The 245,920-nt window shown below is 37.3% G+C and overlaps 5 protein-coding genes and 2 long non-coding RNA genes across 21 annotated transcripts; 3 read left to right on the top strand and 4 right to left on the bottom strand.

Moving 5' to 3' along the window:
- Window positions 1-2,574: 2,574 nt before the first annotated feature.
- Window positions 2,575-17,628, bottom strand: GID8 (GID complex subunit 8 homolog). Of its 2 annotated transcripts, none has more exons than XM_074210447.1 (5): window positions 17,364-17,628; window positions 15,447-15,576; window positions 12,775-12,971; window positions 12,241-12,438; window positions 2,575-6,287 (listed from the first exon to the last, which is right to left on the bottom strand). In XM_074210447.1, exons 2-5 carry the CDS (start codon window positions 15,562-15,564, stop codon window positions 6,114-6,116), a joined length of 687 nt encoding a protein of 228 aa, XP_074066548.1. In that variant the 5' UTR covers window positions 15,565-15,576; window positions 17,364-17,628; the 3' UTR covers window positions 2,575-6,113. The 2 variants fall into 2 exon arrangements, with proteins under 2 accessions (XP_074066548.1, XP_074066549.1); XM_074210448.1 differs by lacking the exon at window positions 17,364-17,628 and adding an exon at window positions 16,955-17,061.
- An 8,962-nt stretch (window positions 17,629-26,590) lies between these two features.
- Window positions 26,591-84,521, top strand: DIDO1 (death inducer-obliterator 1). Of its 11 annotated transcripts, XM_074210435.1 has the most exons (18): window positions 29,360-29,429; window positions 34,047-34,143; window positions 40,333-40,388; window positions 45,381-45,494; window positions 45,925-46,789; window positions 47,021-47,339; window positions 48,068-48,280; window positions 49,227-49,440; window positions 62,360-62,840; window positions 63,135-63,294; window positions 65,418-65,534; window positions 65,884-65,988; window positions 66,717-66,849; window positions 67,001-67,544; window positions 69,171-69,324; window positions 70,353-70,442; window positions 70,959-71,154; window positions 79,091-84,521. In XM_074210435.1, exons 4-18 carry the CDS (start codon window positions 45,413-45,415, stop codon window positions 82,825-82,827), a joined length of 7,410 nt encoding a protein of 2,469 aa, XP_074066536.1. In that variant the 5' UTR covers window positions 29,360-29,429; window positions 34,047-34,143; window positions 40,333-40,388; window positions 45,381-45,412; the 3' UTR covers window positions 82,828-84,521. The 11 variants fall into 11 exon arrangements, with proteins under 11 accessions (XP_074066538.1, XP_074066537.1, XP_074066535.1 ...); XM_074210434.1 differs by lacking the exons at window positions 29,360-29,429; window positions 40,333-40,388 and adding an exon at window positions 26,608-26,661; XM_074210433.1 differs by lacking the exon at window positions 40,333-40,388.
- Window positions 71,352-74,392, bottom strand: LOC141504995 (uncharacterized). Its single transcript, XR_012473523.1, has 3 exons — window positions 73,461-74,392; window positions 72,686-72,881; window positions 71,352-71,501 (listed from the first exon to the last, which is right to left on the bottom strand). It is a non-coding gene; the product is annotated as an uncharacterized LOC141504995 (long non-coding RNA).
- An 8,152-nt stretch (window positions 84,522-92,673) lies between the features above and the next one.
- TCFL5 (transcription factor like 5) lies at window positions 92,674-112,509 on the top strand. 2 transcript variants are annotated; one of them, XM_074210445.1, is made up of 6 exons: window positions 92,674-93,956; window positions 96,137-96,323; window positions 96,882-97,044; window positions 99,007-99,259; window positions 106,350-106,491; window positions 111,648-112,509. In XM_074210445.1, the coding sequence occupies exons 1-6, from the start codon at window positions 93,181-93,183 to the stop codon at window positions 111,768-111,770; spliced, it is 1,644 nt and encodes a 547-aa protein (XP_074066546.1). In that variant the 5' UTR covers window positions 92,674-93,180; the 3' UTR covers window positions 111,771-112,509. The 2 variants fall into 2 exon arrangements, with proteins under 2 accessions (XP_074066546.1, XP_074066547.1); XM_074210446.1 differs by having other exon boundaries at window positions 93,294-93,956; window positions 99,010-99,259.
- Window positions 112,486-219,346, bottom strand: COL9A3 (collagen type IX alpha 3 chain). Of its 2 annotated transcripts, XM_074210443.1 has the most exons (38): window positions 219,085-219,346; window positions 210,284-210,352; window positions 207,141-207,219; window positions 206,209-206,287; window positions 204,328-204,394; window positions 202,762-202,910; window positions 201,228-201,300; window positions 169,429-169,497; window positions 166,177-166,212; window positions 164,591-164,662; window positions 163,616-163,669; window positions 155,318-155,353; window positions 154,865-154,888; window positions 152,915-152,968; window positions 152,286-152,339; window positions 151,083-151,124; window positions 145,602-145,658; window positions 143,980-144,033; window positions 143,486-143,539; window positions 142,569-142,622; window positions 140,341-140,394; window positions 138,580-138,633; window positions 137,755-137,808; window positions 136,086-136,139; window positions 135,504-135,557; window positions 134,506-134,550; window positions 133,167-133,220; window positions 132,616-132,669; window positions 130,429-130,482; window positions 127,770-127,841; window positions 125,227-125,262; window positions 121,616-121,660; window positions 119,891-119,923; window positions 118,857-119,003; window positions 118,487-118,541; window positions 117,376-117,558; window positions 114,077-114,154; window positions 112,567-113,494 (listed from the first exon to the last, which is right to left on the bottom strand). In XM_074210443.1, exons 1-38 carry the CDS (start codon window positions 219,217-219,219, stop codon window positions 113,304-113,306), a joined length of 2,628 nt encoding a protein of 875 aa, XP_074066544.1. In that variant the 5' UTR covers window positions 219,220-219,346; the 3' UTR covers window positions 112,567-113,303. The 2 variants fall into 2 exon arrangements, with proteins under 2 accessions (XP_074066545.1, XP_074066544.1); XM_074210444.1 differs by lacking the exons at window positions 201,228-201,300; window positions 202,762-202,910; window positions 204,328-204,394; ... (2 more) ...; window positions 210,284-210,352; window positions 219,085-219,346 and adding an exon at window positions 171,086-172,538 and having other exon boundaries at window positions 112,486-113,494.
- Window positions 193,917-197,021, top strand: LOC141504996 (uncharacterized). Its single transcript, XR_012473524.1, has 3 exons — window positions 193,917-194,001; window positions 195,683-195,758; window positions 196,880-197,021. It is a non-coding gene; the product is annotated as an uncharacterized LOC141504996 (long non-coding RNA).
- A 16,461-nt stretch (window positions 219,347-235,807) lies between the features above and the next one.
- MRGBP (MRG domain binding protein) lies at window positions 235,808-243,467 on the bottom strand. Of its 2 annotated transcripts, none has more exons than XM_074210430.1 (5): window positions 243,174-243,467; window positions 241,668-241,789; window positions 238,914-238,995; window positions 238,264-238,338; window positions 235,808-237,214 (listed from the first exon to the last, which is right to left on the bottom strand). In XM_074210430.1, the coding sequence occupies exons 1-5, from the start codon at window positions 243,403-243,405 to the stop codon at window positions 237,024-237,026; spliced, it is 702 nt and encodes a 233-aa protein (XP_074066531.1). In that variant the 5' UTR covers window positions 243,406-243,467; the 3' UTR covers window positions 235,808-237,023. The 2 variants fall into 2 exon arrangements, with proteins under 2 accessions (XP_074066531.1, XP_074066532.1); XM_074210431.1 differs by having other exon boundaries at window positions 238,276-238,338.
- Between the last annotated feature and the right edge of the window lie 2,453 nt (window positions 243,468-245,920).

Here is a 245,920-nt window from a genome sequence, read left to right as displayed (position 1 = left end):
GCCTTGCAAAAACCTTAAAAAAAAAAAAGGGCAAGATTACATAGAATGACCAGTACAAATATATTACTGCTACCAAATAAAGTATAGGTCAGTACTGAGTCACCTTTGTAGATGACAAGGACAGTGAATATTTTCTACTGCCTTCCCTCCTCCCTCCTAAATTAACTGCTTTGTCCACTATATAGAAGTTTTTATCTAGATTTTCCCACCCTTGCAGCACAAATTGAGTCTACTGTTTAAAGTATTATTATGACTATTATTCGGTTTTCTCTGTAATTCCATATATTTTATTTCATGAATTGTGCAGTGGTCCATAGGCTTTCCCAAACTTCCCAGATCCATGCACAGAAAAAGATTAAGAATTCCCTAATTTACAACAATGGTCTTTAAAAACAAAAATTCAAGTTACTTTTATAACCTTAAGACAAATTTGTCTTAAAACTGAGGAGGAATTATATTCTTAAAAAGTAAAGGTTAAGAATTGCCATATTGGATCAGAACAAGAATCCACGTAGTCTAGGATTCTATTGTCATATATAAGCAAAAAACCCACATTGTAATCCAAAGTTTGGATATGATTATCAGCTACACCAAGTTTATACCTATTGGAATAACACAATCATACAGCAGTATGCAATGATAAATTATAGAAAGGTGAAATTAAGGGATTCTAGATTCCAATTAAAATGCAGATTTGTTTACATCATCTGCAGCACTATTTTCTTGAGAAGTCATGAACAACTATTTATATTTTATATATATATATATATATTTTAGATTTTTTGCAAGGCAAATGGGGTTAAGTGGCTTGCCCAAGGCCACACGGCTAGGTCATTATTAAGTGTCTGAAACCGGATTTGAACCCGGGTACTCCTGACTCCAAGGCTGGTGCTTTAATCCACTGCGTCACCTAGCCGCCCCAAAAAGCAAAAATTTTTTTTGGCAAAGTAAATGGGGTTAAGTGGCTTGCCCAAGGCCACACGGCTAGGTAATTATTAAGTGTCTGACCTGGGATTTGAACCCAAGTACTCCTGACTCCAGGGCAGGTGCTTTGTCCAATGCACCACCTAGCCACCCCCTCATAAACAACTATTTAACTGCCTTTAACAAATATTTAACACATACACAGTCCCATAGAGTTGAAAAAGTAAAGGCTTAAAATTAAAAGAATTTTAATGTTGATTCCTATATAAGGGTCTATTGCTAAGTCCTAAATTTTCCTTTATACTGGGTAGGGAAGCAAGGTATCAAAGCACTAGAGTCAGGAGGTCCCGAGTTCAAATTCAGCCTCAGACATGTAATAATTATCTAGCTATATGACCCTGGGCAAGTCACTTAACCCCATAGCCTAGCAAAAAAACAAAGAAAAATCCCCAACCCCAGTTCATTTTGTAATGTGCATAATACTTTTACTCATTTTCAGCAGGATAGGACTTATTAAAAAAAAAGACATGCACATTTCTCCCACTAGTAAATCTCAGTACTTAACAAAAATTTTCAAATACACAATTTTCCTTCAAGACACTCAATTGCTGGGCCGCTAGGTGGTGCATGGATAGAGCACGGGCCCTGGAGTCAGGAGTCCAAGTTCAAATCTGGCCTCAGACACTTATGTAGCTGTGTGGCCTTGGGCAAGCCACTTAACTCATTTGCCTTGCGAAAACCTTTAAAAAAAAAAAAGGCCATCAAGCCTCTCCATTGCACCATTATTTGAACATGGTTTTTTTTCCTGTGGGAGTGAAGAGAGATTATGCCCTCTCAATCTCTCCAGTAATGAAAGTTATAAGAAAATCAGTGATATCTATAAAAAGATACAAGAAATATGTCACCTACATGCAAAAACAAAGCAAGATGATTTACAATTATCTGGCAGGTAATCTTTTTAAAAAAGTGATCAGTTATCAATTAGAGCTTAGTAAATTCCGAGTTTTTGTTAAATTTTAAAACATTTTTAAGAATCACAGGATTACAAAGGACTATATTAAAATAGTTACAAAAATAGAAAAATAAGCACAAGCTGAAAGCTACTGAATAGCATCCATCACTTTACAAGTTGGAGGGGACCTCAATGGTCTTCTAGCTTAAAAACAATGCAAAATAGTTAGTCAATCTTTGGTAGATAACTTCAGTTGATCAGGAAAACACTACTTCCACCTTTGCTATACTTGTTTATCAACTTTTCCTTATCAAGGTCTAAATCTGAAGATATCTTTTACCCTTTAAAACTCATTAAATCAATTTTTTTAAATGTTAATTTTTCTCTACAGAGGCAAAAACTGCACCCAAATAATTATCCCAACAAAGATGTACAGTCTTACTACCAAATTAAAACTAGCATAAAGGAAATGAAAACACTTATCAAGGTGAAAAACACTAAAGGTGAAAAAAAATGGAGCAAAAAACTCCCACTGAAACAAAAATCACTAGAGCAAATTATAATCTTATATACAAAATTTATATGGTTTACATGATTAATTTAACAATATGTACTTCTAAAACATTAATTACAGCAGTTATGTCAATGACATTAATCCATGGGTATATATATATATATGTATATATATACATATATATATATATACATATATATATATTTAACCATCAAAATAAATATTTCAACAAAACAATTGATTTTGGACTATCAAGGTTGACACACTGCTAAAACTAAGTCTATTTGCTACATTAAATTTCATCCTACTTATCTCAAGCCCCATTGGTGGTTACTAAGTTCAACTGTCTTAAAAGATAAATAAATGCCCAGCAGACAACCCAATTCTCTTTAACTCTTTTAATTTAGAATTTGGTTTATACTAAGACTTGATAATGACTACCGAGCAGGAATATCCTAGCCTATTTGTAAAAAGATAATTAGCATAGAACCTAAATAAAAACAATTAGTTCCCTCAGTTTCCTAAAATTAACAGCTTATAGATGTCTTAGGAAAATAAAGATTCAAGAAACCATTTTACCTAAAAGCTTTCAAGTTCTGCTTTGTAAATACAGACTGCAAATTCTCAAAGGAAAAGAATGAATAAAAAAGTTTACCTCTCAAAGGCTTAAAATGAATTCTCATTCCTAAGTTCTCTGTTCTTCATTTGTATAAGTTTAAAAGTAGGGACAAAGTAAGTAGTCTGATAAGACTATTTTGAAGATTAGTTTTTTCTTTACACTTTTAAAACTGGAAACCATAACATTCAAATGCAATAATGCTTTACTAATCTAGATTCAAAGGATTTTAAAGTAGGCAAATTCATCCTACAACTTCACAATATCAGGAATATAACAAGTCCTAGAACACTTAGGAATTTAACTTCAAAGGCACTTTCTACAAGAAAGTATAAAAAAGCCAAAATAAATTCATTGTTTAAAAAAACTGTTATATTATCTAATCAAAACAATGAGATCCAAATGTTGAATTTTCAGAAAAACTAATGTATTTCAAATGTAATTTGATGCCAAATTTAAATTTTGTTCGTACTACAAAAAAACTAAGATGTTCATAAAGAGGCAAGTACTCTATCAATGTGAACTATTAACTAATAGTTGATTAATTCAAAAGGAGGTCTCCAATTCATTATCATGGGAAAATATAATTTTTAATATTTTTAAAATGAAAAAAATAAAAGTTCTAGTTTCCAATTTTTACCAATATCTAAAAATTAATGGATTATTAATGATTCATTAAATGGGACCACAAAATCCCAACAATTTGTCCATACACACCTATTAAAAGACATATTTCATGCATATGATAAAATCTGTTCATATACTGTCAAGGATTTTCCTGTATTTCCATAACTATACATTTCATAGACCTAACAACATTTAAGCATATTTCAAACTGATTTTATATATATGTATATGTTATACACATAAGCTATCTTATATACACTAATAATAAAAGATGCCTTAACTCTCTTGGTGCTAATTCAAAAGCTATTCAGCCTTAATCTTTATTCTTATCCTAATTTTTAATTCTTGCCCCTAAAATGGTCCATTTGGAGATTAAAATTGCCTTTCCAAAAATCTGGGTCCAAAATCCCCAAATGATATACTTCTATAATAAAGAAATGTAATGTTAAAAATATGAAAGTGTTTTCAGATATAAATTGGTGCAATCAAACAGGTGAATGAAGATTCAAGAAATGAATGAACCTCACCTGACTGCAGCATTTATTCTACTGTGGTACAACCATGACCGAAATACAGGGTACAAAGTAAGAAAGTACCCTGATACGTCACACCAACAAAATATAGAAGTTCGGCTTGTAAAAATCCAGGCTAGAGAAAATTTGACCATCACTGTTGAAGAATTACAGTTGTTTCATCTTTACAACTTGCTATTAATATAACATAAAACAGACACATAATTCAACATTAAACATTGCTGGATTTAGCTACTCCATAAAAACTGAATGTGGCATCTTAGAAAACAACATGAGTACAACCCAAGGAAAATAGAAAAACAATTATAGATGACAGGAAATATCAGAGATTCGTAATTACAAATACTCTTGTCACATATAAATCTTCACAAGTTAACCAGATAATCCAACTAATTAAAAGGAAAAATAAGGCAAACAAGATTCGGAATAATGCATTGCAACTATTAATGGTCACTACTTTCCATTAAACCTTAAGTGCCAATACAAATTTTTCCACACTGAATATTCAAAGGGAAGTTAAATCACTCTAATATACAAAAAACTATAAGCCATAGACTTATTATGATATACGAGTGCATTGTAATGTTATTCTCTTCACTGCTTTCTTCATCAAATTCAATTTGATTACTTATAAGTTCAGAATACTTCATGTAGTTTATTATTAGCATTAATTTAGGAAAGTCAGTGCTCAAAAGTACAAACATATTTATATGTCACAAATATATTAGCTAGCTCATGTATGTAATTATGTATACAGAAATTATCCATACACATTATGCACTTCTAAAAGGTTGCAATTATATAAATGAATATAAAGGGGAAATCTATAGAGCTGGTCAAAGAACAAAGAAGAGTGATACTTTGCAAACAGTTCCATAGATGCTAATCAATAGTTTAAGAAAGTTTCAAAACAAGTGCATTTCCTAAAAAGTTTGTACCTGTACCACTTTCATAAAACACAAAATGTTTAAAAAATTCACCACCAGCATAAAGACTACCACCATCCCTACAAGAGGAGTCCCAAAACATATGGAAAGAAGAGACAGATATGGTATTTTTAAGGCTGCAGCAAACACTGTTGGTGTCACTGCAAAAATCCCATTATGACAAAACTATTATTAAAGAGATTACAGTATCTCTCTTTAGAAGCCATTTTGGTCATTCTTGAAATCAAAAAAGAAACCTTTATTTTCAGCATGACTAACTGCAAAAAAGATGGTTCATTGATCCATTGTGAATAAGTCTCTCACCATATAAAACACCAAAATATATATATATATATAAAATTAAAACATATAACCCCCTCCCACACACACACACACACACACACACACACACTCCCCTAGAAACCATACAACCCCCCAAAAAAATACCAAAGAGAAATCAAACACAACACACCCTCACATAAGATGTCCTTGAATTACAATTTACAAGTTTATATATACACTTTTTTCCTATGCAAAAAAAAAGGGAGGGACCCAGAAGAAAAATGCTTGATGAAAACTTGACAGAACTTTGTGGTTGAGAAAATGCATTATCTGGCTATTAGAATTTAACAACAAAGCAAATAATCAGTGCTCTACAAACATTTTAAGTGTGAGGCATTCAGCTGAACTGATAATCTTTACTAATGCAGCGCCTGAATGGCTACTAAACTAAATCCTTCAGTGGCCAATCAAAAAAGCACTGGGATGTTAAAATGCAAAATGCAATTTATCTAATTCTTTAAAATGTATTATAGTGCATAGCCTAAATTAGACTTTCAAAGAGATACAGTGCCTTTCAATGCAACATTTTTTTCCCAGCATTTAAAAGGATTTCTCCCTTTAAGATGTTTGCTCAAAAAAAAAAAAATAAGTCCTGTACTGTAGTAAAAATCAGTCACAGACTGATATAAATGAAGAATAATGTGCAGTAGTAAAGTTGTTTGCTGTCCTTCTGCACGTTTTACTTGGGTTCTTCAATTGTCCCCTTGCTGAGGTCTGTCATTTTGGGATATTTTACTTTCTTCTGGTCCAGCTCATTCTGAGCCCATAGCAGTAGCTTCAATAACTTTGCCAACTTAGGTGTTGATTCACGATTTTCATAGTCTAGGACAGCTTGATTAACTTCACTCCACACCTAGAATAAAAAAATTAGAACAAAATTATGTCATCAAAAAACAAGCAAATGCAAAGTTCCAAATAACCCCTTTAAAAAAAATTTACTAAATGTACAGTAGGAAAACTGTGAACTAATCAAAAAGAACTTAATAAAATAACTTTATAGAATTACTCAAATAATAATTTTAAAAGGAAAAGGGGGAGAAAATCATGACATTATGATAAGACATAAACAAAATGCTACAGAAGTTCAAAGAAGAGAAAAATCACTTTTGGCTAGTATGAAATAGAGGGCTGAAGATGACATACATCTGCTTTGGGTCTAAAAGACAAATTTATTGAAAGGAAGAAATAATCCAAACCCATCATTGTATGGATGAAAATATTATGTCCCGAAGAAATTAACACTTAGATTTTTCAATTTCAGATGATCTTAGATAGTATGCTGAGCAAGAATAAAGCATGAGTAGAGCTATGAATTATAAAGGTACGAATTCTAATCAGAGAACTAGTAGCCTGGAATGTAATATTCATGTAAAAACAGAAGTTGGGATCATATTGTAAATGGATTTAAGTACCAAGCTAAAGAATATGGCTTTTGTGCTGTGGGTAATGAAGATTTGCTACAGGTTTTTCAGTAGCAGAATAATAATTTGACATAGTGACATTTCTAGGGAGGGCAGAAGAGGTAGAAAGAAAAGACCTATTATGGGGTCATTCTATTCATTCAAGTTGATAGCAGTCAGAACAAAATAAAAAAATAATGAAGATGAGTATAATAATAATAGAAGCTATCCTTTACAGAGGCTTTTGACTTTACCTAAATTAGTTTTAGGAAAATTCAACGTATATAAAGCATTCTGAAAGAAATCCTCATTCCAAAAATCCCATCTATGGCAATTTTACTGTACTGAACTATCTACACCAACCCCTTCCCTCCCCACTGCCTCTTATCCCTTTCCCCTGTTCCAAAGCAGTAGAGCTTCCATCTTACCACAAAAAAAAAAAAACAAAAAGAAAAAAACCCTTAACACCAGTCCTCCCCAAAAAAATTTTAAGTAAAAGTAGAAGAACAGACACAGGGATGCACTGTCGGTGTTGTCACTATCTGATCTGGGGCTTAGTTTGACACCACCACTACCAGGTGTTATGTCCATATCTATCATCTGCCATTATGGGGGCAACTGGATGGCACAGTAGCTAGAGTACTGGCCCTGAAGTCAGGAGGACCTGAGTTCAAATCCAATCTCAGACACTCACTAGCTGTGTAACCTTGCGCAAGTAACTTAAACCTGACTGCCTCTCATCCAGGACCATATTCAGTTGTCTTGATACCTGGCCACTGGGATCCAGATAGCTTTGGAGGAGAAAGTGAGGCTGGTGACTTAAAACAGCACCCCCTCACGCACTTCCAATTCATGTGCTTGTTATGACATCACTTCCCTGATGTCATGGTCCTCTTTGAGAAAGAAGGACAAACATCATCTTCATCAACTCTAGTATATATCTATCCCTGGTCCTCTTTGCATTGCCCTATCTGTGACTCCGCCCCTTTGCCCCTCACCTGTGTATTCTTCTTGGTTTGATTGTGCCCCCAATTCCCAAGTGTTCCTTCATCCTACTCCTCTAGCTCCTCTGTCCCTGGCCTCAATCAACATATTCTTAAATCATGTGCTGACCTCTTTCCACAGGACAGCAGTCCTCTTGCCATCCCTCTCTCCCTCACTGACTTCCTCCTCTTTCCTTTCATTGGTGGCAAATTACCATTATATTATCTCCAGGTTATCCTGTCTATAGTTTGCACATTATTTGCTAGTTAATTCCCTTGTCTCCCCAATTAGACTGTGAACTCTTTGAAGAAAAGGATTATCTTCCATTTTTCCCAGAGTTTTAAAATTGCGAATTCAAGGGTTCATTTGAATTTGTGATTTCATTTATTTAGAAAATTATTTTTAAGTAAGGAAATTCCCTCTACCAGTGCAGACTGGCAAAAGTTGTACAATTTTAAAGTCTTAAAAGACATGTCAGGGGTGGCTAGGTCCTGCAGTGCATAGAGCACCGGCCCTAGAGTTAGGAGTACCTGAGTTCAAATCTGGCCTCAGACACTTAATAATTACCAAACTGTGTGGCCTTGGGCAAGCCACTTAACCCCATTGCTTTTCAAAAAATCTTAAAAAAAAAAAACAGATATTCAGGGGAAAATGAAGAGAAGGAAGGAGGAAGAGGAAGAAGAAGAAGAAGAAGAAGAAGAAGAAGAAGAAGAAGAAGAAGAAGAAAAGATATCTCACTGTAGAGGGCAAGACAGGGAAAGAGAAATGAAATTGACAGTGTAAGTATCTCCCCTTCAAGGAGAATCATTTACAGTTGCCTTAGGGAAAGGGGCAGAAACTTTCTGAAACTAAAAACACACCTCTAAGCAAGAAAAAAACTGATGATCTGAAAAAATCTTCATAAATTATTTTATAAATAGCTAGGCATAGTTACTTCTCTAAAGAAGATTATAAGGGGCAATTAGGTGGCACAGTGGAGTACCTGAGTTCAAATCTGGCCTCAAACACTTAATAATTGCCTAGTTATGTGACCTTGGGCAAGTCACTTAACCCCATTGCCTTAAATAATTTTTTTTTAAGTTTTTGCAAGGAACTAAGCTGCTGTGGAATGGCAAGAAAGTCTAAATGTCTTAATGTCCTGAAATTTTATAAGGTGCCTCAAAAAGTGAAGGCAAAAAAAGCACTATTCAGAGAAAAAAGAAAAAATGAAAAGACATCAAAAAAGTCTCAATGAAAAACTTCTAAAATCAAAAAAATTATAAAAAATTTATGTCAAAATAAAAATACTACTGTCAAGAAAAATCAAAATAATTTTAAAATTTAAGTGAATCTTAGATAATTCTGATAACGACTCTTTAATTAAAGCTGAAGAAATCCTCCTATAGATGAAGTTCTAAGAGTCTATTAAAAAACCTCTCATCAGGGGCAGTTAGGTGGCACAGTGGATAGAGCACCAGGCCTGGAGTCAGGAGTACCTGAGTTCAAATCCAGCCTCAGATGCTTAATAATTAACTAGCTGCATGGCCTTGGGCAAGCCACTTAACTCCACTGCCTTACAAAAACTTAAAATTAAAAAAAAAAACAAACAAAAAAACCTTTGTTCATTGTTAACTAGGAAGAAGTCCCAATGAAACAGATTTGCAAAGGTGTTTATTAAACCCATGATTTTTCTGAAAGAAAAGATTTCATCAAAAATACTGTTAAATAATTAATTTCATGAGAGATTTGATTTGTTCCAGTAAATTCATTTCCTTTTATAAATCTTTGTTGTTTAAGCATTGTATTAAGCAGGACTGCTATGTAAAAATTAGAGTTCATCCTTTTAAATTGCATCTCTGCAATTTTATTTTTTTTTCAGGTTTCATGGATGTTATACTTAAAAGTCAGGCAGAAAATTTACAGCTTCACTCTTTTATATTTTCTTCCTCAAGCTATAATATTCCAAGAATGCATGTTTTAATCTGACCAAGAATCTCAGGGTCAAAAATCATTGTTTTCTTTCTGGGATTAGGTATGACTTTATTTAACAATTACAATGTCACTAACATAATTAGAATTGGCAGAGCTTAATCTAACTGGGCTAAACATCCATTTCTTTATTGTGAAAGATTTTATGGATTTCCTAGTCTCTTCCATCTGAGAAGAGTGCTAAGAAGTAATAATAATAATAATCTATAACTAGGGAGAACAATTAGTAAGGGACAAACTATAGATTGGAGTCATCATCTGGAAAGAAAGAAGAGAATTATACATAGGTGAAGAGTATTACTAAATTATAAAATTATCCCTGAGAAAGATTTCAAATGAGGCAAGACTCCCAGTGCATCATTAAGTTCTAATTAGGAACGTAAATTATCAATAATAAGAAGCAAGAGTGTGGTTCAGGAATCTTATATTAATGAGGACTCATAGACAAATAAACACGTGGAATTTCTTTTACAGGAAAAATAATACTCCAGATTTCCAGTGCCTAGCACAACAAATTTAAGCACCTGAAAAATGTTTGTTGATTAAGTCGAATTAAATTAGTTGAATTGTTAATCACCCTCAGCTCAATCAATAATGCCTTTCATTGGTTGCTTTACCAGTACCAGTTGACTTTCTGCCTGTCATATCCTGTGTAATTTCTTCATTTTTCTCATAAACTATACCTACCTTTTTACCCACCCCCCCCAACCCGATTTGACCTAGAGTCTTTACCAATGTATAGATTTACTGTCTGACCCTTTCTATTAAAAGAAATGGTGCTTAACCTTTGTCTTCCAAACCAGACTTTGACAATATCTATGCAATTTCATTAGCTGAGATTTTCTGTATGGCAATGAATGTTTTCCTGCCTTTTTTTTACTGATTGTATATTTTGTAAATTTTGGATTTCTATAATAAAGTAATGAACTAATGGACTTTTAACACTGAAATATGTCTAATAAATAGTATATAGCATGCTATATATGCAGAATCTTGGTCACTGAAGTACGGCTTGGTGGGGGATGATTGACAAGTGACAAATACAACTGAAGAGTTCAATAACCTAAGAGTTAAGGTACTAGAGAAAGAATCTTGTGGGAGGTTTTAAGAAAGAAATGATAGAAAAAGTAGAGGAAGTGAGTTTAAGCTACTCTTCCAAATAAGTCAAGGAAGTGGCAAGATTGAGGCAAAAATGTTTTGTATATTTTTGTCTTTTTGTAAGGAGAGAAAAAAAAAAGTGTCCAAAAAAGAAAAGAATAGATAAAAATGTTTCAAAACAGGAAAATGATGGCTGACGAGCACATAAAAAAAAAGAAAGGCAATTACAGAAAAGACATCTGATGGAGAGAAATTTGAAAAAATAATTAATGATTTCCTGATAAAGCCAGAGGCAAGATAATGTGTTCAGAATAGTTTGCAGGGTTTGAAAAAACTGCACAAAATTTGGAATACTCTTTACAAGAAATTCAATGGAAAGAAATTAATAAAAGATTGCCAGGGAGCAATGAAGGGTCACTGAGGATAACTGAAATAATGTATAAACAGAACAAATCAATACTGCTTTGTGACTTTCTCTAGTAAGAATTTTTTTTAAGATTAAGAGCAAGAAAAAAATAAAGAACGTGGTGGAATAGGTTTATACACACATCTGTAAAGTCAGAGGGAGTGGGATGGAGAGAGAAAATGGAGTAAGAGGAATTAATCCATGATGGCTCATTCCAAAATAATTTCTATACAAATATAGTGCTCAATCAAAGAAACATAGAAAAGTACTATATAATTCTTCTAAAGAAAAGGTAGAAAACAATAAGTATAATAGGATAATATATAATTCAATGAAAATTTTGCAATGAGGATAAGTTTTGATCTTTTTTTGATAAATTTTTTTCTGGGATTTTGAGGAGAAAGCATTCCTCATATCATGATACTAATATACTCTGGGCTTTTTTTTCTCCAATTACATGTAAAAAATTTTTGACATTTGATATTTACAATTTTGATGTTCAAATTCTCTCCCTCCCCTCATTAAGCAAGCAATCTGACACAAATTATACATGTATAGTTAATTATTCTGGATTTCTTAAAGTTTAAAAAGCTTGGAGAAAAAGACTAGAGAAGGGATTACCACTATCTAGTCAAATAGTTTTGGCAAGTATAATTCTAAATACTGTACTAACAAGGAATATCTGAAAATACAGCTTTCACAAATGTTTTCACTCTAAAAATTCAGAATTCTTTTCCATTAAAAAAACTCACTTTGGGGGCAGCTAGGTGGCATAGTGGATAAAGCACCGGCCTTGGAGTCAGGAGTACCTGGGTTCAAATCCGGTCTCAGACACTTAATAATTACCTAGCTGTGTTGGCCTTGGGCAAGCCACTTAACCCCACTTGCCTCGCAAAAACCTAAAAAAAAAAAAACAAAAACAAAAAACACCTCACTTTACTCTACCTTACCTTTTGCCGTTGCATCATATTAAGCAAGTCTCCAAAGGGTGATTCTTCAGGATTATCAAAGGCAAGCAAAGCCAAAGTGCGTTCCATTTCTGTCAGGCATTCTCTACTTTCTTCTCCTTGTTCTGCCAACTGTGTCTGTGCAAATTCCAATGCTGCTTCTGTTTCCCGCTGTCGAATCAGTTCAATCAAATGTTGTTGCTATACAAAGGTCAAAAAATAATAGCTAAAGATGATATCCAGTATTGAAGCATTTTTCTATTAATTTGTTAAAAGCTGACCTAAAATTGTGGATTTTTGAGTTACTCAGTTTACTCTTTAATTTGACCATTAAACATTTCTTAAATAAAACAAAAGTCTTAAATAACACCTGAAAATTAATTACATTTAAAAACAAATTCTTCAGCAGAGAACTAGTTCCAGAAAATAAGATTAAAGAAATAACAAGTTATTTTTTATATATGATTTTACATATTGGAAGCAACTCTCAACTAAATGACTTCAAGCTCTAGATGCTACCTCCTTCCTTAAACTTACCTGTAAATGAAAATAAAGATAGCGATTTGTGTCTAAGAGTTCTGGATGTAGGCTATTTATCAATGCAATAGCTTCCTGAATCTGACCTTTCAATATCATCTCTCGGATTTTGATTCGTTCATCTAGTGTTTCTAGATCAACACTGGGCTCAATTCCAGATTCCATGCGAAACTTTTCTGCAGCTTCTTTAAACCCCTCTGAAATAGAAAAATGTATTTCTAAATTAATTTAAATGAATAGTATAAGGAACTTTATTCTTGGAGGCTCATTTGCTTTGACTACATGTTCTATTAATGTAAAATTTTTATCTGTATTATTTCACAGGAATAATTTGCTTTCCCACAGCTTCCCTTCTCTTGAAAAGAACTGCATGAAAGCAATTTGAAATTAGTCCAAAAAAGTGACCAAAATGGCCAAAACCCCTTTGATCCAGAGACCCCACAGTTAAGTCAAAGACAGAAAGGTCTCATACAAATCAAAATGTTTCACAGTAGCAATTCTGTGGTAGAAAAGAATAGGAATAGATTACTATTAAGTGGGGAATAGCTAAATAAATTATAGTACATGAAGATAATGGACTACTTCATTATAAAAACTGACAAATATGAAAAACACAAGAAACATGGGAAAACTAATTCAGACCTATGCAGAAAGTAATATACTAATAGAAAGTAATATACAACTACAGCAATGTAAATAGAAAATAAAAAAAGAAACATGTACAATCATATTCACCCCAAAAAAATCTGGTCTTGGAAGATGGGAAAATAAATGTACCTTTTTCTTTCTTTGTAAAAATCAGTGGCTATGGATTGATATTTTGCTTGATTTTGTTGAACTCTGTCCTCTCCTTTTTATTTTTTTTACAAAGGATGACTAAAAGATTGGGAAGGTAGAGGGAAGGGGCAGAAGATTGTAAGGTATTCAGAAATTGTTGTGCCATAAGACAAAAGCTTTCAAAATATTTTTAAAAGAAAAAAATTTCTTTTTTACACAATCACAAAACAAATGACCTTCATAAAGTCAATTCATTTATACAGCTGGAAGAAGGGCTCATCTATTTCTAGTTTAAATTTGTATAGGCCAGCACAATCCAGAGCAGTTAAGTGACTCTTCTGAGGTCATGTTGCCTTAATAATCAGAGATTTCACAACTTAAAAATGACACATATATGCTTTGGGATACACTACTTCAAAAATCTTAGTTCACCGACAAAAATCCAGAGAAGCCACAGATCTGGTTTCAAGTGATTAACACAAAATCATTAAGTTATTGAAGTGTTTGCTACCTCTCATACAAGTTTTGCAGTAATCATAAACGGGGTGTTATTGTCTGCTAACACCCCTATTTCTTAATATGATTCAACAAATACTTATAGCATCAAAAGTCAATTTCATTTTTTCTCTTTATTGTATTGGCTATCTTCAGGAAAGAGGTCAGACTAATTAGACTAGGAAAGGTATGTGGCTTTCAACATGTAAAGATGCAAATCATTTTTACTACATTAATTATATCTTACCATCTTTTTAAGGAAAAAAATCTCAATGGGCTGAACATACTGAATTCTAATCTACAAATAATATGAGAAATATTCTTTGGAAAGTAGAAATATCCCATTAGATTTTTATGACCAAGTAACAAAATTTTTTGGTCTTATAAAATCATAAAGACTGACAACAAGATAAAAAAAAAGATAGGGACCTACACTAGTATAAATACCCAAATCATCATAATCACTGGTCTTTAAGGTATTTTTAAATAAGTTTTATTTCTATGTAATCATACTGTATTAGTGAAGAAGATATGCTGAATGCTGTTCCAAAGTCAAGATTGTACACTTTCAAGATTGTATACTTGAAGTTACAGTGTATTGATTTCCTGCATTTATATCCCAATTCTTCTCCTTTCCTCCCTTATCAAGTACAATAAAAGCTCCTTAGGAGGAGAAACGGTTTCATTTTCATCTTTTTATTCCCCAGAGTCTATACCACATAAGTGTTTAATAAGTACTTGTTAAACTGAAATATTTCCCAGTTCAATTTCTAAAGCATAAATACACAGTAAGCGTCCTCTATGTTATAAATAAAATTAATATCAAGATCCATGATGAGACCTTGGAAAACTACAAAGATTAGGGAAAACTTTTTAAAGAATGAAACAGATTTGAATCATTTTAGGGGAAATATGCTTTCTCTGAGTATGAGAAATACTGGCTGTTGACAAAGTAAGCAACAATTTTAAAGTTAAAGAAACAGTTAACTAATACTAGTCTTCCCATGCTCTGCTTGAATGACCAAATTGGAGATTTTCAAATAAGAAAAAAATTAAAAATTACACTTAGCATAAAACCATTTTTTTTGGTCTAAGACTTTTATTTCATCTATGCAGAAAAACTCTACTGTGGCAACTAGTCTGAAACCTAAAGGCTTATTAGAAATCTACTCTAGGTTCAGAGAGTTTAAGTGAGTTATCCGAGGAAAGTCCAGTAGTACCTGTCTGAAGTAGGCGTATTCTAAAATCCAAAGTTGGCCAACTATCCTATAGATGCTATCTAATTACAAAGGAATATCATAAAAACCTAAAATTTCACTACTAAATAATAAATTTCTGCTTTTATATAAGAAACAAAGAGCACTTTAAAGAATTTATGAAATTGTCATTCTCCAAAGTACCTGTAACAAGATAGTTCATAATGAGGCGGTTCATATCAGCTCTCTGTATATGTAAGTTATTTAGTTTTTCCATCCACTCATCTTTAGTGATTTCATCGGGTTTTTCGGCATAACTCATTCTGAACTATTTCTATAAGTAAAAAAAAAAATAAGAAATTTGGTCATAAGTAACATACATAAACTGATTTTTAAAAAGCTTGATCATCTCACAGAGCAATAACAGATTTTTTAAATTTACAATCAACTCCCACACTAAATGAATATTCATAAAAATAAATTTTTTAACCACAAATATTCCCAGTGAAACTTAGAAGTACCTGGAATTTATTACCTTTATTTTGTAAGAAACATTTATTCTACTTTCTTTACTGTTATACGACATTGACAGTTGAGTCCCAAAGGTCTAAGTTAAGATCTAAAAATTCATAAATTCAAACTGGATTTTCCCCAAACATTTTCTAATTGCAGTACTTTTTAAAAAATTTTAGACAACAATTTGCATACTTGGATGACTGGGAATTTTTAAACCAAAAATTCTTTTAAAAATATTTTAATATGTTCTATTTTTCAGCGACCCAATCTCTACATTTTAAAATTAAGAAAAAAATTAAATTGCAATTACGGTAACCATAATTTAAGAGTAAAGATTGCACTTGAAACTTCTTATTTCTAATCTGAACAAAAGCTTTCAAAGAGACATCATCTTAACAATAAGTATTGTATTACACACCTATCCCACACAAAATTTATTCAATTTCACACCCACACATTCCCCATTCATCTTAAGAATTATCAAACTAAAAATATTATCATTAAATAAAAGCATCTACAAGAACCACAAACTACTCAGCCTTGGACCAAAAACCTAAAACTTAACTAGTCGGTACAAATACATCATGGTGAAGAACAAGTAATTTCCTAGTCACCTTTCCTCGACAATATTATTTATCTTCTAATACTGAATTAACTGCCTATATGTAGATCTATGTCATGTACATGTCAATCTCTGGGCAGCAAGCAAATTTTTTCTAAACTGTATTTTCCTCTAAGCAATTTTTTTTTATTTAACGTTTTAAGGCTTATTACAAAGCTTTCCTCATAACAGGTCTGTGAATAACAATTGTCAATGCTCCCATTTCACATATGAAGAAATTAAGATTTGGTCACTAATCAGTATCGGACAGACAATAAATAGCATAGGACCACAGATTCATAACTAAAAAAGGACCCGAGTGACATGTGGTCCTACTCCCTCGGTTGACTGAGGGTAAGAAGTAGAAAGTGCGAGCTAAGTTGGCTCGTCCACGATCATCTCTATTAAGCGGCAGACCCAGCATTCTAACCAGATCTTTTGGCTCCTTAAGTCTCCGACTGCGATTTTTAACGCCAACACACCGAGTCACTTTTTCAAATATAAAGGATAAAAACGGACACTCTCTCACTTGTCCTGGGCCGGGGATTTGCCCACTCTAAGTATTAACACAGAAAATTGCAGGAGGCTGCCTTACTTGGCTCCAGGGGCGCCTCCTCGACATGCAGACTTCCTACCAGCGGGCGCCACTACCTTCGCAGCCATCGAGACCAGGAGGCTCAGGGTGCAGCCGATAAGACTGCCCGGCCCGCCCGCCGCCGATTCTCTTCGCCGCCCTCCTTCCTCCTTCCTCCTTCCTCCTCCTCCTCCTCCTCCTCCTTCCCATTGGGACTGCAAGGCCGGAGGCCCCCCACAGGCCCAGACCAGTCGCTCTCCCGATACCAAAACAAACAGCGTCCTAGAGCTCCGGCCCCGCCCACCGCGGAGGGAAGCGTCGGGCTCCGGGGCCGGCGGGCGGGAGGGATGGAGGGAGGCTGAGAAGAGGCCATCCTCGGGCCCGGCTTCCCGGGCCCCCTTCGGCCCCCTCCTCGCCGACGCCATCTTACCGTGAGGATCCCGCCTCCTTAGCTGCGCGGTCTCGGCGACGGCCCCTGCTCCTCGGCCGATTTGAGGGAGGGGGTCGGGGAAGGGGGGAGGGGGAGAGAGGCGGCGGCAGAAGCGCCTGAGGAGAAGGAGGCGGAGGCCGCAAAAGAGGGAAGCTAAGCCGCCCGCCCCCTCCCGCTCAACGATCTCTCGCGAGAGTTCCGAATCGGCGGCCAATAAACTCTTCCAGGGGAGGGATGGGGGAGGGAAGGACACCGGAAAGGCATAACCGTCGCTTCCGCCTTTACGCATTAGCTTTTTCTTTCTGCCCCCTTTCCGACTCTCTCCCAGCATTTCCCCCAGAGGATCTACGGGAAGGGCCGAGGACCAATCAGCGGACACCTCCGGGCCCCAAAATGGACGCTGTGGGTGGGCGTCGCGTAGTGATGGCGTCACCCAGGCTGTCTGGGCGTGGGACCTCCCGGGGCCGGTAACGTCGCTAACTCCTCCCAGTAACACCTTCCCTGTAGGTTCCGAGGTTGGAGCTGGCCTGGGTTTGTGGCCGGCGGTGTTGAGCCGAGGCGCGGGTGGGACGCCGGGGAATGCGCATTCATACCCCATGGTTCCGCTCCCCCCAAGAACCGGGCGTGGGGGGTAGGAGATGTTCAGACACCCACGTGCCCTTGTTTAGGGGTGCAGCCTAAGTACCCGAGAGTGGACAGTCACTTCATTTCCCCCGGTGGAGGGAGGCAAGGGCAGTTTTTCTCCACGGCTCACCAACAGGTTCAACTCTTGGGCGGAAGCTTCTTTCAAATCCCATTTAAATTGTGCCAGTGCGAGGCCTGACCATCTCTTTCCATCTCAGTAGTAACTCCCCAAATCCTGAAATTACCATGTATTTTTGTATCTTTCAAAACTTTTATCTCTCCCTTCCCCTCCCCCCTTGAAATGAAAACATCTGATTGGACCGTGTGTTTGTTTTGTGTGTCTGTGTGTGTGTGTGTGTGTGTGTGTGTGTGTGTGTGTACGTACTCTTCTGAGAAGCATTTGGCTCTTAAATATTTAACCAGTTAACCTGTTAACCTCTAGGGTTGGGAAATTCCTTCCAAAAAGCTGAATTGAAACGTATCCCTTTCTCCACATCGTGTAATTTTTGTCCACATCTTCCCAGAAGATTCCAGAGGTAAAATTCATCAGTTTTGGAGACCTTCTACTTTTCTCACTCCTGAGAATGGGAGGGTACCAGTGGAACGCTAGCTATCCAGGTGTCCTTGCCTCTTTCTTACCATATAACTAATCCTGTTTTCTTTTCCTGCAGTACAGTTCCTTGATACCATCATTTACTCCTAGCTTTATAGTTTCTCCTTGAAGCCTACATCACTCTCTTACACCACCCACCGGATTGTCCTAGTTATTCCCAAGAATATTACCATCTCCTGCCTTTGTATTGGCAATCCCCCCATTCCTGGGGGATTTTTAGGCATTCCCTCCATACTGCTTAAAATCTCCTAGCTTCTATCAAAACTCACCTCAAGTAATAATAGATTTGACCTTTCTTGACCAATCTAGCTACCATTTTGTATGCCTACATTGTGTTTCCATTTTTTTGACTTTGCATCCCAAGCACTTATCACAATGTAAAAAAAGGAGGTAGGAGCTTAATATTTTATTGGTTAATTTTTTTAGAGGATATACAGGTTCAAAACCTAGAGGTCATTCTTGACTTCTCACTTTCTCCCATTCCATACCCAATCCATTCCTAAGAATAGTCGATTTCACTTTTGCAACCTGGTCAGATTACTAAACCCAAAGAGCAAGACAGAGACCAAAATTTGATAAGTTTTGGAGATTTATTACCTGACTGTGCAGAGTTACATTTTCCTTCAAATCACATGGCACTGAGTATCCAGAGAACAAGGTTTTTATAGTATTGGGGGGGGGGGGGGTATTGTGAGCAAGCAGGGTACAGAAGCAGAGATAGCTGTTAGATATATTTCCTTATCAGACAGATAATTACTAACTTAGAAAGAATCCCATACTTCCAGGCCTCTTACAGGCTTAAGAAGTGTGGAATGTGATATTCTATAGATCTAGATACATCTGAAGAAAGGGGAGATAGTCTTGGGAGGAGTCAGAAATCTGCAGGCAAGGCAAAAGGATAGGGTAAACAAGAACATTTCTTAAGTCCAAGATAAGTTCTGTGACACCCCCCCCCCAACATTTGTGCCTTATCTGTATGTTTCCAGACTTAAAGATGCCTAGTCAAATTCATATTTCTAAGGAGAATCCAAAAAATGTCAAGGACCCCTTTTACCTGAATATTAATGTTGTACTTCAAGATCTGCTCCCTTCTCTCCTGACACTGCCACCATCACTCCATGCAGACCCTCATCTATTCAGGCCTGGCCTATTGCAATAGCCTGCTAGTGAATCTGCCTGCCACAGGTCTTTTCCCACTCCAGTTCATACTCTGTGCAGCAGCCAAAATGATTTTCCTTAATTATATGTAGTGTTTAAAAAGGTGAGAGAGACATAATTTCTGGCATATTTATTCAATAAAAGGATTTTGACTGCTTTTCTTAGACCAAAGACAGAGGCCTCTAGGTAATATCACAGCTTCTATGCACTTGGAAGAGTAAAAGTCCCTGAGGGTGGCAATCATTGATTGAATAACAGATAATGAGGAAATGAATATTACAATGATAAGTTGGGCTATATACTACAAGGAGGCTTGTGGGAAACAAGATTTGGATGACCCAAATCTTGGTCAAAGAGACTTAGCAATTACCATATAAACTATCTGACAAAAGGGAGAATCAATTCTTCCCCAAAATGGTGAGTAAACACAATGAGCAAGAATGCACCCATATGCCTAAAATTAGTAGAATTTCTTTAATATCTCATTAGATCTTGGCCTGGGTAAATCTTTGAGAGATATCACATACTTCTTAATTTTTGGATGAAGTAGAAAAGGGGAAAAACTTTTGATTAAATATTAGGTGGTAATAAAAAGAGAGGAATAATCTTTTTTTCCTTCAATGGTTCCTGATCCCTTCAAGATCAAACACAAAATCATCTTGCGTTCAAAGTCCTCCATAATCTTAATCTATTCCCACCTTTACATCTTCTTTTACCTTATCATACACCCAATTAAACAATTGCTTTGGTTTCTTCTATGGGTTTTTTAAATGCTCTAATTTTTTCCTCTTTCGTCATCACTTGCCTTCTCATCTTCTCATACAGCATTTTGTACTGTTCTTCATCTTCTGGCTTCATAGTCATGATTGGTAGGCTCATAATTTTTTCCTTTTTGATCTGGTTAACTGTATAAATTGTTCAGCTTCTATTTTACTTTGTATCAGTTCATGTCTTCCCATGTTTCTCTGAAACCATTTCTTTTGTCATTTCTTGGCAGTAACAATAGATTCTATTACATTCATATGTTGATAGGTAATGAAGCATTGTGATTAAGGAACTGACCTATTCAGAAAGAATAGTTTCCAGCTCCAACTAATTAATACTAAACAAACCATTTAATTTCTTAGTTCTCTAATAGTGTACCTAACAGAAAAGATCACAGCCTGCATTAATATAGGGGTTTTCTTCACTTAGAAGTTCCGTCTAGCAAGGAAAAAAAAAAGCACAGGTTCAGTTCCTATATTTCAAGTACTGTATTTTGTTCAACAATTTTTACCTCCTTGTTTTCTGGTTCTTTGCTACATTCAAATCTGTCTATAAAGATCTTCGATAATTTGGATCCTTTCCCTTTGCCTTGGGTCACTTTGGGTCATAAACTAAATAGTATCAATGTCTCAAGGGTAATACTCATTTCTTCTTAAGCAGTTGTATTCCCTATACTATTGCCATATACTGAGTGGCATTGTTATCATGTCAGTCTTGAAAAGCTGGGTCTTTATTTGGAAGGCAAAATAAAGGAAATAACCTTTTATACAGCATTGAACTAAATTGTTTTTTACACATATTTGATCCTTGAAACAATTTTGTGAGGTAGGTACTATTATTATGCTCATTTTATAGGTGAGGAAACTCAGGTGACTTTCCCAGGGAAAGCTAGTAAATGTCTAAATCTAAACTTGAATTCAAGGCTTGGTGCTCTGTCTATTATGCTACCAGGGAATGCTCAGGGTCAAGCTTGATGAGAAGTTTAAGATCAGTAAAAGAGCTTTGCAATTTCTCAAAAGCAATTGAACTCACCATCTTACTTTGTTCATCTCTGGGACCAACTCATGGCTTCTCTTTATAGCATTTACCAGACAGACACACCAATGGACAAGGGTATTAATCCAATTGCAAGCTGAAATCTAGCCAATAGATAATTCTTCATCCAGTTAGTCTATTTTATATAGATATAATGAGCTCCTTTAAGTGGCACTGAAGATGTCTGGTACTTGTTGTGGATCATCATAAGGCTATCTCCAAACAGGAGTAGCTGGAAGATCTCACCATACACAGGAAATCCTTTTTTGGCTTAGACCCTGCCTTCAATTTCCTCTAGCTAGTAGCAAATACCTTGGAAATATGGATACCTTTTGGTGTCTCTTCTAATGTGGAGTCATTGAATAGAGTTTTTCCTACTTTCATATAGTCCAAGAAATTTAAATGGGTTTGATATATAAATAAGAGGCAATGTCTAAGAGAGCATATAAGGTAACACTTTATCTTATGAAACCAAATACTTTCTTTTAAATCAAATGATAATCAGGTTAAAATTGTGCAAGCAAACATAATCTTTACTACATCATTTAATTAATTGTAAAATGGTAAAGAAGTGATTCATTATTGAATATTGTTTTTGAAAACCCTAGTGTTCCTCACCAGGAACCTCATCAAAGATATCCTCAATTCATGTATAGTTGATTTTCATAAAGATTTTTTAATAGATGAGAGAGTAGATAGGTTGGTAGTTACTGCTCTCTCAGACTTCACCTTCTTTTGTTAGTAATAAAATCTGAGATTTAATTATATGCTTTTGGTATTTTTCCCCCCCTCCAGATATCTGGTATGTTGATCCCTATAATCAAAAATACCTATTTAAGGGGCAGCTAGGTGGCGTGGTAGATAAAGCACCGGCCCTGGAGTCAGGAGTACCTGGGTTCAAATCCAGTCTCAGACACTTAATATTATTACCTAGCCGTGTGGCCTTGGGCAAGCCACTTAACCCCATTTGCCTTGCAAAAACTAAAAAAAAACCTATTTATACAAAACTATTTATTACAGCACTAGAAGTAAATTTAAGTGAACACTGAGGAAGTACTTTTCCTTTTTTTTTTTGGTTTTTACAAGACAGTGGGGTTAAGTGACTTGCCCAAGGTCACATAGTTGGATAATTATTAAGAGTCTGAGATCACATTTGAACTCAGGTCCTCTTGAGAGACCAGTATTCTATCCACTGCACCACCTAGCTACCCTGGCTAATTTACTTTATTTTTTATTTTTTATTTTCTTTTAGATTTTTTTCAAGGCAATGGGGTTAAGTGGCTTGCCCAAGACCACAGGGCTAGGTAATTATTAAGTGTCTGAGCTAATTTACTTTAAAATGGAATATTGAAACAAGTGAGATCACAGAGTCAGGCCTTAGAGTCTTGAGTAATTTTTTTTTTTGGTTCTTTTGTTGCTTTTAATATTTGAATAGTTACAGTTATCAAGGAAAGTTTCAATAAAATTTATTTTAAGAAATTATATCATCTCCCATTTCCATGACACTTTAAGGAGTATAATATGCATTTCTCTATAAATACAGACCCCTGTTTTCACTGACTTATAGGTTGTGAAAAATAACTATGTACAAATAGCTATAATAAACAATAATAATGATAAATATATTGGAGAAGTACAAAACAATGTTCTTTGAAGTTTGAGGAGAAGATTGTCACCATTGGGCCTCAAGAAAAACTTGTGTAATCATAAGAGAAAAAAACAAACCCTCAGATTCAGTATCATAAAATGATCATAGATATACAGTGGAAAAGGACTTCAAAGATCATTTAGGTCAGCCCCCTCATTTTCCTGATAAATAAACAGACTCAGCATTTTCAGAAAAGTAACTATCAAAGTTACATAAGTATAAATGGTAAAGAATTTCATCCTGTTCACTCTGCTTTCAGAGTCAGCACATTGTGAACACTCAACCAAACCAGCTCTCATGTCAGAGGACCTGAATTCAAAGTCTATGTCTGCTTTTTACTAACTCTGTGCCTTTAAACAAGTAATTTCTCCTCTCTGGAAACAATTTCTCTTTTCTGGGATTCAGCATCCTCATTTAGAGAATGAAAGGATTGCACTAGAAAGTCTGTAAAGTCTTTCAACTCCACATCCTAAGAACCTATGAATTTCTGGCTAAGAGAAATCAGGGAATTTTTCTAGGAGAAAACTATTTCAGGCAAACTTTGAGCTTTTGTATGTTGTCAACAAGCCAAAGCCAGAATAACCCATACAACAGACCAATATCAAATTAATTTACTGAGATATAAATGACTGAGAGACACAAAATTTTAACTTATAGAACCAAGACCCAGTATTGGAATTTCAGGTCTCAGCAAAAAAAAAAAAAAAAAAAAAAAAAAAAAAAGACGTTCCAAAGTCCTGATATCACAAATTTAGACCTGGAAGGCCCTTTAGAGGCCAAGTAATATAGTTCAGTCCCCCCCCCCCCCAATTTAACATCTAGTCTATTTGGACCCCAGGTTAGCCTTATTCTATTCCTAGCTGAATCTCTCCTGATGGTGTCAAAGACACTGTCACTAGCTGATGTAGAATACCATTTAGGGCACAGAAGGGAAGAAGGATTTAATGGTTGCTGTCTTGAGAATACACATTTAGGACAGAGATATGTCTACGGGTAGTTCTAACATACTCAGGAACCTTCAAAGAAGGATATCTTTGAATTAGAAATTCTTGAATTTAAAATTATGATAAATTATATATTTTTTTGTAAATATGCCTAAAATTCAAGAGCACAGTATTATACTGACATTTACCTTAGTTCAGACCTTTATTATCTCTCCCAGACTATTACAATCTTCTGCAATCATCTCTTGCAAACCTATTTGGTTTCCCTGCCTCTATTCTCCTTTTCAATTTGTCCTTTAATCTATAAAATAACTTTCCAATTCCCTTTCTCAGTAACTTTTAACAGGATCAGCTGGGTGGTACATTGGATAGAGCACTGGCCTTGGAATCAGGAGAACAAGAGTTCTAATCTGGCCTCAGACATTTATGACTTACTAGCTGTGTGACCTTGGGCAAGTCCCTTAGCCCTGATTGCCTCAAATCTGGGGCCATCTCTATTTGTCCTGATTCATATCTGGCTACTTGTCCCTGATGACTCTGGAGGAGAAAGTGAGCTTGGTAATTTAGCACAGCAGGGCACTCCTCAAGTCCAAATCATGTGCTTATCATGGCATCACCTTCCTCAGATTGTGATGGTCTTCATCCTTAATAAGCTACTAGCTACCTATAGGATAAAACACAAAAGCATTAGATAGCATTTAAAGCTCTCAGCCACCTTGCATTACTCCTCTTTATTCCTCTGTTCTAGCCAAACTATTATGCTAGATGTTCCACCTTTTCATGTTGTTTCCATCAAAGTACATTACTGGAAGAATATATTCCTTCTAAATCTCTTGTTGAAACCCTTCTTTTCCTTTATGGAAGTATTACCTCTCACTGCATGAAAATTAATATACCATCACCTGGAAGTAATCTCAAATTTCTTTTTGGTGGTTTGTCCATACCTTTTCTTTTTACCATACTTTACTTTTCACTATACTTATACTTACTATGATAGCAGGAATTCTTGTCATTTTGTAGCCTGAAAAAATTTCATATTTCTTACATATAACTGAAAAATAGGTTTGATTCTTTTAGGGGTTAATTGGAGAAAGTGTTTCTTGGGATTTCTTGACTTCCTTTAAAAAAAACCTAACATGTTTTATTGATGCTTTTTAAAAACAGGTCACTTCCCAATGGCTCTCAACTTCTCCCTCCTTACTAAAAAGCATCTTTTTGAAACATAGATATGTAAATCAAATAATCTATAATGGGCCTTAACTGGTACATTAAATTTTGCAGCTGTAGTTCACCTCTGCTAAAAAAGAATGGAAGAGAGGTTTCCTTATCATCTGAAATCATTGCATTAAGTTCTGGTGTTTTTCAGTGTTTTCTTTACATTATTGTGATCATGATGTAAATTGCTCTCTTGATGCTGCTCGAGTCTCCCTATATCTCAGTGTGTAATATTCTCCACTATCTCAAACACTAGTCTTTTTACTTGACTTGTATTGAAGTTTCCCTTCCCCCACAGTTCCTAACTTATGAATTCCGGTCAACAAAAGTGGACTTTACTCCTATCCATTTACACAATCCAAATTCACTGATGGAAGAGCTAGTAAGTGAGCCACCTTCTAAAGGAAGCCTTTCTCCAAATCCCATTTAATCCCAGCGCTTTCCATCTGTTATTTTGTATTTATCTTGTATGTATTACAGTGCATGTATACATGCCTGTATCTCTTGCTTGTATGTAGTTGTTTGCAGCGAGTGCTTTGGAGGAAGGGACTAGCTTTAATTTCCCTTTGCCTCCCCAGGGCTTGGGCTGGCCCTAAGCGGGTCCTTGGTGTGGGCAGCTGCGGGGCCAGGTGACTTGGGAGTCAGCCAGATCTGAAATCGATCGGATTTAGTAGCTGTTTGACTCTGGGCAAGTCACTTCACTCTGAATTTGCCTCAGTTTCCTCATCTGTAAAATGTGCAGGAGGAGGAAATGGCAAACCGCGCCAAATATCTTCGTCGGGAAAACCCCAAATGGGGTCACGCAAAGCCGGAGCGTGACCGAAAGCCGAATGCTTACTGTGTGTCTGTGTGTGTGCCAAAAACCAGTGCGAGACCTTCCTGGGAAAGGCTTTCATTTCAGCGCTGGGGCAGAGCCCGCTCTGGAACGAGCAGAGTTTGGGGGGTGAGCGGGGAAGGGCAGTGTCCAGAAGTAGGAGCCCCCCGGCTTTTCTCTCTCTGGGTGACTCGACGCACATTTCTATTTATCTTCACCTTCCCGACTCACGGCCTCTTCGGCTGGCTTTAGGAGGAAGGCGATTATTTTGATTCCTCCGTGAACGGGGATAGGGTGGAGCCGCGAGGCCCCGCCCACAGAAGATGGCGCCTCCCGGAAAGGCGTCGGCTTGGGAGGACAAGCGGCTCGGGCCGGGCCCGCCCCCGCCGCCGCCCCCGCCGCGCGGCCCTCCAGCCCCCGCCGCCGCGGCCGCGGCCCAGACGTCGCTGCGGAGCCGGAGAAGGGCGAGCCTGAGCCGCACGGTACGTGAAGGGATGTTGCAGGTAAAGAGCCACGGCCCCCGAGGTACAGTTTGTTTTACAGGGTCCGTGGCGGAGGGCAGGAAGGAGCCCCCGGAAGGTTGGAATCCTGGGGAGACGCCTCTCCTCGGGGCATTCTTAGGGCCTCCCGGCCCAGGGCCCCCGAGGTGGGAGTCAGCCAACCACCCAGTCTGCCAAGACCTTCCCTCAGCTTTTTAGGGCTGATTTTTTTTTTTTTTTGGCGAGTGGGAAGAAAAGCGATAGTCAGAATTCTGCAAAAAGGTTCTACTCAATTTCGGTCTTTGAGAACCAATCCAAATGTCAAAAGAGCTCCTTTTAGAATTCAAAGTACCCCTGGACTGGGAGAGGGAGGAGGGCTCCTGGGAAACTGTAGCCAGTGTTTTTATAACTGTACGAGGAGCCTCCTAACCAATCCTGTATTTTGCTCTATCTTTCTGAGATGCTGGCAATTAAACGAAAATAAAATGGGCCTTTCGTTGCTTAGTTTTTCTGGGGTTGTTTTTTTTTTCTTTTTGAATCTGCATGCAGCATTAGACATTACAGTGGTTTCTGCAAAGGGCTCATCTAGACCAACAGGACTTACACGGTTGATGTTTTACTGCTACTTTGAAATTTTGCTAATTACCTTATTCCTTTCATTTAAAAGAATCTCTGGATAAAGTACCCTTCTAACATGGACACAGTGTATGCAATAAATGTACCCGCCTTTCAGATGTCTCTACAGAAAACCTGATATCTCCTTGTCTGTCCCAACCTCCTTTGCCACTGCACATAAAATTCTATTGACTACATATTTTATGTCCCTCACTGACTCTCATAGATGTTTGCATGGTTTATAACTATTCATATTTAATATAGACATATCTATAGTAAAAATATTGATAAAAAGTTTTGACTTATATCTCAATACTCTGGGAATCCTTGGAGAAAAATGACTTCACCTTTTTGGACTGCCTTCTTTGGGTTGTGTATTTTATAAATTTCATGACTAAGCAAACTAGTCTTTGGTTGTTAAAATTAAACTAACAATAGCCACTAACTGTAGCTTTATAATTTTCTAACTCTTTTTCATGGGAAGGAGTGTGGGTGGGGTGAGTTATAGCTAGCCCTTCTCCTGAGGGGAGGAGAAAAATTTGGTAGAAACTAGCCTTGGGACTAGTGTCCTCACCACGGACTCCTAATAATTTCTATTAAGGCTCCCTGCTGCTGCTCCTTTGGGGTCTTTGTAATAATCCATTGTTTTTTAAATGTAAGCTTAACTGTTCTAGCTAAATTTGAATGGCTAACATATGCATTGAGTACTGTTGGCTAGTGTTGGATTCCACACACAAAATCATTTACTTTTAAATATCTTAATTATTTTGTATTTATATGTGGATGGGGCCAGGTTGTACCAGGTAGGTATTCTCTATATCCAATACATTCTTCCTGATTTTAATAGTTGGGGAAGGAAACATAGGATAAATCATCACTGAAATCCATGTTACTGAATTTTTAATTATTCAGCAACTGTTCTTTACATTCTGTTTTCAGGTCTTTGGTCGTAATTTTTGTGTAGATGCTAGGTAACCATTGAACCTTGTTGAACATGAATGAAAAATGAATCCAGCAAAGTTAATTGAGTTCACTTCCCGACTGCCTTTCTTTGCCAGTCCATTGGCAAATTCTGCCTATCCTCATATAATTTTCATGACCCTTACCTGTGGGTACAATATATTTTAAAAGTGCTTTAAATTGTTCCTTGGATTATTTAGCATTGTAAAGGTCCTCAGTTCTCATTCTCGCCATCTTGTGGGCATGTAAGGATCTGGGTTAAATCAAGATCTTGGACACAGTCACTCTTTTGACCTTTGGTACCCCATTTGTAAAATGCTGACTTTGTGGTTCAGTTTTGCGGGAGTCTTCAAAAGCCCTATTTGGGGGCTTTTCTTGGAAAAGAGACTGGAATGGTTTGTCATTTCCTTCTCCAGTTTATTTTACAGATGAAGTAACTGAGACAAACAGAATTAAAGGACTTGCTGTGGTCCAGTTGGCATCCTGACTGTGCACACTGTGCACACTATGCACTGCCCCAGTAGTTACTCCATGGGTTGGACTAGGTGGCCTTTTTAAGTCCCTTTCATCTCCAGAACTGTGCTAATATGTATGATTCTAGGGTGGGAAAGACTAATAAAAGGAAGTCCAAAGATACAAACGCCTCAACTAGCACCGTGCTCTGGACTACCCTGGTTTTGAAAGGGTAGTTGGGGGGTGTTTGATGAAAGCTAACAGGAAAAAAAAAATCTGCCTTAACCTAGCAGACCCCAGAAATCCACAGTAGTTTCTTTGGCTGAGAAACAGCTCGACAAGGAGGATTCTAGGAACTTCAGGAATGGTTTACTGGAACTAAGGATCCTAGTCATTTGCAGATTATCACTAACTTATGGACCGGCCCATCTACCTATTTAGGCATCCGGGTCTCCCATAGACTCACTGAATCCGAAATTTCCTATTTGGGGTTCACTTGTTTCCGGTCTGGGGGGGGTGGCTCCGCGGCGCCTGCAGTTGCTGCTCCTCCAAGGCAGGGGTCGCTGTAGCCTCCTTCCCCTATGGCGCCCGAAACGCACGCCTCGCCGCCGCTGCCCCTCTTGCCGTCGCGCCTCGTTGGGCGGCGTCGCAGGCAGCCGCCCAGGCTCCCCCCCTCCCCCCGGCCCATTAGCTGCATTCGGTAGGAAATGGCTGCGAGACCTGGGAGGCCTTGAGGCCCGCTGGTAAGTCCTGACCCCGGGGCAGAGGACCCCAGCCCCCGCCGCGTGCGGCTGGCACAAAGGAAAGGAGAGAAGCGAATGACTCGGCCTCATCGGCCCCCTCACCCCGGGGCCTGCGCGGACCTCGCCTTTCGGCCTCCGAGCTCGGGGCCCGCGGAGAAAATGGCCGCCGCCTGCTCTCGGGCGGGGTAGCGGGCTGCAGGGCGCCCCCTTCTTGCCCGGGCCCGGGCCCCTGGGGGATTGGCGGGAGCCGGACGCGTCCCCTCCTCCACGCCCCTGGCGTAGGGGTTCCCTCCGCGCCCGGGCTTTCCCCGCTCGGCCAGCCACCCCCTGCCCCGCGCCCTTCTCCCCTCTCACCTCCTCCCGGCCTTTCCTTTCTCCAGGTTGCCTTCCGTGACCGCACCGAGCTCCGTAATCACGTTTGTGCCTTGTAATGGGCCTTGATCCGTACGGAGCTGGCGACGGCTCCCCGCAGCCCGGTCCGCCCACCCCTGCCCGAGCCTTCTCTCGGCTTGATTTCCCCATCTTAATTTTGCGGGGTTTGGGGGTGGAAGGGTGGTCCTCAACCAGCTAGCATAGCAGCCTCTGCTCGTTAGAGGAGAAATGGAAATGAGCGATGTGTTTCCCACATTCAAACCCCTCAATTTTTAACGAGCACGCTAGTTTCTTTGTAACAAGTAAGAGGCTGGAACCCCACGGAGGATTTCCAGTCAACAAGTATTAACTACATCGATCCATAGTAGCACCCTTGGGCTCTCGGCAGATGCACATGAATTATAAAATAGTTTCTGCCCTCTGAGCTTTTGGGGAAAGACTTCTGGAATGCTTGAATTTCAATGGAGCTCGTATCCTTACTGATTTTAGAAAAAAATTTCTAGAGAAAAGATAAGATTTGTTATAATTCAGTTACATGCAACATATTCTTGCAGACTAGATTTGTTTTGTCAACTTAGAAAATTACCCAAAGTAAATAAAATCTTTCTTTACCAGTTGTTCGTTGTCGAGCTGCAGAATTTCCATGTGATTGTGAGATTAGAAATAGAGTTTAGTGATATGTAATCGTCATGATAACGTTTTATAACTTTATGGGGCCGGTTGCACATATATATTAATCTCTGAAATACTTTAGAGATTTTTTTCATGTTTCTAATAAGACTTTAGACTAAAGCTAAAAGTAGTATACGCCTTGAGTTCGTGTTTTTTTTTAAACCTTCGCTGATAGGCGGTGAAAACTTGTTTGTTAATTTAGCCTATTGGATACACTGAATTATGGTAATGAACGGGGCGCGGGGGCGGGGGGAAGGCCGGCGGGCGCGGCGCCGGGGATGGAAAATAGTTAACCGAAGCCTGCATATATTTGTTTCCCAGGAGTTTTGTTAACTTGCATCCTTGCTCTTAGATATTTTAAATTGCCTTGCAGATTGTGTGGGCTAAACACAGTATTGTTTAACCCGTTAGCCGTGCAGATGACAATATAAACCTATATTATCAATACCTCTGGAAATCTTAGTCGAAGAAGCAAGCAGTGTCTGAATATGTTAATAATTATTTTAAAAATAAGTCGAGGGCTGGATCTTCATTACTAACCGCCTCCCCCCCCCCCAGGGCGTAGCTAGAGCTAGCCTGTTAACTTTTAATAGTCTTTTAAAATAATATCACAAAAATGCAAAACCTGCTTTTTACTGCTTTTATTTGACCCAGGTTTACTTTTTAACTTTACATTTGGTGCTTTTCTGTTGTGTAATATCCCCATAATTTGGAATTTTTTTTTATTAGGAAGGCTAGAAATAAAATTGCTTCTGGTCTTTTTAATAAGATTTTCCTGATTTTTAATATTAATTTGTGGTTTTGAATTTATCCCCAACATCCTTGTTTTAGGACTTTGATTTTTATATGTTCTATTTAATTATCTAGACCTAATATATTTAAAACACCTATCCTTTAATATCTTTTCTGCTTTTGATTTCTCCTAGAGACTTGAACATGTTTTATGTCATTTTATTCAGCTTCTTGCTTTTTCCCTACATCACCTTATTTGTGAATCTATCACATCTGAACGCTTTTGCTATACTATCAAAACTGCTTAGTGTATTAGGACATACTAGTAGCTCAATTTTTTCATCATTCTTATATTTTAAAACTGCATTATGAATGAGGTATCACTTTCAGTCGCATATCATATCTTAATTATAATGCATTAATATGTTCACAGAACTTCCCATTTTGAAATGATTTGTTCTAAAGTACAGAAGTCAGAGTCCATTAATTGAATTCTCTGGCTCCCCCCCCCCCCAGTCCTGTAATGATCTTCTAGGGAAAATTAGTCATTCAAATTATAGAAACTGACTCTTGACATGTTAAAGATAGAAGGAATGTTAGATTTTTACAAGTTTAACTCTAATTTTAGAGACAAGCCCCTAGAATATAAGTGAATGTGGGGGGGGGTCCATTGATGGGTTATTAAGTTGTTTATCAGGAATACTTAGAGAAACCAGTATCTCAGTGCATTAATAAGCTACTTCATTGTTGGAGTGCACATTTCTGAATATATCTTTAATGACAGTCAATAGTTAGATAAGTTGTAGCTGCTTGCCATATATATGTATTCGCTAAAAATTGTTTAATTCAGCAAGTATTGAGCTAAAAACCATTAGGTGTCCTGAGAGATAGAATTACAAGGTATTAGAAAAGTGCTAGGCTGCCATATAAGTACCATAAGGAGTGGTTCATATGAGAAGTAGTTATAGAAGGTTAAGAAACAAATATCAGTGTTGGCTGGAGTGACCAGAAAGGCATCTGGGGAGAAAATGAGGTTGGATCTGAATAAGTTTGGCAGGATGAGTCAGGAGGCAGAATTGGGAATGAATTCGACCTACTAAAGCTCCCTGGAAGAGATTGGGAACTAGTTATGCAGAGGTCCAAATTCTAATAGAATTGTAGTGATTCCATCTAGAATATAATAATGATTATGGAAGAATCACTTCACTCTATTGCCCTTTACAATTAAAGTTAGTATTTATTATCCTGGGATGAGTACATATTCACTTAAAACTCGAACCCTATAGAATTATAGTTAATGTTCATTATCAGTTCTTAAATTAAGACTATGAAAGCACTAAAAAAAACACATGAACACACAATAGGTGATCACAACAGATCTTGGTTTATTTTATAAAGTTAACATAGTATTTCTTCTTATGGTGTCTTCTGGCTGCTTTGGAAAAATAGCAAAATATGCTTTTTTTTGAGATTGCCTAAATTTGTTTGGCTTGACTTTTCAAGATACTCATAAATTAATGTAGAACCCTTTGATAGGTGGAAGTTAAGATTAGTTATAATAAACAACATTTTCCAATCCATACAGTTCCAATCCATACAATGTCTTCCAGGCATTGTTATAGTTTCTGGTGATGCCAAAAATGACATTTACATAATCTTGGCCCATAAGTAGTTTGCATTATACTTTTGTGACTATAAATAGATGAAACTTACTAAATCTTAATTAGGAAGGGCCTTGGTTGTAAAAGGAATGATTGCCTTTTTGTAATTTAAATTCTTTTCTAGTTATTTTGAATGTTGGATCTGTAACATCTGGGGTCCTTTCAATGGACATTGAAATGATAATGTGCAGTGTTATTGCCCCAGAGAGAATGTAAACTTTTTAAAAGGTAGGGATTTGGGCAGGTTTTCTCTTTGCATTCTCAGCACTGAGCTTAGTAAATAAATGCTTATTATTGTTAGGCTAGGATGAGGGAACTTTCCCTCTAATACCATATTCATTATAAGTTTTGTTTTAGAAATTTCATATTTAGGAGGTGTCAGAATGAAAGTATATTCTAGGGCCCAATCCTCTGAATAGAAAACTATTTTAGTAGACTTTTCCCTTTTAAATGGTAGACCAAATTAAAAACAAAGTGTTAACTAACTTGTAAATTAATTGTTTAATTGAAGCTATGGTGGCCAAAATAATATTAACTTGTTAATAAGCAAGTACTTATTGACAAGTTAATATTATTTTGGCCACCAAATTGTACTGTTGTACAGTACCAGTTTTAGTGCTTTTAATTTAAATATGTAAAATTGTTACCATTGATAAATATGCTAAAATCCAGATTTCAGAAGGACCTTACAAATTTAAAGAGTTTACATACTTGTTCTTGATTCTGGCCTTCATGTTCCTGAGATTAAGTTACTTAAATTTAAATATATGAAGACAATTTTTGTCCCTCTTACAAAGTGGTTTTGTGACAGTAAATTGGGAGTTGAATACTTTGTAAGACAGAGGAAATTCAGAAGATAAGAACTGGCCACAACTTGATAGAGGAACCAGAATAGTGGAAAAATAATTACTGGAGCCTTTTCTCTTCTAGAAGTCCCTTACGCCGATGAAAGAAGCAACTAGTAAAGAAGGTGAAAAGGAGATTTTTGTATTGTTAACTACTCTCTAAACAGTTTGTGAAAAATCACACGTTTTTTAGTTTGAGCTCAGTTTAAGTAACATTTATTTTGAACTAAACCCTAACTTGTTAGTAGGTAAAATCAGGGGGGGAAAGTTTGAAAAATTCTAATATTGACAAAAATCGTTCTCTCTATCTGATGGTCCCTCCTCTTTCTCTTCAGTTTTTTTCCTGACTCATAGTAGTCAGGAGGAGCAGCATCCATTTCAGGAGTTTTGCAAGAAGAATTTCCTCAATGTTTACTTGAGAGAAATAATCAGGTAAAAAGCTTTAATGCATATAAACTCTATTGATGCTCATTTGCATATCTAGTCTCACCCTTTTGTCATTTTTGAGAAAGGATTTTTTTTTTCCAATTACAATTGATTTTCCTTGATACTAGAAGGGAATCAATGTATTATTTGGATCAGTCTCTTTAAATTGGCTTTAGAGTGTAATAGTCTTTTTCGCCTTTTAAATTGTTTCACTTTTAATAAAATTTTGTTTTTTAAGCTGCTTCAAGAAGAAATTGGAAAAGTGATTCCAAAATATGTTGAATGGTGTAGGTAGATAGCCTGGGTTTAAACAGACTTGGGCTTTAGATAAGAAACAAGATGAATAATACTTAAAAGTTTTGGGGGTTTTATGTATAATATCATCTTTGGATTATGATTAGTTTTGTATTTTTAACCATTTCAATATAATTCTACCTTGGAAAAGTTTTTTTCTTGTTAAATTTATACATGGAATTAAAATTGTTGCTGTTGCTTGGCTAATGTATCAAAGGATACATTTTGTTCTAAAAGTAGCGACTTGATTTACACATTTAAAAGTAGGCTTAATTTCCTTATATGGAAAGATAACCACAATGTAACAGTAAAGAAATAGGGAGATAAAACAACATTAAGTGAAGGCAGCTAGGTGGCACAGTGGATAGAGCACCAGCCCTGGAGTCAGGAGTACCTGGGTTCAAATAGGGTCTCAGAGACTTAATAATTACCTAGCTGTGTGGCCTTGGGCAAGCCACTTAACTCCATTTGCCTTGCAAAAAAAAAAACCCCAACATTAAGTGGAGGAATATAAAAAGCAGGCTCTTAAATTAGGTTTTTATTTCTCACTGATCTGCATGATTCATTCTCTTATCTCATGCCCCTTAATCCAGAGGTTATTGCACTGCTTCCCTCAACTAGCCTCTAGGCTCTTAAGCTTGGTGCAAGGCTGTTGCAGAGTAATTATAAGATGGGCCATCTCCTAAACCCTCCCCTACCTCTAACAGTTTTCTATACTGAGAATGATCCAGTGCACTAAAGAAACAATTGGGAAGACTGAACAGTGTCTGTCTGGTGGGGAGTTACCCAAATCCTGAATAAAAAGGTACTTAATTTAATCCAGATCTAGATCCTGTCAGAGTAGAACTTGGAAAATGACTTTGAAATTTATCTGTGATACCAGAGTCCTAGTTATGGAACCCACTTCTGTGTATTTGTGGTGTTCATCCTCCTTGTTTTAATCTGCTAATTGACCCTTTTTCTTAATCCTAATGAATTTTCATGATGTATTCACATGTTTTTTGAATTGCTTTTAAATATAGTTAAAGGCATTATTTCAAGTGTTAATTTTAATGGTTTTGATATTAATACCAACTTAGGCTCATTTATTCACTAAAGGTTGTATAAATATATTTGACATAATTTCATTTTAAGTTTAATAAAACTTAAATGTATATTTTTAATTAGGAGCAAACTTTTTTGAGTAATAGAAATATTTAAATTGACCATAAAATAGTACCTAGTTTATTAATTTTTGGACGTTAGATGATTTCTAGGAATCGTCTTAAATTGACAACCATTCTCTTAAAAAAATTTTATTGATGCATATTATTTTTTTACATCATGTTCACTTCTCTAACTAGATCCCTTCCCAGCAGTCCTTCTCAAGTTGCAGAAGTGATATGAATATTGGGGAAGAAGGGAACTGGAGGAGAAGTTCGGTATAATAACAGCCAATAATATCAACCACTTCCAATATCAAATTCAGCTTTGTCTATTTCCTCTCCAATGAAAGGAGAAAAATATTCTTGTACAGAGCCCATGGTCATCATGTTATTACATAGTATTCACTCCCTGTTTTTTCTTTCTATTTACATAGTTGTAGTTATTTTTTATATACTGTTATTTTGATTCATCTTAACTTTATTCTGCCTCAATACATATGCCTTAAATTCCTCACACTGGCCTTATCTTAGTGAAGAGTAATATTTCATTATATTTAAGAATAATTTGTTTAGCTATTCCTCAACTAATAGCAATCCATGTCTTTGCTATCCTAAAAATGTCTTTTAATATGTTGGTATAGATATGGAACCTTTTTCTCTCATTGATAGCAATAGGACTTCTGGCTCAAAGTATAATTATTTTTTTAATCTATTTTTATGATATCTCTGTTTTGATGTAACCAAGTTTTCCCTAGTATCCTACCCCTTCCAAAGAACTATCACTTATAGCCAGTAAATTTAAAAAGAAGGGGAGGAGGGCAGTGTGGGAACTAATCTCAATATATGAAAAGAATTTTATATATCATATTCTACCCATGGATCCCACCCTCCACCTAGACCTTTATCTTTTCAAAGAAGGAAGAATGTCTTTTTATATCTCCTTTGGAGATATACATATTGATAATTTCACAATATTCATCTTTGAGGGTTACATCAATTTAAATGAAATTATTGAGTATTTCCTTTTCCTGGCTCTGCTTATTTCACTTTGCATAAGTTGATGTCATTCTGTGTTTCACATTCATTGTTTTTTATAAGGTAATTTGTTTAGCCATAACTGATCTATTTTGATTCAAGTTCTTTGCCACTGCAAAAAATTGTTTCTTTAAGTATTTTGGTGCCATTATATATTGAGTCTTTTTTTTTATCATTGACTTCCTTGGGTTATATGGATAGCAATGGAATGTCTGAGTCAGTGGGTATGGACATTTCTTTTATGTGATTCCAAATTGCTTTTCAAAATGGCACAAATTTTCATTGATGATGGATTTGATGTCCTTAAATATCCCCTACAGTTTTTGGTTCTAGCAGTTGGTGAATTGGGTTTGGGAGGAGAGGGGCTATAATGGTAAAGCTTTCAATGTTAAAATATGAAGAGCTCCTAAAATTTTTAAGTATTCAAATATCAGGGTTACCTTTAAGGTTTCTTTTAATGGGTATCACAGATAAGATGAAATGCATCTATGTGGGGAGGAGAAGAATTGATAGTTCCTAAAATTCTATCTTCTTAAATCATTTCCATTCATAGTCTCTTATAGAGAATCTAGTAGGTTCAAAAGGTTCAGAGAATATCCTGTTGAAGAAGGATTTACATCTGGAGTGGGGAAATCCTTTTCTCTGCTAAGGAACTTTTTGGATATTTATAACATTCTCGGACTAAACACAATTATCAATTTAAAAATTAGCCTGCTATATTTGGTTAAATACTTAATTACTGAGTTTTTAGTCTCCCCAGACATTCCCTATTCCTGATTTACATGGACTTGGAAACAGCAATTAGATTTAAGAACACTGGCCTGAGAGAAAGTTGCTTGGGGGCAGAGCCAAAGTGATAATGGCTAAGTTGGGGTAGCTAGAAAATTACTGCAACTTAAAGCGATCAATAGATATGTACTTGTAAGTCAAACAGAAAAGAGCATAATCTTTCAGAGGTCAAAAATGGGGCAAAAAGCAATGACCCTGGTAGGTTTACTATACTAAAATCTGTGACTCCAAGGTGACAACCTGATAGGGCCTGCTGACTTAAGGGAGAGTTGTGACTACTCATCTGTGAAAAGACTAGTTTGAATCAAAAGGCTAGTTTGAATCAAGTAAACTAAGTAATATAAATCTGCACACTTTTGTAACTGGACTAGTTTGTGCTGGATTGGTAAGCAAAATAAAAAAGGTTTGATTGTGGAGACAATATGGAAATGCTAAGGGCTTGTTTCTTTAAGGTTGAATACTGACTAACTGAGCTTCTTTATAACCAAAAAAGAATATTCCCTGGTGTTGGGCAGAGGACTTTTTACTGGAGCAAAGGTGAGAATTAGCAAAACAAAGCTTTGTTCTACCTCTTGAAATTCTTAAGGGATTTTCAATTAATCCATAAGTAGGGTATGATGGTACTATTGGAATTGGAGCTCAAATCAGAGTTATTCTTGAGGGCAAATTAGCTTCTTGAACCATTGGCTTGAATATGAATTTGGAATTCTTTTTCTTGGCTTCTTTTTAAGTACTTAGAAAATATACTGTTTTCAATGTTATACTATACAATCTTTGTTTGGCATCATTTGGATTTTCATTTTAGTATTATCTTTTCCTTTTGCTTAACAATTGAAACAAAGACATCCATTACAGAAGTTTTCTATGTCTAAAAATACATAGTCACTGAGAAAATGCCTCAAAATCTCAAGTTACTAAATATAATCCTCTGCATTAAACTTGACCAGTGATTAGCTGGAAAGAAGTAGGGAAATAACCCTGGATTGATTCTAGCTCCCATACCGTCACTAATTAGCTGTGTGTTCTTGGGCACAACACTATACTTCTGGCTTTTACTTGTACAAGTAAAAGAGTTGTGCTGGTTGACCTATAAGATCTCCTTCAGCTTTAAAATTTCATGAAAGTATGCTTGAAATAGAAATCTTTCCATAATTGACATTTTATTCCACTTCCTTGGTAAGTGCAACCCAAATGATAACTATTTCTTAAGCTTAACCCTCCAACTCCTATCTCCAGGCTCTTTGCCAAGGTATTTCTCATTCTTGCAATGCACTCCTTGCTTACCTCTAGATTTCCTTCTTTAACCCTTCAGGTTCAGAGCCTGCCATACGACCTTTAGAGGTATTGAATTTCTTTCCAAAATTGCCTTGTATCTATTTCTTTACTTATTTGTTGTACATATTTTCTCTCACTGCTAGAAAGTAAGCCATTTGAAGGTTTGACTTTTGTGTCCCTACATCTACCTCCACCTCCCCTTCCAGCACATAAAATAGTTTGAAGTTAGCTTAATAAAAATGCTTGTTGATCAATTGACTGAAATGTTTCACAGCTTAATAAGCTCTTGAATCATAACAGTACCTGACTTGTGGTTTAGGAAAGTGAAAATGTGTCCTTTTTGAAAGTGAAAGTAAAGTTTTTGGTATTTTCTTTCATACTTTTTTTTTTTTGCAAGGCAAATGGGGTTAAGTGGCTTGCCCCAGGCTAGATCATTAAGTGTCTGAGGTCAAATTTGAACTCTGGTACTCCTGAGTCCAAGGCCAGTGCTCTATTCACTGCACCACCTAGCCACGCCTTTGATATTTTCTTAATGTAATTTATGTTAAGTATGATCCAGGGGTCATATGATTCTTGATTTCTTACTCTTTTATCTTAATTTTTTCACCATAAATTTTTACAGCAGTTTGATCTTAGGTCTTTTAGTGGAGAATTCGAAGGCCTCTCCCCAGGAATTAAGGCCTGACTGAATTAAGGAAACTGCCATTTCCTGATTTAGACACCTAAGTTGTTCATCTACTTGTTACAGTTCAGTCATCACCCATAGCTAGAGTATCATGAAATTTCCTTTTAAGCTTTAGTTTTGGAAAACATGTAGAGACTGAAGTAGAACTGTAGGGAAGCTACTTAAAGTATGACTTCTGGTAAAGAACTAGTGTCAAGGCATCATCAACCACTGCTGCTGTGCAGATATAAAAAACTGAAAATTTGAGATTTTGGTTGAAAGTTTCTGGTTGTTTTTTTCTTTTTTTCTTACTAAGAAATTACATGTGAATCCTCAACCACCTGCTTTTTATTTGTGACTTTGTAATAGTAAATAATACTAGATTAACTTACAAAATTTTAATTTATTAGCATTGGCCCTACCCAGATTTAAAAGAGGAGTTTTTATTCAGGAATTTTGAGATATCTATTCTCTTTCAGGGAGGAAAAAAAATAGTCTTTTTTCACTGACCTCTAATTGAAATTTAGCAGTTACTTTACATAAAGATTGTAGGCAACAAACTTGATTCTGATAAGGATGTAGGTTTCACCAGAATACCAGTTCCATGACACAAAAAAAATTTAACTTCTAATCTCAAATATGATATACAGGACACTGTTTCCATATATCTGTCATTTGTGTCAGTTTTGTAAATACATCCTTTCAAGGGGTTACATACCCTGTTCTTAAACTGTTTTGGTAGGTACTACTTTTTTTTTAAGTAGGCTTATAAAAAAAGCTGTTGATACAGATTACATCAATAAATGGAAAGGGGGGAAACCACTGTTTGGTTTTCTTTTCAGTAAGATAGTGACATTCTATTTTCTGTAACTTCTCAACTAAGATGTCTATAATTAATGACTTTTGGAGAAATATTTTCTGATGGAATGAGATTTTTCCCTAAATTTGATTCGATGCTGGCCTTTTTTACCCTGTCTCTCTTCCCTTCTTTAGTGTTTCTTGAGGTACCTTGTTTTTGGAAGAAAAATGGATGGGATTGATAAAAGATGGTAAGCCATTAAGAATTCAATGCACAATTTTACCACCAGATGGGGCAAAATAATTTTTTTTCATTATATATCTTCAATAAGAAAGTGTTGTAGTCATTTGTTGCTGTAAAAATGAATGAAATTAATATACGTTGTACTAACCAAGGATACTTTGAGGGTTTTTTTTGAAATACATAAATATAATAGTGTCAGTTCAACAAGCAAAAGGTATTAAATACTTATGATCTGCCACTCTGCTAGGCACTGGGGATGCAAAGAACCTTGCCTCAACAAAGCTTGCATTCTTCTTGGGGAGGGAAAAGTGAGGCAGTGCATTTCCTCAGCTAAGTAGGATTTGGATAGATTTCCTGTTGGAGAATCTCAAACACTATTCAGAGGAATCTTACTTAATTACAGGCTATTTAGCAAATGGAATTGAAAACATTATTTGCATCTGTTGATTTGTGAAGTGATCAGAATTTATTTTCAAAACACTTGTCACATGGAATTACTTTGCCTACTCGTGATAGCTAGCTTGTCTGGTGAGTTGGAGATTTTGAATAGATAAATTGATAAGATAGTTATTTTAAGGAAGGAGTAAAATTATATAGTAAGGTTAGCTGTAATTTAATTGAAGTAGTTTTAGGAAGAGCTAGATGAATGATGTCTCAGGAATGTATTTTTGCAGTAGTTTGTTTTTGAAAGAAATATTAGAAAAATGGTATTCAAATTGGATATTGATCATTTTATGTTAGACTGGTAGGGAAGGAATAAGCTAAGTACTGTAGTGCTTTAAAAATGTTATTTGATCCTACAACAAATCCTTTGAGGGAGTTGCTAATATAAGTATCTGAGGTGGGATTTGAACTCAGATTTTGTTGATTCTAGGCCCATGCTTTATCCATTGTATTAGCCACCTATCAATGAATGTAATGCTGTTCATTTTTGTAAAATAGTTTTCTCTTGTTTTATATCTTAAAGTTAATTTTTTCCACTCAAAGTTTAAGATATATTTAGTATAATCAGCAAAGGGGTGGTTTTAAGATTATCAGATCTAGAAGCTATAAGGAGCATTTGACATCACCTTATTTCTCTCATCTTATAAATAAGGAAACTGAGGTCCTGACATTTTAAGTAATTTGTCCAAGGTCATACAGTTAATAAAACAGCAAACTCTAGATGTGAACTCTTATCAAACCTGTAATTTGGCCTTAATACATTATTTTAGAAGTTCTTAAAAGAGTATTTCTTGTTTAGAAGTCCCCCCCCTTTTTTAAAGAAAACCATAATAAATATAATTTTGCATAGTCCTCTACTGTAAGTAAAGTTACTTAACCAAATTGTGATTGTCTTAGTTTATCTGTGACTTGTCCAAGGTAAAGCTACAGATAGTACAAGAGACTTCAAAAGAATAATACATACTGTGTCTTTAAGAAGAATGAGTTGGAATGTTACAGTGTAGCTTCCGGTAACTAGGGGAGACTGCAGTTAAGGGAGAGGACAGTTGGAGTGAATTTAGGTAATAGGTGATGTGTGAGACTTGAGCTCTCCAGTTAGCACTTGATTATGGGGAAGATATTGGTGGATTAAATAAATTAAAGGGGTTTATGAAGATTCAGGACTATTTTAGTAAGTAATTGCTAATTTTCATTCTGATTGGATTATTCTTTGGGGTTTTATGACCCTGTAGTTAGGGATATGTAAATAGAAAGTAAATAGTGTAATATGTAATATTAATAGTATAATTGTTTTTAGATAATCATTTTCATAATAATCATGGGCTTTTAAAGGTGATTAAAGTTCATTTTCAAAATAATTCAGGTCTCTTCAAAACAAAGATTAGAATTCTGAAAAGATTTGAGATGATAAATTGCCAATGATTTCTTTTGAAGATAAGTCATATTTGACATTGATGAGCCTTAGATTTAAATTTGCAGTATTGATAGTTCTACTGTGATAAGAAATCTTTTATATCACCAGAAATTAATCTCTTTTAAACTTTCTTAAACATGCTTACAGAAATAAGGGAATGCTTGTTTTGTGTTGTTTCTATTTTACCATTGCGGATGACAACTTTGTTCCAGTCTTGTATTATTCATTTCTTTCAAGATGAATAATTTTCAAATATTTTGGATCGAGACACCTTTACATGTTTAATTATTAAGGAGTCCCAAAGATCTTTTGTTTATGAGTTTACATCTATTGAGACTTGAACTGAGTATTCATATTTACAACTAAATCTTTACAGGTCTTGTTACCTCTTGAAAATCCACTGTATTGCTTGTGAGAGAATGAGAAGGAAAAAGTCAAATAATTAATGTCTTGATATTATTATGAAAATAGATTTGCTTTCACAGGCATGAAAGGATCTTGGGGGACTTCTTAAAGCTTTCCAGACCATACTTTGAGAATCACTGTCCATTGTTCATTTTTTCTCAAACTCACCTTGTGCCTAAGAGACCTCTTTATGCAGAGTAATCAGAACAATGGAGTATCTATTTTTTTAGCCAGGGAAAGAGAAGACTTGGTGAGGAAGAATGGAGGAAGAAAAAGATGGTTCTCTTCAAGTATTAGGGATAAGGATTAGACTTGGTCTGCTAGGCTGCAGAGGGTACACATTAAAGAACAAGCAGATTTAGGTTCCGTGTTGAACAGTTGTAAATTTTCAAAATTGGTATATTTGACTTTATGCTACTAGTGGGTTAACCATTATAGAACTTTAAGGAAAGATTAAGGGATCATTTTGCTTCATAAATAGATTTGACTAGATCACCTGAGTTCTCTTTCACTTCTTGAATTTATAATCCCTTGCCAATGAAACAGAGCTATATTTACCTTCTGCTCTTAGTTGATCTGTTATTGCCAGGTTAATCTGCTTTTATCATTTTATTTTACAAGAATCCATAGTGAATTTCCTATTTATCATAAATCAAAGATATTCTGGCTTTCAAAATCCTTGATTTGGGTGGACCTATTACAACCTTATCTTCAAACATGTATACTCTAGTCATGTCAAATCTTTTCTTCTCCCACCCCCACCCCCCAATTCCCATCTTCAAGGTATTTTCTGCTTTTCTACTGCTATTTCCTAAGCCTAAAAAGGGGCCTTTAAAGTTCATTCCACCTTCCAGCACCACCCCCTCAAATAAAGATATACAAAACACTTGATTACACTGGTGACAATTTTTCTTTTAGTGGAAAATTGTTTTAACTTAATACAAGGTCCAAAAGTTAAGTAATTCTGAAGGTGCCTTTATGTGACTCTTCAGTGCCTGTGGTGGGAGAATAGTTTTTGTAAAACTATTTTGATTTCTTTCAGGAGCTCACTTCAAATGAAACTTTGATTGGTACACCTAGTTCCTTTGAGTTGACATCAAGATGAATCCTCTTTTGTTTGGGGTTTGTTTTTTGATGTTTTGTTTCATTTTAGATTTGGGTGTATGTATTTTTTGAAGTCTAAATTATTTTGTGAATTCTTTGTGGTTCGTTCTTCATTCACTATTCCATTTTATTGGTAACTACAGGAAGATATTTCAACTAGGATGTTGAGTCAGGTAAACTGTGAAATATCAATTCAGTTTCCTTATACTTAAGAGTTTTTTTATTTTTTAGGCTGTTAACTTTTATTAAGGAAATTAAGTATTCCTATTTGGTTTTGAAATTGTTTTGGAATAATCTAGACCACAAGGATATGTGTTCATTTGAATTTTTGATCATTTACAGCTCTATAACTGGTGCTTGCACTAATACTTTCTCTTAAATCAATAATTTAGAAACTTTTAATTTCTTAAGGAAGTTTTTTATGCTGTACAAATTTTGCCTAAAAAGATCTCTTGTAACAGTTTAAAATTTGAATTTTAAAGATAAAGAACATATTTAGCAGAAAAGAAAAAGTGTGCACATAAACTTTGATTTTCATTTGCAGTTATTTACAAAAATTGCCCAGATGCACTTTATAGAATTAGAGGAAAAAATGTTAATATTCAAAAGATTTCTTTCTATAAAGGATAGGTAAACCTTTTGCAGTAATTTAGAGTGATCATATGATTATTTAGATGATTTGCATAGCTTAGACTAAAAGAAAACTAAAGAATTCTGTTTTATATTTAATAGAACATTATAGCTTAGATGCTGATGGGAGATAAAATTAAGGTGTGATCTAGTCTAGTAGAATGATAATGATGCATAGACATAGAAGTATTAGAAAATGATACATAATGAGTTTTATCAATCAAATATTTATAAAGCATCTACTATGTGTCAAATACTATGTAAGCCACTATATAAAGACAAAAATTAAGTAATCTCCTTGAAGAGATAACTTGTACTTGTAGTATATGCAGAAGAAATGAAAAGAAAGTTAATGATTGGGATCAGGAAAAGATTTCCCGTTGAAGGTGGAGCTTGCAGATAGTTTTAAAAAACTGTCCCAATGTGTAAGAAAACTTAATATTTTTGGTAACTGGGAGCAAGAGGGGCTTCCACTGGGAGAGAGTAAGTGAACATTTGAATTAGGTTTTAATAGGTAGGAATTTTAATAACCTGTTCTGAGTGATCATTTGATAATTGACTTTAAGCTTAGTGGGTACTGAGTTGAGGGTAAAGACTTAATAAATTGAAATAATTAAAGTGTATTTATACAGACTGTATATTTTTAGATGTGTTGTTTATCACTAGAATGTAGACCTACTTTGTATAAGGATAAATGCTGAGGGGTAGATGATAGATTAGGATCTCGTTCCTCAATAAAACTGAAGTTTTAGTGGGGAAGATAGGACATATACACCTAATTACAATAGAAATTTGAATATAAATGCATAAGACAGAAATACAGTAGACTGTAGATATGTTGCCTTAATCTCGGGTCTAATTTAACATGAACAGGTTAGACAATTGTAAAGTGGTAACTGCTTGTGTTTTCATTATCAAGTACTTAGATATACTATTTGTGGTGTACGGTACACAGCAAAATAACCCATCATCACAAATAAAGTTAATTTTGTATATTTTTAGGGTTACACTTATAGAACTCTGGTATTCCTGTGATGGAACATGCTGTAAATCCAGAATCATCAGTGGCATTTAAATCTGAGTCACGCTTGGACAATATGGAAAGTAATTCCCAAGGTATTTACTTTTATTTAAAGTAGAAAACAAATTACATGTAATCCTCAGAATGCTAGTGAAAAACTTGAAAGCCAACTTCTGAAATAGAAAGTATGAATTTAATGTAAAGATTCACTTCCATAGATGAAAACTTGGTGTTTTTTTTGGTTGCCTTTTGCATAGATATTCATACATCTAAAATACTGTTCAGAATGTAATTTGGCACAAATTAAATACATCTAAATTCTGGCTTTGCCATTACTGCATGACCAGCAGGCAAGTCATATCATTTCTTTGGACCTCAGTTTTCTTATCTGTAAACTAAGAGAAATAATCTAGATGACCTAGAGGTTCCCTTCCAGTCCTCTTAATCTGTTATGTGCATGCCTTATTGATCAGAAACAAAATTTTTAAAGATTAACCAATTTGTTTGGTTTTTTTTTTCTTTTAGGCTTGGATGATAAAGGTGACCCAAGCAATGAGGAAGCTCCAAAAGCAATTAAACCTACAAGTAAGGAGTTTAGGAAAACATGGGGTTTTCGCAGAACTACCATTGCTAAACGTGAAGGTGCAGGAGATGCTGAAATAGAGTCCCTTGATCAGCAGCCACAACAGCAGCAACAAAGCCTTTCCCTCCGACGAAGTGGGCGACAGCCCAAACGTACAGAAAGAGTAGAAGAATTTCTTACTACAGTCAGAAGGAGAGGAAGAAAAAATGTTCCTGTTACCCTGGAAGACTCGAGTGAACCAGCCTCTTGTCCAGTTACAGATGTAGAAACTGCTTCTGAAGGGAGTGTGGAAAGCACTCCTGAAACTAAAATTGGTCAGAAATCTGACTCCAGAAATGTTAAAGGTCAATCCACTGCAGTTACAAAAGGAACAAAAGATGATGATGATGATGTTGATGATGATGAAGATGATGACACTTCTGATAGTGATAGTGATGGATTGACATTGAAAGAACTTCAGAATCGCCTTAGAAGAAAGCGTGAACAAGAACCCTCTGACTTGACACTGAAAGGTATACAAAATCGCCTAAGGAAGAAACGTCGTGAAGAGGATCCCACAGAAACTGTTGATGTTGAGGCAGGTAATACAGTGGAAACTGAAGGGCCCAGTAAGCAAGAACCTGAGGCAGTGGATCAAGTAGCTGTGCCCCAGGAGTCTAAAGAAGACCAGGATATTAAGTTAGAGGGGAAACCTCCTCAGGGAATCAAAGATGAAGAATCTGAAGAGTTGGTGAAGCGGAAACCTGAATGTGAGGTTTATGACCCTAATGCATTATATTGCATTTGTCGACAACCTCATAACAACAGGTAGGTATTGGCAAATAGAAAAATGTATATTTTTGCCTTTTAAGTTATTAAGGTATAAGATTAGAATTCGAAAGCCTTACTGATAAATTCTACCAATTATAGAATAGTTATTTTAATAGGAAGTTATTCGGTATCTAAATTGGATTTTTTCTTAATATTTTAATTCAGTAAAATGATGCTCGTTTGATTGTTTTTCAGTCTCTGATACATTAAAAATTATTTTTTTTTCAGATTTATGATTTGCTGTGATCGATGTGAGGAGTGGTTTCATGGTGATTGTGTAGGGATTTCTGAAGCTCGTGGGAGGCTTTTAGAAAGGAATGGAGAAGATTATATCTGTCCAAATTGCACCATCTTGCAAGTACAGGATGAGACTGCTTCAGAATCTGATCATCAGGAAGCTAAGTTTAGGCATGAAAATGCTGATGGTACAGAACTGACAAGTATAGGAACAATAGAGCAAAAATCCAGTGAAGATCAAGGAATCAAGGGTAGAATCGAAAAAGCTGCCAATCCAAGTGGCAAGAAAAAGCTCAAAATATTTCAACCTGTGAGTATTTTAAGATTTTTAAAGAATTAGGCTGTCAATTTCAGACTTACGTTGTTAACATCAACATTGGAATTATTCTCCTAAAATCAGTTACCTGAAATGATTATTAAGATAAGTTAAGAAAATAATTGTAGCGAGTATTGTTTAAGTATGGCTTATTTCTCATTTAATATTTTTTATTAAACCAGTAGAAAAATGGATATACCATTAACTGCTACTTTGTAACCAAACTTCTCACCAAGTAATTTTTATGACAAATTGAGAAACAAGCTAAAATTATTATGGCCATTAGGAATTAAAACCCCCTAGCAAACAATTTTATATGTTCAACAGAAAAAGTCATAGAAGAACTATATTCTATGTCTTTCTTTTTTTCAACACAAGATTGTCTTATTTTGAGGTCCAAAACCGTAGTTTAAACCATCAAATGTGAGAAAAAGGTTTCATTTGAGTTAACTAAAACTATAGGGATTTTAATAGCAATAAGTGAACTTTAGAAATTGCATGTGATTTGGTTTTGACTATTTGCAAAAAATGAAGAGTATGAATAATTCGTCAGATTTGGTAAGTAATGACTAAATGAAGATAACGTTTAGTGATGATGGTGATGATATATACTTTCATGCTACTAGTGTCACAACTAGAACAAAATAATTCAAACAATATTATAAAATTCTTTGATAAATCCAATCATGCTATTTAAATATATTGTACATTTTAATCTGCAGGTTATTGAGACTCCTGGTGCCTCAAAATGTATTGGTCCTGGTTGTTCCAGTGTGGCTCAGCCTGACTCAGTATATTGTAGTAATGATTGTATCCTTAAACATGCTGCAGCTACCATGAAATTTCTGTCTGCTGGCAAAGAACCAAAACCAAAAGTAAAAGAAAAACCAAAATTGAAACCTGAAAAAGGCAGTCTTCCAAAATCTGGTGTTCAGGTAAGCTGGCTACTCTGGACAAACAAAAAATGAAGTATGGTTAATATTTGAGGGAAAAGAAAAACATACTTAAATGATATTCACAGTTAAAACTGTTATAGCTTAATAGTTTGACCTTTCTCTCTTCATAAGCTTTTTTAGCAGAGCAATCAATAAGAAACAGATATTAATCACATTTTAATAATTCCTCTTTTAGACAAGGGGCAAGTACATTGGAGAAGTAGGCAATGCAATGTAAGGAAGTATGCAACATAGGCTCTGTAATACAGTTAATTGATCATCCCTCAGGGAATTGAAAATTACTTACTATACACAATGGATGGGTAACAGCTGCCATAAATTGTTGCTAGGTTATTTAAGGTTGTTTTTCCATTTATTTCCCAATTACAAATAATGAAACTCAGCTATGTGACTTTAAAATATGAGATTTAGGATTGTAAGGAATCCTCAAAAGTGTGTTCTCATAGATAGATCGATCTAATACCTGTTCTCATCTACAGTAAATGGTCAGTAAAGCCTTATTTCATCACCTCCAGTAATCTCCGGAGGGAACCCATTTCAATTTTGAACAACTTTATTTTTGAGGAAATTTCCCTATATGTTAAACTGAAATCTGCCTTTCTATTCTCTAAAGTTTAATTATCTCCTTTTGAGTTCTTGAGCAATCTGTAACTTGTTCGTTTATGAAAGTTCTTTTCAAAGTGTGGCATGCAGAATTGAACACATGAGATTTGATTAGAGTCCAGAAGGGCTGCCACTTTACTTGATATTTCTATTAATTGCAACCTAATTGCTCATTGTTAGATTACATGGTGGTTTTACCCAATTAATATGCCCCTGGGAACAGTGAAGTAATGAACATCAATTGTAATATAAAATTGAAATCAAGTATATCATAATTTTAGCCTTTTTACAAATAGTGATCGAGATTTTACTGATTATACAGACAGGTATTAAAATTTCTTCTGTCCAGAAGAGGCCACCTCCTGACAAAAAAGAAAACATTGCAAAGAAAACTGTGGTGACAACACCTAGGAATGAAGGACTTATAAAGGAAACAACTTCAGAAAGCAGCACACCATCCTGGGCAAGCGATCACAATTACAATGCAGTAAAGCCAGAAAAGACTGCTGCCATTTCATCATCACTGTTATATAAATGTATGTATCACACAGGGATTTGTCTCATCAATCCTTTACGTTCTATTCTAAATAGCCACCCAGTTTTGGCTTGTCCAAGATTTGGAAGTTTAATCGTGGTTTTTTTCTGCTCTTAAACGCTTTCTTCACCTTCAACAATTCATGTATACGTCTAAGGAGATTTTCAAGGTCCAGTCCACTTCTTAGTCTTTTGCAACTTAAATGTTTTAAGAAAAAGAAAATAAGAATACACACCACACGCAGACACACACACAGATACACAACTACACACACAGAGAAACATTCACAAAACAGTTGTCCACTTATGGTTGCTGAATGTTTGTCCTTGATGAATGAGTTCTTAAAACTATTTTCAGTAGGTGGTAAGTATAGTAACGTCAGCAAATTTTGCCTTAATAGGTTCAACACATCATCCATGTTCATCAGTGCTCAATACCAACAATAATTTTCTTGCTGTACTATTAGTTTTCTTCCACAAAAGTCCTCTAACACTTCATCGTGGTGTGGAGGTGACCTTGAGTTCTTGAAGGCTATGCCATTCAGTGGTGGAGTGCAACCTCTGGCAGCCCCTACCAAGCTGGAAAGGCTTCGAGAGAGTGGGCCCAGCGACGGACGGACTGTATGTCTGCTGTCCAAGGACCAGCCTAGCTAAATTCGGAGAGGTTCTTCGCCAGATTGGCCATAGGCTGACGAATTTTTCGGCCACAGTCACTCGCAGACCATCTACCAAGTCCTAGAGGGGTTGGGATCTGTGTCGGGAAAAGAATGCACTCAGACCAACAAAATTACAGATCTTTAAAGTACATTTAGCTTTTATTTATTTTTATTTTATTTTACTTTTTACACATGTCAGCAGCACATAATCATCTATTTTAATGACTTGTACATTTTGGAAACTTTCTGCAAATAACCTGAGAATATGATACTCTGCTTATATTAGAGATTTTCAGGTTTAACTTTTTTATTTCTGACTGGGCAGATGAAAGGGTTTTATTTTTGAGTGTTTTAATATAAATATGTATATATATTTATATATACATTATTCACAAGCAGTTTTGTAGAAGATTTCATTATAGTATGCAAAGGTAAGTGAAAATAAGTTTGTTTTCTGAACTGTAGTAGATAATTATGAAGGTTATGAAAAACTAGTTTTCTATTTTCATGTATTTCTGTACCTCTGCCCCCCCTATAATTCTCAATTATAGAATTATCTAATTTCTGTTTCACAGTATTGAAATTATGACATTCAAATGCATTCTTAAAATTATTGCATTTTAGATCTATTTTTGTCAACAGATGATATAATACCTGTATCAATCTATAATCTGAGTTATTTTGAAAACTAAAGGATAGGTAAAAGGGAATAAAAAAGCACAATACACATTTATCTTGATTTTGGTGCAAACTTTGAAACAGCATCTGATTCTACTGGAATTTCATATCTGAATCCTTGGAAAGCCACCTGTGTTTTATTAACTATACTATCAGGAAGCCATTCCAAAAGAGGGGAACTGGGTCTTAGCTCTCCTTATTCCATTGCTGTCTGTTGTTTCCACCCCCCCCCCCCCACTACCTTCATTCTAAATTCCTCTTAAAGATTGAGAGGGCAAATTCCCTGTCACAGATATGGAGCCACAAGGCATCTTACAGAACACTAGAATTCAATAAGAGGAGAATTATAAGAGGAGAACCATCTATGCTTCTCTACCCTCTTTCATTCCTAGATAGCTATCTAGTTTTTTTTTGTTTGTTTTTTTGTTTTTGGTTAGGAGAGAGTTAGCCTGAGGTACATCTCACTCTACATGTGTTATTTTCAGTTACCATAAATAGAAAAGTTCAAATAACCTGTAGATTTAATTCTTAAAAGGTGGTGTACTGAAGGATATTCAGTTAGAAATGGGAAGGAGGGAAGGATCTGAAGTTGGTTTTGAGGAGGAAAAGGAGAATGGGGCAAAATGGGACTGGGGTGGGAAAGGGAAGGTTGGTTATTATGTTTCTTGTTACTCCAGGCAGCATTGGATTTGAAGCTAGAAGACCTGGATTTGAATCCTTGTTCTGCTACTTCCTGTGTGACCTTGGTCAAGTCACCTTCACACTTTTGGGCTTCACTTTTTCCTCACGTGTAACATGAAAGGGGGTTGGACTAAGTGATCTCTCAAATTCCCTTTCAGCCCTACACTCTTCAAGACCATACCAGGGAGTAAAATACATAAAATCACTCATTGTGTGACTGCTACTAAACCCTTTTAGCCCTTCCTTACATACTGGTGACCACTCATGACTCTTTTACTAAAACTGATAGTGGTGCTTGGGATAACAGAACCATGGATTAGATCATCTTCAGTGTAGACTGTCTCATATACATATAAGAGGGAGGAGGGGAGAGAAGGGTATAATGTAACACTTTAAATTAATTGCAAGATATTTCCACTATTTACATATTTTCCACCTTTACAGCTGCCCAGCTCTCAATGCATGTATTATAAAAGTAGTTAGCATTTGAAAGCACTTGTTTGGGGGTTTTGAAAAAGGCTCCCATTTTGCTTCCCCAAACATTGTTGAACATGGGTTATTATGGCTGCTGCAACTGTGTGTTCTGGGCACATAGATGAGAAATTTATTCTTCTGGTGAAGAGGAGCAGTGATTCCATAAGTTGAAGCTTCTAATTCTGCTGTCCATTTTAAAATGTCAGAAGCAGTATGGCAGAACTGGAAGATCTTGGTTCAAGTCTCATCTGAAGAATACTGTACCCCTGTGGGAACTCTTAAGACTTAAGTTAGAGAAGTTACCCATCTGCATTGATAAGAACTATCTGAAGGGGTATTACCTATTCTAATGAAACATCTAATGCAGTCAGGAATTTACAATATTAAAAAGTTCACATGAATAGTTTTTAAATATGTTTAGGATTTTGGTGGTAACTCAAAACTCTTGATGTGGGTCTTTTTCTCATTTGTATGAAGTATTATGTTTGTGTATTTGTTTCTCCATTTTTCTTATCCTCATCATTTTTGTAAGGCATAGTTGAAAATTTTCTTAAATTCTTGATATCTACATCTCCTCTAGGTAGTTTAGAATTTTAAAACATCAAGGCACATTTCTTTCCTACTTTTTTTCTTTTTCCCAGTTTCATTGAGCTTTTATCACTGGCATGGTGAACACACACTGCTTAACACAAAAATGAACTTTAGACCACGTTCCAAAATTTTCCTTTGGATCCATGAGCTATCCTCAAAATATAGGAGCCAGATGAATTTCTTTGCTTTTAAGAACGAAAAATGGGGGTAGGTGGGAAAGCTGCATGTTTGACAGAGGACTTTGGACCCCACATTTACCAAGATCTACAGAAATACTTCAAAGAATCATCTGGAAAGGTTCAAAGAGTGAGTTGCTCACGTCTGATCAGAACACATCTGGGCCCTGTACATGGGGGTGGGGGGAGCGCTAGAAGCCAGCCCCACTCTCCCTCTTGCCCAGTCTCTCCCTCTGGTTACAGGGAGTGGAGCACAAGTTGGAGCAGGTACAGTGGTGGCAGAGGGCCCTGAGGAGCCCTAATGGGTTGGCTGCTGTTGCTGCTGCTGCCCACTGCCCCAAGGACTTCTTTTCAAGTTGCTGTGCTAGTAAAAGTGAATCTGCATGAGCTGGAAGAGTGAAGTGCACTTCTGTAGTTGGGGTAAGATTTTACTGAAAAAGAGTAGGTGCTGGGTTAACTTGGCACACGGGATTTGTCCAACCCTGATCTACGGTAACATTTAACATTTTGTTTTGAAAGATTTACATACCATATTCAGATGACTAATATTTGACTTAAGATTTTTTTTTTAAATGCTAAACACACCTGGAGGCAAAGCAATAAATAGAAAAACAATTACCAGTGCTTTTTTTTTTTCCTGGTTGTCCACTTAACAGAGGCATGTCACTGAATCTTTCCCTTTTTTGAATTTTAGAGGACAACCTGTATAGGTAAACTGTTCATTCCACTGTTAAAATCTCTTAAGTGGACAACTTCCATACAAACAGATTACCTTGGGGGTAAGACACTCCTTAAACAGGTTTCACTGAAAATGAAACTAAACCATAAAGCTGTATCACATAAAAATACTTTGTGGAAACACAAACATGGTGCGGGTTGGTTGTTGGCAGCAACAAAAAATAAAGGTAATTTTGCTATTTATATTGAGTGGGAGGTTGACTAGAATGAGACTTTGGGGTTTCTTGGTTTGGATAATGTAGTTGGGGAAAAAAAATTCTGAGCACAGGAGACTTGGTTTCTACTTCCAACCTTGCTCACTAGAAATGAGCTGAACAAATGACTTTTGAGACCCTCAAGTTTCATCTCTAAAACGAGGGAGATTAAAATTAGGTGGTTTCTAAGATATCTTATAGCATCAACGTTTTTCTTAATTCAACAATTGGGTACCTCTTTGTACTTGAAGTGTTCTGGGTAGAGCACTGAGATAATAGAATGCATGAGAAGTTTATAAACAAATCTCATTGAGTTGACAATATGGAGTGGATTAAGGCAGGATGTGAGAGGCATACAAAATATGTGAGTACATTACAAACTCACAACTTATGCCAAGATTGGAAGGGAGAAGGTTCAAGGGTAATGTCATTGAGATTGCATTTGAGCCAGGTCTTTAAAAGATGGTTAAGAATTGAGCAAGTGAAGTAGAGGATATTAGAAAGGCAGGGAAACAGACAATAGATTCAGTTTGGCTAAAATTGGGGAAGTGATGGAATTGTAACAAAGGAAAGGGGAGTGGCATATGACTTTAATGCTGGAGATGGAACTTATGCCCCTAAATGATTTTTATTTCCACTGGTAGATTGCATTTTTCCTGATCCCTGATATCTACCTATTTTAGAAATTGCTTCTTAGTAAGATGGTGTGTTTGCCTTAAAAATAATTAAAAATTACTTTAAAACATTTTAATAAGCTCATAAATCTAATAACTAGTATTTTCTTGTATAGTTGGGCTATTTACATTTTTAAAGTATCGACAGGAAGGCAGAGCTAGAATCAAAACTTCTAAGCCTGAACTTTTGCCCCTTTCATTTACTTAAAATGGAAAGTTGAGGGGCTTTCAGGAGACATGAGCCCGAAATCATTTCAGGAAGAAGGAAAAGTAAAATTATAGCAAATTTTAATTAGAAGGATCTATAATATACATGATTTCATTTGAGTTTTTTATAGACTCTGAGAGGGAGGTGGCCTATTTTAAAAGCCCCAATTGTAGATGGTAACTCAGTTTGAAACAACCAGTTAACTAGCTACATTTTTATTGGAATATTTATTACATTGGTTTACCATTAATACTAAAATAGACAAAAAGTTGTGAAAATACTCAGTTTGGAAATCAATGTGTATTCTTGGCTATAGACCTCTAAAGCACTTGAGAAGACTGATCTGGGACCTTTATTCAGATAATAAGTGATACCATTTTATTTCCATCTTGTATTTGAAACAAAAATAGATTGAAACCACCTGTATTGATTGGATATTTGTTACACTGACAACAGATTTCATAACATGCCAGATTTAGAACTGAAAGCAGGGAGCATGAAATTAATCGTCTAAAAACCTTATTTTATAAGTAGTAATCAAGATTTATAAAAAGGAATGTGCTTTCTGGCACGGAAGTAGACCCTTAATAAATACTTGCTAATTGACTATTGCAACAATCCTCTAAAAAAAGTTGGTTATTTGCCCTATTTTTTGAAGTTGAGCATCCTAGGTCTAAAGGAGTTTGTGACTTGTAGTTAAAGTTATGAGTTTTATGCTCAGGTTCTCTTGACTGCAGATGCTCTTCATTGTTTGCTTAATAGGTTTTTTTCAAAATACTGTATAGTATAATTGTAAAGAGATTAGAAACAAAGTAACAAATTGAGATTATTTTTAGGTTCCCCTCCATTTGGGAACAATGCCTGTGCCAAAGCTTTTTTACTCTATTCAGTTCTTAGTTTATCTATTCATTGCTTAAATAAACTCTTAGATTGGGTAGTAAATAGTCATATTTTTCAAGTTTAGAGAGGTAGTATGGAGTAATGAAGAAATAGGACTAGACTTTTAGGAAATCCTGGATTTAAGTGTTGTTACTCATCAACTGTCCACTATACAAAATAGAGGATTAAAAAAGACTGGTTAATTGGCATATTGACCCTCTCTATGCCCTAGACAAGTCTCTTTAAGATGAAAAATTGCTTTGTAGTTTGAAGTTCTCACTTTCCTTTTGATAAAGTTTCTAACTAAATTAGTAATTCTGCAGGAGTTGGTTTAGCATTTTATTTCCATTTAGAGTTTTAAGAATATTTCAGCTTGAAGGAACAGGGATTTTAGAAATCATCTCATTTTGCTCATGAAAAAATTGAGGTTCAGAGGGATTGCTTTTGGTGTCACAGGTAATTTCCAGAAGTCACACTAAGCTCTGTCTCTCTACGGGGTGGTTTGTCACTTTTCCATCTGGTTTGGTATTTCACCAAAAAAATAAAGCCCTGATGCTTTATCAGATTTGGCTAATTATGTACTTAAGAAATGATACAAATTTTAAAGTAACATTAAAAATAAAATTTTTCATGGGTATTTTTAAAATTAAATGATATATACTATATAAATTGATAATCAATTTGGAGATAGTGGTTCCAAGTTCAGATCCTTATTTTAGCATGGGCAAGTTACTAAACTACTTTGGGCCTGTTTTGTCATTTCTAAAATGTCTGGGTTTTTTTTTTTTTAATTTTAAAACCACAATATTACAATTTTAACATTTACTATTTGTAACTACCAATTATGATGCTAAAAACTGAATATTGTAGTGTAGTAATGTGGTTATTTACCCTTAAAATTGTTGCTGTACTTCCTCCTCTCCATCTTGCCTGCATTCAATAAATCATCATAAAACTTCATTTATACCAGATCTAAAAAACCCTGACATTAATGTCACTTGAAATGAGTAGAATACTGATTCTACATAATAAAGTCTGAGATAATTGTAGTGCAGCAGTAAGTGGAATTGAATTTAGAGGACTTGGGTTCAAATATTTATCACCTGTTGGAACATGGACAAATATATGCACTAGACCTCAAAAGATGTTTAGAGTAGAAAGGTTTGTTTTTTCCTCCACTCAATAATTATTTCATGTATTCCAAAATTTGCTGATCTTTAATTCTGAGGTAGTTGTATGTGTATTTTTTCTAGTGTTTGAAATCAATCGAAATTTGAATTCTTTAATGCTCTTGATTATTTTTGATTCTATTATGCTTTTAACAAATACATCTTTTTAAAATAATTATGCTTAATAAGAAAAACTCAATTGCTGGTACTTAATTGCATATACCTTCAATTGTATATATTATGATATGGAAGTAACCTTGAGTTCTCTCAGGTTATGTCAGCATGAAATAAACTAGTTTCCCCCATGCTGGAAAGTTTTCCAAATATGGTACTTATGTCCAAATACATCCTAAGTTCTAGAGAAGCTGGTCATAAGAACGTTGGCCACTAGGTGGTTTTTGTTTGTTTTTAGCCTCTTAACTCATGAAGGCTTTCTACTTAGGTATGGAGTGCTTAGTGATTTGCATCTCTGATAATGGGTTAAAGAATTGATCACATCTTAAATAGCTGAGATCTTGAGGGTCAATTGAATTTTCTCTACAACATAGCTATTGCTTTACTCAAAGTTGTGGGGGGGGAGTGGTTCTCTTAAAAACTGATATTGTAGGGGGAATACCTGTTATTGAGCCTTGAGTCTGCCCTCTGTTAAGGCAGGTTTACAATTCTGATTGTTCCCCCTTCTAGTCACTGCTGGCTTTCTTCAATCCTATGAGGTAGGCAGGTGAGGAGCAAGTGAGCAGTGTTGACTAAAGGAGACATTAAGACCACCATATGTGAACAGCAACTTACAAGACAGGATTGGATCAAGAGACTGCTAATGAATAGAATTTTCACATTTCCCTTAGATTTTCAATTAAAATTCTAGCCTTGATTCTGGTAGCTTTTATAGTAATCAAATAAAGGCAAAGTATTTTGAAAATGTTGTGATGCATTGCTACACTTAGGTAATCATTGATAGAAGATTGCTGAACCAAGTAGGGGACACCTGAATGAGGCATTTGCTTAGTAAATTAATCCTGAATTTTCTAGCCCCCATGAAAGAAACATTTGATTGTGAGATGTGGGAGAGAAGGATTTAATACTTTTCTGTTTGTGCCTATTAAGTTTCACTGGTATGGAAATCATAAAAATTATCTTAAGAAATTATTTTACCTAAATTTGAAATCTTTTTAAACAATTTTCTGTTGAATGAATTTGGGTTTGTTTGCTTTTGAACTGCCATAACCATTTAAGTAAATGGTGACACTTTAATGCTTGGCACAGTGCCAGAGGTAATCTGCAGCAGGTGACTAATCTTTATTCTGCTGCACTGGGACAAGAAAAATCACATTTGTACTTTGAAACAAAAGCAGAGCTAAAGTACTTCATGCAGATCTTCACACAGTATTGAAATTTGTACAACCAGTATTTTTCAGTGATGATAGGATTGTAATAGAAAAATCCAAATAATCATTAGGGTTTACCTTTGTATGTTACTACCAAACAATCTGGTGTAAGACAACACTGTATGTCACTTTTCTCTGTCTCAGCTTCTCTAAAATTATTTAAAGATTAATAAAAGCAGTTATCTCCCAGAGTTTAATATGAAAACAAAATTAGATGACATTTTTAAAACTCTACAAACTTTAAAACTGCAAATGTTTCCTCCCTGATTTTATTCAAATATAATTGTCATTTTAAGAGAAAATAAACTGATCATAACGTCAACAAGAATATATTTAAATCCCTTACTATGTGTTGTAGAATGTTAAAACTGTAAGATCCCTTATTTATTTCGTCCTCAATGTCTAAATGAGGAAACTATTAGTAGCTAATGCATCAGAACAGCTAGGAAAGGGACCTGTACTGTTATCCAGATTTTTAGATTGCTGTTATTTCCTTTCTGCCCCCAAATTTTTCTCTTGCTTCCAAAAATTAAAACCATTGAAATAAAGTTATGTCACACATATTTAGGGTGGAATTTCGTTAGGGCTTTTTAAAACTATTGGAGAGGACATTTAATACTTTTTTAAGGGGACAGAATGTTTTTCTTATCTGAAATACAACTTTATAAAGAAATTAAAATAAAAAATAGATCTTTTCTAATCATATCAATAATACTTTTTCCCATGCATTATATATTGGTGATTAAAAGAGGATTATGACAACTTTGCCAAGTGGTATCCAGAAATTACAAGTCCATATAATTCTTATTTCAAGTCAATAATGCAGGATCAGATTGTGATTTTTTTTCCCTCAAATGTTTTAAATTATTCATGTAACTTAAATATTTTCAGATTCCAGTTTAGTTAATAATCTGAATCATGGCAGATTTGCACTCTTTCATAATGGAAGAATATGTAATAGAAGTAATGTATCCATGGACATTTTCTTTCTACCTAATCTGCCATTTTGTCTACATGACCACTTTATTTTACTTAATATAAATCTGTAGTACCACATTACAATACAGTCTGACCCTATATAGCAAAAATTGACTCAAATGTTTATATAAGTAAACTTGAGTAGTGCCTCACTATTTTTACTGTTGATGGGTGGAATGAAGGGTAATTTTACACAGGATTTTTTTTTAAGTCATCCTTGAAAAAGTAACCAGTATTGCAGAGTGACATTGCTGAAATTAATGGATATAAGTGGAGAAATGAACTATCAAATGAAATGAGTTAAGATATTTTGACATGTTAAATTATTACACCATAGGGTTATTAAGTTAGATGATTCTGAGTTTGATAAGTTGCACATTTAGTACATAAGTTTTTTGTTTTGTTTTGTTTTGTTTTTTGCAAGGCAATGGGGTTAAGTGGCTTGCCCAAGGCCACACAGCTAGGTAATCATTAAGTGTCTGAGGCCGGATTTGAACTCAAGTACTCCTTCCTCCAGGGCTGGTGCTCTATCCACTGTACCACCTAGCTGCCCCTACATAAGTCTTTTAATGCTATGTTCAAGAGTAAAGAAATTTAGTAAAGATTGGAAAATAAAACTGTTTTGAATACCCCCTCTTTTCAGCAACTAAAATTGAACCAGAAGATGTCAATTAAAAATTGTATCTGTATCTTAACATTTAAGCATGTTTATAGACAAAAGGGCCTGCCACCCCAGCAATTTGTTATATACATGTTCTAAACATTTGTAGGCCATTATAAATTTTGTAAAAATTTGTTAGCTTTCACAAATCTCCCCAGCTAGAAATTCTCCATATGTATATGTATATACATACACACATATATATGTAAAGCACATTCTAACTCATACTATTTATATTCCTTTTTTATCCCTTATTCTAAATTTCTGCAGCACCGAGGCAGTTGACTCCTGTGGCTACCCCAATTACTGCCTATTCAATTCTCACCCTTGTTTAGAATGCAACCTTTTTTTATTAAAATGGCACTTTGATTAAACCTTAACTGCCCCTCCTACCACTTCCTCACCCCCCATTAGTAGTATTTTAATTTCCACCATTATGTGGGCTCAGATTTCATAGTTATTTGTCTTATCTGACCTTTTGGTTAGAAGACAGATGAGTATAGTGTTCTGCATGAAGTAGACTTGTTTGTTCAGTTGAACTTAAGTGCTTGTTAAGGACATTATGAATAAAAATACTTTATTTCCACTAATGTCTAGGGTAATTTAATCTGAATGTAAGACAAGGGCCTTTTAAGCTGAACTGACAGTGTTAGAAAGCACACTTCTGGCACATTTTTGGTATGATTTTCCAGTCTTCTGCTAGATGTTTTAGTTTCTTTGGAAAGTCATGCAGGCTACATCATGCTATGCAGGATGTTCTCTGACTCTTCACAAAATAGCTGTAATGAATTACTCAAATTAGAAACATTGTTGTACTGTAGTAAAATGCCTTCACACTTTATTGTAAGCTGATAAAAGTAAGGCAGCATGATATTGTATAAAGGTGCATCAAGATGAACTGGGATTGGGTTCTGCCTCTGAGCCCTTGACATGTGACTTCAGCAAGTTACTTAAAATCCTCCAGGCAATTTTGTATTCAGACTACAGTTACAGAGTGTTGTTTCCATATTGACACTCAAATTTACCAAGAGTTGCCTATACTAGTGAACCAGTCCCATCTACAACAAATGCTAGATTCCTCAGATATGGTGTATGACTGGAACATTGTAAATGCCTTTTAAAAATCCACGATCCTACCCACTTTTCAGTGCACTTGATATCCAACTTTTGATTGATTTGAAATTGACCATTCCCTTCTGGATAAACACCAGAGTTCCCAGTTATCTTTACAGCTGTGAATCACATTTTTTTAGCTCATCCTCTCAAGTCTAAGCATGCACTGATGATTTCCCAGTATATAACTTCTTCAAATTGCTCACTGTATATGTATTCATGATGATTGAAAGTAGGGATGCATCATTCAGTTTTATACGTTTTTATGTTCAAGTCCTAGCAGCTATTTTATCTTACATTAAGACCATATAATTTAACCAAAATCTCTGCTATTAATATTTTGATTTGTATAATTTGTTCAAGAATATACTGATAAATGTTTTTGCAAGAAAAAGTTGTTAAAGCTAGATTTAATGCTTTGTTCAGATTGATAGTTCTGACCCCATTTTGCTATTCACTTTGTTATAAAATTAAAAGTGCTAATATCTAGCACAATTTTTCCACTTCCATCCCTCCCTATTTCATTTGCATATCAAGGTACTGTAATATATTGTATGCATAGTATAGAAGATGATGGAGAATTCATTTAACTGAACCTTAGATTTCTCATCAATAAAATGGGATAAGTATTACTTGGAGTAGGAGACCAATTGGATTATTGTGAGAAAAGTATCTTATAAAAATCTTCTAAGGAGTATTGTGAATTTTGATCTATTACAGGAGGATAGTATTTCAGACTAAATTATTCAGACTAAATAATATTTAAGCTAGCTTAGACCTAAGTATTTGATTTTGACACTGATTTTTAAAATCTTTCCTTTTGCAATACATAATTATATATAGTTTATTGCACACTTGAATTTTAATTTGTCATAATTAAAATTCTAAATTCAGTGATGATCATATCACAACATGTATAAAGTTAAAGTATTTTCATCTGTCCTTATTGTTTTCTAAATAAATGATTAAAATTCAGAATTAAGAATTTATGTAAAAGGTCTTTCAAAATGAGATCTTAACATTTCTTAAATATACATATATGAAGTAAATTATGGTATATGTTCTGATAATGTGAAGTTTTAGAAATTAAGAATTCCCTGGGGATTCTGATAAAGACGGTTTTTGTTTCGTTTTCTATATAAGATAACATGTTGGCCTCAGAATAAAACAAAATCATTTCTGACAGCTTCAAAGAAAAAAGTAACCTTTTTATTATTACAACTATTTAATTATAGTATTTGTCACTGTTGCTTTTAAAATAACTTTATAGCTATTCATAGCCAAATAGAAACAATACATAATTATTTCATACTACCATAGTTGTTAAATGGTATAACAATTTTCCACAACCTGTAAAAGATTTGGAAGTTGCTGGAACAATTTGAAATCATTAGTGGTCATCTATTTAATGAAGTGTCTTTTGTCTTCTTATTGCTTTTATATTCAAGAATTGAGTTTTTCCTTATTCTTTAAGTAGCAGCACTAATGACAGATGTAGATTTTGAAACTTTTCCCTTCCTTACATTTCCAGGATTCTTTGCTCAATACTTTCTATTTAGTATTACTTGAACTTCATTATATTTATTCTAAATTATAATTTTTTCTCTGTTACCATAGAGAAAACTTTATGATGGTTTTCATCTTACCATTTTTTTTCCTTTTATAGCCATGAAAGAAGAGAAAAGGATGGAAGATAAAATGACCACTTCCCCTCCAGTGACAAAGAAAGTTATTCCTTCAACTTCAACTTCTGTTATTGGGAAACAGACTTCTTTGCCTAGAAATATAGGCCCAAAGAAGTCCCCTTCTTTTATTAATGCTTCAGTTACTAAGCAAGCCATTAAAAATTCACCTGGAGGATTCAAAGGTGTCATCCCTAAGAAGTCATGGTTATCTAGCAATCCATCAGGCAGTGTTTCAAATACCAAACAGTCAGGACTAACTTCTGCTTCTGCAGCATCAGCTTCTAAAAAATTAAATGTTTCTTCCACGTTACCTGGGGGGCCTAGAAAACCAGTACCACCTTCTGCCAATCCTTCTTCCTCATCCACTCCAGGAAAATCAGGAGCTAGTCCTTCCCAATCACAACCTAATTCTCAAATTCGGCAAAATATAAGACGATCCTTAAAGGAGATTTTGTGGAAAAGGTGGGATATTTTGCTTTTTTGGGTATATTATATACTTGCACTGAATTATACTATTACCTTATACAATAGAAAATATTGGAGACATTTCTTTTCAATCCTAATTAAACCCAATTTTGTGTATCTTCTTACTTTAAATTGCTGACAGCTTCTTGCCATGAAGCTAAATAAACTTAATACTCAATGCATTAACATTGAAAGGAAGATAGAAATTTTTTGGCAGTTCAAATGTAAACCATTATAATTATGTTAAGCTCAGTGTTTTATGTAGCCTATCTTTTGATTATTCTATCACAGAGTCAATGATAGTGATGACTTAATCATGACAGAAAATGAAGTAGGAAAAATTGCTCTGCATATTGAAAAGGAGATGTTCAACTTATTTCAAGTTACAGATAATCGGTACAAGAGTAAATATCGCAGCATCATGTTTAATCTCAAGGATCCAAAAAATCAGGTTTGTGTGTTCCTTGACTATTGGGATGTGTTCAGTCGTTTTTTTAGTCATGCTCAACTCTTCATGACCCCATCAGGGGGTTTTTTGGCATTGGTTGGAGTGGTTTGTCATTTTTTAATTCTGTAACTAGGGTTAAGTGTCTTGCCCAGGGTCATATAGCTCTTGGTTGTTTGAGGCCTTATTTAAAGTTAGGTCAGGTACACTATTCACTTACTGGAATAACATTAAAGCAAACATAAACATTAATTATTTTTGTGTTATTAAAACTCAAGACAGCCTTCAGTTAAAAAGTATTAAGTGCCAATGGGTGCTAGGAACAAATGAAGAAATACAATGCTTCTACTTTCAAGGAGTTGACAAAGAATACTGTATAGTACCTCTACACAGATAACTAGGGTGCAAGGTAGCATGTCCAGACAAAGGAGATAACACTTAATCAGAAGATATAAAGAAATATTTCAGAGATACAGTAGCAGTTGAATTTCCTTTGAAGGAAAGAACTTCAAGAAACATATGTAGAAATACTAAATTTTAGACAGAGAAGTATTAAAGCCTTGAGTCTAGAAATGGATAGATGCAAAGGCCAAGGTATGGTGGGAAAAAGTACTGAGAGGTCACTCTGGAGCATGCAGTGCATGAAATAAAGTTGTGTGGAATTGGGCTAATTATTTGGCATTTTAAGCCATAGGAAATAGGCAACTGTTGAAGGTTTTTTTTTTTTTTAGGTTTTTTGCAAGGCAGTGGGGTTAAGTGGCTTGCCCAAGGCCACGCAGCTAGGTAATTATTAAGTGTCTGAGACCAGATTTGAACCCAGGTACTCCTGACTCCAAGGCCAGTGTTTTATCCACTGCACCACCTAGCTGCCCCCTGAAGAATTTTTAATGACAATAACTTGGTTACTTTGATTAAGATTAATTTGACAGCACTGTGAAAGATGAATTCACAAGATGAGAGAAAGAAAACAGTCAAAACAAGCTATTTCAGTAATCTAATCAAAAGTGGGGTTGGTGTGGTGAGAATATTAACTAAGTTAAAAAGTGGAGAGAAGATGGGATAGACATAAAAGTTGTAGGAGTAACAAGATGTGGCAGCTGACAAAAACGGATGAGACAAAAATCTAAATTTTTAAATTTGAGATGGTGGTAATTTATCAAGTATGAGAGAGGAAGTCATAGGAAGATCAGAGTTGGGTTTTGATGGGGCTCTGAAGCAGTTTGAGTCCAACATGACGTTCAGGCCCAAGTGAAAATGTTTGATAATTACAAAATGGGGGTGAGAGATTAGGTATAATGTGTATTTCTAAATGTTTTCTAAAGAGATGTGGGAGTAAATGGAATAGTCAGAAAATAATATGTAGAGGAAGAGGGCAGGAGCAAAACATCTGCAATATGACAGTGGTAGGTGTTATATTACACAATAGCATGTCAATGTATTTCCTGTTCAGAACATTACATCCTAGTTGAATTTGTTACATCTGTAAAATAATTAACAAAACGTTTTCATTTCAATACCTTTTCTTTCCAATTACTACTCTAGTTCAGGTTCTTAACCATGTCATGCAGTGGATATCAGGATAGTCTTCATGTTTTTTGACATTAGTCTAGAGTTGTCAAATTCTTCTTTCTAAAGGACCACTGTAATTAGATCATCGTGCATCTTAGAAATATTTTGTTGCTTCACATTGTCTATTTAATTAAGCAAACCCTTAGTCTGGCATTCAGTTTTCTTTGCCTTGATCTTATTTTATCTGCCTTAAAATTCCCCACTTACTGAATTCTGTATCCTAGCCAAACCTGTACCCAAGCATAAATATTAATCGTTTTTCACTTTGATATTTTTCTCCCCTGTTTTTTACCATTGATCAATCATTATCCTGTTTTAACTTATTATCCATGATAATAATGTACTATTTCTAACATGCTGCTGCCTTTGAATCCCCTCACCTGAAAGAATCTGCTATTTTATTCAGCTTAAAATATATGTTGATTCAAGTATCATTTGTTTACTACTACTGGAATTTCTTGAGAGCAGAAGTTATATTCTGTCCATGTTATTCTCATTTCGTATAGTACTTTGAAATACTACCTCAAATACTTGATTATTAATATAAGGCATTTTTATAGGGACTTTTTCATCGTGTTCTTCGTGAAGAAATCTCTCTGGCAAAACTTGTGAGAATGAAACCTGAAGAACTTGTATCTAAAGAATTGTCGATGTGGAAAGAGAAGCCAACAAAATCTGTAAGTATGCATTTACAATTTTAAAACGAATATTAGATAGATAATAGTTTTGTGTGAGAGTGTGATATAATATATTTGAAATAATTTTTTATCTTTTATTCTTTTTGGTACATTAATGGGAAGTATACTGAACTTGAAGTCAAAATACCTGATTTGAATAATATTGCCTTGAATTATTACTTGTTGTTTAACTTTTGGCAAGTCATTAAATTCAGTTTCTTTATTTTAAAAGAAGAAGAAAGAGAAGGTCATACTTTGATTCCCTACTTTCATGTTGGTTCAAGGATTAAATAATATAATTCAAAGTGCTATGTGAACAATAGTTTTTATTTTAACTTTTTTCTTTTAGGTGATAGAATCTAGAAATAAATTACACAATGAAAGCAAGAAGTCTACCATGAAACAGGAAGTCATACCAGATATGGAAGACTCTCCACCAGTATCAGATTCAGATGTAAGTGTACCAAGTCTTATATATGTGTGTGTGTGTGTATCTTATATATATTTAAAGAATTCCTAATTTCACTGATTTGTACAATTGAAAGCCCCTTCATAAGAAGACAGCATTCAGTGCTGTAACTAAAAGCATTCATCACCTGATATTTCACAGATAATATTGTCTGAACTTGGCTAATCTGTTACAACATACTATATGGCCCGTACATGAAACCTGTCTGACTTGGTTTTGGACCTCTCCCAATTTTAATTCTTTGATCAACTCAGTAGAGTCCATATATGTGTTACTTCAGAATTCCTTTTAGAGATAGTGGAATTACAATATCAAAAATAAACATTTCTATAGTAATTTAAGACTTGTCAAACTTTTTAAAATACCTTATTTGTTTCTTAGAATTAACCGTAGCAAGTAGATGTTATTTATATTTGATTTATAGATGAAGGAGCTAAAGCAGAAAGTTACATAAATTGACTAGTATCACCTCCAGGAAGTATGACACTGTAGTGGGATTTGAATAAACTGGTTCCTGAATTCAACATAAAATTAGGTATCAGTTTTGCCAAACTGGTGTGCACTGGCTGAATCCCACCACTGGTATGACAGTCTTTCTTACTTCAGGTCCAGGACGTTATCCACTGTACCCAAGGCTGCCTCCTGTTGAATGAAATACTAGACTTTTCATATTTAAATATGATGGGTTTATTTTATTTTTGTTATTTTTTTAGGAACAAGAGTTAGCACGAGCTGTGCCTGAAAAAAATAGTGCCCCTCTTCTTGATGTTTTTAGCAGTATGTTGAAAGATACAACAAGTCAGCATCGGGCTCATCTATTTGATTTGAACTGTAAAATTTGTACAGGTAAATAAAATTTGATGATTGGCTCAAATATGAATTTCAAAATTTTGATAATTAAATATTTTTTTACTTCTTTAAAAAAATTTTATATAGATTAAAAACAATTTTATTTGGTGAGCATTTTGGCATTAAAGCCCTTTTTTTAATTTTTCAGGTCAGGTCCCATCATCTGAAGATGAACCTGCCCCAAAGAAACCAAAATTGTCATCTTCTGTTAAGAAGGTGGAATCAAAATCAAAATTTGATCCCTCTTGTTCCGGGACTATTTCTAATCCTGCTGATGAACTGATATCTGAAGCCATAGCTGAAAGTACTTCGGAACCAGAAGTTGAAAGTATTTCTCAAATGAATTTAGAAAGAAATTATTTTCCTGTTCCACTAGGGCATAATAATGCAGAACCATCTTCAGTGGAAGAAAGCTCATTATATCCGATCTCTTGTTCTGCTGGGGTTGTCACTACTGTAACAGTATCTGGTAGGGATCCTAGAACAGCACTAAGCAGTTCAGTTGCTATCAATACCTCAGCCACACGTCCTAGCTCTGTCCCTCTGACTGACAAACTTTCTACTGGGGAAACAAAACAAGAAATGCTGAAACCTGTTTTGACATCTACAGCAGTACCAAAATCAATACTGGCCAAGCCATCATCTTTGCCAGACCCAAGATACTTACCAGTTCCTCCATCACCAAATATTAAGTATGTACCACATATATGTATATGCATATTTATACACACACACACACAACACACACATGTACTTCCTATCTAGCTTCTAAGATTAGTTTAATATATTAAATGAAAAACTATAAATTGGATAGTATAAAATTTTAATACTTAGAGAATGTAAAGATTTGGTTAGAGAACAGTTGATGTGGAAAAAAGATATATTTCACACTTAAATTTGTAGTCATAAAGCAACAGTTTAATTTGTCAAAAATCTCTTCTAGTTAAATTTTATCCATACAAATATAATGTCTAGGGACTTGCACTTGCACTTTGTATTGAATGGATAACATAGTTTGAGGACTATAGATTTTTTTAGGTTTTTTAGGTTTTTTTTTTTTTTGCAAGGCAGATGGGGTCAAGTGGCTTGCCCAAGGCCACACAGCTAGGTAATTATTAAGTGTCTGAGACCGGATTTGAACTCAGGTACTCCTGACTCCAAGGCTGGTGCTTTATCCACTATGCCACCTAGCTCCCCGGGGACTATAGATTTTTAAAGGGATAGTGACAAAAGCTGAGGGACCTTTGGAGGCAATCAGGGTGACTTTCAAAACCAGACATTATGGCTTATATCTGTAATTCCTACTGCTAGGGTAGTTTGAGGCTGTTGAAAGATTGAGAAGTTTTTGATTGGTTGAACTAACATAGAACTAAAGCCAATCTGATATCTGTATTTAATCCAATACCAATATTATCAGCCTCCAGAAGCAGGAGACACAAGGCTATCTAAGGAAGCGTGAACCTGCACAGGGCTGATATGTAGCAGGTGAAAACTCTTGTTATCTGCCTCATAAGTGGCCGTCATACATCTTAACTTGCTCCACTTAAAGAGACCAGTCTCAAAAAAAAGTTGACTTCTAAACCATGTCTTAAGAGAAATTGTTGAAGAAACTTAACTTAGAAAATAGCACTGAGAAGGAAGATAATAGTTTTCAGATATTTGAAGCACTATTAGATGTTAAGATTAGATTGATTTTTGTGTAGCTTTTGAGGGCACAGATAGGACCAAAGATTGTGGAACTTCTAGAAGAGTACATTTCAATTCAATAAAAGAATAGTCTTGAAAAATTAGTACAGGTGGCGGCTAGGTGGCTCAGTGGATAGAGCACCGGCCTTGGAGTCAGGAGTACCTGAGTTCAAATCTGGCCTCAGACACTGAAGAATTACCTAGCTGTGTGGCCTTGGAAAAGCCACTTAACCCCATTGTCTTGCAAATAAAACAAAAAAAGAAATAAAAATTATACACTAAAATAGCTAGCCTTGAAAGTAAATGAGTGTCCTTTCAAGGAGAATATTTGATCAGATTTGAATGATACTTGTCAGGTTTTTTTTATAGATAGGATTACTAATTGTTGAAAAAAGTTGAGCTAGAAGACTTCATGCGCTTTAATTTAGATTCTCAGATTCTATGATTCTTTAAATTTTATTTTATTAGAATTTGGAACTGAAAAATAAGGATTATATTTAACAGAGTAAGACTGAAGAATATTCTTGTCTACATTGCAATATAAGCTAGGACCTAGGCTTTTGTTTTTAAATTATTTTTAAAATCAAATAAATAAGGAGAAGTATTAAGATGTTTATGGTTTTGTTTTGCAGTATTCCAGAGTCTCGATCCCCTCAAGAAGGAGATACTTCCCTCTTTCTGTCTCGTCTCAGCACCATTTGGAAAGGATTTATTAATATGCAAAGTGTGGCGAAGTTTGTTACTAAGGCATATCCTGTTTCTGGGTGTTTTGATTATCTCAGTGAGGTTAGAGAACAGAGTGTACACTTATTATTCTTGTTAACTTGTTTATATTTATAATATAAAAAACCCAAACGTCATTTTTAGCTGAATAAAATATAGCTTAAGGCTTAGGCAAGTTTTACTTCTTAAGAGCCATTATTTTATTGGCCTGGGTATTCCCTCAACAAGTACAGATGATAACCCCTCTATAGTCTAAAAAAGATTATTTCAGTTCCTGTGGTCACAATGGTCTTCTCTTTATGGTAACCTTTTGGTAATAAGCCTATACCTTTTAATTCTTCTGGTCATAGTTCTCTTATTGGTGTTATAGAACTTGTCCAACTGCATTCTCCTAGAATGCCCTTTGAGATCTCAGGGTCAGAAGCAGCTAGGTGGCACAGTGGCTAGAGCACTGGCCCTGGAGTCAGGAGTACCTGAGTTCAAATCCAGCCTCAAACACTTAATTACCTAACTGTGTGGCTTTGGGCAAGCCACTTAACTCCATTTGTCTTGCAAAAACCTAAACTTGAAAAAAAGATCTCAGGGTCACACTCACGTTACCTCAGAACATTTCAGTAAAGATCAAAATTTAGAGATGTGACTATTATGAGCAAGGAAGTAAAATGGGATAAAATATTTGACATTAAATATTATATCATATTTACTCCCATCTGTACACCATTATTAGGTACTGTTTATCTAATAGCAAGTTCATTTTATTCCTCTATGAAAAGGTATTTATGTTTAGATCCATTGTAAAAAATAAAAGTTTAAGTCAGTCTTCCCTTTTCCTTAGTATCAAGTAATGATAGTTACATGTAAAAATTAAAATACTATGGGGTGGCTAGGTGGCACAGCAGATAGAGCACCGGCCCTGGAGTCAGGAGTACCTGAGTCAAGCCTCAGACACTTAATAATTACTTAGCTGTGTGGCCTTGGGCAAGCCACTTAACCCCATTTGCCTAGCAAAAACCTAACAAAATAAAATACTGAATAATTTTTATACTTCTGTTTTAACTTTACTTAATTTTTCAAAACACTTTTCATTTAAGGACCTGCCAGATACAATTCACATTGGTGGAAGGATCTCACCCAAGACTGTTTGGGATTACGTTGGCAAACTCAAATCTTCTGTATCAAAGGTATTCACTTGAAATCCATTCTATGCAGCAGTAACCAAAAAAAAAATACTATTTGTTAAATATATTGCCCATTTATTACCTCTAATTTGGTTCCTATTTTGAGACCTCCCAAAACTTTCATGTATTTTTTCAAATCAGTCTTCTTAAAAAATGGCCTTATAAAGAAAACTGGTAGTTTGAGTTTGTTAAATGGCTTAACTATTTTCTGGGCATAGTGAAGACATTATCAACTCTAGTATGTTAGCAATGCATTAGACATTAGGTGTTTCTCCCCCTCTATTGGTGTGGAGGAAGGAATAAGGAGTAGGAATTCTCTGAGACTCATCTCTTAGGCAAGTTTTGTATTCCTACTTTTTGAAATGTAAAGATAACTATAAACCAAAATCTGTGAATTGGTGATTCCATTGTTTATACTACTTTTTAATTATAAAAAAAAATTGAACTAGATAATTCCTTTCCAATTTTCTAGAGTAGCACTGGGTCAATATTTTTTCCCTTGTACTTTTTACATTACAGGAACTGTGCTTGATTCGTTTTCATCCTGCAACAGAAGAAGAAGAAGTTGCCTATATTTCTCTATACTCCTATTTTAGCAGCCGTGGCCGTTTTGGGGTGGTAGCTAATAACAACAGGCACATCAAGGATCTCTACTTGATTCCACTGAGTGCTAAGGATCCCATTCCATCAAAACTCTTGCCCTTTGAGGGACCAGGTAAGCACAGAATTTCTGGGTGGTGAATAGGTACACTTAACAGCTCAAGAATTCCCCAAGTCATTTTTATAAGTTTATGAAGGTCAAATTAAAGTCCCTAAAATTACTTTTGAGAAAAAAGTCAATTGAGGACTTAATATCAAGTAACAGATAATCATTAAAACTAAACACAAAAGACTTAGTGTTCCACCAGTAGGCATATAGTTATCATTAGCTTAAATTAGCTAGGAAATTGATTAGAGAACACATTAAAAGAAAAAGCAAAACAATCTTACCTGCATACTTTATGTCATCAAGTAAGTGAAAAAAAAATCAAGCTTTTTCAAGCAGAGGAGCCAGTGGAGCTGCTGAAAAAGAAAGGTAATGTTTTATATTAGTTTATAGCTTGTTGCGTCAGACTCATTCTAAATAGAACTTCCTTTTTTTCTTGATGTATTTAACTCAGGAATGAGCAAACTCCACAGTCTTTTTCAAAACCCCTTGAGGTAAGTTCTTTGAAAGTTTGTATTTGCTAAAAATTCACTCCTGACAAAAAACATAGGAATATCCAAAACAGTTTACCAATCCCCTCAATTACATCTCAGTAGTTACTGCTGTAATAGTTTTTATTCTATTAAGACTAGTTGGAGTTTGCTCCTCCCTTACAAGAATGTGACCCTTGGGAGGATTATTTGTGAATTAATCTTTGAATGACTGTTATGAGGTTATCAGAAAGGGTATACATTAGTTCCCTGTACACAATTAAATTTTCTCAAGCACCAGATAATTAAAGAAACTAAAGTTAGGGAAGTGGCTAACTAAATAAAAGAATACTAAATCAGGATAATGAATGGTTTTACATAAGAGAATGCTCAGAGACTAAGGTTAGAAGGGACCTTTGAGATGATGAAAATCATTAAATAAATGGTTAAATCATCTGAAATACATGTTAAGTATTTTCAGATGTCTTTGTTTTTAGAAATGGACTACCTACAAATTTTTCTGAATTCTTAATTGTTGGTACCTAAAGTATATTACTACCATCCAAGTCAGCTTTACAACCCAACCTACCAGTGACCCTAAACAACTTTTCCAATCCCCTCTATTTTTTATGATTTCACATCCTCATTTTTTTTTGTAATTTTGTAAATATTTCCAAAAGACTGATAATGGATACCCTTACCATGCCCATTTGTATGGTGGTGGCAATAAAAATCTTATCTGATTTTGCACCGTACAAACTATTATTGGTAGTAGAACTGCATAAGAGAATTAGGATTGTATAATCTATTCAGTTTCCCTATTTTAGAATTCCATGATTACATTCTTCATGGAGACTTGATCAGAAATGCCAAGCACAGAAATTTGTATGCCCTCATTTATACTTGCTTGCTTAGTTGGAATTGTTTGGTGTTTTTTTTTCTTATTTGGGGAGCTATGTCCAAATGTGAGTTCCTTGTATGATTGTCCAGAGATAGTGTTTACATTATTTCTAAAGACTCACCCAAATGCTGTGGTTCTTTAAGTAAAATATATTTTAAAAACAAAATACCTGGCGACTTCATCTCTGCTAATATAAGGCGAAGAAATGCCATCTGACTGGTGAGTCGGAACCTGTGCTTCAGGTTCCCAGAGTCTGATTCTAATGAAGAATGCTGGCTTTCCTGCTAGCCCATAGAAAGGAAAATGCCTGCTTTCCAGTCCTGAAGTCTGAAGAACAAGAAGCTGAGGGCTCACTTACCAACCATCTGTGAAGAAATTCTGGTCAGTCAGTAGGATAGACAGCTTCATTTAGATAGAATACAGTTTTATTTGTAAATTTTTCTCTTCCCTTAGTCTAGATATAATTCAGGCATGCTCAGATTGTGAAGAAAGAAAATCTTTTGTATTTTTTTGGGGGGGTGAATCATATCTTTGAGAGAATGGGTTTTGGGTAAAGTTACTGAACTTCTTGTATTTCCCAAAATTTTACAGTTTTTTTTAACTAGGCATTGATTATAGAATCCCATATACATTATTACTCAAATTAATGATAAATGTGTCTACAAACATGAATGTTTTTTCTCCCAACATGCAGCAAGGAATTTGTATCTGTAATTACATATAAAGTAATGGGATCATTATAAGATACTGATAGAAAATTCTTAAATTTTTTTGTCTTTGGAGGTCATCTTCCCTGCCCTCAGTTTTTTGAGAGTGCTTTTAGCACTGTTGACCTTAAAAGCTGAAACTGGAGGTTTCTAAAATTGGGGTTGTGAAAAGTAGTTAAACTAATGGTCATACATTTAAAAACAATTAAGTTTACTAGTTTAGTAGCCTTTACTCACCATCCAGTTTTGAACTAAATTTGTGATTTTCACTTAGTAGTAGCTCCCAGTGAAGAAATTTCCTCCCTTCATATAGATTGTCAGCCATTCTGCAACTTGTAATCTTAAAGACATGCATGGGGCATTGTGAGATAAATTGATTTGTCCAGCCAGTATGTATCACAGTTTGGACATAAACCATTTTGCTGTTTCTTTAGCAGTATACACATAAGTTTTTATATATATTAACTTTTTATGCCTTTTATCCCAGTTCCAACTGTTTGCTAGACCCAGTATTTAACCATATCATATTTGTATTTAGCATTATATAGAGCTAATAATACTATTTGTTCTTCTGCTAATTTTGTTAAATGAGCCCCTTTATTACGAATATTATTGGTGAGTGATAGCTTGAAGAAGGGGTTTATGGGAAAATTACAGATACTTTTAAGAGTACTTAAACCTTTGGAATAAATTCTACTTTTTTTTTAAATCAAAGGCTAGTTTTAGTTCTTTAAAATGTTTCTATTCTGTAGAATTGTGTTTATGAGATATAGTCTTATCAGATAGCTTAAAAACTATATTCTCCAGAAATTTGTCCTTTATTTTTAAAATGTCACTCAAGTGAATTGAGAGTAAAATTTTCCTCGACACTTGCCCATCCTCATTTTTTCCAGCAATTCCCATGATCTCCATTTCAAACAAAAGCACTGTAGTCGACATAGGTTTCCTCTTCAGAAGAGTATACGCCAAGTAGTTATATAGTGAGCCAGAGAATATCATTAATTATTTTAGATCGCTCTTAATTGCTGCTTATTTCCATGCCTTTTTAAATGCACATGCAGCAACACCTTGATCATCCTAAAATGATGAAACTACTGCTTTTGGAAAATAAGCAAAACAGCTTGAAAATATAACTTGGTCAAGTATATTGTAAATTACATTTTAATAAATGAAACTCTTATATTTAAGCATTATTCTTTGAATGAGACACAAGTGCATTGATTCATTTCTACAATCTCAAGTGTTTCGTTTTAATATAATTTGACCTGATATTGAAAAGGACACACTAGTTTAACACAATATGGGAAATAATTGCATTGATACTTCTGAATGTACAATGATAATGAGGCACTATATAATGCCTTAGGTTTTCAATTCAGAATGTCAAAAGTTACAATTTTTTTCCATGTTTTGCCTCTGACTTGATGGTTGAGATGTGGTGAATGGGTGGATCCTTCATCTAAACCTACATCTAAATTAGTGGAGGTTTTTTTTTGTATTCACTCTTAATTGTGTTCTGACATTAGCAAAAAGGATCTTTGAGTGAAATTTTTTTTCAGGTAAGCAACTTTTTTCAGGTCTTATGTATATGTATTAATGTGTCTGCACAAAGATTGTAACCAGACTTTTCAAATAGCATTGAATGGAATTTATTGCTCTTTCTCCGTCTTCAAAATAAATAAAAATGTTTTATGGAAAGTGGTCACTGTCTCCTTAAATTTACATAAAGTAGGTCTTGGATAGCATATCACATATATCCATGGCCTTACTGTCCACAAAGGTTCTTGTCTCACACTCAGACTTTTTATTAGCAACAAAAATTACTTTTCATATTAGCACATCATAGTTCTCAAAGTATAAAAGAAAATAGATTGAGATTAAGCACACTAGGAAGCATATAGGCATTGGACTTCTCCAGCATTCTGGTGGACTGACATCTGAATGAAGACCACGATTCCTGTACTTTACCTGAACAGCACAATGGGTCACATTGATTCCTTACATATCTTGGGGTTTAAAAACTTGAAAAGGGGCTGGAGGGAAGGGAAGAAATGATTTCCACTGTCTATTTTGCCATTTACCTTTCCATGTCATATTTGATATTGCATATAATTTTCCTACACAAATTCTGTTCTAGCAGGTACAAATATTTTGTTTTGGTGGGGTTCAGAATCACATATCAAGTAGAGTAGTAGCCAATTACCCAGTGGTGGAAGACAACCAAGTTAAACTTTGGGAAGATGGGATGGGGAAAGAAAGAAAAACCCTTAATTTCAGGAGAGTCAGTTATAAACGTATAAGCAATTTTAATAGAATTAAATGGACTATCTTGTCCTTTTATTTAGAACCATCTTTAGAAACTGAATGGTCTTCCTTATCCTCTACCACTACAGCTTTCAATAAGAAAGATGCCTGTTGCTTTGCTGCATAGTTCTGGTGACTGCTGCTTAACCTTCACTTTTTTGTGGGGTTTTGTTTTTTTTGCCAAGGCAATGGGGTTAAGTGGCTTGCCCAAGACCACACAGCTACGTAATTATTGAGGGTCTGAGGCCAGATTTGAACTCAGGTACTCCTGACTCCAGGACCAGTGCTGTATCCACTGCGCCACCTATCCACCCCAATCTTCACTTTTAACTAATGAATGCAGTTCATCCATCCATACCTTTGAAATAACACCTGTGGTTCAGATTAAGCCTCCCTTAGATAGAATGTCCTCAATCTTCTTAATCTATAGAAATCTAATTTTTAAAATTTCTTATTGTCTTAACTAGAAATATCTTCAGTGCCAACCTAAATGAAACATCCATCAAGTCTTAAGTTGAAAGGGTTGATATACATGATACATGAGAGATGGCCCTCTTATTTTCAAGGGGTTTAAGTAGGTGGGAACTAAATGCTGCCCAGTCTCATTCCCAAAACCTCTTAAAATCTTTTGTCCCAAAATAAAGACTGTTAAGATTATGATGACAACTAGTTTGTGGGAGAGTCTTCCCACTCAGAAGCTTCATTTCACCTGCTTTTTGAATGATTAACTTCATAACAATCCTCAAAAGGGAGGTGGTAAGTAGAATTCCTCATTTCTATATGGAGAAAGTGAGTTTGGGAAACCATCACTCAACTGGGACTATACCAATTAAGGTTTTGACTCCTAATCCAAGGTTTTGGGTTCATTTTTAAAAGTTGATTAGAGTGTTAAACTTTCCACCCAATTTCTACAATCTTTAAAAATATGACACACTTAGTTCTCTGAATAATAATGCATAGAGTCAACAAATTGAAGGGGTGACTGGAAAAGGGCTACTAGAATTCAAAATTGCCTGACTAAAGCCAAAATGAAATTCTCAATTGTTTGCCATATCTTCAAGGCCAAATCAACAGTGATTAAGAAAATAATTTTGTCTGTCCCTTTGATCAATTTGAAAATTGTTTTTGTGTGTAGAACAAAAGACTTGCATTGTTAAGGGCATTTAATTGACTTAAAATTGTCCAGAACATAAGGGGAAAAATGTTCAATATGATTTCTTCCTATTGAAATATTTTAAGAGATCTTTGATTTCTAGAATTAAGTAGGTTGCAGCTTTTCAGAATTTTACATTTTAATAAGATTTATGTTAATAAGGGAAAAACTAGTAAATCCTGTTGAAACAAAACTATTGCAATAGACATAATTTGAGGCTTAAAAATATTCTAATAAGTGAAAACAATAAAAATTCATTTAAAAATTGTTTTAAGTTGAACACATTTAAATTGTATTTCAAGAGATAAATCAAGACTTTCAATTAAGATCACAGTCATTTAAATCTAGCATTAAGTAAATGAAAGCATGATCTAGAAATAAAAATAGTTAGCACCTAGGAAGTAATAAATATAGTATTATTGAGCCATTACAGTTTTTTTAAGATGAATATTCAAGCTAATTGGGAATGGATAGCATGGTTACAGTAAAATTTTTGATGTTTGACCAAATTCAGATTAAACAATTCTATTAGTAATAGTTGGGGTTATTATTACATCTAAAATAGTAGAGCTTTTAACTTGCTAGGTAAAGTCCCCCTATTTCTAAGTTTGGCATACTACTAAATTTTATTTTGTCCTAGTTACAGTCAGTGATTCATTTAGGCTTCAGTACACATACTTTGGACCTCTACCTGAATATTTTTCTAAAACTTAACCCTCTCATCCCACTCTAAATATTTGACAGCAAGATTTATCAGCTTTCAATGGGACAAAATTATTTTGTGGATACTGGATTTTCCTATAAGCCTTTTGGATATGGAAGTCTATAGAAAGCTTTCAACTTTCCCATAGCACATTTGAAGGACAGTTTGCTCTCTACCCATTGTTTACATATTAACTTTAGTCCCTTAGAAAGTGAGGAAATATAGTAGGCTAAACCATAAATTCCTCAGTATCAGATATTAAACATTTTTAAAATGTCAACTTTTGACAGTTACTAGTGTTAAAAAATAAAAGAAATTAAGGCAAGAAACACCGTGTTTACATACATGCATACATACACCTGGTAATTTTGCATAACACATTCACAGTTTTACCCAAAAGTAAATGTGAAATAAAGTATAATAAATGATGGGTTAGAGCCTGATTATCTAGTATACCACATATTTTTCCCTAACCCTTTTTTCTCTATATTTTAAAACTATTAAAATCTTCATCAAAGGGTAGGCGCATGAACATTTAAAAAGTGTGTCTATTATTGCACTGAGAAATTCTGTTGAAGAATCAAAGGAATAAAAATTGAAATGGTAAATCTTAGGTGTCCCTATAATATAGCATTTAGCCCCATAAAAAGGGCTTAATTAGTTCAGGGAAATAATTTGTTGGTTTAACTCTGATGAGGATGTTATAGATCTACTCCTGGCATGCCTTTTTGAAGGTTTCCCACCCCTATTTCCTATAATGGGAATTATTTGCCAATCTAGCCATATTTCCCTCCATAACAAACTAATTTGAGGGTTATTCAGATTTAGGGATCATTCAGTATCCATGGGAGAATGTTTCATATATCAGCATTACTAAAATCATTGATCTAAGTTTAACTCAAATTCACCTTGATTTCATTATTGCCATTTTTAGATAGCTAGCACAAAGTCTTAAGTTAATTTTTTATGAAATTATTAAATACAATCTGAAAAGCATCAAATTCAGAATGTTTTTTTGAAATAAAACATTAAATTCATGAAATCAATATTTTTATCTACATACTACAGCATGTTTAATATACATATTTATTAAATTGGCTTATCAGTGTACTTTTTTTAAAAAGTTTATATTATGTAAAGTGATTTGCAAATTTTAAAGTATTTTGTACATGGTGGCTATCATTTCTGTGCCCTGGTTTTGAAAAGAATTTAATACTCCAAATATATACTTCCAAGAAAGTTACTCTTATATATTGGAGAAAGCTTTTTGTCTTTGCTGATTGAGAAAGCATATGTCATTTTCTTTAAACTATAGATTATTTTTACTTTTTTTAGATATATTTTGGTATTGTGTTTTTAATATCTAGGGCGTGACAAAACACTAAGAAGACACTTTAGTAATGGAAATGGTCTGTTGTTGTTATGACTTTTATCCTAATGTGCATTGTTAATATTGAGGCTTGTGATGACTATTGGCTTATTTTAATGTGTCTTGTGTGCCAAAATTTTCCTGTGATTTACTTAAGTTCTACAAATATTAATCTAGGTTGGGTTTTTTGCCAATATTCAACTATCTTTATATTATAGAATTTCCCACATGCCCAATACTAGTTTCTTACTGGAAATTCTCCTAAAACACTCTATAATAAGATGTTTTTAAATAATTAAACTTTCCTGCATTCTAACATATATACTTTTCTCCCCTAGGTCTTGAGTCACCACGTCCAAATATAATACTGGGATTAGTAATCTGTCAAAAAGTAAAGCGACCTTCGAATGCTGGAGAGTTGGATAAGATGGAAGAAAAGCGAAGCAAACTTCAGGCACAGGAAGAAATTGAAGTGTCAATCTATCCCAAAGGAGTTACATCTCAATCTGAAAAGAAACAATCAAAGTATCAGATCTATTCTGTAGATACTAGTGTCAGTACCACACCACCTGGATCCCCACCACCACCGCCTCCACCGCCTCCACCGCCTCCACCACCTCCAGTCCCAGATCCACCAGCATCATCATCTGTGTTAAAAATACTGTCATCACTTAAAACAGGAACTACAAACACCACAACTCCATCAGTTTCATCCTCAACTATTACAACTTCAACTTCCTCCCCCAGTAATTCATCTAGTTCAAAAACAGCTTCACCCCTAGAACACATCTTGCAAACTCTTTTTGGAAAGAAAAAATCATTTGACTCTGCTGCTAAGGATGCTGAACTTACTTCAACTTTAAACCAAGAGTCTAAGATAATTGTAGATGAAGGAGTACCAGCAACTCCTTTGTTAGATCCAATTGTTCAGCAATTTGGGAAAATGTCAAAAGATAAAACTTTAGAAGAGGAAGAGGATGATAGACCATATGATCCTGAAGAAGAATATGATCCAGAGAAAGCTTTTGAAACTCAGATTACTGAAAGTGAAAAACGGTATGACCTTGAAAAACCTTCTGAAGTTTCAGAGAGAGAAGATGTGGCTTATGACCCAGAAGATGAAACTATTTTAGAAGAAGCTAAAGTTACTATTGATGATTTACCCAATAAAATGTGCACAGATAGTAAAAATTCCTCAGAGAGGACAGCTGAATATGTGACTGATATTTCTGCTTCCTCTTCCTTAGTAGAACAGCAAAAAATGCTTGAAGAACTAAATAAGCAAATAGAGGAGCAGAAGCGGCAACTAGAAGAACAAGAAGAAGCACTTAGACAACAAAGGGCTGCAGTTGGTGTTTCAATGGCTCATTTTTCAGTGTCAGATGCATTGATGTCACCACCTCCAAAATCATCTTTGACAAAGACTGAATTATTTCAACAAGAACAACAAGCTGCTGATAAGTCAGATTCATCTATATCAAGTCAGTTAACTCATGCAGGAAGCCAAAGTTCAGATCTAAGACAAAGTAGAGATCCACGACAGGCTAGGAGAATAGCTACAGAAAATAATGAAAGTGAAAATTTGCTAAAGCCACTATCCACTTCCTCACATAGTGGGACACCTATGAGAGAATCTCCTACAATTGTTAATATGGGTCAGTTGCCTACTTCACCACAAGAAGAAAAAGAATTAAATCCAGCTACTCAAATGGGATACAATAATGATAAGTGGATTCCAAGTGAAAAAGCTACTCTTACTGATCAGGATGGACAAAATGATAAGAATGAAAATTCAGAAAATACATCCAAACATCATTTAGAAAATACACATCCATCAGTTTCAGAAGTTTCATCTAAACCTTTACGAAAAGTACTCCTTCCAACCCCTCCCAATACATCTTTTCAACCAAACTTCCCAGTACAGAATGATGGGCAGACTTTTAATTCACCAACTGGAGCAAGCAGTCCTTTCTCAAATACAGTATTTACATCTCAGGAAAAACCTCTTAGTTCATCCCAATATGAAGATAGGAGAAATCTTCAATTTGCTGAAAAAAATGATCCCTCAGCTTCTCAGGATGAAGGAGAAAGAGGTTCACAAACCAAACATGATGACAATAGAGGAGTTCTTTCATTTCCTTTATCTGGGCAAAAAGGAGGCCCACCTCAACCACAGTTTCAGGGACAAAATGAGCCTACTTCAAGGAATTATGGAACAGCTTCAGGACCTCATGGACCCAACTTTCCAGGACCAAGGGGACCAACACCTCAGTTTTCAGAAGAAAATAATTCTAGTGCTGAAGGACAAAGAGGGCCTTCATCTACCAGGTTTGGGGGACAGAAGACTCCTATTCCTTCATTATTCTCTGGACAACATGGACCACCACCTTTTGGTGACAACAGAGGTCCTTCACCTTCATACCTTGGTGGACCAAGAGGAGTGGCACCATCCCAATTTGAAGATCGTAGGGATCCCCATGGAGAAAAAAGGGAATTCCAAGAGTCCCAGTATAGTGAAATGACTAACCCTCCTTCACAGTTTGAAGGGCCAGAGCAATCCCAGTTTATGGGAAATAGAGGCCCAGCACCTTTCCCATTTGGAGGGCAAAGAAGACCTCTACTTTCTCAATTTAAGGGACCCCGAGGAGGCCCTCCTCCTACTCAGTTTGGAGGTCAAAGGGGACCACCACCTGGCCATTTTGTGGGGCCAAGAGGTCCCCATCCCAACCAGTTCGAAGGACCCCGGGGGCCCCATCCCAACCAGTTTGAAGGGCCCCGGGGGCCCCATCCCAACCAGTTTGAAGGGCCCCGGGGGCCCCATCCCAACCAGTTTGAAGGGCCCCGAGGGCCCCATCCCAACCAGTTTGAAGGACCCCGGGGGCCCCATCCCAACCAGTTTGAAGGACCCCGGGGGCCCCATCCCAACCAGTTTGAAGGACCCCGGGGTCCCCATCCCAACCAGTTTGAAGGTCCCCGGGGCCCTCATCCCAACCAATTTGAAGGTCCCCGGGGCCCCCATCCCAATCAGTTTGAAGGACCCCGGGGTCCCCATCCCAATCAATTTGAAGGTCCTAGAGGCCCAGCACCAAACTTCATGCCAGGACCAAGGGTTATTCAACCACAGCAGTTTGAAGAACAAAGAGTAAATTCACCACCAAGATTTGCAAACCAGAGGGGTCCCACACCCCTTCAGTTTGGGCCAAGGGGATCTGCTCCATTTTCAGAGAAAAATGAACAACCCCCTTCAAGATTTCACTTTCAAGGACAATCTCCACAGGGTATGAAACCTGCTCCTAGACCACTACTAGAACTTCCAAGCCATCCACCTCAACACAGGAAGGAGAGATGGGAAGAAGCTGGTCCATCTGCTTCTCTACCAACAAATGTATCTGGACAAGCTCCAGAATCAGATTCACAGTGGCCATCATCTGATTTCCGAGATGGCAAAAGTCATGAATATAGAAATCAGACTTTTGAAGGAGGAAGACAGCGAGAAAGATTTGAAGGAAGCACTAAAGAAAAGTCATCAGATGAACCTGAAACCCAGCTCTCAGAAAATAGACAAGGTAGAGGTTTTGAAGATAGAAGAAGGGACAGAGATCATGGGAAACCTTGGGAAAGAGAGCGTGGCCGAAATTGGAGTAGAGACAGGGAGAGAGATTGGGACAGAAACAGAGACTGGGAAAGACATAGAGAAAAAGACTCTAATCGAGACTGGGACAAAAATAAAGATAGGAATACAAATAGGGATAAAGATAGGGAATCAGAACGCAACAAGGAATGGGACAGAAATAGAGACAGAAGCAGAAATAGAGATCGGGACCGTGAAAGGGACAGAGACAGGAGACGGGATCGAGACAGATCCAGAAGCAGAGACAGGGACCGAGATCGAACAAGAGAAAGGGACAGAGAACGAGACAGGGACCGAGAAAAAGACAGAGAACGAGATAGAGGAAAAGATCGGAAAGACAGAAGTAAAAGTAAAGAAAGTAGTAGGGATTCAAAGCCAGAAGAACAGAAAGAAGCTCAAAAACCAACTGAAACAGAAGGTTCATCAACTTCTACTCCAACATAAATGTTTGAGAGTAATTTTACACCCCATGCTTATGACTTACGTGTGTGTGTGAATATATATATATGTACATATATATATATATATATGCGGGGGAAAAAAGACTTTACATGGGGTTTGGTTGTATATACTCAACGTTGCAAAAAATCCCTTTTAAAGCCAGCCTTACAAAATGTATTCAAGGAAAATAGTTTTTTGAAACTGCTATGAAATTAGATGGAGTGGAACCATCCTGGACTTCAACTTACTGTAATTTTGTGTACAATATGTTTTCTTACAAAATTTCACATATTTACAATTCTGAAATGATTTTTTTACTTAATTCTTAAAATTTCCATTTAAAATTATTACAGAAATGGGAAAAAGTCTATAAAAAGCATATTGCTTTTTTCAGATTAAAAGTTATGTTTTCCAATAACTTGATTGTATTGTAAACTTTTAAGGGAATTTCATTGGACCTTAGGAGCCATATCTTTACTTACATCTCACATTTAGTATTTCTGCATTAAAAAACTTTTTTTTACAGGTTTCTTAGTATGTGCTTTACAAGAGGGTTATGTATTTCTGTCCTGTACTGATTTTCCTATAGGTGGATTGCATGTATTTATGAAGTGATTGTGAAAGAACACAGTATTAGTAATTTGTAATTAATGGAGTGTAAAGAAATATAAGGCTTCTATCAGTGACTATCTTTTTTGATGTTAAAGATAGTTTTCAACCAGGAAACAACAAAAAAGAAAAATTTCCCGTTTCTCTATGCTGCCTTATAAAAATACTGTTTGAAAAATCTTTGATAAAAGTAACATCCATGTGTCCAGGTATAATCTGTTAAGCTTTTAAATGTCAGTTCATTGGGAAATGTTTAAATTCTACAAACACAAGCAAAATGTGAGAAATAAACAAATTAAGGATATTTTTAAGCTGTTTCTTTGGTTTGAATAATCAGGAACATTTTGTTTGTATTTAGTGCTATTTAAGCAGTTCTTCAGTAGTTTCTAGGCAAAATGTGCGTAGTTTAGAACTACTGATATTTGTCAGTCTGTAATACTGATGGTGTATTTAAAAGTTTACCACTGAAAATAGAAAAATATTTGCATAAAGTTGATGAAAGTAAAAGATATAAGTTGAAGTACTACAAACTTTGGAAAGCTTTTCACTGTGAAAATACAGTATACTGCTTCTTTTCATCTATTTTTCAAGTACTGAAGTGTGAAATAGAGAAAACCTTGTTAATTTATTTGACTGTACAAATACACTTTGATAATTTTTTATATTTTCATAAACTACTTTTGCAAATATAAATTAGAAAATATTATCATTTGCTTCTTGGAGTCTATTACTCCACTTATACATCACTACGGATTTTACAATTTATATAGGCACAAATTTTTAAGTTCTGAAGCCATCAGCAACTTAGTAATTTGGATGATTTATATTATAAACCAAGAGTTAGAATGTTAAATTACATATAGGTGTAAAACTGAAACATCTAATACGATGTAAGTTTTTTTAAAAAAACTAAAATGTTTCTAATTTAAATATACAAATGTAAAAAAAATCAAGTGTGTTTGTTTAGGTTTACTTGATAGAAATTCTGTAAATTGTATTTTATATTGCAAAGTATATCACTGTACATTAAAACATGAAACTTCATAGGTTTTTGTTACTGTAAGTAGAATAAACATCTACAAAATGTTCATGAATCTGTTATCATTACCTAATCCCTACCACTTTTTCTATGAAATGTAGAATGTAGTCATTGCATCTTATTTCCTACACACCTTCATAAATTTAAACTTTTACTAGTGCCAGAATAAAATAACTTTAATAATTGGATTTCAGTACATGAAATCCATTTATACAAAAAAAAATTTCAGCTACAATTCAACTAATTAGAATTCTCACTCCTTTAAAATTTAGTCCTTTGTTTTATGGACTAAATAAAGGACAAATAAAGGAGGGAGGATTAACTGGCCTCATCAAGCTACATGATTAAAAGAAAATGACAATCTAACTTGGAAACAAAATGGAATTGTGAAAAGAACACTTATTTTGGAATCAGAGAACTTATCTGTGCTTGTCACTTAGCCCTCCTGGGCCTCACTTTGTACATCTATATTAGTGGGTTCCTATCTCTAGAGCTAGGATAAGGTTTTGGTTTCCTACACCTGTGTTTCTCAGCTCTAGAAACCTTAAAATCAAAAGTTTAATTAGGTTCAACATAATAAACTTTGATAGATAAGTGGACTGGTAGAATCCAATAAGACTTTAGAGGAATAACATGCCCCAATTTTTGCTTAGTTCATAAGTTAAATCTGAAGCTGGTAGGAATTTCAGGTCATCTAGCCAAACTTGATTTGATAGTAAAGCATTTCTATAGGATGTGAAAAGTAGGTAGTAATAAAAGCTAGCAACAGTTTATTCTGCAAAGCACTTTATGAAAGTAAGTTATAAATTTTTATTTTTACATTTTTTTTACCCCATTTACATGCAAAAGATTCAACATTTCCAAAATCTTGAGTTCCAAATTCTCTCCCACCCCACTTGCCCCATTGAGCGGCTTAGGTTAAAAATGTGTAACCATGAAACACATTACAATAGTCATTATAAAAGTAAACAGTTCCCCCCACCAAAGAAAAAGAAGCCTTAAGCAAAAGTGGGGGAAAAAGACATGGACCTCAGTCTGTATTCAGACACATCAGCTCTTAGGGGTGGATAACGTTCTCTTAAGTCCACCAATGAAATTGCTTCAATATTTTTTTCCCCCACAGTTGCTATTGCTAGCTGTATTTCTCTCCCACCCCCATTTATCTTTTCTTTCCTTTTACCCTGTTCCTCCTCAGAAGTGTTGCATCTGACTACCCTCTCCCATGATCTTCCCTCTATCACCTGCACCCCTTTCTCCAGTCCCTTATGAAAATAATTTTTGATCCTCACAACCACCCTAGGTTCTATCTCCATTTTACAGATGAGAAAATAGGTGATGACTTCTCATGCTGGCAATTGGTAAAGGAGGTTGTCCTAATTGCAGTTCCAACTTAGCCTAAATTTTAGTGGAGGAAGCAAAAAAAAAAATCAAATGTATTATACCTCTTATCAAGGAAAATCTCACTCTGAAACCCAGCTGAGAACAAAAGGTCTTTAAAAAATATAACAATTTAGAAATGTCAATCTATGCAGATCAAATAACCTATTTTGGTTAAGCTCTTGCGTATTTCAAATTTATTAAGATCCTTAGCAATTTGGAAGATTAAGCAAGTATGACATGACAAGGATTCTGGGTAATTGTGATTTGACAGGACTATGATTTTGATGGTATATGAAATTGAGATCTCAGTACCAGTCTGCACCTTCTGCAATTTAAAGTTTTAAATTCCTAGTCCATAGTCATAGCCAGTATATATCTGGTAGGATTTCAATCCAGCTTGATCTTTTGAGAGTTTTAAATTTTTTTGTCTCAACTCATTTGTCACCTTAAGACACTAAAGAAGATTCCCCCCCCCAAAAAAAAGCCTTGCTTGTGTGGGTTGTATTTATTAATACTGTATTAGAAATAAATATCATAGTATTATGAAAATAGTTCTCACCTCTAGGACCCTCTGCAAAGGCCTTGGGAAAAGTGGTTTTTGGATCAGACTTTGAAAACCCCCGCTTGCTTACTTCATATATACATGTGGGCATATTTTCACATCCATACAGTAAAAAGGCTTTACAAAGGAAACTAGCCTAGAATTCGGCTGGGAACCACGAGAGGAGAGGGAGAATTAGTAGTGACTGAAGTGGCTCATTGCTGAGCTCATCAGTCTCCCAAGCTCATCTCCAATTCCTTGTATACTCAGTCACCTATCCAGTTTTGTAGTCTTAAAGTTTCTACTTTCCAAACATCTCACATTTCTCACTCCTTTTCTCCATTCTGGCCTTTTATCACCTCGCGTATTCTTGAAATGAAGATCATGTCCAAAACAATCACCTTAATTGATACCCTTCTCTTGGTGTGGAGATGTGTAACATGTTTCATGATTCCTCTGGAACTGAGGTTGGTGGTTGCATTGATCAGTTAGCCTTTCAAAGTCATTTGTCAGGGTAGCTAGTTGGCACAGTGGATAGAGGAGTCCTGCAAACTCCAGCTCAGATAATTACCTAGCTGTGTGACCTTGGACAAGTCAATTAACCCTATTGCCTTGCAAAAACAAAAAAAAGTCATTTGTCATTATGAAGTTGGTATTGTATAAATTATTGTACTTGTTTAGATTTGCTACAAGTCCTCCAAAGTTTCTTAGAAAATGCCCCTTTTATGTCTTTATTTTTAAATTTTTATTTTAAGGCAATGGGGTTTTTGTGACTTGTCCAAGGTCACACAGCTAGGTAATTATTGTCTGAGGTCAAATTTGAACTCAGGTTCTCTTGACTCCAGGGCCAGTGCTCTATCCACTGTGCCACCTAGCGCCCCTATAGCACGATAGAATCCCATTACCTTCATATAACAGTCTATTCAGTTATTCCTCCAATAGAAAGGTACCACAGTTGGCTTCTAGTTATTTACTACCCTCCTCTCTACCCTCCCCCCCACAAAAGCTATTATGGTTGGTTGTGGTCCTTCATTTTCAAAGAGGACTAAAATGATATCACTTTGTTACAGTCAAGTTTCACTGTGTGCAACTGATTGATCAGACCAGTATGAGTTCAGAATGCTCTAACACAGGTTGGGCACAAATAATTCATATGAACATATGGATTAAATTCTCTAAATTTTGCATCTTGAGATTCGTTTGAGTTACTTCTCTTTTGCTAATAAAATGCCAGTACAACATGCTAGATGGTCTTTTGCCAGTACTTCTCATGTCACCCAATCAATTCCAGAGTTCTTTAGAGATCTTTAAAGTGACCTTGTATTGCTTCTTCTGATCATCATGTAAAAAGCCTGCCTTATGTGAGTTCTTTCATAAAATAGTCTTTTAGGCAAATGTATCTTTGGCATTCCAGCATGTAGCAAGCACATTGGATTGTGCCCTCTGCTGTACAATGTGAATACTTGGCAGTTTCGTTCAAGAAAAGACTTCCTTATCCAGTATCTTATCCTGCCAGATGATATTCAGAATCTAAGACAATTCAGATGGAAGTGATTGTTTCCTGGCATGGCGCTGGTATACTGTCCAAATTTTACTGGCATAGTGAGGTCAGCACAATGGTTCTAATACCTCTTCTTACATTTATCTTCAGATTTTCCTCCCAAATACTGAGCTAACTCTGGCAATGCATCCATTAACTTATCAGTGTGTGTGTGTATACATATATCCATGAAAAAAGTATTTCCTCAAAGTAAATGAACATAATATTCAAACCTTCTCCATTTTGCTACAATCAATGGTTTCACATATAATTTTGCATGTGGAATCTTTTTTTTTCCTTCTATTTGGGGAACAGATCTGGTAGTTGTATCACTAAAGGCTAAAAACAGTTTTCCAAATTGCTTTTTAGCAATTTAGAAATTGCTAATTATTGTAGATATTTAGATATTAATCTTAATTTTAGAAATTGTAGATTATACCTATTTGGTCAACTTTGCCAATTTGATGAGTGTGATATGGAACTTCACAGTTGCTTTGATTTACATTTCTCTATTCGTGATTTGGGGCATTTTTCATATGATTAATAGCTTGGATTTCTTCCTCTGAAAACTACTCATATCCTTCAGCTCTTGTATAGTCCATTCTTGTATAGAATTGTATTGCAATTCTAAATGATCTTCCTCCTTTATGTCTCCACTCCAAACCATCTTCCATTCAGCTGCCAAAGGTGATTTTCCAGAAGTACAAGAGTGACCATTTCATATTCCCCTCCCCCAACTCTCCAATAAACTGACCATTCCTTCTAGTTTCAAACATCAAATTTCTGTTTGGCATTTAAAGCCCCTCAGAACCTGATCACTCCTTGTCCTGTACTCTACAATCCAGTTGCACTGGTCTCCTTGTTTTTCTTCATGACCCTCCACCTTCCAACTCTACCTTTTTTGAGATTTCCACCACACCTGGAATACTCTCCCTCTTCACTTTAGCTTCCTCCCACTCTCTTTACATACATACATACACACACACACACACACACATATATGTAGAAAGAGAAAATGTATCATATTTCCATATTTTGTTTTTTCCTCCCACTAAAATATAAGTTCCTTAAGGGTAGGGATAGTGCTTTGGTCTTTCTTTGTATTCCCAATCTGTAATAGCACCTGGAAGTAGTAATACATGCTTGTTGACTAACATCTGGAGAATTCACCATTAAAGTTACACTAAGGAGAGTCGAGAACCATGAAAGCTAGGCAGATGCCTTACTTGGTATCACTTAGGAATTGTATGATGAAAGTCAGCAGGAGATACTGAAGGTTGGAGTTGAAACCTGAAGCAGAAGAGGAGCTAAATGCAAGAATTTTATAAGGATATCACCCAAATAGGAGTATATAAAAGCATGTATGTATGCATAAAACAGCAGAGTTCATTTTTAAAGGAATAGCAATCCCTTTCCCAATTTTACTTCTACCTATGGATAACTAGAACTTAGGAAAAATATCTTTTCCCTTTTTATCTGTGCCTTTTAAGTCCCAGTTGTGAGGTGGCAAGGAAGGCACCACTAGCAGATCAGAGTGTGAAGTTTAGGCAGTTCTGCTTTTGTCATTTCTAAAACTTCTCACAGAATATCATAGCAACTATCAAATTTACATTGTTTTTTAATAGTGTCACAAAATTGATTTGATGCTTAACAGTGCTTAAAAATCACAGTCCCTGGCACAATGCTTTAAAATTCTTGACTCAACTATACATGTTAGACATTTCAGTTTCAATAAATTTAGCATTAGAAAATATTTAAATCAGGGTTTCCCCTCCACTTTTGTTAATTTGTTTTTCCGGGATGTATTCAAATTGTATTGAGCTCCATATTATTTACCAAAAAAATTACAATGAAGTATATTTTAGAGTTGATTCCACTTAGATTGATCATTTTACTGTTATTCTTCAGGGACAATGTATTTTTCAATTTTCTCATTTATAGATGGCATTGTGTCAAGACCCATGACAATAATCTTGTAAATCCACAAACATATGATCATAGATCTACAGCTAGAAGGGACTTCAGAGACTTACATTTGAGGAAACTGAGGCCTATTAAGGTAAAATAACTTAGCTAAATTTGCATAAGTAACAAGTGCAGGGACAAAATCTGAAGCTGGATCTTCTGTCAATCCAGTAAACTTTCCACTATACCTCAACTTCCTAGTAAGAAACACTATACAAAGAATACTAATCTAGATTATAGCATTCAGGCAATTGGATAACCACTTAAAAACATATATATATATATATATATATATATATATGTATATGGGTGTGTATGTGTCTTGAACAGACATAATATATGGTCAATGAGCTAAATCCAGAACTGAACAGGAGAAAAAGCTGCATAATACTTTCAATGATCCCAAGTTCCTCCCTCATCTTTTTAACATATTAATGTTGATGTACAACTATGCAACCTTCATGTTCCATCACTGAAGAATTAGAATTGATGGTCATCTTTTAGGGCGCATTACTGAGCAGAAGCAACATTAAACATTATTAGTTATGAAAAAAATTGTACTGGTCATATGGCATGAAGGAAAAAAATTGGGAGAGGACATAGACTCTTTTGGTAGCTGCATAAAAGGGTCCCTGTATATTTTGTAGAGGCTTTATGGCAGGACATGAAGAGATGAGCAAAATGAAAGAAGGTGGATGGGTTATAATCTGCAACAGTGAAGAGTACGTACATCTAGATTAAACGAAATTAACTAGCCATAGAACAAAGTTTTTGAACATTATTAATAAACCATAGATTTAGGAATGGAATGATCTTAGAGGTCATCTAGTTCAAGTCCTTATTTTACTTATAAGAAAACCAAGGCCCTGGGAGGTGTAGTGATTTGCCTAAGGTCACATGGATAGTAAATAACAGAGTTGAGATTCAAACCAGACCCTCTGATTCCAAAACCAGAGCTCTCTCCAATATACCGCACTGAATTTTCTTTTGCTGTCATTACTTCCCCCACTATCTGAAATCACCCCTTCCTCCCATATATTTGTACATAATTAAAGAGGTAGGGGCAAAACTAAGAAACCTAGAAAAACGTGTAGATGTCTTTGTACATTTGTATCATTTTTTGCTTTCTTTTAAGCTTTGATAGACAGTTATACAAGTTTGTAATCATGCTTCCTTGTGCTTGAAAATTCAAAAACATCTCTATATAAAATATCATAATACGGTGGTCAAATGGTAATGAGCTGCTTATAAAGTTTAAAACTATTTCATGGAATCCAGGAACAAAGTACCATTATTAATTTGTTATCCTTAGACTGGAATACGATGCCATTTTAAAAACCTTGTACGGATGGGTACCAGCCCAAAACTGATATTTTAATCTCCTGAAAAGAGAATGAAGTCAGTCAATAAATATTCATTAAGCACCTACTATTCGGGCAGGCAAGGTGTTAAGCTACACACACACACACACACACACACACACACACACACACACACACAAACAAAACACTGCCCTCAAGAAGTTCACAATCTAATGGAGGAGACAACATGCAAACAACTATGTATACTTAAGGTACACAGTTATAGGAAAGTATCAACAGAGAGAAGCCATCAAAATTAAAATCGTTCTGGAGAGGCCTCCTGTGGAAGTCAGAGAAGAGGAAATCGGGGGATAGATGAAAATCTGATCCAAAAGGGGTGCATTTTTTAGACAAAGAGTAGAAAGGGACGTTTTAGAAAGGAAAGCAGCAGGTTAAAGCCTTTAAAACAACCGACCCCCCAGGCCTGACTGGCCCACCAAGGCTCCGTTTCGCGTGCTGCGTGCCAAGGCGCGTGCACGCCGAAGCTTCTCCCCCAGATGCCAGCTCCTTTCCCCGGGGGCTCGGGTCTGAGAACGCGGCTCGGCGGCTCCAGGAAGCGAGGACGGAGCCACAGTTTCCCGCTGGGCACGGGGGACATGAGGGGCTTCGGAGGGGCGGAGGAAGGCGCTGGGTTTCCCCAGGCTTGAAGCTGCGAGGTGGGCGCCCTCAGCGTTACCATGGCGACCCTGCGCAGTGCGGGCTGGAGTGACGCTGCTGTCGCGGGCGATTTGCAATGTGGGGGTTGGCTGAAGCTTTTTTTTTTTCTTGCAAAATGGGCAGAAATCACGGCTAGCAGAGGCCGGCGTTCCCGCGCGGCCCTCCCGCAAACCACCCGCCGGCCCCCGTTCTCGGCGTCTGAGCCACGGGGAGGCAGGGCCCCCGCAGCCGCCGCAGGCTCCGTGGTTCGGCCGCCCGGCGCGGCGTGGCGCGGCGTGACGCGCAGGGACACGTTCCAGACGTCCGGCCGCCTCGCACCACGCGCGGAAGCGTTTTCCCGTCCGGGGCTCGTTTGCATCCACGCTCGGCAGCCGCGGCCTGCGGGCGCGCGCCCCCTCCCCCGTCTCCCTTGGCAACCCCGCCCCGTAGGCACGCCCCCGCCCCCTCCCGCTGCGCCCAGGCACGGCCCCCCCCCGAAGCCGGGCCAGCACCTTCCCCCCTTCTCCCCGGCCCCAAGCCCGGGCCTTCTCCCAATCTCTGCGGTCACAAACACCCGTCCCCTCCCCCTGCCCCTTTGGGTCCCCGGAAACGCTCGTGGCCGCGGGCTGGTGGATCGGGCGGTTGGTCAGTCCGGGGGGGGGGGGGGGGGGCGGGGAGATGGAAGAAACCCGGCCGGCCCCGCCCCTCGGGCCAGTGGGGCGGCGGGTAACGGGGGGCGGGCGCCGCCGGCGTCCAGGGGCAGGGGTTACCGTTGGCCGAGGGGGCGGGGCGTGCGTGCGCACGCGTGCTGGGCCCCGCCCGGAGGCAGCGGTTTTCCCTCCCCCAACGGGAGCTTGTGCTCGCCTCGGTGGGCTTCCCGCGCGCGGCCGGCCGTGGCCGCCGTCCCGGGCCCTGGGGTGCGCGCCGGCCCTCCCTCGTTTTCTTTCTCCCCCCAGGCGCGAGCCGCCGCTCCTCCTCCCTCCCTGCCTCCCTCTACTCTCCCTCCCCCTCCCTCCCCTGCGCCTCCTGCCAGGGAGTCCCGACGCGGGACCGGGGCCCCCGGGCCGCCCCGCGCAGGCTCCTCCCCCCGCCGCCGCCCGAGTGGCCGCCGCCGCCGCCGCCACGCCCGGTGCCTAGGGGCCGTCCAGGTGACCGAGCCGGGGGCGGGGCGGGGGTCGGGGACCGGCCCCGCCCCTGCGCCCCCTCCCTCGGCGGGCTGAACCTCCGCCGCGGGCGGCCCGCCGGAAGCCCCGCCAGCCCCAGGCCGGCCCGGTGTGTGGGAGCCATGTCCGCCCCGGCCCCCCGAGAGCCGCACGCGTCCACCCCTCAGGCGGCGGCGGCGGCGGCGGCGGCGGCCTCGGCGGCGGGCGGCGCCGCGGCCCCCGACCCCGCCCCCGCGGCCGAGGGCCCCTCCAATGACACTTCGTTCGGGGAGCAGGGCCTGAGCTTCACCACCACGGACCTGAACCTGGTGGAGATGACGGAGATCGAGTACACCCAACTGCAGCACATCCTCTACTCGCACATGGAGGCCCAGGCCAACGAAGGGGAGCTGGAAACCCGGCTGAATTCGGCCTTCTTCTCCGCGAGCAACCCCTCGGGCCCGGCTCAGTACCAAGCCTCCGGCAGCGCCAGCCAGCCCAACTACTCCTCCAACAGCACGGGGAGCCAGTCAGTGTACCCAGTCATCTGCCAGTCAGGCCTGACTTCTGATGGCAGCTTTGTGGGCTCAAACCAGTGTCTGGGACACATTGATTTCCAAGAGCTGAGAATGATGCTGCTCAGTGAATCCAATTTACCTGTGACAGTTGCCAACCAGGTAGAGAAAACACCCAACAGTAGCTCTGTAGAGGTCACTGGCCACAGTGTGGTAAGAGTTAAGCATGGAGAAAATGTTGGTGGACCCAATAAAGAAAATATAGCTGTTGAAAATCTGGCTCCAGTGCCAGAAACTAGATCTAAATCTGCAGTCCGAGTTCGGCTGGAAGACAGATTCAACAGTATCCAGACAGAAATTCCCAGGTGCCAAGAGCCTCAGGAATCTGGAGTTACCCTTAACAAGTGTGTTTCAGATCTTTTTTTTTTTTTAATTTCTTAGATTTTTAAAAGTTGCTTCAAAATATATTTTTCTTGAATTTGAGTATAAAAATGTCAAGAACATCTAAAACTAACATGCTTAAAGTAATTATGCCATAAAAAATTTTTTTAAACATTTCCCTCACATTGTGCTTTGCAGCTCACAAGAGCGCCTTCCTTGAATTCTGTGAGGGAGAGTGCAAATATTTTAAAATTTCCTGCCCCCCCCACCTCAGTGGGAGAGGACATTCTCCATTTATTTAAATAAAATTTAAAATGAAATAGGAAACAGAAGTGAAGTGACTTGCCTAGGTTCACACCAATAATAGAGATATGAATAGATCTATACAGTATTTTTAAGTTTTGCAAAATGCTTTACTCTTCATTCAAATCCTCAGACATTCTGTGAGGTGGGTACTATAATAACTGAGATGACTTACCTAGGAAGTGAAAAGAGTTAGAATTTAAGTCTAGGTTTTCTGATTCCTCCTCCCATGTTCTTTCCAGTATACCACTTTTTTTTATTAATATCATCTGTTTTTACATCATTTTCATTTACAAATATATCCCTTCCCTATTCTCATCATACAAAAATACTGAAAAAGGGGGAGAGAAGAGAGTAGTTTAAGAAAATCAGCACAGTAATCATGTCCAGCAGTTCATGCAAATTGCACACATTCTCCCATACTAATTTTCTCAACCTTGTTGGGGTGACCTTGGTCATCATAGTTATCCAGCACTAAATTAGTTCTCATTGTCTTGGTTTTTCTCTATATTAGTTCATTGACTTCCCTTTCCCAGAATTCTTCATATTCACCATTTATTGATCTCATACTATACCAATACATTCACATATCATAGTTTGTTTAGTCATTCTTTAACCAGTGGATGCCTACTTTGTTTACATACACACCTTTAACAAATTAAAAAATTGTCATAGCTACAAAGCAATGTTTTACTTAGTGTTAGCAAGATAATTCTGTTAAAGATACATTCAAAAAGGGTGGGTTTTTTTGTTATTGTGCTAGTAAAACAACAATTTTTGCATATTCGGATTCTAGTACTTTTAAAAAAATATAAGATTGCATAAAACATTGTCATTTATAGTTTGAACTTTAGTCTATGACAGTACACAAAAGGAAACAAATGACTGAGGTGATCTTGACAAAAATTCTTTGCACGAAAATATTTCAGCATGCCACTAGGGTTACAATTTTGAGGGGCTTTTCTTCTTACCCAAATAATTGCTCCAATTCCCATTCATTTTACATGGGCAAAAAAACAGCTGTATAGTCCTATTATTATTAGTCCTAATATTATTGAGGAATTTAAAGCTGTACAAAATTAAGGTTAAATGAACTCTGAAATTACTCTTCATTGCAGATATTTTCATGGATGTATGTACTTGTACATATATTTCAAATAGGTACAGACAGGGTAATGATTTAGTTGGTGATGTCCAAGCAGCCTTGGATAAAGGAAAACTTAATTCAAGTTCTTCCTCTTAATAAATATTATGTGACCATGGGCAAGTCACTTAAACTATCCTTAAAGCAAAGCCCCAAGATTATGAACTGCTGATTTGTATCAGTGGAGATTTTTCAGATTTTTTGAAATGACAGATTAAAATAATCCAAAATGCATTAAGTTGAAATTATCCCATTTATTTCTTGTATTCAACAAATTCATTTAAACATTAAGAACCTATTGCAAGTTATGATTTCTAATAGTACTTGAAATGAGTGGCCTACTTTCTGGGGCAGGATTTGTATTCAGCAAGGGCTCTCCAAACCATTAACCTTGTCATTGCCCATTTTCACTTAAGCCTGAACTTGTTCACTTCAGCCCTTCATCAGTGGTTTGGGTGAAGACATAGAGCAAATGAAGGTAACAGATATGCCTTGAGTTGTTTGCACTGACTCTGAAGAGAAGAATAATTGAAACCATTAAAATAAGAAATTAGAATGCCATACCCCTTTTAGTGAAGCGTAAGGGGAGAAAGAGCACCAGTCACTGAGCTAACCAAGGTCGGTAACAGTAACTGTTTGACCTGTGTTTAGAAAATCAAGTGTGATCTATCAGTCAGTGGCTAAAATATGTCTGGAAGAGTATCAGTTGCATATTCTTGATTTGTTTTTTCTGGGTTGTCCTTTTTGTTTTGGCAGTTTGGTAACCCTTATTCGACATCCATCTGAACTAATGAATGTTCCTCTTCATCAGCAGCAAAACAAATGTACCACATTAGTGAAAAATAAAACTGCTGCTGCTACTACTGCTTTGCAATTTACATACCCATTATTTACTGCAAATGCCTGTTCTACTGCTGGGAATTCTAATCTTTCACAAACACAGGTAGGGAAAATGATTAGTGAAGCTCTGAAGTACTAACTTTTGATGGGTTGCCATGGCCAAAGAATTCACCTAAGGTGGCCAAACCTACTGGTGATGAGCCTTTCCATACTTAACTGGGCTGGCCCTTGGACAGCAGACACACTCTATTCCTAGGATCATGTTCTAAACCTTTCCAGCTCGATAGAAACTGCCAGAGCTTGTGCTCCACTCATGTACTCCTTAAGTACCTAGGGTCACGCCTATGCCAGAATAAGGCATTAGAATAGGATTTTTGTGAAGGAACTTTTGATAGATTTTATTAAAAATTCTCTTAAGTAGGCCTCATGGATTGTATTCTTTTCATTGGATCTGATAAACAAAACTTTTTACTTGGGGAATATTTTAGACTCCACAATATTTAGTTTGCAAATTTAAAGTCTCAAAGTTGTATATTCATAAATGCTGTTATTGGTATTTACTTCATGTTAAAGTACGTTTTACTTGTGGCAGCAGAGAGGAGATTAAGATGCATATTGATAATAAAATTAATTGTATTGCTATTCCTTCATTATATTCCAGAGTTCTAGTAACTCATGTTCTATACTTGAAGCTGCCAAACATCAAGATATTGGGTTACCCAGAGCATTTTCTTTCTGTTACCAGCAAGAAATTGAATCTACTAAACAGACTTTAGGCAGTAGAAACAAGCCTTTACCTGAGCAGGTTTGGATTAAAGTAGGAGGTAAGATATATGACATAAGATAACAAGTTTCTTTGGCAGTAGACGTAAAAATTGAATTAGACGTCAGTTTTGTCACACAACAATTTCCTATTACTGGGAAACCTTTTAAGCATTTTATCAATGATTCCTATCCCTCTTCTACCTACTATGTCCCTAAAGTGATCATATTTCATATTTTGAGCATTCTTTTTCAAGCTTGATTATTTGAATTGTGCTTACCTAGAATAGCAGTATATTGACTTGTTGGACTTTTTTTCTTTTTAATAGTGATGTTAGTAAATAGCTATGATTTTTTTTATAAAATAGTTTTTATCTTCAAGTTACTTAAAAGCACATCATAGTTCTTCCTTTTTCGTTTTCTCTCCATCTCTATATGAGTCTGAAATCCTCTGCAGGTAAATTGTCATTTTAGTAGATATTGCAATAAGGTACTTAGTTTAAAAAAGCTTTTAACCCCAGAAATCATAAGACTGACCTTTAACAATGATTTGAGGTTCCTCTGACATTTCAATAGAACCAAGTACTTTCATTTCTGGTGGAATAATTGGACTCTGTACATTGAAAGTATGTTAAAATGTTCTTTGAATTTTCATTGAGAGCTGCAGAGTTATAACTGAATTCTTTGCAACTCCTCTTTTGCTGCTTTCCTGCATTTGTACTAATAAAGTTCTTTTGATGGGGACCTGTTTTTTAAAAATATGACCCTGAAATTCTTTACTTTATTTTGCCATAGGGCAAATCTACCTGTTAGAGATTTATGCTTTCATCTAATGAAATATAAATCCCTATGAGATGTTTAGGTGATTATCAGTTTTCAGATCTTATTGTGAATTAGATTAGTCTGAATGCTTTCTTCCTAATAAGAAATTGAGATTCATACTTAGATAATGGACATTTTTATTGGGGATAAGTTAAAGAAATTTTATAGTTTGATATAGGTATAAGCTTAATAGATGTACAGACATGGGGCACTTGAAAGCCATGTTGGGAAAAAGATCATAAAGGGACATAAACTTATGCAAATTTATTCCAAGACAAATTTGACCTAATTTGAAGTTGTCAGGGGTCATCCTATTCTTCAACCCATAACACTTCAAATATTTTTCAGTGTGTGTGTGTGTGTGTGGGGGGGGACAGGGAAGCTTAAACTTTAAAAACCATCCAATAAATCAAAATTTCTAGTGCTTTTAGGGAAAGGGATAGGATAAAGATGTTTGCCATGCTACCTCTTTTTCTTACTTTATCAAATGAGAACCACTGAAAGACCGAATTTATTATGGTGGGGGGAGGCGGAAATAATTCTATGGAATTCGTCATAATGAGACTTGACCGGTTTCTAAAGAATAAGTATGAATTCAAGATCTGTGCCTCTAATTAGTTTGTGGTAAGATCTCTAGAGTATGAAGGAATTAAATCTCATGCCCTTTAGGATTTTGTTCTCTTTTCTAAAAATTGTTGTAAGAATAACAATTGTAGTAATATTATATTGTGCTTTAGTAAAGGAAAGAGATGTTTTCTTTTTTTGGAAAAAGCAATTGTATATTTAGGTATTCAATTTTTATTTACTTTGAATAATAGAAAATGGGAACAATTTCAGCATATGTACTATAAGAACCTAAAGATTTTTCTAAAAATAGTAACTGTGGTGGCAAAAGTATTTCATTGTTAATAGAGAGACATTCCAAGTATAATATAAAATGGGCTTCAGATTTAGTTCTAGGCAGCCAGCTAATTTCAATGCTACAAGGAAGTAGCATTTTTACTACAGAAGTACCATACTGTACTTTTAAGTTAATTCATTAGTTTTGCATTGTTATATTCAAACTATAAAATAATGTTTTTCTATTTTGTACTTAATACATAATCTAATAATGCAGAAAAAATAAAGGATTAATATATTAATAATTCATTTAAAAGGAGAATAAAAAATTAAAGTACTACTTTTTTTCTTGTTTTGCAAAGAAGAAGCGTTATGTAAACAAGCAATAAATAAAAGAAATCGCAGTCGAATGCGTCAGTTGGACACAAATGTAGAAAGAAGAGCTCTTGGTGAAATTCAAAATGTAGGAGAAAGCCAGAGCACCACAACTTCACAAGGTGCTTGGCAGTCTGCAGAATCCACACAATCAAGCCTAGGTGACCAGACACAAAGTGGGCAACAGGGTGGACGCTCTCAGCGCAGGGAGAGACATAATCGAATGGAAAGAGATAGAAGGTAAGTTATATGATTTAGTAGATTTTGTTAAAATTATTTTTAAAATATTGATTTTTCATAATCAAAGAGCTTTTGAATCATTTCCTGCTTTCTAGGACCTTAATGGGAAGGCAATGATATTTTGTTATTTAATAGTTTTGGTAAAATGATAAAGATTAAGGTTGAAACTACTATCTGGAATATTAGTAAAATAAATTCTTAGATTACATAAATCCAACTGTATTCATATTCCTAATCCCTTTCATCTTCCTCATGAATCTCTTCCTCCCATAAAACGAGTTGGCTATTTTTAATTGATTTCTAAAATTATACTGATATTCTTCACTGAAGTTTGATTCCAGTGTATCATTCTAAAATGGCATTGGCTCTGAGTTCTCAAAATCTATGCAAGTCTTTCAAACAAGCACTATAAATCCTTCAAAACTCAAAAAGACTTTGGGTCTCACTATGAAGAATGAGGACAGTGTCTGAGGACAGTGACTACAGTATAATTAATTTTTTGACCATAACTTTGATGCCACATTCTACATTAGGCTTTTACTGATTTATTCTCTGTTTCCCCCATAGCTAGTGCCCTAGCCAGTTCCCAACTTACTTTGCATTTACTTTGTGTATTTATTGCATGTACTCATATATTTATGTGCTGTCTTTCCTAAGGAATGTAAACTCCTTGATGGCAAGGACTGTTTAATTTTATCTTTGTAGCTCTAGCACCTAGCACAATGCTTGGTAATAAGAGTAAGAGCTTATTAAGTGCTTTTTGATTGCTAGCAACTCAAAGACTTCCCATGACACTGTTCTCTTGATTCTCCTCTTACTTTGTCATTTTCTCAGGCTCCCTTGCTGATTTAGCATCCATATCATGCCTCCTTATTAATGGGTATACCCCAAGTATCTGTCCTGGACTTTCTTTTCTCTCACTTGTTTTTTTTTTTTTTTATGCAGCTGTTTCTCAGAATTGTAAATCCACTCCCAGTGTCTCTTGAGTTTCAGTCCTATGTCTCTAGCAACCTCTTGAACTCAATCTATCCCCAAACCTACCTATTTTCTGAAATTCCTTGTTAATATCAAGTAGCACCATCTTTATTTTCAATCATTCAGGTTCAGTGCATTAGAATTAAAGTTTATAGATTTCCTGTTCTCTCATCCACATATTAAGTTGTCACTTCTGTCTTTACAATATCTTTTACATCGATCCCTTCACTCATATAGCCACTATTACTTGTTACCTTTTGCTTATGTTCTTTTAATACTTTCTTGGATTGAATCCTGCCTCAAATCTTTTCACTCTTCAGTTCATCATACAGAGGTGCCAAAGTGTAGCTCTTCCTATGTCATTCTCATATAGAACAAACTTCACTGACTCTCTGTTACTCTTAAGATAACATGTGAACTGCTCTAGTAATCAAAACCTTTTTGGCTTTTTCCCAACTTAACTTTTCCAGATTTTTATATTACCACCCCCCCAACTCTGATTCAGCCCAAAATAGCCTTTTTATTGTTTTTCACATAGGATATTCAAGCTTCATTGCCTTTGTGCTGACTTAGAATGTATTCCCTTATTTATTTATTTATTTGTTTGTTTGTTTGTTTGTTTGTTTGTTTATTTTAGGTTTTTACAAGGCAAATGGGGTTAAGTGGCTTGCCCAAGGCCACACAGCTAGGTGATTATTAAGTGTCTGAGGTTGGATTTGAACTCAGGTACTCCTGACTCCAGGGCCGGTGCTTTATCCATTGTGTTGCCTAGCTGCCCCCCCCCCTTCTTTATTTCTTAAAAAGTCACTTGATTCCCTCAAAGTTCCACTCTCTAAGTCCTAATCTCTCCAACTGTTAATGCTTCTTTCAAATCTTGTATTTATCTTGTATGTATTTATATATACAAAAATACATATGTATATAAAATATGTCCCTGTTTAGAATGTAAGCTCCTTGGGGGCAGATACTGTTTCATTTTTGTTTTTGTTTCTCCAGTGCCTAGCACAGTACCTGTCACATAGAAGAGGCATAATTAATGTTTGTTGACCAATTGGTTGGTAGAAGGATTAGAATATGCATTGGGGAGGCAGTAGCCACATTGATGAAATCACAGATCCTTCAAATACCATCTTGCTTATAAATATAAGAATATATATTCATATAGCATTTAAAGGTTTACAAAGGACTTTGAACATATATTAGCTCATTTAATTCTCATAACAATCCTGTTAGAGGGTACTACAATTATTATCATCACTATTTTACTGTTAAGGAAACTGATACTTAAAAAGATTGTGACTTAGATTTACACAGCTAGTAAGTATTGGAGGTGGTATTTGAACCTAGATCATTCCTGATTTCAAATTTACTTTCCATGTCATCGTGTTGTCATCTCTGTGTAAAGACAAAGATGTATAATCACAAAAACTGAATGTTCATGTTCTAATTCTAAATTAAAGCAAATTAATTCCATTATAAAGGAGAGCTACATCAGGTACATATAAGCTACAGTTATTTTTACAATAACCATTGTACTTTTGCTTTCACAAGTCCATGAAATGTTTCTTCTTGCCTGTAAGTACACAATGAAGCCATCTCCAATTCTGTTGTTTGGCTCTTCAGGCAGAGCTGTGAGGCATAATTTCATTTAACTTCAAATTCTTTATATTCTTTATATTGTTTTTATTACAACAAGAATGATAATATGGATTTGTTTCATTTCTGCCCTTATCAGTTCAGTTGATGGACAAAGATCTTGTGCTTAAGATACCAGCAGTTAAGTTGATGTTTGTAGAAGGCATGAAAATAGTGTGATTCTTAGCATTCTGTTTCCCCTTTTCTGTCATTTGGCCACCCTTATACTGCAGACTTGAGAGAAGGCTGCCTAGGACTGAGGATCATTTTGCTTTTTTCTTTGTTTCATGGCTTGTCATGGCCAAAGAACTAATGACCTAATGGTTAGCCAGCTTGTAGTGAGCTTTTTGTGTTCTTAGTTAAGCTGATCCTTTTACAGTAAGAGTGATCTGTCATAGGATCATTTTTGAAAACTTTCTAGCCTGGCAGAATCTGACAGAGCTTGTACTTCATTGATAAATTCTTTGAGAACTCAAGAACATCCTCATATCTTGATAAGGCATTGGAAAAAGAGATTTCTAGAGGATGAAGAAATAAACATGACAAGAAACTTCTTAACTAAGTCAATATATCTCTGTGTACTCAAACGTATAAATACATATGGATATGCATGTAGGTTACCATACTCAATATGACTTCATTATAAAGGTGGACATGGGGAAGGATTACAAAATGTTTTACAACATATGGTTTGGAATTAAGAGTCTCTGTATTTCAATGAATGCATTCTATAGGGTAAGAGTTAAGAGGTGCTGTACCCCAAAGAATGTCACAGAAAGTGAAATTGACCAAAATCTTATAGGAGGGACTGTTGAGTCATTTTTGAATTTTTACTCTTTGTAGAGTTGAAGCATCAATTAGAGCAAAGATCAAAATCAACAGCAAATTGAAAAAAAGGATTAAACTAAGAATACTATATGCAGTTTCAGCAACTGAAAACCAACCTATTTAAAACAAGATTTGGACTCTGAAAAAAGGGGAGTGACTAAAGATAAAGATATTGACAAGATATTGGCTCTGATTTGTCACCGTCTCTTAGAGGAAGATCAAAATAAATATATTAAGAAGTTATTGTTTAAGCCCTAAAATTGCCTCATCTAGTGAAGACATTTGATGAAATTTTGAAGCAGAATCATAACAGCCAAGGGCAATTTCAGCATTCACTTTATGCTCAAATACAGAACATTATATACAAAGCATGGAGGAGGTTACCTATAACATTGTCTCACAAGACTATCAAAAGTAGCAAATGGGAAAAATGAGTCTTCAGTCTTCATGAAAGCCAGTTGCACCAGTTCATCCCAGTAGCATTTTTAGAAGGAATACAACAAAGACATGCAACAGATTTGCCAACCATTCTATCATGATCTTGGCTTTTCATTGGTTACAGTAAGAACCTATTACATTTGGAGTCATTGCATCTCAGTACTTGATGAAGAATAAGAACTGGCACTTGAGAAAATAACATTGGGAAGAGTGACTGAATATGCTGAAGCATACACAGAAGAAATCTGCTTGAGGCAACACAACTTAGGAGGCAACTAAAGAATTTTCATTATTTATAAAATGGGGGGCCAAGCAAAAGAGCAGGGGAGGAAATCATAAGTGATACTATTACAAGAAAAGAGAACAGTCATCAACATCTACTGACTCATTTTCCTACTTTATTATTGCTTTGAAACCCTTATGAGAATGAAACCTGTTAAGGGTGCCCTTGACAAAAGTTTGAAAGGGGTGAGGAAGATTCACAGACCATTTTCTAAGCTATTACCTCTTAAACTCATACTACTGATTGAATAGTGTAGAGAATACAAGACCCATCTACATCTTATTACCAAATAATTTGACTTGGTAGAACAGAATACAGATTTTCAAATTCTGCACAAACAGTATATAATGATCATATGAGAGTCCTTGATAGCTGTAACCACTGAGGTAATTTTGTCCAATGAAACAATGATCAAGTGAAACATAAACTAGGGAAAATAAACTTAGCAAAGGTTTTTACTACCATCATTGAAGATGTCCTGAACACAACCTCAAAAAGAAGACTTGAGTCCCTATGGATGATATTAAACTGATTGCACTAAAACTTCAAAATATTACAACTTTCTAAAATGAAATTCACAACTGCAAAAGAGATTGGTCAAGAAATCTACATAGGATAAGCCAAGTGGATAAAATACATATTGCCCAATTTAAAACATAAGTAAGTGGATGGGTCAGCCCATTAAGTTAGTCACTAGTTGAATAAGGCACTACACATGGATAGTTTTCCGAGTCCAGAATTTAACAGAAGGAAGGTGTGCTTATCTGCATTTGGGAAATTATGTAATGCTTTCCACGATCCCAAGCTGTTCCCTGACATACAAACTCATATTTTTAATACCAATATTCTCCAGGTGATGCTATGTGACAGTGAATGACGGAATATCTCAGTCTCTGAAGAATAATTCTTGTGGGTGATCCAAAGGGCATTGGAGGGATTCATAGTGGGTGTGTGAAGTAGGTTGTGCATACTGTCAATGATGAGAAGTACAGTAACATACCATCTACCAAATATATACTTGGAAAAGGAGGTGGGACTGTCATGTGAGTCTTCCATCTGGTTGGTTCCCATGCAACACTGGTACCCATATGAAGTTAAAGACCTAGCAGAAGACCTCTGGTGTTTTTATGCAAATCTTCCATGGAGGATTCATAGAAGGATATATGAACAAGAGTCAGCCAAGATGAGACATTTCAATATGCACTGGTGGAGGGAATTCCCACATTGATGACATCATGGAGCCATGTAGGGCATAAGCATATAGTAATCACTTCAGGACTTGAGTAGATTGTAAATTTTGTATAAATAATTAGAAATATATACTTTGAGAGGTGTCTTAGTGGATAGAGGGCTGGCCTTGGAGTCAGGAAGACCTGGGTTCAAGTCCTCCCTTTGACATATACTGCCCCCATGACATTCAGAAGTCACTTAACCTCTCATTGCCTCAGGCAATTTTATACAGTAGGTTGCAGAGAAGTTGTTGACCTGCATCAGTGGAAGGAATTTCCACACTGGGAGTGCCATGCACTGATGAAATCACAAGTCCAATCTTTAAAAAACAAAACAAAAACCTTTTCCCTACCTGGGTATTCAATTGAACCTCAGTTGTGCCTCTAGCATCTAGTGAATTGCTCACTTACATAATGGGGGAGGCTAGGAATATGCAGATTGGCAAATGGGGCTGTGTCATATACATTTTCACAGTACCAGCATCCTTAAGACTCTGGATACTGATAACCAAAAATATGGAAGTTACAATGTAGTCTAGAAATACAATGCAAGTTAATGAAACTTTACTTCTAGTAAGTGATACCATAAATAAATATATTTCTGTAGATTGTGGATATCCTACATTCCTCCTAGTCTGTAATACAAAATATCTTTAGAGATAAACCAATACTTCAGGTCTACATTTAGCATAGTTTGATTGCTATGTAGTACCTTAGTACCATTTTATATTACCCTATAAACCTGAAAGCATTAATTAACTTCTAAAAAATGGACAGTATTTACTATATAAATTTTGACTTTCTAAAAATTTTATACAGATTAATCTAACCCAGTCCAACAAACATTAAGTGCCTTTTATGTGCCAAGTGCTGTTGAGGTATTCTAGTATTTAAATATCAGGCTTTGAAAACTGTAGTTGATAATTTAAAAGTTTAGAATATTAAAAAACCACATCAATTTCTCTAATAAATTAATCAACTTTAAAATACTATCCTTACAGCTAGCACTCTGGCAAAAATTATTTAGAATTTAATGTGGTTGGGTTACCAGGAAACAGAAACTCTGCTACATTGTTTGTGGGACTGTAAATTGGTGTAGATTTTTTGGAAGGAGCAATTTTTTAAAATATAGAGCTATACAAATGTTACCTTTGAGACTGCTAGTCTTCAGCATTCTCATTCTTGGCAAATATCTAAGGATACCATTAAAAGAAAAAATAATCTGTACAAAAATATATTTGTAGATGATTTACTTGTAATCATATATATATATATATATATATATATATATATATGTGCAACAAATTGAGACTGTCTGAACAAATTATGCTTTGTTAATGTAGCTGAGCATTATTGTGCCATAAAAATAAGTTTGAAGAGAATGGAAAGATTTTATATGAAGTGATGGTCAGAGCAAGGTCAACACAATAAGAACAACAACATACACATTGAATATCATCTAAAAAAACAGTAAAGACAACTTTAAGTACACAAATAGAATGAGAAGGGACTATAGAAAAATACATTTTTTTATGTTTTTCCATGAAAATGTATATAGTTCTGACTTTAAAACTTCAGAATGATTTGTTTGTATTTGTTGAGAGTGTTAAGTTTATAATAAAAAATTTTTAAAAAGAAACATCATTTTAGATGACTAGTTTTATTTAGTTTCTTTCATTACTACTTTGGGTTTTGAATGCAGGCGCAGAATTCGGATTTGTTGTGATGAATTGAATCTTCTAGTTCCATTCTGCAATGCTGAGACTGATAAGGCAACAACTTTGCAGTGGACAACAGCATTCCTGAAATATATTCAGGAAAGACATGGAGATTCTCTGAAGAAGGTTAGTAATTAGGCCAAAGTAAATTATCAGAATTTCACTTTAAAAGCCCACAAATAATTAAAAGTGCTTGGCCTTCTTTATTTTACCAATTTCAGACCACGATCCCTATATTACATTCTGAAATATTGCCATCAAGATATTAGATATAATATCAAGAAATAGTACACTTTAATGATGTTGTTACTTAAGATTTATTAAACTTGAACTAAGAATTGTAGCTAGAGGGTAAAATAATGCATCAAACTGGTGCTCCAAATTACCATATGTTATCAGTGTTAATTGGTTATTAAAAACCAGTTACTTGAATAGTAGTTACACAGGGATGATACCAGAAAAGTAAGTCAGGGTCATTGTCCTAAGAGAGTTTGCAACTTAAATGAATGAAAGACATTTTATATACATGGAAAAATACTAACAAAAGAAGGTGATAATTGTTAAATATCAAAGTAGTATGGACAGTAAATTCTTCCTGGGAGAAGAGATTTAGTATGATCTTTTCTAGAGTATATGACTCATAAATATACATATTATATGTGCTTTAGTTGTAGCTTTTATTATGTGTAGATGGTATTTTACAATTACTAAATTTATTTCCTCAGAAGAGATGATTGGATGCTAAATTTTGTATTGGACAGTTTTGTCAATTCCTTGTTGTTTCATACTAAAATTATATTGTTGAGGTGGTTTTATTCTGACTGTGCTATGCCTTGAAATGGTTGTCCCTGCTGTAGATTTTGATTATTTGCTTCTACTATTCTGGGAATATGGTTGTCAGTCATACTAAAGATTGCTTGGGCCCTGGAAGACCTATATAAGGATATCTATAGGACAGTGATAAGTAAAACAGAATAGAAATAATACTTTACATTGAAGGAAATGCTGTTTAATCTACTAATTACTACTGAACAATGCACCCCATTTTTGCATATGAATCTGATTTGGTAACTTTTTTAGCAAATATGAAATCAAAAAGATTAAGCTACTTCTAACTAGATCATGGTAAAGATCCCCTCTCCTAATTCAGGGCCTATTCTTGTCCAGGCTACAGATAAACCACCAACAGATAGGACATTCTTCATTTGGGCAGTGCTTGCTTGGGGCGATACCAACAGTTTGTTTCTTCATCTTCCCTTTTCTGTTGTCATATTACTGTACAGATCTTATGAATCACATCATTTCATGCACAAATCTCATGAATCACACCATTTCATCTAGTTCCTGTGGTTTTCTTCTTTATAATTGGCACATTTAATCTTTTTGTGTATCAGTTGTATTAGATTTATGTCTATATGGAGTATTATGCTAATTTATAATATGGTTTTACTTGAACTGTAGCATATTGAGTTTTGTTCATTTTTAATTAAGTGAAATTTTTAATCCTTTTGAAATTTATCTTTAATTGGTTTAATAAACTTTTTGGTGTTCAGCTTTGCAAATCTACTAGATATCCTTAATACCTATATAAAGGATATGGGATTCTTGCCTGCTTTTAATAGAAATGGGAACTAGGTCATAATTAGCATTATAATTTGATATGTATACTGTTTTCCAATATCTGAAATTGGTCATATACACCCATGTTTTAAAAAGTTTTATTGTTGCCTTTTTTAAACCAGTTTCTTTATTCTCCTTCTACCTAACCTTTCCTTATTTAAAGAAAACAGTTAAAGGAAATCAACTGACACAGCAATAGCATTTCATAACATACACCACATTGTTTATCTGTAGTCCCCTACCTCTCCACCGAAGAGGAAGCAATGTTTCCTTATCAGTTTTCTTTGTTGCAGATTATCCATTATAATTCATCATAGATTCAGTACTTTTTAGTATTTAGTTACATTACTGTAGTCATTGCATATAGTTCTCTTGGTTCTTCACAGCATCACTTTATACAATGCTTATTGTATTTCTCTGAGTTTATTATCCTTGTTTCTTACTGTTATTCTATTCTATTACATTCATATACTGTTCTATAGGCATCTGTTCCCATTTAGTGGGCAACTATTTTGCTTCTAATTTTTTTGCTGCTAAATTGTGCTGTTAGGAATATTTCGTTTTATATTGTAGGATCTTTTTTCTGTCATCAACTTCCTTAGAGAATGCTCAGTAGGGGAATCACTTGGTCAAAGGTTTAAATAGTGACTTTACTTTCATAAATTCTAAATTAATTTGCAGAAAAGATTTTGACAAATTCATAGCTCTACCACTAGTGTATTTTTATATTTCACCAACATTAACTATTTCTAGTTTTTATCATTTTTGCTAATTTGGTAGGTATGAGTGTTATTTTTTTTTCTCCCTTTGTATTAATGCTCTGGAACAGTCTTTTATATGATTTTTGCCATTAGAAAACTTTCTTCTGAAATTTCTTCTATTTTTATCCTTTATAGCTTCTAGATAAAATTATTCCTTAATTTGACTAGCAAAAAAATATAGTCAGTGGTGGTTCTTTAGGAATTAAAAAATAAAATAAAAATACATGTCTTTGGCCACAATTTTAATCACCATACCCTTTGCCCCTATATGAAATTCAAAGTGATTTGCTTGAATCAAGAGTAGGAAATGCCACATGGCCAAAGATTATATTTGATCAAATTATCATAATTATTCAAAGCATTACCAACAACTGAGGTTGAAATTTTACATAGACACTGAATCTAGAATTTAAGAATGATAATGGGATTCTTATAATACTGTTTAATTTTGGATGGAACATTTAGTTCTATAATTTTTATCTTTTTATAATTAGTTTCTCTAACAGATAGAGTTTAGTTTATCTATCTCCTACATATGAAATTAAGTATCATGAAAGTAGGGATAAATATTCTACATTTACATTTTCTATTCTAGATATGTATGGGCAGGGTGACAGACTCTGCATGTGTTGTCTGAGGACCATGCCAATTAAATGTGTAGAGGTTTATCACCAGAAGGTGGACACCAAGGGGATGATTTTCCTTGACCACAGACGAAATTTTCTATTGAAGTATGGAGAAGTCTCAGTTTGTTGTCAGTGAAAGTAGTACCAATCATATTGTTGAAATAACATACCATTTATGCTACAAAAGAATAGATATGTACCTGGTCTGTTCACATGTATGAAGAACACTGCATTTATATGTCATATCACACATTGATCATCAGGTTCAGTCTAAACAAGAAATCCCATAAAGCCATTTAATTGACAGGGTTAATTAAAATGAAAGTGAAATTGTAAAAATAAATATTTGTATTTAAAGTGAGTGTTTTGTGGTATTTTGGTTTATAGTAGTACCTTAGAGCAGATATACTTTTTTAACCTGGGATTGTGCATGAGCCATAGCTCATCTGTTTGCCAGTTCTTTGAATTGATAAATGTAAGGTAGTAAGTTTGAATATTCTTCATTGCCAGTTTGGAATTCAATCTTAGTTGTGGGCATGAGTCTCATAATTACAAAAAATATGAATATCAGCTTTGGTCACATGACATTGAAAATAAATTTAAAAATCCTCTTTCATTAACTATTTTCATGCATATGTTTATTCTTACCAGTGAAAGAGAAAGAAGGCAAGTAAAATGGGGAAAACTATCCAAAGTTATGTGCTTGGTTCATTCAAATGGTTAGAGTTTATGAGACCAGCTAGCTTTACTCTGGCCTATACTACCCTGTCCCATATTTTTTTCATCATGGTGGGGTGGGTTGGGGTGGAGTTGAGTGCAGTAAGGATGAACAGATTTGTCACTCATAACCACCACCAGAAAAATATTTAAGTCCATGCTTTATTTTATTTTATTTTTTGCAAGGCAAATGGGGTTATTAAGTGGCTTGCCCAAGGCCACACAGCTAGGTAATTATGAAGTGTCTGAGACCGGATTTGAACCCAGGTACTCCTGACTCCAGGACCGGTGCTTTATCCACTGTGCCACCTAGCTGCCCCAAGTCCATGCTTTATTGAAAGCAAAAAAAGCAACAGCTTTTTTATGAAAAAAATATTAATTTTATTACATAGTACTTTTCACATAGAAATTATATTTTCCTGTATCTGATGTCTTCGTTAATACAAAGCACTGTATGTTCTTCCCAGAATATATATCTGTAGATCAGGTTTAGTGGGCCATTATATCTCTAATTGTTTTTTTTAAGTGCTTGCCAAGCAGTTCAAATAATAAGGTTAAAAGCACCTACCACCATTTTATAATTTTAATGCCAAGACAGGACATTTGGGATACCATCTGTCTAGTCCAACCTTCATATTTCACAGAAGAGTAAACTGAAGCCTGTCCAAGGCTCATCCAAAAATAAAGATTTATCCAAGGCCCAAATGGCTTAGTAATGATTAGAGTCTTGAACCCAAGTCTTCTGACTCCCAGTCCAGGATTCTTTCATAATGTTGCCTTGCAAATCCTTCCATACTCTCCCCAGTGGTATTCAGTTTTGTTCATTAGCTGTCATTTCAACCTTTGGATGCATACCATTTTACATGGAGGAATAGTTCTAGTAACTTAGGAGATGAAATGTGAAATAATTCATCTTGAATTGTAGCAAGCTTCTTCTGAAGCACTTTACATTTAGAAAAAAGTATAAAAAGTGCATATTTGGAATATAAAATTGTAATGAATATGTTTGGGGATGAGTAGGTAATTGGTTTTTAAAAGATTTTAAAAATAAAGGGTGCCTTCTAAAATACAAAACAGTGGTACACATAATCTGCATTAATTGTATTAACTTAGGTTTTTTCACTAATATTTAGTAGTGCTACTATGGTTGTGCCTGCCAGTGTTATTAAATAATTATATTAATTCCTTAGTAAATTGTAATTGCATAGTGGTACTTTTTCTAAAAACCAGTAATGAATAAAGAGGAAAATGCCTATTTTTAAAAAATATAAATTACTTTTTCTGAATAATTTTTTTGTATTCTAGGATTTGAATTAAAAGCTAACTATAAGTTTGAGAATTATTTACTTCTCATTTGTTCTTATGTGAACATTTATTTGAATTAATTATTTTATAAACTGTTAAAAGAGAATTTCATGTAAAATTTATATTAATGATTTTTATAAATGTTTGTAAATAGCCTAAATGTTTTACTGTTATCGAGGCCTAATAGTTTTATATCTGAATGTTACTTGCATAAATTCAGTATATTAAATTAATTATCATTTCTTGACTTTAGGAATTTGAAAGTGTATTTTGTGGTAAAACGGGCAGAAGGCTAAAGCTGACCAGACCAGACTCGTTAGTAGCATGTCCAGTACAGGAAAATCTACAGAATAGCCCGGCTATGGAGATCAAGTAGTTTGAACTCTGAATACTTAGTATTTTTATCCAGGGATGACCCATATCAATTTTCTACAATTCTGGAATTCTACTCTGCTGATCTAATTTTATATTGATAACATTTGTTAATGGGATTCCAGTAGTAGTGACTTACTGGCAAAATACATTTTGTAAAAATATATACCTAGAAAATTAAATATTTATTCTTCCGTGTCCTCTTAGACCTTTGGGGGAACAGCAGCAACAAGAAAGCATCTTGACAATAATTAGTAAGTAATTCTCCAATTATCAATGAAATCCATCATGTTTTTCTAACATGATATGTTATAAAAATATCTGAACAATCTATATAGATTTGTGTTTAGCCTTATTAAAAGGTACATTCCTTTTATTTTATTTATATTTCAAATATGCCCACTTAGCAATTGGAACAAAGTTAAATTGTTCTTGACTATAAGTAGTTTGGAAATGATACTGTATTTGAGTTAATTTGCCAATTATCTATCCCCCTTGGAATTATATTTTCAGTCACACAGTGCTGTTTGCATTGTTTGCAAAATACAGAACTGTTTTAAACCATTTATCACAAACTTTCTAAAAGTTTCTCTTAACTTTCTCTTTAAGAGAAACTTTAAAAGTTTCTCTTCTTTTGCCCATGAATGGTATACTGTAAACAACTGATTACTTATATGCACAGAATATTTTCATATTGAGAGTAATTGCTCTATGTGATAATAAACTAGTGTTTTGAACTAAAATACTTTCATATTTGAGTGGCTTTATTTATTACAACAAATGACACCAACAGGTTTTAAAGTACATACAAAGTCACCTAAAATAAATACTGTAAAATCAGTTATTCACAAATTTGTAGCAATTTATTTTCAGACAAAAATAAGTATTAAAGAGGTAAATCTGGCTAGAGCTTTGTGTGTATAGGACATCACAAAATTTTAAAAATTTTCTTATTTTTAATAATACTTCATCACCAGTTTAATATTACCGGATGCAGTGAGCCTCCCTTTTTTTTTTAACTGGGATTCCATCATGATCTTTGGCTATGTGCACAGTATTTGTGAAAGTGAAATTTGATATGAACAAATAATCCTTTGTCATTTTATGGAAATTTATGGAAATATACAAAAATTCTCCCCTGAAAATTTTATTTACATACATTAACCCCCTTAGAAGTGTTTTAGATTTATTGCTTATGGCAAGTTGAGGTATGAAATCAAGTTTTAATTCTTGTACACAAATAGACAATTATTTGTAGGGAGAAAAGATACTAAAAAGGACAGAGCCCTTCTGCAAGTAGAAGGAGGGTTTGTTGCCATTAAAAGGAAATAGGTTAAGTTTTTTTTTTTTTAAAGAAGGGCATATAGAAGGTATTGAAAATGCTTTCATCATAGTGCTTCATTGAACTGAATTACCATGTACAATTTTTAGCTCATTAAATTTAATAAGGGAATACTGTCTATCTGTGGGACAATTTGTCTTTTCATAATTTAATGTTTACTCAAATATTTAGTCACTGGTCCATTTAAGTTACATTTTATGAGCTTCTAGGGCCAGATTTTTCTCCTCCTCCTCCCATAACAGCTCCTTGACAGGCTGAGGTATCACAAATCCCTGGAGTTCCCTGAGCACCAATTGCACCAGGAATGCCAGGATCACCTGGAAACCCAGGTTCACCATGGGCACCATCTCGACCATCTTTACTAATTCCAGGAACGCCTTGAGGTCCTTAAGAAAGATTGCAAGGAGAATAAGTTAAGTAGAGTTTGGATACAGTTCTTACAGTATTAGTTCAGTAGTACTTAGCTTTTTTTTTTAAACCCGGCTCAGTCATAGTTATATTTATTCCTTTTGTCAAGCCTCTCTGTTTACCCTTAGAATTGACTTCAACCTCTTCATGGAAAAAAAAGGCATATTTATTCATTCAAGTTTAAATGCCAACTCTTATATTTAATCAGATTCTAGGGTGGGGAGAGAGGTTCTTAGTGTATGAAGGAATTTACACTTAGATACAGGAGGAAAATCTTTGTTCAAGGACCTATGTAGTTAGATAATTGTTTCATGATATAAAAATGGTTATAAAAATCTTAAAAATTGTTTATATAAAACTTTTCATGGTAAAGAGAAAGGTAGGGAGTTAAGATTTTAATCTTGGAATGACTTTAAGAATTCTACCTATGCTTTGATGAAGATATTTTCCTCATAAAAAACTAAATTTCAAATAAATGTTTCAATTAAGTATTTTGTCAGAAAACTGGAATGCTGACAATAAAGCAAGAGCCTGTTTAAAGATGCAGTGTGTTGTCATACCTTGAGGTCCTTGATCTCCGTCAGGTCCATCAATGGCTACACCAATAGCTCCTTTGTCTCCTCTGTCACCCTGATTACCTGTGTTAAGACATTGTAATATAAAAATTATTTAAATTAACTGAACAAGAACCCAGTAAATTTGAATTTTTCCTAGTACTGTATCATAATACCAATTATAGTTAAAATATAAATGTTTAATATTACCTTGAGGTTTTTTTTTTTTTACAGTGCTTCCAATTTTGATGGCATTTTATATTTGTTATTATTCAAAAGTTCTCTGCTGCCTCAGAGAAATGACTCTTGATTCTCTAAGACTATCCAGTGAAGCCTAAGTTCTGGGTGATCCTCTGTAAACACATTGAATATGGGACCAGCTGCGTTAGGTTCTGAGAGGCTCATCACGAGAAGTTTGGCCATGTCTCCTGTGGTGTAGAGGGGCTAAGATCTGTGTCAGTGAAGGATTACCCTCTCTGATAAGATCACATCTCTCTTAAAGTGTTTAAATATTTAAACAATGTTGTTTTAAACAACTTCACTTAACAGGAATAATTGTGAAATCCTACAAAATGAGATTTATTTAGTGTGGTTTTAAAACATTTATTACTACTCATGCAAGGAAACTGTTAATGGCACTGAATTGAAAATTCAGTGAAATGAGGAAAAATACACGCACGCACACAACACACACACACACACACACCTGTAAAGGAGAGATTCATTAAAAAAAAAGGCTCTGTGGTAGTGTGGATGGGAGTATCTAGTATTCTATCTCCAGGGGAGGCCAGATAGAATATACAAATAAGGCAAAATAGGAAGCACAGAGAGAGAGATTTCACCAGAGGGTTTTGGGAGAACCTCTTAATTGACCTTGACATTGTGATTCAATTCAAGCATTTACTTGGCACTGTGCTAAATACTATACAATAATCTCATTTGGTTCTTGCAGTGACCCTAGGAGGAAGGTGGTTTTATTTTCATTTTATGGATGATGAAGCTGTGATAAACAGCTTAAGTGACATGCCCAAGGTCACATAGGTTGTAAGTGTCTGAGGTAAAACTCCAGGCCCAGTAATTTATCCACTGTAGATGATTTCATCTCCTCACTGTGCATTTTCACAGACTGTTCTCTTTACCTAGAACTCTTTCCATCTTCATTTTTACCTCCTAGCTTTAAGTTTCAAGTAAAGTTACAGCTCTAATAAGCCTTTCCTGATCTTCCTTAATACAAGTGCCCTCCCTTTGTTGATTATCTTGAATTTATAATATACATGTATGCATATATAAAATATACACAAGGTTGTTTTATGTGTTGGATCTCCTATTAAACTGCAGGTTCCTTGAGTATATGAGTTATCTTTAGCCTTTGTACCCAACACTTAGCATCACCTAGATATCAAAACATTTAGGCTGGTAGTTCGAATATTGCCTTTGATTCAGAAATCCTATGTCAAAATAATAATATAAACAAAGAAGCTAGACCTCATGATTGACAAAATGAATTAATGTTGTTTGCCCCCTAGTGTTGACATTCCTAAATCACAAAAAGGAAGTGCTAAAATTACTACAATTTACTAATTACTAACTATATTACAAAAGCAAATTATTTTTTAGAAAAATATTTAATATGAAAAACAGAAAAAGTGAGGAAAAGTTTTTGGAAAGTAATTCTGTACTAATCCTGAAAATTTTGCTTTTGAAAAAAAATTACAAAAATTCATTTCTATGACTGCAATCAAAATTCTGTAAATTAACTAGTTAATTTATGTATACAACTGACTTTGCTTTGATAAAATAAATTTTAAAGACTTTCAAAATGGAGAATTTAAAAATTCTAACACTTCAAATTATTCTGCATTGTTATAAGATCTCCTATATTCAAATTTTCTACTATGAAAAAGGAGCCCCAAATCATATTCTTTGGACTTAAACTCATTTAGTATTCTGTGTTAATTTTCCTTCTTACTCTAGACTGACATTAGAAAAAAATTAGCAACAAAATGCCATCAACAAGACCTGAATTTCATTGCCACCTCAGATACTTACTAGACTTGCAAACCTGGGAAAGTCATTTAACTTCTATCTCAGTTTCCTCAACTGTAAAATAGACATAATTATAGCATCTTCCTCCAGGGTTTGGTGAGAGGATCAAATAATTTAATAGCACCTTGGCGCCCAATAGTTACCTATATAAATGCTTGCAATTAACATCATTATTATGTATATCCCATTTTCATGTTTTGTTTGATGGCATTAACATTTCAACATAATTTTTAAACAGTTTAAAATGTTATTTTCCTAGTCTTTATCTGACAAGGACCTGAGTTTATTTAATATTAATAAACTAATAATTATAACTAAGACAGAAATCAGTGACTGACCTTCAAAGAAGGGATAAGGTCTATAACTGATTGCATAGCAGAGGGAATACCCACGGAAGAAATTCCCTCTATACACACAGATTGGCACCTTCTCTTCATGTTTTAGCTGCTTAGCTAGAGCACTGAAAACTTAAGTGACTTGCCCAGAGTCACATAATATATGGCAGAGGCAGGACTAAAATCCAGGATTTTCTGGCTTTGAAATTTGTCTCTACCCACTGTGACTTGTTACTTCTGGTTTCTAAAATAGAAATTCTCAAAAGGATTATTCAAAGAGTATCTTAGTTGCTCTTCCCAATTTTACAGAACGTTGTCCTTGTTTTTGCAGACTAGTGCAATCTTTTACATTGCACCCCACACGCAAAAATATCATTGTGATGTGATCTTGTAATTAAATTTTTTTCTCCAGTATTTAAGATGATGAAAAATTTAGTGTATTCAGGAAGAATAAAATTTGAGACATGGTTTTTTCCCTCAAGGAATTTATGAAGTAGATAACGTATTTTTCATTTTTTGTACTTGTTAATTTACTTCTCTAAGTACTTGAGGTAAAGTACTTGAAAGAAGAATGAAGATAATTCAGACAGGGGAGCCTTCTGCTTAAAAGTCAGAAATCAGGCACATAATTGTTTTCCAAACCACTCATTTAGCGGAAATCATGATTTATACCTCTTACGTTTTTCATCACATATAACAAACTTGATTTCCTTGTTTATGGATTATTCAGACTCCTAATCTCCCTTTTAGTCCTCTTTTTGTTCTTTAGCACCTCTACCTGAGAATATCTAGGGGCCAGGAATTGAGTGAAATGAAATACAAAGCATTCTGTAACAATTGGGCACAGTTCTGATTTGAGGGGAGTAGTTAAAATTGGGAGAGTCCACAATGGAATTTACCAATATCAAAAGAGGTAAAACTCACCTCTGGGACCGGGATCTCCTAGCTCTCCAGTTGGACCTCGATACCCAGGTGGTCCACGAGCACCAGGATGGCCAATAGATCCTGCTGGACCTGGAGGGCCTGGGGGCCCAGCTGGACCAGGTCGACCAATTGATCCAGGAGTGAGAGGCTTCCTTAAGTTAGCAGCTAATTGTGCAATTTGTTCTTGGGGAGGGGGGAAGAGAAAGCAAGGGGAGAAAGTGTCAATTTTTGTTAAGTACACCATATGGAAAAGAATTCATAAATGTATTATCACAGATATTTTTAGAAAAACCACAAAAACCTTGTGCAGTCTTTTAATAGTCAGAATCAGTGTTACATTAAGAATTTTCTCTTTTAAAGAAAGACTTATTTTTACGTTTGTTCTTTGAATCACACAACCAAAACTAATTTCCTTTTATGAATAGCATGAACACCTTTCAATAGAATTAGTGACAGAGCTAAAAAATTTTTCACTGGTCATCTAATTCATCTCCAGCTAAATTATGGCAGCTCCACATGTTATATATTATTGTCTTAATTCATTTAAATTCAACTAAGAATAACCTCAAGAGAACTGGAGCAGAAATACACAGGCAAAACTAATTTTCTACTGTTTTACTTTAGGACCCAAGTATTTTCTGAGGTCTTCTCTTTGAAACACTATAACTAGTTACTCTCTCAACAACCACATCCTTGCCTCAGGTCCAGTCACTATGGTAACAATAGTGATGATGATGATGATGATAATGTCATCAAAAATGATGATGGTGGTGACAGTGACACTATTACTACCACTTTAACAGTTTACAGTTTCCAAAGCACATGTACAGTATCTCATTTGATAAATAATAGTGCCCCAAGGTAAGAATGAGCAGGGCAGTAGTTCTTCCCCACTTCCTCTTACTCCTCTTCCCACCCCTGTCCCTACCAGTCATGTCAACAAAGTTACCTTCCCAATTTTTGATTCCTTAATTACCAGTTTCTACATAAGCAGAGGCAAGAGGTTAGGAAGTAAGGTTTTCTTGATACCCAACTATTATATATTTTGTTAAAAATGAAAAGTGTAGCTGGAAAAATGTGCTTTATATAATGGTCCAAATTCTGTACTTACCATTAATCATTCCTCCACATAATTCCCTTATATGTTGTTCACTGGCTTCTTTACCCTGAAATCACCAATTTTTTTTAAAGCGAATTAGATCACAGATAATTTTTTTGGTACCCAGTGCACAGGTCAAGTGGATCAATAACCTTTGGTTCTTGCAAAGGGATCTTGTGTGTGTGTGTGTGTGTGTGTGTGTATGTATATGTATGTGTTTAATCCTATTCATCACAGGTTTAGCCCCTGACCCCCCACACCCCATCTCTCAATGCATGAACATTTTGATTCTAAGAAACACACACATACATACACACACACACACACACACACACACACACACACACATACACACATAAAAAGAAAGAGAGAGAATACTTACAGGAACACCTGGTTTTCCAGTAATTCCAGGGACACCTTGTACTCCCTGGAAGCCTGCTGGACCTGGATGACCTGGGAGTCCTTGGACACCAGTGGTGCCATTAGGACCCTGAATACCTTTAGGGCCCAGTTCGCCTCTACTGCCTGACTAAAAAAGAAAAAATAACAAACAGCAAAACCCAGAAAAAAATCAGAATTAGAATATGCAAGCTATTAATGTTTACATGTGTAGTTGTGAAATATTCCTTTGTAGGACTTTTTCAAGTGCTTTTCTGAATATCAAACAAAAGATTAGAAAATGTCTTTCCTTATCAGTCACTCACTGGAATTTATAAGTGTTTTACAGCTAATGACTAGTTCCTATCATGGATCCTATGTGCTCCATATTTTTTTTTCAGTGTTTGCAAGGCAGTGAGGTTCAGATGTGCCCAAGATCACACAGCTAGGTAATTATAAGTATCTGAGACCAGATTTGAACTTGAGTTCTCCTGTGTCCAGGGCTGATGCTCTATCCATTGAGCCACCTAGCTACCCCTATATGCTACATATTAATTTTTATTAAAATTTAAAAATTTTTTATTTTTAGTCCCAAATTCTCTCCCTCCCTTCTTTCTACCCTTTCCCTTGAATGGATGAGAAAAAAGACATTCCTTTTAAATACAAAGATATGACAAAGCTAAGAGGGTCAATGGTCTAATCCCAAATACTACCATTTCCCCTAAATAATTTACCACCTTGGCTTTGCTTGTACTGAATTGGTTTATATTTGAGCAGCCTTAACTCCTGTATTTAGAAACCAATAAACCATAATTTTTTTCCCATGGGAGAATTAAGCAAAAGGTTGGAAAGTGGTTAAATTCAATCCCTCCCTGCCCCCAGAACCATCTTTAAAAGGAAAGAAAAAAGAACCAACATGAAATTCTGAAAATGAGAGAGTACCTACAGGTGGTCCTTATACAATAGAAGTTCCTCAGATATATGATAAGCATATGTATGCTAAAACTTTCCAAGTTAAAATCTTTAACAATCACTTACCTCTCCTTTCTGTCCAATGGGACCATTAGGACCCTGGGTGGGGAAAGAAGAAAAAAAAAGTGTGGAGGTTAAGGGAGGAAGGAGAGCAATTAACATTTTTAAAAGGTTACCTTTTTTGATTAGCTAAAAGCCATCAATGTACCAATTTAATATAAGCACATGAAACTAGTTATGGCAATGCTGTCTTTTAAAAACATTTAATTGATGCTTTTACCTTTACATTCCAGTCATTTCACAATATGAGCATATTCTTAAAAGTTACACTGGACTCCTTAGCTCTAGACTGTGTGGTTTTGGGGCCATATTCTTAACTTTGAAAGAGCATTGTAAACAATGTTAAGAGATGTATTTAGAAGTCAAACTAATTAGTAAACTTGATCAACCTACAACAGGAGGGAGCAAAAAAAGGCATGACTTGTTTGGGAAAGACTATCCTGTATAACCATCACGTTCATCATTAATACGGTTACAGTATAAGGTTTCTTAACTTACAATTCATGGTTCTCTCACTACTCTCCCTTTTCTCTGTCCTTAGCAGCTAAGGGTAATTCAAACTCAAATTCTCAAATCCTGTAAAGAATATGTTTCTAATTCCTTAGCCTTGATAAAAGTAATTACAACTACAGGGTTTGGGTCCAAGATCTTGAAAATGCAGTGGATTGTGATGAGAGCTCATATGTTGAAGATGGAGAAGAAATTTATCTATTTCATATAAAGACACCAAGGAAATTTAATTACAATCTTTGAAACACCAAATTAAAGTTGCATAGATTTTCTGAAATCCCTATTGGGCCTTTTGTTGATAATTCTGAGAGCCCTGGTCTCATGGCCAGAAACTGATCAGCTGAATTCCTCCTGGTTCTTCAGTAGCCGATAGGGGTTATATACCTTTTAACTTTAAGAACAGGCCAGTGAAGCATGTGCAGAAAATATTTATTTTATTTCATAGAATGCTTAGCCAGAATTTATAGATTTTTACCTGTAGCAAGAGAATTCTTTCTTATAGCTAAAAAGTTCTTGAATTAACTTGGCTAATATCATTGACTCCTCTACATTGAATCTATAGTGAAAAGAAATACATATCTGATTTCAAGCATTAAACTTTGGAAAAATCCATATCATCAGGGAAACATTATTTCAGTGTTATAATCATTTACTAAAACCTTCTTTATGCACTTTATCATAGTATGATTCTCAAAAGGTAACATTTACCATGAAAGCATAGGCTATACTAGGTCCTGCCATATTGTAAAGGCTTCAGATATAGGTTTATTAGTCTGTGTTTCAGGATTAGCCTTGCCAAGAGGGTCATCAGAAGATAGGGCACTAGTTGGTGGATTTTTTTTTAAGAAGCCACCAATGAAAGCATGACAAAGTCATTCTTGCATGAGTGAATGGAGCATCTCCACTGTTGGAATCTCAGATCTTTTGAAACATGAAAAATAAAGTCATCAAGAATAGTTTGCAACTTACTGGATCCTCTCCTTTCCATTCCTAGGACACCATTCCATTATATCTAGACATTGTGTATAGTTGTCTATCAAAAACAAATGGTGTTGCTTATTACAATTCACTGTTACTGTACATTGTGAATTTCTGTGTTCTTACATTCAGAGCTCTTTCTTATAAATTCTCATCTAAAAATAATAAATTGGCCATTTAGAGTCCCATTGGACTTTGCTTCTATTGCTAATGGATTTTAAAGATGAATTTAATCAAACATACCAGTTCTCCTTTGTCCCCAGGAAGACCATCAGCTCCAGCAATACCCTGAAAATGACATTCCTCAGTATTAACAGATCAAACCATATGGAAGAATCACTCTCACCCCAACTCTGATGTTAAGAAATTGAGTGGTTTTCACAGAACAAATAGTACAAACCAAAATCAATAACAACCCAGTCTCTATAATATATAAAGAGTATTTGACTATGCATATTCTCTAGAATGATCCCACTTTTACCAGCTTATTTTCTTACTAAATTAATTAGTGACTAATTAAAGTTATATCATTTCAAGGGGCAGTTAGGTGGTACAGTGGATAGAGCACTGAGTTAGGAGGACCTGAGTTCAAATCCAGCCTCAGACACTTAATTGCCTAGCTGTGTGACCTTGGGCAAGTCACTTTAACTCCATTGCCTTCAATAAAAAATTCTGATCTTCAAAAAAAAAAGCTATATAATTTCATATTTGGGAATATCTGAATTCCGACCAGTACATCTATCATTACTATTGCCACTTGACTAGTTGAGAGTAGGGGAGGATTTCAAATCTAAATTTCCTAATCTTTTGCACACATACAAATCTGAATGATCTGAGCTTCAATCAAGGACTCTAAAGGCAGGATTGACAAATTACACCTGAGGACCTGGAGAGAAGCACAATATTCTCCCACAAATGAATGAATTCATGCATGAATTCAAAGCAACTTGGTTCTTCCTTCCCTGTCTTTACTGCACTATTATCTACAAATCACTAAACACAATGGAGGTGTTAAACTTAAAAAAACAAACCAAATTACTTCTATATCTGCCCACAAATCAATGAATATGTATGTCATTGTGGATATTTTTTCCCTCTGAGAATGGTTAGGACCAATGACCTCTGAGGTCCTTTCTAATTCTAAAATTCTACAATTCTGTGAACATTTATTTTAAATTTCCAATGGAAAATCTAATCAACTAGCTTCAGAGAAAAGGATCTCTAATAAATCTGCATCAGACACAACCTCATTCTCCTTGTCCTCTCTCCCAAATCACCATTTTGGACACTGAATAGTCTATCAACTATAGCTTGTGAGGAGCAACTATCAGGATAGAGTACTGGCCCTGGAGTCAGGAGGACCCTAGTTCAAATCCAACCTCAGAAACTCAATAATTACTTAGATGAGACCTATGGCAAGTCACTTAATCTCATTAACTTGCAAAAAAAATGAAATAATGAAAACAAAAACCTCCAAAACTATAGCTTGTGAATTAGGATACAACCTAGGTGGTTATTTTATAAAATCTTTTTTGGCCATTCTGGAGATAAAGAAGGCCCCTTTTTCAGTGATCAGTAGCCCACAGATGAAGCCAGGACATGACCACAGGAAGGAGAGAGAAAAAGAAAGCCATCCAAGCACACAAGTAGATAAAAATTCCCAGTTTGTTCAGTATCTGTCCTCAGAAAATGTCTCTCCTATTCAGCTAAACAAATTGCCCCAAATTGAGTGTGAATCAAGGCATGGATTTTAGTAGGAATTATTACAGGGGGCAGCTAGGTGGTACAGTGGATAGAGCACTGGGCCCTTGAGTCAGGAGTACCTGAGTTCAAACCTAGCCTCAGACAATAATTGCTTAACTGTGTGACCTTGAGTAAGTCACTCTTAACTCCATTGCCTTAAATTAAAAAAAAAATTTAAAAAGTCATTATACCCTAATTCTCATGAAAACTTTCCTTAAATTTAGGAAATTCAATTACATGAAACGCAAAAAGAAATGGTTAAGTGTTTGGGGAAGATCGACATCTAGTTGAAAACAGTCTGGTGATTATGCTGAGTAAGGACTTCCTTCCAAATGAAGCATGATTTGCAACAACGGCCTCAATTCCATTACAAGTTGTATTATAGGCTCATTGGAATGTTATGGTTTTGCTCAGTTGTTCAAACCTGGAGATAATGAAGCCAGAGCTGCAATTTACATGAGAGAATGACTGCATCACTCCTCCACTGCTGTTCTTCATACACTATCCTTCCTATCACAGGGATGATCCTCTTTGCATACAATGGACAGCTCCCTTATTGGATCAATGAAAGTTCTCTCTTCATACCATGAGAGGGCGTCAAAGTTGTAAACATAGAATCCCAAAATTCATAAGAGTATCTAGCTTGTGTTATCACCATTGATTGCTGTGTTGTTCTTTTTATTACATGGGTTTGCAGCAACTGATGTCAATATGAATATTTCCACCAAAGCTAAAGCCTTTAGTCACTTTTTAAATATTATCAGCACAAGACATTTCTGTAAAATAAAAAAAATCCAAAATAATCTAATCCCAACTGTACATTAATTTAAGTCAATGTGAAATGGACCTGATCCTGAACTGGAAAAAACAGGAATGGAAGTAGTAGAAACACTATCTGAATATCAAAAAAAAAAACCCTAATACGTTCCTAGGGTAAAGTTCATGAATTTTCAAGCTATTTCTATGACATAAAAAACCACAGGTACTTCTAAATTTGTTCAACCCAACCTTTTTCAAATAATTTCCTTTGCTGCCAGTATGAAAGAGATTTTTTTTTAGATTTTTTTCAAGGCAATGGGGTTAAGTGGCTTTTCCAAGGCCACACAGCTAGGTAATTATTAAGTGTCTGAGGCCGGATTTGAACTCAGGCACTCCTGACTCCAAGGCCGGTGCTCTATTCACTGCACCACCTAGCCACCCCTTTTGCTGCCAGTATGGAAGTGATTCTGGGTTTTTGAAAGGTATAACAACAAGATACAAGGTCTAGTAGTTGAAAGAATTAACATGCAGACTTGTGGGATACATAGGTATGCTGAGGTATACACATGTCTACTTAAGTGTAGAGAAGCTTATCACTGAAAGAATAACCACCAGGTGATGAATTTTCTGTGGCTACAACTTATAAAAATACCTACTAAATTGTGGAGGGCTATACTCTATATCATTGGAAAGCAGATAGGTTCTGATGAAATCAAACCTTTTACAATAAGATAGAAGACTAGGAACTAGACCAGTCCTTTTATATTTTCACTAAGACAATAAACAGAAATATCCTTCTTTAAGATTATTTTAAGGTTCCAAAAATGCACCCCAAAACTATAATAGTTACCCTGTGACCGAGATATCAAACAAAGAGAAAGTGGGAGACCTGTTTTGTAAAAGTCTAAGCCTTCATATGACCATATAAATTCAAACATTTGCCTATATGAGGGTGAATTGCAATAATTTATATTTCAATAGCATTATACTCTTTTCATAGGTGGTGAGGTTTATAGACAAATTCAATAAACCATATAGGTGACATTCGCTGTACTCATCCCAAGAGAGAAATCTATATTATATCTGGAGGAGTGGGGTATCACTCAAAGAGAAAAGTGTGAATTATAAACCACTTCATAGTCAGAAAGGATTAAGAAAAATGTTTTTCGTGGAGAAGCCTGAGTAGCCCAAATCAAAAAGAGTGAAGCTTCTTTTTTTGGTTCTGGGAGGGTTTAAAAAAATGTTAAGCTACATCAATAAGAACTGAATCTATTCTAAAATATGTGCCCTAATCAGTCTCACTCTTTACCTCCTGAGTGAAGACAAACAGGGAGTTCAGATCCTCCACTCACCTGGTTTCCTTTGGGACCCACAGCTCCTCCTGGGCCCTGTGGAAGGGGAGAAAAAACAACTGAGCTGAGGAATGACACCAATTCCTAATGTTTTAAGGATATGGTCACTGAACAAGGAGCCAAACTCCCAGTCAGTAAGGTAGCCTCAGATCACAGTGCCCTGAGACCTTGCTGTTCAACATGCAGTTTGTGTTCATAGGGGATTATAATAAGGCTTAAGATAATATTTGAGAATAATTCCTTCCCTTTTCCTTTTTAATACAAAAACAAAACATGTCCAAATTTTTCCCTGTGAATAAAAAGTAAAGACAAAAATTGTGTATAATGATCCCTGTATGAAGTCAAATAATTATGTCTTTTCCTTTAACTAAACCTACTAAGAGAACCTGGCTCATATTGCTGTGCCTTCTTGAATGAAAGCAGTTATTGATATGTTCCTAAGCTTAGCTACCGTTCTGCCTCTCAGGGCTTCTATGTCATCTCAGGGGCCCCTAGAGCTTTTGGGTAATTTTCCCCCAACCTCTGGAATGTCTAGCTTTTAGATTAACAAAGAGTCCACTGTCCTAACTCCACAGGGCACTGAGTTATACCGAACTTCTACTTTCAAGGATGAATTAAGATCTAAGACATGAACTTCCTTCCATTTCCCCACTTCTCTGCCACGATGTACTAGGAATAGGTGTGTCTATGTTCAGAGTGGGTCTATGTCCCATTAGGAAAGAAAGGGACATTTTATTCAGTGGGGTAAGGGAAATTAATGTGTTGGAATTATTCTGAAATGCTTGTGTGATTACTCAAATTCATCACTTTTTATGTTACAGTAATATTTCATTATATTCCACTCTAAAATTTGTTAAGGTATTTCTTAATCAGTGAAAATTCATTTTGTTTCCCTTTTCTAGTTGCTATGAACACTTTCTGTGAATGGAAAGAAATGGAAATTATATAAATGCTCATTAAATGGTGAATTGCTAAACAAGTTGTTGTACACAAATATATTAGAATTGTACTGCCCAGAAGAAAAAATGGATGTGCTGAATATAGAGAAGCATGGACAGACATAGGAACTGAGGCAAAGTGAAATAAACAATATATACATGAGGGGCAGCTAGGTGGCACAGTGGATAGAGCACTGGCCCTGAAGTCAGGAGGACCTGAGTTCAAATTCGGCCTCAGATACTTAATACTTAAGTATGTGGCCTTGGACAAGTCATTTAACTCCATTGCCTTCCAGAAACCAAAACAACAACAAAAAACCCCCAATATATACATGACAAAATCTGTGGAATGAAATGCTATGAAATTAGAATGACAGAGTTGATCCCAAAAGAGATATCTAAGAAGCTATCTCCCCATCTTTTGGTAAATTATGTTAAATATTTTTCCTCCTTAAGTTCTTTGTTATAAGGGATGGTTCTCTGGGAGGGGGAGGGGGAGGGGGACATATTGAAAAATATAGGTGATATAAAAAAAGATATAAGTATAAAGTTGTTGTTTTTTCAAATGTTATGTTGAAAAACTTAAGAGCTCTGATCAATGCAATGATCAGCCATAATTCTAAAAGATATATGATGAAATATGCTGCTGACTTCCTGATAGAGAAGTGAAAGATTCATATATATTTTTTGGATCTGACCAGTACAAGAATTAGTTTTGTTTGACTACACTTCTTTGTAATGAGGACTTTGTTCTTTCTTTTTCAGTTAGGTGGGAGGGAAAAAGAAAGGAGATGTGTTGTCTTGTAGCTGTGAACTCATCCAACCTTTCTGGAGAGAAATTTGGAACTACGCCAAAAGGGCAACAAAAATATGCATACCCTTTGATCCAGCAATACCACTACTCTGGGTCTTGTAGTTAATTGAAAAAACAAAATTTAATTTTTTATAAGCACTGCTTTAATTATTTTGATATATAAATGGTCTTTCCATCTTTTAACTTTTGGGAATAAATAAATATATATGTGCATGTGCATATATGTGTGTACATGTCATATACACTGAAATTGAATCTCCATGGCAAAGTTTATGTAGAGTTTTGTAACTTCTCTAAACCTGAAATTGCTTCTGCAATGTGGTCTTTTCAGTTTGGTCTTATTCTTTAAGAGAAATAAGTTGATTTACCACAGCTATGATTGTCCTCAAAGTTCCTGACTATCATTGAAAGGGCTGTTGGAACACTGTGTTATAGTAGAAAGTGGGAAAAAAGTGAATATAAAGGATTGCAAGTCAAAAAGATATGGGTTCAAATCCTAGAACTACCACTAACTTTTTTGTGACTTTGGGCAAGTCATTTCCCTTTTGGTGAGGGTTTTGGTTTTTTTTTTTTACTGTGAATAGAAGTTGTATTAGAGGAGTTCTAAAGTCCTTTCTAGCTCTAACATTTTAATAACATCTTTAACATGTTAAATGTAGATATGAGTCAAAGAAATCAATTCCGTTTCTATAAACTTCTCAAAGGTGGCACAGAGAAACCAATTCATTGATCTCAGGGAAAATTATAATAACTCATGACCTCTCTTTTACTAGCAGATTATTTTCACCTACCCTGTCTCCAACACCACCTCGAAGGCCCTGAGGTCCAGGTAAGCCAGGATCTCCAATGCTGCCCTTCCGGCCCTGTGGATAATACAGAAAGGGAAAGTGATTATTGACTTTTTGAAAAATTATGCCAAGATAATAAAAATTATTCCCTGGATAGAATTCATTCTATCAGATTCATTATTCAAGAGGTAATTAGCATAGGCTCAAGGGAACCTAGGGAATGTAGGGTTGAGCAACAATCCATCTCTTTCCTGTGTGATATTTTATGAGTAACAAGATTATATCCTCCTGGGAAGAAAATTTCATCTCTTAATGCTTCTGGTTCTGGTGTTTCTCCCATCTTACTAGATTGCAAGTATCTGAGGGTAGGAATAATGTCAGTTTTCATCTTTTCATCTCCTGTACTAAACATAGAACAGGGTATTATAATAAAATAATAAAAATTATAAATAGATATAAATAATAAATTAATAATTATATTTTATTAAAATAATATTAAAAATAAAATAATATATAGAGAAATGCAAATTAAAGCTTCTCTGAGGTACCACCTCATACCTCTCAGACTGGTCAATAGGACCAGAAAGGATAATGATCATTGTTGGAAGGGTTATTGGAAATCTGGGACACTATTACATTGTTGGTGGAGCTGTGAACTCATCCAACCTTTCTGGAGAGAAATTTGGAACTATGCCCAAAGGGCAACAAAAATATGCATACCCTTTGATCCAGCAATACCACTACTGGGTCTATACCCTGAAGAGATGATGAAAAAGGGTAAAAACATTACTTGTACAAAAATATTCATAGCAGCCCTGTTTGTGGTGGCAAAGAATTGGAAATCAAGTAAATGTCCTTCAATTGGGGAATGGCTTAGCAAACTGTGGTATATGTATGTCATGGAACACTATTGTTCTATTAGAAACCAGGAGGGACAGGAATGCAGGGAAGCCTGAAGGGATTTGCATGAACTGATGCTAAGTGAGATGGGCAGAACTAGAAAAACACTGTACACCCTAACAGCAACATGGGGGTGATGATCAACCTTGATGGACTTGCTCATTCCATCAGTGCAACAATCAGGGACAATTTGGGGCTGTCTGCAATGGAGAATACCATCTGTATCCAGAGAAAGAACTGTGGAGTTTGAACAAAGACCAAGGACTATTTATTACCTTAAATTTAGGGAAAAAAACCCTGCTATCTTATTGTCTGATCTTGCTATCTCTTATACTTTATGTTTCTTCCTTAAGGATATGATTTCTCTTTCATCACCCTCAATTTGGATCAATGTATACAATAGAAACAATGTAAAGACTGACAAATTGAGTTCTGTGGGGGGTGTGGGGAGGGAAGTAAGATTAGGGAAAAATTGTAAAACTCAAATAAATCTTTAAAAAATAATATAGATGCAAAATACATTTTTATATGAATTAAAATCTATTGTCCATTAAACTCACCAGAAAGATAAATTCCTTTGCCCTCCTCCCTGCCTTATTTGTTCTACTACACAGGTAATTTTTGATTATGCACAGAAATATTGGAATTTGAGGTAGGGAACAGAGAATGTGACATTTCTTCAAGTGTAAATATGAAGGACCAATTATATATGACAGTGTGAACAAGCACATTTAATCCATGAGATTAGGTAGTCTATAATAGTGGATAATAAGGAAAAGTCAAACAAAAAATAAATCATTTCTATTTGGATATTTGGATATATTAAGTAATATTTCCCTGGCTTCCTAATGAATGTTTCTCAGCCTCTGGAATCACCTTGGGCTCTAGTAAGTAGGTTTTTAACCTTATCTTGGTGGGATTTGGGCATTGACCTCATATCTTGGTCATCTCTAAATCAGGCTACCTGTACTTCAACCTTTGGAATCATCTGGGCTTTTAAAAGTGAGTCCTTAAATTTTCTGGATTGAGACTTCTCAATCACCTCCAAACAGACCCTTATTCCTACCATTTTTTAGCTTTCCTTTCTGTGTTGTCTTCTCTCAGTAGAATATAAGCTCTGTGAGAATAAGAATTGTTTTCTTTGTTTATAACTGTATCCCCAAAGCCTAGCACAGTGCCTAGCCCATATTGTATACTTTTTTTTGCAAGGCATTGGGGTTAAGTGACTTGCCCAAGACCATACAGCTAGGTAATTATTAAGTGTCTGGGACTGGATTTGAACTAAGGTCCTACTGACTCCAAGGCCCGTGCTCTATTCACTATACCACCTAGCTGAGCCCATATACTTATTTATCCATTTAGCTATCTAAAAATCAAGTTGCATTTCCAGAACATCCAATGCCAGGTGACTAGGGTCAATGTGTAGATTGGTCACCTGGCATTGGATATCTTTGATATGAAGACTTGATTGGGGTTACCAATTCCAGGAGTAGCCTGATCCTTCATCTTCTATCCTCGTTGACTATTGCATCAGATTCTAGTCAGGAACGGCCCAAGGTTCCAGGCCACTACTCATTCTTCTATATACTATAGCAAAGAACCAACAAGAAGGGGTTCCCCTATGTATTTTTTTCTCTTTCCTTCATACCTAACCTTTTTCCCCACATGTGAATGAGCAGTCCTTCTTAAATATTATTCCTAGTGATTAATTAGGCCTAAATTCTCTACTCTATCCTTTGCTGAACTAATTATCTTGACTGACCTGAAAGCCTCTGACTCCAGGGGGTCCTGGTGGGCCCTGCAGACCAAGTGCCCCCTGAAAAGACACAAGCAAGAAATAAACATAATTAACAAAAGTAGTTCAGAAGCAGTCATTGAGAAGAAGTAGAACAAATAAAAAACATAGAGGTGGGTCTCACCAGGGTGAAGTCAAAAGGACATAACAAAAGATCATTGTATATCCTTTGATCCAGCAACACCACTACTAGATCTGTATCCCAAAGAGATCTCAAGAAAGGGTAAAAAAAAAACCCTCACATGTACAAAAATATTAGACATCGTTTCATAGTGGCAAAGAATTAGAAATTGAGGGGATGCCCTTCAACTGGGAAATGACTGAACAAATTGTAGTATAGGAATGTGATGGAGTATTACTGTCCTAAGAAATCATGAAGGGTAGGACTTCAGAAAAGCCTGGAAAAATTTGCAAGAAATGAGTGAAGTGTGCAGAACCAGAAGAACATTGTACACATCAATAGTAACATTGTATGATGATCAACTATGATGGACTTGTTCATCTCAGAAGTGCAATAATCAAAGACAATTCTAAAAGATGTGTGATGGAAAATATCATTCACATATAGGGGGAATTTCAGAGTCTGAATGCAGGTCAAACTTACTGTTTTCAATTTTTAAAGTTTGTTTTTTTTTCCCTTGTGTTTTTCTTTCCTTTTTGTTCTGATTCTTCTTTCATAATATGATTAATGTGGAAATATGTTTAACATAGCTATACATGCATAACTATATTAGCCTGCTCTCTATCAGAGGGAGTAGGGAGAAGAGGGAGGGGAAAAAAACTGTGAAATTCAAAACCTTACAAAGATGTAGCTGGAAATATAAATAAATAATTTTTAAAAGAAAAGACTTGCATAAAGGAGGAAGGGATTGCTTCCTCATCCCCCCACTCTTAATTTGTCTAAAGAGTCTTCATAATGACTTGTTGGGGTAACTTTTTTTTTTTTAGTTTTTGCAAGGCAATGGGGTTAAGTGGCCAAGGCCACACAACTAGGTAATTATTATGTGTCTGAGGCCGCATTTGAACTCAGGGCTGGTGCTCTATCAACTGGACCACCTAGCCGCCCCTGGGGTAACTTCTTAATTCTGAGCTCTCAGAATATCAAATAGTTGGAGGACCATGGAAAAGTGAAATAAATGACAGGTTGAAAATTGAAACTTATTCAATTTACAAAGACAGAAACTGAGAGAATCTGAGATTGGGGTCTATCATCATAGAGAAAGAATGTACAGCTGCTTAACAAATCCTTGGGTGGATTTGATAGATGTAGTGACCTATCTTAGAATTTAAAAGTTGCTTTGAAACAAATTAAAAGCCATCTGATACTTGACATGGACAGGAATAAAAAGATAAACTTATCTCACTTGTTCCCCAGCATCAGGTATAGGTGTAAATACAATGAATTCAGGAATGACTTTTGATAAGAAAAGGAAATGAAAGAAATCCAAGGTTACTAAATGGAAAATTGAAGGTAACTGGGATCTTTTTGATCTTTGAAATTATGTCCAAACTAACTCCATCAGAGCTGGAATGTTGGGTTCCCCACAGAAGATTATAGATTGCCTCAGGAGAATTGGTCCCCAGGTAAGACCCTTCCCTTTGGTTTTTATTTTTATTTTTTTAGGTTTTTTTTATAAGGCAAATGGGGTTAAGTGGCTTGCCCAAGGTCACACAGCTAGGTAATTATTAAGTGTCTGAGGCCAGATTTGAACTCAGGTACTCCTGACTCCAGGGCCGGTGCTCTATCCACTGTGCCACCTAGCCGCCCCCTCCCTTTGGTTTTTAACTGAAAGGAGACAGGACAGCTCCTTAGATGGCCTTGGTTTCCTGGGATTCAAATGTAGAATAATGTGGGAATCCATGACTTAAAGGCAATGACATCTCTTTCCCTAACAGAAAGGTCAAAAGAAGATTTGTCAGAGAAGATAAGAGAAGATTAATCTGTTTCTATGGAATTTCCTGGTTTTTCAGTCTCCATGTTCACAATATGAAAACCTGGAAAAACTATCTAGAGTCCATGCTGAAGAGTCTGGATACCTTCAGGGTGGTGAGGAAAGTGTTTTTGTCATGGCTATATGACTTATCCATCCCACTCGATGCTACTTGATTTGTTTTATATGTATGAAGATTAAAACTGAGTCATTTGTCACTCACTGATGATCCCCTATGTCCAGCCTCTCCTCTCTCCCCAGGAACTCCAACATCTCCCTATAAATACACATAAAGAAGAGAATCAGTAGGGGTATATAACAAGATGGAAATTACATTATTTGTAAAAATATCAAAATATCTTGCTTCCATTTCCCATCCCCATCCCCACTATCTCCCCCAATCATGTACTTCAGCAGAATGAAGCAGAAAGGCAGACCAGCTAGTTTTATTATCTCCTGCCCAATGAGACAGTCCAAGGTTGACTGAGTCAGCCAGAGAAGCAGGTGAAAAGCATTTTACAAATATCACCTCATCCTTACAATAATCTTGGGAAAATGGGTGTTATTATTGTTCCCATTTTACTGATGTGAAAACTGAGGCTGAGAGGTTAAGTAACTAATTCAGGACCATACAGGTATTAGTGTCTGAGACAGGATTTGAATTCAAAACTTCTTGACCCTAAATCCAGTGTTCTATCTACTATACCATGTAACTGCCTAAAAATATATTGCCTTAAAAAGTCCAGAAGAGGAAGAAACAGCATATATACGTACAGGCATACCAGGCTCTCCTGAAGGACCAGCTTCACCTAACTCTCCTTGTTTGCCCTGCAAAAAAGAAAAGAAATCTCAACCATAGTCTAGCATCCTTTCTCCATCTCTAGAGAGACACATCCTTTTTGCCTAATGGAGTCAAATCAATAATAATCATTAAATAATTCCAAAGCTGGAAGGGACTTTGGCTAATAATAGCATTTATAAAGTTTTTTTAGATTTACAAAGAGCTTTACAAAAATTATCATATTTTTATCTATACAACAATCTTGAGAGGGAAGTACTATTATTTTACAGATGAGGGAACTGAGGCAGACAGAATTTGTGACTTACCCAGGGTCACAAAGCTAATAACCGTTTGAGTTCAGATTTGGTCTTCCTAACCATAGGTCCAGTGCTCTCTTTACTGTGCTACCTAGGGATCATTTAATCTTAACCCCTCATTTTGCAAATAGGGAAACTGAGCCTCAGGATGGGCCTAGTGGTGGTGAAGTTGGTCCTGCAGATAAGATTTCTAAATTCTGAGGTCAGGCTTTTTTTTTTTTTTTTAGGTTTTTGCAAAGTGATTGGGGTTAAGTGGCTTGCCCAAGGCCACAGAGCTAGGTCATTATTAAGTGTCTGAGACCGGATTTGAACCCAGGTACTCCTGACTCCAGGGCCAGTGCTTTATCCACTGCACCACCTAGCCACCCATATTCTTTACATTTTTGAGGATCCCTTTTTGCTCCTAAACATTGAGACCCTAAAGAGGTTTTTGGCTTTATGAAATTTACTATATTAGAAATTAGAATGGATAGTTTTTTAAAAATATATTGATTTATTTAAAATAATCAACTCTTTATATGTTACACAAATAACATTTTAAGAGAAAAATAACCATATTTTCCAAAACAAAAAAAAAAAGGTGAGAAGAATTGGGACTGTTTTATATATTTATATTTAGTGACTGGTTTAATAGAAGACAAATGAATTCTCTTATGTGTTTCTGCATTCAATCTATTGTGATATTGTTTTGAAGTATACAAAGAAAATACATCCTTACATAGATATATAGTTGGAAAAGGATGGACATTTTAATATGCAAATAACACCATGCAATTATTATGAACATTGTTTTGACCTCTTGGAGCCAATGAAAGGGTTTTCTGAAATCTTTTAGTCCCCACAAAATAGGGACCACTGCTCTTTAGGCAGGGGGAAATGACATCACAAAAGAGAATTTGGAGACAACCTTCTTTTTCTTTCATGAAGGGTAACTGGAAGGTTTGATCATGATAAATTTCTTCAAGATAAAACTTTTCCACTGAAATCCTGACCATGGGAGAAAGTTACCACTTACCAGCTCCCCTTTCTCGCCTTTGGCTCCAGCTCTTCCAGGCAGCCCCTGGAAAGACAGAATGGAATACCCTCTGGTCCAAGAGTGAATAGGAACTGCCACTTTCACTCACCACTCTGAACCCACCTACTATATCACACATACTTCTGATATTCAACTTCAGAAGTATATATGTATGTGTGTATGAACATTGATATCTAGATAGAGATATATGTTGATATATCTATATCTAGTATATATCTATATCATATATATATATATATACATATTTATATATATATATACACACACACACACACACACACACACACATATATACCTCTTGCCTCTTCAACTCAACCACAGGATCATTGAGAACAGGGACTCTTTATTTTCCCCTCATTGACCAGTACAGGACTAACTACAGAGTATCAAATGACCAACTGTTTGTGGAACTTTTAAGCAAAAACTCTCAAATTCCTCCCTATGCCTTTTTAGCTTAGCACATTGCCTGGCTCATAGTAAGCACTTAATAAATGTTTATTGGATTTAACCCAGGAAGGAAAGATCCTAGAAAGACTGGTAATTTAAAATAATTGACAATATATATATATATATATATATATATATATATTTTTACATACACACACACACACACACACACACACACACACACACACACAGACACCCTGCTTCCCCTCCCAATTATCAACCAGGAAAGAAGATAGGTGCATGCAGGGCTCACACTTCCCCTCATGTACATGCACACATACATATACACAAACATTCAAACACCCATTCTGATACAACAAGACTTCAGTCATCTTGTCTCTTCTTGGCTTCCCACAAAAGAGACTGTAAATCTATGGAGCTCTTCTCAATGGCTCTTGCTCATCCCACTTACTTTACTGAAAGTTATTAGAATGGTTCTTAACATAGACAATCTCAGGCCTTTTTCTAAACTCATCTCTCCAAACACTCCAATCCCTGAAGAACTATGGTGCACTTTTGTATATACTCACAGGGAGTCCATTGGGACCCTTCTCCCCAGGAGCACCAAGTCGAGCTGCTTCACCCTAGGAAAATAAAACAATTAGGAGAAAGAATGAAAAGGATAATGTTCAGAATGAAAATGATAAAGTTCAGACTATAGAAGGTACTTAAGTTTATCTCATCTTGTCTTATTCTTTTCAAAAGTGTGAGTTCCAATTTCCCAAGCGGACTCTGAGCCCCTGGAACAGAGTTTTTGCCTAGCTTCTCCACAAAGAAGTTAAGCATGACTCCAGGTCATGAAATGTCAACAAATACTGGCAGAGCTAAATGTAGTCCTTCTTAGTTCTTTCATGCCCCAATTGCTCTTCTGATCATTTGCAAGGCTCAAACTCCATAGCCTATTGTCAGTCACTTAACTACCCCATAGAGCACATGCCACTGCCACAATCTGACATTTTATGAGGTTATTTCCTGGACTTTCCCCAGGACTAATCACTGTCCCTCAGGACAGACTAAAACCAAATTTCAGGGTTGCTGTTTGGCGTGGTCCCAAGGAAGATATAAATGAGATGGAAATGATTCAAAAGAAAGCATGAATGTTGACTACAGACCTTCTCACCATCATATCCTGGGATCCCATCTCTGCCATCTTTTCCAGGCATACCCTGTAGACAAGAAGAAATAGCTGTCCTTCCATCCAGTCATTGCAGAGGTGGGGTGGGAGTGGGGAACTAAAGATGGAGGATATCTCTTAAACTATCAGTCATGGTTGACGAACTTTGCTGAACTGTTTTTTTCCCATTCTTTTTAAAATTTTTATTGAAAGGGATGTTTCATTGGTCAGAGTAGGGATATCTCTTTCTATCTCTCTCTCTATCTCTATCATCTCTCTCTATCTCTATCATCTCTATCTCTATCTCTATATGTATATTTGGAAGGAAGGTTAGATACTAGATCTGTCATTTCATTGGTAGAAGGAATTTTCAGGAGAGGAAATTCTCTGTGAATGTAGGTTAGCACCTTCTTGGCAACTTAGAACCTTGAAGAATTGCTAGCTTAGAGTATTGAAATGTTAAATGACTTTACCAGTGTCTCACAGTGTGGACTCTCTACCCATTTTGCCATGTTGACTTTTATTTATTTGGGAAGAGATGTGATATTAAAAATGAAAGACTCAAACTCCTTACACCTCATGCTTCAGTTTTCTTTTTAGGGTTTTTTTGCAAGGCAAATGGGGTTAAGTGGCTTGCCCAAGGCCACACAGCTAGGTCATTATCAAGTGTCTGAGACCAGATTTGAACCCAGGTATTCCTGACTCCAGGGCCAGTGCTTTATCCACTGCACCACCTAGCTGCCCCAATGCTTCAGTTTTTTATCATGCTCTATAATCTGGTATTCCATGTATATCTTAGTTACTGAGGTAGACTATATGTTTCCTGAAGTCAAGGTCCATATCTTATTCTCTATGGTAGAACCAAATAGCACTATCCCTTACTCCAATTAACTACTCAGTGAACTGAATGAAATAGCTGTAAACACTACTTATCTATAATCAGACTAAGAGATTCTGAAATCTGAGTATATGTAGCTCCTTAAAGGGAGAATTAGGAATGCATCCAAGCAGCTCTACCAACAGATGGGAAATAATGAGAGCAAAGCATCAATTGCCATCCAAGAATTCTCAATCTTCCTCATTCTGCTCTCTTCATGCTTGCTACCACCCCAGAGCAAAAAGAAGACACAACCAAGAATGTAACTTCATAGGTTTAAGATTAAGTAGACCTTGGAGTAACAGAAATAGAAGATAGTAAGAGAAGGGGGTGGGGGGGAAGAACAGGAGAGAGAGCAAAGAGAAAGAATGTAGAGTTGAGGCATTGGCACAGTTCCAGGGAGGAGGTAACCCATTTCTATGATTCTTTCCTCCTCTGAAATATTATGATGAGCTTTCCTCCTGCCTCCCCCCTCCCCGCCACCATTGTCTAAGATATACTGCTCTGAAAGTCCTCAGAACAGTTTTTTGGATCCCATAATCTTTCATTATGATTCCTGAGCTTAAAATACATGAAATGACTACATTCAACTCAAGTCTAATTTACATTTTAAAGATATTTTGAAAGGGTATTACTTATGGAAGATGAAATAATTACACTGATACCACAACCCACAACCAGCCAAAAGAACAAGATGTGCAAATTAGCACTGCCAATCTCTACATGGGCTACCATTGCTACCAGGATGTAGAACAAGACTATAACTATTTTAGAAATAAAAGGAACTCACAGGCTCTCCAATAGGCCCAGCTACTCCAGATAATCCTTTGGGACCAGGCCTGCCCTAAAAAAATACACAAGCAAATTACTGATCATATGATAGCAAATGAATAGTCAAACAAATAAAGAAGAGCCATACATTAGAGGGTTACTGAGTCTAGCCAGAGTATCAGTATTCAACTAGGGGATCTTTACTCACACTGAGTTGGGATCCAGTTCAGTTTCATAATTTCACTATAAACCTTCCAGGAGTAGGAAGAGCATCACATCATATTCTGTACAATAACTGACTCTAAAAAGCTCTCCCTCTCCTAATATTAATATAACATATAAAAGCATATAATCTGTCTCTGCAAACATGACCACTATTAACTTTGGCCTTATTGAAGTCCCAAGCTAGATTAGAGGGGTTAGAGTACAAACCTAAGGAGGTCGAGGTCATGAATCCAGTCCCTTCCAAGAAAAACTCTGTCCTATGGCCACCATGCACTTCCTTACTCAAGGGTACATGGTAAACCAATACTTACTGAGAGTTACCAGGTTCAGAGAGGCTATAAAATATTTGACACAATCCTTCCCAGCTACTGATGAGGAAGTTGGGGTAGGGGGAACCCAATCACTCAGATTGAATTTTGTACTGGTAGGTCAGAAGCATCATCTTTGGGTTCTAAGGACAGAGCATTATTGCTTTACTCATTGGAATATTTTGACATTTTTTTAAAAGCCTAAAAAGAACTGGTTTTGAGGAATCAGTGGCAAAAATCAGTTGGTAATTAATCACAAATCCAAAGGCCTGTAATAACACTGGAAAAAATGGATGTCTCATTTAACTTACAAGGTCACCCTTGGGCCCACGGAATCCTTCTGGTCCCCTCTCTCCTCGATCTCCCTGAAAGTTGAGATACAGAACCAAGATTATTTTCTCGAAAATTGAATATAGAGAAGGAAATATAGAGAACATGGGGTGTCAAACCATATTGAGAATGGTATAATTTTGGTAGCTTCCTGGTAGGTACAACTGATGTTTTTATGAGTTTCTTACATTTCTATAGTCAGCAATCAACATGTTTTTAACAGTGATAATAACAATATTACCAATGGAATCAGTAGTAACTAACACTATTACTGTGAGTATTAATAAAAAGTATAAATAATATTCTGATATTTCAAGGACTATTGTTTTCTTTAGCATGGAAATTAATCCATTTTACCAACTCAGATATCCCAAACCTTTATAGTTGGTTTTAAATTTCAATGCTGAAAAATGCATCACCCTGCATAGAGGTGCATTTAACTAAACTGATCCTCAGAGGAAAGACATATAGTCTGCAGTGGGCCCAGATTTTAAGTTTTTCTACCCTAGTAAGACTTGTCAGAGCTTGTGATTCCCTGGCATGGTCTCTGAGAATCCAAGATCATCACCAAATCATGATGAAAGAGCAGAGGAGGACTAAAGGGAATGGAAGAGAATTTTTTTTTGTAACTTTAGAAAAAACAATAGTGATATTAACATGACCACACATGTAATCCTAGGGAGTATTGATACTTAATGGTGATATTACTCACTGATAATAACATTTTATGATATTAATTTATTAATATTAGTTATATGAATAACAAAACTAACACTTAAACTTTTTATAAAATTTGCAGATTCTTTACAAACCTCTTACCTTTGGTCATATCACCAGAGGATCTGAAAAGGTATTCATGGTGTGTTGGAAAATGGTTTGTATGGGTGTGTGTGAGTGTATGTTTGTGTGTATGTGTGAATGTGCATGTGTATGGATAAATAAAATGAATTCAGGCCAGATTAAGCAAAGCGGTATTCTACCAGTATAGCTAGATACCTGTCACTTAAGCAGTGATTCTTTAATTCTAAGCAACCTGCTTGGTTATTGTTACATTTTATAAAGGCCAGAATGAATATGAGTAAAAATGGTCACCATATTATTCTTTCTCATTGGAGGAAACAGCTTGGGGCAGTGTTTGAGTTGGATCCTACATGGGGATGAGAAAGAGGAATAAAAGAACAGGAGAGGGGGTGGCTAGGTGGCGCAGTGGATAAAGCACCAGCCCTGGAGTCAGGAGTACCTGGGTTCAAATCTGGTCTCAGACACTTAATAATTACCTAGCTGTGTGGCCTCGGGCAAGGCACTTAACCCCATTTGCCTTACCAAAAAAAAAAAACACCTTAAAAAAAAGAACAGGAGAGAGAAGAATGGGAACTGACCTTGAAGTTTCATTCTCATGATAATGACAGGATATGTAGCTAGAGCCCCTGAGGAATTCTTAGCCAGCCCAAGGACCACTTCCATTAAAACCTACCCTCCATTAAAATCAACCCTCAGACAGGGAGATAGCTTTGATGACCCTCAATTCCATCTGTGTTCCCAGCATGAGATATTGATGCTAATTCTCATACTTATGATACCTTTTTAGGCCTAAATTTTGTGTAGAATTGTCCAGGGCAAGGCTTACGATTCTAAAGTTATTTTTGATGAGGGAAGGGGAGAAATAGTTAAAGAACTAGAAGCAAATCCTTGAGAACATGGGGTGGAAGAAGCAGAGTGAGACAGCCCTGTGATATACGTACAACTTTCCCAGGTGGTCCTGGAATTCCTGGGGGCCCTCGGAAGCCAATTGGTCCCTGTAAAGAAAATCTATACATTAGAAGGACACTGAGTCTCTGACCAGAGCAACAATGTGCAGCTAGCAAACCTTCACACATACTGAATCTCTCCATTAAGGTTGTTAAGACCCTCACTATAAATTTCCCAGGGGTAGAGAGGGCATTCCTGGTTTACTCTGCACTACAACTGGCTCTAAATAGCTTTCCCCTCCTAATAATAAATTAATAAATAATAAATAAAATAATTAAGTAGTACTTTACATTTTACAGCTGTGTGACCCTGAACAAATAATTTAACTTTTCTTTGCCTGAGTTTCCTCATCAACAATAATATCTGCCTCCCAGGGATGTTGTGTCTGGCATATAATAAGCTAAGTGGCACCATGTATAGAGCATGGACCCTAGAGTCAGGAGGACCTAAGTTTAAATCCAACCTCAGACACTTATTAGCTGTGTGACCTTGGGCAAGTCACTTAACCCTCACAGCTTCACATCCAGAGTCATCTCCAATTGTCCTGATCCATATCTAGCCACTGGACTGGATGGCTCCAGAGGAGAAAAAGAGCCTGGTGCCTTTACACAACACCCCCTCACTCAAATCCTATTCACTGGCTTGTCAAGGTATCACCTCCCTGATGTCATGGTCTTCTTCAAGAATGAAGGACAAACAAACAATAATAAATCCTTTATAAATGTTGATGTTATTGTTTTCCTTAATCTATATTCAATGATTAAATCTAGAATATATACTGGTTCTAGAATCAGAGGCCCTAAATTCAAATCCCAACTTTGATGTTTACCACCTGAGTGACATTGGATAAGTCACCTAACTTTTCTTGATTTTAGTCTCTTTCCCCTCTAAAATTAGAGGGCTGAAATAGATGGCCTCTCGGATCCCTACTTACTAGATCTATTATCCTGTATGTCCTACCTCTTCCACAAATCTAAGATCTGGCCTTCTTTTAATCTTTTAATTACCTATATGTCCTATTATTACTTATATAGCTTATTTAAATGTATTTGTTTCCTTGTCATCTCCCCCAATAGGTTGTAAACTACTTGAGGTTGGGGACTATCTTTTGCCTATTTGGGATACAGTATTAGTACAATGCCTAGTACTTTGCTTTATAGATGTTTAGTGACTGACTTAGTCAACCTATATTGATAAAACAGGGCTAATAAGCATAACATATTCCTTCTCAAAAACCTTCAGTGAGGGGTGGCTAGGTGGCGAAGTGGATGGAGCACCTGGAATCAGGAGTACCTGAGTTCAATTCTGACCTCAGACACTTAATAATTGCCTAACTGTGTGTGTCCTTGGGCAAGTCACTTAACCCCATTGCCTAAAAAAAAAAAATTTAAAAAACCCCTTCAGTGACTCCCTATTGACCTATCAATATTGCATACAGATTATCAATATTGCTACATTTTAGGAAGGACATTGACAAGTTGGATTGTTTCCAAAAGCAGGTGACTAGAATGCTAAAAAAAAATCAGAAAAACATACCCCATGAAGATAAGTTGCAAGAACTAGGGATTTTTAGCCTAGAGGAGATAAAACATTTAGACTGGAGGGTGGGGGAACATGATCATTTTCTTCAAATATTTTCAGAGTGCCACCATGTAGAAGGAGTTAGTTGTGGTCAGAAATAGTAACAATGGGAAGAAATGCAGAAAAATTGATGTAAGCTCAAAAAAAAAAGTTAGTAACAATTGGAGCTGTCCAAAAGTAGAATGAGCATCTCAGGAGGCTCTAAGTTCCCCATCATTCGACATCTTTAAATAGGTTTTGGATGGCTATTCATTGAGGCTAATGTTGAGAAGTGACCTGTTTAGTCAAATGACTTCTCAGTTGCCCTTCAACTTTGATATTCAATGAGGAGTCTGTAAAGTTGTGCCCTGGCATGCAAGGCCTACCATAATATGATCTCAACTTATCTTTCTAGCCTTATTTCCTTCCAGCCTTTTCATGAACCCAATATTTCAGACAAATTAAACAAATTTCAGAAAATTAAACAAATTTAATCATCTCAAAAAGGAGAATCCTGTACTAGGTGAATGAGAAGCTGAACTTCCTTCACATTTTGAGACCATTCTTTGAAATCACACATCTAGAAAGAGAGTCATAGGGTCAGGTCAGGGTATCAACCCAAGTGCTGATGTAGGGAAATTAGGAAATGAGCAGTACTTACACGATCTCCAGGTGGCCCCAATGCACCAGTCAATCCCCTTAAGCCTCTAGGGCCCTATAGGAAAAAGGAAGTAGATAAGGCTGAAGGGATTCAGTTAAATGGAGAGGACATATGGAAGGCCTAAGGAAAAAACATATGCAACAGATTGTGACATTTGTGGGGTTTAAAACAAGGAATCTTTGAAGGTTAGATAGCTTGCATGGGGCCATTTTGAATAAACTATTGCATTTGCAGCTGCAAGAGTAAAGATTATACAAAGACCGCTTGGCTCAAGATCATGTGCACAGTTTTGAAAATAAGGGATTCCTCTCCATCTGGGAAAACAGTGCTGAGGGGAAAGGCTTTCTAATTCAGGAAAGAAGTCAAGAGATTGAGGGAACTCTTTTGGCTAGGGATTGTTCAACAAAGCATATAACTGCTAATACTGTCTAATAACCATGGTGGAGGAAGAAGTCACATCATAAATTGAGGTTCTTTTTAGTTTGCACCTTCTAAGACTATTTCTTTAAGTAAAAGTTTTTGCCTAGATTGTACCAACTAGAAAAATGAAAGTATCTTTGAAATTCCATAAGTTTCTGTTTTACACTGGGGATCAAAACTTGGGAAATATATTTTCAAGTGACAGTAGCAACTAATGCAGAAGAAATGTTTTTCATGCAATCACAGTCTCTGAAATAAAAGACTAAACAACTCCATTCACAAATGGATTATTTGTTCTTTCTTTGATGTAATATTTGATAAATTTTATATCTTACTATAATTGGATTAAATAGTAGTCAAGGTTAGAGAGAACCTTGCAAAATAGAGTAAAAAAGAACTAAGATATCTAATTTTGGACCCAGTTTAAACTGCAGTTTGAATGAGATGTTACATTCCACCCTTCAGGTCATCTCACTTGAACCTTCCCCAGTTCTTACCTGTAGGCCAATGGATCCAGGAATACCAGCAGGCCCTGGGGGACCAGGATCACCCTGCAATAGATAGCACCACTGGCTTAGAAAGGACATAGTCACACATCTATCAGACATATCAGGCCTAGCTTCAGTCTTTTTGTGACTGTTCTGAGTCACCCCACCCCAAATACAGAACTCAGTGTCTTCATCCGTATCAAAATATACTCATCTTCACATCGATGGGGCAAGAATTTGTTTAGTCGCTATTCTGCAATACGTGTGACTTCTACTTGAGATTATGGGTTTGCAGAGGAGCCTACGATAGGTCATTTTTGTATCTTTTGTGTATTTGTGGTCTATTTCAATGCCACATACCAAAAAGTTCTTAAACAGTATATAGATACTAAAATTATGTTATCACTATAACCCTCCCAGCAAACTTATTGTGCTATCATCTCCATAAGGGGCAGCCTTCTTTCTGCCTCAATGATAGATAAATCCAGACCAGTGGCATTTACCTTCTCTCCATCTTTCCCCACTTCTCCTTGTTCCCCTTTGTACCCAGTGGGTCCCTAAAGGCAGAAAAGATAAAGAACACGTCAGACTTCCCAAGTCCTAGGACTTCAGGACACCCTGGAGTTGGTTGTGAATTTCTGACTGAGTCAGAGCTGCAGGGCTATGATAACTGAAGCCCGACCCTAGAGAATAACATACAGTAAAGTCAAAACAGTAAATAGAACAGTTGTAATGACGATACAATAGCCCAAGTATATCCCTACTTTGAAGATAAGGAGACTGAGTTCAATCTATGAATATTATGTAGCTAGTTTAAGGTTGCCCAGTTAGTTCTTAGTGCTACAACACCATTTTTCAAACTTCTGGATCATTGTTCTTTTCTCCTATGCCAGCTCAGCTCTTCTTTCCACTGTGTGACTGACCTCGAATAACAGGACTTTAGCTTCATCCATGCCTTGCTATTTGTTAGAGATCCATTTGATAATAGAAACTGCTTTGAAAATATTTGTTGCATGTGAAATAGGGATGAGCTTTTATACCTCCTTTCACCAATTCTTTTTTAAGGAATTCTTTTCCAGGGCAGCTAGGTGATGCAGTAGATAGAGACTAGTCCTGGAATCAAGAGAATCTGAGTTCAAACTCTGCCTAAGACATATATTAATTGCCTAGCTGTGTGATCTTGGGCAAGTCACTTTACTCCATTGCCTTAAATAAAATAAAATAAATTTTTTTATAAAGGAGTTCTTAGGGGCAGCTAGGTGGCGTAGTGGATAAAGCACCGGCCTTGGAGTTGGGAGTACCTGGGTTCAAATCCAGTCTCAGACACTTAATAATTACCTAGTTGTGTGGCCTTGGGCAAGCCACTTAACCCCATTTGCAATGCAAAAAAAAAAACCCTAAAAAAAAAAGAGTTCTTTTCTTCAGTGAAATTTGAACACAAAACCAGTTTCACTTCAATCCCAAAAGTTCTTTAAACTTTGTTCTGTCTAAATGACCGTAAAACAGAGGCCTGAATCTGTCAGATTCAACAGTTCAATTAAATTGAATTTCTCTAGAACCTACCATGAACAAAGCACAATAATGTGTTGGGTATCTCTTTTAGGTAGGGGGAGTAGTGTGTTGGTGCTGGTGGGGTCTGAATCTGTGCTTTTGATAGTATGTTTGGGGTTTCCCAATATGACAACTCTCTCCACCAATGCAGGTCAACTTTTGATCTAAAGCAGAGAGTTACTTGGAGGACTAAAAAGGTTAAATATCTTGTCCAAGATCACGTTATTTGTCTATGTTCAGTACTGCATACAAACTTAACAACATTCTGGACAAACAGGTCTTGAATCCAGTTCTTCTTCACTTCAACACTAAACACCCTATTAACTGGGGAATAGAATTGACTGGGAAAAGAAAAGAAAAGAACAAGATAAAAGAAGAAAAAAAAGAAGAAATAAAAAATCCCTACTCTTCAAGAGTTGATATTATCTAGGATGACTACATTCTAGCATTACAAATACTGGAAGTCTGAATGGGATAGCTTTACAAAGTTACAATGGCTCTCTTTTGACTCTTTAAGGTTAAATCCTGTTTCCAGTCAGGTCTGTGACACCCAGTAATTGTGTCTGGGGCTTACCTTAAATCCTGGCATTCCTGGTGGTCCAGGTGGTCCAGGTGGGCAGATAGCTGGACACTGAAAAAGAACAAGAGATCTAGCATCAGAAATTTTTCTTCTCAATCCACTCCTGACTGCAGGAAGACATAAACGACAAATTTTAGTCAAAGATCTGGAAACTCAAGGATGAAGCCAATAAGCCTTTAAAAAAGGCAAGGACTCACCTGAGCTCTCCCTAAAACCTTTCTGAACACCTTTAAAACAAACTCTGTAGCAGCAGAACCCACAAAAAAATTGGGTAAAATAATTTTTGACCCAAGACAACTTAGAAGGTTGGCAGGAAATATCTGTGGCACATAGATGAGAGTGGAGCTCAGTCCAGTGTAGTAGGCACTGGGAGCTACTGAATCAGTGATCTCAGCTTCCAGACAGTAAGGGGGTCATACAAGGGGTTAGACAGAGATTACAGAAGCCTCTTTATTGGCATTAGGGGCAGGACTATGTTACTTTGCCCATACCAGGACCTTATCATAATCTTGGATCTGAGAACCAAAGGAAAGGAGGAGCACTAACATACCAGAGTTTGTGGCTGCAGGGGAGCTGAGACCCTGCTCACAATTCCAAGACAGAAAAGGGTGTTTGTAGTCATTCCCATACCAGAGCACAGACCAGGGGAGTAGTAAGCAAACATCTCCCTAGATTATACTAGAACAAAAACACTTAAAAGTTCTCAGAATTATCTCTGAAAACATTTGCCACCAAAAACCCCTGAAACCCAGAACATCTTCACTCCAGAAGTAGAGTCCCTCTTTAGCATAGCGTTAAAAGTTAAGAAAAAGACTGGGAAAATAGGTGAACTGAGGGAAACGATTCAAACTATAGAAAGTTACTATTGGTGGCAAGGAAAATCAAAACACAGACTCAGAAAAAGAGAGCAAAGTCAAAAGTGCTATATCTTTTTTTTCTTAGGTTTTTGCAAGGCAAATGGAGTTAAGTGGCTTGCCCAAGGCCACACAGCTAGGTGATTATTAAGTGTCTGAGGTTGGATTTGAACTCAGTTACTCCTGACTCCAGGGCCGGTGCTCTATCTACTGCGCCACCTAGCCGCCCCCAAAAGTGCTATATCAAAAAATTCAAAGAAAAATATCAATTTGTCTCAAGATAATGGAAAACTTCAAAAAGGATTTTAAAAATCACATAAAAGACGTAGAGGAATAATTGGGAAGAGAATTGGGAACAATGCAAGAAAATCATAAAAAAAGAGTCAACAGTTCAGTAAAGGAGGTACAAAAAATGCTGAAGAAAACAACATCTTAAAAACAGAATGGGGGGCAGTTAGGTGGCGCAGTGGATAGAGCACCAGCCCTGGAGTCAGGAGTACCTGAGTTCAAATCCCAGTCTCAGACACTTAATAATCACCTAGCTGTGTGGCCTTGGGCAAGCCACTTAACTCCATTTGCCTTGAAAAAGTCTAAAAACAAACAAACAAACAAAAACAGAATAGGTCAAATGGTAAAAGAGGCACACAAATCCAATGAAGACAAGAATGTCTTGAAAAGCAGAACTGACCAAATGGAAAAAGGAAAAGAGGTACAAATTTCACTGAAGAAAAGAACTTCTTAAAAATAGAATCAGTCGAATGGAAAAGGAGGTATAAAAGCTCAATGAAGAAAATAATTCCTGGAGGCAGCTAGATGGCACAGTGGATTGAACACAGTCCTGGACTCAGAAGGACCTGAGTTTAAATCCAGACTCAGACACTTAATAATTACCTAGCTGTGTGACCTTGGGCAAAGACACTTAACCCCATTCATTGCCTAGAAAGAAAGAAAGAAAGAAAGAAAGAAAGAAAGAAAGAAAGAAAGAAAGAAAGAAAAAAGAAAGTTATGAGACATCAAGAAAAATAAAACAAAATGCAAAAGAATGAACAAAAAAGAAGAAAATTTGAAATATTTCATTGGGCAAAAACAACTGACCTGGAAAACAGAACTAGAAGAGATCATTTAAGAATTATTCATGAACCCAAAAGTCATGATCAAAAAAACATACATGATCATTTACCTGATCATTATTTTTTAAGAAATTATAGGAACAGGTAGGTGGCACAGCGGATAGAGCACCAGCCCTGAAGCCAGGAGGACCTGAGTTCAAATTTGACCTTAGACACTTAATAAGCCTTATCTGTGTGACCTTGGACAAGTCACTTTACCCCATTGCCTTGCAAAAACCAAAAAAAAAAAAAAAAGAAAGAAATTATCAAGGAAAACTGAACTAATATTCTAGAATCAGGGGATAAAATAGAAATTAAAAGAATTCATTGATCACCTCCTGAAAGAGCTCCTCAAATGAAAACCCTAGGAATATTAAAGTCAAATTCCAGAACTCCAAGGTCAGGGAGAAAATAGTACAAGCAGCCAGAAAGAAATAACGCAAATACCATGGAGCCACAGTCACTATACCAAAGGAAATCAGTACAGAAAGGTTACTTCTAAGATGAATAACTGAATGGATAAATGAATGGCTGGAAAATTATATCTCAATTCTCAAAACATGGAGGGAAACAAATTAAAAAGTTAGACAGTCCCTGCCCTCATGATTCTTATATTTTAATGGAGAAGTCAATATTTGTAGAGAGGAATGAGGGGAATCGCATAGTAGTGAGTGCAGCAATAAAAGAATTTGTTGATACAACCTGTCCATAGGTAGAATGTTGATTTGACTTTAAGACCTGGCTTAATAGAATGTTTATTGAGCATTTATTATATGTGCCAGGAACTGTGCCAAGCACAAAGTATTTTATTTGATCCTCACACTAACTGTAGGAAGTACTATTATTATCCATTTTTTGCAGTTGAGGAAACTGAGGCAGGCAGAAATCAAATGACTTACCCAGGTCACATACCTAGCAAGTGAGGCTGGAACTGACCTCAGGTCTTCCTGAGTACAGGTTCTGAGCTCTATTCACTGTAACACCTAGTTGCCTTGAGGTATTAGTAAAAGTATGAACCCAGCAAAGACCTAAAATGGGAGCAAATCCAGGATAATCCACAGGGCTCAGATCAGTGACCCTTAATGAAACCACAGAAATCTGGATTAGATGAAATAGGGGAGATGATTTTCCTAACCTTTCCTTCATTTTTTTTCTGACTGTCTTACATAGTGAATATGGATAGATACCACTTTAAGAAAATCTATTATTTGAACATCTAAATTCTTAAGATAGATTGAGAGGGTAGCTAGTTACTTTAGCTTTATAAAGCTAGTTTGCTTTAAAAAAGGATTTTTTAACTCACCAAAGGATTCCTGGTTCTTAAAAAAATGGCAAGCTTTCTTCTCATTTAAAACAATGACTTGATTCACATAAAGCTCATTTCCCAAAACCTTTTCAGAACACATAATGTCCATTTGCAGTTCCATAGAAGCATCTTACAAGTATTCTAAGACTCATCACATTTTTTCAAAGGAGTAAACTGAGGTTTCATGAGGATAAGAGACAGAGCAAGATAAGAGACAGGCAAGACACAGAGCAAATTAGTATGAAAACTGAAATAGAAATCCCAATACCCAGGGCTTTCTGACAATGACAGTTCACATTTCTCTCACACCTTAAATTTTTTTTTTTTTTTTTAGGTTTTTGCTAGGCAATGGGGTTAAGTGGCTTGCCCAAGGCCACACAGGTAATTATTAAGTGTCTGAGGCTGGATTTGAACTCAGGTACTCCTGACTCCAGGGCAGGTGCTCTATCTACTGCGCCACCTAGCTTTCCCACACCTTAAGTTTTTAAAAGTCCTCTCCTAACAATGACATGCAGTAGATACTGCAAGTATTAAGCTTTACAGATTAGGAAACTGAGGCAGCGAGGAGAAACAATAGATAAAGAATCCTGAAGTCCGGAAGGTCTGAATTCAAATTCAGTCTCATATGATTATTGTGTGTGATGCTGGGAAAGTCACTTGACCTCTGTCCATCCCAGTTTCCTCAGTTGTATAATGAGGATATAGTAGTATTCACCTCAAAGGGTTGTTGTAAGGATCAAATGAGATAAATGCTTAATATAGTTCCGGGTATAAGTGCTTAATAAATATTTATTCCTTTCCCCTCCTTCCCTAAATAGATGGCAGGCAGCATCAAGGCAAAACTGAGGTCTTGATTCCAAATCCAATACTAGTTGCCTTTTCTACCACCGGTGACTATTGCAATAATATCAAGCTAACTTGTCTCTTTTTCTTTAGTTCAAAATAGGCAAATTAATTAGGAGTCCAAAGAGTAGGCCCAGGAAGAGAAGCTCAAAAGTTCTCAAGTAAGTTTAATTCAGTTCTGCCACCAAAAAACTGGCAACATTTCTTTGAAAAAGTGAAATTAACATAGTTTATTTTTAGTTCTTAAAAAGGAGAAAAAAAAACCACACCCTTCCAAAATGTTTTGGGGTTTGTTTTTTTTTTAGTATATAGAAGTGAGGTGTTAACAGATGTTGTCATAAATAACAGTGCTGCCAATTGAGTCTTTTCAAAGGGAAGCTGGAAATAGTTTGCAGTGGGGGTAGGGATGAATGAAGCCATATTTCCTTCCCTGGCACATGCTGACAAGCTAATTATAGGATGATAGTTATAGAGTTCGAAAGAACCTCCAAGATCATCTATTCCAGGTATCAAACACCATGGCCTACAAGCTAGAAAAGATTAAAATGTCATTGGGAAATATTTAACAAAATAAAAATGCAATAGAACATAAATAATGATACTACATGATTTTCTAAGTCAATATGTGACTGCAGGAATGATTATGTATGCCTTAGTGCTCTATTTCTCTTTGAATGACTGTCACCACTGATCTAATCCAAGCCCTCATTTTACAGATGAAAAAACTGAAAAATTTAAGGTACAGGCTTACATAGCAAGAACATGAGTGAAGCAGGATTCCTTATTCTAGGCCTTCTTTACTCTAGTCTAGTGCTCTATCCCTCATACTACCCAGCTGCTTTGAGGTAAGAATGAGTCCCAAACTCCATATTAGTATCTGGCAATACCCCAAATCTGTGCAATCCCAAAGACCCCACGTTTATTCCAATCTTGCAAATTAAATTCCAGCCTACCTTTCTCTCCATGTGAGCTAGAGAATGTTTAAATGTGACATTATATACTCTTTTCTTGAGATATTGTAACTCTAGGTGAATAACTTTCTACAAAAAGGATTCAAACATGACAGGCCATCTTCAGTAAGCAAAACATATTTCAGCTCCCTCCCTTTTCTGGGAATCTCAAAGTATATCATAACCACTCCTCAAATTCCTCAGCCCAACTGTTCCTCTTTGAGAAAAGACAAATAACATCCTCTCTATTCTCCAAATTAGTTTAAAAAACACATATACACAGCAATTTAGAGATACTTGTCACCATCATATGGCCAAGCTAAGGCTGGCTCTTTCCATTTGCCTCCAAGTCTCTTGATTTCTGAGGACTGTATCCCTAGACCCAAGACTGTAAAACAAAGAAAAATTCCTACCTGTAGGTCACCAGCACCATCAGGAAGAACCCCTGGGTGTCCCTGAAATCAAAAAAAATGTTTTAGAGCATGAGCTAAAGTATTTAGATCCTTTCCTCTTTGTCTCACTCTCCATAGACTGACATGTGGACTTTGGAATTATCTTCAACATTACCTCATTTATCTACTTTCTATCTTCCAAGTTTTATTACAAACTCCCCATCAGAGGTACTAACCTCTTCTACTCATTGATCTGCTACCACAGTGCCTACTACAGGGCCAACTGTAGTGCCTACTACAATGAGCCCAGTGAGTACCAGTAAGATTCATTGATCAGTGGATTGAGTGATGAAGTCTCAAGCTAGGTCCTTCTGATCAGAGAGAAGAGCAAAGGGTCTTTGAATGGGACATCTTCCACTCCTACAAGTCTAGTTTCTAGGTGCCCAGGTTTAATTGTGGCACAAGAAAATAAGGACAAGCTTGTCAGCCCATGTTCATTCACAAAGCTAAGAGGGATAGGAGTACAGTAATGCATTATCTAATAGATAATTATTTCAATTTAATTTTTTTATTTTATACACTTAAAAACATTATTATGAGAACAGGTCCAATGTCTTCACCAGATTTCTAAAGGGATCCACATCACCAGAAAAGCTCAGAACACCTTCTCTAGGGAATGGGGTTGAAATGAAATCCTTCTAGTCACATCCCATAGCCCTTCCTATTCTGCAAAAAAAGGAAACAATCTAGTTCATGCTTTGCAGCAGAGACAGACTAGTCAGACAATCTAGTAAGGGCAGAAGATGGGGAATTTTCCTATGGTTAATTGTTTAGATGTGATCTCAGGATTTTGTCTTGTACATCTTCTCTAAAAAGAAAGTATATATATGGGTTGCCTAAACTCCTGGACACAACTCTATGCACTGACTTATAGCAAGTATTCAATAAATGTTGCATGAATAAATGGGTGAATGAAGAACAAGTCTGGTTAAATTGGGAGAGATCTCACCTGATACTCCAGACAATCCTTTTGCTTTAGGTTCGCTCCTCTGCAGAGAGGATTAAATTTTTCTGCAGGAATTAAATTTAGCAGAAGAAAGAGTTCCTGGGCTCATCCCAGTATTAATTTTTCTTCTTCTGTCCTTCTCTTTTCAAACCCTCTAACTTTGACCTCTGAAATTCCTGGTCTTTCTTTGCTCTGAACAAGTCTGTGCTAGTACTTACGGGAGGTCCTGGAGGACCTGGGGGACCAGGCAGCCCTGGAAGTCCAGATGGTCCCTAGGAAAGGGAAGAATCAAGTCTCAGAAAAGGGTACAATCATCACTCTGAGGGGAAGCACACAAGCAATGATGAAAGTTCTCTCTAATAATGACATCAATGTAGCTTTCCCCAGTTCATTCTGTCCCTTTTCTAACAGCAGGCTGATAGAACTCCTGATAGACCTCTCTCCCAGCTTGAGCATCATCTGGCTCATTGTCAATCCAGGGTTAGGAATGATATTTGTGCTTTGCAGGTTGTTTCCTGTACTTGTGACTGCATCAGCATAGCACTTTAACTTTGAGCAACATACAGGCAAAGAATGAGATTTGTATCATTCTCTGTACTGCTACCAGCCCAACCTCTCCAGGCACCATGAACAATGGAGAACTACAGGCTTTTTGATGATACCTGTGTTCTGATTGGTAGCACTGTGACTGGTCTCCTAAAATAGGAACCATGTTGTATATAGATGTGGGGAAAGTGTATGTGTGTATATGTATGTATGAAATAGCCTTTAAATACTTATCATCATGGTACAGAAATATTAGTTTAACCCAGAACAACATGGCTTTAGAATCAAGGTAATCACTCACAGGGGGTCCACGGACTCCATTTCCTCCTGGGAGGCCACTCAGTCCAGCTTCACCCTGAAAAAAGAAAAAAAGAAAATATATCAGGACTTGCTTCTTTCAGCTCTAATCTTCTATTTGTTTTGGGGGGTTAGAGGGACATGGTTAGGGACCCTATACTGAAGTTGTACCTAGGGAACTGTTTATGTGCTTACTATGCAATACTGTGTTAAGCACTGGGGAGACAGCACATAAAAAAAAGTTCAGTTATAAACAGGCAGAAATAAAAAGCCTGGAAGTTCTAAGTGTGTTGGCTTGGGGGTAATTGGAAAGGCCTAGGATTCAATAGGTTTTATCAGCAGCTCAGATGACTGCAGGAAATAGAGGCAGTTCCGATAAGCTGCGGTACAACTCCAGCTCCTAAGAAGAAGTTTATAACTATCTCATTCAAGTGCTTAAAGCAGTAAGCAACCTAGGCAAAGGATGGTGATGATGAGTGATGATGAGTCTTTTCTCAAAGGGTTTCGATTGATTCTGGGATGGGGGCAGGAGGGGGGGAGATAATAAAGTTCCCCCAAGTGATGGTGGTGGTTGTTCTTCATTTTCAAATAAGACCAATGACATCATGAGAATGATGCCTTGACTTACTCATGAATTGAATATGAGAGACAGAGCAATCATCTTAAGCTCTTTTTCCTTTAGAGTCACTGAAGTCCAGTTGCAAGACAAAAGTCAAAACAACTGGAGATAATTCAGGTTGCAGTGGGTGGCCTTAGTCTTTCTAAATTGAGCTCTTTCCCAGGTCTTAGTTTGAGGCTACACCCATTCAGTGACTAATGGCTAAGTAAAAATAAAAATAAAGATGGCCCAATTTACTATTACGGAGCTATCAGTCTGGGAGGGGAAAACCCTCAAGAGTTTCTAGTCAATACAGAAAGCAATCAGTAGTTACAGTCATTCTAAACATCAAACTTAAACAATGAGCCTCAGAGGCTTGGGTTGGGGCTATAATTGGTCATTCATTGAAAGCTAGAGTGATTTGAAAGCTAGTTAGGTAGCTCCATTTAAAACACAATGTCTTTTCAGAGCTGTATTTCAAGAAAGCAAAAATTAAAACTGCTGGACAAAAGGTAGTCTCAGTTTTTTTTAAAAAAAATCAAACATAAATAAAAAGGTTTATTTATTTATTTATTTTTATTATTCAGGTTAGATAGGAGCTGCCTACAGGCTTAGAGTTTTTTGGACAGACATCAGCATAGTCCCCTTTCTGGCTCTATTTGTTGTAGGAGAATTCCTAGTTTCCCAAGAACTCAGAACTCTGACCCCCAAGTGCAGTTGTAAAAGAAAAAAAAACCAGATTTATAAAAACAGAAAGTGAGAGATAGCTAAGAGTTGCTTAATGGTCATTTGTTTTTGAGCACAGCCATTTAACCAGGCAGGATACTGGCTGATTCACTCAAGCATTACAAGTCAGAGAGGTAAGAGCAAGAAATGCTCCAGTTCCTCCTTAAATACCCCTTAGGATCCATGGGAGGGGGTGGTGTTTTGGGAATGGTCTGGGTCTTTTACTGGATAAATTGCTGTAGGAGGTGTGTTGCTGTAGGAGGATGAATCCTACTTGGTTTAATGCTGAAATTCTATCTTGCATGCATAATCTAGCATCTAATATGACCTTGGCCAGGGTCAAAGTAAAGGTCAAATGCAGAAAAATATTTCAAAATTTGTTTTCAAATATAATATTCCTCCATACCCATAATTTCCTGCATCATATTTGGAGCAGAACTGAACTGGATAGAAAACTGATAGCTAATTCTAGGGCTCTAGTCACTAAGAGATTCAACTAGTTGCCCTAATGTAGGAATTTGGGGACTTTGGTCAGTCTTCACTAGTTGTTGGAAGATAGCAGTAGAGTTTGGTGGAGAAAGAAGGGGTCACCCAGAATATAAACAAATTCTCTAAGTTATTTCTACTTACTGGAGGTCCAGGAAGTCCTTTGCCCTGTAAATAGGAAAGAAAAGCTAGGCATTAATTTAGAATGTAGATGTTGAAAGGTTACATGGTTGCTCATTTAGATCTCTGATAAAATTAGAATTAGGAAATGGTTCTAGTGGATCAAGAGGAAAGATTCAGTGTGGGTCCTCTCCAGGGGCAGGAGATATGCTCTGATGAATTTTCCCAGGAGTAAAAAACAATAGGTCAAGACCATGGACATTTGGCCCTGACAACCAGCCTTTTAGGAAATTCTGGAAGGTACTCTGGAAGGGACCTCTGGAAGGCAACCTCAGAAAGGGACACAATTATCTCTGGATTTTCCGATTACTTAATATATAGTCTCATTACCAAGAAGCTGCTGACAGTGCCTAAGGCTCCCACCAATCTTCCACTGTCTCTTTCCTCAAATCCTTCAGATTAGAAAGAAGTACTTACTCCCAATCCAGGAGGTCCTGGGGGTCCAAGGCTTCCCTGTAGAAAGAAAACATTAGTTGGTGATGGAGTTTCCTCAGATGAAGACTTAGAAACTTTCAAGATAAAAAAATTAACACTCTCAATCTCTAATCTATCTAGCTATGGACAGTGGATAAACTGCTGAAGCTAGAAATCAGGAAGATCTAACTTCAAATCCAGCTGTAAGGTAAAATTTGCTTAGGCAAATCACTTAATTGCTATTACTCTCAGTTTCCTCACTAGTAGAACAGCCATAATAAACCTACTTCCCAAGATTTATTTAAGGATCAAATAAGATAATATTTGTAAAGCACAAGGCCTGATGTATAATAAGCCCTATATAAATATTTATTCTTTTCCCTATTCCTAGGATAAACATATCACATCAGCATTATTTTTTTGTTTTCTAAAAGATTTTCATATTCATTATTCATTTCACTCTCAATTGACAGTCATCTCCATTCAACAAATGAGAAGACTATGTTCTAATTGACTTGCCTGAGATGACATAGTTAATGACAAGTCATGCTATTGAAGTAGGGAAATATTGAACAGAAATATTTTTATAATATACTTATAATGTTTTATAATCCATACTGTAATATATTTATAGTATCTGTTTTATAATCTATTTCCTCTGCATTGACCACATACCTTACTTACATTAACAGTGACATTCACCCCATCCTATGCCCATCCCATAGTCTAAACTATGAGATGAGGTCAATGAACTTTAAGAGTACCTTGCCCCTGCCCCCAGGTACAAAACAAGCCCCAATCAAGAAAACAAAGGATACTTTGGCTTTTCTGTGAAAATCACACTTTTCTGCCTTAACCTGAAAGTGTTGTCTTTGAACTGCTACCCCTCATTTACTTTAATTACAGCATCTTCCTTCCCCTTTTAAAGCTCACTCTTCCCTAAATTGAATTATTTGTCTTCCTTTGAGAGAGCAGTCTGCTCTGGGGCACTGTGATTCCCCCAAATAACCTCATATCCTTTCTTTACTACTTATCTCCTGCTTTGGGAGGGAAGCTTGCTCTGGGGGAGCATAATTCCCCACATAAACTCTCTTACTTCTATTCTTTTCCTTATTATTCCTCTTTTCATGGTGGTTTAGGATGCTTAAGCTGTTCAGGCATCAGTGGCTTCCTGCCTTTAGTCTTTCTTTTCCTTAGCTTCTGCTATATTAGATTGATTCAGTGGATAGAGCACTGGTCTTGGAGTCAGAAAGGACAGGAGCTGGAATCTGGCATACTTGACACAAACTAGCTGTGTGACCCTGGGCAAGTCACTTAACCGTGATTGCCTCCCATCCAGGGCCATTTCCAGTTGTCCTGACTCATATCTGGCCACTGGAGATGGCTCTGAAGGAGAAAGTGAGACTGGTGACTTAGCACAGTTCCCCTCACTCAAATCCAATTCATGTACTTGTCCATGGCATCACCTCTCTGATGTTATGGTCTTCTTGGAGAACAAAGGATAAAGATCATCATCATTAAACTATATATATATACCACAGCAATACTTAAATAAATCTTTTTGTCCCTAAAATTTCTACTGTCAGAGTCAGTCTTTTACATGAATTCTTTCATGTTCTGCCTGAATCTTTAGTGAGTTACATTTTTCCTGGGCAACACTATGTTATGAAATGTTAGTGAGACGTCACAATTAGTGACAAAGGTAAGCCTAGAACCTAGAATTCTTGAATTCCAGGCTTTTTTCCTTATCTTGCAATTTCTCTATTCAGTAAAATTTGGAGCTTAGCCCTCAATGTAAGTGTTCTCAGTTCATTTCTTCCTTGTCTGCTTGCTAAACCTGGAAGCCCAAACTATAATTTGGAGAGCAATTAGCTCTTGTAATTTCTGCCCTGACATTAAAGATCACTGTCAAAGTCTCATATGTTTAGTGGTCAACTTTAACCACAAAGTTAAACAGGTACATAATTTCAACTCTTGCTTCTTATAGTTCGCTAACTTGGGGAAAGACTTTGGGAGAAGCTAATTTCCCATTTGCTGAAAATAGAGCTCTAGAAGGATATAGAGAGATGATTTCTGAATACCCCTTCCATCTCAAGGATTTCCTATTGGTCAGAGAGGGCACAAAGCAAGAAGGTGATCAGAAATCACATCTTGAATGAATGAATGAATGAATGGTAGTGGAACTTAGATAATGTTTTTTCTTTTATCTTATTGACTATAAGCTAGATGAAGGCAAGCTCTATGTTTTAGCTAAACTTTGCAACTCATCCCCACTCCCAGCACAAAGCAGTGTTTTGCCCATGGTAGGCACTTCATAAATGTCTGCTAAACAATTGAATAAAAATCTAAAACCATTCACATGTTTAGCAACCTGGGATACGTCTCCTATGTCTGCCCAGACAATCCCTTGCACAGATGGCTCCTCTCACCTGCCATCTGATGCATTCCTACTCACCCACCCCATCCTAATCCTGCCCCAGTATTGGATTTACATTTGGAATTCTACCATAGAATCAAGGAAGTCATTCTCATTGCACATTGTCCATGACACCCCTTAATGGTTCCATTCAGGGGCATTCTGGTCATATGTTCTTCACTAGATCAAACTGCCATCCAAGTAGTGGTGGTGAAGGGTGGTATGGAGTAGGGGGAAACAGCATAGGGCCAATGGAGCAAGGAGAAGGGAAAAGGGGAGATTAAGAAGGTAGCCTCTTAACTAGAAGGGAAGAAAAATTATTTTCATCTGGACACACATTAACTGCAAGTTTGGACCTGATTGGGAATTCCTGCTGTGAGTAAGGGAAAGAAATCCCATAGAGAGCCCTTGTGGTGATATTAGAAGGAATTAGATTTATTTGTAAAGGAAATTAGTCCAATTAATGCTTCCTGACAACCCAGAATGGAAGGCAGGAAGCAGGGCAACTCAAGCAGGTAATTAGAATAAGGTTTGCTTTCTTCCTTTCATGTGTCAGTTAAAGTGCAAGTAAGAAAGTGTATACATGAGCTGTGTGTGTGTGTGTGTGTGTGTGTGTGTGTGTGTGTGTGTGTGTGAAATTAGTGTGTATTTGTGCTTCTGGGAAGTCTATTGGTTCCCTAGCCATGCTTTTGTCAAAGCTCGATCAGTACAGAGGGTACATGGGCTCCTCAACAAGTCCCTGATTCCTATCTAAGAAGCTTCCCTTCAGGGGCAGCTAGGTGGCGCAGTGGATAGACTCAGGAGGACCCGAGTTCAAATTTGACCTCAGATACTTAAAAAATTGCCTAGCTGTGTGACCTTGGGCAAGTCACCTAATCCCATTACCTTAAATGAATAATTTTTTTTAAAAAGCGTCCCTTCAAGCAGTTTATGACTAAGGAAGAGATAGAGAACATCACTAAAAACAAACTAGATGATTTCGATTACATTAAATTAAAAAACTTTTGCACAGACAAAACCACTGTAACCAAGATCAAAAGAAATGTAGTAAACTGGGAAACAATCTTTACAACTAATGTTTCTGACAAAGGATTCACTGAGTCATATTTTTTTTGTTTTTTTTTGGGGGGGGTTGCAAGGCAGTGGGGTTAAAATGGCTTGCCCAAGGCCATACAGCTAGGTAATTCCTGAGTCATATTTTAAAAAAAGGCCATTTCCCAATTGACAGATGGTCAAAGGAGATGCAAAGGCAATTTACGGATGAGGAAATCAAAGCAATCCATAGTCATATGAAAAATTGCTCTAAATCATTACTTATTAGAGAAATGCAAATTAAAGCTTCTCTGAGGTACCACCTCACACCTCTCAGACTGGCCAATATGACCAGAAAGGATAATGATCATTGTTGGAAGCCTTGTGGGAAATCTGGGACACTATTACATTGTTGGTGGAGCTGTGAACTCATCCAACCTTTCTGTAGCAATCTGTAATTATACCCAAAGGTCATAAAAATGTTCATACCCTTTGATCTAGCAATACCACTACTGGGTCTGTACCCTGAAGAGATCATGCAAAAGGGTAAAAACATCACTTGTACAAAAATATTCATAGCAGCCCTGTTTGTGGTGGCAAAAAATTGGAAATTAAGTGAATGTCCTTCAATTGGGGAATGGCTTAGCAAACTGTGGTATATGTATGTCATGGAACACTTTTGTTCTATTAGAAACCAGGAGGGATGGGAATACAGGGAAGCCTGGAGGGATTTGCATGAACTGATGCTGAGTGAGATGAGCAGAACCAGAAAAACACTGTACACCCTAACAGCAACATGGGAGTGATGATCAGCCTTGATGGACTTGCTCATTCCATCAGTGCAACAATCAGGGACAATTTGGGGCTTTCTGCAATGGAGAATGCCATCTGTATCCAGAGAAAGAGCTGTGGAGTTTGAATAAAGACCAACAATTATTACCTTAAATTTAGAAAGAAAACCTGCTATCTTATTGTCTGATCTTGCTATCTCTTATACTTGATGTTCCTTCCTTACAGATATGATTTCTCTCTCATCACCCTCAATTTGGATCAATGTATACAATGGAAACAATGTAAAGACTGACAAATTGCCTTCTGTGGGGGTGTGGGGGGAGGGAAGTAAGATTAGGGGAAAAATTGTAAAACTCAAAATAAATAAAATCTTTAATAACAAAAAAAAAGCTTCCCTTCAACCCTGCACTTCCCCATAAGCTATGAAAGGGAGACATGACTTTCTGTTTCTTCGGTATTCCTATTTCTAAATGGGACTTTATTTGTTCTACACTGACTCCAGAACTCTCATCCCCAACTATCCTCCGCCCACAGCCTCCCACCCCAAATGACAAAAGAAAATGATTGTCTCTGTTGACTTCCCAGACTCCAGAGTTCCCAGACCTCTTTTCCAAGCTCTTCTTTCAAAACTTACTTGTAACTAATTCCTCCACTATCACTTCCCAGTCCTAGGCCACTCTCCCCCTACTCCTTGCATCATAAGTGGGAGGATCTCTAATTTCCATATGTGAAAATTAAGACCCAGGGTGACATAAGTAAGCATTAACAATGGGATTTGAACCCAAATCCTATGACTCTAGAGTCAGTCCTGGATCCATTTGCCATGCTGCCTGCAATCTGGTTGCTGAACTCCTTTCAGCTTGAAATTCAAATTCATTTGATGCTTTTTAGCATTGTTCTTCCAGCACTTGGAGGAACAATGTTCCAGTGAACTCCCAGAGGAAATTACCTCTACCAGCACAAGTGAGCATCTTCTCTGCAATTTATATTCTTAGAGATTTTCATAGAGTCCTGAGGTGAAATGACTTGCCCAGGCCTTAGAGCTTGTCTTGAATGGATCATCTCATTCTTTACCTATCTTTGTTCTCCCCAAATTTTGACTAATTCCAAGGAGAAAAAGTTCCAACAGTTAAGTCAATTAAGATGAGTAACATTCTAAGCAAATTCAGTCTATGAAAAGTCAAATTTACAGAGCAGGGGAATTAGGAAACCTCTTTAAAAGAGTTCTATTAAAGAGCAGTATCCCTAGTACACAATTTTTTTGTTAGTGTATGGGACATTTTCACTGCCTGAGATATAAAACTTATAGGGATAGGGAATAGACCTCTGATTTCAATGGTATTATACCAGTGAACTCCCAGAGGAAATTCCATCTGCCAGTACAGTGAGCATCTTCTCTCCAATTTATATTCTTAGAGATTTGACTAGAGTCCTGAAGTGAAGTGACTTGCCCAGGGTCACACAACATATGTCACTCAATAAAAAAAATATATATATGCATATATATATAATATATATATATATATATATATATATATATATTTGACAGATAACTCATTGGACAGGATGACTGAGGGATAAAGATCCTTGTGGTTAAAGTTAGAAACCCTAAGCATAAAGATAAAACATTTATAAGACAATACAAATTAATAAGGAAATAAGGTTTAATTTGCAAAAAAAAAAATTCTATTATTTATTTCTACTAATTAAATATTAAAGAATTAATATTCTATTAATTTTTAGTGCACATGGGACAGATAAGACTTGAAAATTATGACTCTTTAATATCCTTTGGATGCATTAAGCCTTCGGCAACTTCACTTACAACAAGTTATTTTGGGGTTACTGAGAGCATCATTTTTTTTGTCATTTAAATATTTATTTTTAATATAGAAGCAGTGTGGCATAGTGAATAGAGAGCTGACCTCAGAGCACGGAAGACCTAGGCTCAAGTCCACCTGTACCACCCAAGGACCTTGATGATATGGGAAAGACCTGATTCTAAAAGGTCAAGGTCTCCAGATTTTTTCTTACTTTGTTAGGCCACTGTATTTACATGGCATAGCAAAATATGGTATCTTTGCATAACATCCTCTCCCTTTATTCAGTCTTATGTAAAAGTCATGACCCTTAAATGGAAAGTAATATGCCTGAAATATCACTTTCTTGAGGTATCATGGTTTTTTCTAAAGAAGGATGACACACCCTAATTTTGTGACCCTGGGCAAGTCCCTTAATTTCTTAAGGCCCTAGGCAACTCTTTATAGCAGGGGTGAGAATGTTCTGCCCCTTGGGTTGTATAAGGTTTTAGGGATGAAATAATTAACTATTTGATCAAATATAGCAGGCAAATAATGTTATAAATATCCAAATGGCCCTTGGCAGAAAAAAAGGTTACCCACCCCTGCTCTAAGGGTTGCTGGGAGGTTGCTGGCCTGTATGGGTAGAGGGAATCTCCTCACCTGGAAGTTCCCAGTAATAGTGAAATCACAGGTCCAGAACTAAACTTTAAAAATGTGTATTATTTTTTTTTTAATTAGCTCTGAGTATTTCTATCTGGTGTTGCCACTGTTGCCTGTTGCTAGTCCTTCTGTAGAAGGAAAATATGTCTAGTTTTTAATATTAAGAAAATGCTATTTGTGCCAGTCTGATTGTTTTTGAGAACTCCTCTCAGCAGCTTGGGTCCTAAGCAGATGATTATTGTTCATCACTGTTAAATGTAAATTCACCAAGGTAAGAGCAACTTTGCTCACCCCACCCCACCTCCAGCTTCCAGGCTTTTCCTGACCTCAATCACATAGAGGGGTGGGATTTCCCCTTTGCCCAAATTCTCCTGACTCTCTTATGCCCTGGGAGTGGGTAAGACTATAAAAATCTGGGTTAAACTTTCCTCATGACTCAACTCATTCAAGTCTTAACACAGCCAACTGCTCTGGGAGTTTTCCCTTCACTTTTTTCTTCAGGTACCTTGCCTAGACCTTTGTTATTCATCCTGTCCTCAAACCATTTACTATCTGACCAGATAAAATTTATAATCTATAAACTTTGCTGGCTTATGAAATAAAAATCCTGAGCTTTTATACCTCTAGGGCCAGTCTTAGTTTGTCTTCAAAAGGACTGTCATCTTTATGATAGCCACATCAGTTTCTCCCACAATACTTCTTTTTTGGTACCTATTCCTTATTTAAGTTGAGGAACAACTGTAGTCACTGCATAAAGATGAATGGAAGAAACAGGAATAGAACTGTGACCCTGCCAACCAGCAGCTGGTGGGAGCTCTAGGAGACCTACAAGCTGAACCTTTCCTATTCCCATTCTCCAAGTTTATACACTGATTATTTCTGGGAAGCAGAGAAGAAACAAAGCAAAACCCAGCTTTGCTTGTCCGGAGACACTGAATACTTCATCAGAAAGTCAAGTGGAGGGTGTAAGCCAATAAAAACAAGACTTAAACGGTCAGGACTAAGAACATGACTTTTATACACAATGGCTACAGAGAAATGTACAGAAGTAAGTAACTGGGCCCAGAGGGAGAATTCTAGATAGAACTAAGTCTGGTTAAATCTTCTCATTAGGTACAAGATCAAGTGTCCAACTAACAGCTCTGCAAGGCTATGAGGGCAAACTTTTCTCCATTTTCTACTCCAAGAGATCCTCCTTTCTGCCCACCTTTATGTTCCCTTTCTTGTTTCCTTTCTTCTTTGACTTGGGCCTCCTCTGAGCTAAAAAAGACCCTGAAAATCATAAAAAAGGCAACCACAACTATTCCTTCTTGCCTACCTCTCTGAGTTGTTATTAGAAACGTACTTTGTATATCTTGACATTGTTAATTTTATTCCCAAACCCTGCAACAAAATAAACTGAAGCCTGACCCTTTATAAATATTCTGGGATTCACAGAGTCAGGGAATAGCTCAAAGTTTTCATGAATAATTAAGAATGAGATTACCTCTTCTCTGCCCCAGGGATGGTGCCCTAGAACTACTTCTGTCCTCCTCATTCCCTCCCACCAAACAAACAGATAGGAAAAAAGAAGGCCATATAGACATTTCAGGAACTTACCCTTTCTCCAGGCGGGCCTTTGGGACCAGGGGGCCCATCCTGACCTGTCAGACCCTAAGGAAAAGGCAAAAAAGAGGAGTAATTTGGAGAGTACTATGGTACATAACAAGGAGCAAGAGGGACAGTCTACTACATTATTATTTTAAAATCTCCAAATAGCAGGAAGAAAAAGTAGCTCCTACCCAATATTTCTGACTCTTTGGCAATTTAAACAAATAGAACCAAACTTAAAGTTTTTCTGATCAGGCCCATCATAACCTCATTATAATAAGTGGAGTGGTACTGGGGGGAAAGGAGAGAAGAGGGCAATTTTTGCCCTTATATAAACACACAAAACACATACACAAATATGTTCTTAGTTTTCCATCAATAGGCTCTCTGGGAACAGGTAGAAGTGCAAAGACAAACACTGCTTGCCTTTAGGGACTTATAGTTCCTTTTGCAACTAAAAAACAAAGTTATGAGAGGAAGTATTTTAATATCAATGGTGAAATGGTGCAAGGGTGGACAGGGAAAGGAAGAAAGAGGAGTGAATAAAAGAGGCCTGGCTTGGGCACCTATCTAAGCCCTACATTTAGAGCTAGAATGGACCTTTGAAACCTTGGTCTCTGGATAATTAAGAGTTGGCTCAGTTTTAAACTTTCTAAGGAGAGGAACATCATGGTGCTTCTTTGTCCTGCCAACAATCTGCCTAGCAATCACAAATCAGTGGTTATTTGGGTTACAGCCCAAACAACTCTCAAATCTGAAGACTTCCTGTAACTTAGTCCCAGCCTTCCCACATGAATGAGCAATGGCCAAAGAGAAATTATAACTCACTCCTGGATGTTCTGAGAAATCTTGGGATACTAGCAAAGGAACTTTCCATGCAGGGAAAGCCAGCAGTCTTTCCTGGGTCAGAATAGGAATGGAATGTGGAGAGGGGAAATGAGCCCTCCACAAGAACTGGCAAAAGAGAAAAGCTCTGATACTCACATCTACACCTGGCAGCCCAGGCAGCCCAGCTTCTCCAGGCTTCCCTGGTTTCCCTGGGGTTCCTTTGGGGCCCTGTACAAGAAAGAAAGGGATATATGAGAGAGATGGTCTAGTTCCATATGATGTGGCACACACTTGACTCATGGTAGGCACTTAACAAAGGTTTACTGACTTGAATATATTTTCTTTGGAGCTTTCCCTTACCCCATATTTCCTGCAGAGGTTGTTAGGCAAACACCTACTGTCTTTTTAACTCCTAGTCACAGATTATCTCTTCTAGCAAGGACTGCCAGTTAGCTTTCACCTTTCTTGTTCCAAGCCTGTCCCTCAAAACATCATCCTTCCCAAATTAAATGCGTCCCTCCATTATTTTGCCTTCTACAGAGCTATACTTCAAATTCTTCTCCTCTAGAATAGCTTTCCAGAATGCAGGAGGGTCAGAGTCAAAAGAACCAAACTCCGTCTCATTCTGGTCCTGTATCTCTCAATCTTTATATGTCTAACATTCTCCCTTCTCCTTTGAGTCATACTCTTTGAGTCTTTTTTTTTTTAGGTTTTTGTAAGGCAAATGGGGTTAAGTGGCTTGCCCAAGGCCACACAGCTAGGTAATTATTAAGTGTCTGAGGTCACATTTGAACTCAGGTACTCCTGACTCCAGGGCCAGTATTCTATCCACTGTGCCACCTAGTTGCCCCTCTTTGAGTCTTTTTCATGCATGTAGTATCTTTCCATGCTATAACATTCCTAGGGGTGAGAACTAGGTCCCCATTATTTTCTTTTGAATTTATTCATTCTTACCCCTTTCCTCTGGATTGAAGTGCCTAAAGTTGAGCTTTGAACCCAATTGTTCACTGATTTTTAGATCTCAAAGGAAACTGGAAACCTGAACCTGCTGGAAGGTGGGCACATGTTGAACCAGCTCATTCCCTGCCCATAGCAAGGCGTCCCTTTAGCTAAAGAGATTGAAATAACTCATTGCCCCAATAAAAATTTCCCAGTGCTTTTCACTAGGAGAATTTGAGGTCACTCTCCCTTAACTCATCTTAGACAAAAGAAACCACACTGTTCTCCATAATGGATCAGGTAGATAATAGAATGGGATAATAGAATTAAATTAGATAGTATCTGTAAAATCAGTGTCCAACTTATAATATGTTCTATATAAAAACTTAATACCTTTCCCTTCCCAAGGAAATCTCTAGGTCAAAGAAAACAGCAGAATTCATCCAAAAAGTCTCCTGCTCCCTAAGCCCTCCCTTTCTAGATTCTCATCAATCTGCATTCCTATTTTTCTGGCCCCTTTTCTGACTTAGTTCATTTGAGGTTCCTTCTTCTCAAGATACCCAACACCTATTACTTCTGACTTTCCCACCTGGTAGGGGAATAGAAATAGTCAGGTTAAGGAATAGATTGTTCTACCACACTTGGTCTTTCATCAAATGAGATGTCCTTGAGAGCAGATTATCGCCCCCCATCTCAGCTAATATAGCTGAATTCATTCTCCTAACTTGCTCCCTCCCAAAAAAATATTTGTTCCACCAATGCGTAAAGGATCTTGGCCATTCTTTAATTAGGGACACACTTACCGGGGGTCCAGGAAGACCTGGAGGACCAGTTTCACCCTATGATAGGGAAAAAAGCAACAAATGCAAAATGTTAAAGACAGAGCTAGCTCAGCTTCCCTCCCACTTCTACCCATGTGGAATGAAGGTATTTTGGATGCCCAAAGCCACCCTGGGAATTCTACCTAAGCTGCTTCATTGAGGAAAACATTCTGTGTTTAATTCCTATGCATTTTTATTTTCAGAAAAGGGTAGGAAGGATCCTGAAAGATTTCTTGGACAGAGTCCTTCCTAATTAATCCAGAAATAAGAGGCTGGAAGCTCCCTAAACTTATCACAGGTACAGTGGCAAGTTGGGGAGACTATTTGTGGAGAGCTGTTGGCACAGACAGTTCTTTGTTTTCAGGTTCTAGGCTCTTCCCAATGGTTATCCCACTTCTAAGAGAGGATTATGAATTGATTGATGTAGGATTTTTAGCTAGAGGAAGGATATTATTGGAAAACAGAACAGCATGGGAAAAAAAAAGGTCCAGAAACAGAAAGACTAAGGCACTTTTGGTCTAGTTAATTTATTCAATCACTTTAGGAAACAATTTGGGACTAAACCCCTAATGTTATTAAATTGTGTATATTCTTTGACCAAGTGATACCAATGCTGGATATATACCCTAAGGAATGAAGAAAGAGGTAAAGATCCTAAATATACACAAAAATGTTTAGAGTAGTACTTGTACCAAATAACTGGAAATAAAACTAGGTTCATAATTTGGGGAATAATTGGAGAAATAACATGACAAATATGATAGATTCAGAGAGACCTAAGACTTGAATGAACTAATGTAGAGTGAAATGAACATAACTGGTAGCATGATTTATACAATGTCACAATAATGTAAAGGAAAACAACTTTGAAAATCTTTGGAACTCTGATCACATTGACCAATCATGCCTCCAGAGGAAAGCATTTTCCTACCTCTTTTTTTTTTTTGCAAGGCAAATGGAGTTAAGTGGCTTGCCTAAGGCCACACAGCTAGGTAATTAAATGTCTGAGAACGGATTTGAACCCAGGTACTCCTGACTCCAAGGCCAGTGCATTATCTACTAGGCCACTTAGCCACCCCGCCCCCTACCTCTTGATAGAGAGGAATGACACATAGATTCTCAGATATAACCAAGATGTAATGTTATTTGCACATTTTGTTATTAGGAAGTCTTTTATTTGTGCAAGTGGAGTTGGTCAGTAATGTTAGTGATGTTAAAAAAAGGCAGGAAGGCAAAAAGCAACAATTAAACTTTAAAAAATATGTGTATATACAAGAGCAGAAGGAAGTCCTTTTTATAAATTTAGAAAACTGTATATATTAAAGAACTCCCAGGTTTCATATATTATCCTCCTTTTCATTTTTTGTACACTAAAATGTGTATATTTGTTGATACCTTTAAAGTTCACAACAAAAAAATAAAATTCATATTTTAAAAAATGGTCCAAAAAAGCTTCAAGCTATTCCTCTTTTTTTAATACTGTCACTCCAAGTGCCCAAACTCTTCCCTATTCCTCAATGATTGGAAATGTGATAAATGTCAAAGCATACATACTGCTGAAAATATCTGGGTATTCTTGAATGGCTTTCACTAACTTCCTTCTAGTTCTGTCTAGGAGTAGTAACTCATTCCTTGCTTGATGTATAATCAGAACGACAAACTACATAATATGACTTTGGGGATTATTTCCCTCACCTATCCTTATGTCTAAAATGCCACAATTAGAAACCACTACCCAGAATAAAGACAGAATATTATGCTTCAAATATTTATTGGGGATAGGGGCCAGTATAGAAAAGAATAAGGTCATTATAGCCGATATCAGTCATTGATATCTAATGGATTAGTTCTAATGGAAGACTAAGGGTAGAAAGAAGGTAAAAGAAGAAAATATGGGCTTTGGACTAGAGGACTAATTTAGTTAAGAGGCCATTAGCAATATGGCCATTAGAGAAGACTAAAGCTAAGACTAAGAGATGCTACTAGAAGAAATGAAAGAACATAAGACCAAACACAGAGGGAAGTGAAACAAATCCTTTACCTAGCTTACAATTTTGCCAAGGATCATCCAGGATTTGATATGGCAGACTCAAACCTGGTATTCCCAGAAGACCAAGACCCAACTGACCATAGGGACCTTTTATTCATTCCTGCTGAATAAGGCTATTTCAGAATGTGCTTTTCCCTGTCTCCCCTTTCTGATTCCATTTCATCCTGCAATTGGCACTGTCTGTCTCATGTCTCAGTCTGAAAGCTTGAGAGAAATAATCATTTCCCTATTAGACCTGCCTTCTGTACACACAAAATAGGGGCTAGATACAAGTTAGGTCTCTATTCCCTTCTAAAACCACAGGAGTTGCTGTGGTAGGAAAAATTGCCACCTTGAAACCTTCTCCTTGCTCAGTTTAGGAAGCCTGTTTTGTGGCTTTATTAAACTTGGTGGTTTTACTAAAATGGGAAAAACCAAATTCCTTAGTGTTAGATCCAATGTCTGGTTAGCAAAGACTTCTATGAAAAGGCAAAAAGGAGAGAAAGAGGGGAAAGGGGGGAATGTGGAGAGAAAGGATATCTATCTATATATATATATATATATATATATATATATATATATATATATATATATATATATATATATATATATATATATGTGAATATGACACTTTCTGCCTAGCAACCACATCTACCCACAAGCATTTGGACCCTAAAACAAGGTAGTAATTCTTTTCTGAATTCATCAATAAAACATGTGTTTTTTAGCTTCTCCCTGAAATCTCCTAGTAGCAAACACTGGGAACCTTATAAGAAGAATGTATTTCAGTACCCTTGCTCCTCTAACCCCCACCAAGGGAAACAATTTCAGTCTGAAAATTAGCATAAAAAGATCTAGTGTATCTTTTCTTTGGAATTCTCTGGAGATATATGTACTTACCTTTCCCAAAAGCAGTCTTACCCCAACACCCTCTTTCACACTTTCCATGGAACCCCCAAACCTTTAATTCTTCCTCAAGTCAGACAAATACCCCCATAAGTACAAATTTTCCCATTTTAGAAACTTTGTGGCAAGTTTGCCAAGGTTTAGAAAATATTTTCTTTTTACATTTTTTTCCACCTGTAAATTCTTCTTATAGAAAATAATACTTTTTTTCAATATACTACCTAGAAACCCAAGTTAACTCCCCTGCATTCTTTCTCCTTTGACTTCCCACTCACACTCTTCACTCCAAGAATACTTACATCTATGCCGTCTTTTCCAGGAGGTCCAGGAGGTCCTTGAGGTCCAGCAGGGCCCCGGGGTCCTACTTTCTGATAGGAGGAACAGAAAGATGGCATCAAGTAAAGGTCTCCCAAAGATAGATAATTCCCTGTCCCATTCCACTCATACTCCAGCACTGAAGTCATTAGGTCATCTGTTGTTCAGCTAGCCAGTTAGCTAACTAGTATTTATTAAGCTCCTACTGTTTAATGGACATGGTGCTAAGTGTAGAGGGTACAAAGAAAGACAAAGAACAATCCCTACTCTCCAGTAGCTCATGGTCTAATGGAGGACACAACATACAAGAGACTAAGTACAAACAAGTATACTATGGGATAAATGGGGTGGGGGGAGGTAGATGGGGGGGCAGCAGGGAATCTCAGAAGGAAGGCACTAAGATTAAACAGAAATGGAAGATGCTTTTACAGAAGGTGCAATTTAAGCTGAAACTTAAAGGAAGCTAGGGAAACTATTAGGCAAAGAAACAGGAAAACTTTGAGGGGTTGAGAGAATTCTCCATCTCATACTTGGAGCTAAAATAAATGTCCCCATCCCAGAGCAAGATCCTTTAATAGCCCTACCAGGAAAACAAAGTTATCTAAAATGATGAAGGTTCAGCCCCAGCTTATGACTGGCCCCCTGAGACCATCTAAACTCACAGTTGAAACAGGCAAGTAGTTGTGGGGGATGTCTAGAGGCCTGTACAATACCGTCTGTGTACCTGAAAGAGGCCTCTCTGTCAAAGAGGCTGAGGGTGGGATTTTTTTAATTTTTAATTTTTATGCTTTTGGTAAGAGAAAATCTACACCGTGGCATGGGCTCCATGGGGAACCTGGTCCAGCAGAGCAGTTCTGGGAACAAAGAATGCATTGTAAGTCTGGCCTGGAGAGCTGGGGCTCCACACTCGGGGGTTTCTCTAAGAAGAAATGGAGACACAGAGACGCCTGGCAGAGGGACTCTGTCAGACGCTAGGGACTCCCAGGTGACACATGAATTAGAGGACCTTCATTGATGAGGTGGGCACTCATGAGCAGAGTAGAGAAAGATGCCTTGGGAATTTCTTATATGGTGATTTCTGCTGAGATCTCTACTGAAGAGAGAAGGAACGATTCTAATAGTTCCCCTAAATGCTGGTACTTAGAATAAAGTGTGTGCTTAAGAGAGAGGGAGAGAGACAGACAGACAGACACACACACACACACACACACACACACACACACACACACACACAGAGAGAGAGAGACAGACAGACAGACAGACAGACAGACTCAGAGACAGAGACAGACTCAGAGACAGAGAGAGACAGAAAGACAAAGACACAGAGACAGAGATTTAACTCTACTAGCTTGTTTTGCAAATAGGTATGTATGGTTCTAATAGGGTCACCTATTCCCCTCTTTAACAAAATAGCTAGTAGTTGCCTCTGAATTGCTGAATGAAAGGTATCCATTCACATATCATTCCCTCTCTATCACAGATAAGATTCCCAATTCTCTTTTGGATTCTTATTCTTTCATCCTGAACAAATAAAACTGTAAATACCTAATTCCTTACCTCTGTAACTAGGAGGAAAAACAATCTATACCCACGTTAGTTTTTTCTTTGCTTTAATCTCAAAGAAGACAAAATAATGCTTACCTGAGCTAAGGAGGTAGCTACAAATTGACTGAGAAAAAGCAGCATTAGGATAGAGGTTGCAGCCATGACTCCTGCAGAGTTGAGCTGCTGCTGGCAGCCTCCTTTCCTGGTTTCCAGAAGGCTTCTCTCCCTCACTGGCCTGTTGTGCCAGCCTGTCCCCTCAGTGTCCAGACTCACCAGATCTTCAACTAGAGGTTCATAGCCAAGGAGAGCCTTGCTGGGTAGTGGAGGACAGGTTACTGAGGAGGCGGGCTAGGGAAACCAGGGGGCTGGCCAACTCAGTGAGTGACATTGGGCTCTGAAAGGACATGCATTCACACCCTTTCACACAAACACTACTTTGAAAACCCCAACGGGGCCTTTCAGAGCCAAGGGTGGGTCTTCTCCACATAAAGATTGAAGATCAGGAGTGTAAAAATAACCAAATGGAATAACCATAGCAAAAACATCCATGGGGTCTGAATGGAAATTGGAAAGTTTAAAAAAAAAGTCAAGATGATGCCTTTTTTCTTTTGTCAGTCTCAGATAATGTACTTTTCAATTTATATTCTCAGGACACATACTTTTAATCAGAAACTCAATCCCTTAAATAGATTGTCCACTACTTCAGGAGGGCATCGCAGCTGAAATACTTGAGAAAGCCTTGCAGGAGACCAGGTACTTCTCCTGATATGGGCCAGAACAGAGTTGAGACCTTGAGCCCCACCAGATCTCAGGATCTTTGGTGGTAATAAAATTCAGATCTAGGAACATAAAAGTTCCTGATATACCGTTTTATTTTTTTTTCTGAATTTAATATGCACCCACAAAAGGAGAAACTATCTACACAGACAAAGTAGAATGGAAAAGATTCATGAATTTCTATTATAATACAACTGGCTTTGTGTGTGTGCGGGTGTGTGTATGTATATATTCATATATGTAAGAAAATTCATTTAACACATGTTATTTTCAGTGCTATCTAGTTTGTGCTTCCCTCTGAATTTCTTTCTGCTCCCTTTTATTTACTTTTTGATAACATAGAATAGTCCCCTTGTAACTGATTATTATAATATGGATATATTTTAAAATCAGTATTAAAAAAATCAAATTGCAGTATATACATAGAATTCAAAGTAACAACTTACAAATAGATCAATAATATCCTAAGAATCAATACGTTAATAGAATAAGAAACTACAAAAGAAAATCAAAAATACTATCATAATGCTTTCCATGTGCCCAATACTACATGAGCGTTGCAAAAGGCAAAAGACGAGTTGTGAGATGCATTAAACTGTTTCAGTTTCATATGCTTCAAGCTGACTCTTTTAATGCCTGAATAACCTTGGGAATCTTTTATCACTCTTTAGTGCATTTGGCTTAGTTTCTTAAATTATTTTAGATTAGATGCTTACTGTTATCACTTTAAAAGATAATTTAATGAGCTTTTATTTCTTTTTAGTTTTTGCAAGGCAATGGGGTTAAGTGGCTTGCCCAAGGCCACACAGCTAGGTAATTATTAAGTGTCTGAGGCTGGATTTGAACTCAGGTACTCCTGACTCCAGAGCCGGTGCTCTATCCACTGTGCCACCTAGCCGCCCCTTTGATATGTTTTTAAAAATCTTTTATTCATGCTTACAATACTTGTCATGTCCATAAAACTTGGCTATGTATGTTTCAGTTCTGTATAAAACTAGCTTTTTTGGTGTCAGGATGACTTTTGCAAAATCTGGTAAAATGATTAAAGCTGCTTCTCAAATGAAATGTCTTGTGCTTCATTTTCTAATCTAGATCTGCTGGCACACACTCATTTCAGTTTGTAAATCACTACTTTTGCTGATTCTCTGGTTCAGCTCCTTTACTATAGGTTTACTTAGAGTATGATTAGCTTATTCCTTTTGTTATCCTAGGAAAATTTGTCCCCCAAGCACTGTTTGGGATGGAGATCAATCAATAAAAAAAAAGCATACATCATTTACTATGTGCTTTGCACTATTTGGTAACTGGGACACAAAACCAAAACAATACCCATCCTAAAGAAACATCTATATCAGTGGAAGAAACAACATGTACACTTATAAATATACACAAAACATACAAAGTTATTTGGGGTGAGAGGCACTGGCAGTTGGGAGATCAGGTAAGAATTACTGAGAACAGTAGAGCCTAAACTGAGCCCAGAAGAGCTTATCTCCCACCTCTGTACCTATGTACTGTTTTGGGATTTTTTTTTTCATGTTGGACCTGTGATCTTTAGCTCCTTCTCTCAGAATCCCTACTTTCCTTCAAGGGGGTTTCTAAGACTCCCAAAAAGGAAAGGAATATACTTTTGGTATAGAAAATAGACTGAGTGGGGCAGCTAGGTGGCACAGTGGATATATCATCGGCTCTGGAATCAGAAGGACCCGAGTTCAAATTCGACCTCAGACACTTAATAATTACCTAGCTGTGTGGGCTCGGGCAAGCCACTTAACCCCACTGCCTTGCAAAAAAAAAAAGACCCTAAAAAGAGAACAAACTGAGAGAAGACTTGGAGGTGCAATCTTTAAATATCTGATCCAATTCTAGACTGACTTTAATAAAGCCAGAATAAGTGACCTCATACTCTTTGTGTTCATTACTGTTGCTATTATTTTTGTCTCCTTTTGTTTTCTATTTTGATCATACTATTGCTAGCTCTTTCTTCTCTGAAATCCTCCCCTCTCCACCCTAAAAAAGCCCCCGTAACAGAAAGGGTTATGTGCTGCTCAGATTTTTAATTTGGTCACTTGAATCTGTCCCATAATGACATGCATTTTCATCTTTAAATGAGAATTTAATGATTAATATACTTATAACCCGATTATAAACTAGAGATTCATATATTTATAATCCAAAAGATATACAATTACATATATGCATGTATGAAGGAAAAACATCAGCATAGCTAAAGGAAAGCAATAAAAAGAATTACCCAACAGAGGAGGTTCCAATGCCTGGAAATTTGATTAGCTGGGGAAGCCTCTAGAGTTTAGATTGGGAATGAATGGTTCCCTAGCACTCCCTGCCCCAGAACATGACTTGATCAATCATACTTTGGTTCAATGTATTTGGGAAGTTACTTCTTCTTTGAGCATGACAGCTGATAGAGAAGATCTCAACTCTCCACCCTTCATTCACCCTAGATCTGACCTGTCTATGGATTGGGTAAACATCATTTCATGTGGGGAACTCAAGCACTCACCCACAATAAGAGGCAAAATACATATCATCTCATGTGGACAACTCCCACACTCCCATACAGAGACACACACACACATCAACTCCTGTGAGGGATCATGAGTACTCTCTCACCATGAGATACACATCAACTTATGTGGGGAACTCACAAACTCATCCACAGAAATACATAATACAATAGCCTCACTTGTAAAAAGAAAAAACCTTCAGTGTAGAAGATACAAAAGAAGTTATACAACTTAAGAGGCAAGGTCCACAAACAATATCAATATTAAAATGATTGGAGGGTTAGCATAAAAATATATTCAGAGTATCCCATATGGATAGAATGGATAGAATATGAATAAGTAAAGAGACCAAATTGGACTTTTCCTTCCATGTATATCAGTATACTCCCAAAAGACTGCGACTCAGTATATGTCAAATTATAGAAAGGCAGGCCAGTGGAGAAACAAAGGATGTTAGAAAGGGTATTGAAGTCCAGGGCAACAGTCAATGGACATGATGCATATCTAAGTGAAGGGTATGGTCAAGGTATCTACTCTGTAGTTTTGTTAAGTACATGTCCAGTTGGGGGTCTTTGCCATGTCTGAGGATGTTCTTGGCAGACCCAGCATCCATGAGGTCAAGTATTCATCACTGCCTCTCCCAGACACACCAAAGTTCTTTTCCCAATGTGCACACATTCTTTCCAAAAGTACTAACAGATTTTAAGACACTATTTATGCAATAACAGTAGGTTAGGGGGTATTGAGGCATGTTGGGAGCCTGGGTCTCTAAGCTGTTTGACACAGTTATGGCAAGAAGACTCAAGGCAGTCACACTGCCTGATGAAACAACATTTCCTTCTTCAATATATATATAGGGATTCCATGTATACCCATATTTATAGGGCTATTATTGATTGCAAAACTTACTTATCCTAATAGTGGAATGACTATAAAGGAAGGATTTCAGAGAAATTCCTTGAATAAAACAGATTGTGAACTCTGTCCAAATTTTACAGGACTGCCTCTCCCTGAGACATACAAAAGGCTTCAACATTATGAAATCTTTGGAAAATACAGCACTGGGAGTTCCAGAGAGACATCAGAATATATACAGGGAAAACAGATACAAGATGGATCAGATAGAATTCCAGGGAAATTAACAATTTTGCCCCCCTTTATCATACATAGGAATATATGATAAAGATGGTGAGAGAATAGTTAATGTAGGTAACCAATATGTGAACTCTAACAGCCTTAGTTTATTGAGAAAGAATAGAAAGTCATAGAAACCATATACCAACAAGGGCTGAAGGAAAATTGGTTATTGAAGGAGTCAACAGACAGGTGGACAAACATAGCTACCCTCACTATAGGTTGTCAAGGGAGCATATTGAAAAACATTACATATGCGGCACAAAAACATAAAAACATTCCATTAAACAAATTATATCAAAAATTATTATAAGGAAAGTTCTGTTTAATTAATAACTTTACTATGAAGCAACAAACTAGGCAACAGGCAGGTTGAGGTCATCATGGTCTGAGCAGGGACAAGAAAATTAACTACGTGATTGATAATCACACTTGTAACTACTACATGATCAAACTTGTAACTATATGAACTATATGATTAATGATGAAAATTGTATACTTTTGTAACCAAGGAAATGATTTTAGTTTGCTTTTTTTGATATGATTCTGAGACTATAAAAATAAATCTAAGCAGCCTTTACACACTTGTGGACTCAACTCATTTCGCCGACTCTATCCCTCCTGTCAGGTTCCAAGGACCCCATGGAGGCTGGACCCCCACAGAGGCATTTTGTCATTCCCTGTAAAAACTGTGCCATCCTTTCCTTCTGCTATTATTTAGTGTCATGGGAAACATCAGCAATGTGTCTCTTGACCCAGACCTTGGATCCTACTTTTAAATCAGTGCTGCCAAAACCACCTCTTCGGGCGCTATTGTTCTTTAAAAAAGGTGGAGATAACCAACTGAGCTATTTGGGAGTCCACAGAGCCACTACTATTTCTGGACAAAGGTTTTGTAAAATAACTTTAATCTCTCCTACATAATCTGAATCTAATACTCTTCCCAACACATGTATCCCCTTTACAATCAGACTAGATCTGGGCAATATGTGTCCAAAATGATCGGGTAGAATTTTTATTTCGATCCTTGTAGGGACAATTACTATTTTTCCAATTGGCAAGTCCACAGGAGCCATAATATGCAAGTTGTAACCTGCAATCCTTAAGAAGGGAAGTCCTTAATGTGGGCTGTAAGTCCACCATTGTAATGTTGTGCTTTTCAGCCTCTGTGTTTTTATCTGAATATTAGGGGGTTATCATTTGCCTTAATGGGGTTAATCCATTTTTAAGAGGCCTGTTATTGAGTTGTTGTAGGGCCTCAAATAAATTGTCTTTCCAATGAGCATTTGAATTATTACCTAAATTTCTAAGTTTCTCCTTTAAGAACCCATTCATTCTTTATATTAATGCTCAACCTGAGGGTAATAAGGTATATGAGATAGATTCATTTTATATTATAAGTACAGTATTACTCAGTCTCTTTTGCATTAAAATGTGTATGATTATCACTTTGCATCTGTAAAGAGGATCCTTAGTACGAGGTAATGATATCTATAGTTCTACAAGTATTCTTTTATGAAGCATTCCTATAAAGACAGACCACTAGCACTCCAGAGGAAATGTCCACCCAGGTGCACATGTACCCACATCCTCTATCAGAGGTGAGTGGATCTACATAATCTGTTTGCCAAATTTGAGCAGGTAATTTTTCTTGGGTCAGTTCACCTTTAACAGTATGGGCAATAGATCATTCCTTTTCCATCTGACAAATAGAGCATTCAGTTTGAATTTGTTTCACAAGAGAGATCAGAAAAGAAATTTGGACTCCGAGGTGTCCCTCTCGTTTGTACACCCACTCTGCTAGGGCATAATCTTCTCTGTTCCCCTGTTTTTGAAGTATAGCTATTTTTACTAGTTGCTAATAGCTAATACCATGGTCCACATGGGCATTATACTCATGCTCTGGTGTGTCCACTGTGTGAGCATCGACATGAAAAATTGAGATGTTACTAACATGTGACCATTCCCATATAGCTTGCCACAATTCTTTTACTCATTATCCATTATATTATAGGTATTTTTTACCACAAATTCACTTCATGACCTATGGTCAGTTGTTCTACTTCAACCATTTTTCAATAGGCAACTAAAAGCTGCTGTTCAAAGGGAGAATAATTTCCCCTCACCTTTCTGTAGTTTTCTTGACCAGAAGCCAAGGGGCACATTTCCTCCCCCCCTTTTTTTTTTTGCCTGCATAACCTCTCCCATAGACCCTAAATCAAAGGTGGTTTGTATAGCTGCCTTTGCTTCTTGTTTTTTTTTGTTTTTTTTTAGGTTTTTGCAAGGCAAATGGGGTTAAATGGCTTGCCCAAGGCCACACAGCTAGGTAATTATTAAGTGTCTGAGATTGGATTTGAACCCAGGTACTCCTGACTCCAGGGCCAGTGCTTTATCTACTGCTCCACCTAGCCACCTAGCCACCCCCTGCCTTTGCTTCTTAAAAGCCTTTTCTTCCTCTTGTCCCCAGATAAATTCATATTTCTTCTTAGTAACCCAATATAATGGGAGTAATATTTGTCCTAGATGGGGGATATGAGTTCTCCAGTACTTAAATAATTCTATAAATTTTTTTATGCCTCAGTCTTATTAATAGGGGGTAGGAAATTCAGGATTTTCTGCTTAGCTTTGGGAAGTATTTCTCTATGTACCTTATTCCAATATATATTCCTAAAAATTTTACTGCTTGGGCAAGACCTTGTATCTTGTTTGGGTTAATTTCCCATCCTTTACCTTTCATATGCTCTATTAGCCTTTGTAACTGCTCTTGTACATGTCCTGATCCATCCTTTGCATTAAAATATCATTAATGTAATGAGTTATTTGTACTCCAACTACTTTTAATTCATCTAAATGTTCTGCCACTATCCTATGTCAAATTGTAGGACTATGTTTATAGCCCTGTGGCAGTCTGGTGAATGTATATTGTCTTCCCTTCCAGGTAAAAGCAAACTTATTCCACTGGGAGGGGTCTATAGGGAATGGTAAAAACAAAAAAACAAAAAAACCCAAAACATTAGCTAAATCTATCACTACATACCAATGTCCCTGATACTTTTGTATATGTTCACTGCAGCTAGTTATAGTTCTAGAGGGGGAATGACAATGTCACAGGAGGCATTTTTACTTTTCCTACTAACACAACCTTGATGGTCAATGCATGAACTGCAAACTGATAGTGTCCATCAGCTAACTGCAAAGTCATTCCTCTTAATATGTCAATTCCAAATATATACTCAAGAATGGGTACAATCACTACTATATATTCCCTATGAGGTGATAGTATCTGGTCCTCCTAATCCTGTGATTATCAGAGATATCCATTGTTTAAATTTATTAGGGTTCCCATATATTAAAGAGGCCTCTGCTCCAGTGTCAATTAATGCTTTAAACCCAGTAGTAGAACCATTTCCCCAATAAATAGTAATGGTGATATAGGGTCTGTAATCTCATTTCCTTATTTCTGCTCCTTTGGCTTTTTTCCAAATCTCCTTTCAGGTGTTGGAGGCTAGAATATAGCTCTCCAGGAGGTGATGAAGTGGATGGTTACCTTAACCTTCTTCTTTGAATATTCTCTAGTTTCTTTTCTTTGTATAACTTTCTTAACTCACTAGTGGCTTGCCTGTCTATTCTCATTTGTTCCACCTCAGCCCTAAGTAAGGCAGTAAACATGTCTTTCTGAGCTATCTTCTCTATCTCAGGACATTCTTCTCCATTTCTCCCCCAGTTTATTGTCTTGTCCCTAAGGACTAGCACTTTCCATTCTCCCAGGTCTCTTAACTGTAATTTTCTCTTTTAGAGATTTTCTGGCTTCTCCTAATCTTATCTCGTTCCCTTTTTCAATGGGGATTTCTTCTAAATAATTAAATTATTTAGAGGTTCAACTTGTCTTAAGGAATAGGGGAGATCCCTATTCCCAGGAGAGATGGGAATTTAGGGAAGCATGGAAGGATTTGCAGGAATTGATGCTGAGCGAGATAAGCAGAACCAGAGAAAAATTGTACACCCTGACGGCAGTGTAGGAGTGATGATCAATCTTGATGGACTTGCTCATTCCATCAGTGCAACAATCAGGGACAATTTTGAGCTGTCTGCAATTGAAAATACCATATAAAATACCATATAAAATACCATATAAAAATTGTGGAGTTTGAACAAAGACCAAAAAATAAAACCCCATTGTCTTATTATGTAATTTTGCTATCTCTTATACTTTATTTTTTTCCTTAAGTATATGATTTCTCTCTCATCACATTCAACTTAGATCAATGTATACCATGGAAACAATATAAAGACTAACAGACTGCTTTTTTTTGGGGGGGGTGAGATTAGGGGAAAACCTGTAAAATTTAAAATTAATTAATTAATTAAAAAAATAAAAAAAAATGGCAACGTGGCCCAGAATCTGTTCATGACTCCAAGTGTAGAAAGGGTTACATGCAGGCTTTTAATTTGTTCAGCTTGAATCTATCTCACAATGACTCTCTCTCTCTCATCTTTAAATAAAATTTAGTGATTAAATACTTATAACCCATGCCATATCTGAAAAAATGAGTTATCTCATTCTGTACTTTGCAAATATCACTTCTCTGTCAGGCAGTGGGTAACATGTCTCATTATTAGTCTTGTGGAGTCATGATTGGCCTGGCCCATTTATGACTAAAAAATAAGAGGAAGATCATAATGTAATGCAAATTTCTGAGCAATCATTGTATCATGGAGACCCAGGAAGTTATTCTAGTAATGAATGTTAAACTTAGGACCTCCTGGTAAACCTAATTGCTAATATCCAATGGGAATCTGCTTATACTAAAACCTACATAATAAGTCATAGCACAGAAAATTATTAGCATAATTCAGTTTTTTTAAATAGATTTTTGTAAGGCAATGGGATCAAGTGGCTTTCCCAAGGTCACATAGCTAATTATTAAGTGTCTGAGGCTGGATTTGAACTCAGGTACTCCTGACTCCAGGGCTGGTGCTCTATCCATTGTGCCATGCACTCACCCCTGTTTGTTTGTTTTTTAAAAGAAAAACAGAAAAATAGAGAGTGGCAGTCAAAAAACTTTTTTTTTTTTTTTTTTAGGTTTTTGCAAGGCAAATGGGGTTAAGTGGCTTGCCCAAGGCCACACAGCTAGGTAATTACTAAGTGTCTGAGGTCAGATTTGAGCTCAGGTACTCCTGACTCCAGGGCTGGTGCTTTATCCACTGTGCCACCCAGCTGCCCCCCCAAAAAACTTTTCATTGATTTTTTTTTAAAAAAGGGAACCTCAAGATCTGAAGATAAAGCAGTAACTACATATTGTGACTTTTTTCCCCAAAACTCTTTGGTTCATAGACTAAAGACGTGAAAGAACAAGCTCAAGTTATCTATGCAAATAACTCCCTACAAATTTATTTATATACATATATTTCCACATTTACAATGTTATATATTATGTATATATATATGTATATACCATATATGGAAAAGAGAATGAATCTCTTCTTTTTAAAAATATATTTTATTTTTAATTTATGGAATAAAACAAGTATTTCCATAACAAAGTATAACAAAAAAGATAATCACACACAAAACTGCAAATCTATTATGTACTACTTATATTTATTTTAATTTTTTTGGGTTTTTTAAGGTTTTTGCAAGGCAATGGGGTTAAGTGGCTTGCCCAAGGCCACACAGCTAGGTAATTATTAAGTGTCTGAGGCCAGATTTGAACTCAGGTACTCCTGACTCCAGGGCCAGTGCTCTATCCACTGTGCCACCTAGCTGCTCTATATTTCTTTTAAATATATAATAAAGATATCATTTAAATTTTTTCTTTGCTTCTCCCTCCCTACAGATGGCTATAATTACTCACAAATAGGTATATATAAAATAGATATAAAATTATTTTAGACATACATCTATTTGTCAATTTTTTCTCTGAATACAGTCTTTTTTCATGTCCTTTATAATTAATTTGTCAAATAGTCAAATTTGTCAAATAAAATAGTCAATTTGACTTATTCTTGTAAAGTCATTCCTAAAAGAATATTGCTTTTACAGTGTTTTCTTGGTTCTGTTCATTTTGTTCTTCATTATTTCATGCATGTCTTTCCATGTTTTTCTAAGTCCATTGAGCTCAACATTTCTTATGGCATAGTAGAATTCCATCACAATCATAAATCCCCAAATTTTTAGTCATTCCCCAATTGATGTGCAATTTCCAGTTCTAAAAATGAATCTCTTCTGAACCAGGTTATCATCTGCATGTTGGACATCTCTACCCATATGTTCCATAGATGTCTTAAGCTCAAAATGTCTAAAGTAAAACATATTTTCCTAAAAATCCATGACTTTTCCTAACAATCCATTCCTGTTGAGGGTACCATCACTCTACCACTCATCCAGGTTCAAAACCTCAGAGTCATCTTTGCCTCTTCCCTCTCCCTCAACCCTCATATCCAATCAGTTCCCATTCCAAAACATCTCATACAACCATCCTTTTTATTCCATTCTCATAGTTTCTACTTTGTGTCCTCATTGCCCTTTGACTAGACTACTGCAGTAACCTCCTAAATGGGTTCTTTGCCTTGAATCTCTACCTCAATCTATTTTGCATACAGCTGTAAAATTTATATCTGCAGAAGCAAATCAGATTATGTCTTTCCCTCAAAAATCTTCAGTGGCTCCCTATTTTATCTAGGAAAATTATAAAAAGCCTTCCATAATCAAATCCCCATCAACTTTTCCAATCATTTCATGTGAAACATTTGACATTCCAGCAAACTAGACTAGATAATATTTCTCAGGGATAACATTTCATCTGACACCTCATCGTCTTTGCACAAATTGTTTTACATGTCAAAACACAACTCCTTTACAAACCTTTTCCTTTAGTCATTAGTGCTTGCTCTCACATGAAATTTGTGCTACTTTATACATCCTTTTAATGAATTTATGCAATATTATTTCTCCCCAATACTCATTCATTCAACAAACATTTATTAAATACCCACTCTGTACCAGACACTGTTTTAGGATTTGGAGATAAAAAGACCAAAAAAACTCAGTAGCTCTTGCCCTGGAGAAGAGTGGTGGTGGTGGTGGTGATGATGGGACAATATATGTATATGAAGTCAAATACAAAATATTAGGGGCAGCTAGGTAGCGCAGTGGATAGAACACCGGCCCTGGGGTCAGGAGTACCTTAGTTCAAATCCGGCCTCAGACACTTAATTATTACCTAGCCGTGTGGCCTTGGACAAGCCACCTAACTCCAATGCCTTGCAAAAATTAAAAAAATATATTAAACAAATACAAAATAAATATGTAATTTTGGGGTTGAGGTGGCAATCAGTATAAGCTTCCTGTAGGAGGTGGCTCTTGAAATATGCTTTTTAAAAAATCTTCATAGTAGTTTTCCCAATTATATGTAAAAATAATTTTCAACTTTAATTTTGTAAAATTTGAAATTCCAAATATTTCTCCCTCTTTCTCTTTCATCCCTTCTTCCCAAGATAGCAAGCAATCTGATATAAGTTATATAGGTACAATAATGTTAAATATATTTCCATATTAGTCTTGCTGAAAAAGAAGAATCAAAACAAAAAAGAAAAACCATGAGAAAGAAAAAAACAAAAAAAAGTATTTTTAAAAAGTGAAAATACTATGCTTTGATCTATATTCAGACTCTGTAACTCTTTCTCTGGATGTGGATGACGTTTTCCATCACAAGTCTTTTAGAATTGTCTTTGATCATTGTATTGCTGAGAACTAAGTTTATCATAATTCATCATCATCCAGTGTTGTTGCTATGATGTATAATGTTCTCCTGGTTCTGTCCATTTCATTCAGTGTCCTTCCAGGTTTTTCTGAAATCTGCCCAATCATCACTTCTTATGGTACAATAGTATTCTTTTTTTTTTAAGGTTTTTTTTTTGCAAGGCAAATGGGGTTAAGTGGCTTGCCCAAGGCCACACGGCTAGGTAATTATTAAGTGTCTGAGACTGGATTTGAACCCAGGTACTCCTGACTCCAAGGCTGGTGCTTTATCCACTACGCCACCTAGCTGCCCCTACAATAGTATTCTAATACATTCATATGCTGCAACTTGTTCAGTCATTCCCCCATTGATGGACATTTCCTCAACATCCAATTCTTTGCCACTACAAAAAGAACTCTATAAGAAGTTTTGTGTATGTGAACCCTTTTCTCTTTTTTATGATTTCTTTGGGTTACAAATCTAGGAATAATAATGCTGGATCAAAGGGTATGCATAGTTTTATTTTTTCCTAATTGATATTTTACTTTTCCAATTACATGTTATGAAAGCTTTTCAACATTCATCTACATACATATGCATATTTATAAGCTACATAATTTCCTTTCACCCTCCCTTCCCACCCTCCTCCCCTCAATGATGAATAGTTTGGGGAATATTGTATATATACATTTGTATTTAACATATTTACAGATAGTTATTTTCTGTTTGAGAAATTAGGACTAAGGGAAAAGAAAGAAAACTTGGAGATAGGAAGGAAAAACATAAGAGAAATTTTTTAAAAGTGAGCATTAATGTTCATTCAGATGCTGTGGTTTTGTTTTATTTTATTTTTCTTCCTCTGGATGTGGATAGCATTTTCCATAACAGCTCTCCCAGGATTGTCCTAACTCTCTGAACTGCTGAGAGTAGCCACATCCATCAAGGTTAATCAATTCACGGTGTTGTTGTTAATATGTACAATGTTCTTTTGGTTCTGCTCCCTTCATGCAGGAGTATGCATAGAATTATAGCCCCTTTGGACATAGTCCTATATTGTTCTCTAGAGTGGTTGGATCAGTTCACAATTCCACCCACAGTGGACCATTTGCATCAACTGTAGTAGCAGAGCATTCCAAGTTCATATGGGTCTGATCAGTCATAGTCAGACATATTGTTACTTGACTCTAACTTAGTGATGTCATTTTGATACTCTTTGAACACAAAGGACAACAACCAATCACCCAACAATTAGTGTCCCATAGGGAAGCTAGGTGGTGCGGTGTATAGAGCACAGGCCCTGGAGTCAGGAGTACCTGAGTTTAAATCTGGCTTCAGACACTTAATAATTACCTAGCTGGGCAAGCCACTTAACCCCATTTGCCTTGCAAAAATCTAAAAAAAAATTAGTGTCCCAGTTTTCCAGCATCCCCTCCAACATTTATCATTTCCTTTTTCTTCATATTAATCAATCTTATAAGCGTAAGATAGTACAGAAGGGGTGGTCAAATTTGCATTTCTCTGTTCAGTAGCGATTTAGAGTATTATTTTTTCATCTGAAAACTTCCTGTTTATATCCTATGACTAAATGGCTCAACTGGGGAATGACTTGTAGTCTTATAAATTTGACTCAGTTCTCTAGATATTTCAGAAATGATGCCTTTAGCAATGGCTATAAAAATTGTTTCCCAGATTTCTACTTTCTTTGCTTTGTTCAAAATCTTTTTAATTTAATATAATAAAAATTATCCATTTTGATTTTCATAATGTTCTCTATCTCTTGTTTGGTCATAAATTCTTCCCCTCTCCATAGATCTGACAGGTAAACTATTCCCTGTTTTTCTAATTGGCTTATGGTATCACCCTTTGTGTCTAAATCAGGTGCCCATTTTGACCTTACCTTGATATTGGGGTATGAGATATTGGTCTATACCTAGTTTCTACTTCACTATTTTCCAGTTTTCTCAGTACTTTTTGTCAAATAGTGAATTCTTATCCCAGAAGCTGAAGTCTTTGGGTTTATCAAATGGGAGATTAATATATATATTACTATTCAGTCTTGGGTACTTAACCTAATCCACAGTAGCTAATAATTATATATATATATTATACATATATATATATATATATATATTTTACTACTCAGTCTTGGGTACTTAACCTAATCTTGTTCTTCTGGATGAATTTTGCTTTGTTTTTTTTCTATTTTTGCAAGGTAATGGGTTTAAGTGACTTGCCCAAAGTTACATAAGTATGTTAGTTTTAAGTGTCTATGTACAGATTTGACTTCAGGTCCTCCTGACTTCAGGGCCAATGCTCTAACCACTGTTCTACCTAGATCCCCTTTATTATTTTTTCTAACTCTATAAAATAATTTTTGGTAGCTTGATTGATATAGCATTGGATAAGTAGATTAATTTAAATAGAAATGTCATTTTTATATTAATTCCCCATTAGAAATTGATATTTTTCCAGTTCCTTACATCTAACTTTATTTTTGTGAAAGTGTTTTGTAATTGTTTCCATATAGTTCTTGAGTTTGTCTTGGCAGGTAGACTCCCAAATATTTTATATTATCTATAGTTATCATAAATGAAATTTCTCTATCTCTTATTGCTTGTAATTTGTTGGTAATATATAGAAATGCTGATTTTTTTTTGAGTTTATATCCTGCAACTTTACTAAAGTTAATTGTTTTAAGTAATTTTAAGTTGATTCTCCAAGATTCTTTAAGTTTGTCAATATATCATCTGCAAAGAGTAATAGTTTGGTTTCCTCAAATTCCTTCAATTTTTTTCCTTCTTTTATTGCAAAAGCTAATATTTTTTTTAAATTAATATTTTATTTGTTTTCTATTAAGAGTCCCCTACTGGTAGAGGGGATTAATTTGGCTCAGGAGAGAAATGAAAGTTGATCTCATGTGGGGTTGCTAGCAGGACAACTAGCAGAGCCATTTATTGTCCAAAGAGTCAGAATATTTAAAGATAAAAACCACATCATTCACATATGAGAAAAATAAGTCAGAAGATCCCAGGGTCTGCTCAAGGCTGAGACCCTTGGCTCAACATTTTCCCAGGAAGACCAGCTGTGTCTTTATCAGGCAGGTAGCTTTGATAAAACAGAAGTCCATGGAAAACTTCTGCAGAAGGGTCACATGAGCTCAGAGCAAGTCGGACTGACCTCTCCCCAAACTCCTTCAGCTATTTTCAACACTTCTCCCTTTTCTGTTTATACAATAAACTCACAGTTGTCTGATATGACATTCAACCTGGGCTACGTGATTCTTTTGATAGCATATATAGTAGCTTAGGTTACAGAATAAAATATTTGATTAAACATGGCAAGCAACAAAGGAGAAACACCAATAGATTCAATATAAGACACAATTGTATAATACTCTGGGCCCAATGCCCAATGAGGGTCAGATGTTGAAACTACTCAATCATCTTTTAAGCTGTCTTCTCAGGAGTTAAATCTTACTGGGATGCTTCCTGAATTTCTTTAGCCAATATATACAAATCATCAATACCAAAAGACAGAATTCCCATACAATCCATCAAGGTGATTCCTAACCCTTTTCCATTCCCATTGAGTATCATTATATAATACAGGTGTTACACAAAAATGAGAAAATCTATAATCACATTGCAATTGTAATCTTATGTCTATTGCATTCACATGATCCCCTGTATTCATTACAGAGGTTTGTAATGCATTAATCAAATGATAAAGATCTTCATTAATTCTCTCTTGAAACATTAATGCTCTAGTAACAATTTCTGACAATTCTTGAATACATTTTGCTTCTATCTTTTCCTTATTCATCACTAGTGTGGACATAGTTGTGGACGTAGCAGCTGCAATAGCTGCTATAACAATATTACAAACACAATGCAACTCACATCTCTTTAGCTTAATTCTTATTAATATCTTTTCTAAAAATTCATCAGCAGAAGACATATACCAGCCTTCTACCTTAGTGGGTCTTATAGCAAATTTTGGTTGTCTTATCATAAAAACAACATCATCATACATCACTACATTATCTACACATGCTTAAATAATGCAATTGTAACAGTTAATATTAAACCCATCTTTTTCTTTAGTAACATTGACATTTTTGTAAGATCCTATCTTGAAAATGAAATTTGGTCCTGGGCATGCAGTCACAGACAATTTTTTTTGCATAAAATATTTTGCCCAACATCATATTCCACTCTATAAATCTTATCTTATTACTGTCATAGCCTTCCATAGCTCTGAATTAGCTAACCCCAACATTTCTAAGGACTGAATGATTAGTTTTACTTAATATAATAAATGGTTCAATAGTATACTATTTACAAAAACATATAGGTGTGATACTATTTAAACCAGAAAAATTATACATAACTTCTTTGATATTTCCATTGGTAACTTTGTTATGTCCCAAATAATTTACAGCTTCCCCTAATCAAAACAACTTCAGCCATACTTTTCTCCCCATAATATAGTAGTTACCCTTGGAGAGTTTTGAATAGATTCAATATTCAGTTTCTTTTACAGTCACCAAAGTGTTCATGATAAATGTAAGCATCTAAAATTGTCCCATAAGTCCATGTTGTTCTTTCATTTTGTGTGGTCTGTCCTTCTTTCTCCTCTTATCCTTTCTTTCTCAATTTCTTAAGAGTAAGTTATTCATTTTCTGTATTACTTGATTCATCTGATCTGCATGGTCTGATGTTCCTTTCTAGTATCCAGACAGTTTTTCCATCTGTGGACAAAGCAGAAGCATACCCTTGACCCCAGCTTAGTAACTGATCAAGTCCTTTCCATGTCCCATCCTTAGAGTCCTTCCACATTACTCTATGAGTACTCTTAGGGGTATTTTTGTAACCAAAGTGTTTTTCAGCCAGGGTTTAATTCTTATCATCCAAAGTCAAATAATTTTTTTTTTTTTTAGATTTCTCAAGGCAATGGGGTTAAGGGTTTGCCCAAGGCCACAAGGCTAGATAATTATTAAGTGTCTGAGGCCAGATTTGAACTCAGGTACTCCTGACTCCAAGGCCAGTGCTCTATCCACTGCGCCACCTAGCCACCCCCAAAGTCAAATAATTTAATGAATAAAAAGTTTTAATTAGGTGTTGCTCCAGTATCTGCTCCCCCACAGTTTTCCAGTTATAAACAATAGTAATTTTTTGTAAGGTTTTTCATTTTACAATCTTTCTCCCATCCTCCCTTCCCTCTCCCCATCCCCCCAGAGAAGGCAGTCTGATAATCTTGACATTGTTTCCTTGTTATACATTGATCTAAATTGAGTGTTTTGAGAGAGATATCATACCCTTGAGGAGAAAATGAAGTATTAGACTCTTTTTTTAAAGTTTTTTTTTACAAGGCAATGGTGTTAAGTGGCTTGCCCAAGGCCACACAGCTAGGTAATTATTAAGTGTCTGAGGTGGATTTGAACTCAGGTACTCCTGACTCCATGCTCTATCCATTGCACCACCTAGCCACCCCTGAAAATGAAATATTAGAGATAGCAAAATTATGTAGTACATAAGACACTTTAAAAAATTGAAGGTAATAGACTTTGGTCTTTATTTAAACTCCACAATTATTCCTCTGGATACAGATGGTATTATCCTTTGCAGGTACTCTAAAATTGATGGAATGAGCAAGTCCATTAAGATTGATCATCACCCCCATGTTGCTGTTAGAATGTACAATGTTCTTCTGGTTCTGCTCATCTTGCTCAATATCAGTTGATGCAAGTCTTCCCAGGCTTTTCTGAAAATCCCATCCCTCTTGATTTCTTATAGAACAATAGTGTTCCATAACACAATACCAGACAGTTTTGATGACTGATGCTTTATAATTCGTTCAACAATTTGTTCAGTCATTCCTCAATTAATGGATGTTCACTTGATTTCCAATTCCTTGCCACCACAAACAAGGCTGCTATAGATATTTTTGTATAAGTGATATTTTTACCCTTTTGCATGATCTCTTCAGGGTATAGACCCAGTAGTAGTATTTCTAGATCAAAGGGTATGCACATTTTTTATGGCCTTTGGGTATAATTACAGATTGCTCTCCAGAGAGGTTGGATGAGTGCACAGCTCCACCAACAATATATTAGAGTCCCAGCTTTCCCACATCCCTTCCAACATTGAACATTGTCCTTTCTGGTTATATTGGCCAATCTGATAGGTGTGAGGTGGTACCTCAGAGCTGCTTTAATTTGCATTTCTCTAATCAGTAGTGATTTAGAGCAATTTTTCATATGACTGTGGATTGCTTTGATTTCCTCAGCTGTAAATTGCCTTTGCATGTCCTTTGACCATTTGTTGATTGGGGAATAGCTTGGTTTTTTTTTTAAATAAATTTGACTCAATTCTTGCTATATTTTAGAAATGAGTCTTTTATCAGAAATACTAGTTATAAAAATTGCTTCCCAGTTTCTACATTTCTTTTGATCTTGGTTACGGTGGCTTTATTTGTGCAAAACCTTTTTAATTCAGTGTAATCAAAATTATCTAATTTGTTTTTAATGATGTTCTCCATCTCTTCTTTGGTTATAAACTGCTTCCCTTTCCATAGATGATAGATAAACCATTCCTTTATCTCTTAGTTTGCTTATAATGTCATCTTTTATGTCTAAATCCTGTACACATTTTGCTTTTACCTTGGTATGGGGTGTAAGATATTGGTCTAATCCAAGTTTCTGCCATACTAACTTCCAGTTTTCCCAACAGTTTTTATTGAAAAGAGAGTTCTTATCCCAGAAACTGGACTCTTTGGGTTTATCAAACAGCAGATTACTATAATTGTTTCCTGGTCTTTTGCTCCTAATCTATTCCACTGATCCATCACTCTATTTCTCAGCCAATACCAGACAGTTTTGATGACTGATGCTTTATAATATAATTTTAGATCTGGTAAGGTTAAGCCACCTTCTTTTGCACTTTTTTTCATTAAATCCCTGGATATTCTTGACTTTTTGTTTCTTCATATGAATTTAGCAATAATTTTTTCTAGCTCAATAAAGTAATTTTTTGGAAGTTTGATTGGTAAGGCACTAAATAAGTAGTTTACTTTAGGTAGAATTGCCATTTTTATTATATTAGCTTGCTCTATCCATGAGCAGATGATATTTGCCCGGTTATTTAAATCTGATTTTATTTGTGTGAAAAGTGTTTTATAGTTTTTTCACAAAGTTTCTGAGTCTGCCTTGGCAGATAGACTCCCAAGTATTTTATATTGTCTGAAGTTACTTTAAATGAAATTTCTCCTTCTAGCTCTTGCTGATGTATCTTGCTAGTAATACATAGAAATGCTAAGGATTTATGTGGGTTTTTTATATCCTGTGACTTCGCTAAAGTTGCTAATTGTTTCTAGTAGTTTTTAGATGAATTTTTAGGATTCTCTGCAAAGAGTGAGAGTGTTGTTTCTTCCTTCCTAATTCTAATTCCTTCAATTTAGTTTTCATCTCTCACTGCTGAAATTAGTATTTCTAATACAATATTGAATAGTAGTGGTGATAATGGCATCCTTGTTTCACCCTTGCTCTAATTGGGAATGCCTCTAGCTTATACTTGCATATAATGCTTGTTGATGATTTCAGATAGATACTGCTTATCATTCTAAGGAACAATCCATTTATTCTTCTGCTCTCTGGTGTTTTTAGTAGGAATGGGTGCTGTATTTTGTCAAAGGTCTTTTCAGCATCTATTGAGATAATCATATGATTTCTGTTATGTTTGTTACTGATATATACTATATTGATATAATATATATATGTATATATATATATATATATATACATACTATATTGATACATTCTAAGTTTTCCTAATATTGAACCAACCCTGCGTTCCTGGGATAAATCCTCCTTGCTGTAATCAAAAAACTAATATTTCTAATACAATATTGTATTAGTAGTGAGAATGGTCATCTTTGTTTCACCCTGGTCTTATTGTGAATGCTTCTAGTTTATTCTCAGAATGCTTACTAATGGCTTTAGATAAACATTGCTTATCATTTTAAGGAAAACTCCATTTTTAATTAAACTTTAAAAAAATTTTATTTTATTTTCATTTCCATAATATAGTATAATAAAAAAGATGATTGCAGATAAAACTGCAAATCTACTATGCACAACTTGCTATTCCTTTTAAATATAAAACAAAATTTTCATGTAAATTTCTTTTTTCCTTTTTTTCTATACATAGTTGTATTTATCAGTTCTTTTTCTGGATGCAGATGGTATCCTTCTTCATATGTCCTTCATAGTTAGTTTAGGTTTTTTATAATAGTCAGAATAACTTATTCATTAAAGTCATTCTTGAAACAAAATTGCTGTTTCTGCTCATTTTGCTCTTTATTATTTCATGCAAGTCTCTCCATGTTTTTCTAAAATATTGGGTTCATCATTTCTTATAGCATAGTAGTATTCTATTGAATCATATTCCATACCTTGTTTAGTCATTCCCTTATTGATGGGCATCCTTGCAGTTCTTTGTTCTTTGTCACCACAAAGAGAGCTGCTATAACTAGTTCTTGTCCTTTGTTATCAAAGAAGATCAAAATGACATCACTATGTTTGAGACAAATTACAGTGTTTCTGACTGTGCCTGATGAAAACAATATGAGCTCAGAATACTTTTCCACAGGTCAGGCACAAATCGTTCATGTGAACACCTGGGATGGGTACTCTAAACTTAGGTATGACACATTTTCTTTGAGCGGATTCAATTCTGCTTTCCTCACATAGAGTACAAAACCCTCACTGATAAGGGCATGCCATGCTGGATGGGTGCCAGTGTCTCCCATACTTTATAATCAATTAAAAAGTTCTTCAATGAGCTCTTCGGGGGTCCTGGTATCACTTCTTCTGACCTTCTTGTGAGAATATTCTGGAAGTAAAATTGGCAAAACCTGACAACTAATTAAACATGGTTTGAGAAGAGAAAGAGGAAAAAGTTAATAATGGCTTCTATTTAAAGATGCCTTTTGAAATCAAAGGGAGCTGATAAGACTATCATGATATACTGTAGAGGACCCAAGGTAAAACCTTGAAATATAAAAATAAGTGATTACTTATGGACAGCACATTAGTTGGGAAAGGGTAGCCAGGAGAAGAAATGTGAGAGAACATTGTCACAAATCTAGGGAAGAGTCTTTGAGAGAAGGAATGGTCACCAGTGACAGATACTGTAAAGAGGTTAAGAAGAATAAGGACTGAAAAAAAAAGAGTTCATTAGATTTGACAATTTGGTAATTTTGGAGAGGGCAGATTCATTTGGGTAATGTCAGAAGCTAGGCTAAAAAGAATTAAGCAAGGTCAACCATTCTGGAGATATTTTGGAACTATGCACAAAGGGCAAGCAAATTGTGCATACCTTTTGATACAGCAATACCATCAACAAGTTTGAATTCCAAAGAAATTTTTTTGAAAGGGAGAAGAGCTGGGAAAGACTTACTTGTACAAACATATTTACAGCAGCTCTTTTTTACAGTGGCAAAGAACTGCAAACTGAGGGGATGCCCACTAAGTTGGGGAATGACTGAACAAGTTGTGGTATATAAATATAATGGAATATTATTGTGCTATAAAAAAATGATGAGCAGGTAAATTTCAGAAAAACTAGGAAAGACTTACATGAACTGATACAAATGGAAATAAACAGAACTAGTAACATTGCACACAGTAAAAGCAACATTGTATGATGATCAGCTCTGAATAGCTTAATTATTCCCAAGACATTTCCAAAGTATTCATGAGGAAAAATGGAATATCTAGAAAAAGAGCTGATAGAGTCTGAATGCAGATCAAAGCATACTATTTTCTCTTTATTTTTGTGGCTTTTTTTCTTTTGGTCTGTTTATTCTTTTACAACATGACTAATATGGAAATTGGTTTTACATGATCCCTCTCACACACATATAAATGTATACATACATATATAACCTGTATCCTTAGGTTCCCTTAGAGAGAAGGGAAGTGCTGGAGGAAGGGAGAAAATTTTACCCTCAAAAATTTTAAATGAATGTTATAATTTGTTTTTATATGTAATTACAAAAAAAGCAAAATACTTTTAAAAAGTTTTTTGGAAAGGTTTTTGCAAGGCAAATGAGGTTAAGTGGCTTGCCCAAGGCCATACAGCTAGGTAATTATTAAATGTCTGAGGCTGGATTTGAACTCAGGTACTCCTGACTCCAGGGCACATGCTCTATCCACTGCACCACCTAGCTGCCCCCTAAAATTTTTTTTAAAGGGAGAGTTAAGATGTGATTAAGATAAAGAGTAAGTGAAAATGACTTTTCTTAAGAGACTAGCTGTAAAAGGGAGGAAAGATATATAACAGAATTTAAGGGAATAGTGAGTTAAAGTGAAAATCTGAACTTATTTATAAACAATTGGGAATGAGCCCAGGCATTTAAAAAAATGAAATAGGGGAGGAGAAATGTTTGAATAGAGCAATCTCTTAGGGATAAGAGAATTTGGGTTTAAAGCTTCAAATAGGCAATCTGTTTGAACATGAAGAGTCACTTTTTTCTCCAAGATAAGAGATAGAGTAGGGATGATATAGAAGTTATTTGAAGTGTAGAATTGAGGGGGGAGAGGTAGCTATCCCCTGAATGACCTTTATTTTTTCAGTGAAGCATGAGACTAGATCCTTTCCTAAGTGGGAGGGATAAGGGTGACTTAGGGAACAAAGGAGTTGCTGGGTTTTTGTTGTTGTTGTTGTTGGCAACTAGGTGGTGTAGTGTAATAGAGCACTGGCCTTGGAGTCAGGAGGATTGGAGTTTGAGTCCAGCATCTGACACTTGACATTAGCTTATGTGACCTTGGGTAAGTCACTTAACCCTAATTGCCTCTCAGCCAGGGCCATCTCCGGTTGTCCTGATTAATATCTGTCCACAAGGACCAGATGACTTTGGAGGAAGAAATGAGGCTGGTGACTTAGCATAGCAACCCCCTCACTTAAATCTAATTCATGTGCTTGTCAAGGTATCATCTCCCTGATGTCATGGTCCTCTTCAAGAATGAAGGACAAACATCATCATCACGCTGTTGTTGATTCTTTGTGACCCCCCATTTGTGGTTTTCTTGGTAAAGATACTTGGAATGGTTTGTCATTTCCTTCTTTTAAAATTGTATTTTAATTAATTATTTTTAATTTATGGAACAAAATAAACATTTCTATAATATAATTAATATAAAATATAATAAAAGGTGATTGCACACAAAACTGCAAATCTACTATGTACAACTTGCTATTCCTTTGAAGCAGATAATTATAGGATAAATTTTTTTTCATTTTTTCCTTTCTCCCCTCACCCTGCTCTAGAGATAGCTTCCATTAAATACAAATAGATATGTGTATGTAAAATTATTCTATGTACTCTTCTATTTATCTGTTCTTTCTCTGGATATAGAGTTCATCTTTCTTCATATGTCCTTTATAGTTAATGTTGGTATTTATAATGTCAAAATGAAGTTTTCAATGAAGAAATCAAAACAAAAAAATGATTTGTTATTATTGACTGGAGAGATGCAATTTGTTTTTGGTTTTTTTTTAGATTTTTCAAAGCAATGGGGTTAAGTGGTTTGCCCAAGGCCACACAGACAGGTAATCACTAAGTGTCTGAGGCCTAATTTGAACTCAGGTACTCCTGACTCCAGGGTTGGCACTCTATCCACTGCACCACCTAGCTGCCCTGAGAGATGCAACTCAAAACAACCTTGAGATATCATTTTATTACTATTGGATAGCTAAAATGATTGAGGGGGAAGTGATATTTAAAAATTGTTTCCAAAGATGACTAGGGAAAAAGGAAAAGAACTTATGTTTTAGAGGGTTTATGGTAGCCCTCTTTGCAGTGGCAAAGAACTGGAATTTGCAGGAATGACCATCAATTGAGGAATGACTGAACAAGTTGTGGTGTATGATTGTGATGGAATGCTACTGTGCAAAAAGAAAGGATGAGCTCAATGACCTTACAAAAACATTTACTCATCCTTCAAATGAAGAAACTGAGGTAAACAGCATAGCAGAGACAGAACTTTTGCGTGAACATAAAATTTTGAGGGTAGGTTGTTTTATTTTTGTCTCTGTATACTCAGTACATAGCACTGAATGTTTATAAATTGAATTTTGCTAAGTTAAGGCATGATAATGTTTGTGATATAGCTAGCATTTGGTTTACAAAGTGCTTTTCTCATTTTATCCTCACAATCCTTTGAAAATAAGGATAAGGAAACTGAGGCAAATAGCAGTTAAGTGATTTGCTTAGGGTCGCACAGTAAGTGTCTGAGGCAGGATTCACACTTAGGTTTTCCTTATTCCAAATCCAACATTCTATCTATTGAGCCACCTTGAATCCCCTTCTTTCTCAACAGATATTCTACTGAACCCTTGAAGTTTGATTCATCCCAGCCCATTTAGCAAGGTCTTATAGTTAGCTCTCAAAATTTCCACAAATGAATTATATACCTATGATGACTAGGACTCTTTCAAACATTTATCTAGGTATCGAACTGCAGGTCTAAAGGACAGGAGAATGGGATACATCTACTGTTTGGACCTCATATACCTCTAACTCAAGGTAAATTTATGTTTCCCAAAGTAAAATATTTGTTGTTTGTTTAGTCATTTTTCATTATGTTAAACACTATGATCCCTAGGATTTTTTTTTTTTTTTGTCCATGGGGCTTTCTTGGCAAAGATAATGGAGTGGTTTGTCATTTCCTTCTCCAGTTCACTTCACAGATTAAGTGAGGCAGAGTAAAGAGACTTGCCAGAGGTTACATAGTTAATTGAATCCGAGGTCAGATTTGAACTGAAGGAAACTCCAGGCTGAAACTCTATCCATTCCATCATCTAGCTGCCCAAAACAGAATAACTGATTTTGATTAAGTCCTGAAGTCACCCCTTTCTACGTAGTGTCCAGGTCTACAGTACTCTACAGGAATCTCCTGACACTTATTGAGGTAGTATGACCTCATTAATACTGGACTTGTCCAGAAGTTCTGAGTTTAAATCTTATAAATATCTTTAAATCTGATAACTTTATAGCTATAACTACATATAATTTAACTTTTTCCATAAAATGGGGAAAATACAAGTAAAATCAATCTCAAAGAGTTGTCCTGAGGCTCAAATATATCCTTTGTGAGGGGTTGGACATATATATCTAAAACTTTTATCACAAACACTTCACTAAACCCACAAATTTCACTTTGCAAATAATTAAAAAGAACTATCACTTATTTTAGGATTTGGAAAGCACCTTACAAATATTCCAATTTTTAAAAAATCCACACAATAACTCTGGGAAGGTGTTTTCTTCATTTTATGAATGGCAACCAGAGGTTAAATGATGTGCCTATAGTAGCACAGGGCAGCTAGGTGGTGCAATGGATAAAGTGCAGGGTCTGGAGGAAGGAAGAAAGATTTGAATTCAAATTTTCCCTCAAATGCTTACTAGTTCTATGACTCTGGGAAAAATCATATAACCCCTATTAACTCAGTTTCATAAAATGAGGGCACACTAGAGAAAGAAATAGCAAGTAGCTCTAATATCATTGCTAAGAAAAGCCCTTAGACAAAAAAAAAAGTACATGGGTATATGGGATCATGTACAAGTCAGATGTGATAGAACGATGACCTCTTTCAGGTATCTATCTTGGCTTAATATATTTTATTTTTCTCTTTAATGTCATATAGATTGCTTTCCTAATTCTGTTGGGATTTCTTCATGTTTTTTTTTCTTACCTACAAAATGGTGAAGATCTTTGTATTATCTTCCTTAAAAGATTGTTGGAAAGCATCAAATAATACAGGTAAAGAGCTTTGCAAAGTGTGTTCTTTCGGGGTGGCTAGGTGGCACAGTGGATAGAGCACCGGCCCTGGAGTCAGGAGTACCTGGGTTCAAATTCGGTCTCAGATGTTTAATAACTACCTAGCTGTGTGGCTTTGGGCAAACCATTTAACCCCATTGCCTTGCAAAAAAAAAACCTGTAAAAAAAAAAAGTGTGCTCTTTCCATATTACATATGGACATAAGCACTCACACAATTTTTTGGTTGAAATGTGTGCCTTCAATGGTACATGGAAAACTCTCACTATAACTCAGCAATTGCTATTAAGTCTTGAAGTGGTTGGGAGTAATGAAGCTAAATTTGACTTGAATACAAGTCTTGTTATTCTGTTATCTCTTCTTGAGTGCTATGTATCAATACACATTTATTAAACACCAATTTTGTGCCAGGAACTACATGTAGGCATATATTATTATTATCATCTCTGCCTTTGCCTCCAACTTAGCTTATATTTCAAACAAGAGAACCCATTTGGTACAGTAGGCAAAGTTCAGCATTGGAATTATAATTAGAATAATAGGCTTGAGTTCTTTGGGTTTTTTTTTTGGTTTTTTTTTTGCTTCCTTTGTATTCCTAGACTGTAGCTCAGTCCTGGAACATAGTATGTGCTCAAGAAATGCCAGATGACTAATAGTTACATTTATGTAGCATTTTAAAGATCACAAAGCCCTTCATAAATATTGCAATTTTGTCAGAAGACATAGGTTCCAATCCCAGCTCTGATATATATATATATATATGTATATGTATGTATGTATATACTATCTGTAAACTAGGATAAATCACTTTTAAATCTAGGATAAATCTATCTGTGCCTCAGTTTTAACAGCAAAATTAGTTCTAAACCTGTGATAATAACTCAAAGGCTAGTATTTGACAATATGGAAGGAGATTACAAGGTAATATCCACAAATTTACTTCTGAAATATCTCCCCCAACCTCTTGCTACCAAGCTCTACTCACTGACAAAGACAAATCTCAGGAACCACTGGATGGCAATCAACACACTTTTATTAAAACACAGTCCATTTTCACAGCCATTAATTTTGAAGAGGGAAAAAATAATGAACCAGTTCCAAACATCTGCCATGGGAAAATAATCTTAATTCTACTTTAATAGCCCCTTTCAAAAAAACCAAACCAAACCAAACCTACAACATAGTTTCTGTCTTTCTGAGATTTCTTTTGCTCAACCAGTCACAGACCTAGGCTGAGAAAGTTCCCCCTGGGTATACTAATCACTGAAAATGAGAACTAGGGGAAAGGATCCCAGGTGAACAGAAACCTTGGCCAGAGTCGGTGGCTTCTCCTTCCCGTTGCTATGGAAAATGCACAATTTTGTCACTGTGGGTGGGAGAGCTAGAAAACGAGAGCCAGAAAGTGAGATGAGAACGGAAGAGAAATATCAAAATGGAAAGATTGTAGTCAGTCTGGGAAGCCAAAACCCAGTGCATATCAGCTCCCCAGTGCCAAATCTTCAAGGTACCAAACATTAGCAAGGAAGAGAAAATGTTACATCACAGGTTCCAAAGTCCTTGGTCCCACAGCATGATGGTGCCACTCCTTTACTGCTGTTGGTGGCAAAGAATTCACTGCATTAATGAGCCAGGTGTTTACCTGGTCCCAAGGGACCTTTCTTTGCCTTCCCCCGCCCCAGACAACCCTGTGAGGGAGGTGAAAAATTACATCTTCACACACACTGGATGCAAAATTAAGCTGGGTCTCTCAAAATCCCAAATTGGAAGTGACCACTTCACTCCTTTCCCTTCCCCCTCCCATCAAGAAAGGGTATCTTGTTCATTAAGGTAAAGAAGAGATTGGAGAAGAGGTGAACATATCATTGAGACCCTTTTTCCAACCATGCTAAACCAGAAGGGTAAAAAAATCCAACCCTTCATTTTCCACATGATTGGCTGACTCTGGTAAGAAGGCGCTACATAATTTACTGGGGGCTGGAGCAGAAGGCAAAGCAATGAATAACACTGTTGTAAATATTTCCATCTACACATGGTAAAAGAGAATCTGTAAATGTACAAACACGAAAAGAACATGCAGAGTGGTTCAAGCTGTGATATAAAGTCAAGGGGGTATTCCAGAGTTCCTTAGTGATTTGCCTAACCCTACTTGGTAAATAGGAGTACAAAGGACAGACAGGGAACTCATCTTTATTGTGAAAAGTTGCAAGGAACAGATGACCCAGCCTGGGTCTTAAAAATAAAATGAAACTAAAGAACCCAAGGATGAATCCTGAGTCAGTATGGAAAAATAGATGCCTCCTATAGTTCTGGAGCCAATAAAGAGACAAAGAGAAAGGGCAAGTTTCTACATGAGACATAGCTATAGCCCAAGTCTCCCCATAGTTTCTTCCCTCCTCCTCAGGCTAACCAGACTGATGGCTAGATTTCCACCTTGGGCAAAGCAAGTCATTACAATGGGATGAAGTCATTTTCAATAAAAGATCAGAGGGGAAAAAGTACAATGAAAATTCTTTCATAGGGAAAAAGAGGAGCCAGCTGCTTATCTAGTTAAGTCTTTTATCCTCAACAGAAAGTTCAAAGTGATGAATTTACTCAGAAAAAAAGAATGCCTTGACATGGGGCTGAGAAATTCAGACTTTTCCTTCCCTGGATAAAAAGGAAGTGAGGATATTGTTTAAGGATATGTGAAGTAAAGTGATGTGTACACCCCCCCCCCCATCAAAATGATCACTTGCATTTCAAATTCTTAAATAACTCCTATCAAAATATCCTTTCCTGAAGGTTACTCATTATTCATTTTCTCTTATTTTACCCACAGTTCATCATAAATATGATCAAGTAGAGGCAACCAGAAGGATTCAATGGCAGAAGGAAAAAAGGAGTTCCATGACATCTGTCTTCCTTCTACCTTGAACTTCAGACACCATTAAAAGTTAAAAATTCCTAAGCTAAGGGAACTCAAACTAATTTGTCCTTTAAAGGGTACTGAGAACTTCAGAATCTTGTAGAAATCTGTCCCATAGGGTCAGTGTCTTGAATTCCTTCCTTGCCTATCTGTGCTTCACTGTTACTCAGAATAAGGCCTTTCTGCTGTGGTTTCATCTCCTGCTTTTTGGGGGACTTCTCCATCTGAATATTCAGCACCTACTGCCTCTCCAGGATTAGGTCTCTTGGCCTCAGGCCTCTTGAGTTCAGGATCTGTATCAACACTTCTTTTTTCAATGGGAACATATTCTTGCAGGTCTGACTGGTCAGGAGATGTGCTGATGCTGGAGGGATCATCTGAGAGATTTCCAGATGAAGCTACAGGGACATCACCATGTTTTACAATCTTTTCTTGTTCAAGATTTTTGGTTTCCCATTTAATGTTGTTCTTGTTCTCTGTCTCCTCAGCATCATGAGGAATACCATTGGGTATTGGGAGGCAGGTTGGAGTTTGCTCCACATTCTTTGTTGTCTCTTTATGATTTTTTTGTGCTTTTGATTCAAGCCTCCTTCTCTTATTCACCTCATCATATATTTTAATATCCATGGACTCAGGACTGGATGATCCCCTTTCCCTTGGCAGGTTTAGGGTTCCCATTTCCTTAGATCCACTAGAGGTCCTCAGCTTACTCTGGCCAAGGTCACATTCTTCCAGGTTAAGAGCAATCTTCTCCACATCAGAGGTGCCTTGATTTTGTTCCTCCTCTTGCCTGAACTCAAATCTGTTCACCTCATATTTCCTTTTCTTACTTTCCTTTGGACTTTGAGACTTTAGTGCCTGGTCTCCAGAATTTTTAGTTGCAACCTTTTCTTCCTGCTGGTCAGATGAATTCAATCTTTCTCCTTTCTTCATCTCACAATTCTGCAGTATGGGACTGGGGTTCTTCTTGACCATCTGCTTGTCTTTGGAGGCAACGCTATCCCCTACAATTTCTTCCCTCACCTGAGTCCTACCTTGGTCTTTCTCTGTTTCAACCTCATTTTGGGATACACCCGAACCCTCTTCTTCAAGGCAGTCCTGTTGTCCAGGTTCAAATTTCTGAAGTTTCTCATGTGGCCCCCAGACAAATTTATACTGGGGACTAAAGTTCTTCCAGGCATAGTAGACAAGCTTTCTGCGTTCCTTCTTGTTCCGAACTGTGAACATGAAGTAATCCAAGGCACTCTGCTTGACACTGGGCAAGCAGTGATTAACAAGGATCTCTTCCAAAAAGAAACGGATGAGGGGTACCTGGTAATGTTCATAGCCCATTTCGCCCAGACACTTCAGGATGCGAGTGATGCGAAGGTTGTTGTGGCTGTGCCTGAAAGACAGGATCAAACTTCAAATATTAAAAGAAAGGAACAATCTAAATTTTTCCTAAAGTAGTTACTAGAGCTGCACAGACTGACACCCATAAGAAGGGCCAGGCCTGAGGTAAATGAAGCATACTTTAGGGACCTTGGATTGCTTTGCACATAGCTAGTATATAATCCACATGAGCTGAAAGATTAATAGTGCTATGTTATATGTTGTCCCTGCTGTGGGGCAGGAAGATGCTGCTAACCAAATATTTGATTTCCACTGTGGGATCCCATTCATAAAGGACAGTTTAGTTGAAACACAGAAAAGACAATGTTGGAATGTCTTTCTGCTTTGAGCCAATGTCATAGGATCAAATGATTTAGTTAGGGGGATATGAGAGAACTAATTGAACCCCTACAACTTTCATGGGGAAGACGAGAATCACTGGATGAAAACTCCAGAATCTTGCAGAAACCTGTCCCATAGGGTCAGAGTTCTGAATTGCCTATGTGTGTTTCAGTGGTTCACTGCTGACTCAAAATAAGGCCTTTCCACTGGTTTCATCTTCTGAGGAATTTATCAATCTGAACATTCAGCATTGCTGCCTCTCCCATGGGACCTATGTCCCTTTTTCCTCCTCTTTATAGTTAACAAGCTAGTTCTGATTGATATCACATAATGTGGACAACTGTAATAGCTTCCTAGCTGATATCTCTTACTTCAAGTGTCCTATCTCTTTATCCAATTCACAATGCTGCTAGTGATGCCATATATTTCTTTTTTTTTTATGGCAATGGGGTTAAGTGACTTGCCCAAGATCACACAGTTAGGCAATTATTAAGTGTCTGAGGTTGGATTTGAACTCAGGTACTCCTGAGTCCAGGGCTGGTGCTCTATCCACTGTGCCACCTAGCTGCCCTGATACCATATATTTCTAATCATATTATTGCCTTTCTCAATTAAGAGCCTCAGAGGTCAAATACCAAATATATTTGGTATTCACAACATGATTTCAGCCTCTCTTTACTGGCTTATTACTTCCAATCATATGCACTGCATTCTCAAATTCAAACATCATTGTAATGGAATGTGAACTTAAAACCTCTAAGTTCAAATCTTTCCATATATGTAGCCTTTGATCAAATCTATAAACCTGGGTATAATATATTGGGAAGAATCCTGACCATGAAAGCAGAATCCTGTCTTTACAACTTAGCATTTATGTGATGTTAACCTCTCTGGGCCTCAGTTTCTCCTTTTATAAAATTAGGATAAGAGTACTTTATGAACTGCAGAGCATTTAATGTCAATGACAATGTAAATGTTTTCTCTCTAAGTAGAGTTAAAGTTAGAGAATTAACAAAGGTACCCTATACTGGGTAATTAGAAATTCTGCTCTATGAAAGTCCCATCTTGAGACTAGAATAGGAGAGAGATGAGGAACAAGGATATGAAAACACTACCAGATTCAAACACTTACGAGTTCAGGTTCTGAAATCTCTCCTGATGGTTGTCAGCCTTTCTCACTTTCCCAGTTTTGTGATTCTCCAGTTCAATTCCATAGAAGCCCAGAATGAGTTCATATGCTTGAACAAATCTTCTCATGACTTCTGCAGAATTTTTAAATTCCTGGAATATATAAACCCCTGTCTCTATAAGGATGAATGGCAACAGCTCCCAGAGTGCGACATCCCTATTTCTTCTCCTAGAGTTGGACATGCCCCATTTCCCCTATATTCTAAGTGAAGAAAATGGATATCAAATTCATAGATCAAGTTTGAGTCAAAAAGGCCACATGCCATCTCCCATACACTGATTTCCACCAGACTCTAATGCTTAGGATCCTGCTTTCCTCAAATCTCAGTTCTAACACTGCTTCTGCACATAAAACTTTTCCAGATCTCCTTAGTGTCTGTTGCTTCCCCTTACCCTGCTGCCTCCCTAATTAATTACCTTGCATTTATTTTGCATACACTTAAATGTTCTCCATACCCCACCCCACAGAATGGAAACTCCTTGAGAGAAGAAGAGTTTCATTTTTGACTTTGTATCCCTAGAGCCTGGCATAAAGTAGGCATATAATAAATTCTTAAATTGGTTGATTCCTTGACCTTCACATACTCAACCCAAATTCTGAATACATTTGTTTTGAAGACAACTTAGCAAACATGCTAATGTGGATGATCTTCCTTACTTGGAACTATTAGCCTGAATTACTGGAAAGCTGAGTTTGTATAATATCATTACATGCAATAAAAGCATTCTTTTGTAAGTCCATTCAGTAATTCAGCCCTGACAATGGTGTTTCCTAATAAATGTTATCTAATGTAAAGTTATTTAGGATTAATATACTGACTGAGTAATAATTAATAACAATAACATCAACAACCATAGCTGATATTTCTATAATGTTCTAACATTCACAAAGTACACTGCATGCATTATCTCACTTGATTCTCTTAACAGTCTGATGATGTAGGTAAAATAAATATTATTACCCCATTTTACATGTAAAGAACTTGAGGCTCAGAGAGGTAAAATACCTTGCCCTACTATATAGCTATAAGGTTTCAAATCTAGATCTTTTAGGTGCAAATGCTCTTTTTCTGTTGAATAAGGATAACTCATGCATTGTTTAAACTACCCACAAGTGGATACTCTTAAAATCTTTCCTTCTTAGGACCATGGGATAAGTTCCTGGATTCCATGTTTACCTTTCCATCTAAGAACAACACCTGGTAAAAGTTGATTTCCACTCTTTCCCCTTTTGCTCTATAATGGGCTTTTTTTAGCTCAAAGTCTCTGTCCAGGGAATCTTATATACCTCTTTTGGGCCACAGGATTCTGCTTTAAAACTAGTCTTTCGTCAAATAAGACCAAATAGGCCCTACACAGTCAATGCCTCTCCTATATCAGTCAGTTAAGTGGCACTAAGGAGAAATCCTATTACACACACAGACACACATACATGGACACATACAACAGAATAGAGGGTCACCTCTTCCATAGCTACAGAAACATGAATCAGCTCACAGAAATGCCTTACCTGGATTTCTCTGAGGGTCAGGGGCTTCGCATGCCAATTCACTCCCCTCTCCCGCAAAGGGAATAACCTGCAAGGGAAACATAACTGAAAAGTCATATGGGAAGAGGTGGGGGCAGGGAAGGGAGAAAGACAAGGAGCTGCACCTAAATCATCTGAAAGGAAGCTCTAAAAGGACTTCCAACAAAGATCACTCAGACATGCCAGTCTGCAACATGACATATCCAGGTTGGCACTTGGCTTCCACCAAAAAGTTCATGAGCACCTTACTCTCTATGGAAATGGTCTTGTAGCCCTGGAAAGGATTGGAGTTCAAATCTGACCTCAGACACTTATTAACTGCCTAGCTGTGTGACCTTGGGCAAGTCATTTAACCCTGCTGCCTTAAATAAATAAAATTTTTAAAAAAAGAAATGGCATTGCTTTCTCTTTTTCAGACATAGCCTGTGCTTTCCTACACTGGTGCCTTTGGCCTTTGTTCCTTGCATGTGGAATACTTTTGTTCTCCTCACACTCCTCGACAGCCAGTTCCCTACCTCTACTTTAAAGTGCAACTCAAATATCACCTCCTTGACTATTAATGGCCTTCCCTTTCTAACTTCACAAGCATGTTGTACTCATTACATTTCTTATCAGTTATTCTTCCTTCAAGCAGCTCCACAGGATGGGGAACAAGTCTACTCTACTTTGGATTTCCATCTATGTCAATGGTGATATTGTACATAATTAAATGATGAATAAATATTAAGTAATCCTTGTAAGTGATCACCAAGGTGAAAGAATGAGAACTGCCCACATAAAGAGATAATATCACTACTGACCAAGGGAGATCTTGGGAAAAGTAGTAAGTGTATGACAATAGGAGAAATATTTAATACTCTTTCTGAACTTCAATTTTGTTTGTCCTTCGTTCTCAGAAGATCATAAAATAGGGAGGTGATACCATGACAAGCAAGTGAATTGGATTTGAGTGAGGGGGCTATGCTAAGTCATCAGCCTTACTTTCTCCTCTGGAGTCATCTGAGTTCAGTGGCCAGATATGAATTAGGACGACTGGAGATGGCCCTGGATGCAAGGCAATCAAGGTTAAGTGACTTGCCTTACGTCACACAGCTAGGAAGTGTCAAGTGTCTGAGGCTGGACTTGAACTCAGTCCTTCTGACTCCAGGGTGCGTATTCTAGTCACTTTGCCTCTTAGCTTCCCAAAATAATACTTATATAACCTATTTAACAGAATTCTTGTGTAGAATACAGTTAACTCTTTCACATCAAGAAATTAAATGGGAATTTTTTTGGAGTTTTATGAAAGCCACAGCCAACATACGAAGGCTAACAGAAACAGAAAAAGTTTAGAAATTGAGAAAAAAAATATGTGTGTGTGTGTGTGTGTGTGCGTGTGCGTGTGTGTATTTAATATCATCACATTTTCTCTTTTAATAACATAATTCAGACTTCTGGTACAAAGGGAAGGCCAAAAAATTTTACACAGAGATTCTATCACCATGTGAAAGGGATAAATGTATGTGAGAAAACTATAGAACATTCAAGAAATGTGAGATATCATAATCATTAAATAAATTAAAATGGCTATCACTTTCAAATCTTCAAGGACGTGAACCAGTGAGAAAACAAAGATTAATAGAGGTGGCTGCATTGCATTGCACTGGTACCCAGGTACAAAAATAATTTTTACTACTAGAGTTACATATATATATGGCTCTTAGGAGAAGGATAGGAAAAGAAATTATCTAAGGAGTGTAAAATGACCAAGTCAGAAGATAAAACTCCCATGACAAAGTGGGATTGGGCCCATGAGTAGCCTCTGAACTTCTATACTGGATGAGATGAAGAGAACCAGCCTTAACAAAACACTTTCCCTCTTACCATTGTATGTAAGAGTGGTTGTCCTCCAGGATGTCATAGTCCTCTTTCCAGTTCTTCAGGATATCCTCAATAAAATAGCCTGGAATGTACATGCAAATATCAGAAGTTAACTACAGAGTTCTTATCAGCTAGATCCATGGTAACTTTCTATTTTGATATCTAGAGCTATGAGTTTTAGAGAATAGGAATATTCTTAGGGGGCTTTTTGGTGCTTGTGAAAATTTTTAAAAATTAGGAAAAAAATCTTTTTGCCAAAATTTTCTAGCTTTTGTAGTTCTTGCTAAGTTCAAATGAGAATCATGCCAGTTTAGTAACTTTGGGAATATAGTTCTAATTATTGAACCAATCTACAGCACCATTAAAAAAGTCATTAGCATGCCTCTCCTCCCCCTCTTTATTCATCTTTTCCAAACTGAAGACTATGAGGTGAAGTCTCAAATTTGTTTAACTTGCATTTATCTCATTATTTTATTACTAACTTGTTAAATGTAATATAGATACTACAAAAATAAAACATACATAACAAAATTCTTTATTCTTTTGTCTACTGGAATGTTTTCACTTTTTTTCACAATTAAGTTATTAATTTTAAAAAAGTGATATCATATACTTTCCCAAAGTATAGAAAAATCTAACATTAATGGTAATCTATAGTGGAACCGTTGATGCAAGTTACTAGGGGGAACAAAGCAACATACTCAGTTGGTCTATGAGAAGTGTAAGAGAGGAAACTCTCATTGGGTCCTAGAACTCAGACAGCATGAGTAGGAATGATGAACAAATAAAGAATAAGCAACAAGCTTACTACTTTTAAATACAGTAAGTGCTTCAACAAAACTATGGTTGATTGAACCAGTGAAACATGGATCTCAAGAAGGAAATTGAGCGTCACTGTAGGCTCAAAGATTGTTGGAGTTGAGTTGGATATATACCATTGGGTAAGAAAGCAATTTCATTTTTATAAAACTTCAAATTCAGCATTTCATCATTGGACTCTTCATCTGTCAAACCCTATAGGAAGAAAGAAATGTTAAGAGGCTGGTAAATTACCACATATTTCTCTTAACAGAACCTATGTAGAGACAAATATAAAACAAGACAGTTTGAAGGAGAGAGCACTAGTAACTATTTCATGTGCAACTTGAGAAGGGAGTCAGGAGGGAGAATCAGCAGGAGGAATACTGGACCCAGTGATTCAGTCTCTTGGCTTATTCTGATCATCTTTGCTTTGGCTGTAGCCTGCCTATGCTTCCAGAAATCAAGGCGAGTCATCCACCCATCAAGCACCTGTTATTTTGTGAGAATTTGTGGTATGGGAACATTCTCTGTAATATAGATTATAGCTAGTTTATAATTTTGTTAAAGCTTGGGAACTTTACCTGAGATTCAGGGAAGGAAAAGCATGCAAACATTATAGTGTGTTATATATACATACATACATATATAGATACGACACTGTACATAATTTATATATATATATATATATATATATATATATATATATATATATATATATATATACATATATATATATATATATATACACACATAGAGTGCTTTAAGGTTGGTAAAGTACTTTGCATGAATTATTTCACTTGATCCTCATCATATTATTTCAATTTTACCAGTGAGGAAACTAAGACTTAAGGAAATGAATTGACTTGCTCAGGGTAACACAGCTAGGCAGGTCTTCCCCATTTAGCACCTGGCTCTTACTATTTTATCAGGCTCCTAAGAAACAAAGACAAAAACGAAGTGGGAAGCTTACATTGTCTCAAGGGAGACACCATGCACATAAGTATGTATGATGTGGCTATGTGTGGCACTTTGTGGTGAGATTGTAGAAGTGGGTGGGTGAATTAAGGAAAGGGTTAATGTAGAATGTGAACCTTGAGCAGAATTTTGATGGAAATAAGGTATTCTATGACACAGATGAGAGATGTTGCATTCCAGGCATGTTGCTGCTATTGCTGTTTATTTGTTTCAATCATGTAGACTCTGAGACACTGAGTTTTTCTTGGCAGAGATTTTTTTTCTTGGCATTTCCTTCTCTAACTCATTTTAAGGAATAAGGATAAGGAAACTGAGGGAAATGAGGTTAAGAGAGTTGCCCAAGGTCACAGAGCTAGTAAGTGACTAAGGCTAGATTTGAATTCAGGTTTTCCTGACTCCAAACCTAGAGCTCTATCCACTTCAGCCACCCAGCTGCCCAGGCATGGTGAAAGCCAAATAGAAGGCACAAAATAGGAAATGATCTGTCAAGTTCAAGGAAGATCAGAAAGAGCAGTTTGTGGGAGATAGTAATGTATATGTGTGGCCTTGGGCAAGCCACTTAACCCCATTTGCCTTGCAAAAAACTAAAAAAAAAGAGATAGTAATGTATAAGAGATGTTTGTTAAAGATTTTATTTATTTTGAGTTTTACAATTTCTCCTCTAATCTTACTTCCCTTGCCCCCCCCCATAGAAGGCAATTTATCAGTCTTTACATTGTTTCTATGGAATACATTGATCCAAATTGAGTGTGATGAGAGAAAAATCATATCCTTAAGAAACATAAGGTATAAGAGATACCAAGATCAGACAATAAGATATCAGGTTTTTCCCCCAAATTTAAGGTAATAGTCCTTAGTCTTTGTTCAAACTTCACAGTTGTTTCTCTGAATACAGATGTTATTCTACATTACAAGACAGCCCCAAATGGTCCCTGATTGTTGCACTGATGGAATGAGCGAGTCCATCAAGGTTGATCATCACCCCCATGTTGCTGTTAGTGTGTACAGTGTTTTTCTGGTTCTGCTCATCTCATTCAGCATCAGTTCATGCAAATCCCTCCAGGCTTCCCTGAATTCCCATCTCTCCTGATTTCTAATAGAACAATAGTCTTCCATGTCATACATATACCAGTTTGCTAACCCATTCCCCAACTGAAGGACATTTACTTGATTTCCAATTCTTTGCCACCACAAACAGGGCTGCTATGGATATTTTTGTATAAGTGATGTTTTTACCCTTTTGCATACGGGGCGGCTAGGTGGCGCAGTGGATAAAGCACCAGCCTTGGAGTCAGGAGTACCTGGGTTCAAATCTGGTCTCAGACACTTAATAATTACCTAGCTGTGTGGTCTTGGGCAAGCCACTTAACCCCATCTGCCTTGCAAAAACCTAAAAAACAAAACACAATTCTACCCTTTTTCATGATCTCTTCAGGGTACAGACCCAGTAGTGGTATTGCTAGATCAAAGGGTATGAACATTTTTATGGCCTTTGGGTATAATTATAGATTGCTCTACAGAAAGGTTGGATGAGTTCACAGCTCCACCAACAATGTAATAGTGTCCCAGATTTCCCACAAGCCTTCCAACAATGATCATTATCCTTTCTGGTCATATTGGCCAGTCTGAGAGGTGTGAGGTGGTACCTCAGAGAAGCTTTAATTTGCATTTCTCTGATAAGTAATGATTTAGAGCAATTTTTCATATGACTACGGATTGATTTGATTTTCTCATCTATAAACTGCCTTTGCATATCCTTTGACCATTTGTTAATTGGTGAATGGCTTTTTTTTAAAACATGACTCAGTTCTCTGTATATTTTAGAAATGAGTCCTTTGTCAGAAACATTAGTTGTAAAGATTGTTTCCCAGTTTACTACATTTCTTTTGATCTTGGTTACAGTGGTTTTGTCTGTGCAAAAGCTTTTTAATTTAATGTAATTGAAATCATCTAGTTTGTTTTAAGTGATGTTCTCCATCTCTTCCTTAGTCATAAACTGCTTCCCTTTCCATAGATCTGACAGGTAAACTAGTCCTTGATCTTTTAATTTGCTTATAGTTTTGTTTTTTATGTCTAAATCCTGTAACCATTTGGATCTATAAGAAATGTTTGGAAATGTGTGATTGGGCCGATAAAAGAAACTAAGCGTTAACTATAGAAGAGTTATTGTCTTCTTCCTAGAGATGGCTGAAGGACTTGCTCATAAATGTCAAGGATGAGATCTGAAACCCCAAAAGAAATTTTAATAATAATAACAAGACTACCATTTCCTTAAAAGGAAAAAGAGGCTTCAAAGACTTACTGGGTACTGACGTCGGTACCTCTGCATGTCCTGGACTGCTCTCCAGTTTCGGCATCCTATCATCCGACTCTAGAAAGGAAAGGGAAAAAGTGAAATTCAATAGGAAGAAATTCAGGGCTGATTATACTATCTTGATACTTTGCCATCTAATGGGAGTGTTACAAGGAAGAGTCCTTGGCAGGGTTTGCCTTCTGGTTTAGGGTAGGAGTATGTGGAACACTGAAAGTATAGCTGTGTGACTTTGGGCAAGTCACTTGACTGCTGTCTGTCATCTGGAAAATGGTTGTTGTAAGGATAAAATGAGATATTTGCAAACTACTTTCCAAATCTAAAGTACTACATAAATGCTAGCTATTATTATTGTGGTGATACAATTATTATTCTCATCTCTCCTTACAATTACCTAGGATTTTATACTACTACTAATAATAGTGTCTTTAAGATTTATTTGCAAGGCACTTTACATATATTTGTTTACTTGATTATTGCAGTAACCTTGAGAAGATTATAGGTGAGTAAAGTGCAGCTAAGGTGACTTTTCAGCGTCATGCAACTAGTCAGAAAGGTACTTTTCTCAATCTTCATTTTCCTTGACCCTCATTTGACACTTGATCATCCTCTTTGATACTCTCTTCACTCTACATTTCCTCTAACTGTTGGTGTCCCTTGGGGTTATGTGCTGGCCTCTCCTTCTAAAATACTTTACTTGGTGATCTCATCAGGTCTCATGGGTTTAAATAGCATTTCTTTGCTATGATTCTTAAATTTACTTATTCTGCCACCAGTATCACATCTTCAATTCCCTTTTGGACATCTTGAATTGGATATCCAGGAGACATGTTATACTAAATATTTACAAAATGAAACTATCTTTTCCCCCCTAAACTCTCTCCCACTTCTACCTTCCCTATTACTGTTGAGGGCAACATCACCCTTCATAGCTTAAAACTTAAGAGTCCTTCTGTATTCCTCACTATCTCTCACCTTTCCCTGCCAACTTCCACACAAGTGTTGACTTGACCTTTCTAAAATCTCTCAAATGTGGTCCCTTTTCACCTCTGATACTCTGTGTCAATGGCTTCCTGGCTGTTCTGCAAACATAATATGCCATCTTTCAGTTCTAGACATTTTTTCTGGCTGTCCCCTATGCCTGGAACACTCTCCCTCTTCAACTCTGCCTACTGACTTTTCTAGATTCTTTTAAAGCCTAATTAAAATCTCATCTCTTAGAAGTCTTTCCTAAGCTTTCTTAATTCTAGAGCCTTCCTCCTGCTAATCATTGCCTATTGATCCTGCACATTGTTTGTCTATATTTTTTCTCTCCTATCATACTGAAATATAAAGGCAGGGACTATCTTTTCCTTTTTGAGATGTTCAGTATCTAGTAGCACAATGCTTGGCATATAATAGATACATAAAAAAATGCTTATTGATGATTAAATGCAGAATCTGAGTTTGGATATTTCTAATACTGAAGTCTGGCAGTCTATCTACTATGCCACAGTCATACCATATTTGTGCTTCTGTTGCACTGCTGTTACTTTTCTGTCGTGTTCTATTTTTTTGCGACCACTGAAGGCCAATACTGTCCATGGGATTTTCTTGGCAAGATACTGGAATGGTTTGCTATTTCCTTCTCTACTGGATTAAAGCAAACAGAGTATAAGTGACAAGCCTAGGGTCACACAACTAATGTCTGACTCCAGATTTGGATTCCAGTCTCCGTGACTCCAGGCTCATCACTTTATCCACTGAGCTACCTAACTGACTGTAAAATAGCAAGTAATAACAATGATAATGCTGGTTCTGATAAAATAACAGCAACACTAACAATAAAAATAATAGCTAATATTTATAAAGCACTTATTAAGTGCCAATATCTGTCTCATTACTATCTCATTTGATCTTTACAACAACTCTTTTTTTTCTCTTCAGGCTTTTGCAAGGCAAATGGGGTTAAGTGGCTTGGCCAAGACTACACAGCTAGGTAATTATTAAGTGTCTGACGCCAGATTTGAACTCAGGTACTCCTGACTCCAGGGCCAGTGCTCTATCCACTGCGCCACCTAACTGCCCCAACTCTTTAAGGAAGGTGCTATTAATATCTCCATTTTACAGATGAGAAAACAGAAGTTATATGATTTGTCCAAGGTAATAAAGTTAGTAAGTGTCTGGGGTTGGATAAGAAATTAGGTCTTCCAGGCTCTAAGACCAATGCTCTATGTACTATGCCACCTAATTGCCTAAACACTTCAGTACAGTGTAGAGTGCTGGATTTGGCATCAGAGCTGTTACTTACTTTCGCCCTCAATTTCTTCATCTGATAAAAAATATGAGGTTGGACTGATTACCCCAATAGTCTATTCTGGTTATAAATATATAATCCTAAAATCCTGTATAGGGGTCAAACAAACACAAGGAGAGATCCAGTGACTTGCCCAATGTGTCACAATATATTGGTGACTGAGTTAAGAATACTAGTCTCACGATTTAACAGTCTGACTGACTTTTCCAGAGATGAGTCTGATGGCCTCTGAGGAGGTCAGAATCACCAAAAATTCAATGTCCTGCCAAAGGAATGATCCCTCTCAGCTTTCCCTTTGCAGAGGTGGTTCTAAGGATGAAATAAGCTCTGTACATGAACCCCTCCCCCTCTCTCTGAGCCCCCTTGCTCAGCAGGCTGCTGAGAGAGTGGGCGAAAGCCAAGAATAAAGCAGAAAGCTGGGAGCAGCTGAAATGAACATACATACCATCAGGATAATGGCAATGCCTCCAATTTTTCCAAATGGAGAAGGGACAATGCCTCCTTTCTGAGAGCAAAATAAGACTCCCCAAATGCCCCCCAAAGGCCCTATCTCTGTATCTCTATTCTTCTGGGCATCAAGAGGAGATGACAAATTTAAAAGGCACGTCAAACTTCACTGCTACAAATCTCAGCATGTCTGATTATGTCACAGGATTCTTGATCCATAAGGGCCCTAAGACGTCAGTTGGACCTATCCCTCATTTTATAGTTGAAGAAACTGAGATCAGAGATGGAAGATGACTTGCACACAGGTAGTATAGAGTCAGAATGTGAACCTATATCTTCTGACTCCAAATTCATTCCTTTATCTTGAACCACACTATCTTCCCAAAGGGCAAAGGATGAACATAGAAATCTCTACTGGCAAACTTCTGGTCATTTCAATCATCTGTTATAAAGGTGACTATATAACCTAAAACCTGGGACAATCTGGGATCTTGTTTTAAGTAATTTGACCCAGAGGTTCGATTGGTTCTGAATAAATGATTTTGTGCATTTGAAAGGAAAAAACTAGAAGATGACCAACCTTTAGTTGATTAAAAGTTATCTGCAATTGTTGACTGAGATAACCCTAACTCAAGGACAAACTGACCCAAGAAGTCCAAAAGCTGTACAGCTGTCACACATATTGGCAGAGTCTGAAAAGGAGAGAGTCCCATCTGGGATGGAGACAGAGGACAACAGGTTCACGTATAGTAATAACACAATTTGGCACAAGGAGAGGATAAAAATGATGAAATAATTACAGGAACAGAGGGACCAGAAAGTATGAATGAGACTAACAGTAAGGATACCATGGGTACTATTTGGGTTTTGACTCAGACCTTTATAACAGTTCAGACCCTTGGAACCTGATTCACAGAACCTTGCAGTCACAGAACAATTACAGTTAGAAGATTGCCAACTAAAGCTAATGTCTCATCTTCTGCAGGAAGCCTGTTTACCCCTTAATCCTAGAGCTTTCTCTTTGTTGACTGTTTTTACATGTCTCTCTCCCTTTGAGGTCATACATTTCTTTTTGCCTTTCTTTCCATTCCCATTGTTTAACATAGTGTGGAATGTCTTGGTCTTCTTTGAAGATGAAGGATAGACATTATTGGCCTGGAGTATATGCTAGCTGACTGTTGAACTGGAAGGGGTCTTAGAGATCTTATCCTTTGATACAAGGGGGAATGAGGCGAGAGAGAGGAAATGATTTAAGATGGTAGAATCAGTGTCAGAGTTGGAACTCACATCCATGTCTTCTGACTCCTGCTTAAGTGCAGTATTTCCAGTGAGATTAGTTTCTCTGGCTCTGGATTAGTCTACAGTGGGTCTCAGACTAAACCCATTTGGTCAATGTTTGGGCAGTTAGCAATTGTTTCTGATTTAACCAGAAACCCTAATGGTCTTCCCCACTCAAGATAGATTTTTTTTTTTGGACAATACCTTTTATCACTGAGAAACTTTGAGGATCTTAGCCTCTCTGCAATTTTTTTTTCTTTTTTTTGGAAGTGGTATTTCTTGTTTCTTTGCATCATATCTCTCTTACCTAACTTCCAGGGTTATCTCCAGTTGTCCTGATCCATATCTGGACTCTGGACCCAAATGGCTCCAGAGGAAATTTCATTTCTGTAGCAATGAAATGATGGAATTGGACAAGATGGTCTCCTAAGATATAAGAGCCTATGAGACCATGACTCTTGAAATCTAGGTTATCTGTAAAGAGTTGATGCTTTTCAAAAAACTTCTTTTGCTCTTGAATGAGGACTGCAGAGTTTGGAATTATAGAATCATAAATTTAGAGCTGGAAAGGACCTTGAAAGTCATTGAGTCCTATCCCATAATTTTACAAAGGAGGAAATCTGAGTCTGGGAGAGGTTAAGTGACTAGCTCAGAGCTACACAGCTAGTGCCTAGAGTAAAAGTTGAGCCATGCTGCCTCTAAAAAAGGTTTATGCATGGGTCACTTGTGACAGAAGTTGTTGTAGCTGTGGAATGGTACTCTTTCTATTTCCTCCTTCAGGTTGAAGAGGGGACAAAGCTAAATCCTTTCACGACTATTCCTATCACTTTTGAGGGAGGATTGTCAGTTAGCACCATCATCTCCCTACCCCTTTCCTCCTCCCTTAACATCACACTGTGTCACAATATGTTTATGTGTAGCTGTTGCATGACTGAGTTTTACTGAACTATCTGCATGTACTATGTACATGCCTATGTAGCTTTGCTCAATACACATATGCCACAGTAAATATCTGTCAAATAAATGAATGAATGAGCAATCTTGGTAGGGTGGAAAGTACACTAAACTGGAAGTAAGAAGACTCTGCTCCAATTCAAGGTGGATTATCTAGGGTAAATCATTCTCTTCCCTGAAACTCAATGCCCTCATCCATCAAATGAAGTCAATTCAATAACATGATATGGAAGATCTTTTCAGTTCTAGTCTTTAGTGCTAATTCCTTTCCAGATTTCATGGAGATTGGAGGTGATGGCAGGTGTGAAGAAGGGAGTGAGGGTTATGAAATGAATGAATGAAAAAAGAATCAATACTTAATATGTGTGAAGTTCTATGTTAAGGGTTAGAGACATAAAAACAAGCCAGAGAAGGGCAATTTGGACATTAAGTCTGAAAGGTGGTGGTGGGGGGGTGTCAGAGCAGCATATAGACATATCTTATCTAGTAGCAATAGCAGAATGGATTTAATCAACACTTATCAATTAAATAAAAAATAATTGGTAATAATTTAATTAATTGAAGGAAGTAGATGGGGAAGAGACCTATGCAGGAGGGAGTGAAATAAACTGGCTAGTGATTTCCTAAAATTGTAAATACTCTGAAGGCAGGGCATATGTCTCTGTATCTTCTAGATCCATAACAGGTCTCTACACAAAGTAGTTGCTTAACAAAGATTTGAGAGATTAAGGCACTTCCTCTTCTAGTTCTGACATTTTTTGCATTTTCCTGTCTTCCAAAAACCAAGTTAATTTTACCAACTAAAATTAGCAGCAGTTTGGAAACCTTTCTGACCCAACTTCTAGAACTGGGTAACTGGCCCAGTTCTTTACTGATAGCCAGAGGGTGAGTTGGAGTGAAACTGGAGAAAAGTTTCTATTCCTTCTTTACCTTAGGACTAGAAATTTCTTTTTTCCAAAATAGGATAGCCGTATTACTATTGGGATAAGTTTAAGTTTAATGGGATACAAATAGCATACGATAGAGAATGATACAAAAAAAATCACTGCTGACTATGACCTGCGCCTCAGTTTCCTTGTAAAATGCAGTTTATAATACTTGCATACCTACCAACCAACTCACAGGACTGCTATGAGGAAAGCACAAAATGGGACCCAGGTTAAATCCTAGGGTCAGTACAGATACTGCCCCATGTTGCCCGGCCTTGCCTCCTATCTTCAGCAGTGATCCCTGAAGGACAGAGAGATGACCCTGGCATCTTGAAATCATAAACACAAATTGTTAAGGACCTTGGAGATGATCAAGTTCAGACTCATTGAAATGGGAGGAGAGTAAAATCTAGAGAGGTACAAAATGGTAGAGTGAATATGGGGTTCAAAGACCTGGATTTAGGTCCAGGACTACTTGGTTATATATAATCTGGTGGCAGCTATAATACCCCTTCAGATTGAAGTTTCCTTATATGTTAAAATTAGAGTGTTAGACTATAAAATCTCTAAGTTCTTTGCAGTTTAAAGATTGATTGACAAATATTTAAGGGTCCACTGTGTTTGGTGCTCCGTACTAAGCTCTCTAGGTGACAAGACATTCCTGTTATCAAAGTTTTCAGTAGAATCAGATACCAATAGAGATAACTATAATATGCAACATTACATATTATGTGTGCCAAAGGGATATAAATTGTTAGGTGAAGTTCAAGGAGGAGAAAGTAAATGAGGCCCAGGGAGATTGGGGAAGCTTTTTATGGAATGAATGGTACTTAATTTATCCTTTTAGAGATGGGTAAGAATTCAACAGGCAAGGGAGGTAGGAAAGATGTTCCAGGCATAGGGATGAGCATGAGCAAAAAAGCATGGAAAAAGTAAAAGTGTATACTGTGTATAAGGGGAAAAAGTAATCTGGTAGTCCAGTTAAAGTGAATAATGAGTAGAGAACAGTAATTTGAAAAAAAGACAATAAAGGTAAGATGGCACCAGATTGTGAAAGGCTTTGAATGCCAGACAAAGGATTCTAAACTTCACTTGATAATCAAAAGTAAGACACTGAATTTTTTTTTGAATGGGAAAGACTTAAGTAGACCTATGCATGAAAAGATCATTCAGGTATCACTATGAAGATGGAATGAAGAATAAAATTCAATGATCTAGGTTTATACTATAGGAGTATGGGAGATGGTATTGACAAGACTTGAGAACTGACTGAATACAAGAGATGTAAAATAGGGAAGAGTTGAAGATCAACCAAGGTTTCAACCATGTCAGCCTGGGTGAATGGCAGTACTTAACAGAAATAGTGATGCTAAAAGCAGGAATAGGTTCGAGGAATAAAATGAGCAGTTTTAAGACAATTTGAGCAATAGAGAGCAATAGGACTTTGGTGGGGGTCGTGTGGGAGGTTTGATATTTGGATCTGGAGTTTAGAAAGAGGTCAATGACCAGATATGGATTTGGATCACAATTAGAAGATGATAAAGTTGAAGCTGCGGAAGAAAACGTGACTGTTAAAGAACAGGAAAAAGAGTCTGACCTTTGGGAAAGACCTGTATTCTACTGCTCAGCTCTAGATGTAGAATCAGTAACAGACCTGAGAGTAGTGATGGGAGGTCAGAAAACTAGAGAACTGGGATATGTATGATGTCAGGGTGGGTGTTTGAGGTCAACAGTGTCAGAGGTTACAGAGGATGAGGTCTGAGGAAGAAGAGGCAACTGGTCTTTCAGACTGTGATCACATTGTCAAGGTCACGAAGACACTTGGTGAAGTGGAGGTCCTGGAACGTTCACATTCACTGTCGTGCTGTCTGTCTCCCAAGCAGGCGCCCTCACACATACATTACGTCTCTGAAGGCAATGAGGGCCCTATCCTGGGGCCCCTGACCCCACATACCCACTGGGGGAAGCCCACCACCAAAGTGCCCCAAATTGTCCAGAAAAAGTTAGCAGCTTGGAAGACCCGACGGAGTCCAGCCCGGCGCCCTGGCTTCCGCGGTGGGAGGAGTCGGGGTGGGGGCGGCGCGTGTTTTGGGAGTAGCCCGAGGCGGTTCCTGTAGCGGTCCCCGGGGCGGGAAAGGGTGGCGAGGGCCGAGGAGCGGAGCGGGGCTGGGGCCGAGGCGCGGGGCTGGGGCCGAGGCGCGGGGCGGGGGCCGAGGCGCGGGACGGGGGCCGAGGCGCGGGACGGGGGCCGAGGCGCGGGGCGGGGGCCGAGGCGCGGGGCTGGGGCCGAGGCGCGGGGCTGGGGCCGAGGCGCGGGGCTGGGGCCGAGGCGCGGGACGGGGGCCGAGGCGCGGGACGGGGGCCGAGGCGCGGGACGGGGGCCGAGGAGCGGGGCTGGGGCCGAGGCGCGGGGCTGGGGCCGAGGCGCGGGGCTGGGGCCGAGGAGCGGGGCTGGGGCCGAGGAGCGGGGCTGGGGCCGAGGCGCGGGGCTGGGGCCGAGGAGCGGGGCTGGGGCCGAGGCGCGGGACGGGGCCGAGGAGCGGGGCTGGGGCCGAGGCGCGGGGCTGGGGCCGAGGCGCGGGGCTGGGGCCGAGGCGCGGGGCTGGGGCCGAGGCGCGGGGCTGGGGCCGAGGCGCGGGGCTGGGGCCGAGGCGCGGGGCTGGGGCCGAGGCGCGGGACGGGGCCGAGGAGCCTCTGACACAAGGGACCCGCGCACCCGGCGGCCTCGTAGGGCGCCGCCTCCATCGCCACAGCCAGCGCGCTCCGGGCCAAGGGATAACGGCGGGCTGGAGGCGGGGGGGGGGGGGCAAGGGGCGCCGTGCCCTCCGGTCAAGGGGCCAGCGGCCGGGTGGCCGCCGGCGGGCCCCGGGCCATCCCCTAAGCTTCACCTGGAAGGCTTGGCTCCCGCGCTGCTGCAGCCTCGGCTTCGCCTCCTCCCTGGTCTTCCTCTCGTCCTTCTCCTTCTCCGGATCCTCCTCCTCTTCCTCGTCTTCCCAAGTCGAGTCGCAGTCCTCGTCGTCCATGCTCCCGGGGCCCCCCGGGCTCCGGGGAGGCAGCGGCCGAGAGGCGCCGGCAGGAAAGGACCGAGAAGCGGCGGAAGCGAAAGCGAAAGGCGGGGGGAGGAGACTGGAAAGGCGAGCCTCGGGGGCGGCACCGCCCGGGCCCGCCCCGGAGGGGGAGCCGGGCCCTGGAGCTCCGCCCGCCCCGGGCCCGGCCCCGGCCCCGGCCCCGGCCCCGGCCCCGGCGCCACCTGCTCCCGCGGGGCGTCTCCCCTCCGCTTGGCCGCGGCCCCCGGGGTGTCCGCTCGCCTCTTCGCTGTTGTCCCGGGGGCGGAGGGGCTGAGGGTCCCCACAATGTCTCAATCCGTGCTGGGCGCCGTGGGGTACGCGTGCGGGAGCGGGCTCGGGCGCCGAGAAGTGGCGTAAAGATGTCGCCTAGGACGTAAGGGGGCGGCCGTGCGGGGAAAGCTGTGGCTGCAAGCGCCCCAGCGCGGCGGCGGCGGAGGCCGGGCGGCGGGGCATCCCGCGGACCCGGGGAATGTCGGGGGCCAGCCCCGCAGCCCGGGGAGTGGGGCGGGGGAGACAGAGGCAGAGAGAGACGGAGGGCCAGATGGGGAGTCCCAGCCAAACGTTACCATAAATAGCAGGAGGGAAAGTTGCCCCCCCCATTTATTTTGGGATTGTCATCGAGTTTCCAATTCTGGGACCCATCTCAAAACCAATTTTCCTTATTTTTTTATAGAGGTTTTTAATTTTTTTTTAATTTTTAAATTGTATTTTTTTAAATTTTTTCTTTTTTTCAATTTTCCTTATTAAGGAAGTTAACTTGGTGTTCTTACAAACTCTGAAAGATGAGCAGCCTCAGTGGCTGGAACTGGAAAAGAAATGATTTCGTTCTGGCCCCCAGTGGTGTTTGTGACCATTTAAAACAAAAAAAAGTTTAAAAAAAATTAGAAAGAATGGGTAAGGAAGGACAACCTAAATCTTAGACTTCTCATAAAAAGTCTTTGTTGTTTTTATTTGTCCTTTGTTCTCCAAGAAGACCTGTTATCGCGGAGGTGATGCCATGTCAAACACATGAATTAGATTTGAGAAAAGTGGGGCTCACTTTCTCCTCCAGAACCAGATAGGTCCTATGGCCAGATGTGGATCAGGATGACTTGGAGATGGCCCTGGATGGAGTGGATCCCTGAAACACAGTATAAAGTTGCTGATGGAACTTTTTCAGGAATGAGGACAGAATTCTGTGTGTGTGTGTGTGTGTGTGTGTGTGTGTGTGTGTGACAGAGAGAGAGAGAGAGAGAGAGAGAGAGATTAAGACAAACTAATAAATAAATGAAAAGGCATTGATGAAAGCTTAATGTGTACCAGAGACAATGCTAAAGACCTAGGATACAAAGATAAAAAAGCAGGATGGCTCTTGCCCTCAAGTATCTTCTGTTTCCATAGAAGCACACATAGAAAGATTTGTGACACTCCAGGCCCCATTGCCTAAATAACATTCTCAGTTTACTGTTGTTCAGTCTGTAAACACTTAAGAATTATTTTTACATCTTTTTGCATCCTCCACCACACCAGGGGGGCACTCAATACAGGTGAAGCTAGGTAATGGAGAGTGGGTTGAGCTTCAAGTCAGGAAGATAATACCTTAGACATTAAATAGCTATTAGATCCTTGGTAAATCATTTACTCTCCCAGGCCTTAATGTTTCCCAAAAAGACCATGACATCAGGGAGGTGATGCCCTGACAAGCATATGAATTGGATTTGAATGATGGGATGCTGTGCTAAGTCACCAACCTCACTTTCCAGAACTATCTAGATTCAGTGGCCAGATATGAGTCAGGACAACCAGAAATGGCCCTTTAAGTGACTTGCCCAAGGTCACACAGGTAGTAAATGTCAGGCTGGATTTGAACTCATCCTCCTGACTCCAAAGCCAGTGCTCTATCCACTGCATATCTAGCTGCCCCAAAGGATAGAGTTAGTGTCTAACATTCCTTCCAGGTCTAAATCTTTAATCCTGTCTTTCCATTTTCCTAGTTGTTTCAAATATGAGTTTATTCAATTCAGCTAACATGTATCAAGCATCTTCTATGTGAAGGCACTGAACAGTGGATTTGAAGAGAAAAATGAGAAGTCTTTGCTTTCAAGAATTTTACATTCTATTGACAGTATCTTCGCACCATCTCTCAAACAAACTTGTTTCCTCTCTTCTGATACTCTCACTGCTCACATTTCCTATCTACCACTAGTCTACTGGTGGGTCTACCTTCCACCAGTGCCTCCCCACTCCAATTTATCCTCCATTCAGTCACCAAAGTGATTTTCCTAAGAGGACTGTCTGATTGTGTCACTCCCCCTTCTCAAGAAACTCCAGAGGCTTCCCAGCATCTTCAGTGTCAAGCATCAAGCAACCCTCTGTTCAGTATCCAAAGTCTTTCTAACTTAACCCCCTCTTATTTTTCAAGTCTTCTTACATCGAATTCTTCAGCATGTACTCTTCAATCCAGTGACTTACTAATATGTCTTAGCTAGAAACACTTCCTCTGCCTATATTTCCCAGGCTTTGAACCTTCTCCCTCCACAACTCCACCTATTGATCTCCCTGACTTCCTTTAAGTCCCCACTAAAATCCCATCTTTTATAGGAAGCCTTTTTTCAATTCTTAATTCCAGTGCCTTCCCCCTGTTGTTTCCTGTTTATTTGCATTTGTACATATTTGTCTACTTAGACTGTAAGCTCCTTGTGGGCAGGAAATGTTTTTGCCTCTAATCTTTTTGTAACCCTAGTGCTTAGAACAGCATTTGGCCCATAGAAGGCACTTGAGTGACCACCACCATCATAAAGCGGAGGTGGCTTCATCACTTCAAATACTTCACTGGATCTCTTGAGTCATCAGTGAGGTGCTCCTGTCAATGGAACAGATTGCAATCCATTCATCCTTACCTGTCCTCATGTCTGGAGGGGATCAATGTCTACCTGGCCATATTACTAGCCTATCTTCTCTTCCTATCAGACATTTTCTTGCTGTTCTTTCATCAGCTTTCCTCATGAGTTCCATGTTGCTGATTGTTCTCCCATATACTTCTCTGTCAATTTTGGCATGATAATCAACTTTAGAACATTGTCTGCTATGCCCCAAGCCCTGTGGTGAGCATGGAGAAATACAAATACAGTCCCTTCTCTCCAGGAGCTGATGAAGACTATACAAAAGGAAGCTGGAAGGGGTAGGAGAGGTGGCCCATTCAAGGACGGGAGGAAGAAGTCCAGAAGCAGTGGTGTTGGAGCCTGTGCTGGATTTTCTTTCAGAGAATTTGTGGAGATCCTGCTCTGGCCTCCAGTCACAGGGTCCCATCCAAGGGGCAGAGGGTTCCAATAAGAAGGAGCACTGGGTTGAAACAGTCTTGCAGTAAGAGATTTTCCAAAGGTAAATCAATGGTGGGCCATGCACCTCAATACCAAGTGGCAAGATGTTATTTAAATATGGGCTTTTGTGGGAAGTTTGGGGGAAGGAGATGGTTCTTATTCTTATTTTTATAACAAGGATTCACTAGGTTCAAGTTCAGTTCATCAGAATGGTTGGAATAAAGGAGAATATGGGACAAGTGGAGGCAGAGTGAGGAAGGGCGGGGAGACCAAGACAAAGGAACATCCCACTTAAGTTATCTTCCAGAATTTCCACTGGTTCATTCCAGGAAGGAAAAGTTCCTTAGCATTCTATTGCTGCTCTGCTTCCTTGTCAGAGGATTTACTATGCTTTTCTTTTAGGGTTTTAAGTTCATTATATTGCCTGCTAAACCTGTCCCAGCCCATGTATTCCAGCCCTGGAGGCACATTACTACAGATGTTGGTCTCTTTTCCAGAGGCTTTACTAGGAAGTAGGGGATAGGAATGAAAATGGAGAGGGGGAGAAAGGGAGGGAGAGAGAGACAGGAGAGACAGGAACCGAGACAAACACAGAGAGAGAGAGGAGGAGGAGAATGCTGAAAATAGCAACCACATCAGGTGTGGGAGTGCTATTCAGTTTTCTCTCCTGCTTAATAAAGGACTGGCAATCAGGCTAACTTAGCTGAACCATTTGGAGTGTTTTACTGCCCAGTAGTAATGCAACTGACCACCTACTCATACTAAAACCTCCCCCCCCCCAATTCCTGAGTATGCTCAGCCCCTTTTTTTTGGAAAAAAATTTGAGTAAGAAATGTAATAACACCTTATCTCTCCCAGTTTTTATTGCTGCTAGGATGCTGTTAGACTATGACACATGAATATTTGACAAATGGACTAAGTTGAGAGTTCTAGTGTCAATATTTGCACTTAAGGCTTATTTTTTCTATTTTTAATATTTTAAAGTGTAATTTTTTCACAACCTCTACTTTCTCCCCCCCCACCTCCATAATTTTTTGTCACTTTGCAGACCCTTGACCTATGTGAAAAACTATATACTCTTTGGCGTTTGAGGCCTTTCTCAATCTGATTCCTTCCACCTTAAAATTTTTTTTCAGTTGATTTTTTTTACACAGCAGTTAATTTCCCAGTTAATCCCACCCTTGCTATGTGAAGCCACTTTGCAACCAACCCCCCCCCAAAAAAATCCCAAACACACATAAAAACACTTTTAAAGTCTAGATGTAGTAGCTACTTCTGACTGTTATATTACATATCCTTGATTCACTACTTCTCTGCTGAGAGGAGGGACGTGAACCACTATGGTTCATTAAATTTCATAGACTCACAAGAGTTGGAAGGAAATTAAGAAGTCATCTGGTACAAAATCTTAATTTTTTACAGTTAATCAAACTGTGGATCATAGATATCAGTGACCTGCCAAAGTTCATACAGGAACTAAGTAGCAGGATTGGGACTTGAACCCAGGTTTTCTAATTCCAGCATTCTGTCCATTGCAATACATTTGCTTCCATTTAAAATGAGTTCCACTTCTTTTGGGGTTCTTTTAATTTACAATATTGCTGCCATTCTGTGTCCTGTTTTGGTTCTGCTTTCTCTGGTTCTGCTTTCTTAACTCTACACATCACTTCATATGTATTCCTGCTCCAACCTACCTCTCTTTCACATTACCCTCCTTTAAGAATTCTGTAAAGCCATGCTGGCTACTTATGGTGTTCTTTACACAAAACCCTCTGTAAAGTAAATAAAAATGTAAGCTATAGGGCGGCTAGGTGGCACAAGTGGATAGAGTACTGGCCCTGGAGTCAGGAGTACCTGAGTTCAAATGTGGCCTCAGATACTTAATAATTACCTAGCTGTGTGGCCTTGGGCAAATCACTTAACCCCATTTTCTTTTAAAAAATCTAAAAAAAAAAATGTAAGCAATGGCAAATTCTTCCAACTTGAGCCAAATGTAAGTCCAATACAAATTTTGAAGTCCTTATCTAATTAAGGGGAGCAGGATATTTCAAACAAATCTCATCCTCATCACTTTCTAGGTTCTTTATTCAGAAAGACCAAAGAAATGCTAAGGAGACTTGAAGAGATTTATACCTTTTTAATGTACAGCCTTGGCAGCAAGGCCACACATAAATCTGTCTGCAAAGTCCAAGTTTGCTTATCAGTTCCCCAAGTTCCTATTCTGCATCTCCCACTGTCTACTCATTGTTCACCATTGCAATGCAAGTTCTGATCACAAGCTCATGTCCTTTCTCCTAGCCTGAACAGTTATGGGGTTGAATTGATAATTCCTAATTCCTAATTAATAATTACCAAATTATTAGTGTAAGGCCTCTTCAATATGTATGAAGGCCGTAATTGAGGCAATGACTGGTAATATGAACTCAACCATTTGGAGTATGCCTTATGTGATTTGGTTGTATTTCTGACATCCCAGGAACTAGCCATCCCTGGGAAAGACAAAATAGGATTGGGAGGAACTGGCTATTCTCCCAATACTGATATTTAATAAAAATAAACCTTAAAAAATAACATAGATTCAATCTATACCTGAAGCCAAAAGAGAATTGGATCCCATTCAACTTAGATGGCTCTGAGCCTTCTTTGTCCTCAAAGGTATAAAAGTTGTAAGCCCCCTCTCCTCATTGGAATCTCACCCATGGAGGAGACGTCCTGCCTGGGGTACGTGGTCTCCTAATTTGGACCTCGAGGGTCGATGAAAACTGGGATTCCCCGACCTGACATCTCGAGAGTTGGTGCTCCCTGAATTGGTGATGGTTTTCTTTATCTTTCTCTTTTATTTTGATTATAGTGTTAATAATCCTTTGTCTTTTATGTATTATCTGCTGTATTGGATGCTACTGTAAGCAATCTATTCCTTGTATTGTATAATTAAAATATTTTAATTTTTTAACTGAGTGAGAGCGTCATTTGCAGGAATGAATCCGAACCTCATTAAAATCACAAAACAGGGGTATAGAACAAAGCCATCATTATGCCAAATCTGAAACTCATTTAAGTATCATAAAGTATAAAAAAGATGTCTTACATATCAAAATAAGAATTGAATGTCCAACTTTCATTATATAACCATAATCTCCAAATATAGGCCTTTTCCAGTTAGGCTAGACCACTGTGATTAAGGGAGAATGATATTCGCATCTAGACCAAATGATTTCCTGTCTCCATGACTTTCCTTAGACTGCATACTTGGAATGCTCGTTCTGCTCACCTTTCCTTTTAGAGTCTCTCAGTTTAATTATGCTGAGTGAAGTGAGTAGAACCAGAAGAACATTACACACACTAACAGCAACACTGGATGATGATCAACTATGATGGACTTGTTCATTTCAGCAGTACAATAATAAAAAATGATTCTAAAAGACTTGTGATAGAAAACACCATTCATATCCAGAGAAGAATCTGTGAAATTGCTGCTGAATCTTTCTCTGGATATATAATAGAATTATTTTTGATGATGGTGTTCCTGAAATGAACAAGTCCATCATAGTTGATCATCACCCAGTGTTGCTATTAGTGTATTTTATGTTCTGATTCTGCTCACTTCACTCAGCATAATTAAACTGAGAGACTCTAAAAGGAAAGGTGAGAAGGAGAATGACCATTCCAGGGATGCAGTCTAAGGAAAGTCATGGAGACAGGAAATCATTTGGTCTAGATGCGAATATCATTCTCCCTTAATCACAGTGGTCTATCCTAACTGGGGAAAAGCCTATATTTGGAGATTATGGTTATATAATCTGAATGAGCCCAATTCATCTTCCCCATGACTATCCATGAAACACTTCCTTTTCCTCATTCCCTGTTACAATTTTTAAAAGCTAAACTTGTTTCCTCAACTGTCCCAATAAGATATAGCCTTAAACCTTCTTTATATTCTTTAATAATACCTATAATTGATTTCATCTTCTGTACATTTGTTTCTAGAGGATCAATCTGATTGATGAGTTCCTCATGCATACTCACCTCTTCATACATTTCTCATTTTTCCTCATTGAAATAATTTCCCTTTGCATCTCTAGTATTTCATTTTGACTACCTCCAATCCCTTCTCAGTTAACTTCTGCCTGTCATACTCATGGACTTCTGCCAATATTTTTCTGAACACTTGGGAATACACTTTCCTAATATCTTGAGTTCATAGCACATTATGCTTGAATTTCTTCTGCCTTTCTGACACAAATTTGGGAAGAGAATGACCACTTCCCTACCTCCTCTTCAGGATTCCCCTCATTTCTATCAATTCCTCCATTATGATTCAGATTTAGGATTGAATTTCCTCTTGTATCATGAAACTTTTAAAAGGTAAGTCATCAGCTGTTCTGCTTTCAGCTGAAGACAGCTAGTAGATGTTGGTATAATTGAAATTCTCCATCAGTATATTGTGTTTCTGTGCCAAACTTGTGATGTTTCCCAAAATCTTAATATTTTCTCTTCCTATGCAATCAGTAGATAAGCAATTTATTAAATGCTTAATGTGTGCCTGACACTGTCCTAGGGCATCGGGGATACAAAGAAAAGCTAAAAACCTGATCTTTGCCCTTAAGGAGCTCACATTCTAATAAATGAGAGAACATATAAATTAATTATGGACATACTACAGAGGAGGGGTGGGGAACCTTTTTTTTCTGCCAAGGGCCAAAACACAAAAATTACCCTACTATATTTGATCAAATATTTGATTCACTTCTAAAATGTCCCTAGATTTATTGAATTTCAAGTCCTGCCTGTGTAGCACCAGACCAAGGACAGACATCCTTCACTCTTGCTCTAGATAGATATATAGAGATGTAGATATATACATGTATGTATGTATATATAATATATATTATAAATGAAAGATAATCTCAGATGGAAGACCCTAGTGACTGGGGCTAAGGGGAGTGGCAGGGGAATACAGTTACAAAGATTTGGGCAGAGACTTGAAGGAAACGAGAGAAGCAAGGAGGCAGAGAGAGAGAATTCTATACATGTGGGATCAACAGTGAAAAGGGAGATGACCTATTGTATGGGAGGAATAACAGGTTAGTCAGTGTATGTAGCTGGATTGTAAAGAATGCAAGGGATGGTTAGGGGGAAGGATAAAAAAAAACTAGAAAGAGAGAAAGGAGGCAGGTTGTGAAGTTTTAAATAATAGTCTTTTATATTTTACCTTAGAGGTAACAACATCACTGAGTTTTACTGAGTATGTTGGGGGGAGGGTCAGACCCAATTAGCAAAATCAGCTTTGGCAGCTCAGTGAAAAATGTCGTAGAATGGGAGGACATGACATAGGAAGACAATCACAAAGTCATTGCAAAATTCAAAGTGTAAGGGCAATGAGAGCAATTACCTAATTGCCCTGTGTGAAGGGAAAGGAAGGTACAAGAGATGTTGTGGAAGTAGAACTGATAAGACTTAACTGGAGATTGAATATTTATAGTAAGTCTCTTTGTGGTGACAAAGAACTGGAAACTGAGGGGATGTCCATCAACTGGGGGATGACTGAATAAGTTGTGGCATATGATTGGGTAAAACTGTGGAATGTGATTTTGATGCAAGAAATGATGAGCTGGTTGATTTTAGAAAAACATGGAAAAATTTGCATGAAATGAAAAGTAAGCAGAAACAAGAGAATATTGTATATAGTAACAGCAATATTGCTTGCAGATTGTTAACAATTTATTCTGAGTAGTATACATTCTCAGATCAAGTATAATGGACGAAGAAAGATGCTATCCATCTCCAGAGAAAAATAAAAAATAGAAGTATGCAGAGTATTGTTTTACCTAGTTATAAATCTGCATCAATTGATGGCTTTCTCTAGTATAATGTGGGAAGGGAGGAAGTTTGGAACTTAAAATGTAGCAAAAATAAATTAAATGGAATGAGATCAAATCTATATATCTATACAGATTGTTGTGGTAAGGAGAAAGACCACTTCTTTTATTTGTTTTTTTGTTTAGGCTTTTGCAAGGCAAATGGGGTTAAGTGGCTTGCCCAAGGCCACACAGCTAGGTAATTATTAAGTGTCTGAAGCTGGATTTGAACCCAGGTACTCCTGACTCCAGGGCTGGTGCTTTATCCACTGCGCCACCTAGCTGCCCCAAGACCACTTCTTTTAAAAAAGAGTAGAGATGACTGGAGAAGTCATTTGAGAAAGGTACTCTGTAATATGCTCCATAAGAAAAATTCTTTTTTGTCTCTCTAATGACTACTACTCAAATGTTCTTTGCTATGCTTCCAAGAACACTGGTTCTTGGATTTCCTCACAAAAGTAGTCCATCTTAATATATATATATATATATATATATATATATATATACACACATATATGTATGTAATGCTATTTCACCCCTACCCCCTCGACTCTTCCCCATCTTTTCAGTTCTGCTGTAAAGTGATATATTTATTCCTAAAAAATCGTCAAGTCAGGCAAAATACTACATTAAAAACCAGTTTATGGGGAAAATAGCATTAAGACACAATACTCAGAAACTATCTGTAACACACACAAAAAGAACCCAATCAAACAACAGTATAGTTTTATACACATTAAGTGGTTAAGAAGTACATAAATACAATAGTTGCAGCTGAGTGCTCAGCTCCCAGATGGCTCAAAATAGAAAGTTGAGTTGCTGAGAGCAAGAGTCTTGCTGGGGCTAAACTTCAGGGTTGATGGAGGATGGGAGTGAGAGTTCACCCTGATGGTAGAGGGTAGAATGGAGGTTTAGGGAAGAGAGTGGGGTAGATCAGCCCTCAGTCCACAGGAACTATTGCTCCAGAAGACAGACAATAAATGTTGCATGTTATCTGGAACAAGACCCTAAGCTTGATATGCATCAGGAAAGGTTACAGCTTGTGAAGTGATGCAGTTTTCTATGTTCTCTTATTGTCTTTTGAGGATGAAACATAAGCAAACACAAAATTCATTTTATGTTTAAATTATTCCAGAATACATTGATCAGGGTGGAACAAAATTCAGATTTTTAAAATAAATGATACTAAAATTGACTGTATATTGATCCAGAGCAACATATAATTCCAATCAAGTGGTTTCATTCCAAGTCTTAGTGATACCTGAGGTCAAATTTACCCCCTTGTATTAGAGCATCTTTTCTTCTTGTTTCTTAAACTTTGTTATCTGTATAGATATTTAAGATGAAGGATTTTTTTTTTTTTTTTTTTTTTTAGTTTTCGCAAGGCAATGGGGTTAAGAGGTTTGCCCAAGGCCACACAGCTAGGTAATTATTAAAGTGTCTGAGGCCGGATTTGAACTCAGATACTCCTGACTCCAAGGTCAGTGCTCTATCCACTGTGCCACCTAGCCGCCCCCAGGATTGTTTTTATTACTAGTTTCATTCTTGAATTTTTTCCTCCAGTGAATCAATGGGCAATTGACTAGTAATTCACTTTAGCTACTCTTTTTTGGTATCTAACTTGAAATCCATATATGTAGTTTTTATTTTTTATTTTAATCCCTTTCAACTTAATTTCCAAGACACTTATCTGGCTTTATTAGATCTTGCTTCAGCTTTGGCCAGGAACCTGTGGTCCAGAAGTCCAAATCTTATCCTCAGGAATCATTTTCTTAGCTGTTTACTTCCCAAATAAGTTTTTCTCTCATGCATCTCTTGTCTTCAATGGACATGAGGAAAACACAACTTGTGCAGGCAGCACTTTGGTATTGTTTCTTGTCCAAGACTTCCTAATTTTCAATAATACTTCTTAGATTCCTTCTGGCATTATTTATTACTAGAAGTGGGTAGAAGTCATTGATGTGTTAAGTCCTAGTGGGTTTTCTATTATTTTTAGATAGGTACTTCCAAGGAAGAAAAGCAAACTGATTGTTATTAGGGTTACAAACAGGTGACTGCCACCAGTTTCCTTTAATCTTTATCAAGTAATATCTCAGCTAATAGATTCTATGGTGCTACTATATAATACTTTGGAAGAAAAGCAGTCATTTTCTTTTTAAGGGCATTCAGCTCCTGCTTCTGAAAGGGCTTCAGATTTTTTGAATGATCTAACATATTTCTCCATGTAACACCATAGCAAGTTCGAGTTTCATCTTGGTCAGGAGGTAGATAGTATGTTTTATCAATCCTTTGTAGCCATCATTGTCACTGTATCAGTTTAAAGTTAAATTTCTTTACATTATAGTCTCTATATAAATGGTTGTGGTTCTGTTCATTTCTTGGCATCATTTATTCATATTTTTCCATAATTTTCCAAATCTATTCCTTCCATCATTTCTGGTTTAATATTTCATTTAGCTAAGAAAGTCATTTTTCAATTGATTAGAAAAACATAAAACCATTTTTTTCTAGTTCTTTGATATAGCAAGATTTGCTACAATCATTTTTGGTACATAGGCCTTCCCATTTGTTTTTGATCCTTGAGGGATATGTTTAGTACCAGTATTCACTGGGTCATAATTTGAATGATTTTGGGGGAAGAATTCCAAACTACTCTCCAAAATAGCTGGACTTTTTCATAGCTCCAAAAATGTATTAGTGATCCTGCTCTCCCATATCCTCTCCAAAAATGATTTTCCTTTCTTGTCATCTTTGCAAATCTGATGGATGAGGTGAAACTTCTAATTGCTTTTTTATTTAATATTTATTTATTCTCATTTTGTACAAATCATTTTTTATACATTAATATTCTTGTTTGAGAGTAAACAAAATACCCCCTCCTCCCAAAAATATAGACTCGCTTGAGTGATAAAATAAAGGGGAGAGAAGAAAATTAAAATTGAAATTAAAAAAATAATAATAATTGTAGGTATGGCCAGGTGGCACAGTTGATGGAACACCAGCCCTGGAGCCAGGAGCACCTGAGCCCAAATCTGGCCCCGTACACCCAACAGTCACCCAGCTGCATGACATGCAAGCCACCCCAACCCCACTGCAAAAACCAAAAAAAGAAAAAAAAGATCCAAAATAAAATAAAATAGTAATAATAGTAGGGGTGGCCAGGTGGCAGACAGAGCACTGGCCCTTGAGCCAGGAGCACCTGGGTCCAAATCTGGCCTCAGACACCCAACGATCATGCTGCTATGCGGTCCCAGACAGGCCACCCAGCCCCATTTGCCCTGCACCCCCCCAAAATAATAATAATAAAAAATGTGCTTCAGTCTGTGATCTAACACCACCAATTGTGTCGCGGGTGGATCACATTCTTGATAAGTCCATCACAAAAGTTTCATATTTTTCTATCGTTGCCATTGCTGATCGCAACTCCCTCCTTATTTCTCCACTACCAATGTACTATATTTTCTCTCTCCTTTCACCGACTCTGCTGTAGGATTGCTGAGTGGCGCAGCATACAGATCCCTGGTCCTGGGGCCAAGAGGCCCCGAGCCCCCATACCACCCCTTAGGCCCAGCATCCACCTGGCCCTATGGTTCCAGACATGCCATCCAATCCTAGCCCCTTGCAAGAAGTAAAAAAGAAAATGTGTTATATCTGACCACTCCCCCCCCACGGTCGTCTCCTTCATCATTCACATCACCCCCCTTCCCCGTCTCCCCCTCTCCTTCTTACTCCAGATGTCTATACCCCATTGAGTATATATGCTGTTTCCTCTCCTAGCCAACTCTGATGACAGCTCATTGTAAAAAAATAAAGAAAAATCTTATTATATAAAATATTGGCCTATTCCCCCTCTCCTTTTTCTTTCTCCCATTCCATTTCCCTTTTTTTCTATTGACTCCATTTTTACACCATATTTTATCTTCGAATTCAGCTTTCTCCTGTGCTTCAACTATAAAAGCTCCTTCTACCTGCTCTGTTAACTGAGAAGGTTCATATGAGTATTATCAGTGTCATTTTTCTATGCAGGAATACATGCAGTTCATCATCATTAAGTCCCTCACATTTTCCCCTTCTCCTCCAATCTCTATGCTTCACCTGAGTCATGTATTTGAAGATCAAACCTTCTGTTCAGCTCTGGCCATTCCAACAGGAACCTTTGAAATTCCCCTGGTTCATTGAAAGTCCATCTTTTTCCCTGGAAGAGGACATTCATTTTTGCTGGGTAGTTGATTCTCAGTTGCATTCTAAGCTCTTTTGCCTTCTGGTATATTCCAAGCCCTACAAGCTTTTAATGTAGTTGCTGATAAGTCCTGTGAGATCCTGCTTGTAATATTTTCTCTTTGACTTGGGAGTTCTGGAACTCGGCTATAATATTCCTGCGGGTTGCTTTTTTTTGGATCTCTTTCTGGGGTAGATCGGTGGATTCTCTCCATTTCTATTTTGCCCTCTGCTTCTAGGACATAAAATGATGTAAAGGCTTTTCCTGATCATGACTTTCAGATATCCCAATAATTGTTAAATTATCTTTTCTGTATCAGTTTTTTTTCAGTGAGATGTTTCACATTTTCTTCTCATTTTTTATTCTTTTGGTTTTGAAGTATTGAGTCCTAATTTCTTGTAAAACCAGCAATCTCCCTGAATTCTATTGTCTGAAGGATTTGTTTTCCTCAGAGAGCTTTATCTCCTTTTCCAAGCCAATTCTGCTTTTTAAAGTATTCTTCTCAATAACTTTTTTGAACTGTTTTATCCATTTGACCTAGGATAGTTTCTAGCATGCTATTTTCTTCAGCGTTTTTTTCAATTTCCTTGACTAAGCTGCTGACTTCATTTTCATGTTTTTCCTGCATCTCTCATCCCCCCCCCCCCCAGTTTTTCTTCTATCTCACTCATTTGTTTTTCAAAGTCTTTTTTTGAGCTCTGTCATAGCCTGAGCCCAATTTCTGTTTTTCTTGGAGTCTTTAGATGCAGGAGCTTGTGCTTCCTCATCTTCAGACTGAGTGTTTTGATCCTTCTTGGGCTCATATGGAAGATATTTGTCAATGGTGTTCCTCTTTTTCTGTTTACTCATTTTCCCAGCCTGAGCCTGGTTTTAGGGTGCTTCCTGAGCTTTTGGGACACTCCCACAAGGATCTCAGTGTGTAAGGCTCTGTCCTCCTTCTTGGTCTGTGAATGACCATAAGCGCCCCCCCCCCCACCCCAGCCACAGGGCTGAGGTGGGGGGGCCCTGCTGTTCTATGGAGGGGCCTATACTGTGATCAGGATCTGAATGTGGTCAGAAGCCCAGCTTCCTGGTCCAGGGACAGAGCTGGGCAGTCTCTCTGCTCCCTCCCTAGGCTCAGTGCATTCATGCCCTGGGGGCTCCTGCTTACAGGCTTCTGCTTCCTGATCCTGGATCTGGGCTGCTGTGGCCATGCTGCTCGCTGTGCCCTGAGGGCTGGGCTTCAAGTCCTTGCTCTAGCAGAGGGCCCCTGCTGTTCCCCCAAGTTGTGCTTGGTGCTCCCTGGGGTCAGAAAACTCCCTTGCTGCTGTGAGTCGGCTCCCAGTACCCTGGGGCTGCCTCTGCGAGGCTGAAGTTTTTTTTGATTTTTTTATATTTAATATTTTTTATTCTCATTTTGTACAAATGTTTTTTATACATTACCCCCCAAAATATAAACTCGCTTGAGTGATAAAGGGGAGAGAAAAAAATTAAAATAAAAAAATAATAATAATTGTAGGTATGGCCAGGTGGTGCAATGGATGGAACACCAGCCCTGGAGCCAGGAGCACCCGAGCCCATATCCAGCCCGGTACACCCAACGATCACCCAGCTGTGTGACATGCAAGCCACTCCAACCCCACTGCCCTGCTAAAACCAAAAAAGAAAAAAGACCCAAAATAAAATAAAATAGTAATAATAGTAGGGGGTGGCTGGGTGGCAGACAGAGCATTGGCCCTTGAGGGGGCCCTGCTGTTCTATGGAAGAGCCTATACTGTGATCAGGATCTGAATGTGGTCAGAGCCCCTGAGTCCTGTTTCAGGAGCAGAGCTCTGCAGGCTCTTTCTCTTCACTCCCCTCCCTAGGTTCAATGGGCTCATGCCCTGGGGGCTCCTGCTTACCAGCTCCACCTGCTTCTGTTTCCTGGATCTGGGCTGTGGTGGCCAAGCTGCTTGCTGTGTGCCCTGAGGGCTGGGCTTCATGTGCTCTCTCTCTCTGGCAAAGCCCCCCCCCCCAGGTTGTGCCTGGTGCTCCCTGGGGTATAGGTCAGGAAACTACCCTGCTGCTCAGAGGCTCCCAGTGCCCTGGGGCTGCCTCCAGGAGGCTGAAGTTCTTTTGCTTTGGCAAGCCACCCCTCCAACCCAGGGGAGCAGAGCCTTTCTGCTCTTTACCAGGTTACCTTGAGTAGAACTGCCTCACTGGGTTCCTCTGTGGATTCTCTCTCAAAAATTTAGTTAAGAGTCCTTAGTTTATAAGTTTTATGGGAGCACCTGAGAGGATCCTCTCTTGGGGCCATCTTGGTTCCGCCCCCCCAAACCTCTGTTTAAAGAATTTTTTTTACCGTATTTGACCAACTCAGTAACTAGTAGAATTTCAATATGCAAACCCTTCAACTGTTTACTTCTTTTCTGACTTTCTTTGCCTTGTTTCCTTAGCCTTCTTCCTCTTTAGATTTTACTTAATTCCTGTGCCTCCTTCAATTCTCTCTCACCAATCAATATCTGAAACTGGTTTGTTCTTCAGATTTTCCTAATTTCTCCTCTCCAAATTCAGTCTCTGGCTTTGGTTATCAGATCAATGCCATTCTTCCCCCACAAACCCCTTATATCACCTGTACAGTTTCTCTTTATTCAATACATCCTCTCTAAGGAAGTCAGAGGTGGAATTCTCAGCCTTCTCTCCCTAAAACTATTTTGTTGGGGCAGCTAGGTGGTGCAGTGGATAGAGTACCGGTCCTGAAATCAGGAGGTCCAGAGTTCAAATTCGGCCTCAGATACTTCACCACACTATCTTGTAAAAACTAAAGACAAAGAAACAAAAAACTAATTTGTCTATTTCTGAGCAAATACACATATGAACAATCTGAGTTACTTCAAATACACATATGAACAATCTGAGTTACTTGGTAACTTTCTCCCCAAAGGCTCTGTGCGTGGAGATGACTACAAGTTCTTCTTAGTTCTGCCTAAATTCAACAGGCTCTGGGAATGCTAGTAAGCTGGAGGTTCATCTAGCTAAGTCTGAAAAGACACCTCACCCAAAAGGTTCTCGAATGAGAAATTATTTTAACCAGAGTAATTTGTGAAATCATTTATCTTCTTCAGTTTGGGGGAAGAGTACAGGTCATTGGAAGAGGCACTGAAAAATTTACAAATCTTTTATATATAAATTTAACCCACTCTGGCATTAATAAAAGACAATTTAAGGGATTTTTAGTACTTTTTATTCAGCAGTCAAACAAGGATATATTTCAAATAAGCATTTTGTGCCATATCCAACACCAGTTCAACAGACTAAGTTTCCCTCCCACAAAACTGTCATTTATTTGGTCTGTCTGAAACCGTCTGCATAATAAATAAGAACTGCTACAAATGTTCAATATTCCAGCATATAAAACCGAGCAACAAGTATCTCAAAATAGTCATGACCTTAAAACAAATTTCTCAGAAAAAATACAACACAAGATTAAGCTTCTGCAATATTATTTCCATATAAAACACTAGTAAAATATTTTTCTGAAAAATTAAATAATGAAATACGAAACCAATTATATACAGTACACACAAATGAGTCAAAACATCCAATTCTCAGTCTCTCTGGTGGCAAGAAGAGAAGTTCTATCACATTTTGTGATACTAGAAAGCAATTCAGTCAAGGTCCCTGACCCATGAGAAAATGTTTACAGCCCCACACTTGACCTTAAGTGGACAGGTTTGACTGAAGTCTGTAAGAAAAGATCTTATGTATACTTCAGTGGGTAGAAAATTGAAACTTATTTTCTGACATAGCAGTCAATCTTGTCTTTTAGGCTTACTGCTCCTACTTCAAAATTATGTATCTGAGAATATTGCTTTGCTTAGTATATGGTAATTTGTCCATTTGAAAGAGGCCCCCCCTTTGAATTGTCTCCCTAGTTCACTCTGGCATTTACTTTACTATGGTTAAAAAAAAAATCTCGTCTTACAACTGGTTTCAGATACCAAATCAAGGAAAACTGTTAAGAACCTAAAGGGATAGTACATCTCTAAGAAATGTATTTTGACTTCAAAAACACAAAGAATACATAAATAATCTTTCTAATATGTATATCATCACAAAATTCCTTAAGTACATACTTGCAAAGCTACCATTTTACCTTGGGAAATGTGAGACTCAGCTAGAATGCTCAACAAATATCCTACTGCCACCAAGGTAAGCTAGGTTCTTTTCTGAATTCAAACCATATTCCTAGCAAGTAGGAAACACTTCTCAGGCTCTTCCCTCATGCTAATCTTTTCACACTCCCTTCCCAATGATTAGCAAAAATGACAATTATGTACCAAACTTGTCAAAAATTCTTTCCACTAAAGTAAACATCATCAATTTTTTTTCCTTCTTAATCTTTTCTAAGTTATCAGCAACGGCCTATGTTCTCCGACGTTTGGCTGCACTTGGACTAGAGGGATTGCTGTTTGCATTTAAGACCTTTTCTGTGACCCGGTTGCGTTTCCTCTTGTCTGCACCTTCTTTAGACCCAGAATCTGATGAACTCTTTTCTTTCTCTTTGCCACTTGACTTTTCAGCTCCTTTCCCCAAATTTCCTGAAGAGGTAAACACTGAGAAACAGAATTATTTTTGCTATTTCATTAGCCATGAAATGGAATTTTTGGAAAAATATTTACTATTTAAAAAAATTTCTTGCATATTTCAAGTGACCTTTATTACAATTAACATAGCCATACACACAATATTCAGGAAATCTTTTAATGTTCCTTGATCCCTTCCCCCCATTTCCTACTCTTGCTAAGCCATGCTATATTCCATACATTCTATTTTAGAATATAGCAGTCACTTTTGTTCTGGAAAAAATCTTAAGGTTATCCCACTTTTTGGAAAGTTATCAACTGTCCTAATTTTGTTTTTATTACATTTTGCTGCATCAAGTAAACTAATTCTTGGCACTTATAAGTATTTTTCTTAACTAGAAAATTTCATTTTAGGTTTTTGTTGTTATAGGATTGGACTGGAGGCAGATTTTAAATTACATATAGTTCATGGATAGTTGTATCTGAAAGTCAATTAGATATGCTTTTACTTCTTTCCCCCTACCCCAATTCTTCAATATCACCACAATAATCTACTGAAGACCTGGTTAGTGCGATACTACTACAGAGCCAAGAGAAAACTGTTACCACTATTAAGAAGCTGCTCCCTTCAAGTTCTCTTTTGGTGCCTCATCATAGCATAAAAGAGCATAGCAGTTTCATGGAAGGCTACTCCAGGAAGAGTGCAAGCAAGTTCTAACTGCCAGCCTTGAAAAGCTTTAACTAGGATTCTGGTAATGAGCTAACTGTGTATTTATCATGTGAGGACCAGCCTACCGAATCTTGGAGGGGCTTATCAAGCAGGTTGACTGCACCATAATGAATCCGTATCACTAAAAAAATCACGGATTTTTGAATTTTTTTTAAAAAAGAGACACCTCTTTACAGTAAAATAAAAATAGATTCATTAGCAGGTAGAACTTATTCTCCAGATGATAATTTAGAACTGTTTGGGGGGAGGGGGGATATTGATGCTAAACTGCTAGGCTGAATCTATTTTAAATGAAACAGCCTCCTGGATAAGCCAGGTGAATGTGGTATGGCACAGTCTACATAATTACCATCTTCAGTACCAGTGTGTGAATCCATTTCTTCCTTTATTTCTTCCTTCACCTCATCTTCAATCATTATTTTTCCTGTAAAAAGAATTAAATAACATAAAACACTATTGAGATCTATACTCAAATTCTAAATAAGTTTTCCTAAAGACTTGAATGGTACTACTTAATGAGACCCTATTTTGTTTTTTTATCAAATAAAAATCAGGTCAATCTTGAGTGATAGCAGTAATTTTCTGAAAGAAAACTAATATGAATGCAAGCTCTATGTCTGTGATATAAGATCTCTTTTCAGAAGTGACAATAAATCACAACTTGGTTGCTATTTAGTTGTCTTTTTATTGAGCACCAAGCAATTCTTCTGGGTCAGTGATAAGGATCAATGGCCTTAGGCTGGCTTTTTTACACTTGCAAGGACTTATCAATGCATAATATTTTCATCTAATCTTTTTTTTTTAGGTTTTTTTGCAAGGCAAATGGGGTTAAGTGGCTTGCCCAAGGCCGCACAGCTAGGTAATTATTAAGCGTCTGAGACAGGACTTGAACCCAGGTACTCCTGACTCCAGGGCCCGTGTTTTATCCACTGAGCCACCTAGCTGTCCCCTATTCTCACCTAATCTTGATAAAGTCTTAAACTTGAAATTTATTCTTACCTTCTTTGACCTCTTGAATGATTTCTTCAGGAAGGATGAAGTTCTTCTCTGAATTGGGGAATGGAAGAATCTCAGACTCATGCTGAACATCAAATAAAGTACAGTTTTGTTTTTTAAAAAAACAAAGAAAAAAGCTGTCAATTTGGGTATATAATTCAAAATAAAATCTTCAAGAAAAATGCCACCATTAATTAGTGCAACTACAACTAAGTCATTCACTGCTGATTTCAGTAGTATGAAAGTTATGTGGAGTATGAGCTACATATATTTTAAAATACTTATCACTTGAAAAAAGTCATGGATTTTAAAAATACAAAATATCCAGGAAAGTAAAAAGGGACTGAAAAATCAAACCTAAAGAAAAAACAAACTGAAGCTGTCTTCAAACATTAAAAATTGCAAGGACACTGCCAAGTTTTCTTCTGCAACATCAGAGGCAAAACTGTGGTTTTAACTGCAGCAAAATTTTGCATCAAGATAAGTTTCTTGCCTACATATTCTAGCACATCAAGAGAAACTGGTCAAAGCCAACGAAGTTCAGAGAAATGAGATAAAAGTTAATGCAAAAAGGTTAGGGGCCTTATTTTCAAATGTGCAAAAATCAAAAAAATATGAGCTGTTAGTGGAGAGTATATGTGGACAGAAATTGCAAGAAAAAATATATAGCAGACCTTATTTAAAAGGGGGATGGGAGAAGAGATTATAAATATCATGGGACAGAAAATGAATAAATGTGGACACACATACATGCAGAGAAGCAAGAGCAGGTGGTCTTGTCAGAAGACTGTAACACATAGTGAATGAGTAAAAAAAAGGAGGAAACAAAAGAATAAAACCTGAGTTCATTAAAGAAATACAATTTGCAAAGAAATTTATATAGTAAAGGAATTTATATGAGAAAACTATTTTCAATGTTGCTTTCTACTCCTCTCCCATTTTGGTGAACTAGGGTCTAGTGAAGAGCTGGGATTAGAACCCAGGAAAATGGAAGTTGGCTAGTCAAGGGGACCTGGATTGAAATCCTGACTTAACATTTACTAGCTGTGTGATGATAGACAAGCAGCTTCTGTGAGCTTTATTTTCCTCACTATTAACTCTCAAAAGGGGATAATATTGTCACTATCTACTTCATTGGACAACTCTAAGGAATTACTAAAGATAAACCTTAACATACCATTAGAAATGCAAATTTTTTAATTGCTCTGAAATCCTATAAGGTAGCCTTTCTACTACAGTTTGCCTGTTATTTGCCTCTTTCATAGAAGTACATAAAAAAATGAACTGTTAATTCAAAGAATTCCATTCAATAAATATTTATCACGCCCTTGGTCTATTAGAGATACTACACTAATGAAAAAGTGTTTGCCCTTAAGGAGTTTATGTTCTACTGTAGAGAATACATTTAAACAGATGAATACAGTCAAGTCAGACTTAAAGCTGAACAGCACAAATACTACTTTGTGATTTAAACAGCAAATCAGATAAACAAAACATCTTCATAATATTCCAGGCTTATCACAGACTCTATAGCTGCTGTGCTTATAAATGTTCAAACATTCAATTTGGCCTGTGGGGAAACTCCATCCAATTTTCCTCCTTCATTGATTTTGGCCTCTAACCAGTTCACTCAGTTGAATGGACAGCACTGACTTAAAAGATTTTTCACAAAGATAAGAACCAGGTCAAGAAAAGGGTATAGCATAGTGCTTAAAAAGACCACCTGTTCAATACTGTCACACCTTCCAGAAATAAAAGATCTAGCTACATAATGGCATGCTGAAGCAGGTTAGCAAAAAGTCATTGGCCTGTAGGATGCTAGTATTAGGGAATCAACCAACTGTAGAAATCCCAGCTGAAGGAGAGACAAGGGCACTCAAGAGGTCAATGACTTCAATACCCTATTATTTTCAGTCTCTTAAAAACTCTTGGAATTCAAAAATTAGCTTGTTTCTTATCTGAGGTCAGGAACTTAAAGAACTCAAATGAGAAAACATTTTGTGTGTATAGATATATATACATATATTTACATTTTTTTGTCTTCATACAACCTTTGAGGCAGGCCTGTAAGTACCTCTCTTTTGCAGATGAAGAAAATGAAGCTCAGTAAATGTCAGTCTAGACTTAAACCAAGATCTTTTAATTTAACCCATGTTCTTTTCACTGCCTCATACCTGAACATCTTGGGATTCCATCTGGACTGGGCCAGCCTGTTTGGCTCATTACAATAGACTGTTCCATTGCAGTCCATATTCATCTGAGAGAGGAAAGGGGAGTACTGAGACAATTCTCTGAAAACTGCGAAGTTGCGATTTCCTTCCAAGTAATTGAATTTGTGCAGATTCTTAGAAATTATGGACCATCAGCTTAGTATAGTGGAAAGAGGACTCAGGAACACTGGGTTTTTAGTCTTGTTTTTGCCACTAACTAGCTGTACAACTCTCAGCAAATTCCTTTTCCTTTGTGGGTCTCAGTTCTCTCATCTGTAAAATGAGGATGCAAGATGATCTTTAAGGCCCCTTCAAATTCTAACAATCTATTAATGGGTTCCAGTTAGCCAAGTTCAACTTAAATAAAAAACTTTGCTGTTTTACCAACTATACTCCTAAATTTTTTTGGTAGGATTTCCACAAACCCTATTTTCTTATAGCCAACACTCCTGCTTAACGGTCTATTAGTCTGTAGGAATTCATTGGGAGAACAGAATTAAATCCTCTATTAGTTTAGCCCAACATTGTACTGGAACTTACTCCTTACCAATGCTTGCATATCGTACATAGTGCTTAAATGGTCCCAGATGACTTTGGAGGAGATCTGCCTCCCTATGTTCTGACTGAACTTGTCCCTGATGCAGATCATGTGGAAGTGCCGGTTCACACCTGTAAGAGGGGGAGAAAACCCTTCAGGAAATTCGACCTTTTGCTGACTTGAACAATTTTTTTCTTTCTTCTTTATCTTTCTTTGGGGTTAGGGAAGGAGGAGAGAGCCTTCATTTCACAAAACAAGTGAAACAGCAGAGTCTGAAATTGTTTCAGGAATGTTAGTTGTTTCCTTGGCTAGAATTATGCTCGAGCACGAGAATTATTTCCTCTACCAAACTCCTTACTTACATCCACAGCAGCCAGGGCAGGGTAGGTGCCCAATAAATCCTAGCTGATTTAAGTCCTGAATGCAAGTGTAGGCACAGACAGAAGAGGCTCGAATATTTAAAAACAAATGACATCACCCCCCCACACACACCTAAGGAGGCTGGTAAGGGCAATCCCATCTCTCCCCCTCCCCAAGGCTTCCAAAAAGGGCTACATCCTCTCTGGATGGAGAAGGAAACGGGAAGGGAGAGGGAAGAGGAAAGGTGGAGGAGTAAAGAGGAAGAAACTGGGGACTTGGGGATGGGAGGAGAGGCAAGGAAGGGGGGAAGGGGGATGGGGATGGGAGAAGAATCTGGGGCCCTAGGAGGAATGGAAGGTGGGGCATGGAGGGGGAGGAACGGGGGGGGGAAGAGAAGGAAGGGGCACCCGGGAGGGGGCACGCTGGGGAGGGGGGTGGAGGAGGGGAGGCGCGGGGGGAGGGGGGCGGGGGAAGGAGCACCCGGGAGGGGGCTCGCTGGGGGGCCGGAGGAGGGGAGGAGCCGGGGGGAAGGAAAGGGCACGCTGGGGGGCCGGGGGAAGGGGGCGCGCTGGGGGGCCGGGGGGGAGGGGGCGCGCTGGGGGGCCAGGGGGGAGGAGGGGGCACGCTGGGGGGTCGGGGGGAAGGGGGCACGCTGGGGGGCCGGGAGGGAGGAGGGGGCACGCTGGGGGGCCGGGGGTAAGGGGGCGCGCTGGGGGGCCGGGGAGGAGGGGGCGCGCTGGGGGGGCCGGGGGGGAGGGGGCGCGCTGGGGGGCCGGGGAGGAGGGGGCACGCTGGGGGGCCGGGGGGGGAGGGGGCGCGCTGGGGGGCCGGGGGAAGGGGGCGCGCTGGGGGGCCGGGGGGGAGGAGGGGGCACGCTGGGGGGCCGGGGGAAGGGGGCGCGCTGGGGGGCCGGGGGGGAAGGGGGCACGCTGGGGGGGCCGGGGGGAAGGGGGCGCGCTGGGGGGGCCGGGGGGCCGGGGATGCGGGCGGCGGGGGCGGGGCCGGCTCGCCCCTCCCCGCCCCGGCCGCAGCGCGGGCCCCGGGCCGCCCCGCCGCGGCGGGCACTGGAGGCCGCGGCTCGGGCCGGGCCTAGGCCCCGCCGCGGCTCCGGCCCCGGCCCCGGCGCCCCGGGCCGCCCCGCTCGCCCGCCCTCACCGACGGGCTTGTGCCCCAGCATGGCATGGAAGAGGCACACTTCCACCTCGGGGCTCCACACCACCACTTCCTCGGGGGGCCCCGGCGCCGACTCCGCCGGACCCTTGTCGCCGCTCCCGCCGGGGCCCGAGCCGGGGCCGGACCCGCCGCCGCCGCCTCCGCCGCCGCCGCCCGCGCCCGAACCGGGTCCGCCGCCGCCGCTTCCGCCGGTGGCCACCTCGGCTTCCCCCATAGCTCGAGTCGGGCTGAGAGAGCGGCGCCGCTGCGGAGCGCTGCGCGCGCGGCCCCGGCGCCCCCTGGCGGCCGCTCCGCGCCGTGCGCGCCCCCGCGCCTGCGCCCCCGGGGCCGCGCCTCCCGGCCCCCGGCCCCCCGAGCCCGCGCGGCCCCGCCGGCTCCAGCTCGGGCCCGGCGCGGCCATGGCCCCCGCCTGTGCCCGCGGCCGCTGCCGGCCTTCCCCGGCTCTAGGCTCCCCGGGAGGAGATTCCCATCGACAAACGCGCCGTTAGGACGCGGCCCGGAGAAGAAGGCCCGGCCGGCCGTGGGAGGCCGCGCGAGTGGCGGTGGGCGGAGTGGGCGGAACGAGCCTATTATTACCTTCGGGGAGAATCCGGCCTCGGTTTAAAAAAAACGAGCCGCGCGCTGGCCCGCGGCGTTCTCCCGGCGCAGGCCCGAGGCGCGGCGGCCACGTGGGGGAGCGGGCGGGGAGCGGGCGGGGAGCGGCCGGGGAGCCGCGCGGGGCGGCCGGGGAGCGGGCGGGGAGCGGGCGGGGAGCCGCCCGGGGAGCGGCCGGGGAGCGGCCGGGGAGCCGCGCGGGGCGGCCGGGGAGCCGCCCGGGGAGCCGCCGGGGAGCCGCCCGGGGAGCGGCCGGGGAGCCGCGCGGGGCGGCCGGGGAGCCGCCGGGGAGCCGCCCGGGGAGCCGCCGGGGAGCGGCCGGGGAGCCGCCGCGGCACTCCCTGCAGGTGGGGCCGCTGCCAGTGCTGCGGGGACCCGGCCGGGCCGTGCAGAATCCCGCCCAGCTCAGCTCTAAGCCCGTACAAACCGGTTCTTTTTTGTTTTTTTAAGGTTTTGGCAAGGCAATGGGGTTAAGTGGCTTGCTCAGGGCCACACAGCTAGGGAATCACCTAGCCGCCCCTCAAACCGGTTCTTTCTTGACCCTATGCTTTACACTTGGTATAACAGACAGGGCTTAATTGGACTGGAAAAGGGGAAAGACCTTAACCCTTCCAGTCTTTGCTATATGAGACCTGGGTAGATTATTCATCTATCTTCACTCTTTCCCCTCTTTCTCCTAGATAGCCGAGCAGGAAGAACTGGGAAATAAAGCTAATAGAAACAGATGCCTAGGAGCCCTCTGACTAAAGCTGCAAATAGTGTAGAGTTCTTAGAAATTTCAGTTTTCTCATTAGAATGTAAGCTTGAAACCATTGATTGTTTTTATACAGTATACATAGGAAGCACTTAGGAAATGCATCACCTTGGAGTGGCTAGGTGGCCCAGTGGGTAGAGCACAGGCCCTGGAGTCAGGAGGACCTGAGTTCAAATTCGGTCTCAGACACTTAATAATCACTTAGCTGTGTGGCCTTGGGCAAGCCACTTAACCCCATTGCCTTGCCAAAAAAAACCAACAAAAAGTACTAGGTAAAGATTACTGAAAAAAGTAGCACTTAAACTGAGTCAAAGAAATGTTTGTGAAACAGAGTAAACCAAGAAAACTGTACAGTGGCATTCATGGAGAGGAGCAATGCATAAGGAGATTGCAAAGATAGAAAAGTATCAGGAGTTTAAATTTGGTCCTAGAGGGGACAGGAAATCATTGCTATTAATTCATTAGTAGTATGGTATTGACTAGTAATAGATGTGCTCTTTAAAAAAAATCACTTCTGTAGGGAAGAAAGACTGAAGTGAGAGACTTAGGGCAAGGGGACAAGTCTGAAGACTATTGCAATAAGCTAGATGATGAGAATTTGACCATGCAAATCAAAAGAAGGGGATGCATGCAAGAAATATTGTGGCAAAATCTGCTGACTGATTGCATATATGGTCCAAGTGAGAACAAAGAGTCAAGGATGACACTAAGATTGGGAAACTGAGTAAATGGAAGGATGGTGATATCCTTGAGAGTAATAGCAAAGTTCAAAAGAGGGCTATCTAAGGCGAGAAAGTTAAGGAATTCTTTTTTGGATATATTATACAGATGTGCCAACTAGACTTCAGGAGAGAGAGTAGGGCTGGATATACAGCTTTGGGATTATCTATATAGAGATAATATGATGAAGTGAAGAAGTCACTTCACTATGAAATCACCAAGTGATGAAGTGAAGAGACAAGACGTCCTAGGACAGAACTTTGAGATATACCTGCATTAGTAGGTATGGCATGGATGATGAACTAGCAAAGAAGACTAAGAAGGAAGTCATGATTATGAAGACAAACCAGAGAGAATAGTGTCATGAAAGTATATGACCTTTTCAGGTCTAGAAAGGGAGGAGAGATAAAGGATGATAGCTAAATTGCATGGTAACATGTAGATAAGATGTTTGGGGATGAATGAAACTAACAAACAGAGGTGTAAATTGGTCCAGGAAGTCTGGAAAGCAATTTGAATTATACCCCAAAGAGTATGAGTAGCAAAGAGTGTATGAAAATGTACACACTCTTTGATCCAGGGAACGCCTTGTCAGGCATACATGCTTTGCATATAGATACACACACACACACACGTAATATATATACTCACATATACATTG

The sequence above is a fragment of the Macrotis lagotis genome, chromosome 1 (genome assembly GCF_037893015.1).
Source record: "Macrotis lagotis isolate mMagLag1 chromosome 1, bilby.v1.9.chrom.fasta, whole genome shotgun sequence".
Lineage (NCBI taxonomy): Eukaryota > Metazoa > Chordata > Mammalia > Peramelemorphia > Peramelidae > Macrotis > Macrotis lagotis.
The sequence above is the reverse complement of the archived record's forward strand: the minus strand, read 5'-3'. Positions and strand labels throughout refer to the sequence as shown.

Coding starts and splice junctions, on each gene's coding strand:
- GID8 (XM_074210447.1), bottom strand. CDS start 15,564: ATGAGTTATGCCGAAAAACCCGATGAAATCACTAAAGATGAGTGGATG. Junction 12,972..15,446: donor TATGAACTATCTTGTTACAG/GTACTTTGGAGA, acceptor TTTCTATTTCAG/AGGGGTTTAAAGAAGCTGCA. Junction 6,288..12,240: donor ATATGATGCAACGGCAAAAG/GTAAGGTAGAGT, acceptor TTTTTATTCTAG/GTGTGGAGTGAAGTTAATCA.
- DIDO1 (XM_074210437.1), top strand. CDS start 45,413: ATGGAACATGCTGTAAATCCAGAATCATCAGTGGCATTTAAATCTGAG. Junction 62,841..63,134: donor AAGGAGATTTTGTGGAAAAG/GTGGGATATTTT, acceptor ATTCTATCACAG/AGTCAATGATAGTGATGACT. Junction 71,155..79,090: donor CTTGCCCTTTGAGGGACCAG/GTAAGCACAGAA, acceptor TTTCTCCCCTAG/GTCTTGAGTCACCACGTCCA.
- TCFL5 (XM_074210445.1), top strand. CDS start 93,181: ATGTCCGCCCCGGCCCCCCGAGAGCCGCACGCGTCCACCCCTCAGGCG. Junction 97,045..99,006: donor GGTTTGGATTAAAGTAGGAG/GTAAGATATATG, acceptor TGTTTTGCAAAG/AAGAAGCGTTATGTAAACAA. Junction 99,260..106,349: donor CGAATGGAAAGAGATAGAAG/GTAAGTTATATG, acceptor TTTTGAATGCAG/GCGCAGAATTCGGATTTGTT.
- COL9A3 (XM_074210443.1), bottom strand. CDS start 219,219: ATGGACGACGAGGACTGCGACTCGACTTGGGAAGACGAGGAAGAGGAG. Junction 140,395..142,568: donor TGGGGCCACCTGGAGATCGT/GTAAGTACTGCT, acceptor TTTTCTTTACAG/GGACCAATTGGCTTCCGAGG. Junction 119,924..121,615: donor CTGGGGACAAAGGAGAACTG/GTATGTTTGATT, acceptor TTCCCCACCCAG/GGTCCTAATGGTCCCATTGG.
- MRGBP (XM_074210430.1), bottom strand. CDS start 243,405: ATGGGGGAAGCCGAGGTGGCCACCGGCGGAAGCGGCGGCGGCGGACCC. Junction 241,790..243,173: donor GCTGGGGCACAAGCCCGTCG/GTGAGGGCGGGC, acceptor CCCCTCTTACAG/GTGTGAACCGGCACTTCCAC. Junction 237,215..238,263: donor ACACACTGGTACTGAAGATG/GTAATTATGTAG, acceptor TCTGTTTCTCAG/TGTTTACCTCTTCAGGAAAT.